The sequence below is a fragment of the Adiantum capillus-veneris genome, chromosome 25 (genome assembly GCF_014529385.1).
Source record: "Adiantum capillus-veneris isolate H3 chromosome 25, ASM1452938v2, whole genome shotgun sequence".
Lineage (NCBI taxonomy): Eukaryota > Viridiplantae > Streptophyta > Polypodiopsida > Polypodiales > Pteridaceae > Adiantum > Adiantum capillus-veneris.
The window spans coordinates 46,114,318-46,380,008 of NC_140955.1; the positions used below are offsets into that span (position 1 = coordinate 46,114,318).

Sequence of the window (265,691 nt, forward strand, 5' to 3'; positions counted from 1 at the left end):
ACGACTCGTTGATTGGAGCTACGGTGAAGAAGTTATGGCAGTTTAAAGTTCAAGTCGATTGCAAATCCATACCGGATTGGGCAACTGCAGCTGAGGAGACAGAGTTGAAATGAATGCATGGGCTTGAAGTGCTCACTTTGTAGAGCACGTGGGTCTTTTTAGATCAGTGATCGCAGTTCCGGTTACCAAGATATTGGCCGATAAATATTCACCGAGGGCCGGTTCCGTACCACTCCGGTCCGCTCGGTCAATGGGCTGCAAACCGGGATTTTAGAATGCAAAAGAGTAAGTGCTCAAAGAGAATCTGTCCAAAATGTTATCTCTGCAGTGCATTGCTAAGCAGGGTATACTGACACCAGCGGCACTACAACAGTTTACATGTTCGCCAAATTTGGTGTACTTCTCATAAAGTACAAAAAGTGATTGAAGAGCTTCGTGTTCGGAATATGATCTCTTGGAATGCATTGATTGCGGGATAAACCCAACAGAGGCAAGGCCAAGAAATTGGCTATTTTAAGCAGATGCAAAAGGAATTACTTATACTTGCATCTTAAAGGGCTGTGGCAATGTCCGCAACACTGAAATGGGCAACAAAAACTCACGATCATAATCTTAGTCGGTGCCTACTGTGGAGGAAGTTGTTGAGCTTGGTGATGCTTTTCCCAATATGTGCGACTGTGGCGCCTTTACGAAAGCATGATATGCATGTCAAAGGTGGTGCCCTCCATTATGGAGCTATGGCCGCCCAAGGCAAAGGCCGCCCAAGGCAATGGGGTGCCATTAAAAAGGGCCGCCCATTTAAACAATGGGCACCCTAATTATAAAGGGTGTGAAGAGAAGATAAGCAAGGCGAGCTGAGCCGTAGCGGAACCGAGGACAGCAGCGTTTTTGCTCGCGTCGGCAAGTGAACTGCTCGGATGGCCCCGCCACAGAGACGAAGAATGCTCAGGGCCTCCTCACGCTCAATTTTGGTATTAGTCGCGTCGAATTCTGTGCTACTCGCCCCATCAACTACCACGTCATAAGGAAGGTACCCATTAGCGATATCACTAATGGGCAGGCGTTTTTTTTAGCAAGAAGGGAGGCCCATGCAAACTAAAAAAGAAAAAGGGACGGCTCTTGGGGGTTTCTTCTTAATCATCTGGTGGAGCGTCCTCTCTTTGGGGAGAAGGGACCAAAGCTCTAAAACCTCCATAAGCCAAAACACATGGGTGTTCTCACCCAATCTAATCCTATTTTCCTTAAGCAATCCAAATCTCTCAAATTCAGGAATCAAAAGCTCTCAACATCAAGCTTAAGCCTCTCGAACTCCATAACCTTAACTTCCATTAGCCATCCTAAACCTGCTCGAAGCCCATTAACCATTCGAATCGGGAAGCAAAAGGCACAGTAAGCAAAACATCTTCACTTTCTTATTTAGCACCTTGATTAAGCCAGGTTTTTTCTTGTATGGAGCATTTAAACCTCCATTAGTGTTTGATTCAACATGGATTCTATCGATTAGCTAGAAATTAGACGGACTGCTTGTTTCAAACTCTGTTGTCGTTAATTGCATCTGCTACACCTTTTTTCCCCGCACCTCTCACACAGCCAGGGGCCCTGTGCCTTCCCGACTCACCTTTTGCACAATTATCACCCGACATTCTTGGTGAACCCGACGCGAAACGAGCCGGGGTGGGAGGTAAAGATGGAGAACTTAGAGCAGATGATGAAGTTGATTGCAAAATTAAGTGCAAACGGTTTTGATGATAAGTCAGCAGTTCCATATTTTTTGAAGATGCTTCAATTGGTTCTAGGATCTCTGCTTGAAGTGGAGATCGTAAAGAAGAAAAATCAAATCGATGAAGCTTTGGATGCAGCTTTAGATGCAGTATACGACGAGAGACGACTCTTTGATGGAAACGATCCAGAGGGCTACCTACAGCGCTATGAGCTAGAGACCAAGGTAAGAGGGATACCATAAGAGTTGATGATCAAATCTTTTGAGCACTTAGTGAGTTCAGATGTGAAGGAGCAGATTCAAGAGGTTACCAGAGCTTGCAATGGCAACTGGAAGTATTTCAAAGAAGCTATTGTACAGGTAAGTTATGAGCAGTATGAAAGCTATCAAGAAATGAGTGCAAGTCTACCGGACTATGCAGATATCGGAGGACAAGTACGATCAAAGTTAGAAGCTATGATTGATGAGTTTATTGTACAGGATGCTACCTTTTTACAGGCTAATGATGAAGATATAGTCAAAGCTGTGTATGCAAAGTTGGGTTTTGCAAATGCCGTGCATGGAAGTCTTTGAGGGTGAGTCTTTACAACTTCAAGATACAGAAGGTGATTTTTTCCAAGAACATATACCTGTAGTATAGGAGGAAAAGAGATCAGGGAATCAAAACAATGAAGTGGCTAAAGCTCAAGAGGAAATCGTACAGGTGAATGAGTGCAACCATATTCAAGTAGACATGCATGAAGATTCGGTTACAACTGATACGTTTGCTACTGACTCTGAATCGGAGCAAAATTTTTCTGGTACAGATTCTACCATAGAGGTGAATGATGATACTGGTACAGATTTTGCCAAAGAGTTGATTAATGATACAGATGTCATAGGTCAAAACAGGATTGCTGTTGAGAGCAGCAGGACCATGGATTTTGGTATGTCAGATTTATCAAATTTGGATGTACCAGATTTTGAGGACTTGGCTAAGCAAGAGTATGTACTTGATTCAGATGGGGTGCAAACTCCTTCATCGACAAGTTTTTGTGAAGCACAGCTACCAAATTGGAAAATTGATCTTGAACGTGATTATGATGATTCAGAGGGGGTGCAGACTCCCTTGACACGCTTCTGTGATCTAGAGCTACCGATCTGGCAGATTGATCCTGAATTTGATGGTGGTGATTTAGAGAGGGAGAAAACTTCTTCTCTATCGAGAATTTGTGACACAGGGCTCACAATATGGCAGAATAATCATGAACTTGATGATGGTGATTCACAGGGGGTGCATAATGAAGTGCAATCTCTTGTTGATGAATATGATTGGTTTTATTGTGCCGATGATACAGACAGGGCAGTAGATGAAATTTTCAATGTGCATGCTGAACTTTGTGCTACAGAAGTGCAAAGATATTTGGATGAGGGTGAAAGATTTAAAGAGCAGCCTCCAACAGGTGTGTTTAGTTTGCGTGTCATATGTGGAAATCTTAGTTTACTGCAGCAACCTGAGATGTGCAAGATGGAGGAACCATCTCAAGCGGTGGACCTAGATCTTATGTGCTTACTGGATGAAGCTTTAGAAGGGTTCTCAAATACAGATGCTAAGGATATGAATCAATCCAGAACCATGCATGAGCCAGTTTGTTCAGATTCAGCAGATGATGAACTGATGCAGCTGTTAGATTATGCTCTACTTGATTTTGAGCCTCTACAAGATAGAAATTGTTTTTTGATGCATCTTTTGAGCCTAATGGAGAGATTTTTGCCAGAAACTTGATGTATTCAGATATGCATGATCAAGATTTCAATACTAGTGAGAGTAAAGATGCACTGCCAATGATTTTATCTATGATTGATGATCGAAATTGCACTGGGGATATGGCAGTATTTGATGCTACCTAATGCTATATGGAATCTGATGTTACCTTATGATGTAGGGGATTTGGAGCAAGCTTTTGACCCAAGAGGTGACAGACATAGGCATGGTCCTGGGCAATGGACTTATAATCCATATGATCCAGGCGGTTTGTATGAAGATTTGTGGGCTAATTTATGTCTATGTTGTAATGATTGGAAATTCTTGTATTTTCCCTATGATCTTGGAGGATGGTACAAAATTTTTAAAGGAATTCTCACAATGGGACAAATCATTGGGTTCCCATTTGATCCCGAGGGCTACTGAAGTGCAAGTTCCAGATTTGAAGAGTACCAGTCATCTGTTGTAGCAGGTTTCATGGTACAAAATTTTGTTTTCTAGATTTATGCTGAGTCAGGAGAGTTTTGGTTATGCATTCAATAAGATTACATGGCTAGCTTCCAGCTCACTTCTTTGGACAATTGCTGAAGTATCTTCACATCTTTTGAGTTGGTTCTGCTACCAGAACTTGAGGTAAAGGACTTGACGGCCATTCCATGTGCAGACAGAGTAAGGCATACCTGAGCTTGACAAGGTTCCTTAAAGAGAGCTTAATGGTCAAGCCGTGTGCATCATTAACTGGAGCACTTGAGTCTGGCCGGGTTCACTAAACAAGTTATCCATGATTGAATGCTTTGAAGATATGACAGATGTGGTTCGGAGATTTTTGATGGCAGCTACCTAATGCTTAAGCTACACAATTATGATAGGGTATAATCCTTATTTCATTTTTCATATGTTTACCAGTTAAGTGAGTCTGATGATGGTAAGGAGCTTAAGGTACCTGTAGAAGATGCAGATTGAAGTGCTATTGGCACAGATCGGAGGCTGTGCAGGTTCAGAGGGGGTGGATGTCGTGCAGCTCCGCTGCCATGAAGAGAAAAAGAGCAAAGAAATGTAAGCTAAGCTTCTTTGAAGCCTACACATTTAGTGAGCAGTGAGCAGGGCTTGATAACATGCCAAGCTTAATGATTAATGTATGCCAGATGCGTCTTAAAAGGGCCAACAGATGCCTCAATGATGCCAAAAATGAGTATGCTTGCAATGACCACAGATGAGAGATTATGATCTAGAACTAAAGTGCTCGATGTGCTCTACTGGCTTGTCGTTATGGCTCATCGATTGGAGCTACGGTGAAGAAGTTATGGCAGTTTAAACTTCAAGTCGATTGCAGATCTGTACCGGATTAAGCAACTGCAGCTAAGGAGACAAAGTTGAAATGAATGCATGGGCTTGAAGTGCTCACTTTGTGGAGCACGTCCGTCTTTTCAGATCAGTAATTGGAGTTCCGGTTACCAAGATATTCGCCGGTACATATTCATCGGGGGCCGGTTCCGTACCACTCCAGTCCGCTCGGTCAATGAGCTGCAGCCGGGATTTTGGAATGCAAAAGAGTAAGTGCTCAAAGAGAATCTGTCCAAAATATTATCTCTGCAGTGCATTACTAAGCAGGGTTTACTGCCACCAGCGGCACTACGACAGTTTACATGTACGCCAAATTTGGTGTACTTCTCATAAAGTACAAAAAGTTCTTGAAAATCTTCGTGTTCGGAATATAATCTCTTGGAATGCATTGATTGCGGGATAAACCCAACAGAGGCAAGGCCAAGAAATTGGCTATTTTAAGCAGATGCAAAAGCAATTACTTATATTTGCATCCTAATGGGCTGTGGCAATGTCCGCAACATTGAAATGGGCAACAAAAACTCACAAATGATAATGTTAGTCGATGCCTACTACTGTGGAGGAGGTTGTTGAGCTTGGTGATGCTTTTCCCAATATGTGCGACTGTGGCGCCTTTACGAAAGCATGATATGCATGTCAACCTCCATTATGGAGCTATGGCCGCCCGAGTTCAAAAGGGCCGCCCAATGCAATGGGGTGCCATTAAAAAGGGCCGCCCATTTAAAAAATGGGCACCCTACTTATAAAGGGTGTGAAGAGAAGATAAGCAAGGCAAGCCGAGTCGTAGCGGCAGCGAGGACAACATCATTTTTGCTCGCGCCGGCAAGTAAACTCTCAGATGGCCCCGCCATAGAGATGAAGAGTGCTCAAGGCCTCCTCACGCTCAATTTTGGCATTAGTGGCATCAAAATCTGTGCTACTTGCCCCGTCAGCTACCACGTCATAAGGAAGGTACCCATTAGCGATATTGCTAATGGGTAGGCGTTTTTTTAGCAAGAAGGGAGGCCCATGCAAACTAAAAAAGAGAAAAGGGACGGCTCTTGGGGGTTTCTTCTTAATCATCTGGTGGAGCGTCCTCTCTTCGGGGAGAAGGGACCAAAGCTCTAAAACGTCCATAAGCCAAACCACATGGGTATTCTCGCCCAATTTGATCCTATTTTCCTTAAGCAATCCAAATCTCTCAAATTCAGGAATCAAAAGCTCTCAACATCAAGCCTAAGCCTCTCGAACCCCATAACCTTAACTTCCATTAGCCATCCTAAACCTACTCGAAGCCCATTAACCATTCGAATCGGGAAACAAAAGGCACAGTAAGCAGAACATCTTCACTTTCTTGTTTAGCACGTGGATTAAGCCAGGTTTTTTCTTGTATGGAGCATTTAAACCTCCATTAGTGTTTGATTCAACATGGATTCTGTCAATTAATTGGAAATTAGACAGACTACTTGTTCTAAACTCTGTTGTCGTTAATTGCGTCTGCTACACCTTTTTTCCCCGCACCTCTCACAGGCAGGGGCCTGGTGCCTTTTCGGCTCACCTTTCACACAATTATCCCCCGACACCGACTCACGCTGATCGAACCCCCGCTCGGCACAATGCCTCTCTATCATCCTTCCACATGGCCTCCCACTTGCGCGCTTGACTCGCAAGTCGCTACCAAAAAAATAGTCGATGCTTCAATTTTGAAGGTTCATTGAGCCCCTATTTGAAAGCTAGCCACCGCAACTGAGTGCAATACAAGCTTACAATCATTTTCACCATACTAATAATGCCATCATGGCCTCCTTGCAAACCTTGTGCAGGATGCTCATCTGGGCTACCACGCTGTTATACTCAAGGCCCACCAGAGTGCGTGATTTGGAGCAGCCTCTCACTGCTTTTGGGGTTGTTAGCTTCTCCCTTGTCTTCTGGCTCCTGACTGTGCACAAGTAGAAAAATCCCCACACACACACACACACTTTTGTTCGCTTGGTCAACGACCGTGGTATCCCATGAGCCATTGAGCCCCTCTCGACTCCTCCTCCTCTCAACTGTGCGGTCCAACGGAACACGAGCAGATATGGACAAAATATATTTATTTATTTATTTATTGAATGTACAGAAAAGAAATTTTTATTTTTGAGAGGGGTTTCCCACACCTATCACCCCACTCCCTTCATGGGTCACATTTGACTGTCACGATCACATGTTGGCATTGAGGAACACAAAATTTTGTCAAGGTTTGATATGAAGATTCATTGATTCATTGACAAATTTTTTGTAAAAAGTTTGAAACAATTGAGTATAATGTTAGTGCTTGCTTTGAATACCAAAAAGCTGTACTACACCATTTATTGATCTTGATGGATAGATGGTAGTTGATTGTTGATCAAAAAGGGCATTGTAATGTATCATAAAATTTGGCTATTCAAGAGCCATGAATTTTCTTCGTGTGTGCTATGCTTGTGTAATCATTTCCATGCATAAATGAACTCTCATTCCACAAATTTCTTGGCTTTGATGCTCGAGTTCATTGGCATTTTCATTGCACTACATGATCAAATTTTTTTTGGCAAGCATACGAGCTTCATTTGAGAGCTACATTGATGTTGGATTCATGCTTGATGGAGAGTGTGCATTAAAGTTTGGGTTTGACATTGTTTGTACATTTTAGTGCTTGCATGAATGAAAAATAATTACAAAGCACTAAAATTAAGCTTGTTTGATGGCCAAAAGAGAGCATTTTGGGGTTATGGTTGACCATTTTTGCTTGTGTTGAATCTCTATATGCTTAAGAGCACTAATGATTGACTTTGTTTTTGGCAAAGTTAGATTCCATTGTAGATATTGGATGTCGGCATTGCAATGTATTGCAATATGTGGCTATTCAGAGCCATTTGATTTCATTTGACCCAAGTTGTATAACTTCTAGCTCTAAGTTTTGTCTAAATACAGTTTTTCCATTCAAGCTAGTGTAGACAACTTTTTTGAGAGTTTTCAAGTACAAAATTTAGCTATTAAGAGCCGTTCACTTTCATTCCAACAAGTTGCAGTCATCTCTAGCTCATAGATTGCTCTTAAATTGTAAATTTCATGTGAGCTAGTTGTTAGCCAGCTTTTTGGAGACCTTTAGAAATGTAAATTTGGCTTTCAAGAGCCACTTCATTTCATCAAAATTGCATTATTTTTACATCTTGGCTTGTTTTAAATTCCATATTTCAATTGAGCTAGCAATGTATCAACTTTGAATCATACATGAGAGGTTGTAAAAATTGCAAATTTGCTTATGCTGAAGCATTTTATCTCTCTCATTTTTTATGTGTATGCATAAAATTGCTACAAAGAGCACCACGTGCATAACCAAAGGCACATTTTTCCCTAGGATTTTTTCCCTTTGGCATATTTGGGTATTTGAGACCCTAGCATTTTGATTTCATTAATGTTTTTTTGTGTGTTTTTGGCTTTCAATAAATGGCTTTGGAGCTTGTGTTCACACTTAGCTTCAAGAAGCTATAAATAAAAATAATCAAGAGGCTTCTACCAAAGTGGATGCTTGCTCAAGGATGCTCAAAAGAGCATGAATAGGTGAAATCCTTCCATGATATTGCTTTTTGTTTATCTCTCCATTTCCCATGCTTGGATTAAATGGATTTGCTTCTAAGTTATGGTTCTTTCATTTCAAAAGCTAGGCACACTAAACTTTCAACACTTTGCTTTGTGAATTAAACTCTCCCTATGTGGACGGTTTTCTTGGAGAAGCAAAATCCCTATACAAAATAAGCACAAACATCAAATGATCTTGAAACAATGCGAAAGAAAAAGAAAAATGAAAAAAGAGGAAAAGGAAAAGCAAGAAAAATAAAATGAAAAAGACTTTCATTGAACTTCAAGAAACAAATTCAAGCTTTTGTTTGGAGTTGTGAGAGATAGCTAGCTAATCTAAAAGTTGAAAGACACAAGTATGCAATCTTGCACTTAGATAATTTTCCTAAATTAGCTAACACACAAGTAATTAATTCAACCCTTAGTCATAGCTGACTAATTGATAAACTCATCCATAAGCCCAAAACTCTTGATTTCTTTTTTGTGAGTTCTTTGACCTTCTTTTTGGTAATCACAAAATGCTCGATAATGTTCTCATTGACTGGTTGTATCAACAACCCGTAAAAAACTTGGTTTACAGTAATGATTTTCTTTGGCATGAATTTATTTCCAGATGTACATGCAATCAATTTACAACATATTGCAAAAATTTTGATACATACGACTTTCATGTTTGTACTTGTGATCTTAGTATCATTGACAATATCAAAGTTTGAAAAATCTTGGCCAATGGGCTCAATCACATACCTAACTTTCCTAAAAACCCTTACCTGGCTTTATCAGCTTTACTTAGCTGTTTAACTGACCTTGTCAGTTCTCTCCAACTGGAGAAGACAGTCCTGCTGGACTTAAGAAAAGTTATGAAGGAATGCTTTTTTCGAAAGATATCACAAATCCCTAGAAAATGGTTATCCACTGATAACTCCTGGCTAACACCGGAACTTGCTCTTGATTTTCAAAAGATATCTAATAATTGGTTCATAGTTGGGCTAGACAAAAGCTCTAATTGTCCCACTCTTATCTGCAAAAAACTTGCTTGGATTGCTGCCCGTGATCGGGTTTTTGGGCATGAATACCTTAAAATTAACTCTTCCATTCAAACAGTCACCCGGGCAGTCACCAATAGCATCTCAAAGCACATGGAGGATTTAGGCTACATTGTACAAGACACTAAATTGCCAATACTTCTTCCCACCTAAAAGATACATAAACACAAATTTAGATGGATATCTGATGCTTCTAATTGTATCTTTACTAATCAACAAGGATATCACGCTATGCCTTGACTTAATACTAGCTGAGTTTGAACTTATTTGTGCCTCTAAACAGAAAAATTTTCATGACTTCCTTCAAATACAGTACAACCCCTTTTGGATTACAAAATACTCCACTGAAGTCTCTCTTAACCTCCCTAAACATATCTTTCATAATTTTTATGTTGATATCACACAATGTTATGAAATCATTCCCCTAGATGGGGAACTTGGCCTTAAAAATGTTATGTCCAAGGTAATTGGAATGGCTTTCTCCAATGCAAGTAGGAAGAATCTTTTTTTCATATCACTTTCCAAAAAACCAAAGTGGATAAATAAAACACACTCTATACACCCCCTACACTTCAATGAAGAGAAACTCGGTGCATTTCATGGTTGCTTGATAATTGTACTATCATTTCCGGAGGTCATTGTTTTAAACAATGCCTAGGCATCCCCATGGGGTTCTCCTATTCTCCACTTATCTGTAATACCTACCTAGACTTCTTCGAATACAAATGGTTTCTTAAAACCATGGAATGTAGGAATAATAATTTGTCACTTTTCAGACATACTTACAAGTACATGAATGACATACTTAGCATCAACAATAAGGGGCTTTCCTTGATGAAATCTGCCTTATATATCCTCATTGCTTAAAAATTGAACCTACATCCTTACACGAGTTTTTAACTCCCGATGGGGCTTTTCTCACCTCAGTTCAGTTCCTTAACCTTTCTATCTCCCTCCACACTCATTATGTTGGTGGATACAACCTAAGGTTTGTGTGGAAAAAGGATCTGCTTAAACTGCCTGCTTTGGAATTCATTAAGAGAAATAGTAATAGACCACACAAATCAGTAAACATGAAAATCTCATTTCTTTAATAAGGTAGTAGGCCCATTCACAATGGGTCTACTATCAACCCATTGTGTTTGGTGCATGGGACAGGGTGTGTACACACACACACACACACATTTTATTACCTAAGGATCATTAGCTTAATTTGACACCTTTAGCTTCACCACAATAGGTGGCCACCGTAGGAATTAACCCTTCTGGAGAAAAGGGGTTTTTTACAAAGCGGGGCGGTTTTTGCATCTGCAAGAAAGCAGAAGAAGCGTGTACGATTTGAAGGACTACCCAACTCTTCTTATTCTTCTTCTTCTTCTAACAATTCTTCTACCTCTTTTGACTTGAGTGAGGAGGACAGAAAAGGCAAAAGGTGAAGCAAGAAGAAAAGCTTCGGAAAGGGCAAGAAAAAGGCAAAGAAACCAAGATTTTGCCCAATTTCTGACGACAAGGGTAAAAAATAAACCAAGAGCACCAAAAACTTAAATCTCAAATCTGAGTTTCGGCACTCTCTCTCTCTCTCTCTCTCTCTCTCTCTCTCTCCCCCCCCCCCCCCCCCCCCCCCCCCCCCCCCCACACACACACACACACACACACGAGGAGAGGAAGGAGAGTCAGGTATGCTCCTTCCCTCTCCTCTCTCTCATGTTCCCTTCCCTTCTTTCTATTTCTCTCCCTCACACACACACACACACACATTAAGAGAGAGAGAGAGAGAGAGATAAAGTAAAGAGAGAGAATGAGAGATATAAAGCAAAGAGAGAGAGAGAGAGAGGGACAGGAGAAAACAAAGAGAAAGAGAAAGAGGGGGGGGGGAGAGAGAGAGAGAGAGAGAGAGAGAGAGAGAGAGAGAGAGAGAGAGAGAGAGAGAGAACCAAAGAGAGAGAGGGGGGGGGGAGAAGATGAAAAGAGAGAGGTAAGGGGAGAAAACAGAGAGAGAGAGAGAGAGAGAGAGAGAGATTAAAAAAGTAGATAAAATATGAAATAAAATGTTATATTAAGTTTTAGGGTTAGGTTAGATTTAAAATTACATTTAAGATTAGGTTAGATTAAGATCTAAAATTAAGTTAGATTACATCTAACTTATATTTAAAATTTATGCTAAATCTAAAATTAGGTTAGACTTAAGATTAGGGTAAAATTTAAATTAGATTTAAGATTATGTTTGATTACATTTATGTTTAGGTTAGATTCAGCTTTATGCTGAGTTTAAAATTAGGTTAGATTTAGATTTATATTAGATTTAAAATTAGGGCAAGATTTAAGATTAGCTAGGTTAGATTTAAGTCAGATTACATTTAGGTTTAGGATTTAAAATTAGATTAGATTTAGGTTTATGTTGAGTTTAAGATTAGTTTAGATTTTGATTTATGTTAGATTTAAAATTAAGATAAGATTTAAGATTAGCTAGGTTAGAGTTAAGATTAGATTGGATTTAGATTTAAGTTAGATTACATTTAGGTTTAGGTTAGATTTAAGATTAGATTAGATTTAGGTTTATATTGAGTTTAAGATTAAATTAGATCTAGATTTATGTTAGATTTAGGTTAGATTTTAGGGCATGTTAATGAAGGATTTGCCCAAAAAGCAAACACTAGGTACACAACAGTATGTATATTCCCATCAGAATATGACACCTGTTAACTCAGCCACTAACCATGTTCAATTAGCTCAGAATCACCATATGTTTAATTAGGTTAGATATAAGATTAGATTTTGGATTTAGTTTTTATATTAGAATCTACCTTCGGGATTACGAAAAAAATTAGAGTTAGGCGAATGGTGATCCCTCTCTTCCTCGGATGCGACCTTAAGTTGGAAAGCTTTCAACGGCATGATACTCAGATTGGAGGCCAACATGTAATGTGCTAAGTAATCCCTCGAACAAGGATCTGCTGTGAAGAGATGTTAAGATGTTGTGAATTGCTACAGCTAGAGAAGAGGCAAAGGGGTTTTGTCCACTACATGCACTATCATGTAGACGTGGGTGTGTAGATTTCTCGTACCCACAAATATAGGCATTGACCAATAAAGACGAGATTATAACCCAGTGGTCTTGATCTCCGTGCACCTCTAAATCGAGGTGTGCGGGGATCGGACATGACTAGAGGATGTGAGGTAGTTTACAGTGTGAACAAAGAGAGAGAGAGAGAGAGAGAGAGAGAGAGAGAGAGAGATAAAAGATGGAGGATACCAATAGAAGATTAAATTTATGTCCAGGTTATAAGGTTTTTACATTCATTATGAGTAGTGATGAGGATGTTGGGCCGTCCAACCGAAACACATATCTCTCAACAAGGATCTTCTGTCCTTGTAATCAATGCAAGCATGCTGTGCGATGGACAAGACGCGTTTCTTTGCAGCACGTTTGCGAATTCGGCAAGTTTGATCCATCTATTATAGATTGAGTTGTTGCCAATTATAACTCGTTGGACTCTGACGTTGGCCAATAGGCAGCAATCTTGCAACCCAATAGACGTGTTCGTAGGTGCTTTGGTCAAGCAACATATAGTGAGGTCACAAGATGTAGCCTCTGACAGGTCAGAGGATGATCATGTAGACCACATTCCCAACGAGGCAATGTTTGAGCCCAAGATCGATGGATTGATCGAGACGATCATGGATTTAGAAAGGCTTATCTATGATGATATGAAAAGTGAATCCATACACCATTGTATGATGGAGCACGTGTGTCTAGATTGAAGGCGCTCCTGGTTCTTCTCAACATGCAGGCAAATTTTGGATGGAGTGACACTAGCGTCACAACACTTTTCAGGTGATCTATTACAATGTGTTTACTTCAATAAAAAACTCTAGATGTATAATGATCTGATAGATTACTTACACAAGTGTACCGCATTTTTTTTGCTGTGTAGATTGCTCAAAGAGTACATACTACCAGCTGATAATGTGATGCTAGATTCCAAAGTGGAAGCAAGAAAGATCTTGTGAAACTTGGGGATGAATTACAATTCAATTCAAGCTTGTCCTAATGACTGCATTCTTTTCAAAGGGGAATACATAGACATGGAGAAGTGTCCAAAATGTGATTTCTTGAGATATCGAGTAGATCTCCACGGGAAAAAAATTCCACAAAAGGTTTTGCGACATTTTCCTCTGCTTCCTTACATCAAGCATTTCTTCAAATGTAAGTCCATGGCCGCCCTAGCATCATGGTACAAGGAGAATAGATCTTCGGATGGTGTGCTACGGATTCCTGCAGATTATGTAGCCTGGAAACATATAGAAAATACATGGCCGGATTTGCCAGGGAAGCTCGAAATTTGCACATTGGCCTGGCTATGGATGGCCTAAATCCAATTGGTCAAAGATCAACATCTTACAGTGTATGGCCCATTGTCATCGTCGACTACAACATTCCCCCGTGGTTGACTACCAAGAAGGGGCACCCGTTTCTAAGCTTGATTGTGTTGGGGCGGTATAAAGTGAAGAATATGGATGTGTATCTTCATCCACTATTTGAAGAGCTACAACAATTGTGGATTGGCATAGAAGTGAGTAGCTATGAGCCGACACACAGGTCGACGGAATGCTTTGATTAGAGGCATTCTAATGTGGACCATGCATGACTATCCCGGACTAACAAAATGCTCAGGTGATTTACACTGAAACTTAAACACTATAAATCTTGGTTTTTCTCAAGCTTATCTATTGTCATGTGTATACATGCAGGGATTCAAACAAGCGGATACAGAGCATGTGTCACATGTGGACCTAGACTTAATGCACGTCGGGCACCCTCACTGAAGAATCAAATCTATGAAGGTCATCAAGCGTATCTTCCAGAGAATCATGAGTTACGCGATGATTATTTGGGAAGAGATCCACCGAGGATGTCTGCACAAGCATGGTTAGAGCAAAAGGAGATGTGTGATGAAAATTTGCCCCTAGGGATGAAGAGACTCTCTCTATGGTATGAGTTACCATATTGGCCCAGACTCATGATCAATCACTTGCTCGATCCAATGCACATATTCAAGAATGTGGGTAATCTGTCGTGGGACCATCTGACCGGCAAGAAAGATACTTTGGAAGCCAGGGTTGACCTTAGAAATGTGGATCGTATGGAGAATTATTGGCCGCAGACAGCACCCGATGGATCGATAAAACTCCCTAAAGCACCATGGATTTTGATAGGAGCCCAAGATCGTAAAGTAAAAGAGACCATTCGATCTATGCGGACCCCCACTGGCATAATGCACTCGCTCCGAACGTGTTTATCTAAAGAAGGAAAGATTACCGGTTTGAAGTCACACAACTGGCATAAAATGTGTCCGGTATGTTTGAAGTGAAATATATTATAGTGAGAATTGTGTAACAAATTTGTGTGTGGACTTTAATATCATTGCTAGACGTGCTTTGCAGTTTATTTTACCAGTGGCCATTGAGGAATGTTTGTCTCCTGACGTCCGTAACACAATCTACAAACTTGCGAAGTTGCTGCAATGGATTTCACAAAAGGAGATCAATGTAGACTCCATACCATTCACCAAACTAAACGTTGTGGAGGTTGTGTGCATGTTTAAGAAACACTTTCCTACTACCATGCTTTCTTCTTGTTCACATAGTTGATGAGGTGGAAATAGTTGGCACAGTACATTCCAGATGGATGTTCTTTTTAGAACGTTTCATGAAAACGCTCAAGGGATATGTGCGTCAAAAGGCACGTCTAGAGGGTAGCATGGCAGAAGGTTGGCTCGTATCAAAGTCCCTAATTTACATTGGATAGTGGCTAGACGGATTTGATAAACCCCGAGACACACTATGGCAAACCATAGATGATGAGCACATATCTAGAATTGTCATGTGCAATCTCGATGTTGGGAAGAAGATAACGAAAGATCTAGAGGCTAAAATCAACCGATTTTGCATGCTCCACAATTCACTGATGCAAAAGTGGATTTCACAATACGAGGATGCAAAGCAAGAGTGACAAGGCATGAATCGAGTGGAGACGAGGAAGACGACCGCCGATGCATTCTCCGGAGGGTATGGAGAGCCTACCAACATTCATGAGCTTATGATGGTTGTACAGCCAATTGCAAAGTGCACAACAGTGCGGTGAAAAAGTGATTGAGGAGGAGTGGGAGTACTCTCGGGGTTGCACGACCAAGGTAAGTTTGCAATGTACGACTAGCAACTTTCTAGATGTTTGAACGGCCACTCATAATCTTTGTTGGTTGTAGTATAAGTCATACACAGCAGCATAGTGTAAAGGTCAACATTTTAGGGTGGAACGGATCGACAAGAAGCGTTTTACACAAGATTGTGGAATCATGGCAAAATTTGAACAGTCTAGTCGACGACGGTCCACTAATGCAGATCCTGTGGTGGCGGAACTCACTTACTTTGGCACGCTACTAGATATTTTGAGGATCAATTATAGAGGAATTTTTTGTCGACTTGTTCGACATGCAATGGTTCAAGATAAACATGGAGGATCGCAACGCTATTGTGCGCAAAGGAGAGTCTGGTTTTCTTGAGGTGGATTCAACTAAAAAATGGACCAACCTAAGAGATACTTTCGTACAACCCGAGCATTGTGAACAAGTAAGTGTGTAAATATTTAACATCCAATTTTAGAAGTTATGTGCTTGGAAGCTCTCATGTAAGTTATGTGGCTCTGGCGGGTGATATTTCATACTACAAAGTCTGCATCGAACTGGTGGTACGTCATAGAGGTAGCCCCTCGTAGTGCATGGACGTATGAGGCCTACCATGTGCCAATCACAGTGGCATCAATGGGGGAGATCAAAGAAGTTACTCATTTAGAAGCCGGTGAAGTGGTGCCAGACGAGCATCAAGCTGCTACTCTCTATGGAGTGCATATAGAGGATCTACAAAATGAAACGGAGGACATCTGCCTAAACGGAGGGCTCTATATAGACATAGGGAGTTATGTTGAGCTATGCAAGGATGAGAGAGAGACCTCTTAAAGCCATAAACATTGTATTTGAACAATTTTGCTCCGTTTTATAATCTATATGTATTCACGTGGCTTTTTGTCCATTCTTGTCTATATGCTATACTTGAGAAATTTAAATTGTGTTTAATCATCATTGCTTCCACTCCAAGTATGCTCCTTCCCTCTCCTCCTTCTCATGTTCCCTTCCCCTCTTTCTCTCTCTCCCTTTCAATCACACACACACACACACACACTCTGATATGCCAACTACGTCAGCTTGAGGCTGACGCAGCTTGAGGCAATCGTGATGGAGGTGATCCGTCTCTGCTAATTGATGTTGCTCGTCCCTCCACTAGATCTAGTTGATGTGCTAAAGAACGCTAAGAAGCGCTCTATGTTCGCCTTACTGGGGCGAGCACTACTACTGCCATGATCACTCATACTGATGGAGTCTGAGAATCTGTAATTGCCCAAGAATATAGAAACCTGCATATACAAAATAGATTAGCCATACCTCTCTCTCTCTCTCTCTCTCTCTCTCTCTCTCTCTCTCTCTCTCGATAGATAAAGATCTGTCGCAAGTACTCGAGAAAACTATGGCAAATAGAAAAGAAATTTAATTTATGAACAGAGTGTCTTATCACAGCTACATATAAAAGTCATGTTGTCCGAGACATAGCTTTTACAAGATACGTAGAATGCACATGAGAGACAAATTCACAAGAACTTCACAAGAATCTCTCTACACAGGAATCCCTCCCCCTTTATGAGTCCTCTCTTTCTCTCTCTCTTCTCTCTCTCTCTCTCTCTCTCTCTCTCTCTCTCTCTCTCTCTCTCTCTCTCTCTCTCTACATAGAAATCCCTCTCCCTATTATCTATAGTATAGATTATAACTTGTCCATGTTTTCTTCTCCATTCAATATTAAGATTAAATGTTCTTGTGTTTAATGCAGGTATGGATGATAATGAGTTTCTTTCTTCTTTGTGACCCCAGCAGAGAAGGTGGTACGAGGAGCGTCATTGCTCTGGAGCACCATCACGTCGTTCCACTCCTTCAATGTCTACCTCTGTTTTGGAGCATTCAGTGCGCTCCGAAGCTTTGGTGTCGATGAGACGATCTTCACACTCGTCTAAGCATCGACGCTTTACTGGTGGCGGCAGCGATTGTTGTGGGGATGCTGCCACTGATGCCTCGACACTGCCTCGTGTTTGACGAGGCTCCTTATCCTTCCCTTCTTTGTCCTCCCCCACACCAACCATGGCATTGCCATCTATGCCAAGATTTGCACGGCTCTTGACCGTTCCTGGCTACACACCACTAGCTACTCGTCCGGGAGTTGCTCCAGTCGACACTCCTCGCTTTGGGGCCCAGACTCTAGTGGAGACACCTGACATTTGTACCCCCATCGAGACGCCACTAGAGACCCCTTCCGAGACACCCAGTACTCGGTCGACATCAGCGGCGCCATCATCTTGGATGAAAAAGGCAAGAAGGTGATCTCGTGCATGCGCGGTCTTTGCTCTCAGGTGTTTCAACACTACATACTAAACACCTGGAGTGAAGTGCCAAATGAATTAAAAGATACAGTCATCAACATGTTGCATGACGAATTTCTTGTGTCAAGTCGAGATGAGTGCTTCAATGAAGACCTGATGAAGTTTCGAATGCATGAATACTGAAAGCACAAGCGTTCTGAAGTACAAAAAGCAATAAAGCATGGGTGGAACAAACCAGATTGGTTGGCCAAAGAAGATTGGAAGAATGAGAAGCGAGTAGCACGCGAGAATCCTGACAAGTGGAAGCAACAAAAGGAGGCAGCCAAAGCGCGAGTAGAGGCAAGGAGCTCGCACCACTTGGGAAGCGACGGGTGGGTATCATTTGAGGTTGATTTTGTAAGTGTTTTTGCATTGCTCTTTAGGTTTGGTAGTTACGTCTATTTGTACTTTAAATTCTAACATAATGGATTCTTTGTATGTTTTGAACAGTGGTCAATGACAGGACGTGACCCCACATCGTACAAGCACGAGTACACAGGCAAAAAGGGCTTAAACGCCCTAATGGACATTTTGAGTTCTCGCGATGGCATGGTTAGTATTTCACTTTACTCTTTTACATTTTTTGTATTTTAATGATAAGCTAAGAAAATAGATTGTTTTGTAATTAAATGTTTTTACTTACAAAAAGTCTTATTGTTTTTTTTTTTGCAAAATCTGACAGATACGTCGCTTGGACGCGCTGAGATGTCTGATTAGACGACGTCAGTCTAGACGTAGCCATATAGCATTAGTTTTCTTTTGTCATAGCATGTATAATGAGACACATGTATATGTCTTTTGGTAACTATTAGAAAACCATGTATTTTCTCAATAATGACGAATTGTGTTGTAACTATTACATTTGCAAAGCTTAACAACAATCAAGTGATTATGCCTATGATGTGTATAATTGTCTTTGATTTACTTTCGTCAATTTACTTTTGTCCAATTACTTTTGTTAGTTCTGTATCTTTATTCTGCAAACAATACTATGCATGATGGAGTTAATGGTTATATTGTCTTGTGGGTGACTACTTTGGGTCTATACCTTGCACTTTCTTTCAAAGGTGAATCTGGGCTTATCTTGGATTCATTTAGGTTTACTCTATTCTGGAAATATTCAATATGGTTGATGGGTGCCAGGGAATTCATTTCCCTGCAACCCAAAAAAAATTACTCTTGGGTGTCACTATTAGTGTCTCTATATAAGGTTTTGCAACGTCGATATAAGCGTCAGTATAGAAGGACTGCAAGCATCACTATATGCTTTGCTAGATGCGTATATGCATCGCTATATAGCGACGCATATAGCGACGTTGTTAGCAACGGTCTTAGCGACGCCAGGGAGTATAAAAACCCAATGTATTTCCGTCGCTAAAAGCATCACAAGTGCACATAACCTCTTTTAATAAAATTGTGCAAGTGTGGTTCAAATTGAAGGGTAATCCTTGTATATTGGGGTGTGTGTGCGCGTGCGCGCGCGCGTGTGTGTGTGTGTATTGGCAAGTTTTAACCTTGTATTGGCACACTCAATAATATTACTTCATGTGGCATGTACTCTTGAGCTTGTCCTTTATCTTCCCCATCTTTGTGTGCATTCTTGCAGCAATATTTTTAATATGTTTCATGAGTGTCTACTCACAAAATCTCGGTCAAGGTCTCAAGCAAGCTACAAAGGGATGCTTGGCTTGACTAGTCGGTAACAACAACAAGAGATGTATTCCCTTCATATTGTCATGTTATGTGGCTATGCCCTTACAATGAAGAAATTTATTATTGAACTTCATGTCACATCACGTGAGACTTTGGGCTATTGTGGTATCTATCATGTAGTAGAGCTATGCTCTTTATCAGCCAGCAAATGACAAAAAGATGATAGCCAAGAAAAGCTTGTTGTTGTAGATGTGTCAAAGCAACATCAATCAATCCTCTTATTTTGTTTGTAATTTCTTAAGCACATGCTTTGTCGATGCTAACTATCTCAAATAAAATGTAAGAATGATTAACGATTCTTGTAGCTTAAAGAATACATGTAGCTACATATTTTTCCAATACTTTTTCAAAAGGTGAAAAGTGTCATACTCAGTATCATATAATAATGTACAAGTGACTAGAAAAATCCATGACTTAGCACTCGTCAGTACACAAACGCTCCCCTTGTGGAGTAGGTACCCATCATCTATGGAAAAATTCTTTGATTTGTGCATCTCATCACTCAAAAGAGGAGAACTGGGTGCGGAGGTTAAAGACACACTACTAGCATTGAAGTGAGCAAGATCCCTCATTTTCACATGGCTCCACACTTTGGAGTACATGTCATCATGCTCAGACTTACCCTTGAGAGATTCCAAAAACTCACTTTGAAGCTGAGTGAAAACAAGCGAGTTAATCTCCAACATACAAATAAGAGCATCAACTACCACATTGTATCTTCCTTAATGACACTAGAGCGTAGCATCATACTCCTGAAGAATCTCAACCCACCTGGCGTTTTGACCCTTCAAATATGTTTGTTGTGTAAACCATTTTATACTTTCATGGTCAAATACAATCTCAAACTGAGCTCCATACAAATATTATCGCCACATTTTCAAAGCACACTATTGCATAGAGTTCTCTTTCATAACCGGTATAATTTTTCTATGCAGAATCAGCTTCTTTCTTTCAAATAAAATTGGCCTTCCCTCTTGCAGAAGGACTACTCCAATAGCACGATTACTAGCATTCGTTTCTAACATAAATGGTTTCATAGGATTAACAATAGCTAAAATAGGAGTTGTAGCTAATGCGTCCTTGAGAGCGTCGTAACTTTGCCATTGATCTTCTCCCCACTGAAAGATTTTCCCCTTGGATTTCAGTTGGTCGATCATTGGAACGGTAATATATGCATAGTTTTCAGCGAACCTTTGATCAAAACCTACAAATCCCAAGAAAGTATGTAGCTCTTCCAAATTTTTGGGAGAAGGCCATCTCCTAATGGCATCCATTTTGGATTTATGCATATATAGCTCGGCATCTAAAATGTAATGGAAATGGCCTATAAACTTTGAGAATAGCAGAGTTAAGAGAATTAGAGTGAACATTTTTGTGACACTACTTTGAGAACATAGAGGGTGAACTTAACTAGTGGTAGCAACATAACCATAGTACTTAATTAACTTGGAACGAACAATACTTTTGCAAGAGAAAGAGTTTAGAGAACTTGACAACAGTTGAGGATCGGATTTATGTGAAGCCGGCCCCCCTTCCAATAGGCTTTTGTATTATAGATTCTCCCATCAAGAGAGACTTGGTACAATACAATCTTTGTGTTCCTTGTGACCTAGGTGATGCAATGAAGATGGAAAGCTTCATGCATCACGAGCATAACATAGACTTTGTAGAAAGCATTAACCATCCTCGGCCTCATTCCCAAGGCCTCAAACACCTTCAAAGGTGGAGAGAGCTAGCGGGGAATGAGGGTAGGGAAGAGGAAGAAGAAACATTCATAGGAGAAAGAAATAATTCCTCACTTATCATCACTCTTCTTGCTTAGCATACATAATAGCATAGTAATGAAGATGGAGAAGATGGCAAGCTTAAGCATTGAAGCATGGCTCTTGGTTGGATTTGCATTATTGGATCCCTTGAGAGACCAACCAATAGGCTTTAGGCACACCATGAGGGCAACATAAAGAGGAACTTGACAAGTGTCCTAGTTGCTTTCTTTAGACAAAGCTTGCCTTGTGTGAGGGTGTGGGTGTTCTCTCTCTAGCTCCTACAATGACGTCTTGCCCCCCTTGTGTAGGGATGTTCTTTGACTTTTTGAACACCTTAACCCCTCAAGCACCTTAGTCATGGAGCACCTTAGCACCTTAGTCATTAAGCACCTCAAGCACCTTAGTTAGCAAGCACCTCAAGCTTGGGCCGGACTCCCACCTCAAGCACAGCCCTAGCTTGCCTAAGGGCAAAGGACTTATACACTAACCTTTGGAGGTCTTTAACGAATCTAACCCTAAGGTCTTAAGCTCCATTAGCTAGCCTTTCTCTTTGACAGACCAATCTCTCATTTGGACCCCTTTACCATTGGCCCCATGTTGAGATAGATCTTTAAGCACGTGTGTATATTCTAACCCTTGTTCCCGTTTATTCTCCCACATTAAATGATCATTTTAATATGAGAAAATAATTTGGGTTGGTTAGATATTAGATTTTATGAAATTACCTCTCTCTTGAAATCATAGTCATCCTCAACTACGAGGTAGAAGAGCTAAAGACTTAGTCATTAGTCAATGTTTCTTAATGGGTAGAGGATCCTTTTCCCCCTACAACATCATTCCAAGATGGATATCTAATATATTTGGTGCTTGGGATACGTAGTTGTTGCAAGTATGTCTGCTCTTTAGTCCATTTCATTCTCCCAAGTAGAGTGACAAATTCTACTTTGTGTTTGAGAGACGTCGTCATCACAAACATGATTCTAAGCATGTATATTACTTAAATTTATGCACAATAAAAAGAGAATTAGTCTTATAGAACAAAAACATTGATCATTTGAAAGAAATGTGTACATTTGCTTACTCTAATGTAGCATTGTCAGCATTGACAAGGTTCATACTATCCTTAAGCTGTATTCCTTGCATCCATCTAGAATCTTCAAAAGGATAAATTTTTATCTTAATAAGATACCATCAAATAATCTTACCATGTCATATTACCTTGACTTCATGCCGAAGGATAGCTTCGAGTTGTAGCACCTCTTCTTGGTCTTCCATTTCTAGAGGGTCTGCAATAATTGGTTCACATGGTGGATCTCCCTTGTAGGACTTAAGTAGGATCACATGAAAAGCATTGTGTATGAGCCAATGGTTGGGCAGCTTGAGTTGACAAGCCATTTCATTGATTGGATTTAAGACGTGAAAAGGACCATAATATCTTTTTGCTAGTTAGCATAATACTTTTGATGGCCCGTAGGATTTTTGCCCATTGTTTGTCTCAATCGAGCCTTGGGAAACTTAAGTAAGACCCAATCATTGTTTTTAAACGTTGAGGCCCTTATGTGCTTGTCAACAACATCTTTTTGCCTTTGTTGAGAGATGGATATAGCATCCTTAATCTTTTGAAAAGATTCTTGTAGGTCAAGGCTATACTCATCGGCAACAAAGATCTTCCCATATACTTTAAGTAGCAAGGGACTTTTAGGTCTTCCCTCTATGATTTCAAAATGTTCTTTTCCCGTAGAAGTATGGATAGTATTATTGTACGCATACTCTACAAGGGGTAAGTACGTCTCCCATTGTGAGCGTTAATGTACTTTTGTAACATAAGTCTTTAGTAGATCAAGAATCATAAGAATGGATATCTCACTTTGGTCATCTGTTTTTGGGTGATAGGCCGAAGAGAAATTTAATCTTGTACCTAGATTTTCAAAGAGAACTTTCTAGAAATTACTAGTCATTCTAGGATCTCTATCGGACACGGTGGATGTTGGCAATCCATGGTGTTTGAAAATCTATGATATGAAGAGATTTTCCATTTGGTGTGTCTTAATAGTCTTTTTGACAGGAATAAAGTGTGCTTTCTTGCTAAACCTATCAACTATTGTTTAGATTTCCATATTTTCATGGATAGACTTGGGTAATCCAAAGATAAAATCCATGGATATATTGTCCCATAGGTTGGAGTAATCCAAGTTGCTTCCCTCTATTATACTTGGTTTTTTGGCATACCACACATTTTGAAACATAATCTTGTATGTCCACTTTCATGGTAGGCCGATAGAAGTATGCCTCTACTCCTCGAAGAGTAGGTTGGATACCTCTATGCCTTGCATAGGAAGGAGCATGGAATTCATACATAAATTTCTCACAAAGGGAGTAGGTAACACATAGCCTATTTCCATGGACAAGATAACCATCCTGCAGGGTGAATGGTTCCTCTTTCTTCCCTAAGGCAAGCGCTGACATTATATCTTAAAAGTCAGGGTCAGTAGCATACTCATATATCATAGAAAATAGATCATTGTGAGTTGCTATAGACACCGCATTGACTTTTGGTCGTCGTGAAAGTGCATCTGCCACTTGATTATGCTTACCAGCAATGTGAGCAATATGAAAATAAAATTGTGAAAGAAAAATTTCCCACCTCATTTGTTTGTCGGAAAGCTTGGTTTGCATCATGAAGTACTTGAGACTTTGGTGGTCCATTCGCAAAATGAGTGTAGTCCCCAATAAATAATGTTTCCACATGTCTAGGGCATGTAGAACAGGTAAAAGCTCTTTTTTGTATATGCCCAAGACTCGCTCATCGGCATTGAGCCTTTGGCTCACATATGCTATGTCATGCCCTTCTTGAAGCAAAACTGCTCCGTGGAAATCACCACAAGCATCACATTGGACTCAAATGGCTTTGAGAGATCCGGAAGCATAAGGACTGGTTGGAAGGTAAGCTTCTCTTTGAGTTTGTCAAAATAATTTTTCTCCTTAGCAGTCCATAAGTACTTAACATTCTTCTTTGTTAAGTCATGCAATGATCTTGCTATTTGAGAGAATTTTGCTATGAAGCATCTATAGTATGCACACATACCAATAAAGCTTCTTAGCTCATGTAGATTCCTAGGATTAGGCTATGCTTTGATTACCTCCAACTTTGATGGATCCATATTGATACCATCTTGAGAGATAACATGACCTAAGTATTGAATCTCTTGAAGGAAAAAATTGCTCTTCTTTTAATTGATAAAAAGCTTGTTCTCCCTCAAAGCTTGGAAAATTACCTGGAGGTGTTGCTTCTGTTCCTCCAAAGACTTGGAGTAGATGATGATACCATCAAAGAACACTCCAATGAATTTACAGTAGGGTCTAAAGATTTTCTCCATTAAATGATTGAACACGGCTGGTACATTAGTCAAGCCAAAAGGCATGACTACATATTCATAAAGACCAAACGTTGTACGAAACGCGGTCTTTAGGATATCTTCATTCACTATCCTTATTTGATGATCGCCACTTTTAAGGTTAATCCTACTGAAGTAGGTAGAGACTTGTAGCTTATCAAACAGACCTTCTACCCACGGTACGGAAAATCTGTTTTTGATAGTGATATGGTTTAGTGCTCGATAGTCCACACACATGCGGTATGTACCATCTTTCTTTTGCACTGAAAGGACTGGAGGACAAAAGGGAGAGGAGTGAGGCCTCACCATCCCTTTGTCTACCAATTCTTGTACTTGCCTCATGATCTCCTCTTGTTGAACGTGGGAAACTTGATAAGGAGGCTTGTTAGGTGGTGAGCTTCCTGGTAGGAGCTCAATTCAATGGTCATAATCCCCTTGTTTTGGAGGTAAGCCCATAGGGATATCATCAATGAACACATCTTGGAATCCTTTTAGAAAATTAGACAAGTCTAATTCTTCTTGATTCCTACCATTTATATTTGATGAAACATTAGGACCTTTTAGGGACTCTTTGAAAAAAATCATGTACGTAGAAACTAAGCTTTTCATTGATTTGTCAAAATCAGGATAATTTACAAGTGGCATAGCATGAAGCCTCAACTTCCCAATCAAGGGAGTAACAGAGGCTTGATGTCCCTTGAAAGCTGCATCGACAATTACAGTATCTCCAATCTTGAAAGCTTGAATGCCCAACTTAGTGGCCAACTCGGTTCATATGAAGTTGTGAGTAGAGCCAGGGTCAAACAAGATGAAGGCATCATGCTCCCTTACCTTTCCCTAAGCACAGGAGAGAGGTAATCCTTTGCAATGAGCATCCTCTTTTGGAGCTTCAATAGTGGAAGCTCTAGGAGTCTCATTGCGGGCATTTCTGTTGGGGCAAGAACGATAGCCATGTCCTTGCTCCCCACAGTTAAAACATTTCTGGTCCTTACGAAAAGCTTCGAGCTCTTCAGGAGAGATTTTATTTTTACCTTTGTAAACTGTTGTTGTTGTTGTTGTTGAAATTGCCTTGGGAAGAATTTTGGGCATTGGGTTTCCCCTTTGCATCAGAATAGCTTTTGCTTCATCGTAGAGGAGGAAGATGAAGAAGAAGGAGAAGAGGGTGACCTCTTTCTTACCCTTTTCTTACTTTGTTTCCTCTCTTCCTTTTTGGAGTGACGCCTGCAGCCACCGACCACCGACCATAACAGTAATGGCATATACATATGGCTTAATATCACATGGAATGTTCTAGTAATATCCCTTCAAAATTTTCCTCGAGAGCGTTGCCCCCAAACCCTTGCCTGGGGGTGGACTTCTGAATTAGTTTCGTACCATCCATAATCACAAAAGAAACCTCATCCCTATGCAAGTTGGAATCCATGTGCACTATTAGCTTCTCCTCATATGGGGACCTTACAAACTGTGCAACATACATGATGGTGGGCAAAATTGACAGATGGGCATTGTACATATACTAAAAGCTTCTAGTTTTATGGCCTTTTGAAAGTCTGATGTTTGTAATTATTGTAGATTGATGTGATTGTAGTTGCCATCTTTATTTATGCTCCAAGGCCGATATGTCAAGCACACTCGGGATGTGGCAACCGATGGTGGGCAGTACAACTGAGATAGCACACACATTGTGGAGGCAATCTAGGAGGAGAGGAGCAATTTGGAGGTGGCGTGGATGAGAGATGTACACCCTATTAGAGGATTAGTGCAATGAGAATCATGATTTGCACGACAAGCACTGTGTATTAGAGCTTGTGATGTCCAATATACATGGTTCCACTAATCACATTTCTAATTGTATGGACAATTGGTTGCTAGACACTTTTATGCACGCCGCTGACATTGTGCTTGATGTATTTGTGGGCATTGGCATGATGGTCATGGACATGTCGCCAACTTCACCGACATTACATGATTGTTGAGTGTAACAGAGAGTGTTCTTTAGCTTGCTTGTAGGGAATAGAGGATTTGCCCCCTGATGTTGGAAGGAATTGGTTTGCAGGTCTTATCACAAAGAGGGCTCTAGAAGCAGCAAATTCATAAATGGCACCAGAGATTCACGACCAAGTGCCACTGCTTGTAGGGCCATTTACCTCTCACATCATGCCTTCGGCAACACCCCCTCATGAGATGTTTATGAAGAAAGGACTTATTTTGGTCGCAATATTGTCGATTTCATGAACCATTTTATTGTGAGTACTTGAAAATGGTAGTTGTCTTTAAGGTAGTGGTTTTGTTATATCCAAGAGTTTTGTGAAAGCCACTGGCCAATTGAAACAATGAGCTAAAAATCATGTATTAAAAAATAATTATAAGCTCTCTAACTTCACTTACATTGCATGCTATCTCTTTTAGTACCGTAATTTAATCCCACATTAGAATGTCCAAGAGATCCCTTAGTGGAGGAGATGATCAATTGGCATAAGTCGCCTCCTATTAAGAGCCTGTCGGCAATTACTTTGCCCGATGAGGTAAAGCGATGGTTGCATTTCATGAAGCAACTAGCTAGGAACATGTGCAATGCAAAAATTTTAGGGCTCAAGAGAAGACTCGCAAATGGGAGGGCAAGATGGTATAGACTTGATTGGGTAAATCATAAAAAATAAAGAAGGTGGTGATGCCTGGCGACCTTAGTGTTTAGGCCCATGTCACACATGACCGGCAACCATGTGTGAGCTAGGACACCTTGGGCGTACTCTACTTTGGCAAAAAAAATTGTCATGTCCAGGTATCCTATTACACAAGACTGACAGCTCTCATATAAATAATAGAATGTGAAATTGTGGCTCAATGTGCACAACCAATAATAGTGTGCTAGCTTGGACGCTCTTAGGGCGGCCTAGGGGGTCACCCATCGATTGCAAGAAGGTGGTCATTAATTGGCCCTCATCTTAGTTGCACATGGTGTTGTCCATGTTTTGGAGATGCATTCCAGCTCTCTGGTCCATGTCTGCATTGGATAGTCCATCCACCTATGTCTAACATGGGCCTTAATCTTTAGGAGAGCATGGAATATATAGAGCCCCATCGTAGGGCATCTTTGGGAAGGACTCTTGACAATTGGGCTCAACAATGGAATAATGTTTTCGCCAATCAGAATGACACTGCTTGCGAGTACTCTCAGAGCTGCGTAGATCAAGCGACCACTCTGGAAGACATCCACAACACAGAGGAGTAGATAAATAGAAGTAGAGATTGATGTAGATGTAGAGGTAGGGAATGTGTAGAACATGATAGCACTCTTGGGCTGGAATACATTTTTGTTCGCTAAATATAGATTGTGTTTATTACATCTCTCTCTCTCTCTCTCTCTCTCTCTCTCTCTCTCTCTCTCTCTCTCTCTCTCTCTCTCTCTCTCTCTCTCTCTCTCTCTCTCTCTCTCTCTCTCTCTCTCTCTCACACACACACACACACACACACACACACACACACACCTCTCTATTTGTAACATCTCGCTCTGAATTAATATTTTAGAAAATCTTGCCTATTGGCCAAAAAGTTCTTGCTAAAAATGGCTTGCTCAAAAATGTCATTCTAACAGGGGTAATCCATCACATCCAAGACTCTGATGCTATTAGCTGCTTAGTTGCCCATCTCTCATGTGAATTCCTTCTCTTTGGTGGCCATGTAGAAGAGCCACTTTCATCCTCCTTTGTGATGATAATCCCAAGAGTGACGTGTTCAAGGCTGATTCATACTAGAGAAAATAGATTCCTCATCCAAAGAGATTCTTTTCATTGATATAAGATCTTGCCCTGTATTTTGGCCCACATCCCTCATAAGAAGGCTAGTTTTATTCCCCAATCATGTAACCAAATGTAACCCAAACCTCTTGATCTCTCTTCACAACATGTTTTGCATTAGCAATCACACATGTGGCAATTTGCGACACATGCACAATCCCTTCCATTCGATCACAAATTCCACAAGTTGCATAAAGTAGTGTGATCCATGACATGTGAAACCCTACCTTGATAGACATTGAACGATTCTAGTTCCTATGGTTGATGCCTTTTTGAAGAGCTATTCTATCATTTCAATTTCTCATGCTCTAGTCTCTGCATTCAAAATTGTAATCACTGCGAGCATGTGTGTTGTATCTATCCATGCGATCACCATTCTCTTTGTGAGTCTTTTGATCACCATCCCTATGGCTATGATCACTCCCATATTCATCCTCTCTATCATGGGGTCTCTTTGTCCGTCATACCTTCTCTCATGTCGATCATGTCTATTGCAATCTCCATCATCATGTCAATCATGTCTATTGAGATCTCCATCATCATCTCTTCTCTGAATTTTTCCATCATGTTGGCTGGTGTGTTCACTTCTGATAACATGTCTACCAGTACCACTACTTCTATGTTGTTCCTCTTCTCTCAACTTAGCCTCAAGCTCAAGCTCAAAAATGTATGGTTGAAGAGCACAAGCACATAGAGAGAGAGAGAGAGAGAGAGAGAGAGAGAGAGAGAGAGAGAGAGAGAGAGAGAGAGAGAGAGACATTTTATTATCGTCCTCGAAGATCACATATGATGTACGGGACGAAAGATACACGCGATGTACTATGTAAGTGGTTGATATGTGATTCGGGATGCTCGAGTATCATGGTGATGAGAATGGCGATGGAGAGCCCACACAGTGGCTAGGTGAGGAAAATGTGAAGGTCTAAGTCATGGTTGAAATGTGCGGGAAGCAAGTTTGGATGTGAGAAAATCCTAAGCACTCTCTAGTGTGTGGCACTTAGAATCTTGAACTTGTGTATGAGCATAATGTGCATAGCTGATGTGACTCTTCTCCATTGCCCCAATGCTCCGTCTCGCATCAATGAGAGTGGTTATTTTGTGGACATTGCTCTTAATTAGTATCCTCTCTCTCTCTCTCTCTCTCTCTCTCTCTCTCTCTCTCTCTCTCTCTCTCTCTCTCACACACACACACACACACACACACACACACACACACACACACACACACACACACACACATTGAGAACGGTCTGTGAGCATTCATCTAAGGCCATGATTCTTCCATGTCGATAAATCTTAGGCCTTTATTTGCCAAAAACATCTTAGGCTTACCGAGTAATTAGTTTTAAGTAATCACGGTGAACTAGTTGGCCTTGATTGCTTCACTGTGCAAGAATTCAGAAAGTGGTAGCAGTGTGGCTTTTACCTCATGGCATAGCTTATTCTAAGGGTTTTTTAGCATCTCTCCTCAAAGCTTTTTCCAAAAGCTCTATAACCTCGTAACACAAATGAAAATTTGCATTAACAGGATATGTGGAGGAGAAAATTTGCACATTATACTAAAGAGAGATGGATTTCATGCTTGCGATGCTTGTACCCATTAAAAAAGAAAACCCTATGTCATAATACATATGTATGGTGTGGAGATGGCATTGTCCTCCACATGTATAATAAACAAGAAACATGCCCTTCCCTCGCCATCTCTATCCCCTCCAGTGTTGAAGGGGGACTTACGCTTTTACGCTTTGTAGAAGTACTCTACTTCTACAAAGAATAATTTATTACCTTCAATTTCACGCAAACTTGTGAAATTATTGATGATATGGATGACATGCTCCAGCTTACTCTCCTTGTGCCCACTCATTGAACATTGCGAAAGATGAGCCTGCTCCATGGAGTCCTTGTCATCTTCATCTACAATCTTTTACATAGATGATGTGAATTAATTGCTTCAATGACAACTATGTAAATTGATCCACACATTTTTGAGATCACATACATAAAATTGAAACAAGAGTAACAATGTACCTTTTGTATTAGTTATAGCTTGCTCTTGAGGCTTTGTAGGATCTCTTCTCAAAGATATTTCCAATACTTGGGCTTGATTTACCTTATTCCCAAGGAGGAGGCTCCTTGGATGAGATTTGACAGTGGTGGCGGCCCATCACCATCCTCAACTCAGCTTACTAAATTCTAGCAAAGGCAGTGAGCTTGAGGATTCAACCACTACTAGAGAGCATTATACATGGGACCCAAGCATGTTTTGTCAAGGAGCGTAGTATCCTTGACAACATCTTCACTTTTTTGGGAGGCATATGCGCTCACGCGTCTCCAAGGAGAGGATCTGGTGATACTGCTTCTCGACTTTGAGAAGGATTACAACAGAGTTGATTGGGACTTCTTGGAGGGCACTCAACGCAGGATGGGTTTCTCAGATGCTTGGATCAGAGGTGTGTCATCTCTCTACAGACGTGCACACAATCATATGCTTTTGGCAGGGGTAGAGAGGAGTGGTTCATGCTCACACGTTCGGTCAGAAAGGGTTGCCCTCTAGCCCCCTTCCTCTTTTTGTTCTCTACTGAGGCGATGAGCAGATTTTGGTTTCACAGCAGGTTGGCTTGTGAGGGTTAGAGCTCCCTATTTGGGCAGATGAGGTACTGAATGCTAAGTTTGCCGATGACTCAGCTTTGTACTTGGAGGGCCAGGAGGCCAACCTGCACAGGTGTGAGAAGGCTCTAGAGGTGTTTTGTTGTGCATGAGGCACACTGATCAATTGGAGGAAGACAATGACTTTCTGGGTTGTCAGTGCTCCTACGCCTGATTGGCTGCAAGCTGAGGGTTTTAGATGGATTCCCCCATGGATTGCAATTCGATACTTGGGTTGTCAGGTTGGCCTCGAATTGTCCCTTGAATAGTAGATTGCTCCCCTCCTCTTCTCCATTAGGAGGAAGTTGTTGCATTATTGTTTGACACGGCTCTCTTTGGCACATAGAGTTGTATAGTGACCAACCAGGTACTGTTGGCCACTATGTGGTACATCAACTCTTGCTAGATCTTCTTGAGCCCCTGTATTAGCCAGCTGGAGAGGCTGATCAAGAAATTTCTTTGGGTTGGGTACGACACCCATTTTTGCTCGGGCCAAAGTAGCCTGGCAGGTCATCACCTTACCATGTTGTGAGGGGGGATTGGGCATCATTGACCCATCACAGTAGAGCAGAGACCTTCTTGGGAAGTTTGTGGTCAGAGGACTACTTCCAGGGGAGAAGCCGTGAAGGAGTTGTTGCTTCACCGACTTCAAGCTTGGGTGCCTCATCCAGGAGGACCTTGGAGCCCCTCCATCAGCTGGATTCTCACAGAGATGGCAGAGTTGGTCTGAGCAGGAGGTTAGAGGATTGTTTTGCTGCGAGCCTACTTAGATCTTGGGAGCAATTGAGGAGTGGCCTAGAGCATCATCAACCCACTTGCACAGAGAAATGCTTGAGGCAGCCCCTTGTTTGGAACCCATGGTCAACACGCAAAGGGGCCACCTGGTTGATAGTAGGCCTCATGTTGCTTGGGGTCCCATGGTAGAGGGTCCAGCCTGCAGTCTTGGTGACTGGCTTCAGTTTTTAGGTTTGTTTGAGGAGGCACATAGCATTTTTCTACGAGGCATGCGAGGGTTGCGTATCATGTGCCATGACATTACAAAGGCTTTACCAATGGAGTGGCTCACCCCTATTGAGGGAGCATCTATGAGATGGATGGGGGCCTTCATGCGATTGGAAGACCTCATCGTAGTTTGGGCTTGCTCGGAGTCTGTACCCCACATGTTCTTTGAGGTTCAGGGAGAGGGTCCCCTTCACAGAGTCCCATTAGAGACTCCACAGGTTGCAGAGTGTTATTTTAAGAGAATACACGTTTTGGGCATCAGAGGGAGGACCTTTATCTTAGATCCTGACCCTGCAGATCTTGAGACAGGCCACTAGTGACTTTGGGCTTGGGAGAGCTGCCCTCTAGCACGAGTGCAGTGGGACCCTGGAGAGTGGTTTTGGAGAGACCCTTTCTCTTTAGCCGATCACCCTGGGATCCCATTCTTTCACTACACAGTTCGATTGGGGCTCAAATACTGGCAGCATGGAGGGAGGCTCGTCCTGCTGCATCACTTCATTGGTAGGAGTAGGGTCTTACAGCTGAGTTCGAATCAGGTTTTTGGGAGCGGTTGTGGGACTCAGACAGCCGAGGAGAGTCACTTTGTTCCAGTGGCTTGTTGCACACAAAGCTACAACATTTGGGAGCTGGCTAGTACACAATGGCTTTTTGGCAGCTTGTGTTCATCCTTTGGAAAGTCAGTGACACTGTCTGTGGGACTTCCCCATGGCACATCAGGTTTGGCTTCGGGTTCTTCGACTGATGCTAGCTCTTTCCATAGCTCGACAGTACACTTGGGGTGCTGCCGCCCGGTCCACTCTTATTGGCCCTACTAGTTGGCTTCCACTAGCAAGATGATAATGATCCAGGGGGGTCGACCTACACTTCAGCTTGCCATATAGCTTACCCCCCAGGAGTGGTGCAGTGAGAGAGAGGTGTGTTGGGAGCTCATCTATGGCGTGACACTCTGGTTCATTTAGTGGGCTTGGTACTTCCGCACCTTCGAGGCTCGCCCTGTTCCATCGGTAGAGACTGTTTTGTGATTTTTGGTTGGAGCTGATCCACACTCTCAGGGGCCAATTCAAGAGACTCTAGGGAGCGTAGAGAGGCTTTCTTGCGACTCGGGCACCAAGGGCACTTCTTCATCATGGTCTAGGGTGCACCCATATGGCATTACCATCCACCTATGTGGCTTTTTCCTCCTCCCATCTCGTGATTTAGCCCCCAATGTACATATTCTGTTTTTTCATTGGGAGAGTATCCCCTTGTTGTTGATATGGACCTCTCTAGTTGTAACATTTAATGGCCTAGTAACTTGTGTGTAGCGGAAAATAGCATGAACATAGTGACCATTTCATTAGAATAGATTCCTAATGAGAATAACAAGAGTGCTTGGGTGGAGAGAGCAACAAAAAGTATAACACCTAGTTAGATAGCATGAACAATACTTCAAAAGAGAGAGAAATTAAGCTATTGACAACAATTGAGGACCAGATTTGCATGGAGCCGGTCCCCCCTCCAAAAGGCTTTGTATTATGGTTTCTCCCATCAAGAGAGACATTTTACAATACAATTCTGTGTGTTCCTTCAATACTAGCTAGTGCAATGAAGATGGAAACTTCAAGCACTAAGCAAAACACTTATTAAACACAACATCAATTCCCTCACGGTCTCAGACCCAAGACCTCACACACCTTCAAAGATGGTGAGAGCTAGCGGGGTATGAGAGTAGATTGAGAGGAAGAAGGAGTAGTCTTACAAGAAAGATGTACATCTCCTCAGCTTAGTAATTAGCATGGTAGAGGAGATGAGCATGTATTGAAGCTTGGCTCTTGGTTGGATTTGCATCACAAAGCCAAGAGTTGTTGGTGTAGTCCTCCCTTCTCACAAGCTTGGAGTAGGTGATAAGCTTTCCATTAAAGCTTGAGGAGAGAGAGAGAGTCTTCTTCCTCCACACATGGACTAGTGTGAGTGTGTATGCAATAATGCCTTTGAAAAATCAGCCCCCTCTCTCTCTTGGTCGACCCCTCTTGCTATTTGCTCATGCTCACACCTTATTGGCCCATGCTAGGCTTAGCCAATGAAATTTAAGCAGCATAAGTGATAGCCTTCTGACATGTGTCCCCCTTTCCCTTTTTGTAAGAGCTTTAGGTAATTAATTAATGCAACTAAACTCTCATTGGACCCCTTTGTCTCCTGGCCAATAGGAATCAGGCAAGCCATTGGGCTGCTGAATGCTCATTGGACCCCTTGGGAGACTGTCCAATAGTCTTCTAGAGAGCTTAATTCTTATTGGTTCTTTTATTAAGTGTTTTTAAATTATTAAACTAGATTTACTCTAGCCTAATTCTCATTGGTCCACCTCCATGGCCATCCAATAGGATTTGAGTACACCTTGTGGGCATCTGGGCTAGGGAGCTGACATGTGTCCCTCTTTCCCTTTGTGTAAAGGAGCTTGCGAGTGTGTGTGTGTGTGTGTGTGTTTCTTTCTCATCTCCTACTTCTAGGGCTCGCCCCCCTCCTATGTAGGGATGCATGAAGTCTTTTTGAGCACACACAAAGCATCCAATTTTCCTAGGCTTTTGACCTTTGGACACAACCTTTGAATTTTGGAACCTTAGCATTTTGAAAGTCTTAATGGACTGAACCTTAGGGTCTTTTAAGCCCATTGTTGCACCTTGCTCTTTTGTAGATGCCCCCCCCTTTGGATCCCTATTTTCCTTCCTTTGGATCCCTACTGCGGCCGGTCTGCCAGCTTAACCAATATTCTACCTTTTTCTCCCCTTGCACTTCCCCATATTAAATGATCGGTTTAACATGAGAAAATCATTTAGGAGAATTAGATATCAATTATTATGACACTAGTAGAGGTGATTGTAGCCCTATGGGTAGTTTTATTAACTAATGGAAGGATCTTTTTCTCGAAAAAAATGATATTTCCAATCCTTTAAGGGGCACTCTGAAGGTTTGAGGAAGGGACTTTCTTTGCCTCTTCGTATTTGTCCAAGTCCTCACCATTGTTAAGCACCGCCTTTTTGATCCCAATGGTGCTCTTTTTTTATGGCAACAATTGGCATATGACGCTGTTCTTCTCAACCATAAAGAGCAAAAAGTCAATCACATGCTGCAAATGGCATCATTCTCTTTGTAGAATTTTCTAAATGGCTATTACACAATCAAGGTAAAAAATAACGAAATGCTCTTCTCCACATCACAAAATTTTGATGACTTGAGCCTCTGCCATGGCCCTCATACACCTTCGCCATGCAATCTCCACATAGCCGGCTTATTGCATCTCGATTCAATTGCTTCATCCCTCCCTCTCGAGCTTGGCCCCTAGCCCTCGATAGTACCTATACTACAACTCCTTTTTCACACGGTCTGCCCCCTTTAATTTGTTGTAGTACCCCTACCCTCTCTACCTTGCTCTCAATGCGCCCTTACAGCTAGCCGATGCTCCTTGACATGCACCTCTTCATTGCCAAGCATTCTCCCTCTATGGTATGCCTCTTGACTTCCTCTCACCTAGTACCTAATTGGCCCCTTCATGTACGTTGCCTGACGCCCCCTTTGGTTGTCCCGACCCTCGCCTTAGCTGCCTTTTTCGCACAACACCCAAAGCTCCTTCTCCTCCTATCACGCTAGAAGTGCCCCTCAACTGGCCGCTTCTCCAACGCTTTGTGAACATCCCCTGTTCAGCCCTCTCTCCTTCTCGCATGCTATCAGATTAGCTCCTCCCCTTTTGACGATGGCCTCCTCCAATTTCGGCTCCTCGCGAGCTTTCTTTCTTTCCATGATTTCCAAGTGCCCTTCTCTGACCGCTGCCATGACCCCTTCCTGCTCTTCTTGCTGCCACCTTGCCTCGCTTTTCTCAAGACCATAGCTTTTTCTTTAGGTCATGAAGATCTTTCTCCATCTCTATTTTTAGTTATCTCCCTCGAATGAAGTCTTGTCAAGTATACAAACTACAATTAAGGTAGGCGCTGGCCACACGTGAAATGAGTTCTGGACTAGCCATTAAGTCTGCACCTTCGAACATACACACCATTGGGGGAGTCGCAAAATGCTGAGGAAGGCAGCATCGCGAGCCTGTGGAACGTTGGCGGCTCGTCTGCAACACAACGGATCCCTTCTGGAAAATGGCTTCCAGTATAGATCTTTCTCCACCCTGCGACAAGGTACTCGCCCTTGCTTTTCGCCAAAGTCCGCCCATGGTCTTCCCGACCCTCCTCCTCGCCGCACTCTCACGCAGCTCTACCTTTACATGCTTGCCAAGCACCCCCTCGCGACCAAAAGCATCACAGCTTCGACCATCTATGGCATTGCGGATGCTGCCTGCCAGGTATATCAGCCTGCAGGGTTGTTTGAGAGAGAGAGAGAGAGAGAGAGAGAGAGAGAGAGAGAGAGAGAGAGAGAGAGAGAGAGAGAGAGAGAGAGAGAGAGAGAGAGAACACACACACACACACGAAATGAAAAATCTTATGAAAACGGAGTGAGGTTGCCACTGTTTGGAGATGGCTATCTGCCATAGTCTGGAGATGTCTATCTTCTACAGGGCACCTGTTGTCCATTGCAATTCATGGTGTATTTAATTGACCAACACAAAGGAGAACAAAATGTATTGGCCATTTTTAAACAAACTGGTCATGGCTTCTCCATTGATCTTGCAAAGAACCGGGAGATTTTAAGGTCAAAGGAGCATTGGATGAATATAACAACATGCTCAAGATATACATAACTTTGGTAATGAAAGTTGTGAAAATGCGGAGATGTATGGTTCATATGTTTTGTACAAAGGATGTTGGTCCCTGCAAAAGGTATCATTCAGAGGACAAGCTTGCATACATATCTTTTATTTCTATATGGACTCCGGATTGACTTGCGATTGTAATGTGGTTGTCTTGGGCTATAAGGAGTGATGTGATGAGACAGAACTCTCGTATGTTGGCTAGCCAGCCATTGGGATGTTTGCAATATTCTAAGAGGAAAAACTTTAAATAGTGTCAAATGATAGTAGGTTTGGTGATAATGCAAAAACATGAGAAAAACATCAAGAGTTTTTTGAACGAATAATTGTAGGCGAGGTTGCATAACTCTTGCTAATCTGGCAGGATGCATTCAAAAGTCCTCTTTTCTATCACTATCCTCAAAAGTTTCATGTTAACTTTCATAAAAGCAGCTGCAAAAGACAAGTTGGAAGGTGGTTTAATGTCTAATAACGTAATTGTAATTTTTTGACAAAAAAAATGTTCCAAGAAAATTGATTTCATATATTTCTAATGTTATGCACATACGAACTATTTTGGATCCATTAAAAATTTCAAACAAGAAAATCCCACAAAGAATTTTCCTATGTTCGGACAAGTAAGTAGTAGATGAGTAGTTGGATGCATTGAAGAGGTAAAAAACAAGCGAGTGATTTACTTAGTCTATATACAATATATCTTGTTTATCATAAAAAGAGGAGGGCAAGGGGTGCACATGCAAGCCAATGGTGAGAATTTAATGAGTTGTTTTTCATGACTTCTTGTGTGTGGAATGTTGATTTGCCAGAGGCAGTCACATGGATGCTCGGTTTGTCTTTGTTTTACCTCTCCGTCGCCATTTAGTGCATGAGGGTGTCCTCGAGAGCTGCCACTCTGAGGACTTGGTAGCCCCTCCGTATGCAACTGGTGAATGGAATTATTGATTTAGGAGTGTTTTGCAGAGATGGGGAAGTGGAGAATTTTCTCTCAGTCATATGCTTGGTGCATGGCGGTTTTGCTCGGTATTGTTGTTTGCGTATCTGAGACATGGATAGTTGCCTAGATTGTGTGTGTTTCATGGAGGCCACTTTGGGCATACCGAATGAGTCGCCTTGTGCGTAATGGACTTTGTGGGCCCCTTTGTATGCAACTGGTGAGTGAAATTATTGATTTAGGAGTGTTTTGCAGAGATGGGGAAGTGGAGAATTTTTTCTCAGTCATATACTCGGTGCATGGCGGTTTTGCTTGGAATTGTCGTTTGCGTATCTGAGACATGGATAACTACCTAGATTGTGTGTATTTTGTGGAGGCCACTTTGGGCATACCGAACGAGTCGCCTTTGTGCGTAATGGACTGAGTGCGCCAAGTGGTCGCTCTAGGCAAGCAGTGGAAACCATGAAATTCCGGCGGCTTTGCAAATCCTATTAGAATAGCAACCAGATCCCTTCTTGGCAACGATTAGAGTTTTGCAGGCCAGTAAGGAGAAGCAGTTGGCCTCGCACCCATATGCTGCTGTTGTGAGCACGCGAGAGAGAGAGAGAGAGAGAGAGAGAGAGAGAGAGAGAGAGAGAGAGAGAGAGAGAGAGAGAGAGAGAGAGAGAGAGAGAGAGAGAGAGAGAGAGAGAGAGAGAATGTTGGTGTGTGGAAGAGGAGGGGGCTAATCAGTCCCCCATGACCACTAGAGCATAAGATGTGTACAATGTCAGTCTGTATGTAATGGGTACCCCCCTGGCTCCATATATAGGTGCCCAAGAGAGCCCATATTGGGCGGGCGGCCCCCCCAAACCTGGCGGTCGGACAAAAGTGCAGCCTATATGCGTATGCTATGGGTGGCCATCCCGGAGGCACACTAGCCGTACATGCATGCCCTAGACCTGTGAAGTAGCAGAGTGGTGTAAATGTAACACCCCCTCTCAACACCTTGTGCTGAACACACCGCATGAAGTCTAAGGTGTGAGGCAAATGATGAAGATGTTTGTTGCGATGTCCACCGAAGGACAATACTTCGACGAACTCCGTGAGTGTAGCAACAGCCTAGGGTGTCCGAACCGTCGAGAAATCTCCGTGGAAAGATGCCACGAGCAGTGTAGCAAACTCATGTACTCCGTCGATACAGGGTGAAGATACTGCGTGAAGGTCGCAAACTGAGTGTGAATACAACTCCTTGTCGTGAAAGAAGTGCCAATAGGCTTGCAAGTGTCGTGCCCAATAGGATCTGTGGGGTCTGTAGTCAAACCGTCTGGAGAAAACAAAGAAGCCCATGAATTGGCATGAGAATGACCGGAAGCTTGTCAATGCATGAACCTGTAACCCAGGTGGCTAAGCTTGTGTAAAAACTCCAAGAAGGCAGATGTAGCAATGTGCGCCATAAACGTCCTCCGAAACAAGGAAAGCCAGATTAACAGTGTGCACTGTAGAAGCTACCGTAAGCTGCAGCAGTCATCGAGAGATCGCACGATGTTATAAACTTGGGACACCCCAAGTCGAGAGTCTGTCGCGACACAACAGAGATTCAATTCAAAACACTTCACAAATTTAATAGTCGACACGGCTCGGCGTATTTCCATGCCAAGAGATATAGGCCCCAAAGACTGGCGTGCCTTTCGGTTTTTCTTTTTGTAACAAACTTGGACACCCCCAAGTCAAGATTCTACCACGACACAGCAGAGATTCATGTCAAAAGACTTCACAAATCAAAAGAGAGTCGACACGGCCCGGCATAGTTCCGTGCCAAGAGATATTGGCCCCATAGACTGGCGCCCCTTTCGGTATTTCTTTTTATATCAATCTTTGAGCAAAGTACAACTGGCCCGCAAGTGCTCGCTCTCAGACTCTGTGTCCAGATGCTTTGAGCAGTGAGCCCCCTTGGGTCACTTATAAAGGTTTTACAAGGGTTGCTAAAAGCAGAGCCCCAAAAGCATTAAACTTCAAAAGCCATGTCTCCAAAAGCTAGCGCTGCCAAAACTAGCCAACGGAAATTGTGGAAATCGAGGAAATCCCGTACAATTTTACCTCGTCAGCATGCTCTTCGCTTCTTGTTAATGGCACCTAGGCCCCTCGGCAAAGGTCCATAAGTTGGACATGCCACATCATCAGTTTGTGACATACCCCCCTCTTGAAAGAATTGTAATCGCCCTCGATTACACCTGCAAAACAGACAGAGGCCATAAACTGTCTTAGTAGACACGGACTATTATACCGATGCACTAGACACGACACATCTAGCACTTGTACAAATTGACAGTCACATCACAGGACATCAGTCGACATCACAGGACATCACATGACAAATCACAGAAAAATTCATTCAAATCTCAGACCATGACCATTGGCAACGTATTTAGTAATCGCACCTAGATCCATGCCGGACCTCACGGATGCCCGATTAACTAATCCTTAATGAAATCATATCTATAGAGATTTATGAGACCGAAATGCTGCAGTCATTTTGTCTTTCAGTTCCTGCACTCAAACAAGTCAAGTACAAATCAATCATTTTCATTTTTGGGAATTCTGGTCATAAAGTCATACATCAGAGTGCTACTGAACCCATTATATCCCTGAAACCCAAAAGGGACATCAGTGACTATTTCAAAATCGGGGTAATCCGTTGACAAAGGAGCGGAGTGACTCCCCTCTTGTGCAAACCCGCTGCACTAGATTCACCCTTGCTGAATTCGAGGTTCTATCGGAGTAGACTATGCTAAACTGAATGCTTCGAGGCAAAGTTCCAAAATTTGAGGAGTATCTACTAGGTCCTCCTCCTCCATCCACTTTGCATCCAATGCAAAATAGTTCTTGAATTTACCCAAGAACCGCCTAATCTCTTTACCTTTTATCTTTCTGTCCTTGTGTGCCAAAATCTGTTCTGGAACGAGTATCTTCTCGCTTTCCTCCACTTCGGGTTGCTCAACAGGCTCCCCATCAACTGGCACATTGCCTTTAAAAGGCTTCAATAGACTCGCATGACATGCATTGTGAATCTTCCAAGTATCGGGCAGCTTGAGTCTAAAGGAGACATCATTTATCTTTTCTTTTATTTGGAAAGGGCCGTAATACCTCATACTAAGCTTTGGAAAAAGACACTCCTTTCCTTTTCGTTTTCTTAGACGTGCCCTCTCAAAACGTAAGAGCACCCAATCGTCTTCCTTTAATTTCAAATTTTGTCGATGTCGATCTACTGCCTTTTTATGGCGTTCTTGAGATTTTACTAACGCCTCCCGGACCTTGGCAAAAGCAGTGTCCAAGTCCCTCATGTATTGCTTGGCTTCAAAAATCTTATCCTTAGCACTAAGGAAGGGTGGAACCTTCGGAGCACCTTCAATGATCTCAAATGGCGCCTTCCCCGTTGAAGAGTGGATCGTGTTATTGTAGGCAAATTTCACCAAGGGCAATATTTTTTTCCCATTGAGTCTTCTGATAAAAAATGTTAAGACTTCAATAAGTCCAGAACAACTGAATTTGCAATCTCAGATTGTCCATCTGTCTGTAGGTGGAATGATGACGAGAATTGCAACCGTGTGCCAATATTCTCCCAAATGGCCCTCCATAACAAACTCGTGAATCTATGTCGGAGACTATTGTCTGAGGCATGCCATGAAGTCGGAAAATCTGTGCAATGAACAGTCGTGCTAAATGATCCGGCTTGACTGTTTTCTTCATTGGAATGAAGTGAGCTTGCTTGCCAAATCTATCGATGACAATCCAAATGCTATCATGCCCACTCTGTGTCTTCGGGAGATCAAAAATGAAATTCATTGCAATACTTTCCCAGGGGCGGGTGGGAATGGGTAAAGGCTGTAACAATCCCTGTGCCTTATGCCTGTCAAACTTGACCTTGTGATATACTAAACGACTGTGAACAAAGTCGTCCACATCTTTCTCGAGTCTCGGCCAAAAGAAGTAACATTCCACACCTTTCAAGGTGGTGTCGCTGCCGCGGTGACCCGTTATATGTGGACAATGGCACTCAGTTAAAACCTTTTCCCTCAACGGCTGTGTGACGCACAACATCGTTTTCTTCATCAAGTAGCCATCCCGTATGGAATATCCCGCTACTACCTCCCCATTCTAATACATCGAAAAAATCCGGATCTTTGGCATACTGATCAACCATGTCCTCCAAGCTGCTATGATGAATCGCGGCAATAGCCAAGACTAGGGGCTTCCGAGACAATGCATCTGCCACCAAGTTTTTCTGTCCTTGAACATGGACAATCTGGAAGTGAAACTGTGACAAGATGTTAGCTCACTGCGTCTGCTTTTTCGAAAGCTGCTTCTGTGACAAGAAGTAGCGTAAACTCTGATGATCAGTAAAGACCGTGAAATCGGCTCCGAGTAGGTGATGTCGCCATTGAGTAAGAGCATGAATCACTGCCAAAAGCTCTTTCTCATAAATCTGTGTTGTCAATTCCGGCCTCGAAAACAATCGACCCTCGTAGGCAATCATGTGGCCTTCTTGCATTAAGACCCTCCCAGACTACGACCACAAGCATCACAATATACTTCTGTAACAAACTTGGACACTCCAAGTCAAGATTCTACCGTGACAGAGCAGAGATTCACTTCAAAATAGTTCACACTTCACTATTTAGTCGACACGGCTCGACGTAGTTCCGTGCCGAAAGATATTGGCCCCAAAGATTGGCGCCCCTTTCGGTATTTCTTTTTGTATCAATCTGTGTTCAAAGTACAAGAGAGTGGGCAGATGCTCACTCTTAGACTCTATGTCACAAACGGGAGCGCACACGAATAATCAACAAGACGAACATAAATAATCTTTCAACTAAACAGAGTTGAGGGAGAAGTTCGACATAGTATGTGGGACCATAAGATGGGTTGGTCTCCCCCCTTAAAGAGAATCCTTTATTAGGGAGAATCTTTTTACAAGCACAAGAACCGGAGAAAACCCCTCCGTTCTAATTCTCTGACTCGATGGTCGTTCCTTCCCGTAAGGGAAATCCGAGAGACGAGCTCTCAATCCTTTTTCCGTCCGTACTCGGACTCGAGACCCCGTAGACAATTTCCGAATTCCATCCCTGGAATTCCCGACCGTAAGCCGAAGCCTTTTTGCTTCTCCTTCACGATGAAGTACCTGCAAACACACAGACAAACACGGGACAAAATTCGTATGGCGAATCCACAATAGATTCCTGTCGCTCTTGCGCGGGAAAAGTGACTTCTGTGCTACGCAGTCTCGCGATCTCTTGCGTCTTCTGGCGGCAGAGTCTTCTCTTGCTGGCGTTGGCAACTCCTCTGAGTGAGGGCATGTGGTGCTTTTATAGCCCCTTGGCCATAGCAGGAAGCAGAGGATGGTTGCGTAGAGCTCGCGGCGGATTTTTTTTTTGCTGTTCTACCCGAAATAGGGAGAGAGAATTCACTGGGTGGTTTTGTTGCTATATTTTCTAAGTGGTTGTCCACTAATTAAGTGGGCGGTCGGCATATTTTAAGATTGGTATGAACCTGGCCAAAAACTCAATAAAACCTTATAAGTTAAAAACAATGCTTTTCACAGCACTTCCCAGGCATCCCTGGATGCAATCACATGCACAAATGCAATGCAGACATAGATTCCTCGCGGGAAAGCGTCTTCTCTTCTCGGAAAACTCGTTAAAATATTCCGCTTTTCAAGAAAAGCTTCTCAGAACCCATCTTTATTCTTGTGTGCTTGCGTCTTTACGCGCATTCCTCTTTCCAGTTCGAATTCCTTGCCAGACCAAAGAGATATTCCCTTTCTGATGCTCCCGTCACCCCATCATGTGACACATCAGGAATACTTGTTTCCCGGTCTCTCCTACCGAACTAACGGTAAAACCCCTTCACGATGCTTAATGCCACCCATCATATGACGCATCAGAGTTTTTCTGTTTCTGATGGTTTTCAATAATTCCAGTAGATCTACAATTCCTAACCTTACGATTCAAGTCACATGTTTAAATATCCTAATTTCAATAAAAAGAAATTACTCAAGAAAATAAGAAAATAGTCCATTTAGCAACACTCTACGTCCATATGCACTGAAAAGTGAGGCCTTGCCCACTTATTTATTGGTACAAGGGATGCCCAAAAGCAGAGCCCTAAAAGCATTAAACTTAAAAGCTTCTCTTTAAAAGCAACTGAGCCAAAAGGTGCCATAACAACAGCCAGTGTAAATCCAAGAAATCCGTACGTTGCCACATCATCAGTAGGCTACGCAAAAGCAGGAAATCCGTATGGATGCACGTCAGCATGTCAGCATGTTTTGCGGCGCAAATTCAGGGATTTCCGTACCAGCCTGCCATGTGTCATTTGTCCGGGCAGTGTGTGTGTCCGGGTCTATTGCCACCTCACCCATTTGTGACATACCCCCCTCTTGAAAGCATGGTAATCGCCCTCGATTACGCCTGCAAACAGACAGAGGCCATAAATTGTCTTAGCAGACACTGACTGTTTGTGCCGACGCACTAGGAACAACACATCTAGCACATGTACCAATCGACAGTCACATCACAGGACATCACATTCATTCCAAATCTCAGATTATGATTAATCAACAACGTATTTCTAGATCCAGTCGGGACCTCACAGATGCCCGATTAACTAATCCATATTGCAATCATGTCTATAGAGATTTATGAGACCGAAATGTTGCTGTCATTTCGTCTATCAATTCTTGCACTCAAACAAGTCAAGTACAAATCAATCAGTATCATTTCATTATCGGGAATTCCAACTCATATAGTCATACAGCAGAATACTGTCAGCTTAGCGGTATCCTTGAAACCCAAAGGGACATCAGTGACTATATAAAAAGTCGGGGCAATCTATTGACAAAGGAGCAGAGTGATTCCCCTCTTGTGCAAACCCGCTGCACTAGATTTTCCCATGCTGAAATCGGGGTTCTATCGGAGTAGACTATGCTAAACCGAATGCTTCAAGGTAAAGTTCCACAATCCGAGGACTATCTGTTGGGTCCTCTTTCTCCATCCACTTCGCATCCAATGCAGGATAGTTCTTGAATTAATCAAGAACCACCTAATCATTCTACCTTTAATCTTTCTATCTTTATGTGCTTGGTGCCAGTATTTGTTTTGGAATGAGTATCTTGGTCATCTGGCTCCCCATCATTGGGCACATCGCCTTTAAAAGGCTTCAAGAGACTCAGATGAAAAGCATTGTGAATTCTCCAAGTATCGGGCAACTTCTGTCTAAAAGAGACATCATTTATCTTTTCTTTTATCTGGAAAGGTCCATAGTATCTCATGCTAAGCTTCTCAAAACGTAAGAGCACCCAATTGTCTTCCTTTAATTTCACATCGCGATGGTGATCTGCTGCCTTCTTGTGTCTTTCCTGAGATTTCTCTAAAGCCTCCCGGACCTTGGCAAAAGAAGCCGAGGTATTGGTTGGCTTCAAAAATCTTATCTTTCGTGCTTAGGAAGGGTGGATGTCACCAGGAGGTGTATTTTTCCTGTTGCCTTCCGTAAATAAGTACTAGATATTTTTATTTATTTTTATTTTTACTTGTTTTCCCCGGAACCCTTGAAAAGGTGCAAGTGGACATTGCATGGCCAGTGTGAAACGGCTGCGGCCGAATAGGTTTCTCACAGCGGGAGTCTGGGTGGGTCAGTCTGGGACTAGTCGGGCCAGTTAGCATTGAATTCTGATGAGTATGGAAGCCTGTGTGCGCCAAATGAAGTCTGGGCCACTCGGAAAGTCACTTATAACTTTATAAGTCAGTGGGAACTAGAGAATTAACTCAATAGGGGCAAACTGGACACATGGCGGCTCCAGGCAGTTTTGCCACTTCCAGCATGAAGAGGGGGCGCCCAATTTGAGAGAGGAGGCTGATTTGACTGATAAGTGAGCTACAGTGTGTGTGAGTAGTGGGTGTAGGTCTACAGCTTTAATGGAAAGCTTGCCTTCTCCTCTGTCTCATGTAGCGCGATGATTTGCTCTCATGCATCTCTCTCTCCCCTTTGGCACATATGGTAATGCCCCACTAGTTGGGCTACTCAGATGAACATGTGTAGTTCTGGGGGTTTATGCGCGTTTGCCAAGGCAAGAGCCTTCTGAACTAGAACCGGATTAGCTAATTGCTAATCCCCCATAGGTACGCACAGTTCCATCGCGAGAAATTGCGAGTTCGGAGAGTTTTCTCGCGTGAAAACTCGTCCAATTCACAGGGGAACTGTCCCATTGCGTGCGGGAGCCCTTGGGACACGCGTAGGTGTGTTCGCTCCGCTAAAAAGGATCCGAAACAGCGAATTACAGCCTGCTATGTTTTTTTGCAGGTTTAGGGTTTCGCACCTAAATTGCAAGGAAACACCGGGGGAGCCTCGTGAGAGCCTTGGGATGCGTGTACAGGCTTTTGGGCACCCGGCAGTGAAAAACAGGGAATTACAGCCGGCTGAATTTCTGTGACAGCTCACCAGAAAGCTTCCAGATAGCGAGGGAATCCGTCCTAGACAGGTGCTTTTGACCTACAGGGGTTTTTGCGTCGTTATGTTGCCAAAATCCGGTCGAAAACCTGCGTTTTCAGCCCTCGCCAGGTTTGGACAGCTTTGTGAAAGCTTGTGCGAAGTGGTCGGATCGTCTACCTTAATTTGAATAAAGAAATATCGAAAGGGGCGCCAGTCTTTGGGGCCTACAGGGTGTCGGTCTCGTGTGCGCAGTGACATTCTAGTCGCTGGACGCAACTGTGTTCTCTTCCCTTCTCAGTGCTCTGCGTAAAATTAACAGGTAATTGAAATAGTACCGCCCTCTACGTTGTACAGGCCGGTTATATGGTTCCATCGACGGGATAGTCACTTTTTCTTCAAAAAGTGCAGCGTGGATTGTTGTGGGTGAAAGCAACACAGAGCTTGTCGATATGGCAGAGAAGAGACACCAAGTACCTGAAGAGGGATCTTCCTCACATGGCACGGAGAAAGTTCCTGCAACTCTTCAAGAAGAGGACAGGTTGTTTAGAACTCAACTGCGTTGCTGCATGGACATGTTTCAGCAGTTGGCTAACAACCCAAGGATGCAGGAGTTCTTACAGGCTCCGACACAGGGTTTTCAGCCTCCTACACAGGGCATGACTGAGCCGTTGCAAGAAAAGGAGATTTCCAATGCGCAGAGGACTCATGATGCTCGAGGGAAAGCCCATGTGGTTGAGCAACTAGCCGTGTCCAATGATCCAAAGCAACTTGCTTTAGCTGGACAAGAACCGTTTGTGAATGGTCAAGGGAGTAATGAACATGCTATGCGTCAGACCCTTCCATTACCTAATACCATAGTTACATGGGACGGCGGGTCGGGGTCGGGAACGGGGTCGGGACGGCAAAAGTTAGGAAACGGGGACGGGGTCAGAACGGCAAAAAAAAAAGAGAGTTTTTTTGGCATTTTTTGACCTACACACATGCCACACACATAGAGCATCACTTTGACCATAAATTTACACTAAATAGACCAAAGAACACGAGTCATATAGGCTGAAATGTGCTAATAAAACATCGATGATCGATGGATACAAAATGAGAAGTGCATGCCACAAGGGCTCAAGAGTCAAAAAGCCTAAAGGACTTAGGACAAGCCTGAGGCCTCAAGGATAACAAAAAGTACAAAGGGCTATGTAGTAGGTAGAGTCGTAGACTCAAGAGTCTAGACTCGAGACTCGAGTGATCAATGATCATCAAACTCAAGAAGTGCTCGCCTGCTGAATCTCCACATTGTCGTCGTAGTCGAGGTCGTCAGCGACGTATGAGGGCTCGGGAGGCTCGCATTGAGGCTCGAAATCCTCCTCTAGCTCCTCCAAAAGAGTATCGGCCATAGATGGATTCTCTTGTGCCATCTCCCACTCAGTGAAAGGATCTGCCTTGTGTGTGACGCTCTTGGCAAGCATGCGCAAGTTAGCGCTCACAAACACCAAATCATTGGCCCTCTGAACCCCAAGGCGATTCCTCTTCTTAGAGGCAATGTGGCTGTACACACTCCATAGTTGCTCCAAGCAACTAGTGGTACATGCTTGGCTAAGGACACGAACAACCAAGCGCTGCAAATGTGGGCCATCTCCTCCATAGTCCTCCCACCACAAAACCGAGCCAATCTTGTTGCGATCAAGCTGTGCATCTACACATCCATAGGAGCCCTTCTTTTGCCTGTAGTTGAGTAGCTCGTCTCTAATCTTGCGCCTAATGTCACTGCTAGGCTCAAGGCGCTCCAATGCAAGCCGCCATCCTTTGCTCACCTCCTTGTCGGTCTCTTGACGCCTTCCTTGAAACTCAGGGTCAAGCACATAAGCTGCCGCATGAAGTGGAGAGTAGTATCCATTCCACCTCGACTCACACAAGCCATGAATCTCCGCATACTGAACAGGGTCAGGCACAAGCTTCTCAAGTGCCTCTATCATCTGATCCATGGCTTCGTAGACTTTGCCAATGCATGGCTGCAAGCCATCCACCACTCGAAGTAGGTGTAGAATAGGCTTGACCATGGCGTCAAGAGTCTTCACCTCCTCCCACCAAGCGGCGTCGTCGGCCCATTCTCGGCATTTCAATCCTACTGCTGATGTAGACTCCGGCATGGCGTGGAACTCATCACTGAGAAAGAGGCCCCTTAAGGCTCCGCCACATGTAGACAAGCGGCCTAGCATAAGCCAATTAAATGCAAATCTTGTCTCTGAATATTTGAGCAAGGACAAGTGGCTCCTCTTTGAGAATTCGTGGCGCACTTTTTGATGGTTGAGCACAAAGGAGACAATTCGAGAGGCGTCACCAATGGTGGGTGAAATCCATGACAAGTTCCCTATGTCCTTGAGGAGGTTATTGAGGCAATGCGCCATGCAAAATGTGACATGGATGCTGGGATACATGCCCTCAATGATAGCTCCGGCTGCCCTATTTGGCGCCTCTCCATCTGCAACCATACAAAGGACATTCTCCGGGCCGGTGATCTCTATGGTGCTTGTTCTCTCCGCAGCAAGCATCTCGGCGGCCTTGCCACTATTGGATGCATCATGTGACTCCACAAAGTATATCTCCCCCCGAGAGTAGGCCACCACCCCGTGGATGGACCGCTTGCGGGTGTCGCTCCATCCATCTACAAGAAGAGAGACGCCATTGGTCTCCCACAAATCCTTTGTTGCTTGGGCCGCTTGCTCCACGGCAAGCTTCTCTTTGTCAAGGAGGGTGGTGCGAAGCCTCTCCGATGAAGGTGGCACATAAGAGGAGCCATATTCCCCTATTTTCGTAACCATGGTTCGAAAGTATGGAGACCTATCCACACAAAATAGAGCATGTTGTGTTAGTATGGAGAGTCGAGAGTCGAGAAGTTATAACCCATTATGCATACAAAATGGAAGATTGCAATGTGCATATGCCAAGGGAAACTCACCGCGAAGCATGGAAGGCAATGTGGTCGTGGAAGAAGAATCGGGCAACCGACCTATCCACCTCTTCCCTCAATTTAGGATTCCAATTTTCGTTGAGAGTGGTTTGGCGATGCGGAACGGAAGAGGACGGTGTAGATCCATGGCTCTTGAAGGTTCGAGCGATGTCGTCAAAGTTGGCTTCCCTTTGCTCTCGCGGTGTTGTTGTGGCGGAGGGATCAACGGCAACAAAACGGCCCCTCTTGGCCGCTTCCGCAACCTCATACACCGTGAGCTTCTCAAGAAGATCCAACCTCTTCTCGGGAACTACATGAGGGCAAAACTTCACCTCGTGACCGGGTTCATGAAGAAGATGGGCTCGCACTTTGTTTGAACCACCCGATCTCTTGTATGGACATAGCTTGCACGTCCATGGTCTTGCATTGCCACCTTTGCCACACGAGCTAAAGTCGACTTCATCCCACCACGACCACGTTTGCACGGCGGGCCTCCTTCGAGAAGAAGCGGCTTGAGAAGTGGAGTTGGCTTGAGATGACATGATGGTGGAGAGACTCGAGAGAGTAGAGCTTAGAAGTTAGAAGAGTTAGATGAGAGCTTGTGTGGAGAGAGAGTAGAGGAGAGCTTCAAAGTGGGTAGAAGAGGGAGAGGAGAGCTTCAAAGTTCAAACTTCAAAGTGGGTAGAAGAGGGAGAGACTTGAGAGTGGAGACTAGAGTGTAGGGTAGTCAATGGTCATGCTTCAAGCTTGAGCAATGGGCATTGAGTAGAGAGGAAAGCATTGATGATTGAGACTTGAGTAGCTTGAGTCTTCAGCTTGAGGGAAATGGAATGAGCATTGAGCATTGAGACTATGAGTATTAAGAGGCCCAAGGGAGCCTTTTATAGCCTCCCAAGGGCCAAGGCTCCAAAAATATGGCAGTTGGGGCTGCACAGAACCGTTGCAAACGGTAAAAAACGGGCAGAAATTTGAATCTGTTCTGGTCCGACCCCGGCTGACCCCGTCCGGTCCGTCCGACCCCGGTCCGTCCCCCCTACGACCCAGCCGTCCGGCCCGATTTCCGTCCGTCCCTCGGCGTTCCCTGCCGTTCCCGGCCCGGTTACGGCCGTCCCCCCCGTCCCCTGTAACTATGCCTAATACTTATCTTGGTTATTTTGGAGGTGGTTCAGTGTTTCAAGCTATGGCTGGACCTTCCACAGGTTATATGTCAGGGAATGTGTTCGGGACAATGCAAACAGGCATGGGTAACCTATGTACGCGAACATGGGTGTCCAACCAGGTTATCAGGGTGCCTATGGCCAGTTTCGAGTGCCTGGAACACAATTTGGTATGGCTGGTTTTTCGCAGCCATACGTACCAAATGCAGATACCGCAGGTAAAACAGTTGATGCGAGTGCTGGAATGAACAATCATGGAGCACCACTGTTACATGCACCTGTTTATGATAATGTGGCTCCTTTGAGTCAGCTTAAGGATTACAAGGAAGGTGGGCAGGGAGTGAAGTTTGAAACTTTCAGAGGAACCGAGGATCAATTGAAGGCTTTGACCTTCATACAGCAGTTCGATGCAGCTTATGCTGGAGGAAACTTCACGGATTCTTCAAAGATATGCAAGGCTGCCACTTTCTTGAAAGGGAATGTGCTTCAATGGTGGAGCGCATTGTTGAACCAGGGTCAAGCCCCAACAACGTGGGTCCAATTCAAAAAGCTTTTTGCGCCTGCATGGTTGACGAACACTTTTGAAGTGGATGTGATGACAGAATGGCACAAGTTGAATGCTAAATAGTGTGCGAACTTGGAAGAGTACAATAAAAAGTTTTGGGCCGTGCTGTTGCCAGTCACCTCTTACAGGTTTGTGCCATTGTCAGAACAGATTGAGAAGTACTGTTGCGGATTGCCCAAGAAAATCAGGGACTACTGCACAGACTACTGTCATGAATATGTTTCAGTTGATAGAGAATGCAAGAGTGGCCAGCAATCTGTCGAAAGGAGATTTCGATGGATTTAAGAGCCACAAGAAAGGGTCCCAGGGCAAACAGTTTTCAGCCAAGGGCAATGTTGCAGCAAAGCGTCCAAGAAGCAGTCTAAGTCTTCTTCGGGACGAGGACAAGGACAAAAAAGGCTTTTTTCTGGCAAAACCTTTGAAGAAAGGAAAGCTCTTAGGGAGGCCAAGAAATGCTACATTTGTGAACAGGAAGGACATTTTGCAAATGAATGCCCACAGAAGAAGTCACAGGATAAGGATGACAAGTTAGACCATAAAGGGAAGAAGCCAAAGCCAAGTGCAGGACTTGTTTCAGATTTGGTTGGAGACCAGCCAAACACAGATGCCACGGAGCTGTGCAGAGCTTGGGGCAAAGTTAGAGACCAGACAGTGCTGGTTTTCTTTGATCCAGGAGCCCGTGCAAATTTCATATCACCAGAATTGGCATCAAAGTTGGGCATTCGTGCAGAGGAGATGGGTATGACAGGGGAAGCAGGTTTGGCATGCCCAGGTCATTCAGAGCCCGTTACTCCCATGTTGGGAAAGCTTCGTCTGCACATTCAGAGCTACGTGGATGCGGAAGAATTTCATATTATGCCACTTGAGGGCTGTGATGTGTTACTGGGTATCCCATGGTGTTACAGGTTGCATGCTACAGTGGATACTTACAACAAAAATATTACCCTTGTACATAGAGGAAAGACTCATGTCCTTGATGTAAAGCTTAAAGGCGAGTCTGTTCCAGTTGTTTCTGCTTCTGCTATTTCATCTGTAATAAAGAATCATTTTTCTGCGTACTTGATCTTTGCAAAAGAAGTACCTCAAGTTGTATCTAATTTGTCTACCTTAGATAAAGACATGCAACTTTTTTGAGTGGTTTCAGTGATTGTTTTTCGGACTCTTTACCAGGGGAGTTACCTCCTGAGAGACCCGAGGATCATACTATAGATCTTGTGCTAGGTTCTAGTCCACCGAATAGACCACCATACAGGGTTAGTGCAGCCCAGCAGAAAGAGATTATGAGTCAGGTCAACGAGCTTTTAGAGAAGGGGCTGATTCAGCCCAGTTCATCCCCTTTTTGTTCGCCTGGACTCTTAGTGCAGAAGAAGGATGGTTCATGGCGCATGTGCATTGACTATCGCGCCTTGAATAAGAATACCATCAAGATCAGGTTCCCCATACCGAGGATAGATGACATTCTTGATCGGCTTGAGGGAGCGTCATTGTTTACAAGGATAGACCTAAAGAGTGGCTACCATCAGATACGCATTAGGCCAGAAGATGTCCATAAGACTGCGTTCAGGACAACATTTGGTCTCTATTGAGTTTCTTGTTATGCCATTTGGTCTCACAAATGCTCCTGCCACGTTTAATAGAATGATGGACATAATTTTTAGACCACATAGAAACTTCGTGGGTACCTTCTTTGATGACATGATTGTCTATTCAAAGTTTGAAGAGGAGCATAGGGATCACTTGACTGCATTTTTCAATGAGTTACGTAAGAACAGGCTACTCATTAATGCGAAGAAGAGTGAATTCTTTTTGCAAGAAATTCACTTCCTTGGGCACATTGTTTCAAAGGATGGGGTACGCATGGATCCCGCTAAAGTGGAAGCAATTAGGTCATGGCCAGACTTGAAGTCCGTACATGACATTCGAAGCTTTCTAGGCTTATGTTCCTATTACAGGAGGTTCATCCGAAATTTTGCTGAGATTGCTTCTCCACTCCATGCACTACAAGGAAAAGGAGTTACTTTCAAGTGGACAGCCAAGGAAATTTTAGCGTTCAAACACTTGAAAGAGAAGCTGACTTCAGATCCAGTAATCATTTTGCCAGATCTTTTAAAACCTTTTGTGGTTCAGTGTGATGCGTGTGGCCATAGTCTTGATGCAGTTCTAATGCAGAATGGCCGAGTAGTCGCATATGAGAGCAGAATTCTTTTGAAGACTGAAAGGAACTTGCAAGTCTATGAGAAAGAATTGTTGGCAGTAATTCATGCTCTCACTAGTTGGAAACACTATCTGCTAGGGGCTGATTTTGTTGTCCAAACGGATCATCAAACCTTGCGATATTTTCTCACACAGACGAAGTTGTCTGAGAAGCACATGCGATGGGCAAACATCTTGTCAATGTTCCATTTTTAGATTGTGCATGTGCAAGGGAAAAAGAACGTGGTGGTTGATGCGTTGTCACGAAAGCCCCAAATTTTTGCAGTGTCAATTCTGTACCATTGTGAACTAGACGAAATGAAGACACAATATGCTGAAGATTCAAATTTTGCAAGGATCTATGACCAGCTTGTTGATGGGCAACATCATGAGCACTATATGCTTAAGAACGACTTTCTCATGATGCATGGAAAGTTATGCGTTACTAAACAGTTACGGCCAAAGATTTTGATGGAAAGTCATGCTCCACCTTATTCCACGATTGGATCGACAGTGAAAGGGGTTGAGGCATTCTTCTATTGGCCAGCTTTGCGTCAAGATGTTGACACATTTGTAAGATCATGCTTAGTATGCCAAAAAGTCAAATTTGATAGACAAAAGCAACCGGGATTGTTGCAGCCATTGCCGATCCCAGATAGGCCATGGGAAAGCATAGCAATGGACTTTATCTTTGATCTTCCAAGGACGCAAACAGGCAATGATGGGATTTGGACTATTATTTGTAGGTTCAGTAAGCAGGCCCATTTCATTCCTATGAGGAAGAAGATAAAGCCTGAACACATGGTCAAGATATTCATGAGCAATATCTTTAAATACCAGGGGATGCCTCAGTCAATTGTTAGTGATAGGGATCCACGTATGACGAGTCTTTTCTAGAAGGCATTGTTTGAGAACATGGGCACTATGCTAAAGTTCTCTTCTTCGTTTCATCCGCAAACTGATGGACAATCAGAAGAGGCAAATTCTAATGTTTTGGACCTGCTCAAATGTTATGTGTCAGAGCACAAGGCAACTTGGGAACACCATCTTCCATTGGTTGAATATGCTTACAATAACACTGTGCATACGTCAACAGGTAAGGCACCATTTGAGATAGTGGAAGGAGGGAAGAAAGTCCCGCCCATTTTGCAGACTAAGGACAAGATTTTTGAGGCAGACAAGTATGTGCAAGATATGGATGAAACATACAGGAAGATAAAGATTGCTCTTGAGAAGACTCAGGCTAAGCAAAAGAAAGTTGCTGATCGTCACCGTCGTGAACTTGTATTTTCACTTGGTGATTGGGTGCTTTTGCGCTTTGAAAAGGCCAGGTTAAAGAAAAGGAAAGGCAAGGAACGCTTGTTTCCTAAGCTCAGTATGCGATATTTCAGATTTCAAAAAAGATCAGCGATGTAGCTTACAGGTTAAAGCTACCAAAAGGCTGGAAAATACATAATGCTTTTCATGTCAGCCTTCTAAGACCCTTTGTTGGTAATGTGCCAGAGAATATGCTTGATGAGGAACAACCCGAAGTGGAAGAATTGGATGAAATCCTTGTTCCTGAACAGATATTGGCACATAAAGAAAGAAATGTTAGAGGAAAGGTTGCAAGACGCTATTTACTAAAGTTCAAGAACTATCCATCGTTGGATGCCAAATGGATGGAAGAGTCTGAATTGGTTGATTCACCTCAGCTATTGCAATTGTATCTTGAAGCCTTTCAGATGGAACCCACAGTGACTTGATGTAGCCTTTTCTGGAGCAAGGCAAGAGCATGGTTCATGATGCTCAAGAGAGTAGTTAAGCAATTGTATCTACTCTTTCCATACAGAATTTAGCTAGAGAAGTTTGTGCTTGAGAGTACACTAGAAGACTTCTATGCTTGATATGTGTCGTAGCCAGGTCGGTGGGATTGTTTAATCGTCCAACGCTACATTTTCGGAAGCATGTATATCTTGGATTCCCATCATAGAATATATGTGATATCAGGAGATACTGCATGTATTATTGGTATGCAAGCGAGGTCGCTTGCAGTATTTCAAGGGTGGGGTGTGTCACCAGGAGGTGTATTTTTCCTGTTGCCTTCCGTAAATAAGTACTAGATATTTTTATTTATTTTTATTTTTACTTGTTTTCCCCGGAACCCTTGAAAAGGTGCAAGTGGACATTGCATGGCCAGTGTGAAACGGCTGCGGCCGAATAGGTTTCTCACAGCGGGAGTCTTGGTCGGTCAGTCTGGGACTGGTCGGGCCAGTTAGCACTGAATTCTGATGAGTATGGAAGCCTGTGCGCGCCAAATGAAGTATGGGCCACTCGGAAAGTCACTTATAACTTTACAAGTCAGTGGGAACTAGAGAAGTAACTCAAAAGGGGCAAACTGGACACATGGCGGCTCCAGGCAGTTTTGCCACTTCCAGCATGAAGAGGGGGCGCCCAATTTGAGAGAGGAGGCTGATTTGACTGATAAGTGAGCTACAGTGTGTGTGAGTAGTGGGTGTAGGTCTACAGCTTTAATGGAAAGCTTGCCTTCTCCTCTGTCTCATGTAGCGCGATGATTTGCTCTCGTGCATCTCTCTCTCCCCTTTGGCACATATGGTAATGCCCCACTAGTTGGGCTACTCAGATGAACATGTGCAGTTCTGGGGGTTTATGCGCGTTTGCCAAGGCAAGAGCCTTTTGAACAAGAACCGGATTAGCTAATTGCTAATCCCCCATAGGTACGCACAGTTCCATCGCGAGAAATTGCGAGTTCGGAGAGTTTTCTCGCGTGAAAACTCGTCCAATTCACAGGGGAACTGTCCCATTGCGTGCGGGAGCCCTTGGGACACGCGTAGGTGTGTTCGCTCCGCTAAAAAGGATCCGAAACAGCGAATTACAGCCTGCTATGTTTTTTTGCAGGTTTAGGGTTTCGCACCTAAATTGCAAGGAAACACCGGGGGAGCCTCGTGAGAGCCTTGGGATGCGTGTACAGGCTTTTGGGCACCCGGCAGTGAAAAACAGGGAATTACAGCCCGCTGAATTTCTGTGACAGCTCACGAGAAAGCTTCCAGATAGCGAGGGAATCCGTCCTAGACAGGTGCTTTTGACCTACAGGGGTTTTTGCGTTGTTATGCTGCCAAAATCAGGTCGAAAACCGGCGTTTTCAGCCCTCGCCAGGTTTGGACAGCTTTGTGAAAGCTGTGCGAAGTGGTCGGATCGTCTACCTTAATTTGAATAAAGAAATATCGAAAGGGGCGCCAGTCTTTGGGGCCTACAGGGTGTCGGTCTCGTGTGCACAGTGACATTCTAGTCGCTGGACGCAACTGTGTTCTCTTCCCTTCTCAGTGCTCTGTGTAAAATTAACAGGTAATTGAAATAGTACCGCCCTCTACGTTGTACAGGCCGGTTATAGTGGAACCTTTGTAGCACCTTCAATAATCTCAAATGGCTCCTTACTCGTCGAAGAGTGAATCGTGTTATTGTAGGCAAATTCCACCAAAGGCAAAAACTTTTCCCATTAAGTCTTCTTCTCCGAAATGTAAGACTTCAATAAATCCAGTACAACTGAATTTGCAATCTCAGATTGCCCATTTGTCTGCAGGTGGAAAGATGACGAGAATTGCAATCGTGTGCCAATGTTCTCCCAAATAGCCTTCCAAACCAAACTGGTGTAGGGGATCTCTTTCAGAGACTATTGTCTCAGGCATGCCATGTAATCTGAATATCTTGGCAATGAACATTCTCGCTAAATGATCCGGCTTGACTGTTTTCTTCACTAGAATGAAATGAGCTTGCTTGCTAAATCTGTCAATAATAGTCCAGATGCCATCGTGACCACTCTTATGTCTTCGGGAGATAAAAAATGAAATCCATTGCAATACTTTCCCAGGGGCCGGTAGGAATGGGTAAAGGTTGTAACAATTTGTCACGTGACACATCCAACCCTATGTGTTCGTGGACAAGCTACTTCATGACAAGGGTTCAATTCAGTCAAGTCAGTCTAGAATAAGAAGTGATATGGCACTTTTGTGAGTGTTCGCAGACCGTGCATGTCCAGACACTTAGATTAGATGCATATCCTCTGGTTGCACACAACATGACCATCAGATTCCAGTCAGAACCCATCAGGATCATTTTTACAGTGCATAGACCTATTTTCCCTATTTTTGACATTTTTCACTTATTATTTTTAAGTGACTTTTGTTGGGAACTGGGTAGGGCAATTTGATTAAGTGAGTTTATAAGCAAACCTAGCGCTAGCATTCCACCGCAGAAAAGGCAGCAAGAACTTTGGTTCAACAGGCACCTTCTCAGCAGGACCCCAACAAGCCTAGTGTTTTTGCAACAGAGCAGCAAGGACCTAGCGTTTTGCAACCACAGATCAGCCCTTGGCGTTTTTGCATGGCAGATCAGCCTCGGCGACCACAAGACACAGAAGATCAGCCCTAGCGATAGCAGATTCCTTAGCGACAGCAGATTAGCCCTAGTGTTAGTAGTTTCCTCAGCAAAGACATAGTCCAGTCCCTAGTGTTTTTGGTTTGCAGATCAACCTCAGCGTTTTTGCAGATCTTCGCGACGGAATCAGCCCTAGACTCGGCGTTTTCAGTTTTCAGCAGTCAGTTTCCGCAGTAGAACCCCCAAACCTCGCAGATCTCACTTTCCCGCAGCAGATCCTCGCCACACGGTCAGATCTCGTGAAGTTTGCAGATTCAGCCCGGAAAACACAGATTTCAGTATCTGCGTTTTCAGCACGTCGTCGTCATACCGTCGTCATCGACATCGTCACTGACATAGAGTCATAATTCAGCAGATAAAGATTTGCAGATTTCAGCCCCTTAGCATTTTCAGATTCTTGTCGTCGTCGACATCGTCGGCAAGTCCAAGCATTGTCGTATTCTTCTCTCTCTATCTCCCAGTCTCAGCACCTTCATTCACAGTGTCATTCACTTTGTTTGTAATCATTTGTACTCTCTCACTAAAGGAACGGAAGGCTCTCCCTTCCGTAAGTAAAAGGAACCTTGAGCACAGTTTGGAGCACTCATCTTGAGCAAAGTTCAACATTCACTTCCGCTGCACCTTACACAATCCCTGTCCTTTATACCTGTCAAAACTTGACCTTCTGGCATACCAAGCAACTGCGTACAAAATCGTCCACATCCTTCTTGAGTCTCGGCCAAAAGAAGTATCGTTCCACACATTTCAAGGTGGTATCAATGCCGCGGTGACCCGTAAATGGTGGACAATGGCATTCGGTTACAACTTGTTCTCTCAACGGCTGTGTAACGCACAACATTGTTTTCTTCATCAAGTAGCCATCCCAAATGGATTATCCCGCTACTACCTCCCCATTGTGTATTCGAATGAATACATCTGAAAATTTTGGATCTGTGTCGTACTGATCGACCATGTCCTCGAAGCTTCTATGATGAATCGCGGAAATAGCCAAGACAAACGGCTTCCAGGACAAAGCATCTGCCACCAAGTTCTTCTGTCCATGCATATGGACAATCTGGAAGTGTATGTGACAAGATGTTAGCCCACCGCATCTGCTTTTCCGATAGCTGCTTCTGTGACAAGATGTAAGGTGCAGCGGAATGAATGTTGAACTTTGCTCAAGATGAGTGCTCTGAACTTTGCTCAAGGTTCCTTTTATTTAGGGAAGGGAGAGTCTTTTGTTCTTTAATGAGAGATTGCAATGGACACAAACAAGGTGAATGGACACTGTGCGTGAAGGCGTTGAGAACGCTGGTATGCTGCTACTGAAATCGCTATGGAATCGCTGCTAAAAAACTCTATGCTGCTGGCTGTATTGCTGCTGCAGAATCGCCAATGCAGGGCTGATAAACGCTGGGGAGTTGTTGCTGAAAACGCCAAGGCCAGGGGCTGAATGACGCTGAGGTTCTTTGCTGAAAATGCCAGTGAGTCCAGGCTGAAAACGTTGATTGGTAAACGCTGGTGTGTTTAGGCTGAAAATGCTAGGGGGGTTTGGGGTAAAAACGCCAAGTTCTTGGGGGCAGTCTTGCTTGAGAAGGTGCCTGTTGAGCAATGCTCTTGCTGCCTCTTTTGCCAGAAAGTGCTAGCTCTGGTTTGCTTATATATTATCTTAGCAAAATTGCCCTACCTAGTTCCCAACAAAAGTCACTTAATAAGTAAGTGAAAAATGTCAAAAATAGGGAAAATAGGGTTTAATGCACTGGAAAATTGCCTTGATGGATTCTGATGGAATGCTGATGATCATGTTGTGTGCAACTGGAGGATATGCATCTGCTCTACGTGACTGGTCATGCGTGGTCTGCGAACAGACTCACAAAAGTGGTAGATCACTTCCTATTCTAGACTGACTTGACTGAACTGAATCCTGGTCATGCTGTAGCTTGTTCACGGACACATAGGGTTGGATGTGTCACGTGACATCCCCTCCTTTTCAAAGTGAGGTACTGGTACCTAACTGTATGGCGTCGAGGAAGATCGCCAACAGGGTTTGGAATCGTGGGAAAGACTCTTTGCCGGCCCACTGATGCGTGGGTCGTGCGATAATTAAACTTCATTAAGGTCTGCAACGCTTGCTTCTTTGGGCTGCGCCGCAAGCAACAGTCTTCTGTAGCTCCTTAAATGCTTCAACTTTGTCTATGGACGTGGGTCCATCTTCTTCAAAAATCTCCAAGGCTGAAAATTCCTGAAACTACTTACTGCAAAAACATGAACATACCTATTCCATGTAAAGTGATTGGAAAAACTCGTCTTTTCTAAAGACTGTGCATGCAATGTAGATGAACAAATAGATGGAGTGCCAAACCGTTCACCACACACACGCAAATAATGAGATCGAATATTGTCTTGTTGATCTAAATCAATCAACTGTGGCAATTCACAACTGAAATGCCCATGCTTGGTGCTCATACTGTCTTGTGCTCTTTCTATAACTGTGTCGTGCCAAGGAAGAGACATGGAATGTGACTTCCTTGAATGCATACTTTTCAGCTTTTCATGTCACGTGACACATCCAACCCTATGTGTCCGTGGACAAGCTACAGCATGATCATGGTTCAGTCAGTCAAGTCAGTCTAGATTAGAAGTGATCTGGCACTTTTTGTGAGTCTATTCGTAGACCGTGCATGCCCAATCACTTAGTATAGATGCATATCCTCTGGTTGCACACAGCATGATCATAAGCATTCCCATCAAAACCCATCAGATTCCATGAAGGGAATTTTCCAATGCATTTAGCCTATTTTACCTATTTTGGGCATTTTTTACCTATTAATTTAAGTGACTTTCCAACAAAAGTAGGTAGGGCAATTTTGCTAAGTTTGTATATAAGCAAACTAGAGCTAGCACTATTGGCAGAAGAGGCAACAGGAGCCAAGCTCAACAGGCAACTTCTCACAAGAACCTTGGTGGACTCTCCCCTCCAAGCAGCAGATTCCCTTCCCTAGCGTTTTTAGAAGCATCTCCAAGCTAGCGGTTTGCAGCAGTTGTCATCGCCAGAAGACCACAGTTATTAGCGTTTTTGCAAGGACCCAGCTCTAGCGTTTTCTGACATCAGCAACCCCTAGCGTTTTTGACACTTCCTGGCATTTGCAGATTTCAGCCTCGGCCAGTTTTAAGCAGCGATTTCAGCCATGAAATAGTTGCAGATTCAAGCCTCGAAGAGTAGTAGATTCAGCCCCGGAATACCATTTGTACCAGATTGTGCAATCATTAGTAGACCACTCTCGCCGCCGAGAGTGGGGCCTTCGGAGGAGGGCTTTACAACGTCTCTGGTGTCGTATCTCTCTTCTCTCTCTATCTCTCAGTCTCATACACTTGCATGCACAGTGTCCATTCACTTTGTTTGTGATCATAGCATTCTCTCATTAAGAACGGAAGGCTCTCTCTTCCATAAGAACAAAAAGGAACCTTGAGCACAGCTCGGAGCACTCATCTTGAGCAAAGCGCAAACATTCATTCCGCTGCACCTAACATTGGTATCAGAGCTTTGGCAGTGTTCTGTATCACTCAAGGAAAGAACCACAAGAACCCTAGTTCGCTTGGGCGTGTCGATTCCTAATCGTGTTTTTGAAGAGTGATAGGAATGCCAAGAAAGAAGGGCTTGTCCAGCCTCCCCTTGTCTCTTTTCACTCATTGAGAGCGGACCGTGCACTTAGCGGTCGGCCAATCGACGTGAGGTGGGAAAAAGCAACCTTGGTGTGAGCGCAAGACCGCCAAGGGGTGCCCCCGTAGAAAAGAGTAGAACTCGGGTGAAGAGAAGATCCTTCTCAAACTCGGTTTGCAAGTGAAAGAAAACCTGAAGAACCTCAAGAACGCAAGAACCCAAGACCCTCAAGAACCCAAGTTCCTCGTGAACTTAAGAACCCAAGACCACAAGAACCCACGATTTCAGAATGGTCATCACTCGAAGCGGAATGGATACTTCGCTTGGAGGTGATGAGCATGAGAGAGGCGAAGAAGAATTTTCCCCACCAGGAGGTTTTTCCGACCCTCCCCCTTCCCCATCTACACCAAGGATTGCACCAGATCCTATGGAGGCTTGGTGCAAGACGATGATGGACATGATGGTACGACAAGGTAGACAACGAGAAGTGTGGCACGAAGAAAGAATGGCAGCCACAAAGCGTGAGTGCGAGCAAGCACGCTTGGCAGCCACAGAAAGAAACGCAGCATTGGATCGCGAGTCCACAGAAAGACTAGCCGAATTGGCTCGTGAGCGCAAAGAAAGACGGTTAGAGCGTGAAGCGCAGATAGATCAGCGCATGCAAGAGTTTGTCCTACTATTCTCTAATGTGCAGACACCGATTGAAGAGAATCAGGAGAAGGAGACTCTCTGAGTCTTTTCTTCTCCCAAGCACGACACACATGATTTGCATGATGATTTCAATGACAATGATTTGCATGATTATGAGAAGCATGATGATGATTTGATCGACAATGATGAGCATGATGATTTGGATGACAATGACCAGCATGACGATTTGGATGACAATGACCAGCATGATGAGTTGCCTGAAGATGATGTGATTGTTCACAAGGATGATGTGTTAGTGGATGCGTTTTCTAGCGAAGCTAACCTCGTTGTAGATTCGATCAATCTCGAAGAACCGATCTTGGCTTTCGAGTCGAGGTCCAAAGAACCCCCACATGACGATTCGATCATTCAAGATGAACCGATCTTGGCTCTCGAGCCTAGGTCCAAGGAACCCTCACAGGAAGTATTATGTGTTCGCATGATTGATACGCACGCATTGTTCGAGTGTTTCATTCGTGATTGTTTCTTGTATTTTAATCAACATCTTTATGTGATCCCTTTTACTAGGCATGACATATTGTATGTTGAGCATGTTTCTCTCATGAATGAGCACGAATGTATGCGGATTGTTCATGAAAAGCTGTAAAGTATTTTTGTAAGGAAGTCACATTCCATGTCTCTTCCTTGGTATGACACATTCGTAGAAAGAACACATGAAAGTATGAGCACCAAGCATGGGCATTTCCGTTGTGAATTGCCACAGCTGATTGCTTTAGATCAAAAGAGAAAGATTCGATCTCATTGTTTGCGTGTATGTGGTGAACGGTTTGACACTCCGTCTCTTTGTTCATCCACATTGCATGCACAGCCTATTAGGAAGACAAGATTTTTTCCATTCACTTTACATGGAATAGGTATGTTCATGGTTTTGTGTTGGAAATGGTTTCAGGAATTTTTAGCCATGGAGATTCTTGAAGAAGAAAGAAGCATGACTCTCGACGAAGATGAAGCATTGAAGGAACCTCAGAAGACTTTGTGTCGCTTTCGGTGCGGCCCAAAGAAGCAAGTGTTGCCGACCTTTATGAAGTTTAATTACTGCACGACCCATCCATCCGAGTAGGCCGGCAAAGAGTCCCTTCCAGGATTCCGGATGCTATTGGCGATCTCCCTCGACGCCATACAGTTCGGTACCAGTGCCTCACTTTGAAAAGGAGGGGATGTCACGTGACACATCCAACCCTATGTGTCCGTGGACAAGCTACAACATGATCAGGGTTCAATCAGTCAAGTCAGTCCAGATTAGAAGTGATCTGGCACTTTTTGTGAGTCTATTCGTAGACCGTGCATGCCTTGTCACTTAGTATAGATGCATATCCTCTGGTTGCACACAGCATGATCATAAGCATTCCCATCAGAATCCATCAGATTCCATCAAGGGAATTTTCAGTGCATTTAGTCTATTTTACCTATTTTTGGGATTTTTCACATATTAATTTAAGTGACTTTCCAACAAAAGTAGGTAGGGCAATTTTGCTAAGTTTGTATATAAGCAAACTAGAGCTAGCACTATTTGGCAGAAGAGGCAACAGGAGCCAAGCTCAGCAGGCAACTTCTCACAAGAACCTTGGTGGACTCTCCCCTCCAAGCAGTAGATTCCCTTCCCTAGCGTTTTTAGAAGCATCTCCAAGCTAGCGGTTTGCAGCAGTTGTCATTGCCAGAAGACCATAGCTACTAGTGTTTTTGCAAGGACCAAGCCCTAGCGTTTTCTGACATCAGCAAGCCCTAGCGTTTTTGACACTTCCTGGCATTTGCAGATTTCAGCCTCGCCAGTTTTAAGCAGCGATTTCAGCCATGAAATAGTTGCAGATTCAAGCCTCGAAGAGTAGCAGTTCAGCCCCGGAAGGACCATCAGTTTTCAGCCATGAAGAACCTCAGTTTTCAGCTCTAAACCTACAGATTTTCAGCGTCAAAGACCCACAGAAAGGAGCCCCCGAATCAGCGTTTTTGACTCAATTGCAGATTTCAGCCCATAGCGTTTTTGGACAGCAATAGCAAGATTGCAGATTTCAGCCCTTAGGTCAGTATCGCCATTCCCGTCGTCGTCACTGACATAGCCTAGACTTGCATTAGTCGCATGCGTACCATTTGTATCAGATTGTGCAATCATAAGTAGACCACTCTCGTCGACGAGAGTGAGGCTTTCGGAGGAGGGTTTTACGTCGTCTCTGGTGTTGTATCTCTCTTCTCTCTCTATCTCTCAGTCTCAAATACTTGCACGCACAGTGTCCATTCACTTTGTTTGTGATCATAGCATTCTCTCATTAAGAACGGAAGGCTCTCCCTGCCATAAGAACAAAAAGGAACCTTGAGCACAGTTCGGAGCACTCATCTTGAGGAAAGCGCAAAGATTCATTCCGTTGCACCTAACATTTCATGAGAAATCCGCATACATCCGTGCTCATCCATGAGTGAAACCTGCTCAAAGTACAATGTCATGCCTAGGAAAAGGGATCACATAGAGACGTTGACTAAAATACAGGAAACGATCACGAATGAAACACTCGAACAATGCGTGCTGACTAATCACATTCGAACACATAGTACTTCTTGTAAGGGTTCTCTGGACCTAGGCCCGAGAGCCAAGATCGGTTCTTCATGATTGATCGAATCTTCCTGTAGGGGTTTTGTGGACCTCGACTCAAGAGCCAAGATCGGTTCTTCGTGATTGATCGTCCTTGCAATGAGGTTAGTTTCACTAGAGAAAGTATCAACTAGCACATCAACCTTGTGAATAATCACAGCATCTTCATGCAAATCATCATGCCTACGAGAAATCACATCTTGATCATGCAAATTATTATGCTTGTCAGTGTCATCCAAATCATCATGCTCATCATTATCATTCAATTCATCATGCTTATCATCATGCAGATCTTGTGTATCATGCTTTGGAGAAGACGAGACCGAGAGAGTCTCCTTCTCTTGAATCCGTTCAATCTTCGCCTGCACATTAGAAATGAGAGATGGAGAACGAACAACTTGCTCTCCACGAATGACAATGGGAGAGTCACTTTTGGCATTGAAAGTGAACGTATTATCTGCCCAATCAATGAGAGGGTGATGCTCACGAAACCATCGAATGCCCAAAATCATATCATGTTCTAAGAGAGGAGAGATTACAAATTTTCTACGAAAAGCAGCTTGTTGAACTGTAAACAACACATCAAGGCACTCTTTCGTGATGAGAGTCCATATCGGGAGCGAAGCCAGAGACCTCGAGAGGAGATTTCTGACTAACCTCTAGGCGGGCTCTCTTTACAAGAGGGACTGATCACATCATGCATACTGCCTGGGTCAAACAATATGACAAAACGCTGCCCCGTCATATGACCATAATATTTAATGAGAGACTCATCAATGGGAGAGTCATGAGAAACTTGGGGCACACTCGTGTTGTCATTTATTGTATTGACAGAGAAGGGGGTTCTGTGGATTCTTTAGATTCATTCGAGTCAAGCTTAGGACATGTTCTTTTTATGTGACGCTTAATGTGACAATTAAAACAACGACCTTCCTTAGAATAAGTGATTTGTTCTTCTGACGTGAATCGTGATGTATCCTTCTAGAATTCCTTGTGCTGCCTTTCATCTGGAGTGAGCTTAGGTTTAGCAATTGTGTTAGCTTTACCCTTAGGTTCACTTTGAGAGTTCTTTTCTGAGAGTATCGGAAGATTGGTTAGAAGAGTTACCGTTCTTACCATTCTTACCGTTCTGAGGGTTCTGCGAGGTCTGAGAGGTACTTGTTTTCCTTAGGCTTTCCCTTGTTGTGCTTCATCTCATGTGCGAGAGCAATCGCTACCGCCTTGTTGAGATCGATTGGTGCTCGATTGGATCGAGCACCTGGACATCATACTTCATATACTCGTCCAATCCATAAAGAAATGCCTCCTTGCGCTCCGCATCCGATTTGCGTAATTGAGTGCCGAGCTGCAAAACATGATTAGAGAAAGACATAATTGGCATACCATTTTGCTTGAGACCGTGCCAATCGTCCTTCAATCGTGCTAGATACTGTGGGGGCATAAACCGCGTCTTGAGCTTGTCTTGGAAATCAGCCCAATTGAAGGAAAGGGGCGTGAATTTGTCGGCTTCCTCTAGGTGTGCGGCTAACTGTGCCTCTTGCCATGCGTGGTACCAATTTATGGCATCACCGGCAAGGTACATGGTTGCCGTCAAAACCTTGCTATTTCCTGTCTTCTTAGTTGTCGCAAAATAAGCATTAAATTGATGCAACCAAGAATGAATAACCGTGGCATCCATCTTACCATCATACTTATTGAACTGGATCTTCTCTGTGACTGGGTTGTTGGAGTTCGAATCTTGGCTTGCGCCACTTGATGAACTACCAACATCTTTGGTTGGCTCGGACTTCGAGGTAAGAACATGTCGGACCAACTCTTGCATGCGTCGTTCACTCTGTGCCGCACGCTCTGCCTGTCTTTCCTCGACCGCCAAACGATTCGCTTCTTGTTGTGCAATCATGTCCAATGAGCATTGTCTTGACCAAAGCCTCCATAGGATTTGGTACAATCTGTGGCGTAGATGGGGAAGAGGGAGGGTCGGGAAAACCTCCTGGTGGGGAAAACTCTTCTTCGCCACTCCCATGCTCACCACCTCCATGCGAAGTATACATTCCGCTTCGGGTGATGACCATACAGTGTGATCTGGGTTCTTAAGTTCTCGAGGAACTTGGGTTCTTGTGGGTCTTGGGTTCTTGGGGTCTTGGGGGTCTTGAGTTCTTGAGGTTCTTGAGGGTCTTGAGGTTCTTCTTTCGCTTGCAATTTGTGCTAGAGAAGGATCTTCTCTTCACCCGAGTTCTGCTCTTTTCCGCGGGCGCACCCCTTGGCGGCCTTGTGCTCACACCAAGGTTGCTTTTTCCCACCTCATGTCGATTAGCCGGCCGCTACGTGCACGGTCCACTCTCAAATGAGTGAAAAGAAGCACAAGGGGAGGTTGGACAAGCCCTTCTTTCTTGGGTTTCCTGTCACTCTTCAAAAACATGATTAGGAATCGACACGTCCAAGTGGAATTGGGTTACTTGCGACCGCAACAAGCAAAAAAAGTTCTGTGGTTCTTTCCTTGAGTGATACAGAACACTACCAAACCTCTGATACCAATGTAAGGTGCAGCGGAATGAATGTTGAACTTTGCTCAAGATGAGTGCTCCGAACTGTGCTCAAGGTTCCTTTTACTTAGGGAAGGGAGAGCCTTCTGTTTTTTAATGAGAGATTGCAATGGACACAAACAAGGTGAATGGACACTGTGCGTGAAGGTGCTGAGACTGAGAGATGGAGAGAGAAGAGAATACGACACCAGAGACGTTGTAAAACCCCTCCTCCAAGGGCCCCACTATTGATTGAGCTGGAGCAAGTGTTGTTGCATCCTCCATAGCGAAACCGATGCAACAACACTTGCTCCTCCAAGGGCAAGAGTGGTCTACTATTGATTGCACAATCTGGTACAAGATGCCGATGCAAGTCGTGAAACTATGATGCAAGGTGGATCTAACTTAGAGACGACGGCTACGACGAGGATGGCGACGACGATGACGACTACGACGACAATTTGAATCTCTATCTTCTGTTGTCCATGGTGCTAAAAGAAAACGCTAATCTTGCCGCTGTTTCTTGTTGAGTTCTTGCTGCTTCAGAAACGCCACCTGCGGTCTCTGAAAAACGCTGAATCCGCTAGGCTTCAGTCACTGAATTTACTGATGCAAAACGCTGGTATGCTGCTGCTGAAATCGCTATGGAATCGCTGCTGAAAAACTCTATGCTGTTGGCTGTATTGCTGCTGCAGAATCGCCAATGCAGGGCTGATAAACGCTGGGGAGTTGTTGCTGAAAACGCCAAGGCCAGGGGCTGAATGACGCTGAGGTTCTTTGCTGAAAACGCCAGTGAGTCCAGGCTGAAAACGCTGATTGGTAGAGGCTGAAAACGCTGGTGTGTTTAGGCTGAAATGCTAGGGGGTTTGGGGTAAAAACGCCAGGTTCTTGGGGGTGGTCTTGGTTGAGAAGGTGCCTGTTGAGCAATGCTCCTGTTGCCTCTTCTGCCAGAAAGTGCTAGCTCTGGTTTGCTTATATATTATCTTAGCAAAATTGCCCTACCTAGTTTCCAACAAAAGTCAATAAATAAGTGAAAAATGTCAAAAATAGGGAAAATAGGTTTTAATGCATTGGAAAATTCCCGTGATAGATTTTGATGGAAATGCTGATGATCATGGTGTGTGCAACCGGAGGATATGCATCTACTTTACGTGACTGGTCATGCACGGTCTGCGAACAGACTCACAAAAGTGCCAGATCCCTTCCTATTCTAGACTGACTTGACTGAAGTGAACCCTGGTCATGCTGTAGCTTGTCCACGGACACATAGGATTGGATCTGTCACGTGACACAAAAAGTAGCGTAAGCGTTGATGATCAGTGAAGACCGAAAAATCGACTCCGAGTAGGTAATGTCGCCACTGAGTAAGAGCATGGATAACCGCCAAAAGCTCTTTCTCTTAAATCTGTGCTGTCAATTCCGGCCTTGAAGACAATCGGCTCTCATAGGCAATGACTTGGCCTTCTTGCGTTAAGACCGCACCCAGACTACGACCACAAGTATCACAATATACTTCGAATGACTTTTGCAAATCTGGCAAAGTCAAAACTGGTCCCGTAGTCAATTTCTCTTTCAAAGTCTGAAAGGCAGTCACCTCTGTGGGTCCCCACGAGAAAGGGACTCTTTTCTGTGTCAAGATATGCAAAGGGGAAGCAACCTCTTCAAACTTTCTAATGAACCGCCGGTATTAAGAACATAAGCCCAAGAAGCTTCTAACTTCATGGACATTCTTCAAATCGGGCCAATCACGGATAGTCTCAATCTTGGCCGGGTCCATCGGCACTCTTGTTGCTGGGACAATGTGTCCCAAGAAGTTTATCTCCGATAAGAAAAATTCACTCTTCTTTGCATTGATCACCAACTTGTGATCTCGCAATGCCTGAAAGACCTGTATCAGATGTTGTCTATATTCTGCCTCATCCTTGGAGAAGACTATAATGTCGTCAAAGAAAGTGCCAACAAAAGGTTTGTACTCTCTGAAAATCCTGTCCATCATTCGGTTAAAAGTCACTGGAGCATTGGTAAGGCTAAAAGGCATCAGCAAAAATTCATATAACTTGAAGCTTGTCCGAAAAGCTGTCTTGTAGACATCTCCTGGCGTGATTCGGATCTGATGATATCTGCTCTTCAAATCGAAACAAGAGGATCCCTGTAGTCGGTCAAGAATATCATCGATCCTCGGAATTGAAAATCTGTTCTTGATGGTTATTTTATTGAGAGCTCTATAATCTATGCACATTCTCCAAGATCCGTCTTTCTTTAAAACCAACAACACCGGAGAGCAATAAGGTGAAGTACTCGGCTAGATAAGACTCTTTTCCAAGAGGTCTCTCACTCCGTTCATAATCTCTTCATATTGGGCTCGGCTTACTCGGTGGTGTGCTTCTAGGTATCAAATCAATGGTATGATCCTCAGGACAAGCTGGTGGCAACTCGTCTGGCAGCCCTCAGAAAAGAAATCAGCATGAGTGTGGAGAAAATCTTGGCGTTTTTATCAAGTTCAGACATATTTGTCCTATGTTCATCATTCAACTGTTTCAACATGTTGAAGTTCCCCCCTACACACCAATGGTCAACTGGTGGCAAAGACTCAACAATCTGTGACCAAAACTCTGCACGAGCACTCGCCACATTGGGCGCATAGATGTTCAGGAAGCCCACGAGGCCACCTTGAACCTGCATAGTAATCCACTGAGCCCTGCCTGACACAATAATCCCTCTGCCCACAATGGCCTGCTGCAATGAGTCCGCAATAGTCATACATACCCCACCCTGGATGCCTCCAGGTCCAAAAGCAGCTGACCAAAAGGTATCATAGCGTCCACGCAAAACCTGACCACATCGCCGAATGCGGCTCTCAAACAAATGGTGCTCCTGAAGCATAAGGAGGTCAATCTCTCCTCCCACAAGGCAACGTTGAAGCTCCTGACGCAATCGGCCCCGTTGTCGCTGAAACTGGGGCCCACCTAGTCCCTGCACGTTCCACGAGATGATCCTCATGGGGAGCGAGAGAGAACAGATGCTGCTGCAGCAGCAAGACGGACTATCTTCGAGGCTGGCTTGGATGGGGAGTAATCCGCATCCGAGCGTCCTCTAGATAGGCGAGATTGCAGTGAGTGCCTGGTCCAAGCCCAAGCAGAGCGAGCCGTGCGTAAAGCAACCTCCTCTGTCCAGGAGTCCTCATGAATGTATACATAGCAAGGCAAACACTTCGTATCAGCAAAAAAATACACCACAATGTGCCTACATCCTGTTGAGTCTGGGGGTGTCACCGCAAACTTGGCCAGTGGCCACAAAGTCTGCAGCAAATCTGTAACGCCAAGTTCTCCCATGTGGTGAGAGAACTCGAGAACCTGTGTATGCAACCATCCCACCACTGAGTCGAGGGACCACTCTGTCTCGATCCTACCAGAGAGGGGGAAGGAGAAACCAACTGCTGAGTCCAGGGCCTCTGTCCCCCTAGCGGCGAGGAACAGAGCGTGGACCCTGAAGCAGGCTGCCTCATGGTCTGCTGCGGAATCGCCGAGAAAGCGAGCGAACCCGTAATCGAAGAAATCCCAGCGGCGTCGAAGGTCAATGCTCGTCAGACCACAAGGGATAGCTGCAAGGGAAGATGTCTGAATCTGCAGAGGGGGCTGCAAGAATGGCTGACCCTCTCTCGCTAGGCGACTCGCGGCAAAGGTGCTGCCAAGAGATCTCCTAGCCGCCGACGAGGGACCAGTCTCCTGAGTCGGCCGAGGTACTGAAGCAGGAGGAGGGGGAGAAGGAGCTGGGGGGGGGGGCGGAGGAGAAGAGAAGCGGGGTGGGGCGACAGAGACAGGGGAGCGAGGTGGAGAGCGGGCGGAAGCAGAGGGCGGGGGAGGGGAGGGGAAATCGGAGGGTGGGGCGGCGGATGAGGGTGAAGCGGATGTGGAGGCTGGCGTAGGGGGCTCCTCTTGCTCAAGAGGACCAAAGCGGTTCCCCGTGGGAACCCACTGCTGCTGAGTAGGCACCTGAAGGCCACTATGAGTGCCAGGCTGTCGCTGTGGCCCCTGGCGTCGACGGCCACGGGCCTGTTGCCACCCCTTCTCTGTTGGAGCCCCAGGCTCGGAGGGTGGCACTGAATCTGTGCGCTGTCGCTGGCTGTGGCTGTGGTTGCGGCCCAGCCTTGGCAGGCTGGGGCTGGGGCTGGGGCTGGGGCTGGGGCTGGGGCTGAGGCTGGGGTCGTGGTCTCCTCCGTGGACAGGCCTTCGCTAGGTGGCCCATCTGTCTGCAAATGAAGCACTGGTTCGGGAGACCCGAGTACTCCACACTCTGTCTAAACCACCCCCCACTCACCCGAGGCAGAAGGATGACCTTCGGGAGCGTGTGGGTATCTTTGACCAAAACTCGAACTGAAGGGATGCCAGCCGCCTTGGCAGCCACAGATGTTGCCGTACGAGGTGTCTCCAGGACAGTCCCGATGGCGAAGCCAATCCTGGAGAGAAGTGGAAGGTACTCCCTCCGTAAACCCTGAAAGCAGACTGAGATGGGGATGTCTGCCTCCTCTACTGGCATATCCGAAGTCGGGTCAAAACCATGTCGCCACTGTCGAAAGTGGGCGCGTGATGCTCGGATGGCCAGTGGACTCATAGCTATGACCTTGGAGGCCATCTCGGAAGTCTCGAACTCAATCTGGTAGTACCCCTGTCCGAGAATCTGGACATCCAAGATCTTGCCCACCTCTGCGAGAAGGCGGGCCTGGAGAAGGTCTCGCAGCTCTCCTCTGCTAGGACGGGTGTCGAGAACCTTGCAGATGACAGAAGTCGCCTGCAAGCGTTCTACCTCTGCGGCAAGGCTCGCTTGCTCTGTTGGCGAAAGAGCAAGTCGAATGGTGGGCTCAGCGGGCTCGGGCGAGGGGGCTTCAGGCGAGTCCCTCTGTGGCGGAGCTGGAGCCTCCATCTGTGTCTACTGCTGAGTCGAAGAAGCGGGCGGTGAAGAAAATCTGCAAACGAGAACGCCAAGCACTTGTCCGAAGAAGAAGTGCTGCAGAACCAGGTGCAGAAGACCTTCGGAAGCGAGGAGGATGGGGGGGGGGGGATGCGGGGACAGGTAAACTTGTAAGCGAAAGATAAAAGGCTGCGCGGCGGGGGGGGGAAAAAAGGCTTGGGAAGGTGGGGCAGCGGGCGTAATTGGGGGGCAGGTAGTGGGGTGAGGGTAGCGGGCAGCAAAGGGGAAAGGTGGCGGGCAGGGCTAGGGAGGCAGCGCGGGGGCAATGGGTGCAGCGCGAGGGTGCGGGGGTTGGAGGCAGCGCGAGGGCGAGGGGGCAGCGCGGGAGCTGGGGGTAGCGGGGGAGCAGGAGATAGCGCGAGGGCGAGAGGGAGGGGGGGTGAGGGGCAGAGATGGCGCAACAACAGGGGGGGGGGGGGTGAGCGTGCAGCAGTAGCGAGCCACAATTAGAGAGTCTAGTAAACTTTCATGTTATGCCAGCTAGTCTGAGAGTCTTTCCTCTCACTCTGGGACCACCTTGGTTGAGAGCTGTGGGTGTCGTGCAAGATTGGGGCAAGGGCACAATCGGTGTGCATGGCAAGAAGGGTGAAAAGAGTGTTTGATATGACTACCAAACAACCTATGGCACATGAAGATGTGAGTGAGAACAATAAATCCGAAACTACCAACGATGATAGTTTTGAAGACTCAGAAAGTAGCACTCCTTCGAGTTCCAGTGACGAGGATGAAGTGTCGTTGGACGCGGAACTTAGAGAAATTACTGAAGTGCTGCAATTATCAGGGAATATAAATGCTTCAAGCCGCGTAGAGCAACTGGAAGAGCTGATGCAACCTAAACAGGAACTGCCAGTGAAGAAAGAGTTAATTCAAAATATGCTAAGTACTGATTTGACACAAGGAGAAAGAAGGGAGTACCTAGCAATGTTGGACATGTTTTCAATTCTTTTCATCACCTCATATAAAGAAATAAGGGGTTTTGTTGGGGATCCTGTGAAGATCAAGCTAGTTGAAGGGGCAAAGTTAATACGACAGAAATTAAGAAGGATGGTAAGGAGCAGATGAGTGCTTTAAAGGAAGAAGTGGATAAACTATTGAATGCAGGGTTCATTGTGCCAGTTGATAATGTTGAATGGGTGAGCCCTGTAGTGGTCACTCCGAAGAAAGATGGGCATTGGAGAGTTTGTGTTGATTACAAGCCATTGAATGCATTGACGAAGAAAGATCCTTACCCTTTGCCTTTCATTGATCAACTTCTAGATGCAGTGGTTGGTTTTGAAAGAAACAATGTCTGTGATGGTTATTCATGATATTTTCAGCTTGTCCTTGCTCCTGAAGACCGGAAAAACGCTACTTTTATCACGCCATGGGGATGTTTCTGCTTTTGCTGCCTTCCTTTTGGGTTGACAAATGGGTCGGGAGCTTTTGAAAGGAAAGTGGATTGGGTCCTTACCCCGTTCTTTGGGAAGTTTGTAAAAGGGTTCATAGATGATTTTTGTGTATACAATTCAGATAATTCAAGGAAAGAGCATGCTCGAAATCTTGAAATGACTTTTGCAAGGTATGATGAATGTGGGGGCAGCTCAATCCTAAGAAATGTCATTTGGTACAGCCACGGGTGAAGCTTCTTGGGCATGTGATTTCAGAAAATGGGATTGAAGCAGGTCCAAAGAAAGTGGAAGCTTTGTTGTTACTGTCATCTCCAAAAGATACCAGACAGTTGGCCACTTTCATACAGAAGGTTAAGTATCTGTTTTGTTTCATACCTTTGGCATCACAGCTATTGTATCCATTGCAGCAAACAGTTAAGAATGATCCCTTGGAATAGTCTCGTGATTGTGATGATGTTTTTGACAAAGTCAAGGAGGTTTTGAGTACGCTGTCCATTACGCAAGCTCCTACCCGAGAAAAGGAGTTTTATGTTAATCCACATCAGTGGGAGATGATGTCATTGGGGCCATGTTATTGCAAAAGGGAAAGGAATCTCAATATATGAAGCTTGTTCATTATGCTAGCAGAGTGAAGACTCCTCATGAAAGAGATTTTTCTGAGATTGAATTAGTGATGATCAGCATGGTTTATGCTTGGAGACAATTCAGACACTACTTGTTGCAAAAGTCATTCACCTTTCTCACCAATTATTCATTGCTTCCCCATCTGTTTAATAATTCAAATATGACAAAAACAGTGATAAAATGGGTTATTGAGCTTTTAGGAGTTTCAGTTCACTTTTTTGGTGAAGGAAAGTACTCGGGCTACCCTGGCAGATCTTCTCACTTATAAAGAAACTCCTGTTTTGGTTAAAGAAGAGGTGGTGCGGAAAAAGAAAGTTGAGACTCTGGCCATTTCTAATGCTTCACTGTTATACTTTGATGGTTCTTATCGAAGAAGTCACATGCTGCTCCAGGAGGCATTGTCATTTATGATGCCCAAGGGAAGCTTATGAGAAAACAAGGGCTGAAACTTGATGCAAAAAGTAACAATGAAGCACAATACATGGCTCTTGAAGGTGGTTTGCATTTTGCTTACAATTGGGAATTAGATGCTTGCAAATTAAAGGAGATGCTTTGTTGGTTGTGAAGCAATTATTGGGAGTATGGAAGAATAAGAACCCTAAACTGAAGAATTTATGCTTCAAAGTGAAAGCGTTGCTCAGAAAGCTTGAAGCATGGGGTTTGCAGCATATTGAAAGGTCTCAAAATGAGGAAGCTCATGATGCTGCCCAAGAAATGATCACTCAGGTGTTTGTGCTAAAGGCAGATGCTCCTTCATATCATGTGAGGGAAATGTTATCAAAGGAAGTGGATTTCCTATTGACAGGTGTCCTTCGTTTATAAGGAAAGCAAGGAAATACAAAATGCTTGATGATGTGCTGTACATGAAAAGAAGTGATTTGGTTTTGCGTCGTGTGCCTTGGAAAGAAGAGATTTACAAGATTTTGGAAGAAAATCATGAAGGATTTTGTGGAGGCCATTTTGCCATAAAGATCATGTTACATAAAATATTGCAAGAAGGCTATGTATGGCCAAGCATTCAACGGGATGTTAATCATTGGTGCAAGTCATGTTTGCCTTGCCAGAAGATGGGAAAGAGAATTTTGAAACCCGAATTGCGACAAACAATTATAGCTTTTGATGTGTTTGAAAAATGGGGTCTTGATGCTATTGTACCCTTACCTATGACTAGCAAAAGAAATGCTTACATTTTGACAGCAGTGGATTACTTGTCACGATGGGTAGAAGCCAAAGCTGTCTAACAGATTACCAATAAAGAGATGGAAAATTTTGTTTATGAGCATATATGTTGCAAATTTGGTGTACCCCTAGAGCTACTTTCTGATGGAAGGACCAGGATTTAGAGGAGAGTTGTTTGATTTCTTATGCGAGAAGCTCAATATACTGCATAGGTACAATTCTCCTTATTATCCACAATGCAAAGGTTTCAATGAGAGATTCAATGGAGAGTTGGTAAAGATCTTCACAAAGATGACCCAGACACATGGAAAGACTTGGGATTCAGAGTTGTCGTGTACATTATGGGCCTACAAAAAATTGCTATTAAAACGAGCACATGATTTTCTCCTTACTACTTGGTTTATTGTCACAAAGTATGATGTGGCTACCGAGAGCAAAAACCCTAATTTCTGCCAAAAACCCTAAAACTTGCAAACCCTAATTTTTGCCAAAAACCCTAATCTACAAAAACCCTAATTTTTGGAAACCCTAATCCTAACTGCTGACTGAAACCCTAAAACTTGCGGCAGAAATGCCACGTGGCAAGCAGTACGGATTTTCGAATCTTTCGGCGCTTTTTTAGCCTTCCAGCGCGGCAGCTTGTTGCTTTTTCTCTACGCATGGGCAAGGAGAGAGAGAGAGAATTGATTGCTTTATTCTGTAAAAACTCAAGTGAGTTTGTGAGAGAAACAAAAAAAGAGAGTTTTCTTTTGGATTTTGAAGCTTTTGGGGCTCTGCTTCTGGCATCCCTTGTAATCTTTAAATAAGTGGTTTAGGGCTCACTCTGCAGAGCATCTGGACGTAGAGTCTGAGAGTGAAACCCTAACCGCTCTCTTGTACTTTGACATTGATTAATACATAAAGAAATACAGAAAGGGGCGCTAATCTTTGGGGCCAATATCTCTAGGAACGGAACTACGCCGGGCCAGTGCAAGTCTATTGTGATCTGTGAATTGTTTTGAAGTGGTTATTTGGTGTTGTCGTGATTGATTCTTGACTTGGAATGTCCAAGTCTGTTACAGTGGTATCAGAGCACGACCGATTTCTCTTCTACGGAAAATCCGATTCCCATTTTTTTTTTCTGCGGCACCTATGGCTTCATGCAAGGATCAGTCGACTCGCTCTGCATCTGGAGATGCGGGTAGGGATCACAACGAAGATTCCGGCAGAGAGTATGGCCCGCCTCGGCCTGCTCAGGCGGAGCAACGAGAGATGAAGCGTCGTCAATTGATCGGCGATGCAACAAAGATGATGCTCAGTTTTGTGAAGGACCCGAAATTGGCAAAATATATGAGCAAGGCTTCTTTTCAGGAAGTGCATGCGTAGTGGCAGAAAACCACACCACCACCCCCGAAACCTGCTCTCAAGAAACCTTCTGATCGTAAGCAGTATTCAGAGAAGGAATTAGAAGAGGTGGTTGATGCACGGATTGCTCAGCTTTTTGACGCGCAGAAGAAAGCCAAAAAGCACGGCAAAAAGCAGAAGAAAGGCACTGACTTCCCGGGTTATTTGGGTCGTCAGTCGACATTTGACAAGGCAAAGAAACAGAAGAAGTGTGTTCGATTTGAAGGAGTACCCAGTTTTTCTTCTTCTTTTTCTTCTGACAATTCTTCTAGCTCTTCAGATTTGAGTGAAGAAGACAGAAAAGGCAAAAAGCGAAGCAAGAAACAACGCTTCACAAAGGGCAAGAAAAAGGCAAAGAAGTCTAAATCTCGCCGAGTGAGTGACAGTTCTACAGAGGACTCGTCTACAGACAGTTCAGACTCTGATGAAGGCAACTTTTTTGCAGAATTTTTATAAAGCCAACCAGTATGACTTTCTGGAAGATAAAAATAAGAAGGTCCGAGAGTTTAAGGAAGGTGGACAGTCGATCAAATTTGATACTTTTTCAGGATACAAAGATGCTTCGAAGGCTTTGTCTTTTATACAATAGTTTGACATCGCTTTCGTGGGAGGACGCTACTCAGAGCACTCCAAGATTCGGAGAGCTACCTCTTACTTTACGGGGAATGCTCGAACTTGGTGGTGCACGCTTCTTTTAAACAAGACCCCGCCAGTTAAATGGCTGAAATTTAAGAAGCTTTTTATTTCTTCTTGGCTGACGCAAGAGTATGAACGCTATATACGAGCTGCTTGGAACCATCTTCGGATGACCAAGAGGGATACAATGGTTGCAAGAGATTCTGGAGCTCTTTTCTACCCGCCTCTTCATTCAAGAAGATCTCGTTCAGAGAACAGATTGAGCGGTTTACCTTGGGTCTACCTACCAGAGATCTGAGATCACTGCTTGGAACAGAAGTCGACTTCTATTCAGGAGTTGATCAGTCATGCGAAACGGGGCTTTGCCATTCACTATGGCAGTCTGACCTACCCCACCGATGAGGTCATGACACAATGAGCCGAACAGACTTCAGCGAATGAAAGTAGAAAGAGAAAGAGCAACCCGGAAAAAAAGGATGCACGACCCAAGCTTACTCCTGAGGAGAGAGTTCGCTTCATCAGGGAGGGGAAGTGCTTTGAACAAGGCCCTGAATGAACAAGATGAAGAAAGGCCAGAAAGTTCAAAAGCAGCAGAGAGACGTGGCAGAAGGCAGAAAAGGCAGATAAAAAGCAGAACTGGTACCACATGGCGTGGGACCTGCACCGAATCAAATGAGAATCGAATGAATGGAAGTACAAACTTTGCCACTTTTAGGGCAAAGTGAAGGATCAGGAAGCTCTTTTGTAGGAGCCAAGGCCAACTTCTTTTCACTTGAAATTGGCGGCTCGATTTGGAATTACGCCCGACAGACTGACGCACACGCGGAGGTAGTTCGACTGGCACCTGGATACGGGATGTTGCCATTACAACGAGCATGGGCAAAGCACTTGACCTTTTGGCATATTAGCATTCTCGCACAAAGACATCCACATCTCTTCTCAATGTAGGCCAGTAGAAGAATGTCTCAACCGCTTTAACTGTAGCATCGATACCACGATGCCCTACATACGGTGGGACATAACTCTCTTCCATAACTTTGCGTCACAATGGCTTTGTGACACACAATCTGCCATGCATCATCATAAATCCATCTTTGAGAAGATAGTGTTCATGACGTTGTCCATCCATTAGCTACTCGAAGAACCTTGCAAAATCTTCATCATTTGCATATTGTTCCCTCATATCATCAAGCTCATGATGATAAGGAATTGACACAACTGAAATTTGTGGCTTCCTTGACAAGGCATCAGCTACAACGTTCTTCTTGCCTTCCACATGCACAATCTGAAAATGGAACATGGACAAGATATTTGCCCATCGCATATGCTTCTCAGATAACTTTGTCTGTGTCAAAAAGTATCGCAAGGTCTGATGATCCGTTTGGACAACGAAATCTGCACCTAGCAGGTAGTGTTTCCAACTTAAGAGCGCATGAATCACGGCCTGCAGTTCTTTTTCATAGACTTGCATAGTCTTTTCTGGCCCTTGCAAGATTCTACTCTCATAGGCTACTACCCTGCCATCTTGCACTAGCACTGCACCAATGCTACTACCACAGGCGTCACACTGGACCACAAATGACTTCCTAAGATCTTGCAACACAATGACTGGATCTGAAGTCATCTTTTCCTTTAAGAGATTAAAAGCTGAAATCTCTTTTTTTGTCCATCTAAAGGTGACTGCCTTCTTTTGAAGAGCATGTAAAGGTGAAGCAATCTCAACGAAATTTCGGATAAACCTTCTGTAATAGGAGCATAGTCCCAAGAAGCTTCGGACATCGCGCACCGTCTTCAAATCTGGCCATGACTTGATCGCTTCAACTTTAGCAGGATCCATTCTAACACCATCCTTTGAGACAATCTGTCCTAGGAAGTGGATCTCTACCAGAAAAAATTCACTTTTCTTTGCATTGATGAGCAACCTATGGCTGCGTAGCTCTTTGAACACAATGGCCAAGTGATGCCTATGCTCCTCTTCATTCTTTGAGTAGACTATCATGTCGTTAAAGAATGTACCAACAAACTGCTGGTGTGGACGGAAAATTCTATCCATCATCCTAACGTAGCAGGAGCATTTGTGAGACCAAAGGGCATCACTAAAAATTCGTAAAGGCCAAACATCGTTCTAAAAGCAGTCTTGTGCACATCCTATGATCTAATGCGGATTTGATGGTACCCACTCTTTAGATCTATCCTGCTAAACATAGCTGCTACTCCTAATTTGTCCAGAATATCATCAATTCTAGGTATAGGGAACCTATTCTTGATGGTATTCTTGTTCAGTGCACGGTAGTCGATGCACATACGCCATGAGCCATCCTTTTTCTGCACCAACAACACTGGAGTACAGAATGGAGATGAACCGGGCTGAATCAACGCCTTTTCTAACAGCTCCTGTACTTGGCCCATAATCTCTTTCTGTTGAGCCGCACTAACCTTGTACGGAGGCTTATTTGGTGGGCTACTGCCTGGCACCAAATCTATTGCATGGTCCTCGGGTCTCTCTGGCGGTAATTGAGACGGTAATGAATCAGAAAAACAATGACTATACTGTTGTAAAAACATTGACCTTTCTTTATCTAGCACAGATAAATTTGATTCATCACAATCCGACACTTCACGTGCAAAAACCAAGTACGCAGAAAGATGCTTTTCATTACAGAAGTAATAGTAGAAGCTGATACAGTGGGAATAGACTCCCCTTTAAGCTTTACATCCAGAATGTGAGTCTTTCCCCTGCACTGTACAATGATCTTTTTGTTGTAGGCATCCATGATTCCTTGTACACAATACAACCAAGGAATGCTTAGCAACACATCACATCCATCCAGTGGCATGATGTAAAATTCTTCAGCATCTACATAGGACTGGATATGTAGGTGCAGCTTTCCAATGATGGGTGTCAAAGCCTCTGTATGGCCAGGACATGACAAATTTTGCAAAGTCAAAACCGGTCCCGTAGTCAATTTCTCTTTCAATGTCTAAAAGGCAGTTACCTTTGTGGATCCGCACGAGAAAGGGACTCCTTTCTGTGTCGAGATATGCAAAGGGAAAGCAACCTCTGCAAACTTTCAAATGAATCGCTTGTAGTACGAACACACTCCCAAGAAGCTTCTAACTTCATGGACATTCTTCAAATCGGGCCAATCACGGATAGTCTCTATCTTGGCCGGATCCATTTGCACTCCTACTGCTAAGACAATGTGTCCCAAAAAGTGTATCTCTGGTAGGAAAAATTCACTTTTCTTTGCATTAATCACTAACTTGTGATCTCGTAATGCTTGAAAGACCTGAAGCAGATGATCTCTGTGTTCTGCCTCATTCTTGGAGAAAACAATGATGTCGTCAAAGAAAATGCCAACAAATAGCCTGTACTCTCGAAAAATCATGTCCATCATCCAATTAAATGTCGCAGGAGCATTGGTTAAGCCAAAAGGCATCAACAAAAACTCAAATAACCCAAAAGTCGTCCGAAAAGCTGTCTTGTAGACGTCTCCTGGCGCGATTCCGATCTAATGATATCCTCTCTTCAGATCAATCCTGCTAAAGCACGAGGATCCCTGTAATCTGTCGAGTATATCATCGATCCTAGGAATTGGAAATCTGTTCTTGATGGTGATTTTGATGAGAGCTCTAAAATTGTTGCACATTCTCCAAGATCCGTCTTTCTTCAAAACCAACAACACTGGAGAGCAATACGGTGAAGTACTAGGCTGGACAAGACCCTTTTACAAGAGGTCTTTTACTTGCTTCATAATCTCTTCATTCAGTGCTCGGCTCACACGGTAAGGTGGCTGGTTCGGTGGTGTGTTTCCAGGTATCGGATCAATGGTATGATCTTCAGGCCCTCTAAAAAGCAATCGGCATGAGTGTGGAGAAAAATCTTGGCGTTCTTTCGTTCAGGTCAAAATATATTCGACGTTTATCCATCGTTCAGTTCTCTCCCAAAAGAATGAGTAAAGAAACTGAAGTTCATCAAGTACAATCTCTGAGCCCTTCATTTGTCAAAGTCGCTTTCTCGGCTCGGTAGTCAACCACGGCGTAGTTCTTGTGGTACCAAGGGATTCCGAGTAGAACGTTACTCGCGTGTCCTAAACACCCCTGTTAGCACGAGGGTTATTGCAACCATATGGGAAAGTATTGCTATGGATTTTATCTTTGATCTTCCGAGAATGCAGACAGGAAATGATGGTATTTGGACCATCATTTGCAGATTCAGCAAGCAGGCTCATTTTATTCCTGTCAGGAAGAAGATAAAGCCAGATCAGATGGCACGCTTGTTAATGAGCAATATTTTCAAGTATCATGGCATGCCATAGTCGATTGTTAGCGACCGTGATCCACGCATGACAAGTTTGTTCTGGAAAGGCTTGTTTGAGAATATGGGCACAACGCTCAAATTCTCTTCGTCATTTCATCCTCAAATAGATGGGCAATCAAAAGAGGCAAATTCTACTGTCTTAGATCTGCTGAAGTGCTATGTGTCAGAGCATAAAGGAAAGTGGGAGCAGTATTTGCCATTGGTGGAGTATGCATACAATAATACAGTGCATTCATCAAGTGGCAAGGCACCTTTTGAGATAGTTGAAGGTTGCAAGAAAGTTCCTCCTATATTGCATACAAAGGACAAGATATTTGAAGCAGATAAGTATGTTCAGGACATGGATGAAATGTACAAGAAGGTCAAAGTGGCCTTAGAAAAGACTTAGGCAAAACAAAAGAAAGCAGCTGATCGTCACCGTCGTGAAGTGGGATTTTCACTTGGTGATTGGGTGCTTTTGCGCTTTGAAAAGGCAAGATTAAAGAAGATGAAGGGCAAGGAAAGACTGCTTCCAAATCTCAGCAAGCGTTACTATGGGCCTTTTCAAGTATGCGACATAATTAGTGATGTTGCATATAGGCTGAAATTGCCTGAGAGTTGGAAGATTCACAATGCGTTTCATGTTAGTCTTCTCAGACCCTATGTGGGTGATGTGCCAGAAGATATGCCAGCTGAAGATCAGCCGGAAGTCGAGGAACTTGACGAGATCTTGGTCCTGGATCAGATCTTGGCACATAAAGAAAGAAAAGTGAAAGGCAAGGTTGCTAGGCGTTACTTGGTGAAGTTCAGAAACTATCCACCAATGGATGCTAAGTGGATGGAAGAAGGTGAACTTGCAGAGTCACCAACTGTGTTATCACTTTACCTTGAAGCCTTCGATTTGCAACCTACCTTGACCCCTTGAGTTTTAGAGCTACATGGATTGTCAGTGTGACAATGGCTTCTGAAATAAATGATGTACATGTTATTTAAAGTGAGCTCAAATGAAGTACATGTTACATGAATGTTAGAGCTGTACAGATTGTCAGTTTGGCAATTGCTCTTATGGAATGTCCAAAAGTGTGGTTAGTGCTATAGAAGTGAGTATTTCTTGTCAGTTTGTCAAGGATACAGTAATTGCTTCTATTAAAGAGTACATGTGTAACTGCATTCTTAAATTGTCGGTTTGAATATGCTCGAAAGTGTTACTGGGTCCAATGTGTACTAAAAGACAGTGGCAAAATGCGTAGCTACCATTTTGTTATTGGAAAGTTAATGACTCAAAGCAATGGCAAAGTGCGAAGCTACCACTATGTCATTGGGACAGGGTTCACATGTAGGCAATACATACAGAAGAATGTGGTGGCAGATGCTCTGTCTCGGAAGCCGTTGGTTCTGGCTATTTTCGCGATACATTAGAGGAGCTTTGAGGATATGGTCGATTAGTATGCCACAGATACAGATTTTGCAGATATTTTCAGACGGATACGGGATGGGGAGACAGTAGCACGATACTCCATTCGGGAAGGCTACTTGATGAGAAAGACTATGTTGTGCGTTACACAGCCGTTAAGGGAAAAGGTTATGATTGAATGCCACTGTCCACCTTTTACGGGTCACCGCGGCATTGCTACCACCATGAAGGGGGTATAGAGATACTTCTTTAAGCTGAGACTCAAAAAGGATGTGGAAGAGTTTGTGCGCAGTTGCTTAGTATGCCAGAAGGTCAAGTTTGACAAGCATAAGGCACAGGGATTGTTACAGCCTTTCCCCGCCCCTGGGAAAGTATTGCAATGGATTTCATTTTTTATCTCCCGAGAACACAGAGTGGTCACGATGGTATGTGGACTGTTATTGACAGATTTAGCAAACAGGCTCATGTCATTCCACTGAAGAAAACAGTCAAGCCGGATCATTTAGCGAGATTGTTTGTGGCCCAGATCTACAAATTACATGGCATGCCTGAGACGATTGTCTCCGACAGAGACCCCAGATTTACGAGTTTGTTTTGGAAGGCAATTTGGGAGAACATTGGCACGCGATTGCAGTTCTCGTCATCGTTCCACCGGCAGATTGATGGGCAATCTGAGATTGCAAATTCAGTGGTTCTAGATTCTTTTTTTTCCGGAGAAAAAGATCCTCCTATTAGTTAATGAAAACTGCCCATAAGACTACATCCACCTCTGCAGGAGAGGGCTACAACAAGCATGATGGGGAGACTCTCCCAATGAAAAAATAGCATATATACAATGAGGCTAACTCAAGAGATGGGAGGAGGGAAGAGCCACACAGGTGGACAGTAGTGCCATGTGGGCACCCCCTGGACAATGGTGTAGAAAGGCCCAGGGCGCCAGAGCCGAAGGAAAGCCTCGCGGCGCTCCCGCTTCCGCATGCGGTCGGAGCTGCCTTGTAGTCCCTCAAGCTGTCCTCTGAGAGTATGGATCAGCTCTAGCCAAAAGTCACGAACAGTCTCTGCTGGTGGCAGAGGGCGAGCCTCAAAGATGCGGAAACAGCGGGCCCACCAGATGAACCAGAGAGCTAGGCCGCTGATGAGCTCCCAACACTCCTCTCTCTCACTGCACCACTCCTGTGGAGTAAGATCTGTAGCAGGCTGGAGTGTAGGTCACCCGCCCTGCATCACTATCATCCTGCTGGTGGAAGATAGCTCAAACTGAAGTGCCGGGCCCGTGGGGGTGGACCAACCGCTGCCCCCCAAGTGTACTGTCGAGCTGTGGAGAGGGAAGGCATCAGCCGAAGAACTCGTAGCCACACCTGCTGGGCCGAAGGACAGTCCCAAAGACAGTGACGCTGACTCTCCACCAACTGGTCACAGGCTGCACATGCGGCCGAGAGACCGCTATGCACAAGCCAGCTCCCTACTGCTGTGGCTCTGTGTGCAACGAGCCACTGGAACAAAGTGACGCGCCTCGGCTGTCTGGAGTCCCACAGCCTCTGCCAAAAAGCTCCCAAGAACTCTACTGTGAGGCCCTCCTCCTGCCAATGACGTGTTGCAGCGGGGCGGGCCTCTCTCTGTGCTGCAAGTATATGACGTCCAAGCCGAACAGTGTACTGAAAGAAGGGGACTCCTGGGCGGTCTGTAGAAGAGAAGGGGTCCCTCCATAGCCACTCACCAGGATCCCACTGTACTCGTGCCATTGGACAACACTCCCAAGCCCATAGCCTCGAGTGTCCTGTCTCAAGAGCTGCTGGGTCAGGGTCGATGACGCATGTCCTCCCACAGATGCCCACAACTCGGATCCTCTGGAAACAGCACTCTGCTACCTGCGGGGCCTCTACTGCAACTCACTGTAAACGTCCCCCACCCTGAAGCTCGAAGAACAGGGCTGGGACAGTCTCTGAGCAAGCCCTGATTGAAATGAGAACATCCAGTTGTGTCAAGGCTCCCATCCACCGGGGTGCTACTGGCTCGAGAGACGTGAGCCACTTAGCTGGAACTGACTTTGAGATGTCCTGACACATTCTCTTCACCCCTCTCATGCCCTGTAGCTGGATAGCCTGCACCTCCACTGACAAACCTGTGAATGCTAGCCAGTCACCTAGAGAGCGCGCTGGACCTGCTGCCATGGGACCCCAAGAAACATGAGGCCGACTCCCAACCAAGTGGCCTCTCTGAGTGCTAACCATGGGGTTCCAGACGAGGGGCTGTCGTAGGCGCTCCTCCGTGCACGTCGGCTGTCTCTGCTCTAGGCCACGCCGTAAGAGCTCCCAAGATCGAAGCAAACTCACAGCGAATCGGTCCTCCAGTCTCCTGCTCAAACCAACTCGGCGCAACTCTGTAAAGATCCATCTGGTCGAAGGTTGCCAAGGGCCTCCTGACTGAGGCACCCTGGCACGAAGCCTCTGCAGCAAGAAACCCTTCTAGGGCTCCTCGCCTGGAAGAAGTCCTCTGACGACGAACTTCCCAAGAAGAACTTTGCTCTGCTATGCTGGATCAATGATCCGAAGCCCTCCCTGAGAACAAGGAAGTGTGATGACCGACCAAGCCACCTCGGCTCGGGAAATCTGAGTGTCGCGACCTGACCAAAGGAAGTTCCTGATCAGCCTCTCAACCTGGCTGATACAAGAACTCGAGAAGATCCAACAAGAAGTGATGTATCACATAGTCGCCAACAACACCTGGTTGGCAACTACTACTCTGCCAGCCAGCGAAAGTCGTGCTGAGCTCCAATGTAACAGCTTTCTCCTGATGGACAGGAGAAGAGGAGCAATCTGCTGCTCGGGGGACAAGTCCAAACCAACCTGACAACCCAAGTACCGAACTGCAGTCCCTGGAGGAATCCACCTGAAACCCCCTCCTGGCATCCAATCTGGCACAGGAGCACTGCCAACCGAGAAAGCCATTGTCTTTCTCCAGTTGATCAATGCGCCCGATGCACAGCAGAAGGTCTCCAAAACCTGCTCACATCTGTGTAAATTGGCCTCTTGGCCCTCTAAGTACAAGGCTGAGTCGTTGGCAAACTCAGAGTCCAGAAGCTCATCTCCCCGTATAGGGAGTGCTAAGCCCCTCAGACCAACCTGCTGTGACACCAAAAATCTGCTCATCGCCTCCGCATAGAACAAAAAGAGAAAGGGGGCAAGAGGACAACCCTGTGTGACCGATCGTGTGAGCATGAAGCGCTCACCTCTACCTCCTGCGAAAAGCACTTGAGTGTGAGCTTGTCTGTACAAAGCTGACAACCCCTCTGATCGAAGCATCTGAGAAGCCCATCTTGCGTAGTGTGCCCTCTAGAAAGTCCCAGTCAACTCTGTCGTATGCCTTCTCAAAATCGAGAAGAAGAATCACAAGGTCCTCCCCACGGAGTCGTGCCAGGGCAGAAGCCTCCCAGAAAGTGAAGATGTTGTCAAGGATACTACGTTCCTTGACAAAACCTGTCTGAGTCCCATGTATAAGGCTCTCCAAAAGTGACTGAATCCTCAAACTCAGAGCCTTGGCAAGAATTTTGTAGGCTGAGTTGAGGATGGTGATGGGGCGCCACTGTCGAATCTCATCCAAGGAGCCACCCTCCTTTGGAATGAGGTAAATCAGGCCCTCACTCATGCTATCCGGCATCACTCCTGTGTGCAGAATGTACTGAAAGGCACTACAGAGATCTGGGCCAAGTAGGTCCGAGTACTCCAAGAAAAAACTCGGAGTCAGCCCATCCTCACCTGGACAGCTACCACGAGGGAGGGCCCTAAGAGCCGTGTGCAGCTGCTCGAGCTGAAGAGGTATCTCTAGCCTCTGGCGGATCTCCTCAGTCACAAGACAAGGCATCTGTACCCAAACCTGCTCCCTGCATGCATCCTGTCTCTCTGACTGGGGCTTAGCCGACAATAACTCACGGTAAAAGTCAGTAGCAACTGCACGCATATCCTCGGGCTCACAAACAACTGACCCATCGGGTCTCCTCAACTGATTGACCTTGGCATGCGAGTGCCGAGGTCCCACTGTCTCAAAAAAGGCACCTGTCACTGTGTCACCCACCTGAGTCCACTGAGATGCCTGTTGGTCAAAGGCAAACTCATGACGCCTCTCCTCTGTGCAAGCAAGCTCCTGTCGAGCCTGCTGTAACTGCTCCTCCAACCACGGACTGTCTGGATGTTGCTCCTTCATCCTCTGTAGTGAAGCAATGCGTGGTCTGAGACGCTGCTCCTCCTCTCTTGCTGCAGCCCGTCGAGCCAGAGACTCCTGGAGAAAACGTGGCTAAGCTGAGCTAGGCCTAAGGCCACTGTGTTTGCAGGTGGAGCCTGACTGGAGGAGCCCTCTGTGCAGAGAGCCTCTACCCTCTCTCTGAGTGCTGTGTCCAACAAGACCCGCTCTGGGATGCGAAGCATCGTGCTCCCACTCCTCTGCTTGTCTGCCACTGTGAGGATCATTGGTGCATGGTCCGAGAAGGATGTCCTTGCCAGGATGCCCACTGATCCCCCCAAGTCACTGAAGTGGTCACTAGTGTAGAAGCGATCTATGCGCGATAGATTCACTCCTCCCACTCTGCGGTCCGATCTAGAGAAGGCAAGACTCTCTGGAGGCCTCACAAAGCCAAAATGCTGCCATGTATCCGAGACCCTCAAAGTCATACACAACCTCTCCCAAGCTGCTAACTCGACTCCATGCACAGTAGCATGGCTGCCTCCGATCCTGTCAGAAGGGTCCTCCAACATGTTGATATCGCCTCCTACACACCAATGGTCAACCTGTGGCAAAGACTCAACAATCTATGACCAAAACTCTACACGAGCACTCGCCACATTGGGCACATAGATATTCAGGAAGCCCACAAGGCCACCCTGAACCTGCATAGTAATCCACTGAGCCTTGCCTGACACAATAATCCCTCTGCCCACAATGGCCTGCTGCAATGAGTCCGCAATAGTCATACATACCCCACCCTGGATGCCTCCAGGTTCAAAAGCAGCTGACCAAAAGGTATCATAGCGTCCACGCAAAATCTGACCACATCGCCGAATGCGGCTCTCAGAGAAATGGTGCTCCTGAAGCATAAGGAGATCAACCTCTCCTCCCACAAGGCAACGCTGAAGCTCCTGACGCAATCGGCCCCGTTGTCACTGAAGCTGGGGCCCACCTAGTCCCTGCACGTTCCACGAGATGATCCTCATGGGGAGTGAAAGAGAACAGATGCTGCCGCAGCAGCAAGACGGGCTATCTTCGAGGCTGGCTTGGATGGGGAGTAATCCGCATCCAAGCGTCCTCTAGATAGGCGAGACTGCAGTGAGTGCCTGGTCCAAGCCTAAGCAGAGCGAGCCGTGCGTAAAGCAACCTCCTCTGTCCAGGAGTCCTCATGAATGTATACATAGCAAGGCAAACACTGCGTATCAGCAAAAAAGTACACCACAATGTGCCTACATCTTGCTGAGTCTGGGGGTGTCACCGCAAACTTGGCCAGTGGCCACAAAGTCTGCAGCAAATGTGTAACGCCAAGTTCTCCCATGTGGTGAGAGAACTCGAGAACCTGTGTATGCAACCATCCCACCAACGAGTCGAGGGACCACTCTGTCTCGGTCCTACCAAATGAATGTATACATAGCAAGGCAAACACTGCGTATCAGCAAAAAAGTACACCACAATGTGCCTACATCTTGCTGAGTCTGGGGGTGTCACCGCAAACTTGGCCAATGGCGACAAAGTCTGCAGCAAATCTGTAACGCCAAGTTCTCCCATGTGGTGAGAGAACTCGAGAACCTGTGTATGCAACCATCCCACCAACGAGTTGAGGGACCACTCTGTCTCGGTCCTACCAAAGAGGGGGAAGGAACAAGAGGATCCCTATAGTCGGTCAAGAATATCATCGATCCTCGGAATTGAAAATCTGTTCTTGATGGTTATTTTATTGAGAGCTCTATAATCTATGCACATTCTCCAAGATCCTTCTTTCTTTAAAACCAACAACACCGGAGAGCAATAAGGTGAAGTAATCGGCTGGATAAGACTCTTTTCCAAGAGGTCTCTCACTCGGTTCATAATCTCTTCATTTTGGGCTCGGCTTACTCGGTAAGGTGGCTGGTTCGGTGGTGTGCTTCTAGGTATCAAATCAATGGTATGATCCTCAGGACAAGCTGGTGGCAACTCGTCTGGCAGCCCTCAGAAAAGAAATCAGCATGAGTGTGGAGAAAATCTTGGCGTTTTTATCAAGTTCAGACATATTTGTCCTATGTTCATCATTCAACTGTTTCAACATGTTGAAGTTCCCCCCCTACACACCAATGGTCAACCGGTGGCAAAGACTCAACAATCTGTGACCAAAACTCTGCACGAGCACTCGCCACATTGGGCGCATAGATGTTCAGGAAGCCCACGAGGCCACCTTGAACCTGCATAGTAATCCACTGAGCCCTGCCTGGCACAATAATCCCTCTGCCCACAATGGCCTGCTGCAATGAGTCCGCAATAGTCATACATACCCACCCTGGATGCCTCCAGGTCCAAAAGCAGCTGACCAAAAGGTATCATAGCGTCCACGCAAAACCTGACCACATCGCCGAATGCGGCTCTCAAACAAATGGCGCTCCTGAAGCATAAGGAGGTCAATCTCTCCTCCCACAAGGCAACGTTGAAGCTCCTGACGCAATCGGCCCCGCTGTCGCTGAAACTGGGGCCCACCTAGTCCCTGCACGTTCCACGAGACGATCCTCATGGGGAGCTAGAGAGAACATATGCTGCTGCAACAGCAAGACGGACTATCTTCCAGGCTGGCTTGGATGGGGAGTAATCCGCATCCGAGCGTCCTCTAGATAGGCGAGACTGCAGTGAGTGCCTGGTCCAAGCCCAAGCAGAGCGAGCCGTGCGTAAAGAACCTCCTCTGTCTAGGAGTCCTCATGAATGTATACATAGCAAGGCAAACACTGCGTATCAGCAAAAAAGTACACCACAATGTGCCTACATCTTGCTGAGTCTGGGGGTGTCACCGCAAACTTGGCCAGTGGCCACAAAGTCTGCAGCAAATCTGTACCGCCAAGTTCTCCCATGTGGTGAGAGAACTCGAGAACCTGTGTATGCAACCATCCCACCAACGAGTCGAGGGACCACTTTGTCTCGGTCCTACAAAATGAATGTATACATAGCAAGGCAAACACTTCGTATCAGCAAAAAAGTACACCACAATGTGCCTACATCTTGCTCAGTCTGGGGGTGTCACCGCAAACTTGGCCAGTGGCCACAAAGTCTGCATCAAATCTGTAACGCCAAGTTCTCCCATGTGGTGAGAGAACTCGAGGACCTGTGTATGCAACCATCCCACCAACGAGTTGAGGGACCACCTGTCTCGGTCCTACCAAAGAGGGGGAAGAAGAAACCAACTGCTGAGTCCAAGGCCTCTGTCCCCCTAGCGGCGAGGAACAGAGCGTGGACCTTGAAGCATGCTGCCTCGTGGTTTGCTGCGGAATCGCCGAGAAAGCGAGTCAACCCGTAATCGAAGAAATCCCAGCGGCGTCGGAGGTCAATGCTCGTCAGACCACGAGGGATAGCTGCAAGGGAAGATGTCTGAATCTGCAGAGGGGGCCGCAAGAAGGGCTGACCCTCTCTCGCTAGGCGACTCGTGGCAAAGGCGCTGCCAAGAGATCTCCTAGCCGCCGGCGAGGGACCAGTCTCCTGAGTCGACTGTGGTACTAAAGCAGGAGGAGGGGGAGAAGGAGCTTGGGGGGGGGCGGAGGAGAAGAGAAACGGGGTGGGGCGAAAGAGACAGGGGGGCGAGGTGGGGAGTGGGTGGGAGCAGAGGGCGGGGGAGGGGATGATGAGGAGGGGAAATCGGATGGTGGGGCAGCTGGCGAGGGTGAAGCGGAGGTGGAGGCTGGCGTAGGGGGCTCCTCGTGCTCAAGAGGACCAAAGCGGTTCCCCGTGGGAACCCACTGCTACTGAGTAGGCACCTGAGGGCCACTCTGGGTGCCAGGCTGTCGTTGTGGCCCTTGGCGTCGACGGCCACGGGTCTGCTGCCACCCCTCCTCCGCTAGAGCCCCAGGCTCGGAGTGTGGCACTGAATGTGTGCGCTGTGTCGCTGGCTGTGGTTGCGGCCCAGCCTTGGCAGGCTGGGGCTGAGGCTGAGATGCGGGTCGAGGTCTCCTCCGTGGACAGGCCTTTGCTAGGTGGCCCATCTGTTTGCAAATGAAGCACTGGTTCGGGAGACCCGAGTACTCCACACTCTGTCGAAACCACCCCCCCGCTCACCCGAGGCAGAAGGATGACCTTCGGGAGGGTGTGGGTATCTCTGACCAAAACTCGAACTGAAGGGGTGCCAGCCGCCTTGGCAGCCACAGATGCTACCGTACGAGGTGTCTCCAGGACAGTCCCGATGGCGGAGCCAATCCTGGAGAGAAGTGGAAGGTACTCCCTTCGTAAACCCTAAAAGCAGACTGAGATGGGGATGTCTGCCTCCTCTACTGGCACATCCGAAGTCGGGTCAAAACCATGTCGCCACTGTCGAAAGTGGGCGCGTGATGCTCGGATGGCCAGTGGACTCATAGCTATGACGTTGGAGGCCATCTCGGAAGTCTCGAACTCAATCTGGTAGTACCCCCGTCCGAGAATCTGGACATCCAAGATCTTGCCCACCTCTGCGAGAAGGCGGGCCTGGAGAAGGTCTCGCAGCTCTCCTCTGCTAGGACGGGTGCCGAGAACCTTGCAGATGACAGAAGTCGCCTGCAAGCGTTTTACCTCTGCGGCAAGGCTAGCTTGCTCTGTCGGCGAAAGAGCAAGTCGAATGGTGGGCTCAGCAGGGTCGGGCGAGGGGGCTTCAGGCGAGTCCCTCTGTGGCGGAGCTGGAGCCTCCATTTGTGTGTACTACTGAGTCGAAGAAGCGGGTGGTGAAGAAAATCTACAACCGAGTACGCAAAGCAGTTGTCCGAAGAAGAAGTGATGCAGAGCCAGGTGCAGAAGACCTTCGGGAGCGATGAGGATAGGGGGGGGGATGGGGGGACCGATAAAGCGGCGAGCGAAAGTTTAAAAAAGGCTGCGGGGGGGGGGGGGGGGGGGGGGGGGGGGGGGGGGGGAGGGAGAAGCGGCCAGGGAATGGGGGGCAGCGGATGGGCTAGGGGGCAGCTAGGGGGGAGGGCAGCGGGCAGCAGAGGGCAAGGGTGGCAGGCAGGGCTGGGCGAGGGAGGCAGCGCGAGGGCGATGGAGGCAGCGCGAGGGCGCGGGGGCTGGAGGTAGCGCGGGGGGCACCGCGGGGGTTGGGGCAGGGCGAGGGGGCGAGGGGGGGGGGGGGGGGGGGGGGGGGGGGGGGGGGGCAGCAGCAGCGAGCCGGGCTTTTTAAGAAGATACATCGTGGTTCTAGATTTATTGAAGTCTTTTATCTCTGATTAGAAGACTCAATGGGAAAAGTACTTACCTTTGGTGGAATTTGCCTACAATAACACGATACACTCTTCGATGGGGAAGGCGCCATTTGAGATTGTTGAAGGTGCTGCGAAGGTTCCACCCTTTTTAAGCACGAAAGATAAGATCTTTGAAGCGGATGAATATACGCGAGATTTAGATACAGCTTTTGCCAAGGTCCGCGAGACTGTGCAGAAGTCTCAAGAATGACAGAAAAAGGCAGCGGATCGCCATCGTCGCGATTTGAAATTGAAGGAGGATGATTGGGTGCTCTTACGTTTTGAGAAGGCACGCCTAAGAAAGAAAAAAGGGAAGGAGAGGCTTTTTCCAAAGCTTAGTATGCGATACTATGGACCTTTCCAGATCACTGAAAAGATAAATGATGTCTCCTTCCGATTGAAACTGCCAGATACTTGGAGGATTCACAATGCATTCCATGTGAGTCTCTTGAAACCTTTTAGAGGGGATGTGCCTGATGATGGGGAGCCCGATGAGCAACCCGAAGTGGAAAACGAGGAGATCCTTGTTCCTGAACAGATTTTGGCACATAAGGATACAAAGAATAAAGGTAAAGTTCGAAGGCGGTTCTTGGTTAAGTTCAAGAACTATCCTGCATTGGATGCGAAGTGGATGGAGGAGGAGGACCTAGCAGGTACTCCACAGATTGTGAAAGTTTACCTCGATGCTTTTGGTTTAGCATAGTCTACTCCAAACAGAACCCAGAATTCAGCTTGGCCGGAGATCTAGTGCAGTGGGATGCACAAGAGGGGAGTCACTCCACTCTTTGTCAACAGATGCCTTGATTTAGATACTAGAGTCACTGATGTCTCTTTGAGCTTCAGGGATACTGAAAGCTGACAGTATTCTGCTGTATGACTTTATGAAATGGAATTCCTGATTATGATACTGATTTGTTCTTGACTTCTTTTAAGTGCAGGAACTGATAGACGAAATGACTGCAGCATTTTGGTCTGATTGATCTCGAATAGACATGGTTGCAATAGGGGTTAGTGAATCGGACATTGATGAGGTCCCGATTGGACCTAGATGCGATTGCTAGCTACATTGCTGATAAATCATGGTCTAAGATCCGAATGAATGATTGTCATGTGATGTCTTGTGATGTCTAGTGATGTCTTGTGATGTTGTGTGATGTGACTGTCGATTTGGTACATGTGCTAGATGTGTGTTCCTAGTACGTAGGTACTAGCAGTTAGTGACTGCTGAGACGGTTTATTGCTTTTGTCGGTTTTGCAGGCGTAATCGCGGTCGATTACAATGCTTTCAAGAGGGGGGTATGTCACAAAGTGATGACGTGGCTACCGACATGAGAAACCCTAATTTTTGCCAGAAACCCTAATTTTGTAGAAAGCCTAATTTCTAGAAACCCTAACTGCTGGCTGAAACCCTAAAATGGTTGGTAACCCTTAAAGCAGGCAGCCATGCCACGTGGTAGCAGTATACGGATTTCCGAAAATCACGGAGGTGGAAAAAAAAGCACCTAGCGACGTAATTGCTGCCAGCTTTTGGCTACGCAAGGGAAATAGAGAGAGAGAGAATTTGCTTTATTTTGCTCTCTTGAGAGAGAGAGAGATTGCTTTTGAACTGGAAGCTTTTTGGGGCTCTGCTTTTGGGCATCCCTTGTAATCTTTATATTCGCGGTGAGGGCCTCACTTCTCAGGGGCATCTGGACGCAGAGTCTGGGAGTGAAACCCTAACCACTCTTTGTACTTTGACATTGATTTTAATACATAAAGAAATACCGAGAGAGGCGCTAGTCTTTGGGGTCAATATCTCTAGGCACAGAACTCCGCCGGGCCATTGCAAATATATTGTGATTTGTGAATTGTTTTGAAGTGGTTATTTGGTGCTGTCAGTGTGTCACGATTGATTCTTGACTTGGAGTGTCCAAGTTTGTTACACAGAGTGACTGGTGCTTTCTTTGAGGCAGTGCGACCTCGGCATACGCATGCCAAGGTCAATCAGTTGAGGAGGCCCGACGGGTCAGTTGCTTCTGAGCGAGAGGACATGCGTGCAACTGCTACTGGCTTTAACATGAGTTACTGTCTGCAGAGCCTCAGTCAGAGCGTCAGGATGCATGCAGAGTGTGGGCACAGATGCCTTGTCTTGTGACCGAGGAGATGCATTAGAGGGCTTGAGCTGCCACTTCAGCTTGAGGAGTTGCACACGGCTCTTAGTGCACTCCCCCATGGTAGCTGTCCAGGTGAGGATGGCTTGACTCCGAGTTTTTTCTTGGAGTACTAGGACTTGCTTGGCCCAGATCTCTGTAGTGCTTTTCAATACATCTTGCACACAGGAGAGATGCTTGACAGCATGAGTGAGGGCCTGATCTACCTCATTCTCAAGGAGGGTGGCTCCTTGGATGAGATTCGACAGTGGCGCCCCATCACCATCCTCAACTCAGTCTACAAAATTCTTGTCAAGGCTCTTAGTTTGAGGATTCAACCACTTCTAGAGAGCCTTATACATGGGACTCAGATAGGTTTTGTCAAGGAGCGTAGTATCCTTGACAACATCTTTACTTTTTGGGAGGCTTCTGCTCTAGCGCGGCTCCGTGGTGAGGATCTGGTGATTCTTCTTCTCGATTTTGAGAAGGCCTACGACAGAGTTGACTGGGACTTTTTGGAGGGCACTCTACGCAGGATGAGCTTCTAAGATGCTTGGATCAGAGGGGTGTCAGGTGTGTACAGACGGGTACACAGTCAGGTGCTTTTGTCAGGAGGTAGAGGTGATCGTTTCATGCTCACACGTTTGGTCAGACAGGGCTGCCCTCTTGCCCCCTTTCTCTTTCTATTCTATGTTGAGGCAATGAAGAGGTTTTTGGTGCCGCATTAGGTTGGTTTACCGGGCTTAGCACTTCCTATTCGGGGGGATGAGCTGCTGGACGCTGAGTTTGCAGACGAGTGAGCCTTGTACTTGGATGGCCAGGAGGCTAACCTTCACAGGTGTGAGCAGTCTCTAGAGCTCTTCTGTTGTGCATCTGGAGCACTGATCCACTGGAGAAAGACAGTGGCTTTCTCGGTTGGTAGTGCTCCTATGCCTGATTGGATGCCACGTGAGGATTTTAGGTGGATTCCCCAAAGGACTGCAGTTCGGTACTTGGGCTGTCAACACTTGTTGGTTGGTAGTCGGCCTCATGTTTCTTGGGGTCCCATGGCAACAGGTCCAGCACGCTCTTTAGGTGACTGGCTACAGTTTTCAGGCTTGTCAGAGGGGTGTAGAGCATGTGCCAAGACATCTCAGAGGCAGTACCAATTGAGTGGCTCATGCCTCTCGAGACAGCAGCGCCCAGATGAATGGGAGCCTTCACGCGACTGGAGGTTCTCATCTCAGTTCGGGCTTGCTCAGAGATTGTACCCTCCCTGTTTTTCGAGGTACAGGCTGAGGTACGCTTACGCAGAGTTGCAGTAGAGGCCCTGCAAGTGGCAGAGTGCTGTTTTCAGAGGATCCGAGTGGTGGGCATCTGTGGGAGGACTTGTGTCATCGATCCTGACCCAGCAGCTCTTGAGATTGGACACTGGAGACTGTGGGCTTGGGAGAACTGTCCACTGGCACGAGTACAGTGGGATCCTGGAGAGTGGCTTTGGAGGGATCCTTTCTCCTTTGCAGACCACCCGGGTGTCCCTTTCTTTCAGTACACTGTTCGACTGGGACGTCACATACTGGCAGCACAGAGAGAGGCTCGCCCTACGACAACACCTCATTGGCAGGAGGAAGGTCTCACAGTTGAGTTCTTGGCAGCTTTTTGGGAGATGTCGTGGGACTCCAGATAGCTGAGGCGAGTCACTTTGTTCCAGTGGCTGGTCACACACAGAACTACACCAGTTGGGAGCTGGCTTGTACATTGTGGTCTCTTGGCCGCATGTGCAGCTTGTGACCATCTTGTGGAGAGTCAGCGCCACTGTCTTTGGGACTGTCCTTTGGCATAGTAGGTGTGGCTGCGTGTTCTTTGGCTGATGCCTGCTCTTTCCACGGCTCGACAGTACACCTAGGGGGCAGCTGCTTGGTCCAGTCTCACGGGCTCGGCACTTGAGTTTGAGCTATCTTTCACCAGCTGGATGATAGTGATGCAAGGGGGGCGACCTACACTCCAACCTGCCAAAGAACTTACTCCACAGGAGTGGTGCAGTGAGAGAGAGGAGTGCTGGGAGCTCATCAGTGGCCTGACACTCTGGTTCATCTGGCGGGCCCGTTGCTTCCGCATCTCTGAGGCTCGCCCTGTACCACCAGCAGAGACTGTTTGCGATCTTTGGCTAGAGCTGATCCATACTCTCAGAGGACCGCTCAAGAGACTCCAGGGAAGCTCCGACCGCATGCGGGAGCGCCGAGAGGCTTTCCTTCGACTCTGGCGTCGTGGGCCTTTTTTCACCATGGTCCAGGGTGTAATCAGATGGCACTACCGTCCACCTGTGTGGCTTTTCCCTTCTTCTATTTCCTGATTTAGCCTCATTGTACATATGCTTTTTTTTCATTGGGAGAGTCTCCCCGTCATGATTGTTGTAGCACTCTCTTGAAGAGGTGGTTGTAGCCCTATGGGCACTTTCATTAACTAATAGAAGGATCTTTTTCTCGGGACAAAAAAAGTATGTTACATCAAGCCACTGAAGAACGGAGCCAACCTTCAGATCCCTGCTGAGGGGCTTAAACCCTAAAGAGAAGCAACAGAAGAAGTAAAAGTTCCACCAACTTTTGGGACCTCTTCCGATGGGGCCCAGAGGACAAGGCATTAAAACAAAGCTGGACCCACACACACGAAAAAAGAATAGCGTAAAAGCTGATGACGTGGCAGCCAATACAAGATCTCCGGATTTCGTGCTGATTGATGACATGGCAACCTGTACAGATTTTCGCTTTTTGTGCTTGCTTGCTGACGTGGCAGCATGTACGGATTTCTGTGATTTATGCTGGCAGCTTTTTAGCACCTGCTTTTGGACCAAATGGTTTTGAGTTTACTGCTTTTCATGTAACTGCTTTTGAGGCCAAGGCCTTTAAATATGTGCAAAGGGCTCATTCTCTGGCACACCTCGGTGAGAAAGGTGCAGAGCACGAGTATCGGCATTGTACTGAGTTCAAGTAATATAAAGAATGATTGAAAGGCGCGCCAAGGTGTGGGGCCAGTACACTTTGGGGGGAATTCCACCACTCCGTGTCGCGTGTGCTCTCTCTCTCTTTCAGTTCAGTTGTTATTGAAGTGCTAAAAGTGTGTTCAATCTGTTCTTTTCTATTGGCACGTGGTGCCCGTCTTGTGATAGATTCTAGTGCATCAAGATTTCTATGTGGATGAGATGACTGGATACTCTTGTGAGTGCATCAAGAGTTCCGGAAGGATGAGATGGATGTGTCCCTGATTTTAAACACAGTGTTTGCCTTTCTTTATCTCCTTCCGCAATTTGTAAGTTTGGATCTTTCTGAATGGTCATTCAGTAGTCCAGCTTAGGGCCCTCTCTTCGTTCAGCAAATGGGACATTGAAGACTATGCGAATTATCATGTTGGAGGCTTAATCTTCAGCATCTATTCAACTGCTCATTCCAATTTAGCACTCTGATTTTGATGTTTCTGTTTCTGCCTTTATCATGGCTGAGTATGCCCATCACCTCCAGAGGGTGATAGAAACTCAGCTCGTTGGTTTTGTAGAGTACGTTCAAAGCATGAATGACCTCTATATAAACCTGCACCTACTCTTGGGCATTGACGACGTGAGTAGGGATGTCATAGCTGTTGTCCAAGCTATGCATGATAAAGGTGATAATCTTATTCTTCCTGTTTGGACAAGCAGTGAAGTTGAGATCACATATTGTCAAGTTTGGTTCTTTGCTCTTTGTAGATTTGTAGTAGTATTCATTTTTGGATTTCATATTTAGCTTACCTGAGGACTTAAGAATGTGTTCCGTTATAGGTTGTTGTGTGAAGTTTGATTTCTAGGATTAAGTTTTTAAGATGTCTTATCCTTTTTTTGCTTAAAGTTGAGTACTTGTTTTAAGCCAAGTAAGTTGCGTCAACTTATTTTACACATGCCTTTTCTGAAAACATTTTTAAGTTAATAATGTTTTGTTTTATCTAGTTTTGTTTCGAAGCAATCAAAGTGATTTAGTTAGTTAGTTTGTTTGTTTTTGTTTTTCTTTTCTTTTCGTGTGTCCCTTGCTTTTATAGTTTTATGAGTGCTTTATTCCCTCTTATAATTCGTGAGTTCAGACTATTCTGAACTTATGAAGGTATATAGGTATATATAGAAAATGAAGTAGTTTCTACATGCAATGTTTGAGTTTCAGGCTGGTTTGGAGCATGTCTTTTGATAATGGTGAATTTATTTTCACAGGGTATTGTTCGGTATCGAACGGCACAGCATCCCGAGGAGATTCCATGGAATGTGAAAAAATTGATGAAAGCAGCAGCCATAGGCTTGTTCATAGCCGGTCCCACAGCACATTTCTGGTACAATTTTGCATCAAAAGTTATTCCAGCACGAACTTTCATGGGTACTTTCAAAAAGATGGCATTGGAGCAGCTGATTCTTGCACCAATATCGGCAGCGACTGTCTTAGCATTTTCTGTTTTTGTGCAAGGTACATGTATTTATGATCAATTACCCAATAAAGCGTCAATTTTAAGAATGAAGGCCTTAATTGAGGATTTTCTCTAGTATGATGTTCTAGATGGTTTGTAAGCTTGCATATCTTGCTGGTGAAAGGAGGAGAAGAGGATGAGAAATACAACGCACGTGGAGCAAGCTGCTCTCCTAATAACTTTCCTAGCATAGAGAATTATTGCCATTTTGTATGTGTTGATGAATGCGTGCGTAGGAATGTTGTATTATTTAACATATAAACTAAACCCCCCCCCCTCCCGCGTCACAAAGTCACAAAGTGATGATGTGGCATAGCCTAAAGGACAAAGCCTTGACAAAGGGGTGTCTGAAACACTCTAGAAGAAGCAGAGGAAGTTTAACCAACTTGCAGATTATGGCCGAGTGGCCCATGAAGGGGTTTTGAGTGAATGAGCAGGTGGAGTGCGAGACGGAATCGTGAGCAGTAGAGAAGAGTCGGGGGAAGTAACGCAAAGATATTGAGTGTACCAGATCGATAGCACAAAGAATAAGTTCTCTCACAAAGGGTGCAATTATATCTTTTAGCCGTGCCATTTGATGCAAGATTGTAAGGGATTGGCAATTTTCTCTCAATGCCGTGCATCTCACAAAATTTATTGAACTTGTTAGAGACATACTCTCCCCATTATCCATCCTTATGGCTTTTAACTTAAGCCCTTTCTGTGTGGTAACAAAAGCATGAAACCTTTTGAAACACTTCCCTTTTGCTCTTCAATATATACACCCATGACTTTCTACTGAAATCATCACAAAGTATTGCGCACCCCCCATATGAATTAACATGCATGGTGCACACATCAGAGTTTGCTAAATCAAGAGCAATGGACTTCTTAACGACACCAGAGTAATAAGGAAACTTGACATGTTTTCTATATATGCAATCATTACAAAAGTCAAGACGAGGGCCTTTTACATTAAATCTCCTTAAAGAGGAGAGAACTTAAAGGCCTTTCTAGCTCCTATGGCCAAGTCTTTTGTGCCAAAGTTCCATTTGAGAGTGAACTTCAGCCACAACCAAGAACTTGCCAGGCAATGCTTTACAAAGTAAATAATACAAAGTCCCCCTTTTGATGCCTCTAAAATCAGCATAGAACTTTTATGAACCTTCCAAGATCCACCATCAAAGGTAGTAAAATACCCTCTTGCATCAAGCTACCCAATAGACAATAGACTTTTCTTTATGCCAGGTACATATTTGACATCATGTAACATCATGTAAGACCAACTCTTGACCGTTTTCAAGGGCCAAGTGAATAGTGCCTGCACCTTCTATTTTGCATGCATAATTGTTGCCCAAATGAATTTTGCCTAGGCAACCTGCCATGTATGTAGAAAAGGACTTTAGAGAGGGAGTAACATGAAAAGAAACACTACTGTCCACTATCCATGATTGGGACAACATGGGTTGAAAGTAAGGCATCAATCGCCTCCCTTTTGGCGATGTGCATATCATTACTTGCTGCCATAATATCTCCATCAATGCATGGAACTGCAACAAATATTTCTTCAGTGTCAGAAAGCTCTTCAATGATCACACAAGATGCAACTTCTTTTGAGGAAGAGCTGTCATCTTCTTTCTTATCATCTTTCTTTTTCTTTCCCTGCTGTTTCTTTCTTTCTTTTTGCTTTCTGTAGCACCTGCACTTGGGCTTCTTAGGCCCTTTGGGACCACACTGATAGCAAGTAACATCTTGCTGCTTGCCCTTGCTTTACTTCTACTCTTATCTCTATTTGCAACCAGTGTGACATGAAACATTTCGTGGTTTCGGTTGTTTCGGGGTTTCGAGGTTTTGAAACGTTTCGTTTCATAGCGTCAAAAACATGAAACAGGTTTCATAAACGACATTAAATTATATATTAATAAAATATGATAAATATGTATACAATGTAGCACACATGACTCTAGACTTTAATGTCCGAGAGAGAGAGAGAGAGAGAGAGAGAGAGAGAGAGAGAGAGGGAGAGAGAGAGAGAGAGAGAGAGAGAGAGAGAGAGAGAGAGAGAGAGAGAGAGAGAGAGAGAGAGAGAGAGAGAGAGAGAGACGTGCTCACTGCTTAGAAGCGACTTCAAGCGAGCACGGTCAAAGAGATGTTCAGTATTGATGAAAGTTAAAACACAGCCACTAGTTTCATGAATCATAATTGATGCATCATTGATTCATTTAGCAAAATACTTCTATTGAACAAAGTTCAAACTTAATTCAATGTCACAAACCATGAGTTTTAGGGACCGCAATCATCTGTTAACTGGAGCTAGACCTCAAAAAAATGGAAAAAAAGGCCCAATTTTAAACGTTTCATAAAAAATGCTTGTCCGTTTCATGCGTTTCGGCAAAACGTTTCATAGGTTTCGGGGTTTCATCTGCATGAAACGCGTTTTTATGTCCATTGTTTGCAACATTATCCCTCTTCTTTGACCTGTCTCGAACATGATAGGTTGAACCATTGCTTTCTCCATTGGACTTTCTTCTGATCTCCTCATTGAGGATAGATCCCCTAACACCATCAAAGGTTAAAGCAGGGTTGTTGCTAAGTGAAGCAACCAAGGCAGCCTCTTAACTGTTAAACAAACTCAATAACAAGAAAGTAGCCTTCAGTTTATGACTGCAAACCAAAGTCGTGCAATTGACTCAAAATCCCTGTGAAAGCACTCAATGCACAGATGCTGGCTTAGACTTATCCAACTCCATGTTCACAAGCTTGTGCATGAGATGCGCTTGGTTCACTCAAGTTGTATTTTCATCAGTATCTGTTAACTTTTTCCATATAGCATAAGCAATAGCAATACGCTTAAAGTCTTTAAGTACATCATCAGACACAACCATTTTAATGTAGCCTTCTTGTTGAGTCTAGCCCAATCCTCATTTGTCAGCTGTAGGCTTAGTTTCCAAGAGAGCATCATCACAGTCCTTGAGAAACAAAATGCCTTGCATCTTGTCTTTCCACAAAAATCAAAGCCAGTGCCATCTAACCTCTTGATTTGAAGAAGGGATTTAGTGTCACTACTACTAGAAGCATTGGTGGCCATTCTTCAGCAATACACAAAGAAATGCTGCAATTTATAACAACAAACGATAAGCTGATTATTCAATCAAACTCAACCCAAAATATTAGCAAAGAAGAGCAAGATTTAGAGTCACTGTGTTACTTACAGTGACCAAATATATTCGCAGCAGTAGAAAGGATGCTCCAAAGATACGTCTGTATCCTAGATCTGCAAATGATCTTCAAGATTGTTGCAACATGAATAATTAGGAATACATCAACTCAATGGGAACTGCCCAACATGCATACTGCATACATATGTGACCAAAATAATTCTGATATATAGAACTCCGAAGATTCTCTGCAATTTCTCAAAAAACTCACAAGTGGGAGATAATCCCACTGCTTACAACACCAAGATTACTTCAACAATGGCACTAAAATGCATTTCATGCATCAATTTTGCCAAATTCCACAACTTCAAGCAAAATTCTCAAAATTTTATTGATCAATCTGCTTCAATTGCATTAATAATATATGATCTCGAGAAAATAAAATTGGTAACTTTAGCAAAATTTACCCGGCTAAAGGATGGAGGAATCTCACAATGTGAGAGAGCTCTCTAAACTAAGATTAGTGAAGAAGACCATTGGAGCATGGAAGCTAGAATGAAGCCATAGCTAGGTTTCCCTCTTTACTTCTCCTGCAATCTACTACTCTCTAATACTCAAGCACATACACAAATGCATACCTCTTCCTTCTCTACCATACACACTCCTCTCAACAAGCACGCACACATGGAATAGACTAGATTAGCATACAAATCTATGGCATGACAATGCACACACCTCTACCTCTATACACACATGCACACAAGGGAAAGAATAGCCATAGAGTGCATCGCCAAAAAGACAAGCATGCTCATGCATAGAATCCACTAGCAACATGCATACACAATAGAGTTAGCAAGTAGAAGAGTGGGTGTCACGAACTGTGACAACCACTATAGATATTTGCTGGTTTCTTTTCCTTGATTTTTATTTGAATTTTTTGGGACCCTCTTGTTAAAATCACAAATGTCCGGACATTGCGTGGCTAGTGTGAAACGGTTGTTGATCAAGAGTTTCACCCCGCAGGGGTCAAGGCGAGGCAGTCACGAGATGGTTGGGCCGATTGGCATTGGAATCCGACTAGAAAAGAAGTGGCTAGGCTCAATTAAAGTCATTTAGGTCCCTCGGGAGGACTTTATAAGTTGGTGGGTACTAGGAATTAAACCAAAAGGAGCTAACTGGACACATGGCAGTAGGAGAGCAACCTGCAGATCAAAACTCATTCCAGAAGGTCTCATCCATGAGGGGGCGCCCAATTTGAGGCCGAGGGCTGATTTTTGAACATTGTACTATGCAGTGTGTGTGTGAGTAGTGGGTGCAAGTGATCACAGCTGTAATGGAAAGCTTGCCTTCTCCCTTGTCTCATGTAGCCTCGATGATTTGCTCTCGCGTATCTCTCTCTTTCCTTTGCACTATGGTAATGCCCCTCTAGTTGGGCTTCGCAAATGACAATGTACAGTTCTGTGCGCCAAGGCAAGAGCCTTCTGTATAGAAACCGAATTAGCTAATTGCTAATCCCCTATAGGTACGCACAGTTCCATTGTGAAGGAATGTGAAAATGGGGAGTTTCTCAGGTGAAAACTTGTCCAATTTATAGGGGAACTGTCCCATTGCATGCGGGAGCTTCTGAGACACGCATAGACGTGTCTGCTCCGCTCAAAATGATGCGAAACAGAGAGTTACAGCCTGCTGTGTTTTTCTGTAGGTTTAGGGTTTCACACCTAAATTGCAATGTAACGCCAGGGAATCCTTGTGAAAGCCTTGGGTGCTTGTACATGAAAATTTAGAGAGATTTCCTGTGAAGAATCTCGTCTAATTCAATAGGCAAGTGACCCTACAGGTGCGGGAGTCGAGGGCTCTATCCACAGGTGTGATCGACACGCGAATTGGAGCGTAAAACAAAGAATTACAGCTTGCTGTAATTTTTTGTAGGTTTAGGTTTTGGCCAGTTTTGATGCCTATAGGTTCAGGAGCTTTGTGGAAGCTAGGGAATCACCGATTAGGTATTTTGGTGCAAATTGGAGGCCAAAAACAAAGATTTCAGTGTGCTGTAATTTCTTGCCAGGTTTTGTAAAGTGCTCTAAAGTGCGCGAAAAGTTGCTGTTTACTTGGGATTTTGTCCGTGGAGACTTCTATTGTGGTTATGTTGCCGAAATTGGGTTAGAGTAGGGGAAGTTGAACCCTATAATAGTGGGACAGCTTGTAGAAGTTTACATGTTTTTCTCAAGTGTCATAAAAATAAAGAAATACCGAAAGGGGCGCGGGCCAACAGGGTGTCGTCGTCTGCTTGGAAGCGCTCTAGTTGCCAAGCCGTGTGTTGTTTTGAAGTGTTGAATTCCACTCACATGCTTACTCGTGAAGTTCCTTTCATAAAGTTCAAGTAAAGTTAAACAGTGTAAAGATCAGGTGAAAGCTAAAGTCTACTCCCTACAGGCAGGTTTCATGGTTCCGTCGCCGTGATACAATCACTTTTTCCTTAAAGAGTGAGTCTTGGTTGGATTTCGGCGACAACATAAGCTAGCCACTTGGAATTACACTATGGCTAATAGGACAAATGACACCAGCGTCACAGGACAGACAGGAATCTCCTCTAGTGCTTGAGGTTGGCGAGAGTTCACGGCCACCACTGTCTGTGCCTTTTGTTGATGTGAACGCTCCACAAGTTCAAGGGTTTATGACTCGGTAACTAGACAAGGATGCGTTCAGGACACAATGGTTGCTAATGTGAATGTGTTTTGTCGGTTGGTGCAGAATCTTAGGTTTGTGGAATTTCTGCAAGCGCCACCAATGTTATAGCAGACAAGGCAACTTTCTCATGCAGGAGAGGCCGTTGAGGCTCAAGCCTTGGTCCCTTATGCATTCTAGCAGGGCAGGGAGTGCTTACATGTTGCGGAGTCAATTGGGGCTCCGAGGTAAATTCCTTTTGTCTGGGAACAGGTGGTTGGGACGCCAATTCCACAAGCTTTACCAGCTCAGCGAGCCACCTTTCGGAGTCCAAATGTTGGTTTAAATGGATAGGGAACCTATTTCGAGGCTATGCAACAATAGGTTGTTCCACCACCCACGGTACATGCTAGGTATTTTGGGGCTGGATCGGTGTTTCAGAGCATGGCTGGTTATGTGCGTGGAAACCAGCAATGTATGCCAAGAATAGTGTTTGAGGGTATGCAAGGCATGATGCTAAACCCCATGTATGGTAATGTTATCATCCAGGAAGGGTTTCAGTGCAGTCAGGGCTAGTTTGGGGTGCCGCAGACCGCTTTTGGTATGGCTGGTTTTTCAGACCAATAGGCACATATGCCATCAGGGAGCCAAAATGTCAATGGCCAAGGGGGCACAGATGATACCTATCACGGTACCCATGTTGCAGAATTCCCTATGATAATTTGAGAGTGCTTGGATTCCTTCAGTGGATTTGAGAACAAGACGAAGGCTCTTGCTTTCCTCCAACTGTTTGATACTGCTTATGCTGGGGGGATTTTACAGAGGCCTCTAAGGTCATGAAAGCTGCCACCTTTTTGAAAGGAAAAGCGCGTTCATGGTGGACGACTTTATTGATGCAAGGACAAACACCACCACCATAGCAGCTAAAATACGCGTATTTTATTTAGAATACACGACGTCTCGTATTGAAACGTACAATATGTCTCATAACGTTTTCTATTCTAACGTTTTTTTGCTCAAAACGTATGTCTTTCTCTAATTGATCAATTGTGTTTTAGAGCTTCATGGTGCTTGTTTATGTATGCTATGGCTAAATATTGAAGAGTCATTGAGGAGGTCCATGAACCGCTTCATTTGTTCTTATTAAAGTATCATATCTAAAAAATACGTCTAGTACGCGTATGTACACCGCATATTAAACTTCCCGTCCCGTATCGTAGTTGCTATGCCCACCTCATGGGTTTACTTCAAGCAAATGTTTCCATCTGCATGGCTGTCAAATGAATCTGAAGTCAATGTCATGACGGATTGGCACCAACTCACTGCGGCTACTTGGAAGAGCCTAGAGGAGTACAATTGGAGGTTCTGTAAAGCGTTGCTCTCAGTAACCTCCTACAGGTTTGTGCTACTGACAGAGCAGATTGAGAAGTATTGTTGTGGGTTGCCTAGAGGGCTTTGAGACTATTGTACAAAGAATCGCGTGACCACCCTTACTCAGCTCATGGAAGTTGCCAGCACTGGTCATGCCTTGTTGAAGGGAGAAGATAGTGGATTCCAGTGCAACGTGAAAGGGGGCTAGTCAAAGAAAAATTCAGCAAAGAGGTTCTTTGCAAAAGCGACTCCTAAAGCTTCCCAGGGGTCAGAAAATGCAGAGAAGGTTAAAGACTCAGTCGAGTCTTCTAAAGGACAGGCCAAAAGAAAGAAAACTTAAGGGAAAAGTTGGAAGACGGTATTTGGTGAAGTTCAAAAGCTATCCACCTTTGGATGCAAAGTGGATGGAAGAAAGTGAACTGATAGAGTCACCAAATGTATTGCAGTTTTACCTTGAAACGGCCGTTGGTAGAGAGTTTCACCCGCAGGAGTCAAGGCGAGACAGCCACAAGATGGTTGGACCGATTAGCACAGGAATCCGACCAGTAAAGAAGTGGCTAGGTAGGACTTTATAAGTTGGTGGGTACGAGGAATTAAACCAAAAGAAGCAAACTGGACACATGGCAGTAACAGAGCAACCTACAGGTCAAAACTCACTCCAGAAGGTCTCATCCAAGAGGGGGCACCCAATTAGAGGCTAGGGGCTGATTTTTGAACATTGTGCTACGCAGTGTGTGTGTGTGAGTAGTGGGTGTAGGTGATCACAGCTTTAATGGAACATCTGCCTTCTTCCTTGTCTCATGTAGCGCGATGATTTGCTCTCACGCATCTCTCTATGCCCATGACCATCCACAAGATAGTACATCCACATAGCATGCAATCCACAAAATCAGACACTTAGTTCACAGTGAACACCGTGTTTCAATCGTTCAATCTAGCCATCTCATTCCGTCCAGAACTCTTGATGCACCTAGATCACTGTGCATCCATCTTATCCTTCCGAAGCTCTTGATGCACTAAAATCTGACTCAGTTCACATTCAGATTTCTTTCACTTAGCCATCACATCAAGATCTCGTTGATGATTGATCTCTAACAAATGTCTGGATGCAATAAGTTTAAATCATTCATTAGAAAAAATGTTGCAAACATTTCATCTTTCTCTGCATGTCTCTCACAATGTACACATAAAAGAGCACATGGTTTCAATTCAATTAAGGAAGTTTTTAATTTAGTGCACATCTGTTCATAAAGTCATTCCGCAAAATATTGTCAGCCTGTCAGTACCTTGAAATCTCAAAGAGAAATTAGTGACTTTATTCAATCTATGTAATCTGTGACAAAGTAGTGGAGTGGCTCCCCTCTTGTGCAGTCCACACTGCACCAGATTCAACGTGTTGATTCATCGATAACGTTTGGCATAGTTACTGCTAATAGTCCAAAAGCTTCAAGGTACAGCTCTCTTTGAAGAGAATTTGTGATGTTCTCCTCCTCCATCTAGGGCTAAAAAGTACCCTTGACGAGGACCCAGCTTACCTTTCTATTCTTTTCTTGTACCCTTTGACCTGCTAGCAGTTGTGCTGGCCTCCTTGTCCTCAGCACCTCAGTCTGGATGTGTGGAATTCTCTGATATACTAGCTGATTCTGCTTACTTTCTTTTGTGGTGCCCTAAGACTTGTGGGTAGCCTCGCTGGCCTGCCTTGTTCGTTGGCAAGCTAGTCTCAATCGTCGGAGTCTTGAGGCGCACGATCATTTGATCCTCTTTCTTCTCCGAAATCCTTTGATGAACTTGCATTTGGTTTCTTTGGTTTGTCAAAACCCTCGAATGTGCTACCATTTGATTCCCTAACAGCTCCAGAATCGTGTGATGAGTTGTCATCCGGTTCCCCTGATTCATTCTTTGTACCGGAAGGCTCTGGCCTTGTTGAGGTGGATATGGTCCTATTCATAGGATAAGTCAATGAGTCGGCATGCATTAAAAAATCCTTGCTTAGCATATCCCATAACTCTCTGAATAGAGTCAGACTTCTGTTTTAGACCATATTGTCGAATTTCTGACAAACCACAACAAAACAGCTCAATCTGGTCCCTCAAAGTAATCTTTCGAAATGAGGACACTGGCAAATAAGTATCGGCAGTAGTCATCCAACGTGTCTTTCTTAGTCATCCTCAAGTGATGCTAAGCAGTGATGACATCTTCCTCATATTCGTATGATATCCAAGTTGATAGGAAAATTCTCTTGAATTTTACCCACATCGTAGGTGTTGCTTTGCGTAACAACAGAGTAGACCACCATGTTTGTGCATTTCCTCTCAAGTAAGATGCCGTCCTTCGCACCTTGGAGTGTCTCGAGAACCGACCTCGTAAGGAGGCACATTAAACTGCTAGATGGCCTCCCACGCTTGCTAGATTTTTTTAGAAATTTGCTTTTCTTGATTTTTCTCCTCTTCTTTCACCTTTTCTTATCCTCATTGGTACTAGAGGATGACGAACTGTCAGAACTCTTTGAAGACGAAGAAAAATCTGGGTCATGCTCGAATCAAACACGCTTCTTGGATTTGCTTGCCACCTCGAATGTTGACTTCCAGTCCAAATAACATGGAAAATCTGTTGATTTCCTCTTCTTGCGAGAGTGCTACAAGCCTTTCATTATCTGATATATCTTCTTTTCAAGATCTCTATCCAGCTCTTTCTGCGAGTACAATTTTCATTTTTCAGTACTTGTCTGTTCTTTCAGCTCTCTTTCCGATCTTTCAGCTCTCTTTCCGATCTCACACCATCTCGAGTGATCTCATCAATCGGGTAATTCTTTAGGTGTTTCGATCAATTTTTTCACACACGTGTCAACTTGCAGTTGACGTTTGCACTCCACTCAAGCAAACTTCCTTGTCAAAAATTTGCCCAAATCTTCATTGTTTTCTTCACTTCCCGCGCCAGGTTCGACACGGCACGGCGGAGTTCCGCACCCAAACGCACTGCTCCCAAAGACTGGTGCCCCTTCCGATATTTCTTTATTATTGCTCGTTGCAATTGTACAACTCCCGAGGGCCCTCTGTGCTCAGACTCTGTGTCCATATGCTCAACAGAGTGAGGTCTCAGGGCGCTTATAAACTGTACAAGGGATGCCTAAAAGCAGAGATCTAAAAGGACTAATCCCTAAAAGCATCTGCTTTCAAAAGCTAGCACTGAAATCAACCAAAGACAACTAGCGTAATTTGTGAAAATCTATATAGCCTGCCACGTAGCAACCCACGTAGCAACCTCAACGCAATTCACGAAAATCCGTACAGTCCTACCACGTCATCGTCTGTATGGACTGCCACATCAGCATTCAACGCATTTTACGGAGATTAGCCTTCGACTTCAAGCTTTGAGATTTTTAGGGTTAGGCCCCTCGATCGGTGCCTTGAAGTTCTTTAAGTTGGGTAGTCTAGTTTCTCTTGTCCACTTGGCCATTTTCTCTTCCAGTTGGGCATGCCATGTGATCAGTTTGTGACATTTTCCCCCCTTGAAAGAATGGTAATCGCCCTTGCAAAAACAGCCAAAGGACAAAAACCTTTCTTTAGTAGACACTATATACTCATGCACCGGACTCCACTAATGCAGTGCTCCTACAAAGACATCAATCATTGAGCAACCACATTTTTGTCGAGGGTCTCGGATACAAATAATGATCGTTGTAACCATTAGCAATCACATCCAAACCTCGCTGATTTGTTTACGGATGTGTCGATCTACTAAATCTTGTTACTATCATATTCATATCCTCTCGTTTCAAGCAAGCAAACCGTGCCCATGACCATCCACAAGAGAATACACCCACATAGCATGCAAACACTAAATACCGTGTTTGAATCATTCAATCTAGCCATCTCATTCCGTCCAGAACTCTTGATGCACTCACAGCCGTATCGAGTCATCTCATCCAAATAGACAACTTGAGGCACTAGAATCTCATTCAGGTTCCATTTAGATTTCATTCATTTAGCCATCACATCTAGATCTCGCTGATCTCTAACTGTCTAGATGCACTATGTTTAAATCATTTGTAACAGAGTTGGACACTCAAAGTCGAGAATCTACCGCGATACCACAAATAATCACTTCAAAACAGTTCACAGTTCACAATTGATTCGACACTGGCCCGGCGGAGTTCCGTGCCTAGAAATATTGGTCCCAAAGACTGGCGCCTCTTTCGGTATTTCTTTTTGTATTAATCTGTGTTCAAAGGGCAAGAGTGTAGGCAGGGGCTCACACTCAGACTCTGCGTCCAGATGCTCTGAGTTGTGGGGCCCTGCCCACATATTTAAGGATTACAAGGGATGCTAAAAGCAGAGCCCAAAAGCTGAAAATCAAAAGCTTGGGTATATTTTTAAAAGCCCTCATAAAAATAAAGCAAAGGCTCTTTCCCGCTCTTTCTCTTATGCTTTAATAAAATAAAGCAAGAGCTTCTCTCTCTCTCTCTCTCTCTCTCTCTCTCTCTCTCTCTCTCTTTGAAATTGCATAGCCAAAAGCAGAACGCTGGCTGCCGTAAAATCCGCCGCAATTTGCGGGCTGCCACGTCAGCAACAGCACGGAAATGCCACATGTCCAATTTTTCGCAATTTGGGCTCTGCTTTTAGCATCCCTTGTAATCCTTAAATATGTGGGCAGGGCCTCACAACCGAGAGCATTTGGACGCAGAGTCTGAGTGTAAGCGCCTGCCTACACTCTTGTACTTTGAACACAGATTAATACAAAAAGAAATACCAAAAGGGGCGCCAGTATTTGGGGCCAATATCTCTAGGCACGAAAAACTCCGTCGGGCTAGTGTCGAATCAATTGTGAACTGTGAATGGTTTTGAAGTGATTATTTGTGGTATCGCGGTAGATTCTCGACTTGGAGTGTCCAAGTCTGTTACAGTTGTATGATGGTATCAGAGCAAGGCCAATTTCTCTCCTACGGGAAATCTGATCCCTTTTATGCGGCACGTATGGCTTCAGGCAAAGATCAGTCGACTTCTTCTGCATCCGGCGATGCGGAAAGAGATCACAATGAAGATTCACACGAGCAGTATGGCCCGCCTCGGCCTACTGAGGCGGAGCTCGAAGAGATAGAGAGTGTCAACGATTGATCGGCGACGCAACAAAGATGATGCTCAATTTGGCGAAGGACCCTAAATTTGCAAAGTATATGAGCAAGACCTCTTTCGATGAGGTGCAATCATAGTGGAAGAAGACCACAGAGTCACCCTCAAATCGGCTCTCAAGAAACCTCCTACGCCCAGGATGTACATAGAGCAAGAATTAGAAGAGGTGGTTGATGCACGAATTGCACAACTTTTTGACGCGCAGAACAAAGCTAAAAAGCACGACAAAAAGCAAAAGAAAGACGTTGACTTCCGGGATATTTGGGTCGTCAGTCTACTTTTGAAAAGACAAGAAAGCGGAAGAAGCGTGTTCAATTTGAAGGAGTACTTCTTCTTCTTCTTCTGAGAGTTCTTCTAGCTCAGCTGACTCGAGCGAAGAAGACAGAAAAGGCAAGTAAAAAGCAAAGCTTTCGAAACGGGAAGAAAAAGGCAAAGAAGCCAAAATCTTTCCGCGTGGTTGAGATTTTTACAAAGGACTCGTCTTCAGATAGTTCAAACTCTGATCACAGCAGTTTTTATGCAAACAAGAAGAATTTTTATAAAGCCAACCAATATGACTTTTTGGAAGACAAAAGAAAAAAGTTTGAGAGTTTAAGGAAGGTGGACAATCAATTAAATTTGACACATTTTCTGGTTATATAGATGCTTCGAAGGCTTTGTCTTTTATACAGTAGTTTGACATAGCTTTCTCAGGAGGGCGTTACTCAGAGCAATTCGGAGGGTTGCCTCTTACTTCAAGGGGAATGCTCGAACTTGGTGGTCCACGCTTCTATTAAACAAGACAGTGCCATTTAAATGGTTGAAATTCAAAAGGATTTTTATTTCTTCTTGGCTGACTCGAGAGTATGAGCACGACATACGAACTGCTTGGAACCATCTTCGGATGACCAAGAAGGATACAGTGGACGCTTATTGCGGAGATTTTGGAGCTCTTTTCTACTTGCCTCTTCATTTAGGAAGATCTCGTTCAAAGAACAGATTGAGCGGTTTACCTTGGGTCTTCCTACAGAGATCCGAGATCACCGCTTGGAACAAAAGTCAGCTTCCATTCAGGAGTTGATGAGTCATGCGAAACGGGGTTTTGCCATTCACTCGGCCAATTTGACCTACCCCACAGATGAAAGCATGACGCAAAGGGCCGAACAGGCTTCGACAAATGAAAGTAGAAAGAGGAAGAGCAATCCGGAAAAGAAAGAAAAGGATGCATGACCCAAGCTTACTCCTCAAGAGAGGGCTCGCTTCATCAAGGAGGGGAAGTGCTTTGGATACGGGGAAACTGGACATATCTCTGCGAAGTGCCCTAAAAAGGCACAGAAGGAACAGAACGACAAGGACGGCGAAAGGTCTGAGAGTTCGAGAGCAGCTGAGGAGCGTGGAAGAAAAGGCAAGATGAAAACAGGACTGGTTCTAGATTGCGTGGATACCGATCCCAGCACGATAGACGAGAGTACAGAACTTTGCCGAGCTTGGGGCAAAGTGAAAGACCAAGAAGCCCTGATCTTCTTTGATGGAGGAGCCCAGGCCAACTTCATTTCACCGGAATTGGTGGCGCGGCTCGAGATCACTCCCGATCGAATGGGACCACTTGCGGAGGCAATTCTAGTGCACCCGGTAGGAACGTAGCCATTACTCCTGTCATTGGCAAACTTCGGTTGCATTGTCAGGGGTATTTGGGGCATGAGGAGTTTTACATAATGCCTATGGAAGGTTGTGATGCACTCTTGGGAATTCCTTGTACCACAAGAACAACGCCGTGGTCGACTATCAGGCGAGGAAAGCGACTTTGACCACAGAGAAGGGCATAACCATTGTACTCGATGTAAAACTTAAGGGCGAGTCTGTTCCTATTGTATCGGCTTCGGCCATTTCAAAATTAATGAAATCCAGTTTGTTTGTTTACTCGATCTTTTTGAAAGAGTTGAGTGAGGAGGATAGGACAAATATGTCTGAACTTGATAAAGAACGCCAAGGTTTTCTCCACTCTCATGCCGATTGCTTCTCAGAGGGCCTGTCAGGCGAGTTATCACCCGCTCGTCCTGAAGATCATACCATTGATCTTATACCTGGAAGCACACCACCGAACCGGCCACCTTACTGTGTGAGCCTAGCTTAGAACGAAGAGATTATAAACCAACTGAAAGACCTCTTAGAAAAGGGTCTTGTCTAGCCTAGTACTTCACCGTACTGCTCTCCAGTGCTGTTGGTTTAGAAGAAAGATGGATCTTGGAGAATGTGCATCGATTATAGAGCTCTCAACAAAATCACCATCAAGAACAGATTTCCAATTCCTAGAATCGATGATATACTTGACCGACATCAGGGATCCTCGTGCTTTAGCAGGATCGACTTGAAAAGTGGATATCATCAGATCCAAATTGCGCCGAGAGATGTCTACAAGACAGCCTTTCGGACGAATTCTGGGTTATTTGAGTTTTTGGTGATGCCTTTTGACCTAACCAATGCTCGTGCGACATTTAACCGGATGATGGACATGATTTTTCGAGAGTATAGACTAGTTGTTGTCACTTTCTTTGACGACATCATTGTTTTCTCCAAGGATGAGGTAGAACATAGAGTATATCTGCTTTATGTCTTTCAGGGATTACGAGATCACAAGTTAGTGATTAATATGAAGAAAAGTGAATTTTTTCTACCAGAGATACACTTTTTCGGACACATTGTGTCAGCAGCAGGAGCGCAGATGGATCCGGCCAAGATAGAGACTATCCGAGATTGACCCGATTTGAACAATGTCCATGAAGTTAGAAGCTTCTTGGGATTGTGTTCGTACTATAGGCGGTTCATTAGGAAGTTTGCAGAGGTTGCTTTCCCTCTGCATATCTTGACAAAAGAGTCCCTTTCTCGTGGGGACGCACAGAGGTGACTGCCTTTCAGACAATGAAAGAGAAATTGACTATGGGACGAGTTTTGTCTTAGTCGGACTTGCGGAAGTCATTTGAAGTATATTGTGATGCTTGTGGTCGTAGTCTGGGTGCGATCTTAATGCAAGAAGGCCATGTCATTGCTTACGAGAGCCGATTGTTCTCAAGGCTGGAATTGACAACACAGATTTATGAGAAAGAGCTTTTGGCGGTTATCCTTGCTCTTACTCAGTGGCAGCACTACCTACTCGGAGCGGATTTACTGTCTTTACAGACCATCAGAGTTTACGCTACTTCTTGTCACAAAAGTAGCTATCGGAAAAGCAGATGCAGTGGGCGAACATCTTGTCACAGTTTCACTTCCAGATTGTCCATGTGCAGGGACAAAAGAATTTGGTGGCAGATGTTTCGTTGGTTCTGGCTATTTCCGCGATACATCATAGGAGCTTCGAGGATATGGTCTATCGTTATGCCACAGATACAGATTTTGCAGATATCTTTACACGGATACGGGATGGGGAGAAAGTAGCGGGATATTCCAGTCGGGATGGCTACTTGATGAAGAAGACCATGTTGTGCGGTACACGGCCATTGAGGGAAAAAGTTATGACCGAATGCCACTGTCCGCCTTTTACGGGTCACCGCGGCATTGCTACCACCTTGAAAGGGTAGAGAGATACTTCTTTTGGCCGAGACTTAAGAAGGATATGGACGAGTTTGTGCGGAGCTGCTTGGTATCCGAGAAGGTCAAGTTTGACAGGCATAAAGCACATGGATTGTTACAACCTTTGCCGATACCCACCTGCCCCTGGGAAAGTATGTCAATGGATTTCATTTTTGACCTCCCGAGAACACAGAGTGGTCACGATGGTATCCGAACTGTTATTGAACGATTTCGCAAGCATGCTCATTTCATTCCAGTGAAGAAAACAGTCATGCTGGATCACTTAACGAGGCTGTTTGTGGCCCAAATCTTTAGATTACATGGCATGCCCGAGACGATTGTCTCCGATAGGGACTCCAGATTCACGAGTTTGTTGTGGAAGGCAATTTGGGAGAACATTGGCACACGGTTGCAGTTCTTGTCATCTTTCCACCGGCAGACTGACGGGCAATCTGGATTGCCAATTTAGTGGTTTTAGATTTCGTGAAGTCTTATATCGCGGATCAAAAGACTCAATGGGAAAAGTATCTACCTTTGGTGGAATTTGCCTACAACAACACGATACACTCTTCGACGGGGAAGGCGCCATTTGAGATTATTGAAGGTGCTGTGGAGGTTTCACCCTTCCTAAGCACGAAAGATAAGATTTTTGAAGCTGATGAGTATACGCGCAACTTAGACACGGCTTTTGCGAAGGTCCGCAAGGCTTTGCAAAAATCTTAGGAAAGACAGAAAAAGACAGCGGATCGCCATCGTCGCGATTTGAAATTGAAGGAGGATGATTGGGTGCTCTTACGTTTTGAGAAGGCACGCCAAAGAAGAAGGGAAAGGAGAGGCTTTTTCCAAAGCTTAGTATGTGATACTATGGACCTTTCCAGATCTCCGAAAAGATCATTGATGTCTCCTTCCGACTGAAACTGCCTGACACTTGGAGGATTCACAATGCATTTCATGTGAGTCTCTTGAAACCTTTTAAAGGTGATGTGCCCGAAGATGGGGAGCCTGATGAGAAACCGGAAGTGGAAGAAAACGAGGAGATCCTTACTCCGGAATAGATTTTGGCACATAAGGACAGAAAGAATAAGGGTAATGTCCGAAGGCGGTTCTTGGTTAAATTCAAGAACTATCTTGCATTGGATGCAAAGTGGATGGAGGAGGAGGACCTAGCAGATACTCAGATTGTGAAACTTTACCTTGAAGCTTTTGGTTTAGCATAGTCTACTTCAAATGGAACTCCGAATTCAGCTTGGCCGCAGATCTGGTGCAGTGGGTTGCACAAGAGGGGAGTTACTCCACTCCTTTGTCAACAGATACCTCGATTTTTTGAATACTAGAGTCATTGATGTCTCTTTGAGGTTCAGGGATATTGAGAGCTGACAGTATTTTGCTGTATGACTTTATGAAATGGAAGTGCCGAATATGAAACTGATTTGTTCTTGACTTGTTTTGAAGTGCAGGAACCGATAGACGAAATGACTGTAGCATTTTGGTCTGAATGATCTCGAATAGACATGGTTGCAATAGGGGTTAGTCAATCGGGCATCTATGAGGTCCTAAGTGATCTAGATGCGATTACTAATTGCATTTCCGATAAATCATGGTCTAAGATCCGAATGAATGTTGAATGTGATTGGTCATGTGATGTCGAGTGATTACCTGTGATGTCGTGTGATGTGACTCTCGATTGGTACATGTGCTAGATGTGTGTTCCTAGTGCGTCTGTACTAACAGTTAGTGTCTGCTAAGGTAGTTTATGGCTTGCCCTTTTTTTTTTTGCAGGCGTAATCGAGGGTAATTACAATGCTTTCAAGTGGGGGATATGTCACAAACTGGTGACGTGACTGCCCAGTATACACACACAGCTGCATGGACAAGCCCGGGGAAATGCAGACACGCTGAAATGCTGACGTTGCTGATTGTAGGCAGCCCCGCAAATTGTGGGAAATCTGACACGTGGCATTTCCATACTGCTGCTGACGTGGCAACCCACAAATCGCGGCGGATTTTATGGCAGCCAGCGTTCTGCTTTTGGCTACACAATTTCAGAGAGAGAGAGAGAGAAGCTCTTGCTTTATTTTATTAAAGCATAAGAGAAAGAGAGAGAAAGAGCCTTTGCTTTATTTTTATGAGGGCTTTTAAAAATATATCCAAGCTTTTGATTTTCAGCTTTTGGGCTCTGCTTTTAGCATCTCTTGTAATCCTTAAATATGTGGGCAGGGCCGCACAACTCAGAGCATCTGGACGCAGAGTCTGAGTGTGAGCACCTGCCTACACTCGTGTACTTTGAAAACAGATTAATACAAAAAGAAATACCGAAAGGGGCGCCAGTCTTTGGGGCCAATATCTCTAGGCACGGAACTCCGCCGGGCCAGTGTCGAATCAATTGGGAATTGTGAACTGTTTTGAATTGATTATTTGTAGTATTGCGGTAGATTCTCGACTTGGAGTGTCCAAGTCTATTACATCATTCATCAGACAAAATACTGCAGACATTTCATCTTTCTCTACATGTCTCTTACAATGCACACATGAAAGAGCACATTGTTTCAATTCAATTAAGGAAATCTCCAATTTAGTGCACATCTGTTTATAAAGTCATTGTGTAAAATATTGTCAGCTTGTTAGTACCTTGACATTTCAAAGAGAAATTAGTGACTTTATTTGATCTATGCAATCTGTGACAAAGGAGTAGAGTTCGTACTGCACTAGATTCAACTTGTTGATTCATCGGTAACTTTTGGCATAGACACTGTTAATAGTCCAAAAGCTTTAAGGTACAACTCTCTCTGAAGAGAATTTGCGATGTTCTCCTCCTTCATCCATTTTGCATCTAGGGCTAAAACGTACCCTTGACCAAATTATATGGTGGACCTAGCTTACCTTGCCGTTCTTTTCTTGTGCCCTTTGACCTTTTGGTACCTTTGCTGGTCTCCTTGTCCTTGGCACCTTAGTCTGGATTTGTGGAATTCTTTAATCTATTAGCTGATTTTCTTTACGTTCTTCCCAAACGCCCTAGGACTTGTGGGTAGCGTCGCTCGCCTGCCCTGTATGTTGGCACGCCAGTTTCATTTGTCGGAACCTTGAGATGCACAATCATCTGATCCTCTTTCTTTTCCGGAATCCTCTGATGAACTTGCATTTGGTTCCTTTGGTTTGTCGGAACCCTCGAATGCACTACCATTTGATTCCCTAACTGCTCCGGAATCTTGTCATGAGTTGTCATCCGGTTCCCTTGATTCATTCTCTGTACCAGAAGACTCTTGCCTTGTTGAGGTGGATATGGTCCTATTCGTAGGATAAGTCAATGAGCCGGCATACATTCTAAAATCCTTGCTTAGCATATCCCATAACTCTCTGAGTAAAGTTAGAATTTTGTTTGAGACTATATTGTCAAATTTCTTTTGGCAAACCACAACAAAACAACTCAATCTGGTCCCTCAAAGTAATGTTTCGAAACAAGGACATTGGCAAATACGTACCGGCAGCAATCATCCAACATGTCTGTCTTAGTCATCCTCAAGTGATGCCAAGCCGTGATGACATTTTCCTAATATTCGTTTGATATCCAACTTGACGTGAAAATTGTCTTGAATTTTACCCACGGCGTACGTGCTTCTCTATGTAACAACAGAGTAGAACACCATGTGTGTGCATTTCCTCTCAAGTAAGATGCTGGCCTTCGCACCTTGGAGTGTTCAGAGAACCGACCTCCTGAGAAGGCGACATTAAATTGCTGTATAAACTGAAGGGCTCGATGGGTGTCCTACTAGCTCGAAAAGGTGTCAAACTTGATGGCCTTTCCCTCTTCCTTGAACTCCTTAATCTTCTTGCTCGTCTATTCACTATCAGAAAATGACGAGCTCTGTCACAAAAACTGAACCGTAAACTAACTTTTAAATGCAGTTCATATATTTAAGAGAATTGGAGAGAGAGAGAGAGAGAGAGAGAGAGAGAGAGAGAGAGAGAGAGAGAGAGAGAGAGAGAGAGAGAGAGAGAGAGAGAGAGATCATTGGGGACCAGAAGATGGGCAGAGACGAGAATATCTTTATTACTAAGGGAGAATCTTTTCAAGCATAGGAACGGGGCAAACGCCGGTCCTCCATTCTTTCTTGTCCTTTTTCTGCTTCTGATTGAGAGAGTGAGAGGATTACTCTCTAACTGCTATGAGACCGTTTCCCTCTTCTGTGAGATTTTGGAAGCTCTCTATAATGAGAGTCTATCTTCCACAAATCTCCTCGGAAGCTCTCAAAGAAGAGAGTCTATCTTCAACTAACTTGTCCCTTTCATATCTAATCATTCCTGCAATGAACACGAGGAAGTAAACACGCAAAACGCACACACATATGCTTGCTATAATTTTCTGCACATAACCTGAAATTCTTACCTGCGCACTACCTCCCACTTAAAGGGCCAATGTGGTACCTTTAAGCAACTCCCACTAAGCGTATGCAATGCTCATGTTGAGACTTTGTAAGACTCTTAGTGAGGACATCTGCAGGGTTGTCTTGTGTTTTGATCTTTGTCAGTGAGACAAGACCATCATCCAAGACTTGTCGTATAAAGTGGTACCGCACATCTATGTGTTTGGTACGAGCATGAAACATGGCATTCTTAGCCAGACATACAACACTCTGGCTATCACAACCAAGCACTGGAGCATGTGCAGGAAGACCAAAATCCCTGACCAACCTGCCAAGCTATATGGCTTCCTTAGAAGCCTCTGTGGCTGAAATATATTCAGCCTCTGTAGTGCTCAGTGCCACAATCTTTTGCAACCTTGAACACCAAGAAATAGCACCTCCAGCAAGTGTGAAGACATACCCACTGTTAGATTTCCTAGTGTCAAGATCACCTGCCATGTCCGAATCACAATAACCCCGCAGCGCAAGTGTACTTCCACCATAGCATATACATATGTTCTGTGTACCTTTCAAATATCTAAAGATTCATTTCACTGCCTCCCAATGTGGTTTGCCAGGGTTGGACATAAACCGGCTAACAACTCCCACTGCATGAGCAATGTCTGGACGTGTAGCAACCATGGCATACATCAAAGAACCACAGGCAGATGCATAAGGAATCCCTTTCATGACTTGTTTGGCAGCATCATCTTTTGGGCAATCAAGCTTACTAAGCTTTGTGTGTGGCGGTAAAGGTACACCAAGAGGCTTAGCATCAGCCATATGAAAACGTTCAAGTACCTTTTTGAAGTACTTGTCTTGTGAGAGAAACAACAATCGTTTCTTTCTATCTCGCTTAATGCGCATGCCCAAAATATTTTCAGCTGCATCCAAATCCTTCATAGAAAAGGCTGAATTCAGCTCTTTCTTCAATGCAGCTAATGTCTCTCTATGCTTTCCTGCAAGTAGCATATCATCCACATAAAGGACCAACACAATAAGACTTCCATCCTCAGCCTTTTTAGTGTAAAGGCAGTGATCTGCATGGCTGCGTTTGAACCCATTGTTGAGCATAAAAGTATCAAACTTCTTGTACCACTGTCTAGGGGATTGTTTCAACCCATACAAGTTACGTTTCAATTTGCATACCAAATGCTCTTTCCCTGGAATGACAAAGCCCTCAGGCTGCTGCATATACAACTCCTCATCCAAGTCACCATGTAAGAAAGCAGTGATCACATCCATTTGATCCAGCTCCAAATCCAAGATAGCACATAAAGCAAACAGCACACGGAGAGTAGACATCTTCACCACAGATGAAAAAATCTCTTGGAAATCAATGCCTTCCTTCTGTGCATAACCCTTAGCAACTAGACGTGCTTTGTACTTGGTTTTTTATCAACACATTTGACCTTATAAACCCACTTGTTAGGAATAGCCTTCCTTCCTTTGGGCAAAGGCACAAGCTCCATGTATTATTTGCATACAGTGATTGCATCTCAGATTTCATAGCAAGCTCCCACTTACTCTTATCTTCACAGGATTGGGCCTCTTTGTATGTAAGAGGCTCTCCCTCATCCGTCAACAAGACACAATCCAAAGAGGGCTGAAACCTCTCTGGTTGTCTTCTTACACGTGTAGACCGCCTCACCCAATGATCTACATTAACCGGCAAGGGTTCTACATGATGCGGAACATTAACCTCATCAATTAGAGGCTGATTTTCAGTATATATACCCTGCTGTAATTGATTTTTAGGCTGCTGTAATTGATTTTCAGCATGCTGATTTTGACCCTCAGGCTGAATTTTAGCATCCCCTTGCTGTCCATTATCATCGGGCTCAATGATAACACGCCGACCCTCATGACCAGCATCAAAAGGAGCTGAATTTTCAGTAGAAAATGGCTGTGGAAGTGACTGATCATGCTGAAATTTCACCTTTTTCTTATCAACGTCACTGGATGTGGTATTTTTCAGCAGCTTAGGTTCATTAAATACCACATCCCGGCTGCGAATTACCTTATGTGACCTCGGAATCCAAACTCTATATCCCATTTCACCTTCATCTCCATAACCCAAGAAGATGCCTTTCAAGGATTTCATATCGAGTTTGGTCCTCAAGTCAACAGGCACATGTACATAGCATTCACAACCAAAGACTTTCAAATGGTCATATGAAGCCGGTTTGCCAGACCAAACCTCTTCAGGGATGCCACCATCAAGTGCACGATGTGGAGATCGGTTGCATATATGCACCGCGGTTTTAAGTGCCTCTCCCCAAAACAATTGCGAGAGATTAGCTGTAGACAAGATGCACCGAATCTTCTCACATAACGTGCGATTTATACGCTTAGCCACACCATTTGAAGATGGATTATAATGGGCAGTGAGCTCCCTTTTAATCCCATTCTCATCACAAAAAACATTAAAATCTTTAGAAACATACTCCCCCCCATTATCTGTACGTATGCATTTAAGGTTCAAACCCTTTTGAGTACAAAGAAAGGCATAAAACTTTTTAAATGCATTTAAAACCTCACTCTTTTCCTTGAGCAAATAAACCCATAGCTTACGTGAACAATCATCAATGAAAGACAAAGTAACGAGAACCACCATGAGTTTTTATATTGGCATTGTGCATACATCAGAATGTACAAGATTCAAAATACCAGCCTTTTTAGAGGCTCCATGAGAGTAAGAAGCTTTTACATGCTTCCCAAGTACACAATCGTGACAAAAATCAAGTTTAGAGCCTTTTACATCAATCCTACCAAGGGAGGAAAGAGTTTGCAGTCCCTTATGACTCATATGTCCAAGACGCTTATGCCAAAGCTCCATGTGTGATTGCACTTTTGCAATTGCAACAAAACGATCAGGTAATGCCTTGCAATGCAGATAGTATAAAGTACCCTTCTTACTGCCTCTAGTCACAAGCATAGATCCCTTTTGGATCTTCCACATGCCACCACCAAATGTAGTGAAGAAGCCTCTGCTATCCAACTGCCCAACTGAAAGCAAACTCTTCTTGATACCAGGCACATATCTAACATCATGAAGAGTGAGTTCCTAGCCATTATCAAGTGCCAGGTGTATGGTGCCAACTCCCTCAATGTCACAAGCATAGTTATTGCCCAAATACACTTTTCCAAGGTTTCCTGCAGTGTATGAGGCAAAACACTCCAAAGAGGGAGTCACATGAAAAGAGGCACCACTATCAACAATCCAAGATTGTGACAGGCCATCATGAGTAGAAAGCAAAGCATCTATACATCATGCTTAGTGATATGCGTATCCTCAACAGTCATGACATGTGGATCTAAAGATGCAACACAAAGATCACTAGTGTCTTCATTTTCATCAATCTCTTTAATGACAACACTAGAGATCACATTTTCCTTTTCAGGCTCACTTTCCTTAGGGGTAGAGCTGTCCTCTTTGTCATTTTTCTTGCCTTTTGTATTCATTTGCTTCTTGCGCTCCTGCTCTTTCTTAAAATACCTGCAATCGGGCTTTTTATGCCCCTTTCTTCCGCATTGATAGCAAGTGATGTCTTGCTGTTTTTCCTTGCTTTTGCTGCGATTTCTTTGCTTATTTGCAACATTTTTCCTTTTTTCATTGCGTCCACGCACATTATAGGTTGATCCACTACCACTCCCACTTGACTTGCGTCTAATCTCCTCATTGAGGATAGAACCACGCACACCATCACAGGTCAAGTTGGGGTTGTTACTCAAAGAAACAACCAATGCTTTCCAAGACTCTGGCAGTGTCATAAGTAGAAAGATAGCCTTGAGCTTATCATCCTCAAAAGCCTACAAACCTGAATCACCTAACTGACTCAAAATCCCACCAAAGGCATTTAAGTGATCAGAAACAGATTTGGACTCATCAAGTTCTAAGCTTACAAGCTTCCTCATGAGATGGACCTGATTTACAGGAGTCGTATTCTCATAAGTTGCTTTAAGCTTATCCCACACAGCCATAGCTGTGTCAAGTCCCTTGAAATCAACAAGGATATCATCAGTCACAGCCATCTTGATGTAAGTAATGGCTTTCCTGTTAAGCTTAGTCCAATCTGCATCTGACATACCCTCTGGCTTATTTGCAGACAATGCATCATCTCACTCTTTCAAGAAAAGAATCCCCTATATGCGATCCTTCCACAAATCAAAACCTGTACCATCAAACCTACGGATCTCAAAGAGGCTCTTAGAGTCCGAGGATGACGAAGTGTCAGTCATAATGAGGCAAAACAAAACTGATAATTTTCAGCCAAGAAGTACAATCACTGTACCGCAAAAGCAAATGCAAATATACACTGTAAAAGTGCTTGCAAGAGCAAATATAATGTTGTAATTTACTTCAAAAGTAAAATTTTCAGCAGGATGACATATTGAGCATGTCAAACTCAACGCATAGAACAACCTCACATCAAGTATACATCACCAAATGCATTTGCAATGACCCCAATGTTGTACATGCCACAGTTTCACTGCATAAAGTACATTTGGCAATACACATAAGAGGTGAAAGTTGCTCAAATAATTGAATAAACACCTGTAGGCTCCACAAGCCTCAATCTCTCTGCTCAAATTTACCTCAAATGTAAGTACATAAGTGAAATTTTGCCGAATTTGTCAAAATTCAGCAAAATCCCCAAAATTCTCACTGCTCAATTCTCCACTGTAGCTTCGTCACCTGCACCTGTAAGGAGTAAACTTGGTAGTTTTTGCTGAAATTAGCAAAAGCCCCAAGTTTTGTCGCGAATAATTGCTGAAATTTGACAAATTTCAACGAAGTGGTAGACAGCCCCAATTCCAGACGTGAAATTGGGTTCCCCAAAGTGCCCTGTGTGACAGCCTGTAAACCTGTTTTTGTTGTTTACACACTTGAATATGCAGAAAATGGCCTGTTTTTAGTCAAAAGCAACCCAAAAACACCTGTTTTGGATCTGTAATTCCCTGTTTTCAGTGTGTAAGCAATGATAGTTGACGTACCGTACTTGGAGAAGAGAGAGAAAGCTGCTGCGTTGCTGTTTCTAGAGAGAGAAAATCTGCTCAAGAGAGAGAAACTCCTTACGCGCGAGAGATTTGCCCAAGGCACGTAGCCTTGCTCAGATACCAGTTTGTTGAGTGCAGGGAGTGTGCAAGAGCAGGAGGAGATGGGCACACAATGCAGGAAGAAGGATGCGCAGCAAATCGAAAGAGAGAGAGAGAAGGCTCAAACGTAAGAAACCCACGATTGTGTTTTGTGAGGGTTCTTTGTTTTATTAAGTACACTTATAAGTTGTCTGGCCAAAGTGGCCGGACACTTAATAAAAATGTGTGTACTCACTTATAAGTGAGTTTTAAGTATAAGTATGTGTACACTATACAAGAGGGGGGCCACATGGGGCCTTTACCCCCAACAACGCACTCACCAATGCCGAAACGGAGACCCTTTTCCGATGGAATTGCACCGAACTTTGTGTATGCGTAGGGGAGGTAGAGGAGAGTGAGATTCTACGAGTGCTCTGCTAAAATTCACCCTAATAGAGATGATTAGGGGTTGAAAACAAAGAATTTACAGTAGCTAATTGCAAGAGAAGAAGAGTCTCCTTCCACTTCTTGCGACCAATCTTCTCCCACAGCAACCTATGATCAAGAGAAACCTTGTTCTAGGTGATAGGAGCTCAAGGTCTCCACATACACTGATCCTGAAGCTTTAATGGAGAGCTCTAGTGCGTAGAGCACGCTCACATTAGGGAGGGTGGGTGCACTGCTAACCTCTCTAATGAGAGAGTTGCTACTCTTCTATAGCCATCAAGAAGAGGGGGTGCTAGAAGATGAATGTGTGTGTGTGTGTGTGTGTGTGAGAGAGAGAGAGAGAGAGAGAGAGAGAGAGAGAGAGAGAGAGAGAGGTGCTTTGGCCCACGTTTAGGCTCTTGTTCTAGTAGTTCTAGTCTCCTTGAGGTGCTGTGGTCCACGTTTAGGTGCACCTAAGGCCTTAGAACTACTGGTTCTATTTTGGTGTGCATAACTATTTAAATAATTATTTTCTAGTAATTAAATTAATCATTTACAAAAACTGACATAGTTACATCCCTCTTGGTGCTAAAGAGTTGATCTCAATTGTAGAGCGTCAATATAACTGTGCAAGATGTTTGGGTAATCCTTGAGATCTGACTGGGTCATCCACTTTGCATCTAAAGGGGTGTAATTTTTAAACTTGTCTAAATACTTTCAATGTAGTCTCACTGACTTTAGTTGTCGCTCGGAGTGGTGTATTATTTGTTCTGGTTGAAGGATTTCCTCAGTCTATTCAACTTTTGGAGGGTCTTCTTGTACTGGAGCCACGGGAGGAGAACCAACATATGGTCGGAGGAGACTTACATGAAAAGCATTATAGATGCGACAATGAGAAGGCAAATTCAATAGAAAAGTCACTTCATTGACTTTATAATTTTGAAAGGGCTGTAAAATCTATGGGAAAGTTAAACTTTCCTTTTTGACCCGCTTTTTCAATCTACCTTTCTCAAACTTAAGTAGGACATACTGTCCTTTTGCAAGGTTGAGATTTCTTCTTTGCTTGTCTGCTTTTCTCTTTTGTTGCTCTTAAGTGTGAAGAATTGCTTGTTTTACTTGTTGATAGGCGGTCACAAATTCGTTGGCGGCAAAGACGTTTTCTTTGGTAACCAAAATAGGAAGTGAAACTGGCTTCCCGTGTATAATTTCAAAGGGAGCTTACCAATTTGAGGAATGTATGGTATTATTATACACAAAGTTGCAAACTCAACCAAAGGTAGGTACCATTCCTATTTGGATTGTCTTTCCGAAACATAGTACTTCAGAAGGTCTAAAATAGTGGCATTAGCGATTTCGCTTTGACCATCTGTTTGAGGATGATAAGCTGACGAAAACTCAAGCGTAGTTGCGAAATTCTCGAATAATGTTTGTCAAAATAAACTAGTCATGCGAGGATCTCTATCGTTGACAATAGTTTTTGGCAATTCTTGATGTTTAAAAATCTGAGCTAGAAAGATTCTAGGCATGTGATCAACTTTGATCGTTTTGTTAACTGAAAGGAAATGTGCTTATTGAATCTGTCTATAATTGTCCAGATTGCATCATTTCCATTCTTTGATTTAGGAAGGTTTGTGATAAAATCCATGGCAATGCTTTCCCATGGCGTATCAGCCACAGGGAGTGGCTGAAGCTTGCCATAAACTTTATGTCTGTCATATTTCACTTTTGACATACCAAACACTCTCGAACATAGTTTTCAATGTCCGTCTGGAGTGTTGGCCAAGAGAAAAACCTTTCGAGAGCAGTAGTAGTTGCAAAAATCCCTCGATGGCCTGCACAGGGAGAATTATGTGCTTCTTCCGTCACCTAATGTCGGAAGGGTTGAGCTATGCATATAGCTTGTTGATGATAGAGTGTATTATCTTTGATAGATTTAACTTGTGTTTGTGTAATTCTTGGAACACTGTTGCAAGATGTTTGTAATGTTCTTCTTCCGTCTCTGAGAAGTTTAAGTCGTCATCAAAGAAGACTCTTGTAAATCTTCTATATGAATGGAAAATTCTATCCTTATTAAAAGCTTCTCCAAAAGTTCATTAACCCGCTTGAGGCTTCTCTTGTTGCATTAAATTGACTCTATAAGAGGGCTGATTTGGAGGTGAACTCCCTGGGATCAAATCAATCGTATGATCCCCAGGTCGAGAAGGTGGAAGCTCATTTGGAAGTTCATAGCAAAACTATCTTTAAAACTTTCTAACAACTTAATTCTATTTTACTCTAAAGAGAAAGAAAGTTGTGAAGAAGACACATCTCTCTCTCTTGCAAACATTGAGTACATTGAAATACACTTTTTTTCATTTCTTTTTTAATCGAATGTGGTTGGCGATGGGAATACGCCATTCACCTACATCTGCAATTACAACATATTGCTTTCCTTTATGATCAAAGGACAGGGTGTTTTGAACATAATGAGGGATGGGGTGCATCTTGTAGTGCCAAGGCATTCCCAGGATTACATCACATCGCTCAAGTAAAGCTAGTAAGAAAGATTCTTGATCTTTGTAGTTATCTACCTTTAAATTCAACTTCTTTGTAGAACTGGAGTTTTGGCCTTTGAAAGCAGATGATGCTTGAATAGAGACTCCAAAGTAGTTGGGCTGTAAATTGAGATCTTCAGCAAGTTTTGTAGAGATGAAGTTGTCCGTACCACCTGGATCGAACAATATAAGTGTCTGCTGGTTGTTGATGTTGCCCCATCTTTTAGAAGAGATTGTTCTTTACCATCCTTTGTTGTATTTCCCTGCACATCTGTTATTGCATTAGAAGAAGGGGGTTGCGGGGTTTTAGTGGGGCAATCACCCTTCATGTGCCCAATTTTTCCACACTTGAAGCATCTCCCTTCTCTAATATAGGTTCTCAATTGTGCAGGAGAGAGAAATTTCCCTTTCTTGGGCTAATTGGGTTTTGCTTCTGCATCTGAGGCAGCTCTTTTCTTCTTTTGAGAAGAAGAAATAGCAGTGGGTTGTTGTTAAGAGCTTTCTGCTTAGGATGATAAGTGCTTTGTTCCAGCTTCCTAAAGGTGGCCTTCTGGTGTATAGCATCAGCTATGCGAGCTGATTCCATAAGTATTTGTTAGTTGCCTCGTGGATAAAGCTTCATAGCCTTTTGCAAGGCTTCATGCAACCCGGCTTCAAACTTCCTCATCTTCTCCGAATCTTCAATCTTCTTGAATGGGATAACTTTCAAGAGAATGCCCAAAACTTATCCACATATTATGGAACAGTTTCGTTCTCTAACTAAAGTTTATTCCATTCTTTCTTTACTTCTTCCTCATAATCTGGAGGAAGGAATTGAGCATAAATTCCTTCTTGAAGGCAATCCAATCTTGAGGCTTGCTGTTAGGTGCAGTGGAATGAATGTTTGCGCTTTGCTCAAGATGAGTGCTCCGAACTGTGCTCAAGGTTCCTTTTGTTCTTATGGAAGGGAGAGCCTTCCGTTCTTAATGAGAGAATGCTATGATCACAAATAAACTAAATGGACACTGTGCGTGCAAGTGTATGAGACTGAGAGATAGAGAGAGAAGAGAGATACGACACCAGAGACGTTGTAAAACCCTCCTCCGAAGGCCCCACTCTCGTCGGCGAGAGTTGTCTACTTGTGATTGCACAAACTGGTACAATGGGAATGCATGTGACTGATGCAAGTCTAGGCTATGTCGACGATGACGACGGGGATGACGACACCGTTTTAAGGGCTGAAATCTGCAATCTGGTATCTGCTGTCCAAAAACGCTATGGACTGAAATCTGCGGCTAGTCCAAAAATGCTGTTTTTGTGGGCTGATTCTGTGGGTCTTTGTCGTTGAAATTCTGCAGGTTTAGGGCTGAAAACTGAGGTTCTTAAGGCTGAAAACTGATGGTCTGTCCGGGCTGAATCTGCTACTCTTTAGGGCTGAATATGCAAGTCTTTCATTGCTGAAAACGCTGCATTGTGTCTGCTGAAAATCGCCCTGCTTAAACCTGTCAAAAACGCTAGGTATGCTGGGTCTCTGCTGGCGATAGTGGCTGATACAAAACGCTAGGCAAGGGTTTCCAAAAACGCTAGCTGATGGGGGGTTTCTGTGGCGATGGTTGCTGATGCAAAAACGCCAGGCTGATGCTCCTTCAAAAACGCTAGGCTTAGGCTGTTGAAGAAAACGCTTGGAGGGAAAGTCCACCAAGGTCTTGCTTGAGAAGTTGCTTGCTGAGCTTGGCTCTTGATGCCTCTTCTGCCATTTAGTGCTAGCTTTGGTTTTGCTTATATACAAACTTACTCAATTTGCCCTACCTACTTTCCAGCAAAAGTCACTTAAAAATAATAAGTGAAAAATGCAAAAATAGGTAAAATAGGCTAAATGCATTGGAAAATTCCCCTGAAGGAATCTGATGGGAATGCTTATGATCATGCTGTGCGCAATCAGAGGATATGCATCTACACTAAGTGACTGGGCATGCACGGTCTACGAATAGACTCACAAAAGTGCAAGATCACTTCTAATCTAGACTGACTAGACTGACTTAACCCTTGCTATTGTAGCTTGTCCACGAACACATAGGATTGGATGTGTCACGTGACACTTGCGTTTTTCGAGGATCAGAGTCAGCCACCAAGTGTTGGCTATGCCTTTAGGTACATACTGACATGGCGAAGCTTAGACCTTTCTTTAAAATTCCGTTCTGCAAATGCCTTCAAACTGGCGGATGAAAGCTAGAGCTTTGTTGTTGTCCTGCCGTCCGTTGTAGGAATAAAATTTTACATCTTTGTCACTTGACTTGTATGGAGCCCTATAAGGAGGCCGGCTTTGAACAAACACGTGGATACCCGCTGCAGCTCAATAAGAGCACTATAGTGAATAGAAAGGAGGAGATATTGCTGGCTCTCGCGAGAGTAGGGGGGCTTAAATTGGCTGATAGTTACATGCGCGGACATAGCATTTGCACGCTGTGCTCCCAGCTAGAGGGTCGTTCGATTTCACATTTGCTGATGAGTTGTTTGGCGGTAGATGAATCTAGGGGGCGCTGGCTAAACCGATTCAACTCCACCTTCAACGCAATCGACCCTTCGTTGGACCCTAAAGAAAGGACCGTTATCCTCCTTGGTGGGGAGGCTCGCGGGAAGCGGATGCCCTTCTGGGTACGCCGTGATCCACACTCGAGGGACGGAACCGCAGGGCACGTGCCTGTGGCGAAGTTCCTCGATGAAGTTGTACCCCGGTATTTGGGTGCTCTGCATAGGTGGATGGGGAGATAATGCTCCCCTTCCTATGCTGTTATTTTGAATCGGATGCCTTCCGAGGGAAATGACGTAATTCTCCCCAAGCGAAGCCAGATGAGCTACAAGAGCGCCCAAGTGCCATTCCCCCTCGGGGGGGTCAACTTCACCTAAAACATAGTTACCGGGGAACGCCCCCTAGCCCCCGTTCCGGCGTTCCGGGGGGCAGTTCCCTTCTCGAACGTTCTGAAACGTCCCGGAACGTCTGACGTTTCGGGTGTCCAGTGCAAACCGGAACGGCCGTTCCGGAACGTTCCGGAATTCCCCTGGAACGGCCAATGGCTACAAACAAATTTGGCAAAAATTGAAGTAAATGTTTGGGCTTCTTTTTGAAGTGTGCAAGGCCTCAAGGACTCATAAAATGCACCCCCTCCCCCTTTCTCTCCACAAGCTAATCCTCAAGGCTCAAGCTCTCTCCCTCTCACACTCTCAAGATCTCTCCCTCTCAAGACTCTCTTTCTCAAGGCTCAAGGCTTTAGGCCTTCAAGCTCTCTTCCTCTCCCTCCCACTCTCTCAAATCTCTCCCTCTCCCTCTCACTCTCTCGAGTCTCTCTCTCTCTCTCTCTCATCATCTAGTCATAGCAAGGTTGAATGGTCTTCAAAACGAGTTTTTTGTGAGTATTAAAGTCAAAGCACTCTAATACTCCTTGTATTTAAACACAAGGAGCTAAAAAATGCACTATTGGGGTGTTTTTAATACCTCCTGTTCCGCGCCGTTCCTGTTCCGGACCCCTAGCCGTTCCCCCGTTCCGCGGGGATCCCGTCGCCGTTCCCGTTCCGCGTTCCGGGTAACTATGACCTAAAAGGGTTGGGAGGTGCAAAAGGGAGACATCACCAACCTCAACGGACGCCACCTGTGAGCCGATGCCCTTCCAAGCGGGTATGGAATTTCCTAGGGGAAAACCGTCGGGTTTCAAAGGCAGTTTAGTGAGGTGAGCGATAAGTTACCTAGAGGAGGCAACTCCAAAGGGAAGACCGAAGCAAATCCTGCAGTACCCGGGCCTCTGAACAGAGGTACTTGGTCGTTGTCACGCCCAAATTAAAGTGGCGAGTGGGTCTCTCAAGGGATTAGTCATGGCCCTAAGAGTGTAGATAATTCTGAACTCTCGTAGTCCAGAGGAAACTAGTGACAAAAGCGTCTGCCTTCGGTTTCTGGGTGCATAGTCCTGGTCGTTCTTCTTGTATACTTTTTTAGTGTATAGAGGGGAGCGGCTGGGCGTGCCCTACCCGACTCCGAAAACAAAACAAAACAAAAAATGATTTCTGGATGCAGTGCTTCTTCTTATGATGCTCCTTGTTTCTATGTTTAGACTCCTTGTTGACAGGAGCTCTTTAAATACAATTCATATACTAAAGAGAATTGGGGGGAGAGAGAGAAAGCTTGACACATCATTGGGGACCGAAAGATGGCCTGGTCCCCCCCCCCAAATAAAGAGAATATCTTTATTACTAAGGTAGAATTTTTACAAGCACAGGAACGAGGCAAATGCCCCTCCTCCATTCGTTCTTGTCCTTTTTCTGCTTCTGACTGAGAGTGTGAGAGGACTATTTCTCCTAAGAGGCTATTTCCCTCTTCTGAGAGATTTTGGAAGCTCTCTAAAATGAGTTTCTATCTTCCACAAATGAAGAGAGGCTATCTTCTGCTAACTTGTCCCTTTCATATCTAATCATTTCTGCAATGAACACGAGGAAGAAAACACGCAAAACGTGCGCACATACGCTTGTTGTAATTTTCTGCACATAACCTGAAATTCTTACTTGTGCACGCACCAATGCCAAAGGGTAGGCCTTTTTCGCGGTGGAATTGCACCGAACTTTGTGTATGCGTAGGGGAGGTTGAGGAGATTGAGATTCTACGAGTGCTTTGCTGAAATTCACCCTAATAGAGGTGATTAGGGATTGAAAACAGAGAATTTACAGCAGCTAATCGCGAGAGAAGAAGTCTCCTTCCACTTCTCGCGACCAATCTTCTTCCACAACAGCCTATGATCAAGAGAAACCTTGTTCTAGGTGACGGGAGCTCAAGGTCTCCACATACACCACAAGGGCTGATCCTCAAGCTTTAATGAAGAGCTCTAGTGCGTAGAGCACGCTCACATTAGGGGGGGTGGGTGCACTGCTAATCCCTCTAGTGAGGGAGGTGCTGCTCTTTTATAGCATCAAGAAGAGTGGGTGCTGGAAGATGAGAGAGAGAGAGAGAGAGAGAGAGAGAGAGAGAGAGAGAGAGAGAGAGAGAGAGAGAGAGAGAGAGAGTTGCATGGGTAAGTGTGCCAAGTGGCACGCTTAGTAACTTAAAAACCATTCAACTTTTAACTTTTAAAAGTTCCTAGGTCATTAATGAAATGTGCAATTAACTCACAATTGATCAATGAATGCTACTTTTGAAAACATGAGATGCTCGCCGGCATAATGCCGTATCGGCACTGCTCGTTCATCACTTGTTCGCACTTGTCCGGCTATTTAGTCCGGGCACGAATAATTAAACTTAGTTTAATTAGCTTATTCTAACGCCTTATTAAAAATAATCATTGCCTTAGAATCACTATTCTAAGGACCCCATCTCATTCTTGTGCTCGCACGGACGCACGTAACTTTTCTGAGCCAACAATCTGAGGCTACTGTCTACCCCTATTGAAGGCCGGATTTCCCACTTGACATCCTAGGACATCACATGACAAATCACATTCAAAATTCATTCGGATCTCAGACCATGATTAATCGGCAACGTATTTAGCAATCGCATCTAGATCCACTCGGGACCTCATAGATGCCCAACCATGTCTATCGAGATCTTTCAGACCGAAATGCTACAGTCATTTCGTCTATCAGTTCCTGCACTTAAAGAAGTCAAGAACAAGTCAGTATCATGTTCGGGAATTCCAGTTCATAAAGTCATACAGTACAATACTGTCAGCTCACAGTATCCTTGAAACTCAAAAGAGACATCAGTGACTTTAGTATCAAAAATCGAGGCAATATGTTGACAAAGGAGCGGAGCGACTCCCCTCTTGTGCATACCCGCTGCACCAGATTCCGCCCAAGTTGAGTTCGGGGTTCCATTTAGAATAGACTATACTAATCCAAATGCTTCAAGGTAAAAATTCACAATCTAAGGAGTATCTGCCAGGTCCTCCTCCTCCATTCACTTTGCATTCAATGCGGAGTAGGTCTTGAATTTAACCAAGAACCGTCTTATCGCTTTACCTTCTATCTTTTTGTGCTAATATTTGTTGTGGAACGAGTATCTGCTCGTTTTCTTCCACTTCGGGTTGCTCATCTGGCTCCCCATCATCGGATACGTCGCCTTCGAAAGGCTTCGAGAGACTCACATGAAAAACATTGTGAATTCTCCAAGTATCAGGCAGCTTCAATCCAAAGGAGACATCATTTATCTTTTCGGAAAATCTGGAAAGTTCCTCGGTATCTCATGCTAAGAAAAAGCCTCTCCTTTTCCTTTTTCTTTCTCAAGCGTGCCTTCTCAAAACGTAAGAGCACCCAATCGTTCTCCTTCAATTTCAAATCATGACGATGGCGATTTGCTGCCTTTTTCTGTCCTTCTTGAGATTTTTGCAAAGCCTCGCGGACCTTGGCAAAAGCCGTGTCCAGGTCACGTGTGTACTCATCGCCTTCAAAAATCTTATCTTTCGTGCTTAGGAAGGGTGGAACCTTCGTAGCACCTTCAATAATCTCAAATGGCGCCTTCCCCGTCGAAGAGTGTATCGTGTTATTATAGGCAAATTCTACCAAAGGTATATACTTTTCTCATTGAGTCTTCTAATTTGAGATGTAAAACTTCAATAAAATCTAGTACCACTGAATTGGCAATCTCTAATTTCTCGTCAGCCTACGGGTAGGATGATGACGAGAACTGCAACCGTTGCCAATGTTCTCCCAAATAGCCTTCTAAAACAAACTCGTGAATCTGGGGTCCCTATCGGAGACAATCGTCTTGGGCATGCCATGTAATCGGAAGATCTGGGCCACAAACAGTCTCGCTAAGTGATCCGGCTTGACTGTTTTCTTCACTGGAATGAAATGAGCTTGCTTGCTAAATCTGTCAATAACAGTCCAGATACCATCGTGACCACTCTGTGTTCTCGAGAGATCAAAAATGAAATCCATTGCAATACTTTCCCAGGGGCCGGTGGGTATGGGTAAAGGCTGTAACAATCTCTGTGCTTTATGCCTGTCAAACTTGACCTTCTGGCATACCAAGCAACTGCGTACAAAATCGTCCACATCCTTCTTGAGTCCCGACCAAAAGAAGTATCTCTCCACACCTTTCAAGGTGGTAGCTATGCCGCGATGACCCATAAAAGGTGGACAGTGGCATTCGGTTAAAACCTTTTCCCTCAACGGCTGTGTAACGCACAACATGGTTTTCCTCATCAAGTAGCCATCCCGAATGGAATATCCTGCTACTATCTCCCCATCCCGTATCCGAGCGAAAATATCTGCAAAATCTGTATCTGTGGCATATTGATCGACCATATCCTCGAAGCTTCTATGATGGATCGCGGAAATAGCCAGAACCAATAGTTTCTCGGACAATACATCTGCCACCTTCTTCTGTTCTAGCACATGGACAATCTGGAAGTGAAACTGTGACAAGATGTTCGCCCACCGCATCTGCTTTTCCGATAGCTGCTTCTGTGACAGTAAAATCCGCTCTCAGTAGGTAATGTCGCCATTGAGTAAGAGCATGGATAACCGCCAAAAGCTCTTTCTCATAATTCTGTGCTTTCAATTCCGGCCTTGGGAACAATCGGCTCTTGTAGGCAATGACATGGCCTTCGTGCATTAAGACTGCATCCAGACTACGACCACAAGTATCAGAATATACTTCAAACGACTTTTGCAAATCGGACAAAGTCAAAACTAGTCCTGTAGTCAAATTCTGTTTCAATTTTTGAAAGGCAGTCACTTCTCTGGGTCCCCACGAGAAAAGGACTCCTTTCTATGTCAACTTAGGCAAAGGGGTAAGCAACCTTTGCAAACTTTTTGATGAACTGCCGGTCGTAAAAACATAAGCCCAAGAAGCTTCTAACTTCATGGACATTCTTCAAATCGGGCCAATCACGGATAAACTCTATGTTGGCCGGGTCCATGTGCACTCGTACTGCTGAGACAATGTGTATCTCTGGGCTCGGCTCACACGGTAAGGTGGCTAGTTCGGTGGTGTATTTCCAAGTATCAGATTAATGGTATGATCCTCAGGATGAGCTGGCGGCAACTCACCTAGCAGGCCCTCTGAAAAGCAATCGGCATGAGTATGGAGAAAAATCGTGGCGTTCTTCATTCAGGTCAAAACATATTCGACCTTCAATCATCATTCAGTTCTCTCCGGAAAATCGAGTAAAGAAATTGAAGTTTATCAAGTACAATCTCTGTGCCCTTCATTTGTCAAAGTCGTTTTCTTGGCCCGGTAGTCAACCACGGCGTTGTTCTTGTGGTACCAAGGGATTTCAAGTAGGACGTCACAACCTCCCAAGGGAATAACCTAGAAATCCTCGTGCCCTAAACACCCTTGACATTGCAAACGAAGTTTGCCAATGATCGGTGTAATGGCAACATCCCGTTCAGGGGCCGCTAGAACTACCTCCGCCTGCTAGGCGTAATTCCAAATCGAGCCGCCAATTCAAGTGAAAAGAAGTTGGCCTTGGCTCCTTCATCCAAGAAAAAGAGGGCTTCTTGATCTTTCACTTTGCCCTAAAAGCGGCAAAGTTTTGTACTTTCATTCATTGGATTCAGTTCGGGCCCCACGCAATGTGGTACCAGTTCTGCTTTCATCTGCCTTTTCTGCCACGTTTCTCAGTTTCTTTCAAACTCTTTGACCTTTCTTCATCCTGTTTATTCGGTACCTTTTTAGGGCACTTCGCCGAGATGTGCTCAATTTCCCCGCATCCAAAGCACTTCCCCTGTTTGATATAGCTGACCCTCTCTTGAAGAGTGAGCTGGGGTCGTGGATCCTTTTCTTTCTTTTCTGGGTTGCTCTTTTTCTTTCTACTTTCATTGTTCGAAGTCTGTTCGGTCCTTTGCGTCATGATTTCATCTGTGGAGTAGGGCAAACTGTCTGAATGAATGGCAATACCCCGTTTCGCATGACTCATTAGTTGTTGAATGGAATCTGACTTTTGCTCTAAGCAATGATCTCGGATGTCTGTAGGAAGTCTCAAAGTAAACTGCTCAATCTGTTCTTTGAACGAGATCTTCTTGAATGAAGAGGCTGGTAGAAAAGAGCTCCAGAATGTCTCGCAATATGCGTCCAATGTATCCTTCTTGGTCATCGGAAGATGGTTCCAAGCAGTTCGTATGTCGCGTTCGTACTCCCGAGTCAACCAAGAAGAAATAAAAAGCCTTTTAAATTTCAGCCATTTAACTGGTGCTGTCTTGTTCAATAGAAGCGTGGACCACTAAGTTTGAGCATTTCCCTTGAAGTAAGAGGTAGCCCTCTGAATCTTGGAGTGCTCTGAGTAACGTCCTTGAGAGAAAGCTATGTCAAATTGTTGTATGAAGGCCAAAGCCTTCGAAGCATCTCAATAACCAGAAAACGTGTCAAGTTTAATTGACTATCCACCTTCTTTAAACTCTCGGACTTTCTTGCTCTTATCCTTCAGAAAGTCATATTGGTTGGCTTTATAGAAATTCTTCTTCTTTGCATAGAATGTATGATCATAGGAGTCCGAACTGTCTGAAGACGAGTCCTCTGTAGAACTGTCAGAAACTGGGTGAAATCTAGGCTTCTTTGCCTTTTTCTTGCCCTTTCTGAAGCTTTGCTTTTTGCTTCGCTTTATCCCTTTTCTGTCTTCTTCGCTCGAGTTAGAGGAGCAAGAAGAACTGTAAGAAGAAGAAGAAGAAGAAGAAGAACTGGGTACTCCAAATCGCACATGCTTCTTCTGCTTTCTTGCCGAGGCAAATGTAGTTGACGACCCAAATAACCCGGGAAGTCAGTGCCTTTCTTTTGCTTTTTGTCGTGCTTTTCGGCTTTGTTCTGCGCGTCAAAAACCTGAGAAATCCGTGTATCAACCACCTCTTCTAATTCTTCCTCTGTAAACATCCTTGGAGTAGGAGGTTTCTTGAGTGCCGGTTTGAGGGGTGGTTCTGTGGTTTGCTGCCACTGTGAATGCACCTCGTCGAAGGAGGTGTGGGTCATAAATTTTGGAAATTTCGGGTCCTTTGTAAAATTTAGCATCATCTTTGCTGCATCGTCAATCAATCGTCGACGCTCCATCTTTTCAAGCTCCGCCTGAGTAGGCCAAGGCAGGCCGTCCTTGCGTGAATCTTCTTAGTGATCTCTTCCTGCATCTTCGGATGCAGGGGAAGTAGACTGATCTCTGTCTGAATCCGTAAGTGCCGCGGAAAAAGGATCGGATTTCCCGGTAGAAGAGAAGGCGGTTGTGCTCTGATACCACTGTAACAGAGTTGGACACTCCAAGTCAAGATTCTACCGCGACACAACAGAGATTCACTTTTAAAACAGTTCACAAAGGACGACATGGCCCGGTGGAGTTCCGTGCCTAGAGATATTGGCCCCAAAGAGTGGCGCCCCTTTTGGTATTTCTTTTTATATTAATCTGCAAGCAAGGTACAACTCCCGTGGGTGCTCTCTCTCAGACTCTGCGTCCAAATGCTCTGCAGAGAAAGCCCCCTTGGGTTGCTTTTAAAGGTTACAAGGGATGCCCAAAAGTAGAGCCCCAAAAGCTTTCACTTTTAAAAATAGGCTTAAAATAAAGCAAAGCCCAAAAGGTTCTCAAAAAAATTACTTGCGTAGAATTTCTTGTGCAAAAGTAGGTTCGGTATAGGCCCGCAAATCCTCGGAATTCGTATGCTCTGTCGTCAGCCAGCTTTCCGCTTTTCTCCCGCAAACCACGGAGATCCGTATGATGCTGCCTTGTCGGCCCTGCAATGTAATTTCTGGGACTATTTTTCTGGCCAATCGGGGTGTGTATGCATCTGCTGCCCATAGCCAAGCCATGCCACGTCACCCATTTGTGACATACAAGCTCTCCTCCTCTGAACTAGTAGATGGCCTACCATGCCTTCTAGACATCCTCATTTTCTTTTCTTGCTTTTTCTCCTCTTCTTCCACCTTTTCTCATCCTCATTGGAACTAGAGGACGACGAATTGTCGGAACTCTCTCAAGACGAAGGAAAATCTGGGTCATCCTCGAAATGAATACGCTTCTTGGATCTGCTCGCCACCTTGAATGCCAACTTCCTGCCCAAATAGCAGGGGAAATCTTCCGATTTCCAAGGCTTTCATTATCGGGTTCATCTTCTTCTCAAGAGCTCTGTCCAGCTCTTTCTGCAAATACAGTTTCTGCTTTTCTGCACTCGTCTGTCCTTTCAGCTTTCTTCCCGACCTGAGAGGAGAGTCTAGGGTCTCACGCCATCTCGAGTGAATCTCATCAATCGGGTAATTCTTTAGATGTTTCACAAATTTCGGGTCTCTAGAATACTTGAATAGTCTTTTCACACAAGTGTCAACTTGCAGTTGACGTTTGCACTCCCCTCGGGCAAACTTCTCCGCCGTAAATTTGCACAAATCTTTATTGTATTCTTTGTTAGATTTACACCACTCTATTGCTTCATAGGTCTAGGGCATACATGTACGGCTAGTGTGCCTCCGGGCTGGCCACCCTTTGAATATGCATATAGGTTGCATTGTCCGGCCACCCACTTTTGGGCCAGCCGCCCACCTTGTCCGGGCGCCCTCATAGTTCATTTATTTCTTGTTGGGTCGTGGGGATTTTATCAGGCCTTGCCCTACCTCCTCTTGGGCACCAATTTATGGGGCTTGGGGGTACCCACTTTCATCATACTTTTGTACTGAGGGGCTTCTGCTCATGGTAGTCATGGAGAGTTGATTGCCCCCTCTTCACCATCTCTCTCTCTCTCTCTCTCTCTCTCTCTCTCTCTCTCTCTCTCTCTCTCTCTCTCTCTCTCATAGATGAGCTTGATGATTTCATTAACAAGGCTATGGGAGAGGGGGGAGATCACCCTAGTATTGGTACTTTCACGCTTCTTCTCCTCATATATGCCGATGATGTGGTTCTCTTTGCCCACAAGGCTCTCCTTCTACAGAAACTTTTGGATGCAATACATGCATTTTGCAATGCAACGGGTTTGTCAGTCAATGTAGCCAAAACAAAGGTTATGTCAGTCCACACATGTAGAAATGAGAATCAGCCCATCATCACGTATGACGGGCAAACACTCCAATCGGTTGAGAGGTTCAAGTACTTGGGCATCTATGTACCTTCAAACCATGCATGGGGAAGTTGCGCGCAAAATATTGATGCAGGACAAGTGAAATACTATGAATTTGAGAACATATGCAAGCAAAGTGTCACAAAGCGATGGGAAATCAAGTCTATGGCATTTGATGTATGCGTCGTCCAAACAATACTTTACGGTGTAGAGGTATGGGGGGGAGTATCCCCGCTAGCACTTGGAATGACATTGAAAAGATACAGAAAAAATTCCTCTGTAGACACATGGGGATCAAAACTACCACCCCATACTCAGTGATGCTTTTGGAGACAGGCAAGAGACCCTTGGAAATGCAAGCCTTACAGAGGGTACACAGATACCTCATGAAAGTTAAGATGATGCCGGAGAGCCGTCTACCCCACATGGCATGGCAAGCCGGATGTAAACCGCAAAAGAATTGCAAGAGTAATTTCTCACATCCAGTCTCGTAGAAGACAGAGGGAAATGGTTCTCTAGATGGAATGTGGGAGACCATGTGGACATGCATATAGAGGAAGGCACTGAACATGAGCATGGGCTGAATTTTGACAGAAGCATACTTGAAGCCCTACACACTAGATGGAGTACAGCAGTACACAGGTCCAAATTTGAATACTACGGCAAACACATCAATACACGATATTGGGAGACCTACAAGACTGGGGACACCCAGATGCATATCAGGACACCTATGTCCCACCGGGCAAGACGGGCCATTACTTTGATGCGGACGTGATCACACATGCTCAAGATTGAAATGGGAGGGTGGCTGAATATTAAGGAAAATAGAAGGACATGCACACAATGCAATCTAAGCAAAGTGGAAAGCGAGGCCCATGTCACCATCGAGTGCCCAGCATACGCACACATCCGTGCTGATTTCCCACTGCTATTGCAAGTGGGTGTCACCTTTGAGGAGCTTCTCTCTCGGACACACCCCTCCCTAGTAGCTTTAGGCATCTACTTTGCCAAAGTATTGGATCATCACACAACACTAACACACAAGAAAGCTACTAGCCCACTACGCCCTCTACACACATGAGGGGAGCAACTTGTAGGTTTCTTTGTGGTCCCATGGGTCATTTTGGCCCCCGAAGGACGTAAATACAACATCATCTCTCTCTCTCTCTCTCTCTCTCTCTCATGCTTCCGCACACGCACACTCACATGGTTTCAGCAGCTTCAGGCTTTGCCGTGTTCCAAGGTGCATCCCCGCATCAGGATCCTCTACAAAAGGATCAGATCTGCCTGCGTTTTTGCAAGAACCAGAAGTTCAGCCAACGATCTCCTTCTACAAGGCCAAGCGCTAGCTTTCTGCAAGTTTTTGTCGCGGGAAAAGTGCAGAGTTGCCTAGCGGTTTTCAGCACCATCAACGTTTTTGGTTCAGGCTGTGTTTTTTTAGCCCTGCTTGCTGCGATCTGCTGCTCCATCTCTTGGCGCCCCCCCTCCCTGCCGAAAATCGAACCAACTAGCATCAGATCGGCCTTGCGTTTTTCAAGGCTAGATCTGTGTTTTTCTGGCAGCCTTGCATTTTTTCCTTGCTGCTGCGTTTTCAGCAAAACGCTGAGCATTGGCATCAAAGGGAGTCTCCAGTTCTTGCCTTCCACACCGGCTTGGCATCTGGTGCCTTACCGGTCCTGTATCCTCTTCGTCTTCATTAGATTTCAGCCATTAACCCTTGCTATTTTCTCTGTTTTCAGCCCATCTGTGGGAGGGACAGTCATTCACCACCCTTCCCATACTCCTCTGCACAGCTCCGGACCCAATGGGGAGCGTATGAGCATGCTGGAAATCACTGGACAGCAGCGTTTTCATCACCTCACAGTTGAGTTTTTGGGTGGACAACAACCACATGGTTTGAGTTTTTCACATAGGATGAAATTATCTCCGGCCAGGACACGATCCGGTGGTGGTCCATGCGGTCTCTCAGTGTTTGTTGCAGTACACGGTATCTTCGACATCGGCTTGATCATCTACGGGCGTACGATCCTTGGGAGATCCATTCATTCCAGCCATCATTGGGCGGTTGCGCACTCTAGAGGGGGTGGTGACTTGTGGTTTGCTATGGACACACACCTATGCACTCATCAGAGGAGTTCACACGAGATATGGCCATGCTCATGGTATATGGGATTCCGACATTCCCAGAGAAGACACCACCATCTTTGGTGGATAGAAAATTACCACTTGACCTCGACACGTCAGATCACTTGCTTACATAGGAGCATCTACATGGACCTTGGATCTCTTCTTGGACAGGTTCATTGCCTGATCTACAGACTGGAGTAGGACTTTAGTTCTTTGGACTCTCTTGGAGAGTTTACGTGCGAGATGCGGGAGATCAGGCATCCCACGACTACATCCGGAGTCACCTGGAGCTTGGCTTGGATGGTAATGCAATTGCTCTTCTACTCTCCTGATCATCTGGATTGCTACCTTCAGAGTTGCTTACACTCACCCTCGGTAACCTTAAAACAGACTTATCTCCCGACCTGGGCAGTAGGCCACTCATTCACATTGAGAGCCACACCGAATTGCAGTTTGGTGGCGTTGTTGGCGTGGATTTTGTTTTGGTTGACATCGGAGAACTGGAGGCAAGAGATACAGGCAAGATGGCGTGGACAGATTGGTCTGGCCTTTCAAGTTTCTTCTTCTCAGAGGATCTTCACAGCGCAGACTGCTCAGTCTGGCTTCCCTTATTCATACAGGATGATTACGGTGCAGACAGCTTGGTCTGACCACACCTCTTCTCAGAGGCCCTTCACAGCGCAGACTGTTGAGTCTGGCTTTCCCCTCATCTTGGATTACCCTACCTACTGACAGGACACCATCCGGTGGTGGTTCGTGCAGTCTTTTGGTGATTGTTGCAGCTTACGGTAGCTTCTACAATGCAGATTGCTTAGTCTGGCTTTCCTTGTTTTGGAGGACGTTTACGGTGCAGATTGTTGCATCTGGCCTTCTTGGAGTTTTACACAGCTTAGCCACCTGGCCACACTGGGTTACAGGTTCATGCATTGACAAGCTTTCGATCATTCTCATGACGATTCCTTGGCTTCCCCATTTTCTCCAAACAGTTTGACTACAGACACCACAAATCCTATTGGGCACGACACTTGCAGGTATATTGGCACTTCTTCACGACAAGGAGTTTCAGTTCGGGACCTTTACGTAGTATCTTCACCCTGTATCGGTGGAGTATAGCAGTTTGCTACACTGCTCGTGAGGGCATCTTTCCATGGAGATTCCTTGGCAGTCGAGACACCCTAGACTGCTGCTACACTCGTAGAGTTCGCCAGAGTATTGTCCCATAGTGGACATCACAACAGACATCTTCATCATTTGCCTCACATCTTCGGCTTCATGGGGTTTGTTTAGCATTCGGTGCTGAGAGGGGGTGTTAGATCTACACCACTGTTGCTTCACAGGTCTAGGACATACATGTATGACTAGTGTGCCTTCGGGCTGGCCACCCTTTGCATATGCATATAGGCTGCATTGTCCGGCCGCCCACTTTGGGCTGGTCGCCCACCTTGTCCGGGCGCCCTCATATTTCATTTATTTCTTGTTGGGTCGTGGGGATTTTTATCAGGCCTTGCCCTACCTCTTGGGCTCCTATTTATGGGGCGAGGGGGTACCCACTTCCATCGTACTTTTTGTACTGAGGGTCTTCTGCTCATGGTAGTCAATGGTCATGGGGGGCTGATTGCCCCCTCTTTACCATCTCTCTCTCTCTCTCTCTCTCTCTCTCTCTCTCTCTCTCTCTCTCTCTCTCTCTCTCTCACGCTTCTGCACACCTGCACTCACATTCTTCAGTTCCCGCTGACAAGGCGCAGCAAAGATGAAACACCTCTATAGCTATGCCTCCCTTGCAGCTTGAGAAACTAAACCGATGTCTCTAAACACCTGCACTTATCGCTTGTAGACTCCTTCCAAAATATCAATGATTGCCCTCGACCATGAGGAAATTATAGCAGATGCCAACCTCAAGCTCAACAAGGGATCACAAACCTATCCACTCAAACACCTGCAACCTTCATGCAAGAACAAAGAGTCCCCAAGCCTAGCACCAAACACTTGCTAGCTGTATTGCTGCGCGGGCTCAGCTCAATAACAAAATACAAAGCTTGTAGATCTAGAGATAGCTCATGGACTCGCCATAAACGCATAACCAGCCTTAACAACTCCACATGTCATGTACATAATCCCCACAACGAGAGGGCTCAGCCTCAACAACCAAAATACATTACCAAGGCCCAAGCTGGGCTCTCAATCTCAACACATGCACGTCGCTTGCTTGAGTAGCTGATTTCGTCCCTGCAGCTTTCAACTTACGGCCCAACAGGCCTATTTTGGAGCTACTCAACACTCACACCCCTCTTCTGCTGTGCTCAACCCTTCACACACCAGGTGCAGCTCTTGGCTCTGTATGTCGATAGATATAGAGAGCTCACCTTTACTGCCTTTTGAATGCACCCCCCCAAAAGTATGAGAAGCCTCATGCCCTCTTCTCTGCTCTCTCTAGTTCGTCTAATGGTGGCATGAGACTTCTCTTCTTGGCGCTATCACAGACTCATAGGCTACTCCCCTTTGAGCTCCCTCTACATGGCCAGCTTCACAGGCCAAGGGCAACCCTCCTTTGGATTCTCTGATTCAGGCCTTTGGATGCATTTGAGGGTGGCAGCCTCTGCATCTAGTCCTTCTTTGCCGAGCAGGCTTCGTTCAACCTTCCACTCAAGGTTTCCTCTGCGGAACCTAGTGAGCCCGCCCTCAAACTCCTGCTCTTGGGTGCTTACGCACTCCTTTCTCCTTTTCCTGGCAGCCTCGTGGCCTCTTTCTAGAATCGGCTGCCCCTTCTGAACTCAGGCTCCCTCTGCTACACTAGCTTGTGAGATCATTTTTTGAGAGCCCTCTGCTCCATTGCTGCCTTCCCATGGGCCCTCAGCTCGCAAAACCTCCCCTCTTGAGTCCGCTCGCCCACTTGCCCCAAAGCTGGTCGCTTCCTCTCTGCTCGCCACCACCTCACTTGCCAAAAACGTCCTCTTGTAGTCACCACCCTATTTGTGGTCTCGTTTCATTTCTTTTATTAAAATGTACACACTACCTCATTATTTTAACTCCATCTGCTACATGAGTAGGCCCATCAACTGATGCAAAAACTGTGATGAATGCCATCTCATTGGCAAGCATGCAACCCGATGAAGTGTGTGCATGAAGTAATACCATGACTTTTTCACCATCAAATAAGATTGAAGCTCGAAGAACTCAGCTACATTAGTGTATCCCAAAAGAAGTTTGCAAATTCCATTACACAAATACAGAGTTCTCTGTAAGCGGTTGTCAAAGTAAAAGGGAAGATGCATGCAGGAACACACGCAGATACACCTGCCATTGTCCCTCCAGTAAAGAAAATACAAAAGAAATTTCCAAAAAAATTCTAACACCGCGTCGGGTTTCAACTTTTCTTCGCCGCCTTGCTGATAGGTGTTGTCTTTGTCAGATTTTCCGCGAGAACCCATGTGTGCTACAAAAAGGATCAGATTTTCCGTTGAAGAAGGATCTTTCTTAGCTTTGATACCACTGTTACGGGCTTTGACACTCCGAGCGAAAAATCAATAGCAACACAAACAAAAACTGCAAAATCATTCAAATTTGAGAGAGAGAGAGAGAGAGAGAGAGAGAGAGAGAGAGAGAGAGAGAGAGAGAGAGAGAGAGAGAGTCGACATGGCACGGATGATCGTGGAGTTCTGCCCCCATATGCATTGGGTCCAGAGATTGGCACCCCTTCAGGTATTTCTTTATTATTGCTCGTTGCAACCGTACAACTCTAGAGGGTCCTTCGCTCTTAGACTTTGCATCCAGATGCTTTGCAGAGTGAGCGCCTAGGGGCACTTATAAATAGTGCAAGGGATGCCTAAGACATAGTCACAAGGGACGCGTCCCAAGGAGTGGGGACGAGGGACGTGGCTCAAATGGCTTTTTTGTGTAAAAAAGAGGGCGGGATGCCAAGTGGGGATGGGAAGCCCAAAAATGGGCGTCCCCTGTGACTATGGCCTAAGACCAGAGCCCCAAGAGCACTCCTGCGAAAAGCACTAATCCCCAAAAGCATCTGCTCCCAAAAGCTAGTGTAATTTGCAGAAATACGTATAGCGTGCCACGCGGCAACCTCAATGCTATTTGCAGAAAAAATCCGTATAGTCTTGCCACATCATCATCCGTACGGACTGCCACATCAACATGTCAGCGTGTTTTACGGAAATCAGCCTCCAACTTCAAGCTTTGGGATTTATAGGTTAAGCCCCTCGGTCGCTGCTTAGAAAGTCTTTGCGTTGGTTAGTCTACTTTCTCTTGTCCACTTGGCCATTTTCTCTTCCTGTTGGGCATGCCACATCATCACTTTGTGACAAAAAATATCACATTCCGTAAAAGATTCATCTGGACCTGTCAATACATGTTGATTATGTTCTTGCAAACATACTACAGGCAGATGCATGCTATTTACAGATTGCCCAAAAAGCCTTCATTTATTTCGATCACAGAGGCCTTTGATGCTATAAGAAAGACACTTTATTGTAGCATTAAACATGATGTACATGCCAACTATGAACAAAAAAGAAAATCATGATAGGTCAAGTTTCGAGCATGTCCACCGTATGATCAGGCCCCGAACACTGATACCCCTCATGCATTGGAATATCCATTCATTTAGAGGCCAACTCCACTGTTGAGTCCCTAGACATCAAGATGGGCACTTGAGCTATGTCCGGTACGTGTGAACCGACATGCATGTGGACGCATCCTTAGTTGAAGGGAGTTTAAGAAGTCCTATAAATAGGATCGAGGTCTCATTTGTGAGACATCTTGTGTGATCACCACACTTGGACTCTAGGCCCTTGGCAGCTCTACCCACACACCCGCCTGGTGTGGTATGGGACACTAGCCCTTGCGGTAGAGGCGAGCCCGATAGTTGCAGGCTCCCAGGCTCGAGGGTGAGCCCATATTGGTTCTATGGTTGGGAGCCGAGTCTGATGTCCACTACCTATGTTTGTCGTTGTGTGATTATGGCTTGTGTCATGTCATGTGTGTAGTACAGATCCGACGAGGTTGTAATCACTTATGGTGAGTGATCGGACGAAACACAGAGATAATTGCAATCTACACACCTGGCATCACTTTTAGTACTTCAAAACAACTTGAAGGAGAGAGAAAGTCCGCGCGAGACACGGAGAGGCGAAATTTCACCCTTAAGCGACAGTGGCCCCAAAGACTGACGCCCCTTTCGATATTTTTTTTTTATTGATTCGCAAAGGTACAATTCCGGGGCTCTTCTCTGTTTCTCCACACGGTAGAACAATGCCAGAGAGAGACCCCTAGTTACATATTTAAAGGCCCTTGGCCGAAACTTAAAAGCTTCACATGAAAAGGACTGAAGCCTAAAAGCATTTGCTTTATTTATGGTTTAGGCTCCTCGGCTAATGTTCTATAAGTTGGTTGGGTTAGGATTTTTTAATAAAGCCCCTCTTGATCTTTTAGGCCTCTCGGTTGTCTTTAATAAGCTGGTAAAGTCTTCTGTGTCTTCTTCTTCTGCTAGGGTTTAGGCTTCTCGGCCCCGATTGATTCCATTTGTTCGAATTTGGTGGTACCACGTCACTGACTTGTCACATATCCCTATCTTAAAGAAAAGTAATCGTCCCTGCAAAACAACTAGAGGACAAAAACTTTCTTTAATAGACACTAATTCTAGGTACCTAGGTACTAGAGTCCTCAAGATAGTACATTCCCAGAACATGCCGCTCACAAGTGTCACACTCGTTCACATTGAGCACTGTGTTTTCAATCATTCAATCTAGCCATCTCATCCGTCCAGAAGTCTTGAGGCACCTAGGTCCCTATGTAGCCATCTCATCCTTTCGGAACTTTTAGTGCGCTCACAGCAGTATCGAGTTATCTCATCAAGATAGGAATCTTGATGCACTAGAATCTCATTGCGTCATTCAACATTCATCATTCCTCATCATTCATTCAAATTTTATGAAACAAAACAAAACTCTTGGTGCTTATCATTAAGAAAAATTATCAGATTTATTCCTAGTCGCGCCGTCGCTCCCAAACGCTTTCAGATGCATGTTCCTCGCTCCTATTACGTGCTATCTGTACACAAATAACAAGACCTTCCAAAAACATTAATTTTACTCATGCTAAAATTTTCTGCAAAAACCAGAATTTGTTGTTGAAAACCCTAAATTTCGAAAGTTGTCGGATTTTGTTTGTGCCAATGCGTAGAGCTCCTCGAGAGGATCAAGTTTGATTTTTGTTGCATATCCAAATTCTCAACCGTATGGGTTTAGGCCCCTTGGCCAAGGTTCTTTGGCCAAGGTTCTATGTTGGTTGGGTTAGGATTTTTTAGTCCTAATCCCTTTTGATCTTTAGGCCTCTCAGCTATCTTTAATAAGTTGGTGAAGGCTTTTGCCTCTTCTTCTTTTGCTAGGGCTTAGGCTCCTCGGTCAGGATCTATTCCATTGATTGAACTTGGTGGTACCACGTCACTGACTTGTCACAGAGGGACTAACATTGGTATCAGAGCCTCTTCTTGGTCTTACATACGTTATCGCAACGTGCAAAAAACCATTAAGAGCTCATGAGGCCGTGACGGCTAGCTTGACAGCCTCGCTTACCCTCTTGCATAGGGTGGTACGGGATGCTATTAGCAAGAGAAGAGAGCAAGTGGGTCACATGCAAGCTGATCGTTAGAATCTACGGTAAGTCCTCTCTTTCCTTTTTGGTGATTTACACATTCTCGTGTGTGGAGGTTAATGCTAGCGACTGTCACATGGTTGCTGGGTGTTCCAAGTTTTAGCTTATCTCTTGGTTGTTGTTCGTACGAGGGTATCCTTGGGAGCTCCCACCCTCGGACATGGCAGTACCCTCCGAGAGCACAACATGGTAAGAGGGCTTTCCATTCAGGAGTATGTTTATTTTGCAAGCGATTCATGGAGAATAGGGGACGAGAGATGAAACCGGCCCTTAGGGCGGTAGACTTTAGCTTTCACCCGAATCTTTACTTCATAAACTTTACTTGAACTTTACGACACAAAGGAACTTCATGAATAAGCCTGTGACTGAAATTAACACTTCAAACAAAGCATGTCTTGGCAGCTAGAGCGCTCCCAAGCAGACGACACTCTGTGGGCCCCACAGACAGGCGCCGCGCCCCTTTCGGTATTTCTTTATTCTTATTGCACTTGAGAAAAACCTGTAAACTTCTTCAAGCTGTCCCACTTTTATTAGGCTGAAATTCCCCTGCTCTAACATGATTTCAACAGCATAACCACAATAGAAGTCTCCACGGACAAAATCCCAAGTAAACAGTGACTTTCCATGCAATTTAGAGCACTTTACAGAACCTCGCGAGAAATTACAGCGTGCTGAATCCTTTGTTTTTGGCCTCCAATTTGCACCAAAACATATGTTAGGTAATTCCCTAGCCTCCCCAAAGCTCCTGGGACTATAGGCATCAAAACTGGCCAAAACCCTAAACCTGCAAAAAATTTACAGCAAGCTATAATTTTCTGTTTTGTGCTCCGATTTGTGTGTTGATCGGGTAGCCCTCGAGCTCCCGCACCTGTAGGGTCACTTGCCCTTTGAATTAGACGAGATTCCTCGCGCTCTCTAAATTGTCTTGTACAAGCACTCAAGGCTTTCCCAGGGCTCCTCTGGCATTACCTTGCAGTTTAGATGCAAAACCCTAAACTTGCAGAAAAACACAGCAGGCTGTAATTTTCTGTTTCGCATCATTTTGAGCGGAGCAAACCCGTCTACGCGTGTCTCCGAAGCTCCCACACACAATGGGACAGTTCCCCTGTAAATGGGACGAGTTTTCACACAAGAAAACTCTTCGTTTTTGCATTTCTTTGCGATGGAATGGTGCATACTTGAAGGGGATTAGCAATTAGCTAATCCGGTTCCTATACAAAAGGCTCTTGCCTTGGCAAACACACATAAAACCCCAAGAACTGTACATTGTCATCTGAGAAGCCCAACTAGAGGGGCATTACCATATGTGCAAAGGGGAGAGAGAGATGCACGCGAGCAAGTCGTCGCGCTACATAGAGCAAGAGAGAAGTCAAGCTTTTCCATTAGAGCTGTGATCACCTGCACCCACTACTCACACACTGTGTAGCACACTTATGAAGTCCAAAAATCAATCCCCACTCAAAAATGGGCGTCCCCTCTTGGATGAGGCTTCTGGAAAGTGTGTGATGGTCTGTATGCAGCTTCCCTACTGCCAAGTGTTGCTTGAGTTTCCTAGTACCCACCAACTTATAAAGTCTGGCCGAGGGGCCTAAATGAATCGAACTGAGCATAGCCAACCTTTTATTGCTCGGATTTCAGTGCTGACTAGCCTGACCATCTCGTGGCGATTTGCCCTTTCTGACTACGGGTGAAACTCTCGGCCATGCAATGTTCGGGCATTTGTGATTTTAACAAGAGGGTCCCAAAAATAAATAAAAATCAAGGGAAAGAAACCGGCAAATATCTATAATGGCTGTCACTCTCGTGACATATATCCCCTCCCCCCCCCCCCCCCCTTTCCCTTAAAATCTCAAACGTTCTCGATTGCATGCTATATATACATGCCATAGATTATTTAGTGGTATCCGCAAGAAAGATTGTCAAACATGTGTACAAATGACTTAATAAGACCTTCATACTTTTGTCAAACCATGTACACTTCTATTGCACTAAATCCTTACGTACATGTGAAGTGCTAGCTCTATCATCACCCCGCTTTTGAGCATGTGCCAACCCTTTGACCTTTGCTCTAGTGAAGTGACCTGAGTTGGGGAATACGTGGGTTGTAAACCAAAAGATTCAAGGTAACACTGCAATACTTTGGTGATTGTACATGCCATAGATGATTTAGTGTGGTAAGCACCCTTTTATCATCGCACGCATCCGCATGAAAAACCATCAAACATGTGTACAAATGACTTAATGAGACCTTCATACTTTTGTCAAACGATGTACACTTCTATTGCATTGAAACCGGTGCTAGATGCCAATGTTACCATACATGGGATTTGGTATCATGCCTTGCATACCCCCCAAAGACTGTTTCTGGCATATACTGCTGGTTTCCAGGCACATAACCAGCCATACTTTGGAACACGGATCCACCCGTGAAATACCCAGTATGTACCGTGGGTGGTAGAAAAACCTGACGCATAGCTTGAAAATTGGTTTCTTGTCCATTTAAAACAACATTTGGATTGTGAAAGGTGGCTGGCTGAACTGGTATAGCCTATGGAATTAGCTTAACCACCTGTTCGTAGACAGAAGGAATTTGCCTTGGAGCCCCAATTGACTCCGTAACATGCGATTGCTCCCTGCCTTACTGGGACGCATAAGGGACCTGGCCTTGAGCCTCAACGGGCTCTCTTGCATGAGGAAGTTGCCTTGTCTGTTATGACATAGGTGGCCAACCAAGAAAACACATTCACAACAACAACCAACTGTTTCTTGAACGCATCGTCTTCAAGTTGCCCAGTCATAAACCCTGGAACTTGTGAAGCATTTACATCAACAAAAGGCAGAGACAGTGGTGATCTGTGAACTCTCGCCAACCTTGAACACTGGAGGTACAACTTGTCTGTATCGCGAAGAGAAACCCTCTTCCCTGGCGTCATTTGTCTTGTCAGCCATAGTGTAATTCCAAGTTCATGTGCTTTGTGTCTTCGCTGAAAACCAACCAAGGCTCACTCTCTGAAGAAAAAGTGATTTTGTCCCGGCGATGGAACCATGAAACCGGCCCGTAGGGCCGTAGACTTTAGCCTTCACCCAAATCTTTACATTATAAACATTACTTGAACTTTACAACACGAAGGAACTTTACAAATAAGCTTGTGACTGGAATTAACACTTCAACTAAAGCATGGATTGGCAGCTAGAGCTCTCCCAAGCAGACAACAACACCCTGCTGGCCCAAAGACTGACGCCCCTTTCGGTATTTCTTTATTCTTATTGCACTTGAGAAAAAACTGTAAACTTCTATAAGCTTTTCCACTTTTCTCAGGCTGAAATTTCCCTACTCTAATCCGATTTTGGTAGCATAATCACAATAGAAGTCTCCACGGACAAAATCCCAAGTAAACAGTGACTTTCCACGCACTCTAGAGCACTTTACAAAACCTGGCGAGAAATTACAGCACGTTGAAATCTTTGTTTTTGGCCTCCAATTTGCACCAAAACACCTATTAGGTGATTCTCTAGCTTCCACGAAGCTCTTGGAATCTGTAGGCATCAAAACTGGCCAAAATCCTAAACCTGCAAAAAATTCACAAGTAGTTGTAATTCTCTGTTTTGCGCTCCGATTCGTGTGCGATCACATCTGTGGGTAGCCCTCAAGCTTCTGCACTTGTAGGGTCACTTGCCCTTTGAATTAAACGAGATTCCTCGTGCTCTCTAAATTGTCATGTACAAGCACCCAATGCTTTCCCGAGGCTTCCTTGGCATTACCTTGTAATTTAGGTGTGAAACCCTAAACCTGCAAAAAAACACAGCAGGCTGTAATTTCCTATTTCGCATCATTTTGAGCGGAGCAAACACGTCTACGCGTGTCTCAAAAGCTCCCGCACACAATGGGACAGTTCCCCTATAAATTGGACAAGTTTTCACGCGAGAAAACTCTCCGTTTTCGTATTCCTTCGTGATGGAACTGCGCATACCTGAAGGGGATTAGCAACTAGCTAATCTGGTTCCTATACAAAAGGCTCTTGCCTTGGCAAACGCGCATAAAACCCCCAGAATTGTACATGGTCATCTGAGAAGTCCAACTAGAGGGGCATTACCATATGTGTAAAGAGGAGAGAGAGATGCGGGAGAGCAAATTGTCGCGCTATATAGAGTAAGAGAGGAGGCAAGCTTTCCATTAAAGCTGTGATCACCTGCAACCACTACTCACACACACACTATGTAGCACACTTATGAAGTCCAAAAATCAGCCCCCACTCAAAATTGGGTGTCCCTTCTTGGCTGAGGCTTCTGGAAAGTGTCGGGTGGCCTATATGCAGCTTCCCTATTGCCAAGTGTTCATTTGACTCCCTTTGGCTGAAGTTCCTAGTACCCACCAACTTATAAAGTCTTGCCGAGGGGCCTAAACGAATTTGAACTGAGCTTAGCCAACCCTTTACTGCTCAGATTTCAGTGCTGACTGGCCCGACCATCTCCTGGCGACCTGCCCTTTCTGACTGCGGGTGAAACTCTTAGCCAACGGTCGTTTCGCACTGGCCATGCAATGTCCAGGCATTTGTGATTTTGACAAGAGAGTCCCAAAAATTAAATAAAAATTAAGGGAAAGAAATCGGTAAATATATATAATGGTTGTCACACTCGTGACAAGAGATTTTTCCGAATGCTTCTTGTGCCATTATTGGGAAAATTCCTGGAAACTTTTTCTTGTGGGAAGCTTCCCCTTGAGGAGGTTAAACTCAAGGATAGCAAGCTTCTTCTTGAGGCAGTTAGACACCAGCGCAAAATGCGGAGATCCGTACAGCTTGCCATGCTAGCATGTCAACGCAATTTATGGAAATCTACCCTAGCCCTTTTGCTCTGTCTTTTTAGGGTTTTAGGCTCCTCGATGGTGCTCAATAAGTTGGTGGGATTCTTTTCGGTTAACTCTTAACCGCTTGTCCTCTGGGCCATTTCCTCAGGCTGGGCATGCCACATCACCAACTTGTAACAAATGTCTGAGTCTGTACTAAGCACATATGCCAAAAATAGAGCCCATCTGCCTCAACATGTTCGGCAACCAAATCTGTGCAGGTAGCTCTTGGAAAGCAATTTTTACATCTTCCTCAACATGTTTGGCAACCAAGATTGTGTGGCAGCACTTGAAAAGCAATTCTAACAGGTTACTTGGGACCTGATATCTATCCTCAAAAGCAGCTAATGTAAAATAGCAAGAAAGTACCTCTGCCGAAAAGGATGATGTCCTCCACCAGGCCTTCATCTGCAGCGGCTCAACAACACTTCACCCACTCTCGGATTGAGACCCGAGGGTAGGAACATCCAACTAGGTGGCCGATGACGCCTTTGATAGAGAAACTTTGGAGAGAAGAACCCCGAACCCGCCTCACTTCTCAATCTCCCCTAAAGATGGGAGTGTGGGAGAGAAAAAAGTGTATAAGCGTACGCGTGTGTGGGCGTAGGTATGTGTGTGTGAGAGTGTGTAAGTGGGCTAAGGATAGCTTGCGGCAGGAGAAATGGCTATGGTGGGAGGATTGGCTTTGGCTACTTCTGGTAAAGCATGATGCGGGAGGATAGAGAATGGCAAGAAGGGCTGCGGGAGGGTAGAGCAATGGTGGGAAGCAGCAGGCAGCTATGGGTGGAAATCCAGCGTGTGTTTAGCCTTCAGAAGTAGCGGTTAGGGTTGGGACAGCATGCATCAGTAACAGGCGGCGGAAAAGGGCTGGGAGCAACACGCCCAGGTGGCGGGTTAGCGTTGCAGGCAGCGCGCGAAACAGCAGAGCCACTCATGCTTGGCAATCTGGGGCTGTGTGAACGTGCAGTGAGGTAGGGTTGAAGGAGACAGGAAGGGAAGGGCAGGGTGGCAGGACCATTGTGATTAGGGTTAGGGTTTGTGCACACGCTAGGTTGTCAGAAATTTGTACGCACTAGTTCTCTCTCTTTCTTTTTCTCTCTCTCTCTCAAAGATGTGTCTTCTTTTTACAGAAGTGGTTTTTTGGAATTTTACTTTAATCAAGATCAATCTGTTGCAGGTAAGACAGTAAATCAGATGGCATCAGAACTTGAACCACTTTTTCCAGCTATTCTTAAGAATGAACTCCTTTTGTGGCCGGCCTCTGCGTTCATTACCTATCGCCATGTGCCAGTCCATCTGCAGGTACCTTTTCTTGGCAAAATTTCTGAGCTACCAATTTTTTAAACAAGTGATATATATGCATGGAACATATTAATCATGGTCCTTGAAGAACTTGATATTAATTTTGCATCCATATGTGTGGGTGCAGCCCTTGGCGAGGAATCTGACGTTTCTTGTTTGGTCAATGTATCTCACATACTATGCATACTCTCCAGTAATGATTGAAGCAGCTCTCGGATGGAAGTATGATACAACCAAATGATTTCAAGCAACTATTTCTACATGGCCATCACCGGATATGGCCAGCAGTAGCGTAAACCTTTTTTTTGAAGGGATCAGATTTCAGCTCTCGAAAACGCCACTTTTCTAATGTTTTTGAAGGGATCAGATTTCAGCTCTGGAAAACACCACTTTCCTGATGTTTTCATGTTGTTTTGAATCTAGTAGGTTATGCACACAGACGGTTTTGTACAAAGGAGATCGCTGCCGCCATCTCCCTCCCTGTTGCCCTTCTGTCTCTCTTTGATGACAAACAATCTTTCTTTCGTAAAGTTGATAGCTTGAAAAGGATCGCAGTTGGGAGAGTTTCTTGGTAAATCTTTTCCTTTAGAATAATGAAAATAAAAGGTCTGTGCATTTTCAATGTGCGTCTACATAATTTGTCTATTCCAGCTGAGTTTGGTTTTCTAATGCAGAAAAGAGAACTATGCTGCCTCGCATGTTTTGGAACTGATGGTTTCTTGCCTTCTTTTATGTAATTTGAGTTGCATGTTTATCCTTTCATAAATAGAAGCAGGGCTCGCTTAAAACATTTTTTTAACCAGAGGAAAGAGGAAAAATGCACACTTAAAACTCCAGTTTTGAGGTTTAAATTTGAAGCATTTGCTGGTATATATACTAGAACTCGTGAAGTTTTAATGTTGTCTTCAAGAGGAGCTCAAATTCTATCCGGGATTTTGCAAATTTGATTGGTCAAAAATACACTGAACCTTGGTTTCTTCAAGACCTGACTTTAATGAGTAAAGACCATGTACACATTTGAACTTCCTTTGGGTTTCCTCGCTCCTAAATTTTTACTCTGTATAGGATCAAATTTTGTGAATGTAGCCTTTCCACGGGTTAATATAAGGTTCCATTGTTTATAAGCATTATTGGACTTAAGCATCAACTGTAGGCTCTTCAATAAGAAATGCACCAAGCAATTTCTTTTCATCAAAATCGTGTTGTCTTGGAACTGCAGCAAAAAAATCCAAACCTGCGGACAATTTCTGTTTGGCAGTCTCTGAGCACACCACCGTAAAGAACGCTTTAGCACTGAAGGGCTAGCCCTATAAATGTGGGAAAGGAGTCAAATAGTCAATAGTCGAGAAACACCCAAAGCCAGCATTTCACCGAGTAGCCATGGGACACCAAGTAATACTGCCAATGGCATCATGGATACTTACTACCAAGTGTTAAAATGGTTTGACATGGCCTCTTTGTGTCAGTGCTCCTGTAGGATGCCATTATCATGACACATGCATTGCTAAAAATGTAAGGGATCAGTATTGAAATTTCCCCTAGCCATTGAGCATTATGGATCTCCCCTCAAGCCTAGTGCCCCACCTAATATGCGAACCACCGGTGCACACGTTATCCTTAGGAGCCCAACCCATAATTTTGGGGTCCGTGGTCTATAATCCATGTGGTAGTAGCCCAACATAGGTTGCAAATGATCTCAGAAGCACATCTATAGCTAAAGTTAACAACCCTCACCTATGGATTCATTAGTTTTACGCCTTGTCGTAAAATGTTTTCACTGGTAATTACGTGGGCAATAAAATTCAGGAAGTAACTCCTAAGCAACCTTGTCGACTCCCAAGTTGTCGCCATAGACCTAGGATGATGCTTGTAATTGGTCATGTCCACTGAGCGTGGTCCCTTTAGACCATCTCACAGCTCGAGTGGAATATGTCGAGCAATCTTCTCTATGTTTGGGAGGGCCTAAAGTGTGTTTAGACCTTCTGAGCCTTTGATCCTTGGGACTAATTGGGGCCCAAATGCAACATAACAAGTCATAATCTCTAACATTTGATCTAGGGTAAAGGGGCCAATAAGGGACCTTGGTCCAAAACAAGGCCACCTAAGAAGTAAATGGAAAATATTAACAAAATATATGGGAATTATGATTGGGATGACATTGAGAATGGCAAGAGCTATATGACCTATCTTTTAGTATCAACTATCAACCCTATATAAAATAAGAATGTCCCTCTATTGGCGCCTATGTTTCAAGTGGCCTTATAATTGGTCCCTTTACCCTAAGGAGGTGAAGGATGCTCAGTTTTCAAACCTGGAGGAAAGTCGAAAAGTGGTGTGCGTGGATCTCTCTCTCTCTCTCTCTCTCTCTCTCTCTCTCCGTGTGCTGAGCAAGCTATGACTGGAGAGTTCGAGTTGTGGCGGGCTCTGGTGGAATGGGGCCAAGGGTGAACGTCTCTCTCTCTCTCTCTCTCTCTCTCTCTCTCTCTCTCTCTCTCTGCGCGCAAGGTGCTGTGGTGTCTGCAGAGTGGACGACGTTCATGCCTGCCATGCCCCCTACCTAGGGTTGCGTCCCTACCGCTTGAAGGGAATAGTTGCGCAAAGATTCTGTTCAGAGCACGTCAACCCCTAAATAATAGAACAGCTCTGCGCTTATACTTGTGCGGCATCACCTAGTGTGGCTGGGATTGTGGTGGACCAACGATTTAAGCCATGCTGGCAGCTCCATCTCTAATCACCCCACTTTTCTTGTTACACTGAAATCTGTAAGCATCGCCGATCTTGGCAAGCGAAGCTCCATTCACGTTGGCGTTTTCGCTGCAGATAGCTAGGCTACGTAGTGTCTTCATTTGAGCTCCTCCATGCTCGAACGGTGCCTGCTTTTTTTCTTCTTTACATCGTAAGGCTGCACAGCCGCCTGCCGTGGAAAATCATCCCAAACGGTTTTGGTTTTTTTTTTAAATATATATCATAACCTTAGAAATCCTTTTTCACATTGACACACTTTTGGGAGCAACCAAGCTAAGGAGTGGACTTTCACCTTCTTCTTCTACCTGCAGCTGCTACACACACTCACATTATATGACCTATCATCCCTTCTAATTGATCTCCTCACTATTCATAAAAATTACACCATTTCACCTTGCTTATCGACATCACATGAGAGCTCCAATATGCCGCTTGGTCAATCCGTGCACCAACAATGCACAACAAAGTTGCAACGCTTCTACATCAACGTCACGTTCGCCATCAAGTACAGGGAGCTCCACGACGCTTGGCGGTGGACCTACAAACTCTTTTACACCATCTGAAGGCACGATAAGAAAATCGTTGAATTTGTTTGATGCAAACCGTCTATTTTGGAGCAAACCAATGTAATCATCAACATCCTCCCTCACAATGGAGTCCAACATCAATAATTCCTCTGATTGGGCCGAAGATTCACCCCTCTCGGCATTGACTCTTGAGCAACATGTATATTTACTTCACCTAGAGCTAGACGAAGTGAATCGGTGCTTGGCAGAAAGCATCGACAAACGAGTTTGCGATGAAGACCTTGAGGACAAACAAATGATCGAAATTCTGAAGGCCGTGTTTGAAGCTCAACAATCCCACAAAGAAGCAAAGCAAAGTAAAAAATCTCACATTTTTCAAGTTCGATGATTAAAAAAATCGATAAAATTATGCTTTCTTGGTTAACTCAATTTGATTATTTCATTGACTAAACTTTTATTGAAAAAAATAAAATTAAGTGTGCCACTAATCACCTTTCTGATCAAGCTTCACTCTAATGGAGCGTACTTCGCAAAATGGTAGAATCACCATCAACTTGGGAAGGCTTACAACAACGGTAACCGATTCCTTTTTGCCTCCTCAATTGAGTCTTGATGCTCATCGTGCATGGGCCAAGTTTTCATGGATGCAAGACGACAATGTTCCCGTTACATTAACGGTTTTTGGGAGCGTCTCCTACTCCTCCGTATGGTAGAAGAAGTCCCAACCGATTCTCTCGAACATAAGTATGAAGATGGTCTACCCAACGTTATCCAATCAAAGTTGAACTCTCTCTCAAACCATCTACACTGTATGAAGCTATCTCTTTTGTTCACGATGCCGAAAAAGAGATAAATTCCATCGTACAAGAGGTATGCCACACGTGCCCACAACAAAACAACCGCCCAAATTTTCAATAACACAACCGATGGGACAACCGCAACCGCAATCACAGTGGAAATGGTAACAACTTCAACATGTATACTTATATCACTCGTACAAATAACTACACACAAAATCGCTCACCTCCGTTTCTCCGCAAAAACCAAAATAACAATCTCCCACCACACAATTCAATTACACCTACACACATTGCACCTTGCAATCCAAATCCACAACACACCCAAAATTCCCTTGCCAATCGAAACGGTGTTTGGTGCTTTAACTGCCGCTAATATGGCCATGTTGAAGCAAATTGTACCAATCAACGCCAATGTGGACCTAGACAATCCACAGCTCGTTTGCACAACCTCGAACAAGAATTGGAGAACATGGACGACTACATAGGTGACTGGACATACACATAACCAAACTCAGAACCAGGTAAGCAAATTTCAATTCATGCCTTGCTTCATAAAAATTGGCAAATTCAAAACTCTAGTGTCTCTAGTTTGCATGGTGATGGTAGTTCACATGGTTTTATTTCTAAAGAACTAGTAAGAAAATTAAATTTAACCACCATACCATCTGCATACAAAGTGAATTTTGCTTTTCAAAGAATTATGTACAACAAAACACGTGAAATAAAATCACTTGAAATTACTATCGATAATTACATAAAAAAGTGTGATCGCACTGTTGCAAATTGCAACATAACCCCCAAATTGATTATCTCACACACTCAATGCGTTTCACTTTCAAAGGCCAAAATATTTCTCTCTCTCCTCACATCTCTCACCATGCTCCCTCTCATATAAGATGACAAAAAATATGTGGTATATGGAGCTTAAGCAACCACTTCCCACACACACACACACTAATTTCATTTCACAATATGGTGATTGTTTTGCTGATGACTACCCCCCTCTCTCCCACCCTCATGAGGAGAATTAGACCACAAAATTGAGATATTTCCAAGATCACAACCCCCACACAGAGCACCATATAGACAAAGTCCTTTACACTTGCATGAAATCCGAAAACAAATAGCTGAAATTCTAGACAAACGTCTCATTCGTCCTAGTTCATCCCCCTTTGGTGCTTCGATACTCCTTGTCCAAAAGAAAAACAAAACATTTTGTATATGCATAGACTATAGAGCATTAAACAAAGTCATTGTAAAAAACAGATACCCCATTCACGTGTAGATGACCTTCTAGATTGTTTAGGAGGTGCTAAATTTTCAACAAAATCGATTTAAAATTAGGTTATCTTCAAATACGCATGCACCCCGATGAAATTTTTAAAAGTGCTTTTCGTACATAATTTGGGCACTATAAATTCATTGTATTACCTTTTGGTCTCACCAATGCCCCCGTACATTTACTAGGATGATATATTAAATTTTCTTAAATTAACAATATTTTGTCATTGTTTTCTTTAATGATATCCTATTTTTCAATCACAATGAACAAGAACACAGAGATCACCTTCTTAATGTTTTTGAGTCGCTTCGACAAAACCAAATGTTTGCTTACCCTGACAAAAAGCCCTTTGTTTAAAAACGAAATTGATTACTTAGGCCAGATTGTCTCTGAAACAGGCGTTTCTATTGACCCTAAAAAGATTGAAACCATTCAAACCTACTCCACCCCCAAAATAGTACGTGGCATCAAATCCTTATGGGCTTAGCAGGCTTCTATTGTAAGTTTGTCAAAAAAACATTTCTCGCATTGCCTTACCCATGACCTCATTACTTCACCAAAAAACACTATTCAAATGGGGACTTGAACGAGGAAATCATTTGACACCTTGAAATACCTCTTGACCCTATTATCGATCCATGTGGTTCAAGTATAGGAGCTGTTTTAATACAAAATGATCACCCATCGTGTTTGAAAGTAGAAAATTGGAACCATCTGAAACCAAATACAACACATACGACAAAGAACTATTGGCGGTAGTCCACACCCTTAACATTTGGAAACATTACCTTATGGGATCTGACGTGCTCATTAAAACCGACCAACAAGCAATCAAACATCTATTGACACAATCTACATTTTAGACCATCACATAAAATGGGCTAGCTTTATTCAAAATCATCATCCGATGATTCAATATCAACCGGGAAAATCAAACATAGTAGCAGACGCATTAAGTAGAAAACCTAATGTGAACGAAATATCTTTTACTCATTCTTATGTTTTTGATAAGATCAAGCATATTTATTTGAATCATATTTAATAAGTGAAGTGCAATCCTTCGATTCTATGCCTGACACATATGCTATAGATCTTGATTTTACATGTGCATGGTTTGAAATACATCAAAATAATGGTCTTTCTTTTGAGCATTACACTTTGGCAAATGGATTTCTTTACTTTCAACAAAAACTATGCATCACACAATCATTTAGAGAACTAGCAATGAATGAAATGCATGCACCACCCTATATGAGTCATGGAAGTATACAATCTATACTTGCATGTAAAGATCATTTCTTTTGTCCTGACATAAAACATGTTGTAACTAAATTTTTATGTAAATGCTTAATATATCAAAGAGTTAAACATCATCATGCTAAGTCTTATGGTGTTTTAATGCCCCTACCCATTCCTAGTGGTCCTTGGAGAAAACCTCCATAGACTTCATTACATATCTACCCACTACCTCCTCTCAAAATGATATGATCTGGACTATAGTTGATCATTTTAGCTAGCAAGCATATTTTGTACCTTACAAAAAGACCTTATCCATAGCACAGGTTCAAAACTCTTCCTTAAACTCATCTTCCCTTACCATGGCTTTCCCAAGGTCATCCTCTCTGACCAAGATAGCTGCTTTTGCAATCACTTTTGGGTTGCATTAGCTAAAAACCTAGGATCTACAATGGACTTCACATGTTCCTTTCACTCTGAAAGTAATGGCCAAATAGAAGCAACAAACAATACCATCATTGATCTTCTTTGATCATACATGATTGAAAATACGGCGAATTGGGACTAACACCTCCCCATGTTGCAATTTGCATACAACGACACACCCCACTCGGCCACAAACTGAGGACCCTTTGAAATGGTAAGAAACTCCCTGTCCTTATATCCAATATTAGTACTCATGTCCCAACAACGGACACCTTAGCAAGAGACCACACAAATATTTTACAAGTAGCCATTGATTGCATTAAAAGAGCACAACAAAGGTACACTACACAAGCTAACAAGAAAAGAAGACCTGCACCTTTTAAAGAAAATGACTTTGTTTGGCTTAGAATAGAAAAACGACGCTTGAAAAGTATAAAAAAACATGCCAAAGTAAAATTGGTCCCTAGATTCTATGGCCCATTCAAAATCCTTAAAAAGATCAATGACATTGTGTTCCGCTTGGGCATTCCCTCACACTAAAAAATATGCAACTCCTTCCATGTTAGTTTACTGAGTCTAGAAAAGGGACCTATTCCCGATATCTCTTCCATATTTGACCCCCCCTTAATTGGAGATGAGGAAGAAATTTTAAATCCTGAAATAATTTTAGACCATGACCACACCACTACCTACACAGGAAACTAGTACAGAAGATATTTGGCAAAATATAAAAATCATTCTTTGAAGAGTGTCAATGGATTTCTAAAGCATTGCTACGTCCACACTACTATCACTTGATACTTGCATACCACACACCTAGAGACACAAATTCATCGATTTAAGCGGTGCCTCTCTTTTTTGATTTAGGCAACACTAGTGTATATCTGCCGATTTAGGCAACAACAACTTAAAATGCAGATTCTTCTATTTAGGTAGCATTAGTGCAGATTTACCAATGTAGGCAACACATAACTAAGTGCAGATTCATTGACTTAGGTAGAATTAGTACAAATTACTTGATTTAAGTGCCTCTCTTTTAAGTGCAGATCCACAGATTTAGGCAAAACTACTGTAGATCCGCCGATTTAGGCAACACGAACTTAAAATGTAGATTCGCCAGTTTAGGTAGCATTATTGTAGATTTTTTGATATAGACAACATGGAGCTAAATACAGATTCATTGATTTGGGCAACATTAGTACAGATTCATCAATTTAGGCATCACAAAATTAAATGGAGATTCGTTGATCTAAGCAGCTTTAGTGTAGAGTCGGTGATTTAGACATCACGTTCATTATTGTAGATTTGCGAGTTTAGGCAACACCAACCACAGGACCACTTTACCAGCGGGTGCCACCGCGGAGGACAATTCCCTTTCAGCTTGGAGTATGTAATGGAATTGGTATTTTTGATAAATATTTATGGATTATTTGATTTATTTTATGAGCATTCAATGTTAAGTTGATTTGTGGAAATGTGATCACTTGGGTGTTGTGCTAGATCAGTGAATTGGTACGTGCAGAACAATTAAGCGATAGTAGTGGATTGGAATAAAGCTACCACTGTGGGATCCCATGGCAATCGTCATGATTTTTTGGTTTATTCATAAGCTGAAATGTCTATTCCATTATTAGATTGAGCTCTTTATGAGGAGTGACTAATTTCATACCCAAGTGTGAAATGATGTAACCAATTTTGAGCATGGCCTCTAGAGGGACATGCTCACTCTTGCAAGGGGGAGATTGTACCCATTGCTCGCTTCGTCTAATGATACTGCATTTAAGTTTGATGGGTTTGTCACTTTGTTGCTACAAGAGGCTATGTCAAGAAAAACACGGGTAAGAAACGTGTTGTTGATCATGCTTTTGCTGCTACACAAAGAAGAGGTAGCAATAACAATGCTGCTACTTCCAATGTCCCTTCTTCAGATAGCAAACCATCTATGATGCATGCATTGCATAATAGTAATGCATATGGTAAATATATTGAAAGAGAAAAGAAAAAGTTGCTTACCCTGATGTAGAATGCACTTTTAGTGCGCTGTGTCAGTAAGACCCTTCTGCCCACGATGCATGTACGATTGAGGATGCAGGTTTACATGTATAGTATTTTGATAGTGGTGCCACAAAGCACATTACATCCCATCGTAATGTGTTCACTTCAGGTGATTTTGTGACATTAGGAACTTTATCTTGTGGGCCATACAAGCTCAATTCTTATAAAAAGTATGTGAAAAACTTTGCAAATGCAGTTAAGGATTCTAAAGTTGTTTCAAATGCTAAACTATGGCATGTACATTTTAGGCATCTAAATGTTATCAGTTTGATGCATTTGCAAAAATCTGATATGGTTGCCTATTGCCCCTTTAGAGAAACCATCTAAGCATGTTTGTGAAGGTTATATCTTGGGAAAATGTTGGGTTCTAGGTTTCTAAAATATGGTTCAATCTGGACTACTCACGACTTGCAACTTGTTCACAGTGATGTTTGCGATCCATGTTTGTACCTTGTTCACAATGATGTTTGCAATCCAATGCACACTCCTTTTTATGATAATTATTTTAACTTTATGAATTTCATTGATGATTAATCATGACATACATGGGTATATTCGCTTAAGGCTAAGTCCAAAGTGTTTATGTGCTTCAAACAATTTTTGCTATTGACTGAAAAAGTATCTGGTTTTCTATGGGTACTCTTTGTTTTGATCGAGTGGAGGAATATACGTCAAGAGAAATTTTTGTTTGTTTGTGGGACAAAACACCAATGTGTAATGCCTTATACATTGTTAGTGCAATGGTGGATGGTCCAATTTTGCATTCATCGTCGTATGAGAACCATAGTTATCAGGAGAGAGTAGATTAGGCAGAGTGGACTCAATACAATGAAATGAAACTTTCTTGATTGTTTAGAAAGAGATATAGAATACAAGTTTAGTGTAGTGGAATTATGTAAGTTCAAAATATAATGTGGAAATAAAGGTGAGAGGGATATCCATCACAAATGATAAAGGGAAAGTAGCATGTGGGCTACAACACGTAGCATGTGGCTGTAATGTGTAACATGTGTGCATACCATGAGAAGCATGTGTTGGGGATTCCTATGTAGGAGGTTGTATACTTGTACATAGGGTGCCTGCTAGTATGCTTGGCTTTAGGGATTGGTTATATATAAAGGATAAGTGAAAGACTTACCCCTAATAGAAATCCCCATAAGCAAACTTACATTAGACGCATGGATTTAAATCTCATTTTAATCATGAAATCTAATATGGGTTACATTGTGTAACTATATACGACTCATAAAATGAATCTAATACAAGAACTTTGGGTTTGGGGTAGCGTCTAAACCCATTACAAAACATTCTCATAGTAGATAGATTTGACATCCCCTTTTTCTTTTTCTTTTATAACATGTATTTCACCTTTGGAATCTTGAGGATTCTTTTGGCTCAACATTATCTTTGAAGAAGCATTGTTTGTTGCTTCTTGTTGCAATGAGGGCACACCTTAATGTGGAAGAAACCTTGTGATTTATGGTTATTTTTATCACAATGTGAAACATTTTACTTTTACAACCATTGCGGTATTTTGAGACCTTGTGTAAGTGACAAGCCTTTTATCTTCTTCTAGAAGTGAATTGACTACATCTTAAGTGCAGGGATGGGATCTTTCTCCTTGAGCACACGTACAATGTTATCAAAGCTACTTGGCAGAAACAAACGTAGGATTCAATGGGGTTGAGGCTAAGGGATTGACGTCTGGGCTTGAAGGAGGAGCTTGATGGCTATGGGAGAAACCCTTAATGGAGCTGAGCACCTGGGGCAGGTAGGGTTATGCCGAGCAACTAACGGACATGCCTGGGAAACTTGGCAGAAAGTGGGTAACTTTTGGCCGTATATGAAGTGCTTCCAAGAGGCTATCGAGTATGGGGTCCTATGATAAATGGCCGTGCATTGAAGACAATGTCACATGCATTATAAAAAAAGGTCACGCTCTCTCTCTCTCTCTCTCTCTCTCTCTCTCTCTCTCTCACACACACACACACACACACACACACACACACACACACACACACACACACACACACACACACACACACACACACACACACACACACTTTTATCAAATGGAAATTAGAAAAAAATAGGAGCTCTTTTAAGCACATAAATCATGGGATTGAATCAAGATGCTACCTCTTGATGCTTAGGCCAAAAGTGGCACAAATTAGTGCAATCCAAAGTTTGTTGAAGCCTCTATACACTCACATACATTCCAATGTTCAATTCATGCTTTTCAACGAGGTAAATTGGCTCCGAGAAGACGAGAAAAGAAAAAATCAATGCACACATAATCAAGAAAGTCTAATGAAGAAGAAAAAAATTGCACACAACCTAATGCTCAATACAATTACCTCGCTAGTCATTGGCAATGGTAGTGGTCTTAAAGACATGCCCAAAAACCAATGATAAAGATGATTGAAATGGAGTAGCAATTAGTTTAAAGAGTTATGATTTAACATAATGCTGAGAGAGAGAGAGAGAGAGAGAGAGAGAGAGAGAGAGAGAGAGAGAGAGAGAGAGAGAGAGAGAGAGAGAGAGAACTAAGTCTAGTATAGGGATCTAACCATTTTCATTAAAAGTGCTAATTATGTGTTGACTCCAATACCACAAGTACACACTATGGTGGATAGACCAATGTGGCATTCATTGTTGTGTGAGCACCATAGCAATAGGCAGAGAGTAGATTAGATCGAGTGTACTCAATAGAGTGAAATAAAACTTACATGATTGATTAGAATGAGAGAGAGACTACAAGTTTAGCATAGTGGCCTTATGTAGGCTCAAGATGGAAGTTACTCTTCTTGGTTGCTCAACTTCCATCTCATAGAAAGAAGCACACACAAAGGTCTCTAAAACAACAATTTTGTTTTTCAACAGACTTTTCACAGTGTAGAAGTTAGTTCAGAACCTCGTTTTACACGGTAGATTTAGCATTGTGGACATACGTTGCTAATACATGTCCATAATATATTGTCTCTTCAAAATGAATTTCACCACCTTCCTGGATTTGTCTATAATGCTTTTGAACCAATCAATATCATGTTTTTTATACCAACCTTGCAGCACAAGATTCAAGTTGTTCTCATTGCAACCAAAGGTGTGAAAGCTAGGGAAGCACTCCTCCAAGATTCGACCAGCTACACTGTAATTTATTGCATTGCGCATGATCACATGTACTAGATTGGGGGTACCTACTTGATTAATTGTCTCTTTTATGATATCAGCTATGTAGCTCCTTGACTTAATCTTGGTCAACCTTAGTTTGCCCACCTCATTCACACAAAGAAACCTAGTCTAATCTTCCCCTTCTACACTTCCACTCACACATAGACACTCAGGCTCTCCATCCCTCACTCAAACCTACAATCTCAATGCTTTCACTCACTCTCTTTACCATTTCTACACACATATAACTCCGTGTCTCTCTCTAAATTGCTTCCATCTTAGCATTTCCTCTTCACGCATTCCAAAACCATAAAAAATAAGCAAAAATATCCAAGTTAACCTCTGCAAAGGGAGAAATTTCAGCATCAAGAATTCCAAATTCTTCACCTTGACAGGACTTCAATGACAAATGCAACCATGCAAGAGCTCTCTACGCTTATCGCTTCATCGACCGATATACATAGGTAAAAATTTCCAATTTTTTCATAGCTTTCACACACTCCATGTGATTACCCATCCGTCTTCAGGACTTACCCATTGTAATTTCCCATCTAATTTACCTTGTGTGCATACCTTAATCATCTCTCATGTTACTAACCTATAACACAAATAACCATCGCTATCATTAAAGGTATCTAGCCTCAACAATATACATAGTGAAATTCATTCTCTCTCTCTCTCTCTCTCTCTCTCTCTCTCTCTCTCTCAAATTTCATCTTCTTCTACCATCAATAATTCTCTTCTCTTCAACCCAGATCCATGACTCAAGGAGATAAGGGAGACCTGCCATATTTTTATATTCAAAAAATCATAATCTTGATTTGTTAGCTTGTAAAATAGGATTATCAATAACCTTAATGAAAGGTCTACGCTCTATAAATAGGTCCCTCTCCTTCCTTGTAAATGATCTCTCACATAGCACCCCAACACTATATGCATGCGTAGAGACTAGGTGTAGTCACCATATTATGTGTTTCACATTGCAAGTGAGAGAGTGTGTGCGCCACATCTTAAGATCATTGTTCTACATGCTCTTCCATCATCAAAAAAAGTGAACTTTGGTTCTTGAGATGCGTGATTTGGGTTATAAATCTTTCTCCATGCACATGCAATGTAGTTTGAGGAATTCAAGGTGATTTGTATCTTTGAAGTTGTGTCACTTAAGCTTGTTGTGAAAGTAGTTGAACATATTTTCATTGCCTTATTCTTGTCCATTGACCATAGTCTAGTTTTAATTTGAAAAGCCCGCAACTAGTTTGTGCAAACATATGTTGTTAACTAATTAAAATAATCAGGTCTCTATTAAAATACATGTCAAAATAGGTCCCTATAGAACTTTAGGACCGCTAGTGAAAATATTCAAACTTCTCATGAGGTAATGCATTTGTGAACAGATACGCAAGGTGTGTTATGTTGGCACATAAGCCAAGTTGATCTCTCTAGTTGAGAGTCTCTCCCAAACATGGTGATAATGCACCTCAATGTGCTTTGTGCGAGCATGAAAGACTATTTTCCTTGCAACTGTCAATTTACTATGACTATCAACATAGATGAGAGTGCCATCCAACTTTCAAATTGGCCATAATGTGTCTAATACACACACACTCAACTGTAGCTATGAAAGCTACCCTAATACTTAGCCTCACAACTAGAGGTGGCCACAAAAGGTTTCTTCTTGCTCAACCAAGATATGCTTGAGCTGTCAAGCATGAAACAAACACCACTCACAAACACTTGTGTGTCGTAGCCCAATCCAAGTCAAAAAAAGCATGTAGATTTAGTGGCAATAATCCCGCCTTTGGATAAATCAACCCAAGATATGCCACTTTAGAGCAAAAGATCCTCTTAACTATTTGCCAATGCTTAAGACCTTGGGCTATGCATAACTCTACTTTGTGAGTTTGCAAATTGAGTATATACATAAATGAGGCAACCAATAGCTGTCTACTAGAGGGTAACACTAGCATCATGTAGACTTAACTTCAAACCTCTTTCCATAGGAGTGACAATTGGTTTGCAATTATCAAGTCCAAATATCTTAGCAAAGTTTGAACATACTTTGTCCGACATAATGTCATACCCACATCATATCGCTTAAGTTGAATGCCAAATATGAATGCAAAGGCCCCAAATCTAACGTCTCAAATGTGGTTTTCAATGAGCCTCAAACTTAAATGTGGCCCCAGATCCATTCAGCAAAGTTTGCACATACTTTTCTGAGATAACGTAATTCCCTCATCATACTATTTAAGTTGAATGCCAAATAATGATGCAAAAGCCCAAAGTTCAACATCTCAATGTGGAAATCAATGAGCCTTAAACTTCAGAATATGTGTCTCATTTAGACTAGTGAGAAGTAAATCATCCACATAAACAATAACAATAAGCTAACCTTGACGCTTTTTATCCCATATCTTTTGGAGACATAGACGTTAAGTTTCATTAATCCCTAAGGCATACCACTGACCAGGCTAACAAAAAGAAAATAAACCTTTGGAAAGCTGCCCGACTCATTAGGTCTACCCGTCCATAGCATGTTACTACCGTGGCTTCATTCTCCCACTTTTCACACGGTACTTAAACAACTTTGCTTTTTGTTTTCTAACTACTACCATGATGTGAAAAACATTCAAAATGGTTCCACCTAGACGTCATCTCACACCATGACAAAACAAGAATTCTGTAGTATTTAGCCGGGCCAACCTTGCCGTACTCATGTCACAATGATGTCAGGGAAACCTAGGCATCCTCTCACGTCATGACAATTACCACATGATATTTAATGCTAGTATGTAGAGAGTCTAAGACAAATGGTACCAAAAGGTTTGGCAAACATTCTTTCCTAGTCAATTAGCTATCCCTAATATTTCTTTCCTAATTTACGACCAAATGTCGTATTTCCAAGGACCCTATGTTTCGATCAATGCTTTTCTTAAAAGGGGTTTTTCTATTGATTCTCTAGGGTTACGTATGCAATGTATGAATAACTTGAATGATATTGCTAACTTGTGAAATATGGTGACATGTATAGTTGGTAGTCGTGCCTCTTTGTACTCCATTAGTGTCGCTAAGTTGTTGGGATCGGCCTCATGATCATTTTTCGCGGCCTGATCTTGAACTCTTCCATGAGGTGCCATAGCTACTACATTTAGATTACTTTATTAATCTTTTTTATTTATCAAGGATAGCCAAGAATGCACTAAGGCTGTTAGATGCACTCTCATAAGCCTTAGGTAATTTTCTCTATTTAATTCATAAATTTCATAGCTAGCGTTAGCATAAATACTTAACTCATAGATTCTTGTGAGTTAAATAGGATCTCTAATAGTAACCATTGGTAGATATATCTAGACAATGTCTCCATAAATATTCCATAATTAATTAAAATGAACTTGTAATTTTTCTATCTAATTTATGTGTAAAAAAGGACAACTTTTCTAAACATAATTATTAGAAATAGCATTTCAAGATTCTCCTAGTTATGTTTGGTTATTCTAATAGAGAATTACCATATCTAAATTATTGGTATTTTTCTTAGTTATTTTCCTAATTTTGTCTTAGCTATGTTTCTATTTTTTAAAACCTAATTTTAATATTATCATAGCTAAAAATGGTCAAAGCTAGCAATAAAAAACTTTAGAATTTGTATAAACATTCCAAAATTTTTAAAGATCAAAATACACTCATGATTATAAGGATTTCATTTTTAAGGTCATATGAATAATTAATGCAATTTCTTATATCCTAAAAATTGTAAAATTAACTAAAAAAATACAAAAAGTAAAAAATCAGGTACATAATAGTACCATTGTGCTTTTCAATCTTGGAAAGGGGTTTGAAGAAACTAGATTCAACTTAATTTTGCACAAATATAATTTTTTCTCTATTTTAGTAGGCCAAAAATTAGGTGTGAGGTTAAAAATTGACAAAAAATTGATAATAGAGGTCTCTTAATCACCTTATACAAAATTTATTTTTAAGTTTAATTTTTCTAAATAGGCTATAGTTTAGCTAATTTTTACTAAGCAAAATTAAGCTCGTCAATACATTTCTTCATTATAAGTAAGATGCTCTACGCTTAACAAGAGCATAATCACCATTTCTTGATTAATCAATTAAGCTTAATCATGCATAATATACTATCATGATTTAAAAAATCACTCTTTTTTAGTCAAATAAGGTGAGTAATTGATAAAGAGTCTAGCATAACAAAAGACTTAGCATAATTGCATAGAGATTCTAGAGAAAATTAGCATAATAATCCTTAATTACTTCATAAATCCCTTGAACATAATAAAAATTAATACCTTATAAATCCACTTGATTTTTGATCTCTAAGTGGCTTGTGAATTTCCTTCTCTTGGGAGAGGTAAACGTTTGACTACAAAAGAGTATTCTCAACACAATATGTAAATATGTGATAGCTCAGTGCCTATTTATAGTTTTTGTTAAGCCCCCTTGCTACAAAAGCAAGACTCTAGCTTAGTAGCTTTCCCTAGTATGCTAATCTAGGCCTAGTGAGGTCCTATAAGCCACCCATTGCTTCTACATTTCCCAATTTGTCAAGTTCTAGGATTCCAGGCCTTGCAATAACTTCCATGCTTTATCTGAGAGCCACACTGCCTCCCACGTGACTCCATGTGTAGTCCATGAGATCTTATGCATTCTCGCCAATAGGATTTCATATTTGTGATCCCTTACATTTTCCAAAATATCTGCAAACATCTAAGGTTAATGCTTAACTTAAATTTAATAAAATATCATAATTCACCCAATTGGGAGTTCCATTAGCTGTAAAAGAAGGATAAATTTATTAGAAAAGAAAGTGGGTACATTACAACCTCACCCAACTTAGAAATTGAGATGTCCTCATCTCAAGAGTAGGCTAGGATAATCTCTGAGGAGTGTTGCTTCCTCTTCCCAAGTATCATCTTCAACTAAGTATTCCTTCCATGAAACAAGGTATTTTTGAATAGATATGTTTCTGAACTTCCTCTCTTGAGTTTCCAAGATAGAATCTAATCAAAGATGAAGTACATCTTGGATAGGTAAGATGATTGTCACATCTAAATAGATATTCCATAAAACAAGGTATTCTTGAATAGATATGTTTTTGAGCTTCCTCTCTCAAGTTTCCGAGATTGAATGCGGTTGAAGCTGAAGTATATCTTTGGTAGTTAAGATGATTTTCTCATCATTGAGGATATGATCTTGATTAGGCACATATTTTTTTGATAGGCTAACGTGAAACACATCATGAACTTTGAGATGAGGTGGAAGCTTTAACTTGCAGGCTTGATCACTTATGAGCTTGATGATTTCACAAGGTCCACAATAGCAGTAGCTGAGCTTCTTGTATTTTCCCAAGGATAAATTACTTTTCTTGGGCTTTAGAAAAGTTGGTTGCCTTCTTTGGAAATCTTCTTAGATCTATTAAGATCTTCATACTTTGTTTGACGGTTTTGAGCCACTTGAATATCTCTGTGAATAGCTTTGGCATGGGCCTCCATCTCTTCTAACATTCTTTTGATGCTTGTACCCTTATAGTAGGGTCTGAAAAATTCAAAGGTGATAAACACTCTTGACCGTAGATAACGTTAAAGGGTGTCATCCGGATACTCGTGTGAGTAGAGGAGTTGTAGGTATATTCAACCAAGTGTAGATATTGAATCGATTTGTGAGACTCTTGATTTTAATAAGCCTGGAGGATATCTTCAATTAATTAACTAATCCTTTTTGTTTGGCCATTGATTTGAGGATGATAGGTGTTGCTTAAGCATAGCTAAGTACCAATGGATTGAAACGATGATACCCACAACTTTGAAGTAAATTTGGTATCACGATCAGTTATAATCCTCTTGGTAAACCATGAGATCAAAACATCTCCTTCATTAAAAGACAACTAATATATGAACCTATAGAAGTAGTCTTGACTGGTATACGATATGCCACTTTAGTGAGCATGTCAAGTACTACCAAAATCAAGTCATAGCCAGCTTGAACAGTGGGAAATCCAATAATAAAATACATGCTGACGAATTCCCACTTCATTTGAGAATTATCCAAGGGATGTAATCTACCCCGCATCTTTAGTCTTTCAGCTTTAACCCTTTGACATGAAAAGCATGGCTTGACATGGCGAAGGATATCTCCCTTCTACCCTTGCCAATAATAACTTTTACAAACAATGTTGGCTTTTGGCATAAGCGTGGGTGTCTTGAAGCTGGGCTATGATGTGCTTCTTATAAGATATCATTTTGTAAGGTGGCATCGTTAAGTATGCATAAGAGATTACTATAATAAATTCTCCCATCCTCAAGAGTATATTGTAGAGGGTGGGTGTTAGTGGGTTGCCGTGACGGGGATATCTGCAACATAGCTTTTTGGTACTAACATAATGTCAATATGCAAGGAAGTGACTCGGGATGGGGCATGGAGACTCAATGAGATTGTCAATCTCACTGAAGTGAACCTAAAGGACTGTTCATACGTCTACAATAGCAAATCAACCACTTCCTAGTCAGAAAATCAGTCGATGTCTAATCTCACCTCTCTAGGCCATCACGCATTTTCAACATCCAAACAAATTTGGAATGCAATGAAATTTAAGGAGAGGTGTTACAATGCCTAAGGGAATATTCCTACCAAGCTCTACAGCCATCTAGGAAAGTACATAAATCACGATCCATCCCAAAAATGTATAGACAACTGAAACAGAACTACATGAAAAAGTTCCATTCAAGCTTAGAAATACTCTTCCAAGGTCAAAACATAAAAAAATAACGATTTAAGACCTCAAATCAATGCATTTAGCTCACAGACAAGATTTCACAAACTACAACAGAATTGAGAATGATTACACTTAGATTAGAGAGCAAGAGATAAGGAACACAATGTGATATTCTGAATTGAATTCTAATTACTAGACAAGGAGAAAGATTGATTACAAATTGTAGCAGCAATGCAACTTTGAGTCGATGCCCAATAATTCCCAAGATAATGATAAATGTGTCCTCCAAAACTAAGGGTTTTGACTTGGGACCCTTTCCCACAGCCATTCGGCCACTTACATGGTTTGTAGGCTCAGAGAGACTAAGAGGGAATGATAGACTATATTACAATTTGAGAAACCCATGATGATGTTTTTGCTAGGAACCTCTGTTTCCATATTCTAGCATAGTCCTCTTGTGCTTTCCACAAAGACCAGCCAAGGACGCTCCGCTGCTTCTATATCATTGAATGCCGTTATGTAGATAATTAGCATCTTTGCAATTTTGACAAGCATCTGGCATGGAAGATCTGGTATTTCCTTCATCATGTTGATGACTGCTCTGAGCCTGTGAAGCATATACTTTTTTGAATGGAGGATGTTATTTCTTGGCTTGGTTATGGCCAGGTAGTTTATACCTGCTGGTCTCTTGCTTTGCCATGAATAAAAGCTTTCCCAGGATCGTCGTGTGTTAATGGGACAATATGTGGGGTAGATCCGGAGATGTTGTGGAGAATTTCTATAATAGGTTTCATCGGTTGGGTGCTGCTCAAACCATTTCCTTTGCCAGGTTGGTTGATTGTCAATGATCCTCTATACCTGTATGGTTGTGACAGGAACATCCCTGTAATCTCCTTTTTGGTTAGGCTTGAGAGCAAGTAGTTTTTTTCTTTTCCATAAAAGATCCTCCTTCCTCATTAATGGGAGTGCGACCATTTTGTGCCCGAGATTTTTCACCACTTTGTCAAGAGTGATCATGAGAAGGGCAGCTGACACCAACACCTTGAGCTCATATTGTAAATATTCTTTGTGTGAAGGGTCGTTGACTTCTGAGATCCACCGCTGAATTTCATCTTTTGCAGTGTCACAGATTGAAGTCATGGCCGTATCTTCATTGTCCCGGTCCTTCTATTTGTGTGACTGCCATAGGGACTGTTTGCACTGGCTTCATCTGTGTTTCCTTTGAGCATTCAATTCTTCCTTTTCCTCTGCCAATTTCTTCCTCAGATTTTCAATCTCTTCATCTTTAGCTTTTTGCAAAGCTCTATGCCCGGCTATCACGATTTGCCTGTTGTACTGCTCTTGAGCAAGGGCATCCTTTAGATCCTGAACCTCTTTTGTCAGCAAGGTCGGTTTAGCTGATGTGCTTGTAGAACTGGGCGTCTCTTGCAAGGCTAAAAGTTGTGTCAGAGTCTTGCTAATCACTGCATAAGACTCTTGTAGCTTCTCATTGTGTTCCTTCTCCCTAGCTTGCTCTTCTTCTAGCCTTTGTTGCTCGACCTGCATATTTGTGTCGGATTCGTTAAATGCTTGGACTTCTTTGAAGTAATACACAACATTTTCCTGCTCTCTTTGTAATTCTGATTGGAGTTTAATTGGACTTTCTGCAACTCCTCGATTTTGGTTTGTAGCTACAGTGTTTTTTCAGCCGCTTTTGTTGCCTCTTTCTTTAGTCCTCCAACTCTAGTTCATGCAGGTTGCAGAGTGCTCTTTGGCATTGAAACGGCATTGAAACTGGAGCTTGATCTGGCCTAAATGGACGTCAATGTCAAAGGACATGATCATTTGTGCTCCTTCATCTACTACAGGCTACGAATGAGGCGACCTTGGTTGTTTTTGACTTCTTTGTCCTTGGTCAAAAGTACCAGCCTCATTCGTCATTTTCTCTTTTGTTATCTGTACTTCACGAGTAGCTGGAATTGTAGTGATCTTTGGCAGTGCTGTCTCTTTTTCTTGAACTGTCTGCTTGGGTGACATCACTTTGTCATTCGTGGAGGGTCCATGGTGTTTTCTCTTCTTTCTATTTCCACCTCTGAAGGTAACTTTTCCTCTTTCAGTGATGGTAGGTTTTCTACTTGATTGTCGATGTTGTCTAGACCACCTTCCTCTTCTTGGTTTTCTGCTTTCTTCCCTGCCTTGGTAGATTCGTCGGATGATTCAAGATCATCAACGCATGGATGTTTTACACCCTCTCTTTCTCTTTGCTCCATTTTACACTTAAGTTCATTCTAAATCCATTGCCGCATTTGCTGGCAATGTTCAATGTTTTGATTCTCCGCTGCCTCTTTTCTTTTACGTTGTTTGATTCTCTCCAAAGCTTCACACTTTTTGTGTGTTAGTGGCACATCTTCCTCGTCCACTCTTTCATCATCTACTTCTGTTCCAAGACTTCTCTTTTCTTCATGATTTTGTTGGCAAAGTCTTTCCCTTTGTACCTGTGCTTCTTCCGTTGTCCTTTGTGCTTGTGTGCTAGGGATTGCTTCTGCCACCCGGGTTGGCCTCTTCTTCAGTCTTGTGTGTCTCATTGCAAATTTACTTTTGTGTTCCTCATCTGAAGACTGATACTCTGAAGGAGTTTCTTTGTCCTTTGACTTAGCTTCTCCGCTATTTGGCACATTTGATTCTGTTTTCTCGCTGTCAGTGTCGTGTTTCCTTGAGCTTTGCCTTGTTTGCTTGATCTCTGGTTGTGGCCTCGTAGATGGTCCTGCTACTAACTTTATTGCTCTTTTAGATTTGTGGATCAGATCCAGTTGTGCTTCAACAGATTATAGTTCATCAATCATACTTAATGCCCGGTGATCAATTCAAGTCAACACTGGTCCAACATTCATATATGACTTGCTCTTTTGGCTTCCCTTGATGTTTGCTTCCACTATATTGTCAAGGAGATAGTTGCCAAAATCACAGATGACTTCTCTTCTTTTTGCCAACCCCATTGCCATTACCACTGCCATGTACAAAAGTGGTTCCGTGTAGCGCGGTGGCTTTTGTACTTTGAAATGTTGTAGCGGCAGTTCTGTCTCTGAGTAGATCAAGTCTTGATAGGGTAACTTGTATCCTCTTTGCTTTAAAAATGCTTTGTCATTGTCTATTGCCTTGGTTTTCTGCAATAGATTCTGTGTTCCTTGTTGTAGGTGGAGAGCTTTGTTGATTATCTCTGCAACGATTTTAACCTTAACAGTAGCTCCATCTTTGTCTATGAGGGTGGCTTCCCCATTGTATTGAATAGAGATATAAGTTTATGGGCTCTTCTGAAGTCTTTTCCCCATGGAGGTAGTCTTAAAAAACTGTCCAGTTGTAGACATCTGGCCTCTTCTAGCACTTCGGTCCTTTGGTTTAGTGTCCATAATTCCCTTGAAAAAAGGGTGGCCTTTACTATCACTCCATCCGTTGCTTGGAACTTCTCGATGAATATGTATGTAGGGATTGTTTTTAACACTTGTTCCGTGATGTGAGCTTTTTCATTTGAGGAGATATGCGTGATTTTGTATGGAGCCACTTCCCACTCCCTTTGTGCTTTTTTGTGGGGCATCCTGAGGCCAGTTTCATATTGAAAATAGGGTTAAGCAAATAACCAAAAACTGTTGGAAAGTTGAAAAAATGCAAACTTTGACCATAAAATAAAAAATGAGCATAACTTTGTCAAAACATTAGGAAGAGAATGGAGCTTAGGAGGGCCTCTTTATTTGGCAGTTTAAGGGAGTCAAACCTTTAGTATTAAGAAAGCAATCAAAAGACAACTTTTGAATTCAAATAGGTAAAATGGCTAGTTTATTTGAATTCAAATTACCCCCCCAAAATGAAATTTAAAATCTAGCGGGCAAAAGTATATCAAGTAACATATCTATGAAAAGAGCTCGGCATGTAGATTCTAGATCTATAATCTCCACTCAAATTGGAGATCATATGTAGGAGTTATGGTAGGCCGAAAATCATAATTTTTTCCTCCCTCTTTTTTGGGGGAAAAGTGCATCCTTTGACCACTCTTACACTTCTCTTACACACCCACCATTCTTGCACACATGGCACGTATCTATTCGTCTAAATGTTAATCACCTCCATAATCTCATGGAAAATAAAGAGGCCCTCCTATACCCCATTCTCTTTCTAATGCTATCCCAAAATTGATCAAATTTCACTAGTGCATCTAAGATTACTATAGTCACAAAGGCATGAGGTCATAGATGAATTCAGCTTTTAGGTACATGGATCGCGATCCATGTTGGGAAACATTTTGAAGATTTGATGATACCATTTAGTAGGGCTCATCAAGGTGCTACCTTGGTCCAAATTTTTTGAGATTCGGACCACTGGTTAGGATCTTAGGTCAATTCTTGATAATTTTCTTCAGACTTAGAGAATTTGGGTATTTTGGTTTGGATTTTGGGATGCAATGAATTGATACTTCATGGCTAGGCTTTGTGTGATGTTCTGAGCCAAATGATGTGATTTTGTCTGTGATTGGACAAAAAGGTACATGGATAAAGGGTTTTGGAGCAGCCTTTTGCACACATGTTCCTATAGGTCTTCCTAGCACACTGGTGAAATTTTTTCAAGTTTGGATTTGTTTTTCCAGTTTATGGTCATGTTTGTCCCGTCTTGACCATATTTGTTTTTTGGATCCACTTTTAAGCACTTCCGTTTGATAGTTCATTGACTCTTGATGATTTATGCTTGAAAATCACTGTTTTGCCCAACTCCCCGCCAAATTTCATTAGTTTTTGAATTCATTTGAAGAGGGAAATTGGTGTAGGCAATTTGCACCACTTTGTAGGTATCCCTTTGCTTTGCTTTGCCCCTTACTAGACCTTTAGTGTTGCTTCTTCTTGATCCTTGCGTTTTACTTCACTTCAAGATTCCCTTTTGTTTTGGACTGCTTTTGAATAAAACAGCAGGAAGTTCCAAATGGTGCTCTGGTTAGCAGGTTAGCTCTATATTCCCATCCCAATGCTATTCCATAGTGTTTTTTCTAGAAATATGACCATTCTAGCGTTGATCAATTCAAAAACAACCCTTTGCAGACTGAAAGTACCAAATCATTAGGTTTTAATGATTTTAAGACCCCATTTGTGACTATTTTGCATGGAGTGATTTTCTAGCTGTCAAGTGTCTACTGAAGAAAGGATTTTGGTTTTTGGCAAGGTTTGAACTTCCCCATTAGCTCTGAAAACTTGCGAATTTTTTGTATTGGATTTGATATGATCTGCTAGTGCATTGTAGAGCATATACAATTGTTCTTGTAGGGTTAATGATCATACCTGTCAATTCTGGTGGAGTAAGAGCTACAGAGGTGGTTGCATAAGAAAAACGCATAGCAAGAATCTCTAAGCTTCTCTGGCTCTCTCTCTCTCTCTCTCTCTCTCTCTCAGTGAATGCAAAATGCGCTTATTTTGCCCCATTTTGACTATATGTTACCTACCTACTCGGAATGCCCCATTCATACTTACCTCCATTGGTCATATCTTCCTATTCATATCACCTCCGGTTCAAACCGTTCTTCATTCTGATGTTTAACCGACAAATGGCCTTTAATCTACAGTTTGATCCTTCATAAGTTGGCTCAAAAACCATCATGTGCCAAACCTTTTCATATTTTCCATGCTTGAAGCCCTTGCTTTGAAGATTTGATGTTCACTCTTAGAAGTCACTTCCGACTTTCTTGGCTTGACTTATTAATTTTTGTTGATTATTTGTCCTTTTTAGCTTTTTACTGTTAAAAATAAAAGAAAATTACCCACCATTATTATTCATTGGCCAAAATTATTGCATTCACTCATATATACATATTCTTAGCCCAACATATTATTTTTCATGAATGGTGTCAATATGGCTCATGATTATGCCTACTAAGAGCTAAAAAAAATTGAAAATTTGATAAAGGAAAATAAAAAGAAAATAATATGTACAAAATGATGAGTATCGCTGCTTTTCCCCCCCCTTCCACGGCACTCCCAGAATAACTACTTCATTAAGGTCTATATCCGCAACCACATGAAACTCATGGGGATAAACTGCTCCATCAATAATTATTGGTAAATTGACATGTCCCAAGCTGTTCATTGTTCCTTTGTTGGCCACTTTGAACCCAATAGTATTTGGTGATAAAGGTTCCCTTGTCAATTTCACAAAGGTGGAATAGTTGATGACATTTTCTCGTGCCCCAATGTCCACTAATGCTCGCTCGGTGGTACCATCATCAAGTTGCAACAAAATTTGTAGTTCTATGCCACCTAACCATGTAGGCTCCGTTTGTATGGATTCTATTGGAGGGGAATCGATGCAATTGTTCTGTTCGCAATTTCTCTGAAGGTTTGCTAGCTTCTTTCTCTTTAATATTTTGATCTTTGCCTCTTCCTTAGCTTGCTCTTGAATATCATGGGCTCGATTTCTTTGTTGGTCTGTTGTATGGATTGTTTGTAGTTCTTCTGATGTCAATGGGAGAAGATATTTAAAGTTAACCTACAGTCACACATCCAATTAGGCATCTCCTCACCTGTCAATATTGCAAGCTTGATGGTGCCACTTTGCAATATATCATGTATTACAAAAGGTCCCACCCCTCGCTTCTTGAGTTTTTTGGAGTGTTGCTTTAGGGTATACACCAAAATGTAATCCCCTTTTTGGAACTCCTTGCTAATCACATGTTGATCATGGAAATCTTTCATTTGTCATTTTTGAGCGTATATTCCTGCTATCGCTCTCATTCTGGTTTCATTTGATTGCTCCAAGATGTCTACTCTTTCAAATAGCTTGTGTCCCATCCATCCATCAAGAATTCCATGGGTAGAATTGCATTAATCCCGAACACAAAGTTAAAAGGAGTGGTTCCTATGGAAATTTTAAACGCTACCCTGTAAGCCCATAATGTTGAGTGTAGCTTTTGGTCCTAAGCAGTCCTTGAGTCACTATTTTTGTGAGCATCGTGCATAAGATTTTATTGGTACTCTCGGCTTGTCTGTTAGCTCGGGGGTGATAAGGTGCTGATTTGCGATGGATCACCATAAATTCATTAAGTAAGCTTTCAATGACGTTGTTTACGAAGTATGTTCCTCTATCACTCACAAGTTTAATGGGTAGACCATCTCTGGTAAAGATATGTTCAAAAAGAAACTGTGCGTAGTTCGTGCATCATTTTTTGTGTTGCTTTTGCTTCCATCCGTTTGGTCAAATAATGTGTGGCTACTATGATGTATTGTGCATGCGTCCTGTATGCGAGAGGTATGATGGGACCTATAAAATCTATGCCCCACTTGGCAAAGGATCATACTCATATCATTGGCTGTAATGAAATTTCATCTCTTTGCAGAGTTGCTTTTGTACGTTGACATTCATCACACCTTTTGACATATGCTCCCGCATCTCTGAACAACGTTGGCCACCATATTCCTGCATGAAGTACTAGCCTTGGAGTTTTATTAGCAAAAAAATGTCGCCCTGGCTGGCCCGAGTGTGTGTGTTCTAGGATAGAGAAATATTCGCTTTCAGTAGCACACAATCGTAATTGATCATCCTTTCCCCGCCTATACAGTTGGTTTTCAATCAATAAATAGTGATTTGATTCTTCCTTTATAGTTCTTATTCGTGCCTTACCCCATCCCTCTGGGAAGGTCTTGGTTTTTAAGCACTTGATTATGTAAGTACTCCATTTGGGCGCTTGTATTACTCAAAATAGGATGGCATGTTCTACTGGTGGTTTCTTTTTACAGGTTTCACATGATTTTACGTAATTACGGACACTATTTTCCATGTTTTTCCAGTAGACCCCAAGTCTTCGTAGTCTTTAGTATGTTTGTGTTTTTCCATTGTGAAACCCCGTGTGTTGTATATGAGCCTGTTTGAGGTAGTATTCATTCTTGTCTGGCTGTACACATAGTCTCAAAATCTTATCCTTACCCTTCTTGTAAAGCTGTCCAACTAAAAGCTGGAGATTTCTCGTTCGATGCATGATTGATGGTTTTCTTTCTACATGTAATGATCCTGTTGTGAGTAGAGGGATGACCTCTTCACTCCACCTTGGAACCATTTCAATGTTAAACAAGTACAAATCTGAAAGATCATCATCAACACCTTCAGGTGCTTCTCATGGAACAATCTTGAAAGATGATCTAATCGCGTGTGCGTAGTCCCCTTTTTTACGACTACTGTGAAATCAAACTCAAGCAATACGATGAACCGGCGAACAATCCTCCTAGTGTTGCAAGGTTTGTTTACCAGATATAATAGTGCTTGGTGATCTACAAAGAAAACAAACATGTTCGCAAGAAGGTAATGTCTAGATTTTTTGATAGCATACATCATTCGTAGACCTTCTCTCTCTGTAGTGGTATAATTTTTCCCTACATTGTTTAGCTGCCTACTAGAGTAGCAAATGGGAAAACTCCATTTTATTCTCTCTTGGCTAGGCTAATATGCACCCTATGGCATAGGATGATGTGTCTACATGAACATGGAAGATCTTGTTCCAATCAGGGGCTTGCAAAATTGGAGCAAAAATTAATCCCTGCTTCAATTTGTGAAAAGCCTTCTCACATTCTTCCGTCCACTCAAACTTAGAGATAAGGGTATACAGAGGCTTAGCTATTATAACATACATGTATATGAAGTGCCTATAATACCCATGATTACCCATAAATGCTTGCACTTCCTTCATTTTTTTTGGTCTCGGTAGTGCAACAATTATTTGTATCTTATCTTGATCAGTGGAAATTCTGTTTTTAGACACAATGTGGCCCAAGATTTTACCTTGTCTTACCATGAAGACACATTTTTCAGGGTTTAAGCAAATACGATAAGTTCTACGCTTTTCGAAGACTTTCTTTAGGTGTGTTATGTGCTCACTTCTCAACTGGGAATGAACACAAGTATCATTTATATATATCTCTAAAAATTGCTTGAGATATTCCTTGAATGCATGACTCATTAGTCTTTGAAAAGTGGTAGGGGCATTGTTCAGGCCAAAAGGAATTACCCTGTATGCAAATATGCCCCACTCTATCGCAAAAGCTATCTTATGTTGATCTTATGGTTTTATGGTTAACTGGTTGTAGCCTGAGTACCCATCTAAAAAACTATAGGCCTCCTTTCCTGCAACTCTCTCAATAATGTGGTATGTTATTGGTAATGGATAGTTGTCCTTGTTTGGTGGCAACATTTACCTGTTTCAGGTTCACAGAGACTCATAATTTTCCATTATTTTTGGGTACTACCAGAATGGGAGACACCCAATCAGTGTGTTCAATCTCATAGATAAACTCTGCCTTCTTTAACTATCTCCTCCTTATTTTTTTGGCAAAAGTCTCATTGTACATATAAGGACGTTGTCTCTGTGGTCTGGCATCACTTTTAAGGGGTATCGTGTGTTGATAGATCTCTAGATCTATTCCCTTTAGGTCTTTGTATGACCAAGAAAACACACCTTTATACCGTCTGATTGTTGCTATCAATAGCCACTCTTCTTCTTCTTCCATGAGGTCCATTGCAATGTATGCTGGTTTAGGTTCCTCGCATGGTTCTGCTAATTTTATACATTTGGCTTTTTCAGGACCATCATATGAGGTTTCAGGCTCTTTTGGGTCTCGTTTAGGCTTCTGCACTACAAATTTTTTTGTCTTGAATAGTATACCTTTTGTAGTGGGAAGGTGCATCAAACTTACTGTCGTCTGATTCATTGTCAGTTTTCACCTTGGTTGTCCAAACTTCTCTCAAAGTTCATTTCAATTCGTTGTATTTGTGTTTGCGCTTGGTTTTGGATAATTTCATTGACTTCTCAGTGATACTTTTGGCTTGTGATTTTTATCTGTTTTTCTTTTTCAAGTTTTTTTTTGTTGAGTTGGGTTTCATGAATCTCTTTGATATCTCATCTTTAAGGCAATCAATTGCTTCAACCAGCCTCAAATACTGCATTTTATCGATTAAAAGAGGTACATAATTTTCTTTTGTTTTATTTTGTTTATTCATGCGTTTATTCAGATATCTACGCTGTCTTCGAGGATTTTGGTTTGGAAAATAATAGAAGACCACTTGTCGATCCTTTTGTTTGATGTCTTGGTCTGAGCTCTGGAAAGCATGTCGTCTGTGTTGTCTTCTAAAGGCTTGTCCGTGAAGTCTTGGAACGCTTCCTCATCAGTTTGATCAAGGTCACTTATGGAGATCTCATCCATTATGTGCCGACAATCTGCAACCCCCTCCATGTCGTCAGGGACTTGCGATCGTGATTTTGGACTTAGGTTGACACTCATCATCTGGAATGGAACGATATCATATCCTTCCCATAGACAACGCCAAGCATTCCGCGGAATGGAGCATCCACGCTCGTGCATCTGCGAGCTATTTGTGGTTGTGAGTATATCAAACAATGTCTGCTTTCTGCCTGCAAGTAGTCGTTAGCATCATAGCGACATAAGCTACACATAGGTACTCATAGATTTCAGTTTCGGGCACTTCAAAATTTCAGCTCTGTCTTTATACGCGTTTTCCATAGATGGGTTTAGAGCTAGGGTTTTGAGTGTAGAGGCTTAGGGACAGGTGTATCCTAGTGAGGGGATGGTGTTCCTTAAGTTTCATATGATGCTGGCATGATTTGATGGGTTTCCTTCCGTTTGTGTGTATGTGCCTAGGTGGTGTAGTTGAGAGTAGTGAGATTCTAGGTTGTGGTTTAGTTGGGCCAGAGTGTTGTATGTGTAGGATGGTCTCAGCCTGACAAGCTAACAAGATTTCCTTTGTGTGCCTATCGTGTCATTTGTGTCCTCGATTGACATTATGTTGATCTAGGTTGTGTTACATGCACTTTATGGGTGGTGTGATTCGCTCACGCAACATTGGGTCACTACCGGGGATACAAGGACTTAGGTAGGTATTCCTACTAACACTTGTGTGATGGTTGTTTGCTTAGTTTCGGCTAAAGAAAGCATTTTTCTTAAGTGGATCCGGAAGAGGTTATTCCGCAATCAAGTAGATAGCCAGGAAGCGTTGGTGCAACCAAATGCTGTCGACGATAGAAATGGGCCCAAGCGGGGCTATGGGGTCGAGCAGATGCAGGCCCAAGTGATAATGCAGCTGTGAAGTGCCACTGTGGTTAGGTGGATCGGGAAATGTATGCATATGATGGTTTTCTTAGCCAAGGGTGTGCTGCCAGGTGCTAAATTGGATGGTGGCCTCATGTGTCCGAAGTGATGGTTTTGTGTGCCGAAATGTGATGCTTGATGTGCTCTAGAATCTGGTCCAAACGGCTCGTCAAACGGAGCCCGGATGTGCGAGATATGGCAAGTTGAAGTGGGATGTGTTTCCAGATCCTCGCCAGATTGTGCGGGCGTGTCGGCAAGTGTGCGCCGCCCCAACGAAGTGTTGCAGAGAGAGAGAGAGAGTGCGTGTGGCGTTTTGAGCGTGTGGGAGAGCGTAAAAGCTACTGCATTGAGGTGCGCGGGTTGTGTGAGTTAGGGTGTGTCTATGTGAGCGCGTGTGCGCACGTGGTTTGGTGAAAAGAGCGAGTTGAAGGTGCTCGCAAAGTGGATTGGGGTGCAGTGTGTGCCTTGGGCTATAGGAGGCATTCCGTGTTGGCGTGCTGGGCGTGCTCCCCATTCCCCCTCTCCAGCGTGTGTTTTGCCGAGGGTCTGCGACTAGGTAGATTTAGTTAGGATTTGTAGATTAGGGTAATTGTTGGTGGTCGAGTGATTTCTGAGATGATCAAAGTGTTTGCTAGTCCCTATGTGGCATTGAAGCGTTTTTCTACTCGTAGATGCAAAACCCCCATATGATTTGTAGGAGTAGCTTTAGGCAAGTAATGTGATTTTAATCTTAAGCTATTCATCATTGATCTATTTGCTAAGTGCTTGGTTGCATTTGAAATCACTGAAAAGTCTACTTTTGAGGAAAAAATACAAAAAACAGCTTTCTGTTGACATTTTTGCATGAGTGTTGAGCATATAAGAGGGCATGTGCAAGGGTTTTATGAACAAAAACTGCAAATCTATAAACTTGGACTTTATACACGTATAATGTCTCAAGGGGCATCTAGAGACCAAATCTAAAAAATCTGACTGCACCAGTGTGTTCAAAAGGTATCATTTACCCTAGGAACACCTTAAGTGGGGAGTTTTGGCATAGATTTGGGTACCAAAAGCTAACAGATAGAGTGGTTGTGACCGAAAAAGCAAAAACTTGTGTTTGTGAGCACTTTTGAGCTTTAAATTTTGTTGTAAACACATGTACATGCTGTTAATGAATAAGGGGAACTTAGAATAGAAACAGATCTAAAATCTATAACAATAGACTTTATACGTGTATAAAGTCTTAAGCACCATCAAGAGACCAAATTTCAAAAATCTGATTGCACCAAAGTGTTCAGAAGGGGGGTTTTACTCCAAGTACACATTGAAACTAGAGTTCTGACCAACTCTTGACACCCAAAAGACAAAAAACGGAGTGTCTGAAACAAGAAAAAGGAAAACTTGTGATTTTGAGCACATTTTTGCATGAAAATTGGTAGAAGTGCTTGAAAGCGAGTTCTAGACACTTGGGGATGCCCGTGAATGAGTTCTGGCCAAAAATTCATCAGCAAACATCATACGCGTATAACGTCTCAAGGGTGATTGTGGCAGCAAGTCATTATACCCATCTTCTGGATGTTGTGTTGAGCACATACACCAAATTTGATATCATTTGGACATATAGATTGAGAAATAAGGGGATTTTACTCTTTTAGAGGATTTCCTTGTAAAAGTGATGATTTTGAGCATTTTTGACATCCAAAAATTGATGTGAGCACATATTCGTGTTCCACACACTAAAGGGCACCTCTGGTAGAAACATAACTAAAATTTGAGCCAAAAGACTTTATATGCGGATGATGTCTCAAGGCCATATCTGACAGTCAAAAGTTACAACAAAGTGTACCCTTGTGATCTAGAGCATTAAGGAAGCATATAGGCCAAATTTCATCAAATTTGAATCAGATTTGGGCTTGTAAAGACCATAAGAAGCATCTAGGAAAGTGAATGCTTGTATTGGCCATAACTTGCACAAAAAGTATCAAAATTCAGTTCTGACACTTGCTGTGAGTTGCTAGTGTAGTGACGAACCTTCAGGAGTGAAATTCACCTCATTCTGACTAGTTAGACTTCATACGCGTATGAAGTCTAAAAGGGCACTTTTAAAGACCAAAATTGAAATCTGTAACCAGGGTGTTAAGCACCACACAAGATAAGCTTACTGGCCAAATTTGGGCCAATTTTGAGCACATAGACTTTAAAGGCGTATAAAGTCTCAAGGCCAGATCTGAAAGTCGAATTTCAAATTTGACCACACAGGTGTTTGGAAAAGGACGTGTTAATCTTGCTTGCAAAAATTCATCTCATTTGGACACATACTTTTTGTAATAAAAGAGATTTTTGCAGATACAAGACTAAAAAGGTGAAAAATAGGTGATTTTGAGCAATTTCGACATCCAAAATTTGTTGTAATCAAATTTTCTTGTTGTATGGATCAAGGAGTACCTTGGGTAGAAATCTAATTAAAATCCGAGCAAAAAGACTTCATATGCGTATGATGTCTCATAGGCCAGATATGGGTCAAATCAGACATTTGAGTATACCTCAGTGTCCTAGAGCATAAAAGAAGTCCCTAGCCAAAATTTCATAGAATTTGGAGCTCATTTGGGCTTGCAAAGAGCAAAAGATAGAAAACCGCAGATTCAGGCTTGCATTGGTCTTAACTTGCTCAAAAATGTCCAAATTGAATTCTGAAACTTGCTGAGAGTTGCTTGAGTGACAAGGAATCAGTGGAACAAAAGTCACCTCATTATACGTGTATAATGTCTCAAGTATCAAAATAAAGGTCAAATTCACAAACTAAAATCCAGTGGGTAGAGGACATCAAGGAGAGCTCACATCCCAAAATTTGTCAAAATCTGAGCACATAGACTTTCTACGCGTATGATGTCACAAGTGCCAAAGTAGAGGTGAAAAGTTACATCTGAGCTCACAAAAGTGTTTGCCGGCATAAAATAAGCCTAGTGACCAAGTTTCAACAAATTTGGGTCACATTTGGCAAGCAAAATTCCTTGGACCTGAAACTGTTTTGAGTGTTTTTTCAAGTGCAGTTCACCAAAACTGCTCTAAATTTTAATAGACAACTCCAAATTGAGTCAAGTATAGCTAGGAATAAATCTTGCGGGCAATAGGACACGCTTGAATTTTTAAAGCTGAATTTTTCTAGGTTTCCTAAATCCAAACTTTTAGGGTACCTAGAACTAGTATCCAGAGACCAAAAGAGTCACAAATTCCTGACTTCTAAGAGACCTGACAAAGGGCCAAAGGTGCTTGTTAAGGACTATCTTGAGAGTATTGAGTGGGCCGGACATTAAGAAAGCTAAGATCATCAGGATGAAAACCCAATATACCAATCCTTTTGTAGATATGACCAGAGGTATGGCAAGCCAAGGTAGAAGTGCTAAAATGTCAATTTATCCACATTTTGACCAAAACCCACACAATGTACTAGAAAGAGGTGGATATTTGGTCAATGAAAGACCACGAATACCTCCACCAAACATGAGAATTTCAAAAATGGAGCCACCTAGATTCCCTTCTAGAGCGATAGCGAGAGAGAAAACAATCACAGAGACGGCAGGCATGCCTCCTCGAGTGAATCTACCTAATGGACCATGGTTGTACCCAGATGCAACCATAGAACATGAATTCTATAGAGGTGTATATTTGGTCAATGAAGGACCATATGTACCATCGCCACCCCCTATAACTTACTCTATCCAAATCAGAGTAGAACCTTGAGAAGATATGATACTGAGAGTGACACATCTTCTCAAAGGAGTGATTCACCAAGAACCCAACCCACTATAAATCGAGAGGTATCTAGCGAGCAAATGAAGCTTATAGAAGGATTAGCTCAGAGACTTGCTCCTCTAGTCAAATCTGACCTCCAAGAACCTCTATGGTGCAAAATTGAGAGAAAATGGACAAACCATACAATGGAAGGGTGTTACTATAACCAAAGGTATGTACAACCTATTCCAGTAGCACCTACTCCACCTAGATATGCTATGGGGAATGTGCCATGACCGGTAGGACTCTCAAGGCCACAGCTTGTCTTAGGACAACATCCTACACTACCAGGTGCTAGAATGCCTATAGACATGAGATACATGCCAATGATGGAAGCATCTAATAAAGAAGTGCTAGTACCAGCTACAATTTATTATAACAACCGAAGTGGGTACTTTCCTTCAAAGCGACAAAAGATGAGAGAAACACATGGAGTGATGAGGCCAGTGCAACCTCCACCTCTTGCATTTTGACCTGAAGAAAGAAGATACGAGATGGAAAAAAGGACATTGCATTTCATTGCTAATAGAGGCTTAGCTAGGTTAGACCCTGTTTATAGCCAAGAGGAATTGCAAGAAGAAGCTCCTCAACCAGAGGCAGATTGTCACAAAATCCATGACAACCACTTGGTCAAACAATTTCCTCAGATGGAGATCACTTAAGTGATCCCAACTGTCCAAAAAACCCAAACCAAGTCAAAAAGATCACAAAAAATGTCTCAGGAATTCTTCACTACCCAATAGTTTGGAAAATGAAAACGTTGTACCAATTCATCTAGTTACCAGAGTGCAAGCTCAAAAGGAAGCTGATAAGAACCCAGAGACAGAGAAAACAAAAATTGATGCGATTCTAGAGATGGATGAGCCAAAAACCGATGCACCTAGTCAAAAAAACCAAGAGCAAACGGAATAGCTGGAAAGCTAGAAAGGCTAGGATGAAAGCACGTAGGGAACGAGAGCAGAAATCCTTAGTTGAGAAGCTTACCCACGTTGAAGAGAAGATAAGACAACATGAGGAAAGGGTTGCACCTTCTCTTGCGGAGGCATCTCAACCTCCAACAAAACCATCAACGAAAAGTGAGGCAAAAAGTGCTAGCTCAAGAGGATCAGTGTTCGTCTAGAAGGTTAATGAGCATTTAGACGACCTCCTAAAAGACTATGAAACATGGCTCAAAAACAACCAAACCCAAGAACAAAGAGATGACATATCCATATGCGGAACTAGAAAAGGGCAGGCTTGAAATGTGCAAGAAAATGATTCAAAAAGCCCAAGCTTTACTAGAACCACCATATGGAAAACATGAGGATGTGATCCATGTCTCACCTGCACCAGTAATCCCACCAAACCAGGAACAAAAAGAGCCAGATTACAGTCACGAGCACGGCAAAAGCTCAAAGACCCCTCATTAGAGCCAAGGATAGCATTGAATACCACGTATAACCCTTTCGAGGGATTTCACATAACTATACCTGATAGCTGTAAAGAAACAGATGGACTTGACAATTTGTGGAAATAAGTCAGAGAGTCCAATGAAGCAAGTGGGCTAAGAAGACGAGTAAACCAATCAAGTAATGGAAGAGGAGTGTCTCTTCCACCAATAGAGGAAATTGAGGCTGTATCTGAAATGAATCTAGAAGTGGAATCTTATTGGGGAGACAAAGGATATGTACAGTCTATGGACAGTCAGCTCCATTTCCTAAGGACACTACCATCTTATACGGGAGAGTACGAGGCCAATTCAGAGGTTGTTGCAATCCCAACATATAGACTGTCCCCAACAAGGTCATCAATTCAAAAGGGCTGATAGAAATTTTGTCTACCCCAGTCACCTGTACGATAACATTAGCCGAGTTTCTCAGAATACAACCAAACATGTGGGCTACTGTGGGAAAATGCCTAGAGAAATTTGGTGTAAACAAACCAATGACTCAAATCGAGGAAGGGATGAAAGAGCTAGAAATGCCTCGATTAAACACTATGCTAGTGCCTTTAAACAAAGTAGGAGAGTACTATGAGGGAGAAAATGGGAACACCACTCTTCCTGTGGAATTCCAAGGTGTGAAAACCATGGAAATCCTTGACAATGGAGCCGACGTTTCCATCACAACAAAAGAGGTATGGAAACAATGGGGAACACTAGTAGTGCGAGCTACAAGGATGAAATTGCAGCTTGCAGACGGGCACATGGAAAGTCCCATAGGAGTGTTAGAAAAAGCATTTGTTACTTCTTGTGGCATTGAATATGAGAAAAAATTTGCTATTGTTGACTTTGGCAAGAAGAATAGCTATGATATCATTTGAGGAAGATCATTCATGCGACAACTGAAAATGGTCCAAGGTTGGGGCTACGGCCATATCTACTTGAGACATATGGAAACCACAACAAGGATAAACGTGAAGGACCATAGTTACAGGCATGTGATGAGAACACCTATGAAAGATTTTGATTCCGCTATTGTAGTAGGATCAAAAATTCCAGTATGGTTGGGTAAGCCTAAAGAATTGTGGATGTGTGGAGCTTCACAATGCAGAAGTTTAAAGTGAGAGGACGGCATCCTAGAAAGGGCAATGGAAGATACAAATTATATCACAAAACCCTTTCTTGAGGAAGAATTAAAACCACTTGAATGGGAACACATCTTGGCTACTCTTGATGTGTGCGCTATTCAAGACGATCCAACCACAAAGTTTTGTGATGAAGATGGCTATGATGTTGTTCCTTACTTTGTAGTGAGTGTAATCCAAGAAAATGAAGCCGAAGAAGACTACGACTTTGATGACTCTATAGAACACTTGGAGCTTCAAGAAGATGCAAACAAAAAATATCTAGACGACCCAATAGGTGACAAAAATAAAACTTTAACAAATACACGGTTTTATGATTGTCGAGATCCAAAACCCAGGTACCAATGTCACCGTTACAAGAATAAAGTGCATCAAAAGTGGATTCCAAAATCCTCGATAAAAATGCAAGTGCAACAAGCATCCTTATACGTGGCTCCTATACATGAAGGAAAAACTCAACCAAGAAGAACAATGCCATGTCAATGAGCTACCAACACTTTACAAGCGGATACAAAAGTCATCTCAAAAACAACAATCCAAGAGCAAACAGACTGTAACTTTCCATAACCAGCCAAACCACAAAGAGAAAGTGCTAATCCAACCTTGATGACGATAATAGTGATAGTGATGATTCTTTTGACATCCCCTACCAGGAACTTAGGCCATCACGATCACTAGCAGCTTTAGTAACAACCAAAGAATGCCAAAAGAAAAGTACAACAAGTCAGAACCAAAAAGTTTGACAAATCTGGATACCAAAGAGCCCAATTGGGCAAAAACAAGTATGGATCAAGAAGGCAAAGATCTTTGATTAAAAATTACAAGATCCAATGCCAAAAAGAAACCAGTCAAAGCACGCAAGAACGGCAAAGAAAGTCACAAATTTGAAAGCTTCCGCAGATCAGATTTGGGTTCCAAAGAAGTTGACTAAGCACAAAGAGGTCAGGTGTTCATTTGGATTCCAAAACAGTTTAAGTATCAACTCCCAAAGTCTAAATCTCGTCGCCAACCAAGAGTACGAGAGGTGAAGCAAAGACCACTGAAGACTCACACAGAGACAAGGTGGATCCCAAAGAAGTTTCTTCAAACACAAACAAAGCAAGGACAAGTATGGGTTCCCAAACGAGCAACATCAACGTAGCAGACAGCTAGTAATCACAAAGAAGTGGGTCCCAAAGGGAGCCAATAACACTATTGTTACTGCACCGTCGCTTGAATTCTTTCAATTCCTCCTACGGTTACAATACAGCTAGAAGAGAACCCACTCTGGAAAACGATGCCAGATGCGACGAGCAACCACAAGGCAAAAAAGGATTCCAATGAATCATCAAACAGATAAGTAAGTCTTCGAAAAAAATACTCTACCGCCTTCCTTCCATCAAGAAAACGACACAAGAGCTTCAAAGAATATCATATTGCTTAGAATAGGAAGCCTCGCCAACAAATGCCAATAAGAAAATTGCTTATACCCACATCTTGCACATCATAAATCTTTTCCATGCATTGAGTATGTATGCATAATAGGGCTACATTACAGGGCCTGCATAGGCACAACTTTTGATTGCCCAAGCACAACACTTACCCTTGGTGATACCCTGTCATCAAGGAGGACTCCAAATAGGAGGAGGGGAGGCATTTTAAATGCGGACCTAATACATGAATATTAGAGGGCAATGTTTTGTGAGTTGTATTGAATTTTTGCATTTGATTGTGACATTTTTTGACAAAATTTAGAGTATATGCCCTTATAGTAGAGTTACAAGAGGAGTATGGGGACAAGAGCCATATAAAAGCCCCTAGAGACATCTGTACAGTGTACATAGAGTTTAGAATTCTATTTACTTGATATTGCTTTTTGAGCTGAGTTGATTTTTGGTTTTATGTTTCTATTTTTGAGATTTAAAAAAAAAAAAGAGGCATGAAGAAAAGATTGAAGAGATGTCGAGCAGTCAGAAGCAGGTACAGGAAAATGATGATACTTCATGAGGTATGTCTCAAATGCCATATGCACAAGGGATAAGGTGAGAGGTAAGAAAAGAATGCTGATCAGTCTTTGACAACAACATGAGGCCAAACATGATTGAGAATGGTCATCAAACTCTAAGATGGCCTTCAAGGACAAATAAAGTTGGTGATCGACTAAACGAAAGAATTCATCAAGTGTAAAGTTGCCATCAGACACTTCACACGATGAAAAGGCCGTATACAGGGAGTATATCTTTATACTAATCTTCTATCTTGTATGTGACTGAATGAAGCCTAACATACAAAAGGGACTAACAGTACTAACAAGAACAAAAGGTACTAGAGAGACATTAGTCATTTCCAAGACTGAAATCCAAAAAGTTAGCTTGGAAAGCCAAGTGCAAGTACAAATCAAGCCAAACTTTGTTAGGAGGCTATGCATAGAGAGTCCCCTTTGTCTCCTAGCCAATAGGAATCAGGCAAGCCATTGGGCTGCTGAATGCTCATTGGACCCCTTGGGAGACTCTCCAATAGTCTTCTAGAGAGCTTGATTCCTATTGGTTCTTTTATTAATTTTTTTAAAATTAATTAAACTAGATCTACTTTAGCCTAGTTCTCATTGGTCCACCTCCATGGCCGTCCAATAGGATTTAAGTACACCTTATGGGCATCTGGCCTAAGGAGCTGACATGTGTCCCTCTTTCCCCTTGTGTAAAAAGGAAGCTTGTGAGTGTGTGTGTGTGTGTGTGTGTGTGTGTGTGTGTGTGTGTGTGTGTGTGTGTGTGTGTGTGTGTGTGTGTGTGTGTGTGTGTGTGTGTGTGTGTTTCTCTCTCATCCCCTACTTCTTGGCTCGCCCCCTCCTATGTAGGAGTTTGTGAGAAGACTTTTTGGGACACACACAAAGCATCCAATTTCCTAAGCCTTTGACCATTGGGCACAACCTTTGAATTTTGGAACCTTAGCATTTTGAAAGTTTTCATGGGTTGAACCCTAAGGTCTTTGGAGCCCATTGTTTCACATATATCTTTTGCAAATGGCCCTCCCTTTGGATCCCTATTTTCCTTCCTTTGGATCCCTACTGTGGCCGATTTACCAACTTAACCAATATTCTAGCTTTTTCTCCCCTGGCACTCCCCCATATTAAATTATCAGTTTCACATGAGAAAATCATTTAGGAGAATTAGATATTAGTTATTATGACAAGTTGCTTAACTAGTTGATATCAACATTTTGGCAAAAAGTTATTATTATTTTTTAAATCCCAGTAGTAAATAATTGCAATTATTTTCATTTGCTCCACAATTGAGAAATTTTGCACAACTGAGTATACCACAGGGTCAAGCATATCAAGTAGACTCACAAATTAAATTTGGTGAAGTTTGGATCACAAAATTGAGACTTAAGCCAGATTCTTGGAATCAGAGTCTGTGGACATTAAACAGTTAAATAGTTGCATGAGACCAAGCTCACATATGCATATCGAGATGCAAATGGCAATGATGCTCAGCACGTTTATGACCTTGTACAAGCCCCTACGGATGTTAAACCTGAAGTCAAGGACTATCTGAAGATGATGCAAAGCCTCAAGGTGCTAGAACAAGTGACAAAAAAGTCAAAATCAATGAAAGCTTAAGTCCAAAAATCTACACAAAGATCACCACCAAAATCTCCTCCAAAGAGACAGATTCTTCTAAAAAGTACAGTGGACCTTCTAAGATCAGAAGTTACTCAAATGCAGGCACACAATGCTCAACAATTGCAAGAAAAAGGTGCAGTATTACAAGAAAATGAGCTAACATCAACAAAAGCACGTGATCAAGACAAAGCCAATGTAGAAAAAGTTCAACCCACAGACGCCGCCACCACAAAAGCACTCAATACAAAAAGAAATCCTGAGAAGATCAAGTGCAACATTTTTGGTGAAAACGAAGAAAAGCTGTCACGAGTGGTAAAGCTAGATTTTCAACTAGACAAAAACCTCATGTCCTTTCGCACTTTGAAAAGATGTGGCCAACCACAACTGGAAGATGCTCCTGAATTTGTGAGCATATCTGGATTCAAATGAGCAGAATGCTGGGGAATCATCTCCACCACCATTGAAGTAAGTTCACAGATCATCATAGCTCAATTCCACGTGATCACAGCAAAAGATATACAAGAAGACGTCATAATGGGAATGACAATGGCCCAAAAGATGTTAGGGATACATAATTCAAACATGAGGGAGTGATCACATACATCAAAGAATGAAGACCAAGACTGGTCACCCGGTGGGACGACAACACAAACTCCTCAAGCACAACTCAAATGGAAGATCTTATTGAAGATGATTCATCTCCATCAATCAGAATTGCAGAAGAGCTTAAATCAAATCATGCAGCATCAAGAAATGTAGATCAAACAAAGCAGAGAGCAACCATGAAAGCTATTGAGCAGATGATGCCACCAAGTTAAGAAGAATGAGGTTGCAAAAAGTCAGAGTGGAACACATTTAGATCAAGATGAGACATTGACAAAAGCAGGAAAGAAACCTTCAATAGAACCTCCAATGAGAATAGCTGTAGTTCTCAACAGTACAAAAGGAGCAAGTGTCAGATGTAATGCTCTATTGGATAACAAAGCAAAGTACAATTATGGTTGCAGACAACATCCAGATCATTCTAGAGATTACTCAAGGCAAGCCAGGTAGCAGGGAAATCATGGGTAAAGCTACAAGTCTAAAAGAAATGGTTGCTACCCTTAGCATCCAAAATTATGAAGAGCAGGTAAAGTTTCAGGTGAAGCCTTCAAAAGGAATGCTTGCAGATGTCATCCTTGGACATCAATGGTTATACCAACACAAGGCCTACAAAGAAGATAAAATGCTAATACTCTCTTCTCCAAGAGGTAGCAAGAAACATTTACAGGTACCATTAATGCTAGATTTAGAGTTGCAAAAGTCACAAGAATCAAAGAAAAATCTTGCAGATAAAGGTAAAGCCAAAGTGTACCCTCCACCAACTAGTAAAGAAGATGTGACACCATATGCCCCTACATCAAAGAACCCTCATGGATCAGAAACTTCTAGCAAGACATGCTTTCAAACCTTCAAGTCAATTGCTGACCCAATTGAAACCTCTAAGGAGACACCCAAAAAAGCAAAGATATTTCAGCCAAAGTACTCAAGAAAGCAAAGGAAATTCAAGAAAGTGTTTGTTCCGAGCAGTTTAGTCAAAGTCAATGATCCGGTTTGGATTAAGGACGGGAAATCAGCACAAAAAGACAAACACATGGGATGGATAGAATCACAATGGAGCTTAAAAGAACAGGAGTACTATGGAGGTAATAGACACATATGTGCACCAAAACCGTAGGTTAGATCCTATGAAGTAATGTCAAGTCCCCCCCAAGAAAGAAGGCCCACAAGGTATCAACCTTGACAATATCATAGGATACCTAAGAAGTAGGTATACAACAGAACAACATCGAAAGATGCTAATAATTCCATATCTATTAGCAAATAATTCCTTGAGTACTTTATTAATATTTCCAATGCTAATAAGTACCCTAATAATGCACATATCCCAAAGGCACTTTTTTTCCACTGGGTTTTTTCCCTTTGGTCATCCAAGTATGAGACACTAATTTAGAACCTCATCATTCTACTTCCCTTGTACATACTTTTCATAAATAAACAATAGCCTCATCATTATGCTATTACAACGGACAAATGCAACATCATCTCTCACATCAAACAACTTCGGACCAATTAAGATGTTGTAGCAAATTGAACCTCTTCAATAAATTCAACGACAAATGAAGACAATCAGCCCATCAACAACCAATCAAAACCTTCCATTACCTCCACGGACACTTTTCAATAGTGCCCAAGGACGGCACTATTGAAAAGGGGCAAGGACGGGCACTAAAATCAAAAGGGGGGAGCCGACGTCAGTTAACAGGAGCTGGTAAAGATCGAATCCTTATGAATGCACATCGAAGATGAATATGAAGAAGCGGTGAAGATTGGAGTTACATACTTTTCACATTTTTCCAAAATGGCCATGTATTGTAAGTTCCCAATTTATTTAGCCATTGTGATAATTGTCACGTGTTACGGGCTCAATAAGAGTTCCAAGATCTAAAAAGGTCTTGGGCGCCAGACATTACACTTTTTAGACCTTGGCTAAGGTATAAAAGCCAATTTTGTAAAGTTTATGATTAAGTTTTTGGATAATAGAAACACAGCGTGAGCTAACGGTGCTCACTTCTCTCCTTCTTGCACTTCCTACTCCCTCCCCGGTTGTCACATTGTAGTTGCGTCTGTTGCATTGTAACCGCAGGTAAGAGCTCTATGCATTGACGTAAGCATTTCACGGTATTTCATAGCTTTTGGCATCGCCAACTCGCGGCCTAATTTCATCATAAGTGGGAATTTAAGCTTAAAAATCAAACACTAAGTATAGGTAAGGTATCGGGGCATCATTGCTAAGCATTTAGGCGCATTCTGGGTTGAAAACAACTAGGTCAAAAACTCGCTACTGTTAATATCTGCGATTTTTTCACTTGACCTAAAGTGAGATTCTCCAAGCTGTGTGTGTCTCTCTGCAACCCTATTTCCAACAATTGGTATCAGAGCAGGTTGCGTCCTCTCGGGCTTAGTCGCCAGCTGCTCCAGTACACGCCTGCTCACTTTCTCCGATTTCAATGAGTTTTGGCGAGCATTCACAAGTCGACAAATACTTCGGGCAAGCTCGTAGAGCTTGGTCTGCTCAGATTTTCGATTTGGGCTCATTTCGGCCTCCGTTTCCACTACAGGCAGTACTGCACAGGCTATTTTATCATTTTGTGTAGAATTTCTATCAGTGCCGTTTTCTGCATAACAAGTGCCTTATAGTCTTCTACGGTTTGTGCTATATAGCACGTGTTGTTCCCGTCCTATTTTCAGGCAGTTTTCACATCAGGTGCAGCCTTTACCATGGCTGACAACAACAACACAGATGTGTTCAAGATGTTTGCTGGCTGAGGACAAGTTGGATGGGGACAACTACTCTATGTGGGCTTATATGATGCAACGTGTTCTTGTGTCAAAGGGCGTCTCGAACATTGTGCAGGGCATTGATGTACGTCATGGTTTTGAGGATATAGGCGATGTTGAGGATGTTGCAGGTCTTGCTGCAAGGATTGCTGCTGTTAGAGTTGTTTTGCCTATGGCACAACAAGCTCGTTGGGATGAAAAGGATGCGCAGGCTCATGCATTGATTGCGTTGTCTGTGAAGCGCACCATTGTTTCTCACATCCATTCAACAAAATCTACAAAACAGGCTTGGGATATTCTAGCAGGTCTTTATGCAAGCCGCAATGAGGCTAAAATTACTTTGCTGCGTAAAGAGCAATAGTCGAAGATTATGCATGAGGAAGATGATATGGACACTTTCCTTGCTAGTGTCAAGGATATCAATGAGCAGCTTATTTCTACAGGTGAAATCATTTCAGACAGTTCCCTTGTGCAGACTGTTCTTGATGCCTTACCAGATTCCTACCAGATTTTTGCTAGTACTTGGAGACTGATGACCGAAGGAAATCCTAAAGTTGTCAAGTTTGATGCATTATGCACATTGCTATTGCAAAGAGTCACTTTCTAGAAAAAACAAGACTAGGCAGCGTGCAGTTGAAAAGGCTTTTATTGCTTCTCAAAGAAAGGGTGGTAACAGTAATGCAGCCACTTCTTATGGTTTTGCTGCGATTGGCAAAATTTTTGTTCCTAATGCTTCTGCTAGCAGCACTTCGTCTAGCAATTCTGGTGATAAGGGCAAAAAGAATATGCGTTGCCATTATTGTAAAGCTAATGATCACTTGATCAAGTCGTGTCCTAAGTTGAAGGCCAAAGAGGCTAAGAAGAAAGAAGGTGGTTCCACTGCAAATGCTGGTTCCACTACAAATGCATCCATTGTTGAGTCTTCTGTGAAAGGAGACTCTGATGCTGATGTTGATGCAGAATGGGCTTTTAGCTCAGAGTGCACTTACAATCCTTCTGTCCATGATGCATGCTTGTCAGTTGCTACAGATTCACATGAGTGGTATTTTGACAGTGGTGCTACAAAGCACATTACCTCACATCGTGAATTGTTTACCTCTCTCGAGTCTGTCCCTCATGGAAATTCTGTCACTTGTGCCAACAATGCCTCTTATACTGCTGCAATGGCAGTTCCTTCACACTTGTTGATGCACTTTATGTACCTGGGATCAAGAAGAATCTCTTGTCTGTATCGGCACTTGCTAGACTTGGACTTGTAGTCAAATTTGTGGATGACAGATGTACAGTTCATGATCTCAGTTTTGGTGATGAAATTGTTGCATCTGGCCTTTTGTGCGGTGGGCTGTATAAGCTCACTTTGTATGACAAGTGTGGACAAAATTTTGCAAATGTCGTTGAAGATTCAAGGGCTGTTTCAGATGCAAAACTTTGGCATGCACGTTTCGGTCATCTGAATTTTGCCAGTTTGTTGCGTTTGCAGAAATTTATATGGTTGCTTCTTTGCCGCCTCTTGAAGCACCTGTCAAACATGTTTGTGAAGGCTGTATTTTGGGTAAGATGCAGCGTTCTAAGTTTCCAAAGGATGGTTCAGTTCGGGCCACATGCAGGTTGCAGCTTGTGCATAGTGATGTTTGTGGGCCCATGCAAACTCCGTCCTTGGGAATTACCTGTACTTCGTGACTTTCATTGATGATTACTCCAGGCATGCATGGGTATTTCCACTTAAACCAAAGTCCGAAGTTTTTATGTGCTTCAAACAATTTTTGGCTATGGCTGAAAATGTCTCGAAATGTACTATGGGCACCCTCCGTTCCGATCGAGGGGGGGAGTATATTTCTCATGAATTTAATGCATTTCTAGCTAGTCATGGGATAAAACACCGACGTACAGTGCCTTATACACCTTAGCAAAATGGTGTTGCTGAGAGGAAAAACAGGTCACTTACGGAAATGGCACGATGTATGGTCAAAAGTCAAGCTTTTCCGCATTCTTTTTGGCTTGAGGCCATCATGTGTGCCACTTATGTACTTAACAGGTGTCCTACAAAAGCTTTGTAGTCTATTACTCCATATGAAGCATGGCATGATAGAAAGCCTTCTATTGAGCACATGCGTGTTTTTGGTTGTTTGGCATATGCTTTGGTGCCACAAGGATAGCGCAAAAAAGTGGATGATAAGGCTGTCAAATGTATTTTTGTTGGTTATAGTGTTGAAAGAAAAGGTTACAAGTTGTATCATCCGCAAAAAAAACGTATTCTGGTTTCACGCGATGTAGTGTTTCTATTCAGCCCTTGCTGGCATGTACTAGAGACAGTAATGTAAGCTCACAGGACATTTATGACACTTTGTTGCCTCTTTTCAATGGTGGAAATACAAATGTAAGTTCCAATGAGGTAAATGTACAGCCTATGGGGGTTTCTGAAAATGTTTTAGATCAGCCTATTACTGATGCAGATATACATGATGTACTTGATGAGGAAAGAGCTAAAAATGAGCAGGCTAGAGGTATGCCAAAATGGCTGTGCACACTTTGCGGGACAGTAAATTGGATGCACCTTTGTCTAGTCGTACTCGTTCAGGCTCTCGCCATGCATCTTATGCATTAGATTGTTATGCTTTGGCTGTGTCTAGCTTACATGATGTTGAGGAGCCTCTATCTTTTGATGAAGCACAGAATTCAGAAAATTGGATGTCTTCCATGCAATCAGAATATGATGCACTTATAGAAAATTGAAGTAGTACGAGCGGAAGTGCGACGCGAGAGAGAGTGCGAGAAGAAGAGCACGACGATATGGTGAACTCGCTCTACTATAATGTGTAGAGCATAGTGAGTTCTTATTAGGTTTTTACAAAAGAATATGTGTACATACCTGGCGGCCCGCCCACTTACCTGGGCGACCACATTGGGCTTTATACCCCAACAACCTCCCACTTAAAGTCCAATGTGGTACTTTAAGTGTGAGAGAAGCTACTATACAAGCTAATATACAAGAGATGTAGAGAAGTGATGTACTACCCTACACCTAACTGCTTGCGAAACTGCGCAAAGCTCTATGAGGGAAGTCCTTTTGTAAGTAGATCAACAGGATTTTCTGTGGTGTGAACTTTGACAAGCTGAAGTTGCTTATCCTCGAGCATTTCCCTGATGAAATGATACTTCACATCCACATGCTTTGTCTTTGAGTGATAAACTGGATTGCGAGCCAATTGTATAGCACTTTGACTATCACAATATAACATAGGCATCTCTTCTTTGATTCCCAAATTTGTTACTAGTCGATTAAGCCAAATTGATTCTTTGCATGCCTCTGATGCTGCAACATATTCAGCCTCTGTAGTAGACTGAGTAACACAATCTTGTAATCTAGAACGCCATGATACTGCTCCACCAGCCAATGTAAAGACATACCCTGACGTAGACCTTCGGCTGTCTAAGTCACCTGCATAATCTGAGTCTGTAAAACCCTTTACACTTAGCTCCTGACTCCCATAGCATATACGCATACTCTTTGTAGCTTTCAGGTATCTCAATATTCCTTTCACTGCCTCCCAATGTTTCTTGCCTGGGTTTGACATGTATCGACTTACTACTCCCACTGCAAATGCAATGTCTGGGCGAGTAGCAATCATTGCATACATCAAACTACCCACTGCAGACACATATGGAATCTTATCCATTTCAGCCTTTTCTTCCTCAGACACAGGACAATCTTGTTTGCTAAGTTTCACATATGGTGGCAATGTAACACTCAGTGCCATTCCCTTCTCCATATTGAAACGTTGCAAAACCTTGTCAATATACTCTGTTTGAGATAACCAAATCAACTTCTTTGATCTGTCTCTCTCAATGCACATACCAAGTATATGACTTGCCTCACCCATGTCTTTGATGTCAAACGATTTTGCCATCTTTGACTTCAAAGTTGAAATTTCTTCCAAGTGCTTGCGAGCAATCAACATGTAATAGACAGTGATCGAACTCACTACGTTTGTAGCCTTGAGAAAGCATAAACTTGTGGAATTTATGGTACCATGCCCTCGGTGATTGTTTTAAGCCATAAAGACTCTTTAACAACTGGCATACCCAATCTTCCTTGCCTTTCTCAACAAACCCTTCTGGCTGCTGCATGTAAATTTCCACATCTAAATCACCATGCAAGAACGCTGTCTTGACATCCATTTGGTGCAACACCAAATCTAATATGGCAACCAATGCAAGAAAGCATCTCAATGTAGTCATCTTGACCACCAGAGAGAAGACTTCATCAAAGTCAATGCCTTGTTCTTGCTTAAAGCCCTTGGCAACAAGCCTTGCTTTGTACTTTGGATGACTATCATGAGCGGTGATCTTATACCTATAAACCCATTTACAAGGTAGAGCCTTTTTGCCCTGTGGTAATTTAACTAGCTTCCATGTCTTGTTTTTATGCAGAGCTGTCATCTCTGACTGCATGGCCAATTGCCAATTCCCGGAGTCCTTCATTTGCACTGCTTCCTTGTAACATGAAGGCTCATTGCAATCAGTCAACATGACATAGTTCATAGATGGAACAAACCTATCAGGAGGTCGCCTGACACGTCCAGATCTACGCACAATAGGTGGCTCAGGCTCAGCCACAACCTGTGGTTCCACTCTATCCTGTCCTTGCTCCTCTTGAGCCCTGACATTTTGTCTTGCACGTGCAGGATTTGGGGCCGTGTCTTCGCCTGTCGAATTTCACTCCAATCTGAGCTGGTGACTCTAGCCTTGTGCAGTGCTGCCCCGAGCCTCGATCTGAGCTCTGATACCAGTTGAAGGAGTACGAGCGGAAGTGCGACGTGAGAGAGAGTGCGAGAAGAAGAGCACGACGATATGGTGAACTCGCTCTACTGTAATGTATAGAGCGAGTTCTTATTAGATTTTTACAAAAGAATATGTGTACATACCTGGCGGCCCGCCCACTTACCTGGGTTCTTATTAGATTTTTACAAAAGAATATGTGTACATACCTGGCGGCCCGCCCACTTACCTGGGCGACCACATTGGGCTTTATACCCCAACAAAAATGACACATGGACTTTATGTGATTTGCCTCCTGGCAAAAAGGCCATTGGTACGAAGTGGGTTTACAAGTTGAAACGCAAGCCGGATGGTGAGATCGATCGCCATAAGGCTCGACTTGTTGCAAAGGGTTATGCACAGCAAAAAGACATTGATTATGAAGAGACTTTTGCTCCCACTTGTCGTATGACTAGTGTGTGTTTTCTATGTGCATTGGAAGCTCATTTTGGTTGGGATGTACATCAATCAGACATTGTTACTGCTTTCTTGAATGGTGACATATTTGAGGAAGTTTATGTAACGCAGCCTCGCGGTTTTGTCATAAAATGACAAGAGGACAAAGTGTGCAAATGTAACAAGGCTTTGTATGGCTTGAAGCAATATCCTCGTGCTTGGTATGAGAAAGATGACACTCATTTGGTCAAACAAGGCTTTCGTAACAGTCCAACAGAAAGAACATTGTATGTAAAGCGTGAGGGTGATGTACTTCTCATTGTGGTTCTTTATGTCGATGATTTGCTGAGCACTGGACCAAATGAGAGACATATTGCTGAATTTAAGGCTGATTTTAATGCTACTTTCAAGATGAAAGATTTGGGGCTGTTGCATCACTACTTGGGCATACAGTTTAAGCAGTGTGATGGTGGTATTGCCTTGTGTCAGAAAAGTTACATAGAAACATTGCTATGTAAGTTTGGACTTGAGGATTGCAAACCTATTGCCACTCCCATGGAAACAGGTTTGAAGTTGAGTCTACATGATGCTAGCGATCATGTAGATGTCACTCTTTACCAAACTGTTGTTGGCTGCCTCATTATGTATGCAACACGAGGCTAGATATTCAGTTTGCAGTCTCACAAGTCAGCAGATTTATGCATAGCCCAGGGTCTAAGCATTGGCAGGCTGTCAAGAGGATTTTTTGCTACCTTAGTGGCACTTTACATCTTGGCTTGTTTTATCTCACGGGGGGATCATTGCCACCAGACTTACATGCTTTTTCGAACTCAGATTGGGCTGGTTGTTTTGACATGCGAGTGTCCACAAGTGGTTTTTGTTTCATGCTTGGCAGTTCATGTATATCATGGTTGAGCAAGAAGCAACCTACGGTGGCCACTTCGAGTTGTGAGGCTAAGTACAGGGCAGTCTTCACAGCTACGGTTGAGTGTGTATGGCTCAAACGCCTTAGCTGATTTGGGTGTTGGATAGGACACTGCCAACACTATCTACACGGACAGCCAGAGCGCATTGGCAGTTGCGAGGAACCCAGTTTTTCATGCTCGCACAAAGTAGATTGAGGTGCATTACCACTATGTCGGGGAGAGGCTCTCAGCAAGAGAGATCAGCTTTGGCTTATGTGCCAGCACAAAACAACCTTGCAGATCTTTTCACAAAGGCATTGTCTCGTGAGAAGCTTGAAGCTTTCCGCAAAGCTTTGGGCTTACTCCCCTTTGTGGACTGATCATGTCCTTAGGGCATGGCACTTTCCTTTACTCATGTGCCAGCTCTCGTTCACCACATCACTCCAGGGGGGATTTGTTACCATATACATGTGGTAGTGATGTGTGTGAACACACTAGGACCGCCGGGGCATTTTTTCCCTCTTTAGGAGGTTTTCTCCCCCATGCATTGTATATACACCCATCACTCTAGGGCTATCGATCTTTCTATTGCACAGTAAGTAATATACTCTCTATTGTGTGCCTTGAGCTTCCTTCGTCTTCTCCAAGTTGTGTGTGTCTCTCTGCAACCCTAATTCCAACAGCATTGGTTGTGGTCCTTCCATACCCATTGGTGGCCTCTAAGGTGGGGCCATATTAGGCCGATATCTGTACATGGGTTGTCCTTGTGGCCTTATAGGCACATATTGAACATTTCCATAGTACTTTGGTCGGTAATAGAACTCATTGGTCTCATGGTTAGTCAACTTACCCTCGATAGCACACTATTTGTGTAACCTAATCGATTGTCCCTGTTGAGGTATCCCTTGCCTTGGTCCTCTCATGGGTTCTTTTTGGATACTATTCATCATTTTTTCATCCTTTTGAGCATGTCTTCTATGGCTGTAAGTGGTGCTGCAGCAGCTGTTTCCACTTGTGTTGGTTTTGTGGATTTTGTTTTCTCACTGTGAGTATCCTTAGGGATATAATGTTCATTGAAAATATCACAGTTGTCTCCCAAGTCATCTAATACACACTCTTCTAGGGTCATATGTTTCTTGCTGTACAGTATATCATGAAGTTATTTGTCTAGAAATCCCTCTAGAAACAATGACACTAACCTTTCTTCTACAGGTATTTCTAGTTATGAGCATCTTGCAATGTATTGCTTCATCCTAGTTGCACAATCCCTAACATACTTTCCTTGTTTCTGTTTGAAGCTATAGATTTGAGCTACCGTATTATGTTTGATCCCGGTTTTGGAACATGCAGGTACAAATCCATGAGCTAATGTATTTAAATCCATGATTGGCCTTCGTGGAATTTTTTGGAACCATGTCAAAGCTTTTCCTTCTAAAGTCATTCCAAATCCCTCAAATTGAGTGTGGAAATCAAATATGCGTTCTACTCTTAGCACTTGCTTAAAGCTTGCTAAGTGGTCATATGGATCCCCATATCCACTGTATTTTCTGACCCATTTTTGAAAAATAGTTGGTCTGACACGTCTATTTGGGTCAACTCTAGCTCTTCTCGCAATTGGTCCAATCTCGAGTTCTTCAAACCAATTTGTTAGAAATTGTGACTCATGTAGCCATGGACTGGCTTTAGTGTCACTTGGTTTCCTTCGTGAGATGAGGTAGGTTTGGGTTTTTTAACATTGCTCCCAAAAGATCTCTCGTGGAGTTTCTCTCTTGGAATAATTTCTGGTCCTTGGCCCAATATCCAATCTCTTATAGAGTACCCTTGGTATTTGGTCTGCTCTACTTCCTCAGGACTCATCATAACAAATTTATTGTTATAAAGATCTCTAAATTGGTAAGTTGGTAGATCTGTTGAACCCTTATCATTCATTTTGAAGATATAGATGATCTTAACTGCCCCCATTTGGCATGAGAGGTCCATAAAAGATTCTTGACGTTCCTATCCTCCCAACAATAGACTCCGATCCTAAAATTATTAGTGCTAAGCCGTTTCAAAGGTTTTAGATCAACTTGATCGTATCCCTCAAATTCTAAAGTCGGTGGACCTTCTTTGGCTGCCATATCTAGAATTATGGTATTCACCTCTAACCCCCATTTCTCTATTACATCAGGGTTTTCAACTTTTATAATGCTGAGTCTCATTTTTATCCATATATATTTTTCCTTGTTTGTTTTCTCTGATTTCTTCTTCAAACTCTATGTCGTGTTCATCAATGCGAATGGCATACTCCTCATTAGGATCTAGGTAAACCTGAGCTCCATGGCCATTAGTCTTGTAAAAGGTGAGTATGTGCTTATATCGCACTGTCATTCCGGTTTTTTAATGAGTCAAATAGGAAGACATTTCAGATGCTGAGTCGGAATAGATGTTTGAGACTTCTTCAAAGATAGTTCCCAAGTGATTGCCTTTGATTCACACTCTCTTTGGTGGATACCCTACTAGAGGTCTCTCCAAATATGCCTTGATTTGCTAGTATACGACCAGACCTAAGGTTCATATAGACTTGTTAAGCCCTGGACAGAGTACTTACCGACGGATTGAATTGTTATCCGCTTTTCCACTTGAGTTGAATGCAACCCCGGTCAAGATCTCAATTCTTTGGCTGCAATGTGGTCCCTATGTCAGTTTTAACCAAGTCAACAAATTTTTTCACAAAGACTGTACATTTTTTGCTAACTATTGTGATTAGTCTATGTATATCACTTCAATATAAGCTAAGTGAGTCAGCAATTGAGACTTTCAGATTTTACCTTTGCAAAGAGCTAAAGGACTAGTCTGCAACTGGAAACTGAGCTAACATGTACTGATTTGGATCCGATGGAATCAAAACTTGACCAATGACCTTTCATTATGCTGTTCTAACAATGTACAAGCTCAAAAGTCAAAAATCTTGTCTCTGGGGCTCAAAAGTAAATAATGTGATTATTTACGTTTCTCAAATTTTCTCACTTTTTAGGCTTGTTTTGACATATAAACACCTTGTTATAGTCTCTAGACAAGTTTCATTGAGTTTGAACAAGATTTGTCCAAGTTATCAACTCTTTAATATCCGCAAACTCAGTTTTCAAGAATTTGTTTTAAGTCTTACTTTTATGATCCAAATTTCACCAGATTTGATATGTGGAGTCTACTTGATATGCTTGACCTTGTGGTATACTCAATTGTGCAAAAATGTCCAATTCTGGAGCAGATATAAATAATTGCGATTAGTTACTTCTGACATTTTTTTGCAACTTTTTACCAAAATGTTGATACAAACTGGTTGAGCAACTCAACGTAAGGTCCTTAGCCAAGTTTCACGAAGTTTGGATAAACTATGTCCAATTTGTCAACAGTTTTGTGTCTGCAAACTGACTTTTTAAATCTGGCCACAATTTTCACTTTAATGATCCAAATCTTACCAAATTTCCTATGAGTGCTCAATACAACATGATAGAACTGGTGGTATGCTTGGTTGATGAAAAAATTTTAAAAATAGGACAAAAGTAAATAATTACAATTATTTACTTCTGGAAAAATTTTACATCTTTTTGGTCATCTGAGCGTATACACATGTTAAACACTTCAATCTAAGCATCTGAGTCAGTTTTCGCTAAATTTGAGCAAGATTTACCAAGTCAAACTCAATTTCTCGACAATCAGTGGAGATTTTAGTTTTTATCAAAGTTTTTGTCTGTTTTGTGATCCAAATTCTCTGAGCCTTTACAAAGATGTTTGTAATCATGCATAGAGTCTTTGGTATCAACTTTGGTCAATTTTGAGCCGAAAGTAAATAATCATGATTATTTACTTTTGGCCTAAAATGACACTTTTCGCAATTTTTTCAATGGACAGTCTTTTTATGACATGTTTTAAGCCTGTGAGTCAAGTCAAAACTTAATTTGGCCTAAATTCTCAAGAAAATGTAAATAATCTGAGTTTTTGCAAACTCTTGAAAATTTATCTCAAATGCATCTTTAAGCTTACCCACTGGTTCATACAACTTTTAGAGCATAATCTCCTACCAGATTTAGTGGTTGACAGTCTTTTGGTGCTGTTTCAAGTCGTAGACCTGAAATTCTGTAACTTCACATTAACAATTGTTTATTTTGGAGTGAGCAGTGTTCTAAGGTCCCACCTCGGATTCTACTTACCCTACTCCTAGGTTCTACTGCAATTGGGTTGTGAAAAGTGTCCCACAAACATTTGTTTTCTTATTTTTATGGTTTTTTGAGCCTTGATCTTAAGACTTGTCTCGTCCATCAATCATTTTGAAAATCCTAATCTAATCCTACAATTCTACAATCCTACAAGGTACTTAGCAAGTACAATCTACTTCCAAGCTACCTCTACACAGCAAAAGACGACACTCTTAAGCTGTGCGGTTTTAAAGAGAAAGATTTAACTCTAGATGATCTAGAGGAAGTTAAAGGAAGACTATACTAGATGCTCGTGTTTTCCCTAGTTTAGGTCTATTCCTCCCTTGCAGCGGCGCCAAATGTGGGATGGGTTTCTAACCTCACTTCTATCTTATTGTAGACATAGTGAGAACCACGAACATAATTGTCAATCCACTGACTTGACTAGTGCATAGAGGCTAAAAGAGGGTGTCAATCCCTTGGAAAACAATAGACAACTAGCATCTAACACAAGCTACACTCAAATGACCTAAGTCATCAAAAGCTAATTGCTAATCGGCAAACAACTCATAACTGCTATAGCATCAAACAACATTCAAATGTTACGAAACTTGTAGGACATGTATATAAGACATAAGCGCGCATGCTTATGGTCTCAAATCTCACTTTTGATGAGTTGCAAAAAACACGATTATTAACAGCAGTGAGTTTTTGACCTAGTCGTTTTTGACCCCGAATGCATCTAAATGCTTAGCAATGTGTTGGGGTATAAAGCCCAATGTGGTCGCCCAGGTAAGTGGGCGGGCCACCAGGTATGTACACATATTCTTTTGTTAAAACCTAATAAGAACTTACTATGCTCTACACATTACAGTAGAGCGAGTTCACCATATCGTCGTGCTCTTCTTCTCGCACTCGCTCTCGCATCGCACTTTCGCTCATACTCCTTCAACTGGTATCAGAGCTCAGATCGAGGCTCGGGGCAGCATTTGCAGGTAGCTAGAGTCACCTACTCAGATTGGAGTGAGATTCGACAGGCGAAGACTCGGCCCCAAATCCTGTGGGAGAACCCTAAGGGCTCGGTGTTCTCAGAATTTCATTCTAAGGTCATCTCGACCATCGTTCGGCTTCGACAAAGTTCGGCGCATGCCATTTTCGACTACGTGGTCTTGACGGGTGCAGATCTGACTCTGCAAATTTGGGGTTTCGGACTACGACTGTAAGTGCTGAGGATATCTGCACTTCCAGAGTGCTAATTTGTGGTTGTCTACACAACGAAGGACGGCTCACAGTTCTTGGAGGCGTGTCACATACGACACGGGTGCAGCTACACACAGACTGTAGGCGACATCCACTAGTTCATCAGGTAGCTTTTGTTTGCTGCTTGATATTCCAGATTTCATCCTGACATTGCAGGTACTTCCACATGGGATGTATTGTCAGAGATGATGTATGTCTGTTGAGGGTTTGATGGCTGTGAGTCATGCAGCAAACAATCGCCGCAGCGGTTACAGCATATAGTGGGAAATTTGTGGATGTATGACTTTGTGGGAAGCCTATGTATTGTCAGATTTACTGGAGCCTTTGTTGAGGGTCAAGTGAGGTTTTATTGAGCTGGGGGATTCTCGAATGTTGAGATCCTTTCGGTGATACAGGTCTTGGAGCGAACCCTCGAGCACCCTTAGATAGGCAGCTAGGATGTATTGACTGTAAGTTAGACAGTTGGGATTGCATCTTTGCTTTACTACTGTTGAGCCATTGTCGCAGTCTATGCTTATAGGACAGTGACAGGACAGTGAGAGACTGTACAGGTGCAGGACAGGTTTACGCACTGCTTACAGTGTTAGAGAGACAGTGGTTTTTTTGAGCTGTTTTTGGTCTATTTTTGAGTACACCAGAGCCATTTCTACAAAGGAGACTCTGTCGAAATTTTTACAGAATCTGAAGCTTTCTTGGTTCATTTGACAGGTTGATATTGGTTCAGAGGTCAGTTTACAGGGGAAACTCTGCTGAACATTTCCCAGGAAAGTAAACTACTGTGAAGCGTAGTTATGGCTAGATCACACGACACTGCTCTTTACAATATCAAGAAGCTGGATGGAACCAATTTCCCATTGTGGAAGAAGCAGATTTGGCACGTGTTGGTACAAAAGAAGCAGATAAAACCTATAAAGCTCAAGGGGATAAAACCAGAAGATATGGACGAAGATGAATGGAGCGAAATGGATGAATTGGCACTTTCTACCATTATGCTTACTTTGGCAGAAAGCGTTTACTTCAATGTAGCAGACGAGATGTCGGCTTATGAAGCATGGACAAAGTTGAGTGATCTTCATGAGAAGCAGAGTGCAGCTTCACAAGTATACTAGCTTAAGAAGCTTGTTGACTTGAAGATGAAAGAAGGGACACCTATGTCCAATCATCTGAATGAATTCAACAACATCTACAGTCAGTTGCCAGCTCAAGGTGTCAAGTTTGATGAACCTGTTAGAGCTATGTTCCTGTTGATCACATTACCAAAAAGTTGGGACACTTTTCGCGCAGCGTTGAGTAATTCTACACCTCCAGATGGTTTGACCATAGCAGGTGTCGAAGGCAGTCTGCTTACTGAAGAAACCAACAGAAATACAATGGAAAAAGGCAAAGGAACGGCCTTAGTTGTCAGGGGAAGGACCAAAGAAAAGGACAAAGGTGGAAAGAAGAATCAGTCTCGTAGCAAGTCCCGCAGTGCTAAAGGCAAGAGTGACATAGAATGCTACCATTGTGGCAAGAAGGGTCACATGAAAAGAGACTGCAGAGAATGGAAAGCAGAAAAAGGCAAAGAGAAAGCCGAAGACCATGGTGAGAAGAACAATTCCTCAGTGAAGATTCAAGAAATAAATGTGACAAACACTGTTGCAGAGGATGACAGTCTAGTGTCAGGAGACATCTACTTCTTGAAGAATACAATGGACTCAGCTCTTCTTACAGCATCTGATGGAAATGCATTGAGTGACTGGATTATAGACTCAGGGGCATCACTTCATGTGTCTCCAAACAAGGAGTGGTTTACTTCTTATGTGACCACTAAAGATCATGTTCGGCTAGGCAATGGGCAGACATGTGAGATCTTAGGTGTTGGAGATGTTCAATTGAAGTTTCAGAATGGCTTTTCTTTCACGCTGAAGAATGTGAGACATGTTCCCGCAATTACAAAGAGCTTGATCAGCACAGGTTTACTTGATGATGCTGGCTACGTCACCACTTTTGGACAGAACATGTGGAAGATATCCAAGGGTTCTATGACAATAGCACATGGAGTAAAGTCTGGAGTACTTTACATGATTTATGTATCAAATGTCTCTAAAAATGTAATCAATGTAACCGAGCAGCCGAACGTTTATTTGTGGCATTGCCGATTAGGACATATGTCCAAGAAGGGAATGGAAATCTTGTCTCGTTCTGGTTATTTGCTTGGATTTTCATTTAATGATTTTGAATTCTGTGAACATTGTCTGTATGGTAAGCAAACACAGCAGCCACATAAGCATAGAAGCAGTAGAAGAGATACACAGTTGGCACTTGTTCATAGTGATTTGTGTGGACCTATGCCTAACGTATCTCTAGGGGGAGCTTCTTACTTTATGACATTTATAGATGATTACTCGAGGAAAGTATGGGTTTACTTTCTCAAGCACAAGGATGAAGAGTTTAGTGTTTTCAAAACGTTTGTGACACTTGTGGAGAATCAGAGTGGCAAGAAGCTTAAATGCTTATGCACTGAAAATGGTGGAGAGTATGTTTCAAAGGCCTTTCAGGACTTTTGTGAGTCAAAAGGTATAAAATGTGAACTTACTGCTCCTTACAATCCTCCTCAAAATGGTATTGCTGAGAGGATGAATAGGACCATACAAGAGAAGGTCAGAAGTATGTCGTCTAATGCACAACTGCCAAATGGGTTTTGGGCTGAAGCTGTATCAACAGCTGTTCATCTTATAAATAGATCTCCTAGCAAGGTTTTGCAGAAGGATTCAGTGGCAGAGATGGTATGGTCAGGCAAAATTCCCTCATACAAGCATCGCAGAGTCTTTGGCTATGAGGCATATACTCATGTTCCAAAGGAATTTAGGAACAAACTTGAGCCAAAGAGTAGAAAGTGCATCTTTCTAGGCTATGGTAATTCTGGTGAGATGGGGTACAGACTTTGGGATCCCGAATCCAGAAAGGTTATTCGCAGCAATGATGTTCACTTTAATGAAGCCAAATATCATTCTAAACTAGAGAGGTTTGAGGAGATTAGAAGAGTTTTCTTCCAAGAATATGGACCTGCACGTGCAAGACAAAATGTCAGGGCTCAAGAGGAGCAAGGACAGGATAGAGTGGAACCACAGGTTGTGGTTGAGCCTCACCCACCTATTTTGCGTAAATCGGGACAGATCTCACGACCTCCTGATCAGTTTGTTCCATCTATGAACTATGTCATGTTGACTGATTGCAATGAGCCTTCATGTTACAAGGAAGCAGTGCAAATGAAGGACTCCGGGAATTGGCCATTGGCCATGCAATCAGAGATGACAGCTTTGCATAAAAACCAGACATGGAAGCTAGTTAAATTACCACAGGGCAAAAAGGCTCTACCTTGTAAATGGGTTTACAGGTATAAGATCACCGCTCATGATAGTCAGCCAAAGTACAAAGCAAGGCTTGTTGCCAAGGGCTTTAAGCAAGAACAAGGCATTGACTTTGATGAAGTCTTCTCTCCGGTGGTCAAGATGACTACATTGAGATGCTTTCTTGCATTGGTTGCCATATTAGATTTGGTGTTGCACCAAATGGATGTCAAGACAGCGTTCTTGCATGGTGATTTAGATGTGGAAATTTACATGCAGCAGCCAGAAGGGTTTGTTGAGAAAGGCAAGGAAGATTTGGTATGCCAGTTTTTGTTAAAGATTCTTTATGGCTTAAAACAATCACCGAGGGCATGGTACCATAAGTTCCACAAGTTTATGCTTTTTCAAGGGTACAAACGTAGTGAGTTCGATCACTATCTATATACAAAGAAGGCTAAGGATGGTAGTTGGCTGATCCTTATTTTCTATGTGGATGACATGTTGATTGCTGGCAAGCACTTGGAAGAAATTTCAGCTTTGAAGTCAAAGATGACAAAATCGTTTGACATGAAAGACATGGGTGAGGCAAGTCATATACTTGGTATGCGCATTGAGAGAGACAGATCAAAGAAGTTGATTTGGTTATCTCAAACAGAGTATATTGACAAGGTTTTGCAACGTTTCAATATGGAGAAGGGAAAGGCATTGAGTGTTCCATTGCCACCATATGTGAAACTTAGCAAACAAGATTGTCCTGTGTCTGAGGAAGAACGGGCTGAAATGGATAAGATTCCATATGCGTCTGCAGTGGGTAGTTTGATGTATGCAATGATTGCTACTCGCCCAGACATTGCATTTGCAGTGGGAGTAGTAAGTCGATACATGTCAAACCCAGGAAAGAAACATTGGGAGGCAGTGAAAGGAATATTGAGATACCTGAAAGCTACAAAGAGTATGCGTATATGCTATGGGAGTCAGGAGCTAAGTGTAAAGGGTTTTACAGACTCAGATTATGCAAGTGACTTAGACAACCGAAGGTCTATGTCAGGGTATGTCTTTACATTGGCTGGTGGAGCAGTATCATGGCGTTCTAGATTACAAGATTGTGTTACTCAGTCTACTACAGAGGCTGAATATGTTGCAGCATCAGAGGCATGCAAAAAATCAATTTGTCTTAATCGACTAGTAACAGATTTGGGAATCAAAGAAGAGATGCATGTGTTATATTGTGATAGCAAAGTGCTATACAATTGGCTCGCAATCCAGTTTATCACTCAAAGAAAAAGCATGTGGATGTGAAGTATCATTTCATCAGGGAAATGCTCGAGGATAAGCAACTTCAGCTTGTCAAAGTTCACACCACAGAAAATCCTGTTGATCTACTTACAAAAGGACTTCCCTCAGAGAGCTTTGCGCATTTTCGCAAGCAGTTAGGTGTAGGGTAGTACATCACTTCTCTACATCTCTTGTATATTAGCTTGTATAGTAGCTTCTCTCACACTTAAAGTACCACATTGGACTTTAAGTGGGAGGTTGTTGGGGTATAAAGCCCAATGTGGTCGCCCAGGTAAGTGGGCGGGCCGCCAGGTATGTACACATATTCTTTTGTTAAAACCTAATAAGAACTCACTACGCTCTACACATTACAGTAGAGCGAGTTCACCATATCGTCGTGCTCTTCTTCTCGCACTCTCTCTCGCGTCGCACTTCCGCTCGTACTCCTTCACAATGATGCCCCAAAAGTCCACCTATGCTTACTTTGTGATTTCCTATCTTAAATTCCTTCTTATGATGAAATTAGGCCGCGGGTCACTGACGCCAAATGCTACCGATTCCCATGATATCTTTACGTCAATGCATAGAGCTCTTATCTACGATTGCAATGCAACATATGGCACTGCAATGTGACAATCGAGAAGGGAGTAGGAAGCGCGAGAAGAAGAGAAATGAGCGCCGTTAGCTCACGCTGTGTTTCTATTATCCAAAACTTAATAATAAACTCTACAAAATTGGCTTTTATACCTTAGCCAAGGTTTCTTTGGTCAAAAACTAATAATCTGAGAGCTCTAACTAAAGATAGATTGATACAATCTGGAAGCTTATAGCCCCGGCTCATTGATTACAATATCCACTTGGAAAATAGGAATTACGATATTCCCGATTTATCAAAAGAATAAGTGTTTTTACAATAAAAGCTCCCAAAAAATGTTATATGGGTTAGCTTGCTGCTAACAACCATACCAGCTCTTCCCCAATTCTCATTACATCTCATACATCAAGTTTCATGCAATTTGGATCATTTGAAGCCACTGGATGGAGCAAAAACGCACAGTTAGAGTCTCCTGGTAAGATTTGGCATCACCTATAGGAAATGGACTCCAAACCCAGAGAAAACTCACATATGGCATGTCCAAGGCATCTACTTCATACCCAAATACTTAAAAGATCATTTTCTCACAGTAGGCATCATATGCGTATAATGTCTAAACCTGTCAAAATAGAGTGTTGTCAGCATATTGAGCATAGAGATTTGTTGTGCACCTCATGAAAAGCCACCTCACCAAGTTTGGATACATTTGGTCAAGATTTCCTCACAACAATGGATATCATTTTTCACAACTTTGAGTCTAAAACACCATCTTTGACCTCGGACACATGCACTCTCAACCAATTCCGCTTTTGAGCACATCAAAGCATTACACACACAATGGGGAACCTACTCACCGAGTTTGGTCCAAAAAAATCACAGTCAATTGACTTACCACTGTGAATTTGGAGTAACCAGCACCTTGATCACATCCTAATAATCATTCCCACCAATTTTCATCCCATGTGAACCCCATTTGACCTATTTTTGCCCAAGTACGGAAAAAAGACGCACAAAACCCTTTCTTGGCCTCTCACACCCACATTCAATCTCAATTTCAATTCAAAATCCATAAACACTATGTATATGCTATAAACATCATACTCAATGAATCTGGAGTCATTGTTGTTAAAAGACATCATACGCGTATGATGTCTCGAGTTCCAAATTGGTCACCAATGGAGGTTTTCACCAAACCCATGTTTTGACTATGTGCCAATGAGTTCATTTACTAAGTGCCAAACCATTGGAATCCCATACCATCCAAATACACCCAATTTCAATTTTGAAACCTCTATAGAGCCTATAAGCCAAAATTTAGCTCTACCCTTATTCAAATCTCAAACCAAACACATATATGTGATGTACAAGCTATGGGCTATGCACAGGACAAGTTTTACCTCATTCTGAGCACATAGACCATACGTGTATGATGTCTCACAGCATGAAATGAGCACCAAAATCGCAATTGTGTTCTTGTGGAAAGCAAGTGTATGTCCTAATTAGCTTGTGGTTCAACTTTTAAATCATTTGGGTAGCTGGAATCTAAGTAAAAGTCAAATTTTGTGAAGGACGCTAACTTTGAACTTGGAGTGTCAATGGATACCAGCAAATAAGAAGAGGCGTGTTGTTAAGGACATCATAGCTGTAGCAGATCCATTCACCATCCCACCAGTAAGGCTTGGATGGATGCCACGCTGGAAGCAAAAGGGATCAGATTGTATTAGGGCACTTTCAGAGATCCCCAAGGCAATACTATTGATGTGCCCATGATCCCCAAAGAACATAATGAATGGACATCATCAACCACCTAGAAAGAGCTGATTTATACAACTTCTTCTGGCTCCTCCAACACGAGTTGATACTCAAAGAGTATATGAAATAGCCAGTTCCACTAAAAAGATGGCAAAGCTGTGATTACAGCTCTTGATGGACAGAATATAGAGGTGGTCATGACCCCTCAAATTATTGCGAATGCTCTGGGGCTACAAAATGAAGGCAGCTCAGTTAAAGAAAGAAGAGAATCAATACTTTCATGTGTGCAGTAAGTGGCCTCAAAAGTACACCACTCCGCCACATGCAGTAGCCACCACCATCATTTGAGCATTGAGTAGTAGTGTACCCAAAGAAGTGAACTATGCTCAGTATCTACATGAGCAAGTGGTCGGAATGGGGACCGACAACCCGAAGTATATTGTAAATGGATAAATTTTAACAAAGATTGCATACAAAGCCATTGGTGCACGCAAAAGGTGGCCAGAACCACCATCTCAAAATGAATGGTTAAGATTGAAAGAAGATGTAGAAGAGGAGCTCCTAGCGGCTGCAGCCCCTACAATTACAACTCGACTAAGGCAAAAGCTCGAGACAGTTCCAGAAGACACTGAACAAGAGCCACCAAAGAAGAAAAGTAAAGCAAAAACATCATATTAGTGGATTTGGGAATTTTTCCAATTCCCACTTTCAAAATGATCTTAAGATTTGACCACATGACTAAATCTTAGCCAAAATTTTTAGGGTATGGCTTGAAAGCGCTTTTCAAGTACTTCCTTGTGGAAGGATTTGGTCTTAAAAGACAGTTTGAAATTTGTCCATATGGACAAATCTTTAAGACATTTGTGATTCCTAAATTGGCTCTAAAGTCTCCATTAGGGGAATTTTGAGGTCACTTTTGTGCCCTGTAAGAATATGTAGAGAGAGAATATATACTTTATTTTAAAAATAGTGAAATGTTTGTAAAAAGGTGAGTTTGCATCCTTTTTACCTCCACCGAAACATGTCATTGTCAAATCTTTCTAGTATCTTTCGTATTCTAAAAAATACTCGCTCCAAAACTAACGAAAACGTCAGTTCTGGCCCAAAATTCAAAATTTCCAAAAGCTGAAACAAACCTTTTCTGTGTCGTCTTCTTCCTCGTATCTGCACAGCTTTTTCCTATAGTACTATCTCTGACAAATACTGTTAACAGACTTCCATGAGGAAGAGAAGAAGCTTATACCATCTACACATTGAGCTAAATGAAGAATATTGTCCAGTGCGCAAGAGAAACAAATGTGTAGAGGTGTCCTCGTCCAAATTTGAAGCAATGCGGCAAGATCAAAAAAATCACATTGATCTCTGGACTGATGGAAGATTGTATCCAGTGGACCCAATGACAAAGAGCACTCCCCCATTCTCAAATTGTTCATCTTTGATAAAATTTGTGGGTGATGGTCAAAGAGGGTTGCTGGGTTATACACAGAGTCTTGCGGCAGAGAGAGATATTCTTAAGTTAGAAGATCATTTGACCAAACAAGTGATAAATACTCTTAAACAACAACTTGAGGAATGTAAAGAGAGCAACGAAAAGCTACAAACTCAGCTCAAACAAGCTAGAAGCAAGAATACAATGTTAGGAAACAAACAAAGAGAAAAGAAGTTAAAGAACATTGAAGCCTTGAGACGTGGTGGAGGAGGTTGCAGCAGGAGAATCAGAGCAGCAAGGTATTGTTATTTTATATGATTCTGCTTATGCTTATTTTATATGATTCTGCTTATGTTAGGTTGTTAATCTTTTTGTTAAGTTGTATTATGATTCTGCTCCACATTATTATGCTTATGTTATTGTTATTATGCTATTGTTCTTTATTGAATGATTAATATTCAGTTAACTTTAATTTAGTTTGTTTATTTTGTTGGTGTCATTTGGACAATAATCAGTTAATTTTGTACCTTTTGATTTAGTACTTTGCTACAACCAAACTCTGCATCAAACATGGAAATGGCAGCTAAACATTATTGTGATGTTTTACCTCTCAAGGTTGCCAAAAAGATTTTCACAGAGAAGAAGTTTAAAAAGGCAAAGGAGCAGTGCATTGAGGGATTTTTGCAGAGCTCTTGCTTGGACAAGGAGGATGTGCAATATACTATGGATAAGGTAGGCATTAGCAGAGATGGTTATAGCAAGCTGTTCAGAAATATGAAGTCAAGGTTAAAGCAATGTAAGGTCGGGTCCTCTTTGCTTCCAAAGCCATCCATTGTGCAGCAGGCAAGGAAAAAGATCAATGAGAGGATAATGGAGATGTTGGGTGAGCCTCACCACATTCATGGTACCTATCATGGTAAAAAGAGGGATCTTCAATTTGACGAGTTCAATAATATTTTCCTTGACTTGAAGACACTTCAGAAGGAAATGATCAAATTCTATGAGCTGGAGCATACAGAAGCAAATGGTGTTGTCAGTTTTGTGATAAGCTTGATGAATGTGAGATTGTTAAGAACAGAAAAATTGAGAGGATTTCCATAACTTTAATGAACAGAGCATTGAAACCGAAGGATACCAAGTACCTCAGCATGCAATCAGAGAAGAATGTCTGGTGGCTAGGTGCTTCTGAAGTAGAGAGTGAAGACTTTGATGTTCTGGATTGGGTTTTCCATCAAACAACAATACCCGAAGTCATTAATGCACAAGAATTAGGGGAAGAGCTTGAAGTTGAAGGGTTTGGAAGTTACAGGGTGGAATGGCACATGGGAGGAGACCTTAAAACCCTTAAATGTATGTAAAATGTCTCCAAAGGAGCTATGGCAAAGAGCCCTTGTCTGTATTGTATGGCATCAGCAAAAGAATGTAATCCTGCAAATTGGAACAAAGCACCCAATAGGCATACTCAAGATCCAAACTTCAAAGCAGTTTTAAATATTCCACTTGCTAATGTCCACATATGCACTCTGCATGCTCTTTGCAAAATTGTGGAGAAAATTGTACATCTGTATGTGGGGTTTGCCTGGAAGTTACAGCCAAAAGCAGCTAGAGATGCTGCAATCAAATGTATTGAAAGGGTTTTATCAGAAATTGGCCTTCACAGTGGTAAGGTTAAGATTGAAACAGACCTGAAGAGGTCTTCAAATGGAAACAATGTGCCTAGAAAGGTATCTGTTGGTGGTGTGAAGGCCAGAGCTTTCCTAGGGTTTCATGGCAAACTAAGAAAGGTACATGCCAAGAAGGGTTCATCCAATGTGAAGTATAACCAGTGGAAAGCTCTCCACAATGCCATCAAAGATCATGGTCTTGAAGGTACATCAAGAAACAAAAAGGCAGAGGTATGGGAATCACTAGACAAAGTATTTTCCTACTGTGATAAGACATCCTGGGGCAAAAATGATCTGCCAAATTTCAAGAAAGTGCTCAATACCTTCAGAAGTGCAATGAAAGATTCTTGGGATCAGGAATTCACACATTACATGGTAAGTTTTTTATTCCTTTTTAATATGTACATACTTTTAGTTTGGAAGCATATGATTAATCTCATACTTACTAATTATTGACACACTTTTACTTTGCCAGCATATAATTTACAATCACACTCCCTGGTTTGTAAAGAGATGGGGCTCCTTGTCCATATGGTCTACACAAGGCATGGAGAAATCCCATTATCAAGCAAGAACCAAGTTTTTCAAGCATACAAGACATGGAGGAGGTGCAGTGAAGGCAAACAGCTTGCTTGAGGTTTTCCAATGGTTCTATAGACAAATATGGCATAGAACCAGATCAAAAATGACAAAGAAAGCACTACTGAACTCAGATTTAGCAAATGCCTTACACAGGAACAAGCAGAAAAGACAAAATTCATATAATAGTTCATCTGCAAATGAAAAATTCTTACAATGGCTAGCTACAAGAGAGAGACAAGGTAGAAAGTGGGCCAAAGTACAGGTTTGAGCAAAGTCAGTCTTTTGATGAAGGTACATCAACTTCACCCCTAAACTTTAGAAACTTCTGCTTATTGTAGCCTATCATTTGTCTCTTGAGGTCCCCAGAGTGGGCAAGCACTTAGGATGCCATTGTTGCAAAATAACCAGCTCTAGAACCAGTAAGGCCAGGGAAGAATCCAAAAATTCTGATGGCTTCCTCCTTTTCCACCAATATTAACTTCTCTAACCCTGGAGGAAGCTGATATGAACCAACAACCTTTGCAAGTGCTTTAATTGCAAGCATTGGCAGCAATGGTTCTCTTGTAAACTTGTTATGGAATATAATGACAGTCTCTTTGTTGAGCTTCCCAATAAAGTGTGCCAAGCTCTGGTTCCTTCCTAAATTTAAGGGTCTGGAACCCTTCCCCCTGCCAAGAAATTTGTCTGTGTCCAGTATTTCAATCTGCAAAAATATGTCTTGGTTAATTGTTCAGCACATTAATAAGACAGGGCAAAATGGTCATTAACATACCTTAGGAGACTCATCCTCCTCAAACAAGGCAGGTTCCCATATATCAATGGATCTAGTTGGCCTTACTTCATAATCTCTTGTCTTTTCCTCTCCCATATGCTCTATTTTAAGCCTTTTCTAGATCTCATTGAACTCCTCTTCAGAAGGTACACCCTGTTGCTCATATCTCAGAACAATGTCCTGCACATGCTTTCCAACACTTGAGCTGTCAATAAAATTTTCTGCCTCTGTGTCCAAGATTGCTAAGGGCAAGGTGAGTAATCAATAAATCCTATGTCATTAGATCCCCACTCAGCCAAAACTGCCAAAGCATAATCTTCCCTTAGATCAAAAAGATGCTGAATGTCATTCAGCAAAACATATTCCTTTTTGTTAACTTTGTATGTGGGAAATGTTGTTGTGCAATGCAAAGGATCAACATCTTCATCCTCAATGTCAACATTCTCCACTTTAGTGATGTTTTCTGCTTTAAATTTTGCAATGTCCAGCATCTCAGTGCTTTGTAGCTTCTCTTCCTCTTCATGGAACTCCATCTCTATCTCCTCTTTCTCCTGGTCCTCCTCAGCCTGGGAAATCTGCTTTGGAATCTCTTTGCCCTCTAGTGTTGGGAGTACATTGAAGAAAATGATAAGTCCAAGGTCATAATCTACCAACTGTCAATGCATATTACCATGAAATTTGCAAGGCTTTATGATCTTTTGCCAGTCTGGATGAAGGCTTGACCACTTCTTTGCAATACCTGTCCTTGACAAGCTACCTGCTTTGCATATATCAACAAAATGAACAAGATTGTCAAGCCTGTGATCTCTTATCAATTCTGTATATATCTCTTTCAAGTCACTAATTTGTGTAGAGAAGCCATCCACAAGTGCTTGAAGATCAAAGGCAGCATTAAAAATCTGTTTGACACTTTGAAATCTTGTAAGTTCATTAACTTTGTAAAGAAAAGACATCAGCCTGTCATCAGCGGTCTCTTGTATATCCTCTGTATCCATTATGACAATCCACAAATGCTCAGCTGAAAAAGAGAAAAGAGAAGTCTATCAAGACATTAACCACCCTTCTTTATATCAAGTCTACAAACAAATTAAAAGCATAAAATTGTCAAGCAAATTAAGCACACAAATTAAGCGCAAGCAAAAAAGAATTACATAAAATTGTGACACGCTAAGTTTGTCACTTGCTATGCGAACTGTGAGGGGTTAAGAGAAACTCGGCACTCACTAACTACGCGCACGGAGTGACACTTGGTACGCGATTTCCTATTGCTAGGAAGAGGTCGACGTCTCCCAAAATCGCGCACGGGTGTCGCGGTGTGTCGCTTGGAGGGTTGGAGGCTTAATTTCGAAGCCTTGTGAATGACAATAAGCGAAAAAACGGGTTGGGTAGGTTCCTTTTATGGCCAAAAACGCCGCCTCGGGGGGTGTGCAAATTGGTTGCCGCCTCGAATTTTGGTCCAACGGCTAGTTTTTATGCGCCTAGGGACTTGCGCCATGCACCCTATATAAACCTCCTTAGAGCCCAAACTAAGCGCGTTTTGAAGGAGGTTTTACCCGGTTCTCGCACTTCCACAACCCAAACTTCGAGCGCTTTGACCGTCACCCCGTGCGCGATATTCGTAAGTGAGAAGACTTTGCCTCCTTTGTCATTTCGTGTACGGAGTTTCAAAGCAATGTGTTCCACTATGTCCACAAGTGTGATCATGTTTACGATGTGTACCGCAATGTGTGCCACTATTTTCACCATGCATACAATATGTGTCTCAAGAGGTTTAAGAGGTTTTCACTGCTTGGGACTCCCGTCACCCCGTGTGCGATATTGGTAAGTGAGAGGACTGTGCTCCCTTCGCAATTTCACGTACGGAGTGTCACCACCTCTGTGTACCGCTCCGTCACCCCGTGCGCGATCATCGTAAGTGTGAGGACATTGGTCCCTTTGTGATTTCGCGTACGGGGTGTCACCGCAATGTGTTCCACTTTGTATGGAAATGTGTGCCACTATGTCAAAAAGGAGGAGTTTACTTTGATAAAGTAATAATAAAAATTAAATATACATCGTTTACTTTTTTTACTAATGTTTGTTGTGTAACAATCATTCCTATCCCTTTTGAAGATGGCAAGGACCAAGAAGACTGCAAGGAAGGTTGATAAGCTTCTATCCAAAGATGAAGAAGAAGCTCAGCCTAGCAAAGCTTCAGCAGGTACTTCCAAACCAAAGAAGAGCACATCTCAGAGGAAGGACCCTAAACCAAGCACACCTGACCCTCAACCAAGCAAAAGAAAAACTACACATCAGAGGAAAGCTTCCAAGCCACTGCAGCTTAAGCCTCTCCTTACAAAGAGAAAGTTCAAGCAGGGGGTCAAATGTCTAAGAGAGATAAGGAAGGCCATAAACGCCATCAATCTTGCAATTCCCAAACTGCCCTTCCAAAGACTATGCAGACAAGTTGCAGAGGAGTACAAGATTGACATGAGGTGGACTAGAACTGCATTGGCATGTATCCAGGAGGCTTCTGAGGACTTTATGATTGAGCTTTCCCAAGATGCCTATATCTGTGCAGCTCATGCCCATAGGGTTACTTTTATGGACAAAGACATGATCACTCTCAGGAGGCTGAGATACAGGTTTTCAAGAATGTTGGAGCCTGTCCCTATGCATGATATTAAGGCCTGTAATATTCTCAACATTCCTCCATGGAGGAAGCCCAAGGAGCCTGAAGTAGGAGTAGTTGATATTACTGAAGAAGAGGAAAAGGAAAGGAAAAAGAGAGCAAAGGAAGACAAGGAAATTGCAGAGAGAAAGGAGCTTGACCTGTTGGAACCTCAGCTAGTGCCCCTCTTGAGGAGTGTCAATCCTACTGGTTTTGTTGTCGCTCTATTCAGTGAGGAGGATCCTAGGGAGGATTACAATTCACTTGACTCTGAGACCTTGGAAATTCTCAAGGACTGGACCAAGGAGATGAATTCTCCACTCCTTATCACATGCCTCAGGTTGTTTTTGTTTTCCTCTGTATTTTTGTTTATAGCAAGAACTCTTTATATAACAATATCTTGTACCAGGTTAATGATGCATACATATGAGCCAGACCTTCAACAAAAGGTGGAATTTTTAGACCCTTCTATCTCCCACTTTCTCAGGACAGAGACAAATATTAGAGAGCTCACAAAGTGGTTGATTCATGTGGACTTGGAAATCTGTGAAATTTTCTTGATTCCTTATCATGAGAGGTAAGTTTCCTACCTACACCTTGTGAAGAGAATTTACTAATTCATGTTAGAAGGCTAACTGAGGCTTGTTTTTATAGCTCACATTGGAGTTTAATTGCAATTGATATTGTGAAAATAAAATGCTACTTTGTCAATTCTCTTGCTGGAGTACATGGTCAAGCAAAATTGTAAGTATAGTAGCAGACACATTTTGTAAACCACACATTCTCAAGCACATACTTTTAATAAAGAATTTTGGACAGTGCTGCTACAAGATTTATAGAGACACTGGAGAATTGTCCACCCATGCCAAAGATGCTGACTGAAATCCAATTTTCAGTTGTGAAGGTTGGAATTCTTTATGCTTTGTTCACTTCAATGGAATATCCTCAAATATTTTTTCCCATAAATACATGTAATGAGTTGCAGGTTCCAATCCAGCCTGAAAGCCATTCATGTGGATGGAGGGTAGTGACAAATGCCAAGCTCCTCTTGGACTTCATATACTACAATGACAATCAGAATATAGAAGTATAGCATATTTCATATTTGCCAGCTGTATTTTTTCTCATTTTATTGTTCCTAAAACTTGCTTTCTATTGCCTTGTATAGATCAACAGAGAGTGCTATAGTGAGAACCATGTATGGTTGACAAGAGCAAAGATTATCAAGTATATGATTGAAGCAAATGGACAACTGCAAGAGGTATTTAAAGATGATGATGTTGAAGAGAAGGGGAAAGCAAAGCTAGAAAAGGCAAAGGGGAAAGCAAAACTAGAAGAGGAAAAGGGAAGTGAAGAGGAAGAAGAGAGTGGTGAGCAGGAAAAGGCAAGTGAAGAGATGGATGATAAGAGAAAGAGGAAGCAGCCTTCAAGCCCTCCTGCCAAAGAGCCCACAAGAAACTCTCCCAGGACAAAAGAGCCCACTGCAAAAGCACCAACCCCTAGGGACAGGAAAACTCCTGGCAGAAAACTATTCTAGCTTTTTGTAGCCCACTTGTATCAAGCTTCCCACTTGTATCCAATTGTCTATTCTATAGCCCACTTGTATCCAATTGTCTATGTAATTGCAAATATTTGAAATTGAATACATTTTGATCACCTTGTTTTAAGACTCTGTTACAAAATCAAATCATTGAAGTAAAATCATTGATGTTTGGAAAAGTTACATTTCAATAACAAAATAAAGATCCTTTTAGATCTTTATTTCAATAAGATCCTTGCAGGTCATGTGTTACAAAATTTCCTTGAAGGATGTTTAAGGCACCAAATGTACAATGCCATCCAAGATGTCCTTGCACTGTAGCCTCTTTTCATTCCTTTTTGATACCTACAAAAACAGTCCAAGTTAAATAAAGAACCAATAAGAGAACAAGAGACTTTTAGGGATAACAGTTACCTTTCCACCATTTATTTGAAAGCAGAATGTTGTGGGCAGTTCAATTTCATCATTTTGCAGGTCCAATCTCAATTGATGTAAGCTACACATGCCTCTTATCTTTACAATTGACAGATGCTCATTGTTTACCCATATATCAATGTCTTCTATTGGGCTGTCAATGAAGTCCTCCATGTCTTGATCAAGTGGAGTTAGCTAACCACCAACATAGTGCCATCTTCTGTAATAAAATGACATAATGAAGTTTTGTGTCCCTATCATGTATTTGCAAGCAATTGAGCCAGCTTGCACATTACAAGTGATTCCATTCACTGTTTTGGTGTTCCAACCCTCATCCACAAATTCAAGTACATTTGCTGAGTCTAAAGTCTTCACTGAAAACATTGTTCTAGATTTTCTGACTTCAACATTAAAGAAGAAGTCTACAAAAACTGTAATGGGCATGAATATAGAAATTCTACTCTGTTTGCTTGCTATGTTTGCTTTCAAACACTTTTGAATCTCACAAAACAGTTTGCACCTGTAGCCCTCACTTGTATTTGAGCTAGGGAGTGACCATTCTCCACTTTTGAAATCAGGCAAGTCTAGCTTGGTTGTGGCTCCAAGTTCTCCAGTCCTTCTAGGTGGAACATAATAATGGTCAAAGAAGAATATTCCATTCTCTGCCAATGAACCCTTAGTCCTTCCCTTGTATATTTCTTCACCAATTGATCCATGACACACATCCAGAATATTTATAACACATTCTACTGGCTGCCATTCCATAATGTTTGAAGGATACAAATCTGTACAACAAATAACCTTATACAACATGCATTACAAATAAGGATTTAACTTAAGAGACTTACAGTTTGGTCTATGTAATGGCAAAGCAGAACTCTCTCAGTCAATATGCAGATCTTTATGCATGTACACATGTTGCACCAGCACCTCTTTGATTGATTTTTTGTTGTCGCCAAAGCTGAAATCTTTAACAATACCCTTCCATCCCGCCAAGAAAGAGTTTTTGGTGGAAGACTTTATTCTCTTGTTCTGTTGCATCAGTATCCACGTTCCTTTGTGTATAGTTATTGGAATCAATTCTCCATTTTGATCAGTCGTGTTGTAAGTGACAATGGCTTCAATGGAAGTTCTTGGTCGTTTTGATCGTGATGAAGATTCCATGGTGAAAAAAGAAATGAGCAGAGAAGTTTAGCCTGAGTTCAAGAGAAGAATAAGCAGAATGTGCAAAAAACGGTTCAAATCTGGAAAAGATCATGAGATAGAATCCAAACGTTGTTTTATGATGACGACGTGCAAAATGAAAACAATATAATATGAGAAGTACGTCTTTCTAAAAGCGACAGCTATTGAATGCCTTTGCACTTTTACTTGTTTACATTGCTATTTACCAGCTCAAAGTTGCGGTAAAGATAGAATATTTGCTTTTTTGTGAGTTTTCAAAAATAGAGGTTTCGTAACGGAAGCTCTTCAACCATTGGTTGAGACCACTCTCTCTCTCTCTCTACACGCTAAAAGGCACAAAAATGACCTCAAAATTCCCCTAATGAAACTCTCTAACATGGTGTTCAAAGATGACAAAGGAAGAAAATCCAAATGAGACTAACACTCAAAAAGAGGCTCGCATCAAAAGACTGATCGAGAAATTCAAGGATGAGCGAGCACTAAAAGGTGACTTGAAAGAATATTGGGTGCCATATCCATCCAAGATCGGAGGCAGCTCCTCAATACCACTTGAGGACCAATTCAATCACTATATCCAAGCTTACCAAGAATCTAAAAGATGTAATTGAACAACAAAGTCTAGAACCCTTCACTGATGAAGAAATACAAAACATCAAGAAGAAACTAAAAGAATTGCCAGAAGTGCAAGAGAATTAGAAAGAGTAAGAGGAGAAGACGTAGGAGACTAAAATAGAAGAAAAGACAAAAGTGCCACCACTGTCTCCTCCTACCACCACGGAAACTACACAAAGCCCCCACCCCTCTACATCTCAACTTGAAAAAACATCTGAATGTGTGTCATTGACGGAAGAGGGAAGACAACATATCTACAAGGATCTTCTTGAAGCAGGCTACACCCCTGCAGAAGCTTCCCAAATAGCATATGGCACACCAATCCCATAAGGAACAAAGAAAGAATAAACAACGAATGAGAGATTTTAGGTGCGAGTTGCCACTACCAGAACACATGAATCAGATCTCTCTCCGCCAAGAGTCCATGAATGGAGACTGGCTCTATTAGTACCTCAAGGGAGATCACTTTAAAGGCCATGGAAACCTCTGCCATCAGATTTCTTGTTGAGAATGGGCCACCAAATCCCTTTGGTTGGACCTCTGCAAAAGTCCATACAAGGAGCATAGTGGCGGAAAATGAAGATGTTGTGCGAGTGGCACACCAACTCCTTAACAGAGTTTGAACCCGAGCCCTCACTCTAGCATAAGAAAATAGTATGATCCACACAAGAGAAGCAAATTTAACCAAAGAGCATGACACTCTGCGGAGCGAGTTACAAGGATATATGCCAAAACTGAAGTTGCTTAGAAGGAACAAGAAAGTCAACTGAAAGCGCTGCAAGAAGAAGAGGTAGAGAGAGACAACCTCACTCTACAGGTAGCTGAGATTCTCTAAAGAGATAGAAACTCTGCAAGAGGGCAAGGAGAAAATTGAAGAAGATCTAGAGTCTGCTCACAATGAGATAGTGGAGCTCAAAGATAAATTAGTGCTCTAAGAGCTTACCATACAGAGATTGCGAGGAACTCCAAGAGCGGCCAGAGCCACCACAGTAGCAAAAGCCAAGCTACACAAGATTTGGAAGATCAAATAGCAGCACTTCAATAGGAGTTGAGGCTGGAGTAGAGATAGAGAGTGCATATGGCCGATGGCTTCCTAGCAATAGAGGAAAGATTGAGTGAACATCATCAAGTGCTACAAAAAGAGAATGAGGAACTGACTCAGCAGCTAGAAACTCTGCAAGAGCTTTTGCTGAGCAATGATGAAGAGGCAACACAAAGAGGGAAATAAGTGTAGAGGTAGTTTGAAAGCCTCAGGCAACAAGTGAAGCAGACTAGGCACCGACTAACAGATCTAGGTCTAAGTGACACTGGAGTCAATGTCCAGCAAGAGCCATTCGAACTCCCATAAAGAGCCAAAGAGCCATGGCTGCTGGATGTTCCCCGACGACCTCGAGAAGCAAAGTCTACACTCATAGTTCAAGAAGAGGAGAGATTAAAATAATTAATAGAAAAGACAACTAAGACAGTGCCCGGGGGGGCAGCCATCAAGTGGGAAAAGGGGATGCTCCATTCCGTAGGAACCCTGAAAATTGACACAAACGTGATCAGGGAGGAATGAATGCAACCATCCCTTCCACACCCACTCCTACAATTCAAAGTATTAGCAATAAAGAAAAGGATACAAACAGAGGAGACGGCACCACTCTTTGATGGCGATATCAAAGATGAATTAGTTCTAAAAAAGATAGTCGACTCACAACCGAGATGGAGAAAAGGATGGTTAACAAAGTTCTCGGAATATCTTGTATGTCTGGTTGAAGCACCAAAGACTCAGAGATGACTTCTCTTTTTGCCCAGTACCTAGAATACGGAAATGGTCAGAACATGCCAGGTTAATACAAAAACATCCTACATGGCTAAATTATCCCCAACTTCTAGCACCTAAGGCAAGAGAGAGAATAAGTGGCACTTATAAGGTCAAAACCCTAACGGGTGCCATTAAGATTTTCACTGGCTGTCCTGACTTGACATGTGTGATGCTAAAAAAAATATGCAATACCTTAATAGCTTGCATCGAAGTGTTTGCACCTTATAAGGCCACAGACTCTAGTATGCTGTTGACAGGCGACACTATCACCAAGATCTCCACTCAACCATCACCACAAGTGTTGCATCATTTCTACCAGTGAGTGATGTTTTGGCCAAGCTATCACATGCAAGCTTTTGAAGAAGCTTTCTACACCGGTTTTTTACCTATGATAGCAAAAATTTTGGCCCAACAATCAAAATTGGCAATAATAGGTACGAATCATACTTAAAGATGATCATATCACCTGATTTCCACTAGAGACAAATCAACCAGATGGCCTATGAGAAGAAGAACCGTCATGTCAAGGACAACATAGATGCACAGAGGGGGAGTGCTGACGGCTGAACACAGAAGAAGCCTTCTTAACTTTTTTGTATCGCTTATTCAATATGACAGTTTGTAATGGGTTAAGCGGCCAATATTCTTGGTGAGAGCGAGCCTCTAAGGAGGAATTGTATATAAGACAATTTTTGTAAACCTAAGATAGAATTTTGAATTAATCTACTCTCACGTTTATTGTGCATTGTGTCTGAGAGAGAGAGAGAGAGAGAGAGAGAGAGAGAGAGAGAGAGAGAGAGAGAGAGAGAGAGAGAGAGAGAGAGAGAGAGAGAGAGAGAGAGAGAGAGAGAGAGAGAGAATTCTTCTCTTCCCTATGCACTCTACGGAGCTTTCATTGTGAAAGAAATAGCTAGGGCTTCAATCCAACGCCAAGCTTGCACAATTTTGGTGTCGTTCGTGAAGCAAGCTCCTACAAGCTTTTGGGTGAGTTTTCTTGCAAACCGTGTGTTCGATTGGTGATTTCTTTATACATGTGGGTTCATAGTGAGTAGAGCTATATATTAGTATCATACTAAACAAAAAGTGGTGACTTGTATTTTGATGCCTGTCTTGATACACAACTATCACATGGGGCGGTTCTAGGTAGGATATCGATCCAGAGTCCATAGGGTAATGACCTCTTGATGAGAAGAGTATTTCCTATGGGTTTCATGACATTTCGAGTGCGTTTGGTCTAGTTTTGGCTGGATAGTATCAACATTGTAGGTTGAGTTGCATTGACAAGTACGTAGGACATCTAGATTTGGTTTCCTTGCCATAGAGATTTCTTAGAAGGTCGAGTAGGTGATTGACACCCATCTCCTTGTTTCCATGCGCCTACAGGTTGAGCTTCATCCTTGGCAGACATAGAGTTTTTGGTCTTGCTCTCACTATGCTAGCGTCCGCTCGCGGCGTATCCACCAGCACAAGTTGAGCTCTTCTCTAGATTCTTCTCGTACTACCCTTGGATATATTGTAAGTCAGCACCCTTATTGGCCAAAATTTCTAATAAATGAGACCAACTGGTATGGTCAATCTTGAACTTAAATTCAAACTCCTATAGCTCTAGCACCCACTCCATAATATGCTTCCCTAGCTTCAAATGCAACACCATTTTGGGTAGTAGATTATTAGATGCCATCACATAAAACTTGCATACAATCAAATTTACTTTAAGCTTCATGCATGCAAAAACATCACCTAGTACTCTGCTCCGGTGTAGGTCATCTCCCTAGGACTTATTACCCTGCTCTCAAAGTAGATGGGCTTGTAGATTTTGCCTACCTTTTGCAGCAACACGGCTCCAATAGAAACAATACCCAATTTCATGGAAACATAGAAATCATCCTCTTGATTCAGAGGACATACCATCGATAGCTGACAAGGAATCTCCTTCACCCTTTCTAAAGATTCTTGTGCATCTTTAGTCCATTGAAAACCATGAACACGCTGGGCCATCTTTTGAAGAGGATACACATATTGCAAAAGAATTCAACAAAATAATAACAAATATTTCAGTTTATGCACAAACGAAGCCAAACCTTGAGCACTTGACGAGGGTTCCATCAACACTAGAGCCTTCACCTTCTCGAGATCGGTCTCTATCCCATTTTGTGACACTACATGACCCAACAGTTGAGCACAAGGTTGCACCAACTTACATTTTAATGGGTTCATCAAGCCTCTGGCAATACAATATTAGGTTTTACATATGCTACGACCTAGAACTGTAGCCTCAATATCATCCATAAACACCTTGATAAACCTACCCAAATATGCCCCAAATACCTTGTTCATACAATCCTGAAAGGTGTCATATGCATTTACCAAGCCAAAAGGCATCCTATGGTAGGCAAAATATCCCCAAGGAGAAATGAATGTAGTCTTTATCTGGTCCTCAAGAGCAATACCTATCTGGAAGTACCCAAAAATCCATTTATAATTGAGTATCTTTTATGACCTACTACCTGGTTCAAGATTTCATCTTGGAATGACAAAAGGTAGTGATTCCGCTTTGTAGCAGCATTCAACACTTTGTAATCAATGCAAATTATCCACTTTCCATTCTTCTTTGGTGTGATGACAATATGTCACATGATAGATACTACCTACTTTCAAAAGCTAGTTAGCCTCCTGCCACCCATAAGGCTTCCTTCTGGACCTCTCTCAATCTTCTCAGCTTTGCACTATGCTCCACAACTTTTGCCCCTCATAAATCCTTGTATCTCATTGCAAATAAATTAGGATAAGAAGGACACAACTACACATAATTCTCCCTTTCTTGCTTAGTCAAGTCTTCCCTAAACATGTCAACCACCTCCATTGCTCCTATACCATGAACATGAGATTTCATACCTTTTTTTATAGGAGGATCTTCTACGATAACACCAAATAGATCAACATCAATCTTCAACATGTCATCATCACTCTCCTCTTCTTGTGTATTAGTGTAGTCCTCATCATAAGCCGTCTCGGTTTTGTACTTGTAGCTTTGTCATCGTATCATCTTCACCTCATGCTACCATAGAGTGGGCATGACTTTGTTTGGTCTTTAGGTCCAACACTATCTATCTCCCCTTCTCTTTTTCTAGAAATTTAAACACCTTGTCCTCCCACGCTTGCTTAACTCCTATTGCATGAAGCCATGTCCTCCCCAAGATTATAGAGTAAGCACCGTCACCTACATGATTTTGGACATCACTCATCCAATCATACTTTGAATGACCACGCCCAAGCTAAAAGTTTGATTGCTTGATTTTGCAACGTCTTCTTTTCTTGCTAGTCTCTGGTTTCTCCCTGCCTTCATACACCTTCTCCTTGCCTTTGTGAGCTTTGATTTCCTCCTTGGTCTTTGTTTCCCTTTCACCTCTTGCCCTTTTTTTAGCCAGGACATCTACGTCCTTCTTGTCCACACCAATGATATTGACCCTAAAAACCTCACCATTATCTGGTGCAGCTAGCAATATTATTTGGCTTCTCTCTTTGACCATTGAACTACCCTTGCACTCTGCCTCTACCAAACAATCGATACATATGTCCTCTTTCCCTAGGAAGATGTGGGAAGTCCGGAGAATAATGACCCTATTCACCATAGTTGTAACACTAGCCACAAGAAATGGCCTAGCTCTACCTCTTTCTCTTTCTGGCTATCCCCTATCCATCGCACTTAAATGTAACTCCTGCATTTGCTCAGATAGGTCTTGAATTGTATGTACCCATTTTGTGAAATAGTTGCCACACCTCCACTTGCTTGGTTCTCATCTTGGACTGCATCACAAGCTTGGACTTTGCAAATCTGAGTAGGAACCACCATCTCGTAGCCTATCACACCTTGCTCAATATTCTTTTTAATATTTCTACTCTTTGACCATGAAATTTCCATTGTACCATTGTAATTTTCCGGCCTTTCAAAGTCCACCTTGGGATGCAAGCATGCCATGAATTTATGGAACTTGAAGTACTCACCATAAGGTAATTGCATATGGCTGCCACCATTCTACCCAACATGCTTCAAAACAATCAAGAAACAGATTGAAATCTTTCCTTACATCTTTCCTAAGTGCCGTCAGCTTCACATACATCTCTCGCTTGGAGACGCCTCTTTGTGAAAATTGTGCAAAAATTGTGTTTGTAGAGCCGTCCATGCCTACCTTGGCTCACCTTCCAATGCTTCATCCCATACTTTAGCTTTGCCATGCATTATTAATGGAAAATTTTGCATCTTGCTATCCTTTTTAGACATACACAATGAAATCATATATAGATCAAAATTTTCAATCCACTCATCCGGATTCTCCTCACCAGTGAAAATAGATCCAAAGCTTCATGTCGCCATGCATTCCAACACAAAAGACCATGCCTTTTTGTCACCCAAGAATCCATCAACATGCCTCCTCCATGGGGGCACCAGAAATGGAGAGGGGGAATGTGGAGCACACCCAAAACACACATAGCTACCCCTATATAACTCAAGGTATTCACAAAACCCCTATCTTCTCTAAAACGCACAAATTACCCTAACAAAACCTCATCTACACTTTACTCAATGCTTACACACACTACAAGATCACTACTCAACCCACACACATTGTTATGGTTTGTCTTGGAACTTCCAACACAGAAAACACCTCTGTCTCACTCTCTTTATTAAACACGACCTGTTTGAGGGGCACACATGCTTGCACATTGCCAATACCACTGAAAACACAAGAGCAGGAGAAAGGGATGGGAAGGACGACACCAGACATGGCAATTAAGGCTTGATCTTACTTCCAAAATTCTTGCAACATCCAAAGTGCCAAATCTATGGCTTGCTCTCAAAAAGACACTCCTTGTGGCTCCACATGAACATACCTCTGTCAAAAATCCCCCAAATGATTAAAAGACCTCTTTTTATAGAGGTGCATGTTCTTTTAGAAACCTTTCTCCTATTGGTCCACTTGTCCGACTTGATTTGGCATCATTGAGTGGGTGGTTTCCTTCTTCAATTCTCTCTCTCTCTCATCCCCTTGGGATTTCAAATCCCGAGCACTAGTGATATCACTAGTGCTTTCTCGAGTTCATCCACTTCCAATAAAATTAGAAGGGGAGGCTAGCAGGCCTCCACCGCATGAGGAAAAGCCCTAGCAAACCATTCCAAACCAACACTAGCAAAACCATCAATGTCCATCGGCCATCGCAATGCCAGCAAAGGCACCACACATGCCAAATGCCTCTCGTACCTGCCAGTGACCGCCCACCCAGTGCCAGTGTTGTGCACCTCTGCAGGGGAAGCGGGGGCATTAGAGCTCCCTCTCTCCCCTTTGTTGTCTTATGAGCGGGACTTGATACCATATAGATAGTCATACTTTCCTAGCCAATGCACCCCATGTGGGATGACTTTTTGCCACATGTCACCACCATGTTCACTAAGTCCCACCCACCCTCACACAATTTTTCAGAAAAATATTCTTTTCTCTGCCACTTGAGGATCCCATACTGGTCTTGGAATCCAATGCTCCTCTTGTAAAGTCTAGATGATACCTCAACATCAATGGATTCAAACTCCAAAGCCTGCTCCACATTTTGACTTTTTTGTACCCTTGAATAGCGAGCCACAAAAAGGGAAAAACCGACCAAATCTCCTCCCCTTGCTGCAATCCTCCACTTCAACTCGGCGTAACTTTGTTTCAGGATTCTGATTGATAAGCCGTCACTTTTGGATAGCTTCACATACTATATAGTACACACAATAGTATTGATAGGCTCAAGAAAAATCATGAATGTATGCCTATTGAGACTCATAACTTGGCCATCTATACTTTAATTGGAAGTCTAAAAAGACCATCATACAAAGACTATTTGTCAAATTTCATAGGTGGATGGTTGACCCACATTTATTCAACTGGAGCTAATTTCAAGGCCAGGAATCCATCATTAACCTCTCTCACTTCCTTCCATCGGTGTTTAGGACAATCTTCCTCCAGTAGGGGAATTCCCTCTAATCCTTCTTCATTATCTAGTACTTTGATTTCAGGTTCCTCTTTTTCAACTCAAGACTCCCATAATTCTTTAGGGTCTCTAATCTCTATTGGTCCTAACTTGGTTTTTCATTTCGTAGGAGTCTCAATTATTTCAGCTTGTGGTTTTTGTGTTTTAAGCATTGTCTGAGTGATTCTTATAAGATTTTGGTAAGCTTCCAGTTTCATTGTGTCTATATTAGGGGCTTGATAATTCTTCCATGCGGTTTCCACGGTTTGATACACTTCTAATCATGCTTGGAAGTCTTCCAAGATCGTGTTGATGGGTTCATAGATTTTATCTACATAGGGTACAAACCCACTTGATTTTGGTTCTAGTTCCTTGAACTCTATCAAAGTTGATTTTGTTCTTTCTTCAAACAACCTTTGAGCGTTTTTCTCTATTTTCTTTCTCCATTTTTGTTTCATAAGATCATAATGTTGGTGTCTGTTTGTCTTGAAATCTTGAGAGCATTTTTGAGATCATAATGTTGGCATCTACTTGTCTCTTGAAATCTTGAGAGGATTTTTTATTATTCTTTTACTCATTTGTAGTATTTTTTTTCTGCTTTCTTGGCTTATGTAGGCCAGGCATAGCCTCCTTGGGGAACCATATGGCTCTAACAAGATAGGAGTAGATCATCACTCGTGGTTTTTGATTCAATAGGAACTTTGCCCTTAACCTGGGCATAGTACAAACCCTCAACTATGTTGGGGTCAATCCAGCTTGAGCGGTCACGTGGGTGTGAACTCTTGTAAATGCCTTTATAAGGTTCATCAAAATCTAGTGCAAACACTCTTTACATTTGTACAGAAGCATTTATCTTCTTCTTCTTCTTCTTCTTCTTCTTCTTCTTCTTCTTCTTCTTCTTCTTCTTCTTCTTCTTCTTCTTCTTCTTCTTCTTCTCTCTCTCTCTCTCTCTCTCTCTCTCTCTCTCTCTCTCTCTCTCTCTCTCTCTCTCTCTCTCTCTCTCTCTCTCTCTCTCTCTCTCTCTCTCTCTCTCTCTCTCTCTCTCTCTCTCTCTCTCTCTCTCTCTCTCCGTGCCATGTTTGTGAGAAAAGTAGTAGACTTCCACAAGGTGAGCTCTACAGCTGGTATCAAAGCTTTGGCGACATCCCCTTGCTTCTCAATGCGTGAAGCACCTCATGGAGATTCTAAGGCTCAAAGAGAGCTTGAGGATAAGCTGCAATAGAAAAGTTGGAGCTCAATTGCTTAATGCTACCGTGGCAGCCATGGCGGATCTTGCAAGGCACATCTGCCTCCGTAGGAATTTTACCATATCCGATCAAGACCGCATAATCTTGGTCTTCCTGCACAACACAAGCAACATATACGTGAAGGCATGCCGTTTTTTCTATAAAATTTCTCTGAGAAACTCTTGTACAGAGGCCTTGAGGCCGCTAGTCATGGTGGATTCAACATTGACCCCTTGGCTTGGGAGGAAACTGATCTCTAGATGGGTGTCCAGTATCACACTATACTGCTAAGCTTACAGTTGAAAGTAGCACTGGAGTTTGAGAAGGCTTTAGAAATAGCTCACATGATCTACATCGTTTGCAGGTTCATTGTGTACACACACACACACACACACACTTGGGTTTGATTGCATGCATTTGGTTGCACCCGCTCGTTATGCCAAATTAGTGCCACCTCATCACCTACAGGCCATGCCATCGTTTACAGGTCATCATCAGTTAGCACCACTGGCATCAAAGGAATTGCAAATGGACATAGTCAAATGAGCTTTTGCGAGTGCTATAATCTTGCTCTATTTTCTTTTTGTAATATTAAGAGTGTCCTTTTATTTAAGAGGCTGTTCACACAAAGCAACATGTGCAATGTGCATGTTGTCTTTCAGGACCACAATGTTGAAGCACAAATGATGAAGCAATGTATTCCAAACCATATTGATGTATATGTCAATTGAACCCATGGCATTGAACCCTACATCCATCTTCGTGAGTAAGATTATATTTACTGTCACAATGCATATCATTGAGAATTTGTACTAACAGGATTAGACACTGCCACATATTTGGCGGTGGTAAGACCTTCCCTTGTGTAGCCCCGTTTTGTAAAACCACACACTCATGAGGTTACTGGGTAAACCTAAACCCAAGGTTAGCTAGAGCTATCAAAAAACTCTAGGGTTTGGGCGTAAGCCAAAAACCCCGTGTTTTGGCGGCTACGCCTACCTCCACCTACGAGAAAGGGGAGGCTCTCTTGGTAGCGTCAGGTTAAGGGTACACCTAAAACCCTTGGTTGTGAGAAAACCTAAAACTCATGGTTTACAAATATACCAAAAACTTGTGGTTGAGAGTAAAGCTAAAACTCTGTTTGTCATGAGAGTGGTGAGTCTAGTTCTAGGGGCCAATGTGAAGAAGCTTATGCCAAGTTTGGCTGAAGGGGTTGATTCTTGGGTCAGCCCAACTTGGGCGATCGCTTGGGTGTGCTCTTGTAAATGCTTTCATAAGGCTCATCAAATCTAATGCAAACTCTCTTTACATTTGTACAAAATCATCTTATCTTCTCCTCTCTCTCTCTCTCTCTCTCTCTCTCTCTCTCTCTCTCTCTCTCTCTCTCTCTCTCTCTCTCTCTCTCTCTCTCTCTCTCTCTCTCTCTATGTGTGTGTGTGTGTGTGTGTGTGTGTGTGTGTGTGTGTGTGTGTGTGTGTGTGTGCCATGTCTGTGAGAGAAGTAGTAGAATTCCTCTACGCGAGCTCTACAAATTAGAATTCCACCTTTTACGATCTTGTTATGCCAAAGTTCCTCCAATACTCTTGGTGTCTGGGACATGGTTTTTGTGTGCACTTTAGAAGGTAGAAGGAGGGTAGAAGTCCTCTTTCTCCTTGATTATATTAACTATAGAGTTATCCCCATCGGAAAGTAATTGGCTCAACACCTCAAGGTCTCCTCCATACATATGCATGCTTAAATCGTGACTCATTTGGGAGGAAAACAGATCATCGTTGTTCTCCTCATCATCCTTGTCCTCATCACTATTTCCTTGTACTAACTCTATCAATGGCTTGATGGAGACATACTTCCATTCTTCAATGTAGTATTTGTTATTGCATCACCTCCATTTCCCATTCACAAATGGATTACAAAATCATGACAATGTTAAAAAATACACATCACATGGATTGTGCGTTGAGTAGCTATCAACACAATGGAATGAGCGAGAGCCTGCAATTGATTTACAATGCCATGGTGGAGAATACAACACATAACTTGGTGAAACCAACCAGAACACCTCTTTGTGCTAACATTCCCACCTTCCCTTGTTAACTGAAATGACTCATTCAAAAACATGACCACATCAACAACATACTTCATGGGCGAGCTATCAGGTTTTAGCTCTTCATGTGTTAGCAGGTTTTTCTTCATAGCAACACTTGCACCATTATGCTTTGCTTTTCCATGTCATGAAGCGGAGAATTATGGATCATATGTAATCCTATCAATTAATAATACCTAGATACAAAATAGTGTGGTCTCCATACCTTGAACTGCGAAGCGGCATTATCTGACCATGCCCAATGATAATGCAAATAGTATCCTTTTTGTTTCATCCAATTTTCATGTAGCATAAAACAATGCTAAAACAAAGAGCATGTCATGGACCTTATCATCTGATATGTAAAAATGTAGTCTTCTGAATAGCTCCTACTGAATTTATGATATAAGAGATGTGCACCAGTATTGTTACCTATGTTGACCACCAATGCATGGACTGGATCTCATTATGCACTTTAAAGCTATAACTCTTTGCAAAATCGACAATAGAAACCAGAACATGTTTGGAAAACTTAAGCAAGCAGTCTTTAAATTGCTAGGCCTACCACCTAAAGATAGTTACACTTGATAAAGCTTTTCAGATAATCTGAAGAAAGATGAATGAAAGTTGCACTTTTCATCCTTTCCATGACCAAGTCCTTTCTCTTCTTCTCATTTCCTTTGGCATTAATCTATCCAATACCCACATCCTTAAATATCTCAATAGTTACCTCCCTGCTATCTGTTGTAATCTTTTCTGAATAAAATGACAACTTTCTTACACCACATCTAGGGCACTCTCCAAGTAAGTATATCTTTGAATGATATTGGTGATCCTTAGGACAAGGGCAAAATGTGGAATCCATCAAGTAATGTGTTGCAAAAAAACCACCTGGTTTGCAGAGCACTGACTTGCATCACTATGTGTACCACAAATGGAGCATGTACATGGATGTTCTTTTGCATGATTCCCAGACCTTTTCATGCGCATTTGATTGGAAGAATCGTTGAAGTATACACCTGTACATTGATAGGAAGATATTCTACCAGCAAAAGATTTTGAATTCAACAAGAGGCCTTGCTCAAGGAGGTAAGGAGACTATTGGAAGCAGGTTTCATCTACCTTGTTGAAGACTCAAAGTGGGTTTCTCTAGTGGTAGTCACACCAAAGAATGGTAAGTGGAGGGTTTGTGTTGAATACAAGCCTCTTAATGCATCCACAAAGAGGCAGCATTTTATTCTTCCTTTCCAAGATGAAATTTGCAATGAGGTAGCAATACATGAGTGCTACATGGTATGTGATGGCTACTCAGGCTACTTTCAAATTAGCATCACTAAAGAAGATCAAAAGAAAACAACCTTCATCACACCATGGGGATGTTTTGCCTACAGAGTTATGCATTTTGGTCTTATTAATGCTCCAACCAATTTTTAGTGCTATGTGACCTTTTTTTCAGTCATTCTTTGGAAAATCAATCCGTGTTCTTATTTATGACTTTTGTATCTATAGATTCCGCTCTCTTCATTTGGAGAAAGTCTATGAAGGTCTAGCTAGGCTGTAGGTTTGGGTGGCCAACTCAACATGGAGAAATGCCACATTGGTGAAAGCAAGGTTACTCTTATTGGCCATGTGATCTCAGCCAAAGGTATTGAAGTTGACCCAAGCAAGGTTCAAGCCTTGGTTTCTTTGCCCTCTCCTACCACAACAAAGCAGTTGGTTTCTTTTCTTCAAAAGGTGAGGTTTTGTGTAGGTTCATTCATTTGCTCTCCCAAGTGGTTCTCCCTTTACAACAAGTTACCCATCAAGAGATATACACTTGGAGTGAAGAAAATGAACAACAATTCAATGAGGTAAAACAAATTCTAGCCTCACTCCCCACCATTGCACCTCCAAAGTGGGACAAGTTGTTTTATGTAAACCTTAGTGTGGGCAATGACACACTTGAGGCGGTATTGATGCAAAAGGATCCTCAAACTTCTTTCATGCGTCCTATCTGCTTCTTTAGTCTCATGATGACTCCATCAAAGAAGGGATACACAATAGTGGAGCACACGGTGCTTGCATTAATGTTTGCTACTACCAAGTTTCGCTCTTATTTACTGTCTAGGCCATTCATAATTTTAACCATGGAGGAAGTATTTCCTTATGTAATGCAGCACATGGATGTTTCTTCTAGAATTTCCAAATGGCCCACAAGGTTTCAAGCCTCTTGACTTCTCAATGCAAGTGGATAGCTCCAAAAGAGCCAATCTAGGAGGCATTCTTACTCATCACCACTATAAAAAGAAGTTGAAGATCAAGACAAATGACAAAGAAGTAGCACCTGTGTTAGAAGTCCCTAAGATAGAGAGGGCTCACTCTCTTTTCTTTGAGGGAGCCTTTAACAGGACAGTGGAAAAAGATGCAGATGGCATTGTTGTCTACAAAGAGCAAGGGGGAAAGGTATTCTCCATTAGGCATCTCTTGGATTCCACTCCAACAATGATGTAGAATATGCATCTTTAACTCTTGGGTTAGAGCTCGGGCGCGGGGGGGGGTTGTCACTGTGATAAATTGTATATATCGCGTGCGTTCAAGGATTATTTTTAAAACTCCTTATTTGTGAATTTTTTACAAATAAAATACACCCTTTTCCTATTCAATTTGTAAATTATTTTCCCAATTTCATTTTATGGTACCCTTCTGTATGTGAAATGCGAGAGAAAATGAAATTGAATAACCTCTTCTGTTGCACTCATGTGATATTCACATAATTATTAAGTGACCCCCCCCCCCCGAGGGTTAGAGTGTTGTGTGACACAAGGTTTTCAATTGAAATTAGAAAAAGGTTGAGCAATTATACCTACTTGGATGTGTGGGGAGCCTATGCTTAGTACTATGTTTGAAGATATTCATAGATGATCCAACTTCTAAAGTTTGTTCATAGAAAGAGACTTATAAGTATGATAGCAAAATTGGGTCTTTTAGAAGGATTATCTCTCATACAAATTCAGTTCGGTAGAAAGCTAAAGTGGTTGAGGATTGATACTCATGGAGAATCCATCCATTTTCAAGTTCTCCATGACATAAAATTCTAGATAAAATTTGTGGTATGCTCCCATATGAAAACTTGTCAGATGGTCTTTGGGTTGAAGCTATATTCATGTGACTCATAGATCAATGACTAAATGGTGATATTCTAGAAAAAAAAATTGAGAAAGTAATAGATAAATTAAGGTGTAAACCTGATACTAGATTTCTAAGATCACAAGGCATAAGTTATTCAAGGGTTTTTACAAAAATTCAAAATACTAACTACATTACCTTGGATTGTATACATATATAATGTATCTATGGTGGGGAGACAAAAATATCCTTAGCCAATTATTATAAAACATAAAGAACATGCCTTCCCCGATATACTTGTTTCATCCTCGAATTTTAAAGGGTCACTATATGCTCCTCTTTATGTGTTGAAAGGTCATGATATTCTGGTCAATTGATCTCATTGTGGATATAAACCATAAAGAACATGCCTTCCCCGATATACTTGTTTCATCCTCGAATTTTAAAGGGTCACTATATGCTCCTCCTTATGTGTTGAAAGGTCATGATATTCTGGTCAGTTGATCTCATTGAGGATAGAGGTAGAAATTTGTTCATGGGAAAGTCTTGAGTAAGACAGAAATGGTAGCAATTGCACCAAAAACATACGTCATAAGAGAGAGATCTTAAGTTCCACCATCATAATAAGAAAGGCCATACTGAGAAAAATTACAAGAAGTGGAAGGAGCAAAAGAAGTATAAAAAGAGAGATGATGGCAAGAAAGAGGACAAAGGCAAGGCCAAAATTGAAGGGCCAAAGGTGGTGATAAGTGATGACATGGTGTTTTGTTTGTTTCATCTTTACAAAATGTATGTTAATTAAAAAAGATGGTTTAAGTTTCTCAAGATTGGATCTTGGACTCTGGCACATCATTTCATGTCTCCACCCAATGAGTGGTTTTCTACTTATAATAGTAATAGACAGGGATGTGTCTTTGTGAAACAAGTTTGCATATGACATAGTGTATACAAGAGATATACATCTTGAACTTGCCATTAGTTTTTTCTTCTTATAATTGTGGCATGTGAAAAATCTCACAAAGAGTTTGATTTTTTTGCAAATTTAGATGGTGGTGGCTTTTGGTATATGGAATCTCGCGGAGTTCACCGTTCAGTACCCCCCTATATAACGTGCATTCGTGAGGTACTAAAAAAACCCCTCTTTTAACATGTTTAAATGAATAAAATGACCCCTTATTTTAGGAAATTTTTCTAAAATTGAATATAAAAACCCCTTATATTATTGTATCTCTATTAAATTGCCTTTTTTTTTGCATTTTTAACCCCTCCTTTCAAACTCACGTTATACATTAACATGATTACATAGTGCACCCCCCGAGTATGGAATATCCAAATGGACTCACTGATCTTAGCCTGAGGACTCAAATGTGGTACTCTTTACCTTTACATGTTTCTAATATTGTAGATCATGTTGTATACAAGTGTTGTTTTATGGCATAACTAGTCCACATGAGCGAGCATCAATGAAAAGTATATCTCATTTAGTATTATGTTTTAGTTCATATTTTCTGACTATGAGTTGTGTGAGCATTGTGTCTATGGTTAACATGCTAGATTTTCCCTGAAGAGTTTTTGAAACCAAAAAAGGTTGAGCAATTAGGCTTATTTGGGTGTGTGTGGAGTCTATGCCTAGTGATATGTTTCAAGACATTAATAGATGATGGAACTTGTAAAGTTTGGGCGTATCCAAATGCTCATAATATGATGCAATTTGTGTCTTTTAGAAGGATTTCTCTCATACAAAATCAGTCAAGTTGAAATCTAAAGCGCTTGAGGATTGATAATGGTTTCCAAGGTTTCCATAACATAAATGGAATTAAGCAAGAGCATATTACTCCTCATAATCTTTCATAGAATTGAGTTGCAAAGAAAAAATAGTTATAGATTCAAGATAAACTTTGTCGTATGCTCTCCTATGCAAGCTTGTCAGATGGTCTCTAGGTTGAAGCTACATTCATGTGGCTCATAGATCAACAAACAAAGCGTGAATTTGTGTTCCCTTCTCATGAGTGCTAGAAATCTTTGTCCATAAGGACACTTTGTTAATCTCATTATTCACAATACAATAAATCAAACGTGCCAAGTGGTCTAATAATATACTTAGCCAATGCATCTAACTCAAGCCAATCTTTGTCAGACATGGTAGCGGCTTAGATTCAATGCTAAACAATAGCTTTAGCTATTTCTTTTGGACAAGAACATCTTGAAATTTCTCTTTTTGTAAAGGAAAATTGCTACCATTGAACTTATGTATAATATAAAGTTCTTTGTCTAATGCAAAAGCTGCCATATTCAATCACAAGATTATGGAAAACTCATGAAGAAAATTTGGTAGAGTTTTAACAAAAAATGAAAAAATATCTCAACCAAAAAGCTGCCAAAAGGAAACTCATAACCCAAAGTCAAAACTATGGTGAGAAAAATTGGCTAAAATCGAACAACATGTCAATCAAAATTTGTGATAAAAGGACATGTAAAAGGAGTAGAAAACTATGGAAAAAATTTATCAAACATTGTAAGAAGTTTGGTAGTATTTTGTCATAAATATCAAATCCTGTTGACCATAAGAAATGAGTAAACAACATCAAAATATGGACATAATTTAAATCAAATTTGAGTCCAAAACCAGTGTCAAGTCAACTCGACTATCGACCACCTAATACCATCTATACATGTCGTATGGCAAGGCTATGATAGGGATTTCCAGTGACCTAATCCACCTCACACTAGGTGACGTGGCCCCTTGTGCTCACTACAACCCTCACAAAAAGGTTATGCACACTCAAGACAACTATCATACTTTTCAAGGTTGGCACCACATGAGCATACTAGAGAATATCCACAAACTTAGTACATACAATGTGAGAGAGAAACCAGAATCTATCAATAGTAGCATATATGTGCATAAAGAAGCAACAAATCAAGCAAGCAAGTCAAATTTGACAATCTCTCATCTATCACGCTTGAGAGGTGTCAACAATCAAGAGACCAAAATACTACCAAAGAAATTTATGAAACTGCTATAAATCGATCTATATTGAACCATCATATACATGAAGTATTTTGTCTGGAGCAAACAAACATAGGATGCAGCTTGTTTCTGGTATAATATTGTTACAATGTTTAGTAGCATATGCTCTACTACGATCTATGTCAAATCAATGCTTGTAGGACATATGAGTGGGATGATTAGATCGTCCACAATATTCACAATAAGAAGAAGAATTTGTAGATAAACGTGGTTTTTTAGTGGTAATATTGTGTTCTTCATCATATTGACGTGCCCAATAATCAGCTTCAATATGGCCATTTTCGTTGCAATAAGAGCAGTGCTTGCTAGGAAATTTGAGATGAGAGAAATATTACCACGATGACCACCTTTGCGGTTTCCTCATTGAAATGGACGCCTTTGAGCATAAAAACACGTTCCACCTATTGTTACTCAGTCTCCTCTTGTTAAATCATGGTTGCATCATGACTAGCATTTACGTCGTTCTTGACGATGAGAGTATGCAATTAAAGATATGCAGGTTTGGTCAAAATCAAGACCATCCTTGTTAGAAATAATGGTAGCAATGTTATCATAGGAAGAGTCATTCACTGTATCAAGGAGAAGTGTAATCAATTGTTTTTGGGGGACAGGATCATTGATAGTAGCAAGTTAATTAACAATAGATTGAAAGATTCAATATGTCACATCATAGCAGTTCCAACTTCATATTGTAACTTGGTAAGAAAACCTCTCAAATAAAGCATTTTTGTGACAAATATCTTCTGAAAGTTTGCAATAAGGTACTTCCATATGTTGTGGGAAGTAGGAAGGTCATACACATCAAGCAGAAGAGAATCAATGAGAGCGGAGAGAATGTACTGACTAGCTGCCTTATCATGTCGCTACCAATTTGTATATGCAAGATGCCACTCTTCAAATATAGGTCCTTCAGTGACAAGAAAGTTATCATGATTTGGATCAATAGGCTAAGATGGGCATACATGATTTCCAAGAACAACATCAGAGAGTTCATGGCCTTCAAGAATTAACAGCATCTTCTCTTTCCAACCAAGAAATCCTTGGCCTTAAAGAGAATGAACAGAATGCTAGCCAGAAGGAAAACCATTGACAATAACCGTCATAGCCATATCCGATTGCAAGAAGACGTATAAGATAAGATTGCAAAATATGTACACCATATATGGTGAACGCCACGACTAAGGACGAGAGAATAATATCACAGTCGTGCTTTCCAATCTTCAAAATCTCAAAGATGACGAGAGATGGCAGCCAAAAAACAGATGAAAGGAGACGTCAATAATAAAAGAGTCCTCAAAATAGAGTGACATGAGATGCAAAATTGACGAAAAAAGAGTGACATGAGATGCAAGATTGACGGCCACAATATGAATAGTTAAATGCTGACTTTGATCAAAAAAGTTGATACTAAAAATAGCAAAACAATCACGGACGCTTCACAATGACGAAACCTGCGTCAAGCTCGATTGCAGTAAAAATAGGATAACTTTTTGCTACAAACTCCGATTGCTACAAACCCAGACTCAAATCAAAGAGCACGAGTAGACGAACAAGTTTTGGACAAAAGCACAATGGAGCTTTGAAGCTCCATCAGCAATAGAGCTTTGCAAAGCTCCATTGTGCTTTTCCATTTCTCCAAATTTTGAGCAGAATACCCTCAAAATTTGAGACAAAGTTGAAGGTGTCAAAATACAAATCAACAAGTAAATGTAATCAAAGATTTTCCACATCAATTAGCAATAACCACTACACAAAACACTAGGTATATTCTTATTGACACAAAATAAGCATGCTTAACAAGAATCAATGCTCACAAATAAAATTTGGAGAAACTATGAATCTTACAAGAAAACCGCATACACATAATTTGTTTTCTTACCATGAGTTGAATTGCCACGTGATCATTTCTGCTTTGATACCATGCTGAGATGTAGAGAGAGAGAGAGAGAGAGAGAGAGAGAGAGAGAGAGAGAGAGAGGGAGGGAGAGAGACAAGACAAGAGACACATTATGTACGGTTCCAAAGAGTGATTCATATTGAGGACAAGATATGTATATATAGGTGAGACCAAGTTGAGTAGAGTGAACCATATAGCTCAAACACGGAGCAAAGAAAAATAAGAGAATCTTTGTTTCAATCAGGAAGGAAAAGGATATCAGACAAATCTCAGGGTGCCATAGCTGGAGGAAAAAGTTTGTTTATCTCTCTCTCTCTCTCTCTCTCTCTCTCTCTCTCTCTCTCTCTCTCTCTCTCTCTCTCTACACTTACGTATTTTGAGGTGGACCCCCGGCATATAAACCAATGTGTTGTTGAAGTTTCTCAAGCAAACCACCCTGCATATTTTCAATCATGTCAAATTTTTGCTTGGTACCACATACCTTCAAGATGCAAGCCTGGGTGGTCAAAATTAGAGAGGAGACCTCACTTTTCATTCAGGAAAAATATCCTAGAGCTTCTTTGCCCATCTAGATACCTTGCAATAAGTGCAATTCAAGAGAAAAGCTCAACAATGACTTGTGCTCCTCTAGAAAGAGAGCATCACACTTGGCATACATATTTGATAAAGTGTCCTAGAGACTCTTTTCCTTTCCATGATGAACATATCCCACAATCCAAGTGATCAAATATTGGACAAGAAGCTCTTTAGATCTTGCAAGTTACAAGTGCATCGTACTTGGCATACATACCAGGAAAAATACCTAGAGCTTCCACCCATGTTGGGACTTACCCTACAATAAGTGCAATCCTTTGTGACATCTTGAGTTGATATCTTGGACTAGAAGGTCATCAACTACTATTTGTGGCTTGTGGAAAGTGTAGTGCACTCAACACAAATACTCGTCCAAGCAATTGAAAAATTGTTTTCCTTACACATGGTGATAAACATACCCAAGATCGTCAACAACTTGTTGTGGTATGGGAAGTGCATCACGCTTAGCCCTAGCTTCAATGTCTTGCCCATGTTTGGTACATACCCTATAAGAAAAAAATTCCAACACATGACAACTTGGAGTAGAAGCTCGCAAAATAATTGTTGTACTTTGCTCCACTTAGAATACATAAAGCTCGCAAAATAATTGTTGTACTTTGCTATGAGTTGTTTGATCAACTCTTTGGATCACACTATTTTTTCAAAATTGACATGAGATCTGGCTATCATTAGGTCAAAATTGAGTCAGAATTAGACCAGAACATGTTGCAAAGACAACATTTAGGACCTATTTTGGACATTTTAAGTTCTTGGTTATGCCATTTGGGCTAACCAATGCTCCAACAACATTCATGATTCTGATGGACAACATTTTACATCCATACCTACGAAAATTTATAGTAGTTTTCCTAGACAATATACTAGTCTATAGAAAATATCAAAAAGAACACTTAGAACATTTGTGTCTAGTGTTTGAATTATTGAGAAAACATAAGTTATTTGCAAAGAAACCAAATGTAATTTCTTTCAGACCGAGATTCATTATCTAGGTCACATTGTATCCGCTGAGGGAATGCGAATGGAACCTAAGAAAGTGGAAGCTATCCTCAGCACCAAAAAATCTCAAAGATCTGCAGATTTTTCTTGGTATATCTGGCTTTTACCGACAATACATAAAGAACTACATGAATATCGCAGTCTTGTTGACTCAAAAACTAAGAATATAACTTGGGGGGAAGCCCAACAAAAAAGCTTTGAGAAGATTAAGGTGGCTATAGCAGTTGCGCCTATATTGACTATAGTGGATCCAAATGAGCTATTGTCTCGGAGACATATGCAGGTAATGAGGCCAGAGGAGCCTTGCTTATGCAAAGGGGATGTCCAATTTCATTTGAGTGCAAAAAGGTAGATGGTTCCCAACATAACTACTTGGCCTATTAACGAGAGTTACTAGCTATAGTACATGCACTTAAAAAGTCAAGACATTATTTATATGGTGCCACTTTTGAGTTCTGGATGGACCATGAAAGTTTGACATGGTTTTCAAGTCAGAATGAGCTGAAGAGGAGAAAGAATCAATGGGCGGAGATCCTATAGGTAAGTATAATGTAGTGGTGGATGAAATTAGTTGCATGTCGCAAAATAATGAATTAAGCTTCACAGTCTTCAAGAATGAGTTCTTGGAGTCACTATGAGGCTTATGTGAGCACGATCCATCCTTTATAGAGGTCTAGTACACTGTGCACAATTGCACCACTTCACAGACGTGACCACCTCCCTCATTGGCACGTAGTGATAGTTTGGAGAAATAAGTCGTATGTGTGACGAGTAGGGAAGTGAGAGTTAGTACAGAGAGACTAACCAAGACTTTTGGGTATAGTTTGGTAGAGACTAACCGAGACTTTTGGGTATAGTTTGGAGTCAAAAAGCTCCGATGTAGACCCTTCATTACCTTTGATAACTTTGACTTCAAAGGGGGTGATAAACTTCATCGGGGGGAGAAAAAGGCAACTACTCCATTGACAATGGGTACTTACTCTACAAGGGTAGAGTGTGTGTATTGACAATTGGTGACTTTCATGCCCGCATTCTTAAAGAAATTCATGATAGTCAAAGTGTTGGTCATCCCAGGATTTAGAAGACCTACGTACTAGTTAAAGGGCAATTTTATTGGCCTAGTTTGTTTAAGGACGTCTAGACTTATGTGCTGAAATGCAAAAGTGTCAGGTCAAATAAACATGAGCGTCTCAAGGCTGGGGGAGACTAGTCCATCCATGGATATTCCTCAAGGGAAATGGAAAAGCATTTCCATGGAGTTTATTACTGGTTTGAAATGACTCAACGTGGGTAGTAGTGGACAGCTTAACCAAATTGGCAAAGTTTATTGCCTCAAAGAAAATGGTTAAAATGCTAGAATTGGTAAAACTCTTTATTGAACATCTCTACAAGCTATATGGCTTGCCCCGTAGGTATAGTGTCTAATAGGGAAGTCTTCAAAAAGCTGGATACTACTCTGAGTAGGAGTACAACAGATCATCCACAATCTGACGGTCAAATCAAAAGGGTTGGCCAAATCCTAGAGGACATGTTGCATTCTTACGTAAGTAAGAAGAAATCTAAGAGAGAAGAGGACTTATCCATTTTGGAATTTGTTTATAACAATTCCAAACATGGAGCAATTGGATTTATACCATTCATGTTGATGTATGGTTTCCATCTAAAATTTCCTATGGTTGTAGGTTTAGAGAAGGAGAAGATTCAATCTATCAAGGATTTCCTTGAAGATATGACTGATATGCTGAAAGCAACAAAGAAAAAATTTCATAGTGCACAAGATTTTGCTAAGATGTATGTTGATAAAGGATTAAAAAAGGTTACCTTTGTAGAAGGTGACTTTGTATTTCTAAAGGTTCCTGCAAAGTTGGAAACCATGAAAACAGAGAAGTGTGATAAAATTTCTCCTAGATATGTGGACCTTTTAAATTCATTAAGAAAATTAGGGATGTAGCATATAAATTTAAGTTACCAGAGAGTTCTCAAGTTCACCTTGTGTTCCACGTCTGTAAATTGAGGAAATCAGTTCACGATTTGGAGAATGTAGTTTCTCTAGAAGTTTTGGTTGACTTGATAGAGCCACCAAAGGTACCACATGAACCAAAAATTATTCTAGGGTATTGAGAGTAGAAAAACACGTCATAAAGTGTACCAAGAGATACTAGTTAAGTGGACAAACTTAGATGATGAAGCTGCAACTTGGGAACACCAAAGTGTGATTGCTAAGAGATTTCCCCATGTTGTTTTTAAGAACAAAAAATTTGGGTAATGTCACATAGCCTGTAACGGCTGTGTCTTGGTCGGCAGCCTTCCGACCATAAAGTCGGGGAGGCAGGGTTCAAGGGGAGATCGCCCAGTCATAGTGCATGAGCGGCCAAACCAATGTGGATAGGCATGCCACACTATAAAGAGTCCAAGAATGAGAAGGCAAGCTCATTCTTCTCATGGCTGGGTGGTGAATAGCATACCAAACCCTCTCCTGCCCATAGCGGCATTATGGAAGTGTAATAAGAATTAAGCTCTTACTTAGTGCCATTTATGCCATGGAAAACTTGGAATTGATGGTGATATAGTCTCCACAATAATTGATTCTCAACCACTTTAGCTTTCTACTTGAGTGATTTTGTATGAGAAATAATCCTTCTAAAAGACATGAATTGCATCATGTCTTATGAGCCTCTGGCTATACCCACACTTTACAGGTTGCATTATCTATAGCACTACACATAGGCTTCACACATATCCAACTAGGTCTAATTGCTCAAACTTTTTTCTTGTTTCAAGAAATATTATGGGCACTCTAACATGTTTACACAATGCTTGGTCATTTGGCCCAATGAGCTATGTGATGAAAGAACATTTAGATACAACATGATATACATTACTAGGGGAAAAAGAGCACCACATATGGGCCCTCAAGCTAAGATCAATGATCCCTTTTGGTTATTCCATATACCACTACCAAAGCATGTGTGAAAGCCACCACCAGCGAAAACATCATATTTTCTTTTAAATCCATACCCACAATTGTAAGTGGAAATGTTATATTAAATCTGCAAAAAATGTACAATGAACCTCAAGCACAACCTATGCCTTGCGGAGACACCATTTTCAAAGGGGGGCTACAAGATTGAACACCAAAGGTTCTTACTAAGAAAGATAGAACTAATAGTTAGATGATATTGGACTCAAGATAGCTTTGATTGCTTGATTCCAGTTTTGAAAAGCTCTTGTGTTTTTTATGGAGATTATCACTTTCGTGATTTTTTGTATAATCTCTTTGAAGTTGGTGGTAGAGAGGTCATTTTCAAACATGCATTGGTTCCTAGCCTTCCAAACTTATATGAAGTAATAGAAGCGGACAATTTGGGTGCAAATTAGGATGGTTTGGTTCTTTCAAATCTTGCCTCCCAAGACTAGGTCTTTCTTGAATAACAGGGTCTTCCAAGTCTTCTATATCTATCTGCAAACTTTGCATGCTAGGCCTTACAAGATTTGGTAGTTTTAAATTAAGTGGAGGGGATCCTCGCTAGCTTCTTTGCATCTTGAGCATTTATTAGAGTCTATCCCTCTAGTTAACAAATTTATATCAGTAGGAATATCTCCCAAAGCACCTTTCTAAGGAAAATCTTCATTCTTGTGGACCATTGAGGGTCCCATATGTTCCTAGTTGAGAACCAGTTTGTTTTGAACATAAGCTTAGAATAGATTTTCTTGCTTGTGGCTTGGTGAAAATTCTATTTTCTAGCCAGTGCCAGGCTTTTGAATCAAATTCAACCTTAAAAATGTAAGGTTGTTTGCAATATTGTGCACCACTTATGGAGCCCTTCCCTAACCAACTATACATGCGTAGACATCTTAGATGATGTTCATCCATATATACATGACCCATGGAGGTTTTTAAACATAGTACACTTGCATATAAGTCCATTTGGAGAGTCAAAATAACCCCTAAAAAGGTGTACACGAGTTTTATCCATGATTATCTCCTTTTGGAATTGAAGGATCTCTCACACCTACAGATGATGTATGCAAGATACCTCTTCCTTGTCCTATATAAGGAGCTTGTTTCTACTTGTTTGATAATGAGTTAAGAAGCTACAGTATGCACATCTCAATTATGAATGGCTCACTTTTGTTTCCGTATACAAATTATATGAGAGCTAATAGTGTAATAATCATCTCCTAAGTACCCCCGTCAGTCCTACCCTTCTATATCTCTAAGCTAGGGGCCTTGTGTGCGTACACTCGCACACTAGGTTACTACCTAATCTTATCTTCCTCTTTAATAATAAAGATCCATTAGTCTTAATCATCTCATTGAACGGACATCCTTGGGCCACTACCTTCATGAGTATGACTGAGATTAATTAGAGAGCCATTAGAAGCTTGTATTTAGGATTAGAAGCATAATAAAGCCTCACATTTGATGGATTTTGATGCAAAAATTGACCCTATTATAAGCATCATCTTGTGCCACTAGCTGTGTGTGGAGAAAGGCTACAGAGAAAGCATTGAGATGAGCTATCAAGCTTTGAAAAACATTGAGATTTGATGAGTTAATTGTTTGATTAATCTTGCAATTAAGCTCTCCGTAATCTTTGTGTAAGCAGATTTAACATACATTTTTTTTTAGATCCTTTCACATGCCAGCTCAACGTCTTTTGGCTAGTGCATGAGCAATAATTGGGTAATAAGGGAAGTGGGTGAGTTCAAGTGCCACACTACTTTTAATGTGGTCAAGTGGCACGGATGTGAAGGGGGTGTTCAATCACATTGCAAGGAGCTCAAGTCCATTCAAGAAGGCAATACAATGGCCATGCATACTTGGCAAGTTTTGAACCTAGGTGGCCATCACTAAAGACAACCATTCCAACCACTAATCTATGAATGCTTTTTTGTCCATGTAGTAAACCATGAGTTACATAACCTTCGTAAACAAGCTCATTTTCAACATAGTCAAACAAACCACCTTTTTTACACGCATCACGAGCATTCGGCCAATCATCTTAATCATTTTCGACTTGCCTTGGCAGGTATTCCCGCAGCCCTATTATTTATTTCCAAAAGCCCCTTTGCCTCAAGTTCTTATTAGGAGCTCTTCCAACAAGGCCTCCAAAAGTGCAATTTTGGCATTTTTGGCACCAAAATTCAGTAATATCTTATTAAGAGGACACTGCCACAATAGTGCATGGGATGAGAAAAATCATAAAGCACTTTCATAATTAAGCAAAGCCAAAGTGTGAGCACAACACATGAAATGTATACTCCTATGCAGATAATTTTGTGTATTTACATTAAAGGGATAGACACTACCATGTTGGTAAGACCACCTTACACAAGAGAATCATATGCACAAGATCTATGCTCACATGGAATATATGTAATGCCAATTAAGGCATTTTCACGAAGCTACACATGCAAAAACACTTTGAGCTCTTTGCCACTTCAAGAAAGGAGAGGTGTCGTCAAAAAATATCAACAAACATTGATGATGAAGAAATTCAAAGAAGAAGATGTCCAAACAAAACCAACACAAAGACTTTGAATGACCCGACATTGGAAAAAAAAAGTCAAATTTGAAGATGGCATCAATAACACAATATTTGGCGTTTGAACAGTGGAGACACACACACAAAATCATTTGAAAGCACCAAATTTGTTTTGAGCCTACACACCTGACTGGCATACATTCTCTCAAGGGGAGGCACATACTTTTGGCCTACTCCTACTGCTAAATTCTCTAGGAGAGACGTTTGATCCTACACCCTACTGTTAAATTCTCTAGGGGCAGACACTTCAAATTTAGGTGCTACATATGACACTCATGGGGAGGCTTTTTAGTTGTGACATATTTTGCACCACTTATGAATCCCTTCCCTAAGTAGTTATGCATGTTCAGACATCCTAGATGATTCCATACATATATACATGACCCATAGAGGTTTCTAGACATAGTGCACTTGCATATGAGTCCATTTGGAGGGTCAAAACAGCCCCTAAAAAGGTGTACGCTAGTTTTGCCCACGATTCTCTCCTTTTGGGCTGATTTGAAGGATCTCTAGAACCTCACAAATTATATAAGCAAGATACCTCTCCCTTCTTCTATATAAGGAGCTCATTTGTACTCATCAGATTATAAATTAAGAAGCCACATTATGCACATTTCAACTATGAAGGGATCACTTGTGTTTCCGCCTTAACTCTACAGTGAATGGGCATAAACACATTACTAAGACCTTCGAAAACTCTTTTAATCATAATTCTTTCATTTCCATTGAGATTGTACAAAGTAGCCAACTGGTCTGCTTCTTTCCATCTTGTGTTGTTCCTATCCCTGAATTGAGCCCAAGAAAAATCAGATTCTTTGCAAGATTTTGCACATGCCACATTTGTAAGAATAAAGAATTATTGGCAAGTTGCAAATGTGTATCTCTTGCATACACTATGTCACATGCAAGTTCATTTCCCGATAGAATGCATCCTTGTCTACTACTATTATAAATAGAGAACCACTCCTTGTGGTTCCCATGTCCTAAGAACATTGGAGAATCTAGCTTCCCACAAGTACATGCTCATTGAACGATACATCCTTGTCTACTACTATTATAAACAGAGAACCACTCCTTGTGGTTCCCCGTGTCCTGAGCACATTGGAGAAGCCAGCTTCCCACAAGTACATACTCATTGAACAATAACCTATCATCAATCAAAATCAAGGCCTCCAATCACACATGCTCATGTGTGATTGGAGGCCTAGATTTTGATTGACGATAGGCCATTGAGCATCCTTAAAATGTAGGTGTAAACACACATAAATGGTAGCCTGAAGATCCTCCATGTGCTCATTACAAAGAGAATTGATGGATCTTAGACCAATCTTTTTTTTTTAACGTTATTTTTATTTCATAGTGTCATCTAGTCCACAAAAGAAAATGTCGTAGCTGACGAGCTTCTTGAAAGTGCCCAAGGTCACTTTCCATGCCTACTATTAAACCTGGAAGAGAGTGTGTCCACCATTGAACATTTTGGAAGAGAGTGGCATTTCTATAAGTCTACACCGTAAAAACAGACTGATATCTAGGAAGTTTAAGCACCATTTGGAAAATTTTTTGCAAAACCAAGAAATCCACCCATGTGCAATTTTGTTTCACAGGGTTGAAGTATGAAACATATATATTTGTGGGATTATAGATCCCTCGACCAAGAAATCACAGTAGGGTAGTATTAAAACCAATGTCTCCCAGTTGTTCTTTGAAGGGGTGCAGACACAAATATCATTTATGCATTGTGGTGGTTGTTGGAAGGGTGTCTAAGAAAGCACACCATAAAAAGAACATTTTCTTCAAGGAAATTGCTAGATAGTATCAAAGCATAGTGACATTCTGAATACTCCAATTGTGTATGGCATGCATTGTTAAACCTATCCATGTAGTAGTAGATGTTAGGTTTCAGGCCTCGTGGTCGGGCGTCGCCCACTTACATTATTTTCTTATAATGAAAATAAGGAGTTGAGAGTCATTTCTCTCATGTGCTCCACCCAATACTGTGTACTCCTTCTCCTTCCCCCTTTCCCTCTCTTGCACTCACCTCCCCGGTTCCCACAAGTGGTATCATAGCAACCTTCTATCCCGAACCACCCTGCATGTGCAGGCCTCCCAGCTCGAGCATGGAGAGTTTTGGTGGATCTGCAGCTCATGGGCTATAGAAAGAAAAGCAAGAAGATCAAGTGGTTTGAAGCAAAGCTCAAAGCATGGAGTGTGCAAGCATTGAAGGCCTTGAAGGACCCTCGGACACTGTCGAGCAGAGTAAAACGGACAAAAGCAACAGAGATTTGAAATAGATTGAATCCAAGCAAGTAGCACTGGACTAAAGTGGACCACTGTGCAGATTGAGGAGGAGTTTTGCAAAGATCGTGGGGAGGATCAAATTGGACAGCAAACCGGAGATCATCAGCAGGAAAAGAATTAAGTTGAATCTTGAATTGGGCCTTCAAGCAATCAAAACCGAGAGTGAATAGCGAGCAGCCTTTCCTGGTTGGAGACATTCTCCCGGACGACTCTCTTGGCGACCTCGACACCTTCGACCCGATCGACGAGCTAGCTCACAACGGCTAGCACCTTTGCCCGACGACGGAGGCACTACAATGGCATCGGATTCAACTCCAGTTGCTTCCATAACATCTCCTGAGCACTCATAGCTCGGAGAGCGCTTCCGTTTGGCAATGCAAGGTGACATCCACTTCATTTATTGGCACCGACTTTGCCTATGATCTACCGGCAACCTTTTCTTGGCATGCACGGGCAAGGTACTTCTGTCATAGAGGAGTGACACATGGCATCCGATTAGAGCAGATTTTTGTTTGGGATGAAAATCGGCATCGAAATTCCCATTCTACACCAACATGCAGATTACATGGATTTTTGACCCCACATACACCAGTTTCTCTAGGTTTTCAGACACTTACAAGCACAGTGCCTTTCAGACGATTTTGGCAATCATTTTGATAGCAGTTTCTCTGTGGACAGATATCTTGACAGATGCATATTTATTTGAGCACGCATATTGCTATTTAGCTCTTTTGAGAGCAAATATCCCCGCAAGGATCCTTTTTTCTACACGCAACAGTTCTTGGCGTTTGTTCGTGCGCACTCACTCATGTATGTTGAGTTGCGGTCATTGCCTATGTACGTTGTTTGCGGCGCCAATTTGATGTGAAACTTTGGCAGTTTTTTCGGCCATTTTTGAGACTTGGATCGAAAGAGCCCTTTCTGAAATTATGGCTAGTTGTTTTGAGTCTACTTTAGCCTTTGGAGGGTCGTTGCGTGAGGTTTTCTCTTTGAGCTAGGATATTCTTGAATGTTGAGATACCTTCCGGGATACAGGTTGTTGGAGTTTCTTCTCTTACGGTACCCTCGCCATAGGATATGTATCTGGACGGTTTTTTTTGCTTTTGACACCAAGTTGATGGTCACACTATAATTGGTTTTGAGCACTTTATGCCCAATGGTTGTCTTGAGCACTTTATGCGCTCACTTTTGTCATGTCGAGTTTGAGAGTTTGCTCCTCATATAGAGGAGACTCTGCTGGATTTTTTCCGCGAGTCCATTTTATGGATTTTTGCTATTTGGCAGTAGTGTATGCAAGATGTTTTGATCAACAAAGGCTTGATAGCATCCTTGCGTGAAAGAAGAGAGAATGTGTACACTGATGATCAATGGGAATACTTGAATGAACGTGCCATGGCGACCATTTGCTTGCACCTTGGTAAATCCATTTACTTTACCATGATGGATAAGACCATTGCCAAATATTTATGGGATGCTCTATGTGCAGCATGGGTAGCAACAAGGCCTCAAACAAGGTTTTCTTGATGAAGAAACTTATGTACATGAATATGAAAGAAGACACTAATGTTAGTTCTCATTTGAACGAGTTCAACAACATATTTTCACAGATTACTTCAAAAGGTCTCAATTTCGGTGATGAAATGAAGGCCACTTTCTTGCTATGCTCGCTACCATCGTCATGGATACCTTCAACACAGCCACAAACAATTTTGCACCTAATGGCAAGCTAGTTTTTAGCGATGTTGCTAGTGCGTTGATCACTGAGGAGACTCGATGTCAATCTCTTGGTGTGAGTGGGCATGGTGATGCGTATGTGACTAGTGGCAATCATGACAAGCAAAGGCAACGTGGTCATAGCCGTAATCGTTCTCAGGATCGCAAGCAAGGTTGTAGCAAGAGTTGCGGCAACAAAGACGAGAAATTTTGAGTATTACTACTACATAAAAAGGGACACTTAAAAAAAGATTGCCGCACATTGGAGCATAACAAGGGCAAGGAGAAAGCAAAGTCTGACAAACCTAAAAGCAATGTGAAATTGAAGAGCTTAATGTGGTTGATCCACTAGCCATTGAAATAGTTTTTGACGTGGCAAATAATGTGTTGATTTTCACATCGTATTCGAGTCATGATGCACTGATAGCTCTTGACAAGTGTTATGCGCAAAATTGGATTGTGGACTCAAGTACTACCTTTCACGTGACTCCTCACAAGGAGTGGTTTTCTATGTACACTTCCATGCATGGCACAGTGAAGCTAGGAGACTCTTATGATCTTGATATATGTGGTGTGGGAAGCATCAAGTTTTCTATGTGTAATGGTTTATGTCGTACAATGTCAGACATATACCCAAATTGACAAAGAGTTTGGACAGCTAGTGGATGATTTGGGTTACACTACGATATTTGCTCATGATTCTTGGATTATCAAGAAGAGAAATATGTTCATGCTTAAAGGCCAAAAGTTTGGCTCATTTTACTCACTTTATGTCTCTTCTGTGAAAGAGAAATCTATTTGTGTAGCCGAGCTGCCGTCTATAGAGTTGTGGCATAGCCAGCTAGGTCATATGAATCAGAAGGGAATGAAAGTCTTGCAACGTTCTGGTATATTCCTATGTTAGATTACTCTAACTTCTCTTTATGTGAGCATGCAAAGTATTTAACCTTAGAAAGTGGACACTTAAGCTTCACAAAGTTCACATCTGATAATAGATTCTTAATCATGGATTCTCCACTTCAAGTCAAAATTGAGACAAACCATGTTAAAATCTGCACATAAGACCAGAGAGGAGATTGATAGATGCTAAAAAGTCCTAAAGATCTTGCCTTTGTTGTTTGCTATTATTAGCTCCATAGATATTGAGAATGAGAATACAATTGCTGCCAACGTACCATAATACCCACACATCCACCTTATGGGTGATTCAAAAGATCTCAGGTTGTAGGCAATTAGTACCAAAGAAAGAAAAGCCCCTTGAATTTTGTACCCCATAATAAGCAAAGCCTTTAATTTATGTTCTTGCAGACACAACACATCAAAATTGTTACGACAAAATCAAGACCATAGACAAGAACATTTCTAAGAAATATTGAACATTTAACATCAAATGAGACACCAACATTGCATTTCCGAATCCGAATTGCCTCAAATGTTCTCGTAGTTTAGTTTGTTCACATACATCAGCCATCAGTGCGTGAACAACATATTCTCCATTAACTTGGCCACTGCATTTGATAGTTTTCCACAAAGGTTAAAGCTGAGGGAATGAAAGAGGGATCAAACTGAGCAACAATAGGATTCAAAAGTTCAAATGGATTGTCTCTAGAGTAACCATAAATAAGCTTAGGCTTGAGAGGTGGTACAGTCACAACTTGTTTTTGGCTAAACTTTTCATTCAAGGTGAAGCCAACTTGGTCAATGACTTTTGTCCTTACTATTATGGCCATGAGTCGATGAGTTACACGAGGTATTTGGTTCAAGAGTGTTCATTGGCAACATATTGGAATGTTCATGTAATAGCAACTATTTGACTTTTCGACACTGAACTCTTAAAAGCTACCAGAATAGGGGAACATTTCGACGGGAGAGCCTTCCCATCAGGAATTTAGCATATCATTTCAAAAGGAGAGTCTTCCCCCATTAGAATAAGACAACTTTTGCTAAAATGTAGTAGTGCTCAATAATGATAAGAAGCACCGGCAAGTATACCCAAACTCAAAAGTTTACCAAACTTTGACCAGGTCACAAAGTTGCACTACAAGGGTTTGAGAGAATGGTTGTTTAGTCTTCTAGAGAATGCATACTTTGTTTTGATTTGGAACACCAACTGGGAGATAAATAACAACTTTATCAAGAATTGAAGCACTATCTTTGATCCCGGACCACACAAAAACACAGGTAAGTCCTCCGACTCCACCCACACTGGACATACATGGCAAAGAGCCTCTTTAATAACCTGCACAGGTTGCCATGCAAACACATGTATGATTTGTTGATGCAAGACAATGGCACCTTATGTCTCTTTCGTGAAAGAGAATTCTATTTGTGTAGCCGAGCTGCCGTCTATAGAGTTGTGGCATAGCCGGCGGCTAGGCCATATGAGTCACAAAGGGAATGAAAGTCTTGCAATGTTCTGGTATATTCCTATGTTAGATTACTCTAACTTCTGTTTATGTGAGCATTGCATCAGGTTGACATTAGCGCCTTTGGACAAGGAATTAGGGAGTCCTCTAGATCTTGTTCATAGCGAATTGTGTTGATCTATGCAAGTCAAGTCTCTAGGGAGCATTATACTTCCTCACATTCATAGATGACTCTACTAGAAAGGTGTGGGATTATCTTTTGAAGTAGAAGAGTGACGCCTTTAGTGTCTTTCAAAAGTTCTTAGTCTTGGTAAAGAACAAATCGGATCGAAAGCTTAAAGCTTTGCGAAGTGACGACAGAGGCAAGTACATCTCCTCCAAGTTCAAGGATTTATGCAATAAACAAGGCATTAAGAGATAGTTTACCACGCCTTACATACCGCCCAAGACGGTGTGGCTGAGAGGATGAATAGAACCATCCAGGAATGGGTCACTTCTATGTTGTCTATAGCCCACTTGCCTCAAGAGTTTTGGAGCGAAGTTGTTGTATTGGCTGCTTATTTGATCAATCGGTCACCTAGAACACATGTGAAGTACAAGGTTCCACAGGAGATGTGGAAAAACAAATAGCTCGATTATGACAAATTACGTGTATCTAGGTGTGTCAAAAGCGCTTAGACAAAAGCTGGATCCCAAATCACATATCGTCTCTAGCACTTGGAATCTAAGAAGATTATACGCAACTCACAATTGATATTTAACGAGTCTAAGATGCATAGACAGTCAGTGAAAGACATTGAGTATTGCAGAGTAAGGTTTGAGGATGTTGCCTCACCACCAGTTACAAAAAAAAAATTATGTTCTAGTGATGCACCTTCCACTAGTACACACACACATGTTACTCCAAAGAGATCGGAATTCAGCAGTCAGGCACTTTGGAGATCTACTCGTACATCGCGTGTAATTGAGCATTTGGAGCCAGGATTGCTAATCACTGAATACGGTGAGCCCACTTGCTACAAAGATTCCATTCAAATGGACGATAGCATAAAGTGGAAAGAGGTTATGCAATCTGAGTATAACTCGATCTTAGCAAATGAAACTTGAGAATTGACAGAGTTACCTGTGGGCAAACAGGCATTGCCGTACAAAGTGGATTTCAATGAAATCTTTTCTCTTGTGGTCAAGATGACTACATTGTATCTTGTGCTTGGTCAAGTAGCCATCGAGGACATGGAATTGGTCCAAATGGATGGGAAGACAATGTTTCTTCATGGGGATCTTGAAGAGGATGTCTACATGAAACAGCCAGAAGGTTATGCGATAAATTATGAGAAGCCACACGGACAGAATTGGTGTGTAGACTCAAGAAATCTTTGTATGGGTTAAAGCAAGCCTAAAGGCAATGGTACATTAAGTTTGATAAGTACATTCAGTCCCAAGATTACGTGCGGAGCCAAGAGGATCACTGCTTGTATACAAGGAGGTTGAACGAATCATTTTGATTTTGTACATGGATGATATGCTCATAGCCAGGAAGTCCAAAGATGAGATTACATTTCTCAAGGATGCCTTAAGCAAGCTGTTTGCTATGAAAGATTTGGGCGATGCACATCATTTTCTTGGTATTGTATCAAGAGAGATCGCAAACGTGGTATACTAGAAAATTTGCAGGAAGAGTATGTTCACAAGGTCTTACAACATTTTAATATGCAAGGAGAGAAAGCATTGAATACCCCAATGGCTGCATACCAAAAACTTAGCGACCATGATTGTCCCAAATCGGATGGTGAAAAGTTAGAGATGAAAAAGGTTCCATATTCTTTGGCAATTGACAGTCTCATGTTCGCCATAGTTAACACATCCAAACATTGCATTTGCAATGGGAGTGGTCAACATGTATATAGCAAATCCAGATAGAAAGCATTGGGAAGCAGAGGAGCACATCTTGCTACATCAAGCGTTCAACCAGCAAGTGCTTACGCTTTGGGAACATTGATGCATCCATAATTGGATACACTCATTCGGATTATGCGGGTTGTGTGGACACTAGGGGATCCACATCCGGCTACGTTTTCTTGTTCGTTGGAGCGACAATTTCTTGGAGATCATGTTTCTAGAATTGCACTTCGTCTTCCACCATTGAGGCAGAGTATTGTTGCAGCTTTCAGTTCCAATAAGGAAACTGTGTGATTATCTCATCTAATGGGAGACCTTGGTATACACCAGACTCCAATGCTATATGCGATAGTCAGAGTGTGATTGCATTAGCAAAGAACCCCGTGTTTCACTCTAACTCATAGCACATAGAGGTCACGTATCATGTGGAACAGGATATTTTGGCTAGAAAACGCATTGAGTTAGCCAAAGTTCACACGGATGAAAAACCAACAGATACTCTAACGAAGAGCTTAGCCTCAGAGCGGTTCGCACATTGCATAAAGATGATGGGCGTAGGATGAAGTTATAGTCATGCTTCACATTTATACAATTGTACATAATAGCCCGTACATTCTTTAGCCACTTGGGTCACGTTGGCCTTCAAGTGGGAGATTGTTGGATTTCAAGCCCCATGGCCAATCTCAGTCGGATGCCTGTCCACCTACATTATTTGCTTATAATCGAAATAAGGAGTTGAGATTCATTGCTCTCATGTGCTCCACCCAATACTGTGTACTTCTTCTCCCTCCCCCTTCTCTCTTTCCCTCCCTTGCACTCACCTCCCCGGTTCCCACAGTAGGAAGGAGAGCCGAATAAATAATGTGAACTTTTTGCTCACCACCAATGAGTTTGAGAGCTCGATATATATTCAACTTATATCAAGGAACAATGATAGAAGTTGAAAATTGTGAACGTAGACATGTTATAAAAATGTGCATCAAGTTTAGATTTGTTTCATTGTTGCAAAGAAAGGCAAGAAAGCAATATCAACATCTTTCGTTTGAGCTATGCTAGTCACCTCTTTGTTATTGATTGCTTTAAATTGAATGCATAAAGATATGGAGGTGGACGTTTAAAAAAGAAACTCCAACGCCATTTCCAACCCCAACAAGTTGCCTATATATGTATGTCTACCAATCCAGTTCAAGGTATTACAAACTTGTTTCCATGAGGCAATCAAAAATTTGGGAGTTTGAGAGGGTATTATTAAGGGAACAAGCTATAAAAACTTTATTCCAATGAGATATACTCTATTTACCATGAGTGCACAATATCCCATAAAATTTGTGACCAAAGAGTGAGAAATTCCACAAATTTATGAATAAATGTGGAACTTCTAACATTCATGTAAGATCTACAATTCCTAGACCTCGTTGACATTTAAGTCACAAGCTGTGAAAGTTTTATTGTAGTAGTCAAAGGCTCCACTTACCATGAAAATAGTGAGAAGATCTACATACAATATCCTATAAAGTGTGTGAACAAACAGTAAATTAGTGAATGAACGTGGGTCTTCTAGCACCCATGTAAGATTTAGAATTCCGAAATCCCCTTAACATTTTGGCCACGAGATTTTATCCCAAGAAATGAATTAAATAGTGAGGTGAATAACCCCTTAGCCATGGTCTTCCTAGCAACATCTTGTAAGCATCTTGCAGGTCTATTACCGAGAAACTCGCGTTGAACCAAAAGCACTTTTCGATTTTGGATAAGAAAGAAAGTGAGTACTTTTTTCTACAATCAAGCAAGGGAAATAATATAAAAGATATGGAATGATGATAGATTGTACAATCTTGAGTCAAACATTAGGTGCCACTCAAAAGCAATGCTATGTAGCCATCTTAGCGTGAATTTGGTACTTTGCCCAATCCATGAGTTGCTTTGTGGAGAGTTAGAAAAGCCATAGTGTTTTTGTAACGATATTTCGAAGAAATAGAGTATCATCACTCACACAATTGAATAAGAGATTTATCTTATCATGTGTAAAATATAATCAAATTTAAACATGGAGACAATCACATAACCACAAGCAAAAACTTAAGAGACAGATGAGAGAACACATTATTGAAGGGTGGAATGGCCGAACCCTCCCAATAAGACCCTTTGTATCATGAAAGCATTATCTTGCCAAGAAAGTGGCATTTTCATCATGCCAACATAGTAGCCTTCTCTGATCTAGCCAACAATTTTGGCCTTCTTTGATCAATAACTTTGATTCACAAAGTCGTTTCGTTGAAGGAGCATTGTCTTCCTTCTTTAACGTCTTCTCTTCCTTATGTGGAAGCATCACAAAAACATACGAAGCTCTTCAAAAACACATGCATACTTCTCTTTAGAAGAGTTTTACTTACAAAATTTCATGCACAGTTCATGCATGCCAAATAACCTCATCTTCCCCACGACTAGTGAAAATGATTTGTGAGTAAAGGTGTTGTTGCAAATACCAATAGACATTAAGACCTAAAAATGATACCATAGATGCCTAGAGCTTAGAGATAACTTTTGCTTTGAGAATTGGGCTGCGCAATTCTGACAAGTGAAGCTCAAGCTATGGCTGTTGCCTAGAGGGGCTATTTTTGCATATGCTACAACATGCTTGCTTGATCTAGAGTGTCCTTTGCCAGCAAAAATACCCTTGTCTCTTCTTTTTAGAGCTTTTGGCTTTGTTTTGATAGCCTCCTCTCATCTTTTCCAATCAAACCTAAGCTCCATGCTATAACCAAGTAAAAGCATGCGAAGTATTTAACCTTAGAAAGTGGACACTTCAGCTTCACAAAGTTCACATCTGATAATAGATTCTTGATCATGGATTCTCCACTTCAAGTCAAAATTGAGACAAACCATGTTAAAATCTGCACATAAGACCAGAGAGGAGATTGATAGATGCTAAAAAGTCCTAAAGATCTTGCCTTTGTTGTTTGCTATTATTAGCTCCATAGATATTGAGAATGAGAACACAATTGTTGCCAACGTACCATAATACCCACACATCCACCTTATGGGGGGTCCAAAAGATCTCAGGTTGTAGGCAGTTAGTACCAAAGAAAGAAAAGCCCCTATGACAATTTTGTACCCCATAATATGCAAAGCCTTTAATTTATGTTCTTGCAGACACAACACATCAAAATTGTTACGACAAAATCAAGACCATAGACAAGGACATTTATAAGAAATATTGAACATTTAACATCAAATGAGACACCAACAATGCATTTCCGAATCCAAATTGCCTCAAATGTTCTCGTAGTTTAGTTTGTTCACATACATAAGCCATTAGTGAGTGAACAACATATTCTCCATTAACTTGGCCACTGCATTTGATAGTTTTCCACAAAGGTTAAAGCTGAGGGAATGAAAGAGAGATCAAACTGTGCAACAATAGGCTTCAAAAGTTCAAATGGATTGCCTCTAGAGTAACCATAACTAAGTTTAGGCTTGAGAGGTGGTACAATCACAACTTGTTTTTAACTAGATTTTTGATTCAAGGTGAAGCCAACTTGGTCCTTACTACTATGGGTAGCTACATTATGGCCATGAGTCGATGAGTTACGCGAGGTATTTGGTTCAAGAGTGTTCAATGGCAACATATTGGAACGTTCATGTAATAGCAACTACTTGATTTTTCGACATTGAACTCTTGCTACCAGAATAGGCAAGGAACATTTCAACGGGAGAACCTTCCCATCAAGTATTTAGCATAACATTTCAATAGGAGAGTTTTCCCCCATTAGAATAAGACAACTTTTACTAAAATGAAGTAGTGCTCAACAACGATAAGAAACACCGGCAAGTAAACCCAAACTCAAAAGTTTACCAAACTTTGCCCAGATCACAAAGCTGCACTACGAGAGTTTGAGAGAATGGTTGTTTAGTCTTCTAGAGAATGCATACTTTGTTTTGATTTGGAACACCAACTGGGAGATAAATAACAACTTTATCAAGAATTGAACCACTATCTTTGATCCCGGACCACACAAAAACACAGGTAAGTCCTCCAATTCCACCCACACTGGACATACATGGCAAAGAGCCTCTTTAATAACCTACACAGGTTGCCATGCAAACACATGAATGATTTGTTGAT

General features: G+C 42.6%; 1 protein-coding gene across 1 annotated transcript; it reads left to right on the forward strand.

The window, feature by feature from the left end:
* Window positions 1–36,245: 36,245 nt before the first annotated feature.
* On the forward strand, window positions 36,246–154,863 carry LOC147424817 (uncharacterized). The gene is made up of 4 exons (XM_086499602.1): window positions 36,246–36,597; window positions 98,788–99,034; window positions 154,117–154,241; window positions 154,369–154,863. The coding sequence occupies exons 1-4, from the start codon at window positions 36,319–36,321 to the stop codon at window positions 154,480–154,482; spliced, it is 765 nt and encodes a 254-aa protein (XP_086355728.1). The 5' UTR covers window positions 36,246–36,318; the 3' UTR covers window positions 154,483–154,863.
* Window positions 154,864–265,691: the final 110,828 nt, after the last annotated feature.

Excerpts from the sequence above, each read along its gene's own strand:
- LOC147424817 (XM_086499602.1), top strand. The coding sequence starts at position 36,319 with ATGCTGAGGAAGGCAGCATCGCGAGCCTGTGGAACGTTGGCGGCTCGT. Across the intron at positions 36,598-98,787 it reads TTGCGGATGCTGCCTGCCAG|GGTATTGTTCGGTATCGAAC; the intron begins GTATATCAGCCT and ends TTATTTTCACAG. Across the intron at positions 99,035-154,116 it reads ATTTTCTGTTTTTGTGCAAG|GTAAGACAGTAAATCAGATG; the intron begins GTACATGTATTT and ends AATCTGTTGCAG.